This window comes from Equus przewalskii, chromosome 20 (assembly GCF_037783145.1).
Source record: "Equus przewalskii isolate Varuska chromosome 20, EquPr2, whole genome shotgun sequence".
Classification (NCBI taxonomy): Eukaryota; Metazoa; Chordata; class Mammalia; order Perissodactyla; family Equidae; genus Equus; species Equus przewalskii.
The window spans coordinates 35,876,172-36,164,529 of record NC_091850.1 but is presented as its reverse complement, the minus strand read 5'-3'; the positions used below and the strand labels follow the sequence as shown (position 1 = coordinate 36,164,529).

Below are 288,358 nucleotides of genomic sequence, written 5' to 3'. Positions count from 1 at the left end.
TTTTGTTTGTTGTTCTTGTTGTTCATGTTTAATCTACTTTTCTAATTCTCACTGAGACTATTTTTTGGCTACAAGGTATTTGATGACAGTGGAAATGGAAAATCTCTCATTTTCTTTAATGTGTGGTTTGCAACAAATAGCATGTGATCTGTTTCGCAGAGTTCACCAATAAAAGTTTAGTCCATATGCTCCTGAATTCTTAGATATTTCTTTACTCTTGAATTTTTTTAAAGTTTAATATATGTCTTTGATTTCCTCCCCACCCCAATAATATGAATCCCCTAATTTTTTTTTGTGATTTGTTTTCAGTTCAAGGATTTTAGTTTTATTTTACCAATATTTTTACTGCTTCATTTGTAGTATTTCACTGCTGGAGTTCTGGTTATCTACAGATTTATGTCTGCTTTGAATTATACATACCTATCATTTCCTCTCTCTTACCATGTTTATTTTTCTTTTTCTCTGCATTTCTAAAATACATTTCTCATTTGGTCTATAGGTTAACTATTTATATCTATCTATATATTTTTTCCAAGATGGGAATTTTATTATTAATTGTATCTCGTCAGTCATTTTTATAACATTTTATTTTTTCATGGTTCACTGTTTTTTTATTTTTCAGATTATGTTTAATTTGCAAAGCAGATCCTTTCTGACACCTTCTTCTAATTTTTGCAATAAATGCATGTCCTGCAATTTTCTCTGTATGTCACTAATTTTTATGACACTAAGCTTTCCAATGGTTTAATATTTTAGATTTATTTTCTATTTATTATTCTTATACCAAAAATGTATCCATAGGTATCCATCTTTGATCCTCTTACTGTCCATCTGAATCCAGGAAAATTCTCTCAACGTTTTAAACTGGAGTAGACGCATATAATCCATAAATTATTTTCCAGCTAGTGTAAAACCATTTGCGTGTGTTTGTGTGTGTGTATGTGTGTATGTGATGACCTAAACATGGTGAGTTTCATCAATAGGTGGATAATGTAAAAGCAACCACAATTATTTAATTTTTTTAAACCACTTTATTGAGGTATAATTGACATGTAAAAAGCTGTACATATTTAATGTATGCAATTCAATGAGTTTGAGGATAAATATACATTACTGAAACTATCAGCAGCATCAAGGTCATAGACATGTCAATCATCTCCCAAAGTTTCCCCCTGCTTCCTTTATTATTATTATCGTTATTATTACCCGTGGTTGGAACACTTAACATAACAGCTACCCTTTTAGCAAATTTGAAGTATACAATAAATATTGTTAACTGTAAGTACCATGCTCTATAGGAGATCTGCAGACTTGTTTAGCTTGCATAACTGTAATGTACTCTTTGACTATCATCTCTCCATTTCCCCTCCCTCAGTCCCTGGCAACCACACTTCTACTTTCTGCTTCTATAAGTTAGACTATTTTAGATTACACATATAAGTGAGATATACAGTATTTATCTTTCTGTGTCTGGCTTGTTTTATTTAGCACAATGACCTCTAGTTCCATCCATGTTGTCACAAACAGTAGAACTTTTCTTCTTCTTTTAAGATGGAATAATAGTCCATTGTATGTATATACCACATTTTCTTATACATTCATCTGTCGATGTGTATTTGGATTGTTTCAGTATCTTGGATATTGTGAATAAATCTGCAATGAACATGGGAGTACAGCTGTCTCTCTGACATCCTGATTTCAATATTTTTTAATGTTTTAATATGTTGAACATAAAAAATATTACAACTGGTAAAATTGTATCTTTTTTCATTTTAACTATAGTTCAATATAGTTATTTTCATACTATGGTTATTTTAGTTATAAACTTTATTATAGTTATAGTAAATGTCTTCAAATATATGAATTTAAAACAAATTAAGTCCAAGTATTGCTTACCCAGGGGCCTCTTTATATAAAATTGATATGCATATGCTTTTAAAAATTAGAACTTATAAATTAATAGGAATTTGTAGTATTTTTGTTACTGCTAGGCATAAATTTTCCATCTTCCTACGATTAGATGATTTTTAAAATTACCCATGTAAACTTTAAAACATAAGATGATACAGGGAAATCATATGTCTTTACTATCAGGTAAAAATCCAGCATTTATACATTGAATACTTGAAATAGGAGGAAACGGGAATAGATAGCTTATCTGGAAACATGCTAACTTTATTTTTATCTTAAAAATAACAAGACTTACTAGAAATAGAAAATATTGGGTAAGATCAACTAAATGGGGGTAAAAGATAAATGACTGAAGAAAGTAGTAAAAGTCATGGAGCAACACTCTGTGACGACAGCTTACCCTCACCTTAAATTCCAGCTTCAATTCTTAGCAAGGCAAGAGGCAATTTAGTTCCTCAGGTTAAGTGCCTGCCTCATCTCCTTTTATTCCTTCTTATTTTCAGTCCTTCTTCATTACATGCATGCCTTCCCCTTTCATACTCTGTAAACCTGCACCCAAAGATCCTGAACTATAGATGAGTCTTAAGAACTGAAGACATGTCTTGTAACCCTTACGGAGCCTGAGTTACTCCAAACACTGGAAGTATCTCATTTAGAAATTCAGCCTGTAAGATTCCTTTGGACACAGAAACAGACATTGTTGATTAGAAAAAAAGGATAATCACTGATGATTTAATTAGTATTCAAGGTAGAAAATAGCAGCAATTCTAAGAAATAATTTAATGGCCCATCTCTGAGCATAAAGGAAAAAAGTATTATCTAGAAGCTATCAGCTTTAATTGAGAGAGAAAGGAAAAGAAGGGGAAGATAGGCAATAAGAAAGTGCAGAATGAAAAAGGAAGAGAGAAAAGAAAGAAGGAAATTGGAAGATGGACAAATTTCCAGTTAAAATACATTAGTACAGGGGCTGGCCCCGTGGCCGAGTGGTTAAGTTCGCGCGCTCCGCTGCAGGCGGCCCAGTGTTTCGTTAGTTCGAGTCCTGGGCGCGGACATGGCACTGCTCATCAGACCACGCTGAGGCAGCATCCCACATGCCACAGCTGGAAGAACCCACAACGAAGAATACACAACTATGTACCGGGGGGCTTTGGGGAGAAAAAGGAAAAAAATATATATATATATTAGTACAATCAGAAATTTAGGATTTAATCTTGTGTCTTCATAAAGAATAAAGAGAAAGGAGAAAATATTTGCGTCTATCTTTATGCACATTTTACAAAGCATTTTTAATTTTGAACACTGTCGTCTATGAGGAATATTTAGGAAAATGTGTTCTTTTTCATTTTTAAGTGGTGTATCAGTCAAATAATACAAGGAAACTATATGAAAAGTTATTATTATTTCAGAGAACTTTACAAAATGACTATCAGCATTTTTTGTTTTTGTTTTACAGGACTTTAATGTAAATCACTCCTTGCCATTTATCTTATTGTAGATTATCATGCTGAAATATTTTGTGGTTAAATGTAATTCTTGATTTCAATATTAAAACAATCTAAATTGTCTTTCAAGTCTCTGAGGATAGGTTTATTTAACTTTTTCAGGCATAATCCTTTAAAGTGTGTCTATTTAGATTTATTTCTCTATATGGAAAGAGAAAAGGTTAAATTATTGATAGTTACAAAATTTAATCACCAAAGTAGTTTTGTGTTTGCTGGAATCATTAAGAACTACATAGATTTAGTACCTAAGTCATACAGTCAATTTAATAGGTCAGTGAAAATATTATTTTGATGTGTATATTAGCAAACAGAAATGAGTTTGACTTAAATTAACCTAAAAATGCTATTTACAAATTACTAAGATGTGAATACACCATGAAAGATTTAGATATAAAATATTATTATATCTCATTTCTAAACATAGAGCTTAATTTTCAATTGTTTTCCTGATTTAAATCAGTGTATAAGAATAGACTTAATATAAATTCTTTAATTAGCCCATTGCATTTATTATTTTGTGTTTTATAAGTTAGCTTTTCATGTATAACATTTGTTTGACCCCAAACTTTTTGCCCAAAATCTAATATCTTAAAACAACAACCAGGTGCCATCCCAGTTGCGTGGTGGTAAAGTTCATACCCTTGACTTTGGTGTCCCAGCGTTCATGGGTTCGGCTCCTGGGCGCAGACCTACACACCGCTCATCAAGCCATGATGTGGAGACATCCCACATTCAAAACAAAGGAAGATTGGTACAGATGTTAGCTCAGTGACAATCTTCCTCACAAAAAATGAAAAAACACAACCGCCTTTATTTAGTTCATGATTCTGTGGCTTACCTGGACTTGGCTGAGAAGTTTTTCTGGTGATTTGGAATCAGGCTCAATTGTGTATTGGTGCTCACTTTTCCAAGATGTTAACTTAATGTTGACTCTTTAGATCTAATTGGGGGTAATTGACATGGTTACAATATGGAGTCTTTCAAGCCATGAAGATAGTGTATTTCTTCATTTATTTAGATCAACTTTGATTCTTTTCATTAGAGTTTTACATTTATTTTGCAAATGGCTGCTTCTACCAATATTTTGTTAGATTTATGCCAAATATTTTATTTTGGGGGCTATTGTAAATTTTTTTTTAAATTTCAAATACCAATGTACATTGCTGATATATTACAATTGACATTTGTAAATAGATCTTTTATGATACAACATTTCTAACCTCACTTATGAAATCTAGAAATTTCTTGCAAATTCTTTATGATTTTCGACATAAAAAATTATGTCATCTACAAATACAGACAGTTTTATTTGTTTATTTCCATTATTTTTCTTACCTATTACCCTGGCTAGGACTTCTAGTATAATTTTGAAGAGGACTAGTAAGAGAGGACATCCTTGCATTGTTCACAAACTTGGTGGGTCTGCTGGGGCTGACATCAGTAAATTCCACAGACTGGGAGGCTTAAAAACGTAAATTTATTTTCTCACAGTCCTGGAGGCTGAGTCAAAAATTAAAATCACGGAGATTTAATTTTTCCTGAGGTATCTCTCCTTGGGATGCAGACAGCTGGCTTCTCTCAACATCCTTAAATGGCCTGTTGTCTGTGCCTGCTCATCCCTGGTGTCTCTCCCTTTTCTTTTAAGGACACCAGTCATATTGAATTAGGCCCCCATCTTATTACCTCATTTAGCCTTAATTACCTCCTTAACGGCCCTATCTCCAAATATAGTCACAGTGGAGGTTAAGCTTTCAACATACAAATTTTGGGGGAACAGTTCAGTCCATAACAACAGGGGAGTATAGTCTCTCACTGTTAAGTAAAATGTTAGCTGTAGATTTTTAGTAGATCTCCTTTATTGGGTTAGGGCAAGGAAAACATATTCCTATTTTGCTGAGAGCTTTTTATCATGGATGGGTGCTGAATATAGTTGAATAGTTTTTCTGTGTCTAATTGGGGTGATCATACAATTAATTTTTTTATTTATCTGCTAATATGGTGAATTACATGGGTTGATTTTAGAGTGTTAAAGAACCTTTGTATTTCTGGAATGAACTCCATTTGGTTACAGTGGATTTTATACATTTGCATGTTGCTGAATTCAATTTGCTAATATATTGTTGAAGATGTTTACATCTATGTTCATGAAGGATATTGGTCTGTAGATTCCCTTTTTTCAATCTTTCTCTCTGATTTTGGCATGTGGTACACACCTGCTAAGGTAGCCCCTAGTGATTTCCACCTACTGGTACTCATTGCCTAGCATAGTCCTCTCCCCTTGAGTAACTTGCTCCTAACTAATAGAATATATCAACGACCTACGTCAAGAGACGCCACATCTGTGACTGGATTACAGACAATTATGGCATCCATCCTGCTAACAGACTCTCTTTATTCCTGGTTCTGGTGAAGCAAACTGTCATATTTGAGAGTCCCATTTGGCAAGAATTGAGGGTGACCTCTGATAATTCTAGTGAAAATTTCACTACAACTTTTACAAGTTGACAATAATGGGAAAATAAATAAGCAAGAACAGTTAATAAAATCCTGTAAAATAAGAGTCATGAGAATCATAACGACATTTTAAAGAAATATTAAAGGAATACAAATGTTATGAGATATATCAATTTAATATATGATAAATATAGCATTTTGAATTACTGATGGAGTAGTATTAAATAGTTCTTTATATCTAATCAAATTGTCTACACAATTTAATTAATTTCGTACAAAACTAAGTTACGTATAGATCAAAAACCTTACTAAAAAAACAGTATTAAGAATAAATATATTGTCTTGGGGAAATCTTTCCTGTGTGACACCAAGTAATAATAGTCAGATTACAAACTCTCACTGGAGAATAGTTCCTATTAAAAAAAAAGCTGCATGTCAAATTTACAAGATTATTTTCTATACATAGTAAAAAGAAAGTAATATCCATAGCCAACAAATCAATAATAAAAAGCAGAACAGCATATGTGCAAAGAGTATTAAAAGGAGATTTATAGCAGAAGAGAAAAATGGCAGATAAACATGGGCGAAGGAGTAAACTGTGATGAAAAATACTGATGAAATGAATGCTTTCATTTTAATGTTACTGTTTGACTATCATTTTAAAACATATTAAAACACATATTGTTAAATACCAATAATGAGAGGAAAACACACTGTTAACAGACTTGAGATTTATAACTGATAACCTATGCCCGAAAGAGAATTTGGCAATATCTATTTATGGAACACGTATGAACTTTAACAAAGCAATACCACTATGAAAATGTATCCTATATAAACACATGTATAAGTATCTCTATATAGTCACACAGATATATATATGTAGATGATACTCTGAATTAACAATTAATGTGTCATTATTTATAATAATAATAAGTCCTAATAGCCTAACTGGTTTAATTAAGTGTATCTCCAAGTATTGGAGTGAGAGTATTAGTCAGAGAATCAAATGCCCCATGTGCACGTGTGTATGTGTACATAATAGGACATACTGTGGAAGCATATCATGAACGTGGTTGACTGCTTATTTTTGAAGCAGTCCTTTTTCTGGGAAATTTCACTTTATATAACACATTTTTATGTTTTGTAACTATTTTAATCTTCTAAATTTTATTTTTTGATAATTGTTTTATATTTTATATTAATGAGTACATGAACATTTATGATGCGATGTTTAGTGACTCTAGAAAGATAGCCATTATATTGCCATCAAAGGTTAATATATGATGATATAAATAGTGTATATCTATAAAAATGATGACTTTAACCATACATATTTCCCCAATTCCATAGATCACTAAAGCATATGCTTCCAATATCTGGAAGTGTCTACTTCCAAAAATAGCAGTTTATCCTGATTCCGTTCATATATAAAGTATCCCTTTCTTCTCTCTGTATATTCAGTTGCTTCTGGGCGCAGTTGAATTCCCAGCTTTTCTATGCAAGCATACCCCCATTCATCACCACATCTTTTATCTAAGATTACCAGATGCCCTGGGAAGCCATCGCTTACATATTTACTCAACCGCCCATAGTGCCTTCCCCTATTTTATAATCAATACTTACCTAATATTTGCTTAAAACAGTTTTTATTTTCTAATGACTTAATCAACACTCCCTTATAAGCCCTACTGATGATTACGTGACTAAGCAATAAAAATACAATATATTTGGGGCTGGCCTGCTGGTGTATTTGTTAGGTTCACACACTTCACTTTGGCAGAGTCTGTGTGTTTGGATCCCGGGAATAGACCTACAAACTGCTCATCAAGCCGTGCTGTGGTGCCATCCCACATATAACGGAGAGGAAGATTGGCACAGATGTTAGCTCAGGAACAATCTTACTCAAACAAAAAAAAACAAGATTGGCAACAGATGTTAGCTTAGGGCCAATCTTCCTCACCAAAAAAAAAACAAAGAGTACAATATATTTGGTCAATACACAGGAATTATTGGAGAAAAATGACCAAATTTCAGGATTAGAAATGTAGATGAAACATTAAAGTCACAGCTATATTTTAACAATTACTAATCAACAAGTAAGCAAGGAACATAAAGTCAGATTCTATAAGAATAATTCACAGGAATGTGAATAAATAAACAATAATGTTAGATTAAAGATTATTTGTAAAAGAGGACAAAAATAAATTTGCATGGTGATTTCCGTCGAAAACCTTTTCCTTTGAGTTCCCTCATGAACTAGGACAAAGAGATATTGTTAAACGAGTTTTGCAAACCAATGGCTTAGGGTTGTGTAAGCTTAATTTCCAGTCCCTTCACTTATTTCTGAATTACCTTCCTCTTTCCTTCTAATTTTCTTCTTACACCTATTTTCTATGTCCTCTTATACTATTATGAAGGAAGAAAAGGACACAAACAGTTATGTGCCTTATCCAAGGTCATAGACTTTAATATGCGCCAGAAATAAAATGTAAATTCAAACACCACTAAGTATAAAATCAGCAATCTACCCGGTATTCCGGGCAGGACTGATTATGGTCCACATTCATCTACTTATTAGAGAAATAGTAAGGCTATATTTTCCTGGCGTATGCTGACATCACACGAAATTTTTGTATTTAGTATTTGTTTGAAATACTTGGACTATACCAGTTGCTACACAGAACCAAATATGCATATATTTAATGTGCTTTTAGTTCTCACATTTAGGAAAGATCATGTCACATTTTGTTTAACATGTTAGAATCATTGCTGTTAACTACCTTGCATAGGAATATAAAAATGTTGCACTACCTGGGGTATCTAAGATGCTTGCTAGCAACACTTTGTAAATCGTTACATTTATTCATTATTTTAAAGTGCTTTTCCTTTTATTCCGATAAAACCCATTTACAAATCCATTTGATAAAAAAAAGTTTTAGAACTATTACATCATTTTACCCTTACAATAAATTGGGAGGGCAATCAGTGGAGGCATTATTTTCTAATAAGGAAATTAAGAGTCAGAGCTTGTAAGCTTCTATTTTTGGTACCTGTTGGTGTTAGCACTGGGATACCAGCCATTGGCTGCCCCATCAGCTTTCTTTCCATCTATACATTTCTCCAGAATCCCAGCTGCAGCTGTAGGCCAACCAGAACTTAGAAGACCGCCCAAGAGAAAGGAAAGAAACATGTAAAACCTCTACGTCTTACAAACTATGATTCAATCCTTTATTTTATAGTGTCAGTCATTTATACTTTCTTTTGAACTTCTAAAATGATCCCAGGGCAATATTGTAGTTAGATGTATTTCGAGCTTCTTGTAAAACCTATGGCCTCTTTTTTTCTAATTTCAGTTTATTGATAATTTACATGGTTGCTTTATGTAGCAACTATTAAAAATAAAATATATATAAATAAGAAATATCATAATTGTATTAAGTGGATGAAAGTAGAGAAAAATTGGGTTATATCTTCAGGTATATGAATGTATCCCCTCAGAGTGATTCTCTTTTCAGTCAAGCAGAAAAGATCTCTTTTCCACTACACTAGTATTTTTTACCATTAGATTCTGTGTAGCCATGAGTCATTACCCTAATATCTATTTCCCTAAAAACCAAATGCATAAGCAAACCTTGAAGGAAGATATATACTTGTAAATCTAAAGAACAATAATAATAATAAACCAAAAATAGAACATTTCTAGGGTGTTTAAAATACCAGAAGGATAGTGATGTACCTGTCTAGTTAACTCAATTCTGCTCCCTGTCTTTAGTTAGCATTTGCAAACTATTTCTAAGTTTATGTTTTGCACCTGCATGTAAATCACACCATTATTCACCTGAGCAGCTTCTTTTGGATGGCTTCCCAGATTGGAGCCATTTATATACAAAATTGCCTTTTTGGCAGTAGAAGTTCTAAGCGAAGCAAATAGTCTTGATTGGTCGGTACATAAAACCCACAAATGTACAGTTAGGAAAGAAAGAGTCAGGACTGTAATTGTCCCAAAAAGCACTGCTAGGCATTTGAAGAATGAAGTATTTTTATTGGATTTCTCTATAGTAATAAGAAGACAAGATTGTAGTTTTCATTTGGTAAGTGGAATAAACCCAACCCTCATAATTTTCCATTCACGTGGAGCTGTTTGTTGCCAGAATGCCGTGAGAGTAACGCTCCAAATTGATTTGTATTACTGCAGCTGAACCTCACCCCGTTTTAGGATCAAAACAAGTGCTTACTGACTCTGCTTTGTATTAATATGTTTGTGAATATGCTGAAGCTTCTGTTTATTCAGGATAAGTGAGAAAAATTGTCCAAATTCTTAGGGTACTAATGAGTGTTCACGTATATTTCACATTGAAGTTAAGAGTAAAAGACTTCAAACTGCACACATTCAAATCCTTGCTCAAAAGGTAGAGACACGTGCTCAAGAGCAGCTTATTAGAATCCCGAAGAATTCAGGTTCTTCACACTTTATATGCAGCAAAAATATAGGACATGCCTAATAGGATGCGTTTGAGGAGCAAATGAAGCAACAAATGAATGAAGTAATAAATTATCAAAATGTTTGTTTCTGTTGGTGATCGTAGTAGTAGTTGCATGTTAACATTAATCTTTTGTTATTTTCACATAAATCTTCTCAAGTTAACATTATAATCATTTTATAGATTTTATTTTATTTCATCAATAAAGAAACTAGAAGTCAGGAACACTTAGTGACCACTTACTTGTCAAGAAGAAGAGAATTCAAAAGGACAAGTGTCTTTTTCTCTCGTATGTGATTTAGTATAAGGATAAACGTTCAGCATTTCAGTCCTTGCTTATGTTTTCCCAAATGACATTATTTTAAGATCTTCCCTCACCTTGGTTTTATCACTGCGAGCATGAGTTCACATTCTTTAGTCATATAGTAGGACTGAATATTTTATATACCTGATATTTGTCCTGTATGTTGCACAGGTTTTGTACCATATATTAGAATGTGCTTAATCTTAAACCTGATGTTATTTAATGATGTCTTTTCCACTGAATTAAAATGAAAAATTCACTTTAACAACCAACAAATTTATTATGGTTATTTGAACTTACTAGAGTAATAGATAAAGGAGAGAAATGCTGGATACACTTGAACCTACTGGGACATTGGTAGGTAGTATGTGATACTGAAAAGAAAGGAGTCTCTCATACAGTAAAACATAAATAATAACAATAAAACGTAAGTAATGACAGTAATGATAAAATTGGCTTTTTTCTACCGAACATATTTATTGCTTTTTGTCATAAGAAGTTAATAAGCAGCATGAGAGAGGAAACACATTATAGCAGAAAACTTATTTGAGTCTATTTGAAAGGAATTTTTCTAAAGACTATTTCTGTCCAATGAAAATTTTGCTCACCAAAAATGAGCTCTTTTTCAACATTTTCTTGAATTACATATCTATTGTTAATGGCCAAAGCTAATCTACTCTTTCACCTATTCAACACAGATTTAAGTACATGCTATATGTATAATACAATAAACACAACCCTGGCCAAAAAGAGCTTACAGTTTACTTGAGAAGATACCTATTGCCATAGTTAATTTTGTATATTAACTTGACTGGGCTAAGAGATGCCCAGATAGCTGGTAAAAAGTTATTCTGGGTGTGTCAGCGAAGGTGTCTCTGGAAGAGATTAGCTTTTGAATCAGTAAATTGAGTAAATGCCCAATGCCAGTGGACATCATCCAATGAATTAGAGCCTGAATAGAAGAAAAAGACAGAGGAAGGGTGAATTCTCTGCTTGAGCTTAGTATTTGATGAAAAATACTAATCTACATACCAAAGAGGCTCAACAAAATCCAAGTAGGATAAATTCAAAGACATCCTCAACTAGTCGGTACGTGATACTCAAACTGTTGAGAGATAAAGATAAAGAGACATTTTTGAAAACACCAAGAGATAATTGACTCTTCAAGTTCAGAAGATATTCAATGAGATTAATAGCTGACTTACCAGAAACAGTGAAGGCCAAAAGTAATAGATGACATATTAAAATTACTGAAACGGACTGTCAATCAAAAATTTGATATCCAGGAAAATTATCTGTCAAAAATGAAGGAGATATTAAGTGATTCCTAGATACACTATTGAACAAGACAATGAACCCCCTGGATGTCTATAGAACACTCTTCCCACCGACAGCAGAATATACATTCTTTGCAAGGGCACATAAAACATTCTCCAGGATAGGCCATATTTCAGGCCATGAGACAAGTCTTGATGAATAATTAAAACAGTCAAAGGATACTAAGTTTATTCTCCAACCACAGCATAATTAAATTAGAAATCAATATTGGGAAATTCACAAATATATGGAAATTACACAACAAGTTCCTCAATAACCAATTGTTCAAGGAAGAAATCACAAGGTAGATGTCTGCACCATTAGACCAGCAAGAGATAATAGGTATCCTGATTGGAAATGAGGAAACAAAGCTATCTCTCTTCATAGATGGCAGGATGTAGTATATAGGAAATCCTACAGAATCCCCCCCCCCCAAAAATACTAGGTCTAATATACAAGTCAGGGAGGTGACAAAATTCAAGATCAAAGTACAAAAATCAATTGTATTTTTATACAACAGCTATGAACAGTCTTAAAATGAAATTAAGAAAACTTTTCCATTTACAATAGCATCAAAAAGAGTAAAATATTTAAGAATAAGTGGAGAATACTAAAGATAAGACTTTTAAACTGAAAACTACAAAGCCTTGTTGAATGTAATGACTGAACAAACATACTCTCCCACCAGCAATGTGTGAAATTTTCAGTTGCATAACTTCCTTGATATTATTTTCATTATTATTTTTAATTTAACCATTGTTGTATGCAAGTATCTTGTCCTGGGTTTAATTTGGATTTCTTGTTAATTAACAATACTGAGCAATTTATTGACTATTGGGATGCTTTTTTCCTGAAGTGCCTATTTAAATGTTTTGCCATTCTTAAATAAGTGTGTGTGCTTTTCTCAATTTTTTCTTATTGTTTTCAGGAGCCCTACATTCTATATTAGAAGTTCTATATTGTGAATATGTATGATTTGAATGTGTGTGTGTGTTTCACATATCTTGTCTCCATATTTGGCTTGATAATGCAGTTTATTAATGAGTGTTTTGATGAAACTATTCATTTTAATAAAATCAAATTAATTATTTTCTTCTTTCATGGTTAGTTTCTTGTTTTTGTACTATTTAAGAAATTGTTACCTGTAGTATGATCAAATAGAAATGCTCCTATGATTTCTCCTAGAATCTTTACAGATTTAGAATTTAGATTTAGGTCTATGATTCATTTTGAGTTAATTTCTGCTTGAGATATAATGTAAGGGTCAAGATTAATATTTTCGCAGAGACATCTAAATATTTATTGATAAGTTCATTTTCTACCTATAATGTCATCTTTGTCATAATCCGATGGTACATATGTGTAGATATATTTGGACACTCATGTCTATTCCATTGTTTCATTTGTCCATCCTCATGCCAATATCACAGTATCTTAATTATGATAACTTTATAGTATTTCCTTAACTATGATATTTTAAGTTCTCCAACTTTGCTATTTCATTCAAGATGGTCTTGTTTAATGTATATCTTTTGTAAGTTCTTGCCATTTCAAAAAAAGTGGTTGAGTTATGATTCATACGCTTAAATACAGGTTGCTCAGAATCTATAGATTAATTTGGAAAAATTTGCATCTTAAAAATATTGAGTCATCAAATTCTTTTCTCTGCAAAAGGCCAGAAAAATTCTAGCCCCATAAAATCATTATGCAAGTCTTCTCTCTTAGTCTACTTTCTGAAAGAGTTTGTGTCTTTATTTCTTTTGCTTGTTTGTTTGTTGAGGAAGATTCACCCTAAGCTGACATCTGTTGTCAATCCTCCTCTTTTTTTTTTTTTTTTTTGCTTGAGGAAGATTAGCCCTGAGCTACCATCTGTGCCAATCTTCCTCTACTTTTTTGTATGTAGGTCACTGCCTCAGCATGGCTGACAAGTGGTGTAGGTCCACGCTCAGGATCTAAACCTGTGATCCTGGGCCACCAAAGCAGAGTGTGCCAAACTTAACCACTAAACCACGGCACCGGCCCTGAGTTTATGTCTTTATTTTTGATGTATTTTTTTTTTGAGATAACAGAGAGAGAAAACTTTTTAAAACAAATCTGATCTGATACTTCCTATCTTTTACTGAGTGTTTAGACTATTTATAGATAAAGTAATTATCATCACGATTGGGTTTAAGTCGAGCACTTGGTTATTTGTCTCATTTATTCTTTGTTCTATATATTTCCTGTTTTCCTGCATATTTTTGGATCTAGAGCATTTTTGGAATTCCTTTTTAACTCTTTATGGCTTATTAGCTGGCACTTCTTTGTTTTAATATTTAATAGTTGCTTGAGGGTTTACAATATGCATCTTTAACTTATCACAATCTATTTTTTTGAGGCACCTCCCTTCTACACCCATTTTATTCTGAGTTTTTGTCATAAACTGATGCCGTATCTTGTCAAGTGCTTTTTCTGCATCTATTGAGATGATCATGCAATTTTTATTCTTCATTTTGTTAATGGTAGTATATCATGTTGATTGATTTGTGGGTGTTAAACCATCCCTGCATCCCTGGAATAAGTCACAATCTATTTTTAAATGATATTTCCCACTACATGTAGACTCCTGCACTCCCTAGGATCTCTCGTACAATTTAAAATTTATGTGGTGACATTGGCCATCCTTGGTTTATGCTTGACCTCAGTAAAAAATAATTCAATAGTTAACTATTGAATATTATATTCAATGTAGATTATATTTGACCATGCTCTTCATCAGATAAAGAAAGCTCTTTAATTCCTAGTTTCTTAAATCTTTTATTTAACCCAGAATGAGTGTTGAATTTTATCGAATGATTTTTCTGCATCAGCATAAATTATTATATTATTTTTCCTTTGTACTGTTAGTGTGGTAAAATCTATTCAGTGATTTCAAAGTATCAAATCAGCCTTGCAGTCCATGAATAATCTTTAATTAGTTATGATGTATATTCTTTTTATACATTGCTGGATTTTATTTGCTAATATTGTTAGTTAAAATTGTTTGGTGTAAGCAGCATTCAGTTGGGTCTTTTATTTTATCCAGGCTTTTACCCAGATACTTTATGTATTTTGATGCAATTGTCATTAAAATTAGGTTTAAGACCAACAGTTTGCTATTGGTTTTCTCCTTGCTGAATCTGAAATTTGTTAATTTAATCCATCTGTCCTGGCATTTTTGGATTAATCAACAATTTTTTATTTCTTTTTCTACCATTTTATTATCATTTAACAGACCAATTGCAAACACATGCTTTCAGATGCTGAAATTTATAGCAAAATCAAGTGTCATATGATGCTCAGGTGGACTGCAGAGTATATCATTCAAAATAGAATTAGATTTTCTCCATGGCTAAAAGTACACAGTGTCACTTTCTACAAGTTTAACAATTGGTTATTACATGCAATCTTTGTTTCCATATTCTACTTGAATTGCATTATTTCTGTATATGGCAGTCAAATAAATGATTAACCAGATAAAATGGTGAAGAATTATAAATATTTTAAATTATGTCCCTTACAAAGCCATTTGTCATGATGAGCACGTGATAAGCATGTGAAGATTTTGTCATTTGGAAATAGAAATGTCAAAATCTGAGCTCTGGAGAAGAGAGTTCTAATTCTAAATATAGAACTACATTTTTAGTATTGACACACATTTTATAGATGATCTAGTTAAATCCATAACTTTTATGGAGAAATTTGAGATCTTTGAGGGAAAGTTTTGTTCCCAAGGATATATAGTTAGAGCCAAAACTGGGCTTAAATTCAAGTCTTGTGTTGGCCTAATGCCAGCCTAATAACAATTTTCTAGTTATGTGAACTCATTTATTGCTGAAAAAATATTTTATTTTCTAGTAAATGAATTCTCTGATCCAGGGCAAAGTTACATACTTTTTCAATTGTTTTCTCAGTCTTTCATGAAATGCTTGGTATAGTTTTTGGAAAACTAAAACTTTAAAAATTTCTTTTCACGGTTCTTCTCTGATATGAGAAAATTAAACCTTAACATTTTTGTCTTTTACTTTTAACTTTACACAAACATCAGAATACATACTAACTTTAAAGTTACAAGGACCGTTTTCTATGTTATCAATTATTAATAAAGAACTTGAAGTATAAATTCAGGCTATTTCTTAGAAAAAAGCAGGAAAAAATACACCTGTAACAAAAATAAAAGCATACAAAGTTCTTTTTCTTTCTTGAAATTCACATTTACATTAGATAAAATTCAAAAGTATGTTTAATATTCTAGTGCATAAAGATCCTATAAAAATGTAAAAATGTATTTGTTTTATGATAGGCATAAAACTCTAAAAACGATGCACCTGATGACCTGGGCAAGAAAATTCTTTGTGATTTTCATTGCTTTGGTGATTATTACATCTTGACAGTCATTATCGGTTAATTGTAGTAGTATGCCATACAAAAATCTAGAATTCCACAACCACAGTCATTGGCTTTTTGTATTATTAATTATTATGATACCATTTATGCCCTTTCGTTATTTTCTGCATTCCTGTCTAGGGAAAATTAATGGGTATCAATTTTTAGGGCATCAGCATGCAATGCTTTAAAATGGATGTTTCTAAATTAAAATGTTTTTATTACATTTGTGAGCATTTTTAACTTGTGCATTTAAAGAATTTTATGAAATTACTATATACAGTTAACAATATTCATCCAAAATTTAATAAATTTGTTGGATATGATTATTAGATGCTAAATAGAACAAATATTGAGGATTCCATGGCAAAAATTAAGAATATCTCTATTACATAAATCTGCCTGGAAAACCAAATGAAAATTATGGGCAATAAAAAACTGTCCATAGGCAAATTATTTTATTTATTTTGATTTGCTCCTCTCTTAATAAATCTCACTGATTCATTCCTTATCCTTAAGTATATTTGTATTTTCTCTCCACTAATGACATTAAGTTAATTTTATGGTCTCCCTTTTCCAAATTAGTGATGTATAGATCTGAGCTTAATGAAGTTACTGAGTTTGTTTTCCTTCTAGATGCCCCCCAATTGCAAACGATTATAGATGGTATAGGCATAAAAAATAGACCGTCTGTCAACATAGATGACAATGTGGACTACAATGGAGATGTATGCATAGATATAAATTTAGATGAAGTAAAAAAAGATATAAAATGTAAATGGAATTTGTTGAGTATTTGCAGTTTCCACACACTTTGCTAAGAACTTTAGATGCTTTTCTTCATTTAATTTTTGAAATATTTCTGAAATGTAAATATTATCATTCTCATTTATTTTAAGTGGACTCTGGGACTCTCTGGGGGTTTAAAATGCCCACGTCATTTAGCTAGAAAGTGTTGAATCCAGGATTCAAACACAATCCTGTTTTCATCACCGTTCTAAAACGAAAAGAAAATGTAAAATTTGTCTGAGTGCTGAACTATTGAAAAAATATCACAAAGACTTCGGATTAAAAGCCTATAAAGAGTTCTTCACTGTTAGCATCCTTAGATGAGTGGTTATTGCTTTATTTTGAAGGCAGTCTAAAAAGCTTTCTTATATGATTTTTAGACCTCAGAATATTAGAAGCAGCCAATTAGGATAAGAAATTGGTTAATTAGATCCAAATACACTGTAGAATTAGTGACCATTGATAACCTAGCAATGTGTACCTTGTAGTATACACTAGTAGAATAATTGATGTTCACCTGTATAATATGACTCATTATGAGAGGATTAGATTATATTGAGTATACTTTGGTATAAATGAAATAGATAATACATTTTAAGCCCATTAGATATAAAGCTCGCATTAGAAAAATGAGCATGGAGATACACGAAGGGGAAAGATTCAATTAAGTGGGGAAAAGTAATTTGTGGGGAACACCATCTCCTTAACTAATGGCATCAAGCAAACGTGGAATTACTTTGTGTGTGTTGTATACAGAACTTTCTACCTGAATCTAGAGATTTAAACATTAAGAACCGACTTTTAGGAATTTTTGTATTCCTAAAATATATACATGTGCATGTATATATATATGTGTATGTAAAACCTCAAAATTTGACATCATGAAGAATCAAAGGGTAAATATCTCCATATTCTAACATTTCAAGGGCTTTATGAGAAAGTCACATGCACATAATTTATAGCTTCAGAAGCAAAATTTGGGCCAAGAAGTAGAATTTTAGGCTCATCACAAGGAGATGTTTTCTAAAATCAAGCTATACACCAAAATGGAATGAGGTGTCTCACAAATGAATTAGCCCCAAAAGGGGAAGAATTCAAGCTTAGATTAAATAGACAATATTCAGGAATATTATATAGCAGTTTAATATGCCAATAAAGAGATTAAATTAGATGGTTTCTAAACAGAATATTTAAAGATTTAGATGATCTATAAAAAAAATCGTAAATTTTGTTTTTTTTTTAAAGATTGTCACCTGAGCTAACATCTGTTACCAATCTTCTTTCTCTTTTTATTTCTTCTTCTTCTCCCCAAAGCCCCCCAGTACATAATTGTATGTTCTAGTTGTGAGTGCCTCTGCTTGTGCTATGTGAGATACTGCCTCAGCATGGCCTGATGAGCGGTGCCACCTCAGCACCCAGGATCAGAACCGGTAAAACCCTGGGTCACCTCACAGGACCATGCGAACTTAACCACTTGGCCACTGGGCTGGCCGGGATCCTAAGTTTTTTTACCTGTAATATTTTATGATTTCTGTTCAATGTGTCATTGAGAAATGAAAAGAAAAACTTTTATTTTCATTATGATAACATTTGCTTTATTGCATTTCAACAGTCTCTTGGAGCCAAATAATATGTGCTTTCATGAGTTGCATTATCCACTTGTGTCTATACGGGGTGTGTATGTGAGTGTGTGTGTGTGTGTGCACGCAGTTTCTTGCCAAAATCTCCTGTGATGTTGTAAAGACATTCAACCAGGGAATGAAAAACTTTGTAAACTCTACTCCCTTGTTCTTAACAATTCTTCAAAATTCTCATTACTGCTGCTACCCAAGATACTTGTATCTGCTTCTCCTGGCGGAAGTTAATGAGATACACAGACACACACACACAGAGACAGAGACTGAGAGACAGAGATGGAACTAGACACCTGCCTGGCTCTGATGAATGATGTAGTTTAGATCTGACTTTAGATCTGACTTTGAAAGAATTACTTAAAAGAATTATTTATTACTTAGTGCAGAACACTCTTGTTTCTTTCATTTCGGATTAAACTGAAAGCTACTTCACTTTAGAAACAGTCTTAATCATGCTTTGGCATTCTCCTCCAAGGATATCTTATTGCAAAGGAGGCAAAGAATCAATTGGTTTCATCCTCCTTCAGTTTCAGGCAAAGACCCACGTGAATAGCTGGAGTTTTCTTGCCTCCAAACTCTTTTTAAGACTAAAATTTATCATTTCTAATATAATGGCCTCAGTTCCTGTTGTTTTTATTCCACATTATTCTAAGGCTTGATAACTTCCAATAGTATAGAACCCAGTCATCATTATTTGGAATATAGAATGAACATTCCATTTGTTCTATGGCCCATAGACCCACCGTAAATTTGCCTATCAATTAGTCCTGCTTCTTTCTAGGCAAACTTGAGAGGATCCTGTAGAAAGAAAATGGGGTTACCGCTTGACTAGAATATATTTGAAATAGATGTCAATATTTTAATTTTTGAAGAGTGGATTATCCTGACAAAACCAGTTAGGCAACATTCTTCTTTCCAACATCAACCCTCGTCTAAGTCCTTTGCGTGATCTGAGGAGAAAATAATGCACATTCATGGAATACATTCAGAAACTTCTGCGTCCTGCTTTGGACTGTGTCAAGCAGTTGTACCAGGTCCAATCTCAGGCTCTTCTCCACTATATCCTCACTGTCAATCCTTCTCTTTGAGGAGAATATTCATGTATTACGGGAAGAAGGCTTTAGCATATGTGAGGGTGCTTATTTATTAAAGTTCCTCAGAGCTCTGCTTTTGTGCCCCTCCCCCAATTAAAGTCAGTGTTTCCCAGAAAGGAATGGTGGGTGCCAACCTGCAGAGGGGAAAGGAGAGATCCTCAGATTCTGTCAGGTAAAATGTAGATAATATGGCTAGAAACTAGCAAGCTGTAATAAATCACATACATGTAAATATGCAGCATGCGGGCCTCAGAAAGTGGCTGCCATAACAGATAAAATAACCCCCTCTATCCTGTCTCTAGCCCTTTAGAGATTTCCATCTGAAAGTGATCTTACCTAAAACTGAAAGTCGTTATGCTACACAAGGAAGCTCCAAGAAAATCATCACATCATGAAACTTTTTTGAAGTGTATTCCCACAAAGGTTAGCACCGTGCAAGCTCAGAGATATATACAGAAAAAAAATTAATCTTATTTCTATTCACTGGCTTGTAGTGTCTGGGAATACTGATTACGTTTAAAATATAAAATGTCATCATGTAACATAACATAAACTATGCTAAGGAAACACACAGGTTTGAATTTTTCATATGGACTTTTAAAATCATTTTCTAATTTAATACATTTTGGGCTTTGATCCAGGAATAATCTAATCCTCTCACATGTGGAGCTTGGCAATATTTAATATGTAAGCACCTGGAAAATTATCTGTTTTCAAAAAAATTAATTTCTGGGACCTCTAAATGAAAAGATCCTTTGAAGCAGAAAATAGGAAAAGATTGTGAAGTGTCTGCGTGTGTGTGTGTGTGTGTGTGTGTTTAGAGAGGCTGGAAATTAATGTATGTCATCATGTGGAGACTACTTCATTTTCTAAACAAGTACAAGAATTTCTTGAATTAGAGACTGGCCTTTACTGAGGAACGATTTTAAGGATCTCAACCGCTAGAACTGGATTGCTAGCCCAAAGGGAGAGAAGCAAATTTGAGCAACAGGAGAAGGAAGAATGTGAACTGTTTGGGGGTGAGCAGGTAGATTGCTGTGGTGCTCAAGGCAGAAGGTAATTAAGGTATCCACGCTAATACAAGTTTAAAATCATTTCCTGGGGCATGTGCTGCCACCTATTTTGGTGATTTCAAGTCCTCTCCAAAATCGTACAGTAAATTCCACATTGCTCACTGCTGTTGTCACGTACTGGTCTTTCCACATAAATTACAAAAGATCCCGAATTCTACACACAGATGGATTTTGCATAAATAAAGAGGCAGCATGTTTGGTCAAAGAAAGCAGGACTGAGGAGACTGCTGGTTTTGTTCTTACATACACATTTATAAAGGTGTCTCCAGTTAAGGTCTGATTGTACTACTAGCAGATCAATGGTGCAATTATTACATGCCACTGTGTGCTATATAGGCCCAAACTAAGTACCCTCCTGTAACCTTTCTACCTCAGGTCCAGAACAGGGGACCCTCATTCAAACGAAATTACTGGTTTCTCTTCCTGCCCAACTGCTTTTATTATACACAGGATTCTATCAATACCTTAAAATGATAAAAATAAGAGTTTTATTTCAAATTTTTTAAGTCAAAAGATGGAGATTAAATTTATTATATATCTCAATTTAATTATTGTATTATGAAGAAAGCAATTAACAAGAAAACAAATGCCAACCCATTAGATTTAAAAATAACTATTACGCATGATATTGTTTATTGTACATGATTGATTACAGTGATATCTTACAAAATTTAGTTTAAGTTGGCAAGATAAAATGCCAGCTGAAAAAGATGGTGTAGTTGTCATAATGTGAATGTTAAAAACAAAAGCGCACAAAACTATTTTTAACAGATCTAATTAAATTTCATAATTAGCTAAGACAATCCCCTTCCTTAAAAATTAGGAACGTCAAATCATTCTAGGGGTACCAAATTTAAGTGAAAGATTAAGTTAGAGATTTTAATGCTTATTATAGTTTATCTCCTTTCTATTTCCACTTTTATTTACATTTCTAATAATGACCTGAAAAGAAATTGAGTTTTATTAAGAAGTGACTGTTTTCCACTAATTACAGCCTGGTTGCTGTCGTTTCACATTTTTTCTTTTTGTCCAGAAGATGCTGCTGCTGCTGCATAGATGCTGGTACAACTTCAGCTGCTGGCTGTGCTGTAGTCTCGCGGTCACGTTTATCATTGACTAACAAGGGGGATTGATGCCTTTTTTTTTTTTTTTTTTACAGATTTTGTTCTTCATTCCACCCCTAGATTACTGCAATCTTAGAAAACAAGGCATCATAAAATGTAAAGAGTGTTCTAAGAATTCCATTTATGTTATCTGATCCAGCAGAGAAGCAAAAAGGAAGATTGGATTACGATGGGATCAGGCACCGAAGATTTAGGATGTAAAGGGTAAAGGTGGGAACTGATGCACATTTGCAAACAGTACCAAACCTAAAGAAATCATTTTAACTGAAAAGCCAGCACTCTACAGTAGTCTACACTGTGATACATCAGAATGGTATGTTCCAAAAAGAAAGAAAAGAAAAATAATGATTCATTTAGGAATAAGTGAAATCAAATAATTAATTTTCCTCTTTTTGCTTACTATGTTAAGGTACAAAAGGCTAAAAAAGTTATCTTTTTTTTAAATTCCAGATTGTAGTTTAAGGAGTTACTGTGTATGATGCTGCTCAGTATATGTTCTATCCTCTGCCTTGCAATCACAGACTGAATTAACTTAAAAAAAACTGGAGAGAAATTTTGAAATAGTATAGCCCTACCCTGGCTCTGCAAAAGATGAAGGGATCCTTACAGTGATATGCTTGTTCCAGCTCCTGACCTCCTTACTTATAAAACTTCTGGACTAATCACAATGTCTCTAGGTCTCCTCCACAGACATGCAAACACGTGCACAGGCACGCACATGCACACACACATATATCAATTTTGTTTAGGTAGATATCTTTGGCTAGTTGCTATATACAGTGACTTTTGGGGAAAATTTACATGTTTCACATTTATTTTCCCAAAGTCTCAGTTTTAAGAATAATGTGAGTGTTTTTAAGATGTGCAAGTATGGACCTTATGGACTATGAGTATTAGAGATATTAACCTAACGTGTAAAAAAAAATATGTAGAGATTCTGATGTGACGGAGCGTTAATAAAATGTATGAAATTTCTTTATGGCATGAACAGAAAAAGATGGCATTTATAAGCTTGCTCTAACAGATTGTCATTCCTTTCAAGCACATCTAAAATGAAAGTTGACCGTGTTGCCTTCCACCAAGAGAAGTCTCTACCACCAAAACGCCAAATAATAAAATCATATATACCTTCCTCTTTATCCATAGTGCAAAGACCAAATAACCTAATAACAATAAGATAGCCAAAAATAACATAATTTGGGAACAGAATATACTACAGAAACATAAATATATAAGATAAACAAAATTATGATATATTTAGGACTAAAGAAGAAAATACTCATAAAAAATGTTTGGAATAATCATGAATATACTTATCTCAGTATATATGACATGTCTCCTAATGAACAACAACCAAAAACTTATGAGGAGTACAAAATGACATCGAAAAGCAATCGTGAGTACTAGGTTCAGACATGATACGATATAGAATGGAAAGCTTATTTAAAATAACTGTGATTAATACATAAAGCCTCTAATGAAAAAGGTAGATAACAGGCAAGAACAGACAGGTAACCTCAGCAGTAAAATGGCAATTATGAAAAAGAATCATATGGAAATAATAAATTCAAAACAATGCCGGCAGATGAAGAAAGCCTTTAATGAGCTCATCAGTAGACTCAGAACAGATGAAGAAAGAATCAGTAATCTTGAAGATAGGGTGGTTAAATTAACTCAAAATAAGTGCGGAGAGAAAAAAAAGAGTAAAAACACAACAGACTAAAACATCCAAGATCTGTGGCACAATATCAAATGCTCTAATACATACATTATTGAAATCCCTGAAGAAGAAATGTTTGAAGAAATAATGGCTGATATGTTTCCAAAAGTAATGACAGACAGCAAACCATTGTTCTAAGAAGGTCAGATGGTACCAAACCGAATACAGACCAAAAACACACACTTACTCACACACACTTGTGCACACACAAACACATACACTAACCGAAGCATAATAGAGTCAAACTTCTGAAGATAAAAGACTAAGAGAAAATCTTTAAGACAGCCTGAGAAAAAGACATTCTAACTTTAGAGAAATAGTGATAAAAAATATAGCAGACATCATCAAAAACCACGCAGAAGAAGATGAGTGAAATATTTAGTGTGCTCAAAGAAGACTTTTCAATCCAAAATTCAATACCAGTGAAAATATCCTTCCAGGTTACAGAAAATAAGAAGACTTACTGAGACAAAGAAAACCTGAAGGACTTATTGTCAGCAGAAGTCCTTTATAGAAAATGCTAAAGGAAGTTCTTCAAGAAGAAGAAACATGATATAATCAGAAACTTGGATCTATAAAAAGAAATAGAGAGAATCAGCTTTGGAATAAATGACAATCTACTCCTTAAAGTACAAATGGTAATGCACACATGTATTTAAGCATATATAGCAATATACATGCATAAAAGTAAGATGTATGACAACAATAAAATACAGAATTGGAGGAAAATATTGAGAACATAAGGTCATACACTACAAGTGAGTGGTATACAAGTATATTAATACAGTCTCATGTTGTTTACAAATATATATTGTAAACCCTAGGGAAACCTCTGGAAAAGGCAAGCAAACAAGAAAAGATAAATAATATGAAAACAGAGGTGATGTAAAAATATAAAGTCATGAAATACTTAATTAAAATTTATGCAGAAGCCATAAAATTCTGTCTTCAGAGAAGACTGAAAAAGTGGGAAAAATAAAGAGCAAATGAAACAAATAGAATACTGCTAGAAAGATGATGGATTTTGATCCAAATTTATCTATAATCAGTTTAAATGAGAATGGTCCAAACACAATTGCTTAAAAAAGATTGTTAATTTAGATTTTTAGAAAAAGGAGAACTAAACTATATGCTGCCTAAAAACATCCCAATTTAAATATAAGGATATAAACAGGTTAAAAGAAAAGGATGAACAAAAGATATACCATGTAAAGGCAAACTCAAAATAAAGCTAAATTAGCAATATTAATTTCAGATGGAGTGGACTTCAAAATAAGGAAACTTACGAGGGGCAAAGAGTGGCACTAGATAATTGTATGTGGATCAATTTTCTAAGATATACCACCCTTAAAGGTGTACGTATCTAACAACAGAGATTCAAAATATATGAGGTCAAAAATGATAGATATGAAAGGAGAAATAGACACATCCACAATTATAGTTGAATATTTCACTACTCTCTCAGTAATTAATAGACCATGCAAGCAGAAAATAAGTAATAATTTAATATAGCCTGACAAACCAACTTGATCTAATTGACGTTTTAGAACATTCCACCCAATGAGAACAGAATACACATTCTTCTCAAGTGGCCATTGACCATTTACCAAAATAGATCATATTTGGTGCAATTAAATAAACGTTATTACAAATATAAGTATGGAAATCCTGTGGCGTGTGCTCTAAGACCAAAAGGAAAATGTGTTAGAAATAAATAACAGAGAGCTATCTGGAAATCTCTAAATACTTAGAAATTAAACACACTTCCAAATAACACAGAGAGCCAAGAGAAATTCTCAATAGAAATTTTTAAAAAATATTATCTGTAATAGGCAGAAAAATGGCCCCACAAAAGATAACCACATTTAAGTTCTGGAATTCATGAATATTACTTTATATAGAAACAGAACCTTTGCTGTTGTGATTAAGTTAGGAGTCTTGAAATTTGGAGAGTATCCTGGATTATAAGGATGGGCCCTAACTGCAATCACATGTATCATTATACGAACCAGCCCCAATTGCCTAGTTTCTAAAGTTTGGCATGCTCTGCTTCAGCAGCCCAGTTTGGTTCCCAGGCATGGAACCACACCACTCGTTTGTCAGTGGCCATGCTGTGGCAGTGGCTCACATAAAAAAGAAAGAAAAAGAGGAAGATTGGCAACAGATGTTAGCTCAGGGAGAATCTTCCTCAGCAAAAACAAAGCAAACGATCAAAAGTGTATCATTATAAGAGGGAAATTTGACACAGACAAAAGAAAAGAAGGCACTATGACCAAGCAGGAAGTCATTGGAGTTTTATGAACATGGTCCAGAAGTGCAAGTAGCCACCAGAAGCTGAAAAGGCACTGAATGAATTCCCTCTAGAGGCTCCACGGGGAGTATGGCCCTGCTGACACTGTGATTTTTGTCCCAGTGATACAGTGTCAGACTTCTGGCCTCCAGAACTGTAAGAGAATACATTTCTATTATCTTAAGTCACCAAGTTTGTGGCAAACTGTTATAGCAACACAGGAAATTAATACATTCTCAATATCAGGAATAGAACAACGGGCCTTGCTACCAATTCCAAGGATATTGAAGAATAATAGTTATTCTGGGAACTACTCTATATCCATAAATTTGACAACTTAGAAGAAAGAGTCAAATTTCTTGAATTGGCACACTACACAAAAATTAAACTTGACTCTAGGCAAGGTAGATATAGATATGGATTTACATATAGATGTCATATGGACGTAACTAAATGCAATGTGATACTCTGGACTGAAATCTGGAACATCCATAGGACTTTAGTGGAAAAACTGTTGAAATGCAAATAATGCTTAATATTTAGTTAATGGTATTATACTAAATTTAATTTCTTACTTTGGACAAATATACCATAATTATAAGATGCTATCAATAAGGGAAGCTGAGTGAAGGGTAGATGGTTGCTTCTTATATCATCTAATTTTTCTCTAAAATTATTCCAAAAGAAAGTTTATGAAAGCATAAAGCAGTAACTTTTCGGTCATTAGATGGTCATAAAGCATCTACTAGGCAGCATATTTATAACAATTTTCCATCACGGAGATGGTAAGAAAATTTCAAACTATTGTCTGTTTGTGAAAGAAAAACATAGTTTATCTTTAAGTTTAACTCTTTAAAATATATATTTTTGCTAGATAAACAGGGGTTCTTATATTGAAATATTGTAAATATTCTACTATTTACGAGTTTTGTTTTTTACAAAATAAATCACCTCTGATAATAAGAAATAAAGGAATTGGTAATCTATGGTATTTTAAATAATTCATTTTATCACCAGATCTATATTAGGAAACAAAAATAATTTGAATCTCTTTATATTTAAATAGTCACTATTTAATCAGATATCATTGTGTATTTAGCATATATATCAATAAATAATTCCATACAAAAATTCATTAGATATGTCTTTTTATGCACAATTTTTCAATGAAGTTTAACTGCACAGGGAAAAAGTTTCCCAGTATGCTCTGAGAGAGAAAATTCAATATGTTTCTCAGAATTTTCAGTTTCATGCAATGTAACACCAAAACTACATCAAAGTACTACATATTACGATTACAGCACAACAGCTTACTGAAACATAAAACTCGCTTGAGGACAATATGTTGGAGGCAACCTCAACAGGAGAACATCATTTTGTGTCTTAAAACTAATGAAAATACTATCATTTCTCTAGAGTTCCTTCAGAGATTTTCTGATATCTCAACTCATTTTTCATCCTATTTTTCTGTCTCATGAAACTTCAAAGTGTGACTTCAAAGAAACCCTGCTTAATTGGCCCACAGCTCACAGTGATGGGTTTCTACCTTGTCCTTGTTCTGGTTGATCTTTGCAATTTTGAACAGTAAACAACCAAAGGCAAAAGAAAAATAAAGCTAAGAATGGAAAATCAGTCAGATAGTCTCTGGATCATTTATTGCCATTGAACATTTGCTAATGAGTATTTCTAAGCTACAATTACAAATAAATTTGACTATTGAGGAAACTAAATAATTTTGTAGACTAATGTAAAATGTAATGGGTTTTTACAATTACTTGTAAAGTATTTTAAATTTCCATCATAAAGTCAACAGTGACAATGATATTTTATACAAAATATCACATTAGATCCTTCAAAACTCAAGTGAAAGTGATTAAAATAAACACTTATAGATGAATTTTAATGGACAAACGTTTTACATCCATCATTTCATTGAGTCCTCATGTTAATCTTGGAAAATAAATGCTTTTATGCATATTTTGCCGAAGAATAAAATATCATAGTGAGCTTATTTGCCTAGAGAATGGAAAATACTACTTTGTAGATGTGCATTTTAAAGGTGTGTTTCTGAGATGGCATACAATGTCATAAAAACATTTAGTATATTTTGCATTCATGAAGACTTTTATTTAAAAGAATAATTGTTGAGTTAATAAATATATACACAATATTTATATGAATATTGTATACAAATATTTAACACTGAAATTTTCTTTCAGACCAGCATAAATTATGAAGAAAAAGGTATCTTAAAGAGAGATCCTTTATCATGATATTATGATAAAAGTTATATGTGTCCTTTAACAATTAAAGACAGCATGTGAATTGGAGTTGTGGCAATGGAAACAAAGAGAAGTAGATCTGCACAGAGATGACATACTGTGGGGATGAAAAGGGAGAAGACAGCGTATGGAAAACGCCTCCCCTTTTTATTTTAGGTGAGTTGCCAGAAGATGTTGCCATGTGATGAGATGAAAACAAAGGAAGTCTGGCTAGGTTTTGGGGGGGAAATTATCAATAATTCTATTTTCAGCATTTAATTGAGATATTTACGAGACATGAAATTGAAAAACAATTTAAAAGTATTTGGAATTTTGAATAATCTGAAACTCAAAGAATAATTATAGGATACAAAAGAAAATTCAAGGTATCTAAAGCCATTAGGTAGGATAAGACCCCCCAGGTGAGAGCACAGAAAGAAGTTATCCTGCGAATGAGTCTTGAGAAATTCTAGGATTTGACTTTTGAAAGAGTTAGGAGTCTAAAAGGGATAATGGACCAAATTAATTTGTGAGAGGAAGCAGCACAGAAGATCATTGTAGAAACAGAGGAATAAGAATGAAGTCAAATTGAATAAGGTAAGAATGGAAAATGGTTTTGATTGAGGAGTTGGTGATCTTGAAAAGTGCAAGTTCCATGGAGTGATGGGAAAAGTAATACAAATTGAAATGAGCTGATTATGTGAAGAAATAAGACAATGTATTCAATGCTTTTTGCAGGGGGACATAAAAATGAATTGTCCATTGGTGGAACCAATGAGGTTGGGATAGTATTTAATATTACATGGGCTGGTCAGTTTTAATGTTTTCCAGTAATGCAACTTTGTGCACTATTACTAAATAATTCAGATATTTAAGCCATTTTGAAGTGGTAATGTTAGTGTGTGTGTTTTAAGATGTGAAATATTAAAATGGGCTTGCATGCAGAGAGAATGATAACAAGAATAAACTAATGATGTAAGCAAGAGACACCCTTAGGATTGCAGATAACTTTGGACTCCAGAGTACAAAAAGAGACTGATCCTAGACAAGAAAAATAAAATTTCTTCTAGTATAAAAATATTGAAGAACAATGGGAGGCGTGCAAGTAGAATTGCATATTGAGCATTGGGAAGATGAATTAAATACATTCAAATGGATTACATTTTCCTGACAAAGTATAAGGCAAGGTCGTCTACTACGTGTGGCGAATGGAGAAAGGAGATGATGTGTGGGAATTGAGGAAAGGAATAGAGATGAAATAATTATTTCAGAACGTGATATATCAAATAACAGAACCATTAGGCAATGCTTAGTGTTCATTTGAGGTTTACAGTCAAGAATTCTAAATGAATTAATGTAAACATATTATTGTTTTAAACATATATGGATGGGAGTTAGTACCACAGCTATGTTTAGATACTTTTTCTATCTCATTTCTAATATTTTTTTAAAAGCACATTAATATCTTAACTTCAGCAAATATTTTATGATCATAGAATTTTTTATGGAGATATTTACTATTTATGAGTTGAGAAGTGGCTATTTCTCTGTCATTAAATTTTTGCTTCTTTTTATCATTAATCTCCATCAGTGATATTAACTATTATTATAACAATAATAATACCCCACAACTACATACTTACTATTTGCCAGGCAATATTCTAAATATTTTACCTATATTTACTTAGTTAATTCTCACTGCAAACATATGAAATAGATGTTTAAATTATCTCTTGACAGATTGATAAGTAGACGCATTGAGAGTTCAATAACTTTCTCAAATAGTAAACGTTGGAAGAATTATGGTATATAGACAAGTAGGCAAAAAGCAAAGATGATTTAACCCATTGGACAAACAGTGATGGCCTGTCTCAGCGTTTGTAGTGAAAATCTACATCATGTTTTGCATATAATCAGATGACAAATAAACATGTTTCAAATGAGTAAGACGTTTCACAAATCATCATATTTTAGGAATTGGTGTGGATTGAAGAATTCTGAAGCAATAGTTTGCATGAAGGCACAACATACAGCATTGTATAAATAAGCGATGTCTTGGTGTAGACAGAAAGGAAAAGAAGTGACGGTGGAGATTGTGAAGGTTGGCAGCTTCAATTTGAAAACAAGACTTATTGGGGAAACGAAAATAGAAAGTGAAATAATCTGAATAGATAGGTAATGCTATGAGCATGAAGAAACAATGTTAAGAAGGATTTAATGAGACCATGTTGCATTTAAAGAAAAATGAAAAAACTATTGACCTAAGTAATGCAAGGCTTTACTTATGGTACATAGGCACAATGTGAAATACACACGTAGAAAACTTATTGGGACAGTTTTCAATAAATCTGACTTTTCATGATCTACTTATTCTTGATATCAGATTCATAGCTGGAATTGATATTTATGGATCTTTCAACTCCATAGTCTTTCTGTTAAAGTAGCTAAATGTACTTCCATTAAAAATGCATAAAATTAACAAGAATGTGTTGAGAAACTATATACTACAATACAGATTATGAAATATATTTAATGTACTTTTAGAATTAAACACATTTGCATACAGATAAATTCAATTGTGTCTCTCTGATGTTAATTTGAATACCTCTTCCCTACAAAATGGATGATAGACTAGGATATGAATAAGGAAATTTTCTTTGTTCTGATAATAATTTCCTTTTTGGTTTAATTTTTTAAAATTTACTTATTTATTTATTTATTTTTTGAGGAAGATTAGCCCTGAACTAACATCTGCCACTAATTCTCCTCTTTTTTGCTGAGGAAGACTGGCCCTGAGCTAGCATCCATGCCCATCTTCCTCTACTTTATATGTGGGACACCAGCCACAGCATGGCTTAACAAGCAGTGCATAGGTCCAAACCTGGGATCTGATCTGGTGAACCCCAGGCTGCTGAAGCGGAACGTGTGAACTTAACCGCCACCAGGCTGGCCCCCTTTTTGGTTTTATTTTTTTACCACAGGTCTTTTTCCTAGGTCACTGTACATTTGAGTGGCTTTTTCCTAGAACCAGGGCCTTCACTGACCACCTAAGATAGTTCAATGTATTTTAGTCAGTAATTTCCTGAAATATGAACCTTAAATGGCCTTGAATGAACATGTTTAGCACAAAACCATTTTTTCCATTGCTTTCTACTCAGTGGCAGCCTGTGTCTTTTCTTAGTGTGGTTAAGAGAACAAGGGCTGATGGCCTGGAGCTGAAACTAAACTTCAAGAAGTCCTATCCGTGTAACCTTGGATAATTTACTCTTCCATAAACCTAACATATCATTATTTGTAAGATATATTTTTCAGAAATGTTTAAATTTGGAAAAAATGTACATCAATAAAATATAGCTTATAATATTACTCAATTTTATCCTCTGTAAAAGAAAAAAAAAGAGAGAGAAATAATGAATGGACCTCACTTTAAGGCTGATCGAAAGGATAAAATAGTTAAATAGGTAAAGTGCTTAGAAGAGTGCCCTATACAATAAACAATTAGTAATTAACAGTCATTTTACTATCATTTTGGAATGTTTTCTCTTTATTTGTGCCAAGCTCTACCTCTAAGCTTTCACCTTCTCTCACATTTTCTGCTGTATCTCAATCTTGCAAATGCCTCTTTAGAGGAAGGATTGGAAGATTCTTTGTAGTGGGATTGGAAGGTTCTGGAAATGATATTAACAACATTCAGGCTGAATCAACATTGAAAAGGGACAGATTCCATTTCTCAGAAGTGCAGACTTTGTTGATTTCTGTTAAACAAATACTGTTCTTCCTCAGGAGCTTTTACTGGTTAATTGTTTTATAGTTTCCATGCAATTATTTACAAAGCAATGACTTACAGGGCAGATATATTAAAATTATTTGAAACATATATTGCCGGAAATTCAGTCACAATTTTTATTAAAATACTTGGTTATATCTGTACTCAATAGAAAGAAAAACAGTTATTATTAATCAACTTATCTTTAAAATGTAATAAGGGAAATTATTAATACATCATACATTTTCTTCAATTTTGATGATTTAGAGAAGGAAACTTCATGACATTTTTCAATTTAGTCTATTTCAAACTTAGAAAATCAAGGTTAGGCTCTACTTTTGCTTACTGTCATTACAAATTCAGAAATGTAAATAAAATATAGACATAACTCTCAAAATTATTTAAATTTTATGAAACTATTTTGAATTTATAAATTATAAATGTCTTGATTTACTATTTTAAAATATCTAGACCCACTTTATTAATTGATATGGTTGATTCAATAATGCATATATCTATGAAAGACTATGTAATTCTATATTTTAAGCATCATATTTCATGTTCAACAATGTGCAATACAAATCAGTCTGACTTGAACTTTAAACCACACTCTTAAAAATATTATCAGCTTAAATGTTTCTCACTGCTTGGAATATCTATAGAAAGTGAGCTAATTTTGTCTAATCACAATTTATTGTTCAATTACATGGTAAAATGACAGGATTTAGTATCACAAATATTAAGGTGAATATAAGTGTCAGAATGAGATTGTAATTCAACTTTAGATTTTACCAGTCATAAAGAAAGGCAAATAATCAACATCAAAAGAAAACAAAATTATCCCAAAGTTGATAATATGAGCATTAAATTAACTTAAACAAATGAGTTGATGTATGAGACTTAAAGAAAGATTTAGGATTTGGTTATAATAAATGCTGCATAATTTGCATGTACTTTAAAGGAAATAAAGTGAATCATAAACCAAAACTCAAACTAAAAACAAAAAACAGGCACAAGCAAAATCTGTTAGATGATGTTAATTTCCACGCAGAATTTTTTAAAAGTGTTTTTAAACACTGCCTGAAATTTAGTTTTATTTTTAGTATTTTTCCTATAGGAAAGAGGTTTAATGTGAAGTTAACATTAAGTTAAAACCCATAGCCATGAAATGTGGCATGTACTTTAGAGAATTGTTTCCTATACTTTAAGATTCTATGAAATGGTAAATTTACAAAAACAATTTCTCATTGTAATGGTAAGTAATCACAAATGTAAGACAATTCAAAATAAACATACAGCAACTCAAACAAAAGCACCATTTCTCTCTCAATGTTTCAAAAAAGAGAATATTTCAGAACCTGAGCATTAAAAGGAATATTATCTTGCAATAAAAGACTGTCTTTCCTCAAAAAATATATTGATATCTTTACAAGATTTGTAATATAAATACATGTTAGGGCTGGCCTGGTGGCGTAGTGGTTAAGTTCCTGCACTCCACTTCTGCTGCCCAGGGTTTACCGGTTCGGATCCTGGGTACAGACCTAGGCACCACTTATCGAGCCATGCTGTGGCAGGCGTCCCACATATAAAGTAGAGGAAGATGGGCATGGATGTTAGCTCAGCGCCATTCTCCCTCAGCAAAAAGAGGAGGATTGGTGGCAGATGTTAGCTCAGGGATAATCTTCCTCAAAAGAATTTAAAAAACTAAATAAAATACACGTTAAAAAGCAACAAAATATAAGCAAAATTTATTTTAACACATTCCATTGTTTGTATTGGTTTCATTGATGCATTTTTGTTTTATCTAGTACAGTGCAACAGAATTGAAATTCAGATTAATCCTTTTTGAAAGATTGGCACCTGAGCTAACATCTGTTGTCAATCATTTTGTTTGCTTGTTTTTTCTTCTTCTCCCCAAAGCCCCTCAGTACACAGTTGTGTATTCTAGCTGTAGGCCCTTCTGGTTGTTCTACGTGGGACGCCACCTCAGCATGGCCTGATGATCCATGTCATGTCCTCACACGGGATCCAAACTGGGGAAACCCTGGCCCATAGAAAGGGAATGTGCAAACTTGACCACTCGGCCGCAGGGCCGGCCCCTCAGATTAATTTTTTAAAACTCCAATCCTTATTGAAAGTCTAGTGTCATACAGATTTATTGGAAAAAGTGGAGATAAATTCAATATCATGTCAAAATTTAATTATTTTGGTAACATGGATCTTCTGCTCCTCAGGCAAGGGAAATAAAAGAAAATAAACAAATGGGACTACATCAAACTAAAAAGCTTCTTCTTAGCAAAGGAAGCCATCAACAATACAAAAAGACAACCTATAGATTGGGAGAAGATATTTGCTAATCATATATCAGATAAGTAGTTAATATCCAAAATATATTTAAAAACTCATGCAACTCCCTACAAAAAACAAACCACCAGATTAAAAATGGGCAGAGGTTCTCAACAGACGTTTTTCCAAAGAAGATGTACAGATGGCCAACAGGCACATGAAAAGATGTTCAACATCACTAATTATTAAGGAAATGTAAACCAAAAACACAATGAGATATCGCCTCACACCCATCAGAATGGTTATTATTAAAAAGGCAAAGAATTAGAAGTGTTGGAGAGGATGTGGAGAAAAAAGAACCCCCATACATTGCTGGTCAGAATGTAACTGGGTGAAGCCATTATGGAAAACAGTATGCAGATTCCTCAACAAATTAAAAATAGAACTACCATATGATCCAGCTATTCCACTTCTGGGTATTTATTTAAAGAACATGAAAGCACTAATTCAAAAAAATATATGCACCGCTATGTTCATTGCATCATTATTTACAATAGCCGAGACATGGATACAACCTAAGTCCCCATCAACAGATGAATGGATAAAGAAGATGTGAATATATATACACACACACATACACACACACACACACACACATATATACACACACATACATATTTATACAGAGCGGAACACTACTCAGCCATAAAAAAGTTGAAATCTTGACATTTGTGACAACATGAATGGACCTTGATTGTATTATGCTAAGTACAATGAGTCAGACAGAGAAAGACAAATCCTTCATGATTTCACTCACATGTGGAAGATAAACAAACACATAGATACACGGAACAGATTGGTGGATACCAAGGGGGATGTGGGTAGGGATGAAGGGAAAAACGATAAAGGAGTACCTGTATGGTGATGGATGGCAGCTAGACTTTTGGTGGGGAATATGATGTAGTCTGTACAGAAGGTTAAATATGATGTACATCTGAAATTTATACAAAATTATAGATCAATATTACCGTAAAAAATTGTGAGAGAGAATATCTTCCAAGATTCTTACATCATCCCTTGCCTTCTCTTCATCAGCATCACAAATAAATTGGCTTTGACAGGTCAGGAATCTGACAAAAGTGGTGAAAGGTTCTCCTCAGTGGGCTCTCAGCTGATTTATACTTTTGAGGATCCCTTCAACAAAGGTTCAACAGCAGAGCATGTATTTAAATTCTAAGAAGAGCATCTCGATAAAAGCCCTAAAAAAGCATCAGCATAGACTTATGTTTGGAAAATGTTGCCAGAGATAATAAAATTAATAGAATCTTAACAAAATTGGCCACTTTTTTCTCCCCTCCTTCTTTTGGTGTCTCTATGCATTGCCCTAAGGATTTGATGCAAGCTTTGCATAGGACTCGCTCAAAGTAGTAAACAATTAATTCTTTTCTAGATCTTTCCACTAAGCATTACTGACAGGGCTTGATTTCATTAAGACTGGGATGTCATGCAGAAAAGCATATACATTCTAAAATTTCATTCACTGACCCACAGAAAGTATATCATACCTTTATAAAGACTGAGCTTACTGAATCTGTCAGACTTGGCAGTCTTCTCATAGTTCATGAACTAGTAATGTATAAACTTGATGTAAAACACACTGAAAGTTGTTTAAAAATGTGTATTAGATAGAAAATACTTTGAAAAACTGTGTTAGAAAATATACTTCCAATTTCAAGGATAATTTAATTTGAAAAGAAATAATGGTAACTGTATTTCTCTCTACATAGCATTTTAAACAAAATGTTAATAATAATGCTTTTCATATAATAGCATACATAAAAATATTTTTATGAATTGCTACTTCTTCACTGACAATATACTCTTATAGGTACCAGTATCTAACATCTGGGTAAATGGATGCTTAATATCAAACTGATTAATGAACTAATGAATGAATTGCAAAAAATTTTTTTCTATATATAAGCAAATTCTCAGTATAGAAAATAAAAGAAAAATATTTCATTACAGATCTAATCTTGCATCTCAGTCTTCCTCTAAAAGGATTTTCTGCTACTTGTTTATTTTTCTCTTGCCTTAGACCAGTGATTTCAAATATATTATATGGAACATTTATTCTTTAGCATGTTAAATAATTTTTACTTGAAAAAAGTCATCTTTATCAAATATATTTCCAATATTCAGGATTCAATTTTTTTTTAAGATTTTATTTTTTTCCTTTTTCCCCCCAAAACCCCCCAGTACATAGTTGTATTATATTCTTCGTTGTGGGTCCTTCTAGTTGTGGCATGTGGGACACTGCCTCAGCATGGCTTGATGAGCAGTGCCATGTCCCCGCCCAGGATTCGAACCAATGAAACACTGGGCCGCCTGCAGCGGAGCGTGCAAACTTAACCACTCGGCCATGGGGCCAGCCCCCAGGATTCAATTTTTTAATTGTATTGTTTGTGACTTTAGAAAATTGAAAAAGTTAAGATGTACTACATAGATGCAGAAGATGTCACATGTAGCATATTCCAACTTATTGGACTACACAACTATTCTTTGAAAGGGGACATCTTGTTTGATGTGTTCTCCAACAATGATTTTTAAACTTAATCATGCAAACAACAACCTAGCACCTTGTTAAAGTGCAGATCCTGATTCAGTATTTCTGGGGTTAAGCCATAGCTATTGCTCGCAATATGGTCATTGCTCACAAGCCCCTAGGTGAAGCCTCGACTGTAGTTTGAACAGCAAAGTTGTACAACAAATAGTTTAGAGAACAGCGTTAGATCCATAACTGTAACAAAGTAGGTCCTTTACTGTGTGTCCAGAATTCATTCTAAAACTTTATTGTATTTAACTTTTAAAATATGTTTTATATTGAAAATAAAATATATCCAGTTTTATAACTGCAAAGAAACGGAGAAAAAGAATAAAATTAATAGTTCCCCAGTCATAACCACTACAAATAGATTTTCTCTTTATTATATTATTTCTTCATTATTTCATTGGTATTGTATTTAATTTATAAATTATAGTACTTGCAAGAGTAATTAAAAGAAATATTAAATCAAATGAGAATTAAAAGTAGAAATTAAAAATAATAACTAAGGGAAAGTTAGCACATGAAAATGCCTGTTATTAGTCATGTATAATTAGCAGACTGTTCTACAAAATCAGTTATAAGATTCCGTCATGCACAAGATGAAACAAATCTGGGGTTGGTCCTGTGGCGCAGCGGTTAAGTCTGCGCACTCCACTTCTGTAGCCCAGGGTTCACAGATTTGGATCCTGGGCCCAGACCTATGCATTGCTCATCAAGCCATGCCGTGGCAGGCGTCCCACATATAAAATAGAGGAAGATAGAGACAGATGTTAGCTCAGGGCCAATCTTCCTCAGGAAAAAGAGGAGGATTGGTGGTGGATGTTAGCTCAGGGCTAATCTTCCTCAAAAAAAAAGAAAAGACAAAACAAATCAGAATCAGTTGCAATAATCACAATATGCATAAGATAAAAATAATTCTGGAGAAACCCATCTTTACATGGCATTGGGAGTTGGGAATAAAATTTCTCTTATAAAGTCCAATAAAAAAATAGAAGACAGTGATGGGCTGGCCAGGTGGTGCAGCAGTTTAGTTCACACGTTCCACTTCAGCAGCCAGTGTTCGCCAGTTAGGATCCAGGGTACAGACATGGCACTGCTTGGCAAGCCATGCTGTGGCAGGAATCCCATATATAAAGTAGAGGAAGATTGGCACTGATGTTAGCTCACGGCCAGTCTTCCTCAGCAAAAAAAAAGAGGAGGATTGGCAGCACATGTTAGCTCAGGGCTAATCTTCCTCAAAAGAAAAAAAAAAGACAGTGATACGAATAAGATCTCTAAAATAAGTCCCATATTAAAAGTCACATAACTTTTTAAATAATACTTAAAATATGGCCTTGCATCCCAGGAAAACTGATACGTAGAATGTTTGGGAGATCAATAAAATGTTGTGTTCTTATTGTATAACATTTTATGATTTTCTGTTTTATCCAACAATATTATTTTATTAGCTTAAGTATTAAATATAACTAAAGAAATACTAAGTTGTATTTTTATGTTTTATTATTTTGTTAGTCTTATTAATTTCCCCAGTACTAGAGGTATTCAGTCTTATTGTGGATGTCATTTATGTTTAAATGAGTTATCCAAAGTACCTTAAAATAACATCGGGGGAATTTTACCATTATAATTATAGCTGTTTTTAATTCACACAATGATACTGTTTGTACCCATACAATGATCTACACCTTCCACAAAAAAAAAAAAAAAAAAACACATCCATGAACTTCCTTTTATTCTAAGCTATGACATAGAAAACCTAACAAAACCTTGTGACATATTTCCCAACATATAATTTTAATTTTTTCAATGTTTAGCTGAATAAAAAACACCAAGAAAATATGCTGGAACATGCCCTTCAAATTTATCTATTTGATTTGATTTGATATTTTGACTTTCTGATGGTCCTACTGGTTTTAACTCAGAATGTTATGATGATGAGAAACAATAGTCATCATTCTTACGTGTCAACCAAAAGTCGATACTAATTTGGCATTAAGAGTACAAGACTGATAGCTACAGGAATAGTGACATCCTCTACAGGGAGCTGTAGTCTCTTAAAGCCTTTTACATCAGGTCTTGATCAGAAGTTGACATTTTCAAAGGTCATCCAGCTCTTCAGTACTAGTCAATTACTGAACCATGGGTACTACTGACAGTTACACACTGCTCCAGAATTCACTAAGGCACTACAGACACACCAAGCACTTCTCACAGAAACCTTCTGCATGTATTTCAGAAAATTTCCCTAATATCTTCATATTATCCTCACATGGACATAAAGCATTCCATTTCTGTCTCCTAAGAAATTCCCAAATTACAGGCTGTAGAACATGGTCAAAATTTCAATCATTGTTTCTATTTTGAGGAACAGACTTGAAATCTTTTCTTTCGTGCTTTCTTACAATAGTATTTTAAGAAAATCTCTTTAAAAATGAGCTGAATCCTCTGATAATGATGATAGGTAGGGAGATATATTCATCCTTAAATGCACACATACACACACGCACATAAATGCACAAATGTATACAGAATTTCCCTTGTACTGTGATGGAGCCTACACCAGAATATAAGCCCATCAGTAGACTACAAACTATGTGAGTGCAGGAATTTTTGTTTTGTTCAGTGCTGTATACTCAGTGCCGATCAATGCCTGGCTTTAAGCAGGTACTTAATAAATACCAACTGAAACAAACAATGAAGAACCAATGAAGGTATTGGTTAGCTTTTCCATAATCTAGCTACTAAGTAATCAGAATAAGCATAGAAAGAATGTATACATGGAGATTTAGGAAGTGGCTCCAATGTCATGAAAAAACCACAAATGATAGAGTCAAAAGACAGAATTTCACATGCTTGTCTGTGACATCCAGCTAGAATATTATCTAAGTGTTCTGCACGTTTAAGATTTTTGAGCTCTGAAGTGAAGCTGTCTGCGTCAATATCCCAATTCCACCTCCTACTTGATGAATGGTCATATAGGATGAAATGTTCCATTTCTAGGCTATCGGATTTTCAAAGAAAAGGTAGAAGTAAGGTTAGTACTTACTTCATTAGGTTAATCTGAGGATTAAATGAAGTAATAGACTGAAAATATTTAGCATCTATAGGAGATTGAATTGTGTCTCTCAAAAAGATATGTTCAAGTCTAACCCCTAGTACCTGTGAATGTGACCTTATTCGAAATAGTCTCTTTGCAAAGTAATAGAACTGAAATCATACGAGATTAGGGCGGGCCCGAAATCCAATGACTGGTGTCCTTAAAAGAAGAGAAGAGGCAAAGAGACACAGAAAGAAGTCCATGTGAAGAGGAGGCAGAGATTAGAGTGGTTCATTTGCAAACCAAGGAATGCCAAGGGTTGCTGGGAGCCCTTGGAAACAAGGCAGAGGCCAGGAAGAGTACATCCTTCGGAAAGAGGGAGCATGGCCCTGCTCACACCTTGGTTTTGCACTTATGACCTCCAAAACTCTGAGAAATGAATTTTTGTCATTTTAAGCCACTTAGTTTGTATATGTTATAGCAGCCCTAGGAAATTAATATGGCATCCTTAATGTTTAATGAATATTCTCTCTTTAAAAATATTATCATTTCATGCCTTGATTTCCTCAAGAAAAGAAAATAGGACATAATAACACCCATCTGGCTGTATTACTATCAGAATTTTGTCTAAAGCACTTTTACAGATATATATGTATATTTTCTGTGAGTGTATGTATGCATGTGTATATACATATATAAATTGTGTGTGCATGTATATTTTTTAATAGAAAATAAATTATCAAATGTCCCTTCAAATTATCCCTGATAAATGTTATTATGAAAAAAATCTTTTGAGAAGCAGATTTTCTGGGAGCATATATTCATGCACAATGAACATTTTTAGCTAGTTATAGGCAAAACATTCTGTATTTTAATCAGTACTCTAAAATGCATGATGTATGTTTTGTTCAAAATTTCTTTAATAAATCTTACCTGGTGTTCCTCATTGATATCACTGGTACCAATACACTTGCACAGAATATTTCCCTTTAAATTGGTATTTTTTGAGACTAATATTAGCATGAGAAAGATTTGGGAGGGAAAACAATTTAAAGGAAATAACATTCAAAGTTATGCAGACTTCCCAAACTTTAAAGTGAAGAATGTAATTTATTTTTCTCTTTATTTTGATAACTGACAGGAAAAAAAATCCCGCTGAATTATGGAAGGTAATCCAGATAGATGGTTGTCCTTTTGGCCCCAGACAGCCCTGACATAAAACTCATCCCCTTCACCGGCTTCCAGAAGGCATCTAATCACACGAGCATAATTTGTTTTCTGTAATTTTATTCAGGATGTGTGGGGTTACAAGAAGGGTCACATTGCCCAGTACACTGAATATAACATTTCACTTGAAAAAACCCCCCTTGCACTTGTTTCTTGTCTAAAAGTTTTTTGTGGCGCCTCTTCCCCCATATAATACTTAGGTCTCTGGCTTTTCTTTCTTTTTCCTGGGAAACTTCCTCTTAGCTCTCTAATTTCTACTGAACCTCTCTTGATTAAGTAGAACAATTTAGTCTCTGCTTTTTGTTATCTCTATAAATGAATATTCAAATTCAGCAAGGAAACGTCTTTCCATGTATTTTAGTGGGCCCTCATTTAAAAGACTCTCTCTCAATTTCTCTGTCTTCCCCGCAACCTTTTTGAGGAGCTATAGAAAATTCTCTTTACATACTTGGTGCTTCAAAATAAAGTATGTCAGAAAGGACCACAGGCGTATAAGATAATTTCTCACTAATTACCTTTCTGAAATCATAGGATATAAATGATGTCTATCATCAATCTCTATCTTTCTCTCCTCCCACATGTTTCTGCTTGTCTGAGAAATTGATAATTGTCAAACATACTAAAGTAAGAAGAAAGGTGCTTATGTGTCTAACTTTTGCCTTAATATATATGTATTTGCTAGCTACCTTAAAATCAAGTGGAGATTCGGCACACATCTACGGATAATCTGTTCTAACATGAATTGTACTAAGAATTTGAGGCTATGAGGACAGGTGGAGCCCTCAGCGAGCTCACAAACTGTGAAAGAACAAATACATATCTAACTAATTATGCAAATGATAAATGTGCTATTTAAATGCATATTATTTTATATTTAGATAAGGTTTTATATTTGAAAAGAGGATCAGTGACAACAGTCATCAAGAGGACTCAAATCTGAAGGTTGTGGGTTAAAACACTGTCCCATTACTATCCTAACATCTTTGTGCCTTTTTCCTTATCTGTAAAACTCCAGTCCTACTAACATTCACCTCACAGGGAGGTTGTGACAATTAAATGATACCTAAAATACTTTGATCCCTGTGCTGTATAATATAGGTACAAAATAAGTATTTGCTCCTATTGATGCTGTTATTGTGATGATAATGATGTTGATAGTGATGATAATAAATGAAAGAATACAAGAAATTTCAACCCTTTTTATGTCTCCAGAAACCTTTGTCGTCTTCTTTTTCTTTACTCTTAGCAGATACTTTTCCCTTTTATCTTATGAGAACATCAAAGAGAGAAGATGCCGACATATATCTGTTTTCCCATGAAATAGAAACAGTATATATTTATTTTTATTTACACATAAATATATATAAATATTTACATACTAGTTCTGTTTCACTGGAGATATATATATCTATTTAGAGAGAGATTTATCATAAGGAGTTTTTTTATTATGAAGAAGAATTGGCTCATGCAACTATGGAGGCTCAGAAGTCCCACAGTCTGCCATCTGCAAAATAAAGACTCAGGAAAGCATGTGGTGTAATTCAGTCTGATTCCAAAGGCCTGAGAACCAGGGGAGCTGATGGTTTAAATGTCAGGCTGAGGGCTGCAGAAGATGAAATGCTTCAATTCAAGCAGATAGGCAGGAAGCAAAAAGGGACAAATACTTCCTTCCTCCTCCTTTTCTGTTCAGGCCTTCAACAGACTGGATGATGCTCACCCACATTGGGGAGGGCGATGAGCTTTATGGAGTCCATGAATTCAAATGCTAATCTCATCCAGAAATACCCTCACAGACATAACCAGAAATAATGATTAATCTGGCTGCCCCATGACCAGTCACGCTGACACATGAAATTAGCTATCACGCAGCACTTTTAATTTCTTAAAATTAAACTAATAGTAATAATCAAATAAACATACATACCTGAATTGCTCTTAAACCATATTCTGCACTTTTCTTACTCAAGACCAGATCTTAGTCTCTTATTGCATAAAGTCCTATCCACAGACATTTCTCCAGCTCAACCACTTCAGGTAAATTGAAGCAAAATATTCAATGTTTCTCAAACTTTTACGTGCATATAAATTACCTGTGAATCTTGTTTAAATGAATCAGATTCTGATTCAGTAGGTCAGGGTTGGCAGTAAGGTTGTATATTTCTAACACTCTCCCAGATGTTAACTGGTGCTGCTGATCCATGGATCACACTTTCAGTAGCAAAGACCTCACATGTAGACTCTTGTGCCCCACAAAGATTCACCTTTCCTGTGTCGCCTCTAATGCAGTGTATCAAATTATCTGTAAGTAATAGATCAATCCTATCTTTAAGGAAAACTGATCTAGCCTCTACTTCGTTAAAGATAATATTCCTCTACCTAATTTCCAATGTTCTCACGCTCAAGCCTTCTTAATTTGTAAGCATGATAAGCTGTTTTCTTCCTTGGCGCCTTTATCCTTGTTGTTCACTCTAATCTGAACGATACTCTCTAGCCAACTCCTCATTCTGTCTTTAAGTGTCTGACTCCTTCTCATTTTTATGTCTCAACTTAAGTGCAACCTCTTCAAAGATTCCTTAAGAACATCTTAAGAGAAACAATCCAAAATGCCTGATAGGTTTTATCTCTGGCAAAGCTACAAATGACCTTCTTTGATGGGTATCAGATTCATGTATGCTGTTTTATAGCTCCCTTTATATCTGCCTCTCAAATTACTACTTAGTCAAATGAAACATTTTAAATAATTTGTATTAGTTTCCTATTGCTGCTTTTAAAATCACTACAAATTTAGTGGGTTAAAGTAACACAATTTATTACAGGCTCAAAAATATTTATCTTAAAGTAGCAGCGATAATAGTATCCAATATACAATTTTACGAATAGCTACTGACTTTTTCCTTTGACTTTTACATTAAGCAATGAAATTTTAGTTTTGACAGTTTATTTACCACATAATTAGGTTGAGTAAGCTTCCCATTAAGATAAAATGAACAGAAAAATATTACCAGAAATAAATGGAAAATGGAATGTGATATAATATAAGCTTGCATATAGCACAAAATATAGTAGTGCATTAAATATTACTGACGAGTTGATATGAAATATTGAGATCTTTTAAAAAATGAATTTACACCCATCATTCACGCTCGTTAAAATAGCTTAAAGCTGTGGTCTATTTGTTATTTATGTCTTGACTCCTATTCTAATTTCCAGATTGATATAATATTAATTTGCTTAACATTTTGCAAGTTTGGAATAACTTTATTTTTTTAACTTTCAATTTGTGCTTTGTTATTGTTTTATTAATATTATTGCTATTTTATTATTAATTACACTGTATGTCCTTTCTTGCTGGCTTCCTTAGCTGCTCACACTTTGAAAATAAAGAGTTATCTCTATACCTAATTATTTTTCCATTGCTCTTCTTATAGTAGAATAAAAAATTAACAAATTAGTATGTCATAAAAGCTACTTTTTTTCCTTTATTTCCTGATTTTCAATTATTTTTTTATATTTATTTTTCCTGCCTAAAAATCTTTCTTGCACCTCTTTTTAATAGAATGCCAAGAAACAATTAAGGTTGGTTTTTGAAGGAATGATTATGGCATCCTACAAATTTAGCTTATCTTTTTAATTCCAGTGTATTCTGTTATTTTATACGTCTCTTTCTATATTTATTCCATAACTTCTCTGGAAGTGGATATTAGATTTTGCTTCCTTGAAAATATGTTTTTTAGTATCTTCTCTGACTTTAATATTTTGTCATAGTGGTGTATGTGTGAATGCGTATGTGTGAGGATGTGTATATGTTTAACATGTTTGTTGTTTATCACATTTATAGTGTGGTCAAATGTTTTGCCAAAGAGAAGTTTGTGGAGAAAATAGCTTGAGAACTTAGAGATTTTTCTATATGCTGTATTTGGCGAACATATCCATCCCTCATCAGATTTAGAGAAATTATATTGGGGAAAGAGAATGACTAAGTCTCCTTTAAATACTGAGATAATTAAAATATAAGAAAAGTCCTGGAAGGGCGCTGTTGTGTCCTTTCCTGAAAGTACCTTTTTAAAGAAACTTTGCATGCTTAAATCCTAAAGAAAATCAAGCTTATATCCAGTTATATATTTTAATTGTAAGAACTTTTGCTTGAAATGAAATACTTTGAATTTAACTAAAAATAATGATATTTAAGAATAATGAATATGGATCTTCGAATTATCACCAAGAGTTAAAAGCATTCTGTGATTGCTGAGTAGTATTCATTTGTAGTATGTTATAATATTGTGAAGCATGTATCCAAAAGTCGGTCAATGAAGTTTGCTTAAAATAATTTTTCTTAGCAATAAATATAAAATAATTGTAGTTATAGCTGAGAAAAATAAATAAGGAATACACTTCCATTTAATTTGCTTATATATGGACACATTTGTAAATTGAAGTGTTGGGTCTAATGAATGATAGCTTTGACATGACAATAATCAATCCTAAAATTATAGTATTTCCAGAAAAATGTAAAAAAGAACGATTATTCCACAATTCCTCCCTCTAATTTTATGATGTTAGCTAAATCCTCTCTGAGGAACCTTTGCCCCTCTGACTTCATTTGAGTGACCTAGAGGTTGACACATTTTAAAGATGAATCAAGTTAGCTTTCATTATACATTTGGTAATAAAAATCCATAGCCATAGCCATGAGATAGCATCAAGACTGTAAACATATTCGTATCCCTGCTGGATTTCACATACCTCATGATTTTTTCAGTCTTCTCCAAACCCAACCCTTTAACCATGGCCACCACTACACCTTACATTGAGCCGTGTATTCTATAAATGAAACTCAGCATTGTCCGAGACACATACGTCATAATATTTTGGTTTATAAGGGAAGTAAAGACTAGAGTTGCCTAGGGATCCAGGCAAGGTAACTATCCTTGACTGCCCAGGATTGAGAGATATAGTAGGACATAGGACTTCTGGTGATAAAAACTGGGAGAGTCCTGGGCAAATGGGGAAAATTGGTCTTAGTAGGAATCTTGGTATATGGATTAACACCACTGACGTAACTTGAGGTCATATACTATTGGTCAGTTTGGGAGACAGAATAATGACTCCCCCGCCCCAAAGATATTAATTTCTTAATCCCAAGAACATGTAAATATGTAACTTTAAATGGAAGAAGAGGATTTTCAGATGAGATCAATTTGAGGCTATTGAGATGAGGTTATACTGAATTTTCTAGATGAGTACAATGTAATCCCAAGGCTCCTTATAAAAGGAGGCAGAAAGGTCAGACTCAGAAAGGTAAATGTGGCTATGGAAGCAGAGAGAGCTTTGAAAATGGAGGTTTGTGGTTATTTTTTGAAGTTTCTATGTTTTTCTTTTTATCACTGTTTCTTCCTTCTATCCATCTGATTAAAAATATATATTAGCTATCAATTATTAACGTCCCACTTTGTGCCAAGAATTGTGCTAATTTTCTGCACTTCATCTCGGTATTCTTCCTTTCCATCATGTGTAAAGGTGCATTTCCTCTCTTTCTTTCTTTCTTCTAACTAGCATAAATTAGCAATAATATTAACTAAATGTCCTTTAATCATTCACTAATTAGAAAGAGGTCTAAATGCGTACATGCACTGATATAGTATACACACGATTTCAACCAGAATCCCTTCGTGATTAACAAGATTTATCTGTGAAAATTCTGACTAGGGTGAAAGAGGTAACTCAAAGATATAGAGCATGGTGATGTTTTCTTGGCTCAAATGTAATTCCCAGCCTCCTTTCCCTCTTTCCCATTATGTTCTAACTTTTTGAGCTAACATATCAGAGTCACAGGGAATATTGCATAGTCGTCCAGATCATGCAGCAATTTGGATTAAGAGATCTGCATTTAAATCCTGCTTCTAACACTAAAGTTAAGGCAATTTATTCAATGCATCTAATCATCAATTTGTCTCTCTCTATATCTAAATATGCATATATCTTTCTATAAGTAGATAGGCATATGAAATGAATATTTTTCACCTTAATAATATAATATAGACTTTAGGTTGTTCACCATAAATAAGGCATTTACAACTTACACCTGTTTATTAAGCAATAAATTGATTGCTGTTTTGAGGATGGAAAATAATAGTCCAGCACCTAGTGAATGATTAGAACTAAAAACAAAATGAAAGCCAGTAGTAATACTTTCAATATTTTTCCTGAAGTAGTATTAAAATTAATATAACTGTATACATTAATATTAGTATTTCTTTTAATATTATCTAATAGAATGATGATAGGTCATCAGTAAGAGTTTTTTCTAAATCTTCTTCATTCTATTAAGAAAACCTTTTCACAGTGGAAACTGGAGCTCCTGCCTAATACATTTCAAAGTGTAAGATGATTTGTGAGATTTGAAGGTTGTCTGGAATCTCTCCAGAGTACAAATTATCGCCAAGTTACTTGGGGAGTCCATTCTCCAGCACTTGCCCAAAGATATTTATTATATAATAAGACTGAAGCATTTTTGGTGGTGTCAACCTACTTCCAAACCATTTTGATGATAAATTCCCCCTAATGGCCGTGAAGACTTTCTATACTAATACAAAGAACTATTATGACGACCATTGAACTATCATGTGCTACAGCCTTAAATAATTCCATGTGGTCTCAAATTCTAGCCAGAGAAGGGTTTTTTCCTTCATCTTCAGGAAATGGTTGAAAGAGCTGGCTACCCATACTTTAGTGAATCGTTTGGTTCTTGTGATTTGCCCTAAACACAGCAGGATTCTCTAAAAAATTAAAACAAGGAAAACTAAATTCAAGCTTATAGTGTAATGTAGCTATGATGCCTTGAATACCATTCTTTTGGAAATCTTGGAAGGCTACTTAAGAAATCAACTCCAATTGGGAAATGCATTAAGATTAGAATGAATAAGACAACTTTCTTTGGTTTCACAGAATTACTAAGAGGAAGTTTTAACTTATTTTTTTAGTGGTGACAAAAATGTGCAAAATATCTACGTATATAAACTGCATGGTAATAAACAGAGTCACAGAATTTTACAACAGGTAGAAAGTAGGTACTAGAAAAAATGGGATTTTGAAGATTATTTTAAACAATTTTACAATGATTAGTGTACAAAATATAAAAAACACTGTAAGAATGAATAAAATACATTCAATCATCAAACCAGGTTTAATCAAAACCTCATATGAATCTTCAGCATGACTTTCTATGATTATGTTTGCGTATAAAAACTATTAGCTGTATTCTCAGCATTCACGGAAAACTTAATCCTAAATAAATGGAAAAATATATGTTTTAACTCAAATAATGAAGGGAAGGAGCATAAATGCACAACTACAAATCATCCTGATGACTGATAATTTCAAAACTTTTTATCTGTTAGGGTGGTTTTGGCTGAAATCATAGAATACTAAAGGTTTTTGAAAAGTAAGTCTTTATTTATTTACTTCTTAGTTATCAAGAAATCTGAGGGTAGTGAAATCCAGGGTTATGTCAATCACTCAGTAATGTTGGTATTTTTGAGTCAGCTCTCTCTTATTTTCTAGCCCTTTCTTTTGATAATGAGAATGGCTTTTAGCCTCTTGTACTGTCAGAATAATGTCCCAAAGCAGGACGAACAGGGCTGGTTTCTCCATTTCTTTCATCTTTCAGCTTATCAGACTTTTCAGAGGCTCCCAGCATCTTTGCTTTGAATTCAATCAGCCAGAATCAGGCCTATGTGAGACCCCCTAGCTACAAAAAAAGTGAAGAAATTAGTTAACCGGTCTTTTCAACCTGCAGAAGGATGGTCTAGGCACCACTGCCAGGAAGACTCAGTTGGGAATTGGTAATGTTTAGGTAACCAAAGTAATCTGCCATATACTTGACTACTGAGGCCCCAAGAGAAAGACAAGTCAGCTCAAGGGCCCAGATCACACTTACAAAGGCTCATTTGAGAATTTGGCTGGCACTAGTAATTGATATTTGTTTTTATAGAGAGAATATATGGCTGGAAATCAATTGTGAGCATTTTAAAGGATATAAAAGAATAATTATGCAAAAAATAATAATATAAAAATGGTATTAGAAATTTCACGACAAAATTTAGCAATTACTTCCAAAAGGAAAAATTATTAAAATGTTAGGAAAGAATATGATTAAAAGTGTAGGGACTTGTGAACCCACTCAGTTTTGGTTGTGCCACTTATTAACTCTTTGATGTTGAGCAAATTATGTCACTCTTTTGAGGTTTAATCTCCTCACATGTGAGGACATTAATGGTATTGACATTTGAGGATTAAAATGAGAAAATTTTAGCACCATTATTAACCCCTAGAAAGTCTTTTGAATATTTTGTTACTTCATCCTTCAACCCACATATCCAATTCTACTTCTCCTTAAAAATTCTTCATTAACAAGGACTTAATAATTTTCAATTCATAATAATCTAGAGAGTGGCTTAGAGTTTCATTTGTTGTTGCAAAATGTACTTGCTTAATAAAATAGAGTTGTAAAAGTTCAGGAAATACATTTGAAATATAAAATCCTCTCTCCTATGTAAATCATTGAATTAACCATTTATTGAAACTTGTTATCTTTCATCAAAGCACATCCGCCAATATATAGTAACAATATTCAGATAGTTTCTTAGTTTTATCATTTTGAAAAAAATCAAACATGAAAAAGTAAAATCATACTTGAACATCGCCTTCCCATGAAAGTTTTACACTGGCATAAACATAAAGCTATTTGCCTACTATTTTTTAACTCAATTTTGAGTTGTCTTTGGTGCATATATTCATACTTAAAAAATTTGTTGATTTAAATATTGGAAACCAATTAAAAGTTTCAAGTGGTCAGTTAGCATGAGGTTATTAGCCAGCAAAATGACATTTGTGGTAAACAAAACAGTGTAAGCAAATTATGAAAGCACAGAAACAAACAAACACAAAAGGAGAGGTAAGAAAACGATGGCAAGTTGTTCTTGCATGGGCTCATTAAAAACTGGACAGTACTACAAGGTGGACATGATTCCTGCTGTTTACTTTAAAGATCTCTGTGTTATTACCTTTTATTCACACTGAATAATGATCAATACTTCCAGTCAATTTCCCAGAACCCTCAGGATGTGATGTATGTGACATATGGGGCTGAGGTCAAATTTTATTTCATAAATCAAGAGAATGTGCCTTTCACTGACACTCAGGTTTAAAGATTAAGTAAGTGCTTTGTCTTCTAGATCATCAGGTCATAACTTTACATTTAGGAAAATGTCTCTAAATACCTCTCTGTTTCCATATTTTATTCAAAACAAATATTTTGTGTCTCTTCAAATCTCCTGTTTTACTATGCAGAATATATATCTATGTATAGATACATATATATACATGTGGGTAAAAACATAAATAGAAAGACATTCCCATGGTAATGAAGAGCTTGATTTTATTCCATAATATTCTACTAAAGTAGAATTAAAAACAAAATATAAAATAGTCACTTCCATAAATCACCTGGTAAGCTTGCATTTAGGTTTTTAAATCATCACACATAATTTATTATGTTATCAATGAAAAGGTTAAATCTTAAAATGATCTGAACTTGTTTAATCTTTAAGGTACTTTTATTTTTCTTTAAGAACAGTTGAAAGCTACTTCAAATAAATATATCACAAGTGCACATATTTTCAATTATGTCCTTTGGTAATGATGATACTTCTAAATCAAGTTTAGGAAGTCACAGCACAGTTTCAACAGAAATGAAGTCAAACCTTAACAATATTGTAGCTCACGGGGAGAAACGGTGCCTTCAGGGCATCTCTGCTTACTTTTCATTTTTCTCTGGTCTTTCTGTAACAGCCTCTTCTGTTAGCAACCTCTCTTACGATCAGTCCCACCCCCTTCCTCATACACCCAGCCTATTTCTGATTCTGAGCTTCCCTGCTCTTCCCTCCCCCACAGGCCATATCATACTACCTCACATTTATTCGTGTAATTATTTAGTTATTTACACTCACAGGAGTATGTTCTAAGTACTCTTTCCTATCTCTTACATAATTTGATTTTTACACTGAACGCTAACACCTTCCTTCTCAAACTGGTTGATTATAATAATGTCTAAATGACAGGCAGCAAACAGGAATCCCTGGAAATTCAAAGCTTTTGGTCAAAAGTATAGAATTTCCTTAAACTCTCTGGCTTTACTTTTCAAATTTAAGTCAAAATGTATATTTTACTCTATGATATTCAAGTTGGCTACATGAAATAAAATTCTAACTTAGCTAACCGCAATTGTGAAATTTTCTGAAAACCAAATTATTTTCTGATCCAAAAAACCAAAAACTGACCAGAATTGGTATCAAGTATTTATAGGCTTCATTTCTCCCACTTAAATGAATATCTGTGTTTCATTACATACACATCATGAGTTTGGTTGGGGGGGACAATAATCAATATACAGCATATGCATCAAATTAGATTTTTGAAATCCAGAATTTCCTAATTTGAAACACATTTGGCTTCATGGGTTTATAACTATGTACTGTGGGCCAGAAACAGCTAAATTTCATAATACTCTTTTATTTTTATTTGCAAGTATAATTATGACTTTCGAATTTCTCCTGGTTAATTACCTCATAACTGGAGGTCGGGGTGAGGGCTAGGTTAATAATAGTCTGTTTGAAAAGAAATGATCTACATCTTACAAACGTAATACAAGTGCAGGTATTAACTCTTCTTTTATGGAGGCTAAGAAATTAAAAGATGAAATAGCTTGCCTAATATCATACCACTAGGTCAGCACTGGATCATAGCTCAGCCCTTCCCCGGTGATCATATGATTGCTTTCATCTCTCTACCCTGTAGTATTCTTCTCAGACACAGGATTCTTGATCTCAGAAATGAATTCAAGCTGGGATGTTAGCAGGTGACAGTAGCTTTTGAAAACATGAATATTTTATCAGCAGCTTCCAGTTGTCTGTAATATGGCAACATGGCAAGGCCCAAGGAAGAGAGAAATTTTTAAAAATCTGACTCCATTATTGGCACTTACAGAAGACCAGCATGAGCCCAAAATCAGATTCTTGCATCTGGCATAAACCAAGGCTAGATTTCAGTCTGCTAATGTTTGTATTCAAAAATCATGGTGATAAATTGATCAGTTACTAATGAGTAGTCTTGTCTTCTTATATTTGTGTTAGTTTATTCAGTAAGATTACTATATAGAAGTATTTTCAACAAATTGAAAGACTAGTAAGTTAAAGCCAATGTCACAACAGTTCAAATCAGTGGTATATATGTCACAAGGAAGATGATTATAACATTACTTATATAAACTTGGGAACCAAAGGTATCTTCTTGCTTACAATGTCACCTGTACATTTTCAAGTATATTTAATTGAAATAAAAGTATGAAAATATGAGATATCGTATTTAAGCAACCTGCCAAGAACTCATGTATCATGTTTACTGAGGTCTCATAATAAACATAAACTTTTTAACTAACAAATAGATTGCATAGATACTTCTATCCATATGGTTTATCATAGTGTTCTGTATTAATAAATGTTTGGATTGTACTTTGTTGTCCTATATGTTACAGATATAATTAAATGTTTAAATATATCTTTTATGTTTCAAATATAACTAAATACAGTCATAATGAATAATTTAAAACTGGCCTTTAAGACCACATATAAACAAATTTCACATCATTATGCCAAAAAAGATTATTAAGATTAAAAGATTCAAACTTCATGTCAAAAAAACTGACATTTATTCATAAGAGATAAAAGTATTTGTTTAAAAAGTGTTGTGTGTGTAATTTGTTTTCTTATGTTTAAGAGCTGAGAAAAATGTTAAACCCTAATTCCAGTTTGTTAGACTTCTATTAATGAATTGGCCTTGTATTTCCCAAATACACATTTTCCTTAAAGATTTCATGGAAGTAGGAATGCTGACAATGCAGGATTCTGGTATTCCTGGGCTTCATGAACATAGTACTTTCCTAATATTCACACATTTTACCATTATTTGACACAAATTTGATAGCATTACTGTTTAACCTACTCTTTCAGAGACTAATGTCTCAGAAACATATTGACCTCTGTAAAAGAACTCTCTGCTTAAATCTGCATGTCTATATACATGCTTGAGCCTTAAACTATTCCAGAACTTGTCAAGGACTGAGCCCTGATTTAATACCCACCCAAATGATGTCCTGATGAAAAATGATCAGTTAAAAGAGAGATTTTTAGATTTCCTTTGGTAACCAATCAAAAATACCTTGAGAAGCCTATCCTAGTTTATTACATACTAATTTAATCATTAAAAACAACTTTTGAATCTAAATCAATTACTACGAGCTCTCAGGTTTCTCACATGAAGAACAGAATTCACAATACTAACATAGTGCAATGTACAATTTGAATAAGATACTGTATGAAAGATAAATATTATAATAAAGCAAACTTTTGCTCCATTTCGATTCTGTATTCTGGTATATACCACAGATATAAAACGGCATAATATATAAGGAAAACACAAATTCAGAAAAAAATAATAAGCAGTCAAGGCATGAAAAGTTTCATTACACTAATTAATTTTAACAAAATGATGGGCTAGCAGAACTCAACCATCTGATTGTATGTAATATACAAAAATATACTGAGTAATACATTACCTAATTTTAGTTGTTCCAGGACTCAATTTTTTCTTTCTTTTATTTGAGGAAGGTTAGCCCTGAGCTCACATCTGCTGCCAATCCTCCTCTTTTTGCTGAGGAAGACTGGCCCTGAGCTAACATCCGTACCCATCTTCCTCTACTTTCTATGTGGGACGCCTGCCACAGCATGGCTTGCCACGTGGTGTCATGTCCTCACCAGAATCTGAACCGGTGAACCCTGGGCTGCTGAAGCCAAACATACGAACTTAACCGCTGCACCACCTGGCTGGCCCCCAAGAGTACAATTTTTTATAAAACAACTTTACGTAAGGAATAATTAGTTATTTAAAAGAATAAGTTATAACTGGATTAATTTACTTAAATAGATATCTGTGATTCCCTATTAGCTGGAAAAAGTATGTCAGAGGACAATTTTATTAAATGATAAATGATCTGAATTTGCAATGTGTGTATGTAGATACATACGTGTATGCATATATCTAGATACATATATATACATATGTAAACATGTAATTTTGTTTCTCACTTGCAATGTAAAAATTAATTTCTGAATAAATTTAATACATAGAAAGATGAAACATGTTCCAGCTTTCAATAGGCGAGATGGTGATTTTTGTTGGCCTTCACTTCCCTGCAGAGAATTCTTTTTAACGGTCTCTAAGGAAAGATAATGATGCAGTATCCCTGACTATCTCATCTTGAGAGAGCGCAAGATTATAGTTTTTAAATGATAATGAGTTTGAATTAAATTTTGGCACAGTAATGAGTTTATACCATTTCATTCTTTGTCCTTGCTTCAATTTCTGTCTTTGAAAAGGAAGCATAAGACTGTTAACAGCTGATATTGTCAGAGCAAATAATGGTAATATAGACATCTTTTCTGAGGGATTTTGACAGAATGTGTACCATGGAAACAATCTCTCAGCAACAAAATTGTCCAACTTGGGAAATAATCCCCAGGTCTACTTACCCTTTTTCCTTATACTTTTGTGATTTTCTTTAAGCTGTTTTAATTTTCCCATTAAAGAAACTCCGGGGATTAAAATCTATGACTACATTAATGCTGTATTCTATTTGAATTAGAAAATCAAACCACAGAATCATGGCTTTTGAATGTTTCCAAGAGTAGCACATTCATTTGAGATATAAAAAAGCAAGATTCAGGATGCCAATGTGCATCGCCCACGGCCAAGTACCTAGTGACTGGAGAGCCTCCAGGGAAGTACGATTCTCCCTATTACTTTTCAGGGACTATTTGACTCAAGCTGTAACAAATACAGAATATAAATTGAAGGAGGTATCTCTATAAGTAGGAATAAAGTATACTTTTACACAGCATGCATTTATTTTTAAAAAAATATTAGAAAATACTTCCCTTATGAAACGTTTCCCTCAATATTATGTTTAAAATTCATACTGATCCGTAGTATGATACTGAATTTAAAAGTTCTAGTGAATAACCTTCAATATCTATTAAATTGGGTTCATTAAATATTATATTATATATTTTATTTCTCATAAAACAAAACAGAGAAGAATTATGTATAAGAAACTCCTCATCTTGTTGTCAATTGTAAAAGGAACGCTCTTCAAATTAGACCAAGAAAATGAAAAGTTTGGGTAATGATTTATGAACAATTATTGGAAAAATAAATGTTTCCTCCATAGATTGATAAATCATCCACCTAAATATATTTTGTTACTTGATTTTAACTAATTTAATTTTTTTACGTAGCATGTATTTTCTTATATGAGCAGCTGCCATCTGTTCAAATAAACAAAAAAGTTTCCAGAATCCTCTTTTAGCTTGTGCAATTCTGAACAATTGTTTCCAGAATTGCCTCTGGCACCTTGTTTCTGAAAAAGAAAAAACAAACAAATAAACATGCTTTAGTTGGTTTTAAACGAGAATGCTTCCAGTAAGTCTATCATGGCTCTGTCTTTGGGAAATCATTATATTTTCTGTAGAGCGCTATTGGTCTACCTCAGCGTGTCTGTGTATTTTTATTCAGTTATTCTCTCAGCAAGTACTTAATGAGGACATTTTGTGTGCTCCATTCAGAGTGGACATTGGTGGGATAATTGTGAGCACAGCACACAAGATTCTTATTCTACCCTTGCAGGGTCTCCTTCTAAGGGGTTAGACAGTAATCAAGTGCATAATCACAAAAATTTACAAATATATGTAAAATACCAGAATTCTAAGGAAACAGTAAATGTTGCAACCTTGAAATGGTGTAAGAGGAGGAGCTGATGGTTTCAAATAGATCAGAGACATCTTCTCTGAAGATGTGGCTTAAAATTGGAAGGAAGAGTACAATTTCACAAAGTGTAAGGGTGTGTGAAGCAGAGTGGATAGTATCCCAAGCAATGGAGTCAACAACTGAAGTCTCTGAAAAGAAGCACATTGCATTTGCAGAAACATCAAAAGAATGTAATGACTGGTATCCGGAGAGAGTGGGGAGAATATTTGAGGCAAAGCTAGAGAGGCAAATAGGAGCCAGACCTTCTGTGTCCTCTTAAAGAGTTTAAGAGCGATGGGAGTGCATTGATTTTGTTTCTAATTTCATTTTTAAGGATATGGACTAACATAAATAAGATTTTACCTTTGTAAAAATATTCCTGAATGCAGGATAAATAAAATGATTTGAAAGAGGCCAATGTACTTGGAGGCAAATTAAAAAACTATTGCTGAACTCTAAGAATGACAGGGCAGTACCTTGGAGCAAGAAGGTAGTTTTGCCTGTGGAGAGAAGTAGATATGTTTGAACAGTTTTTAGAAGGAAACAATGGACAAGAATGTGATGGATTACATAACGAAGACAGCAGGAGAGTGTGATATTGTGGTTTCTGGCTTATATAACTCGGTGGACTCAGTTGTCGTCTGCTAAGATAGGAAATGCTGGAAGTAATCACTTTTGAGGGTAGCAAGATCATGACTTCAGTTTAGTCTTGTTGGCTTTAATTTGCCTTTGAGTCAGCCAGGAAGTGATTCAAGTAGGCATGTAGCTGGTAGGTCTAGAGCTAAGAGTATTTTATGGTAAAAAGTTTGATATGTGGAAGCAGTTCTGGCTAGAAATAAGAATTTTTAAAGTAATTTTAGCTGACAATATAGAATTACTATTAAAATTGTGTTCATTCAAAGCCAGTTTAATACAATCACGCTCTACGATCCATCCTCGAATATGACTGTTATGCAAATGAGTGATACCTCCTCTGTCTGAAAATTAGTGCAGATCTGTAAATTACTACTTAAGAACATATTGAAATTTCCAGTAAAAATTACTGTCTAGTTGAAACAAAACAAGTAGTGTCATCTGAATGGAATATTGTTATACACTTAGAGATTCAAATATTTGCCAAAATAAAGTCCACTGTCCAAGACAAGAACATTTGATTGATTTATTCAATTAGTGAAGATTTAGGCTTCAGAAGCAACAACACATTTTATTTACTCCAAGTGGACTGTTGAAGAAATTGGTGCTTATACCCTAGATTTCTGGGACTGTGTTAATAGTGCAATTTGGAATATTCTTTAGTAATCGCACTGTAGGAATTGTCTTACATGTAAAGCTTATTATGAGATCTTCAAACGGTATCTCTTTACTAAGACTTTATCACTGCATAGAGTATCATTTGTTCCTTCAATGAAACATATAGTAAGAGAATATTATGTGAACAACACTGAGCATACCGTGAACTATAAAGACAAGAGTTCTTACATTTGAAGCACTTTATAGTCTATCAGAATGTGACCACTACAAGACTAAAGTGCCGGGGAGTGTTATAGGGGAGCACAGGCTTCAGGGTCGAGTAGTAACCCAAAGGAAAGTGTAGTCAATTCTACTTGGAGGTGGGGGTTAGAGTCTTACAGGGATCAAAAAGAGAAAGTACAATAGATTCAGATAGAATTAAGTTTAAGTACAGTTGATGGCAGAGGTGCACTCTCTTAGATACCTATGTCACACCTGTTCCTCTCTCCTAAATCATTCAAGACTTTCTTTTCCTGCCTTGTTCTAAGAGAACTTTAGCTCCTTTTCACCGAGAAAATGGAAGAAATGAGAAGAAAATTTCTATGTGCATCTTCCATCAAATCTGTCAGAACCTATATTCTTTGTCTTCCTTCCCACCACAATAGATGTACTGTTTGCATTCCTTTCTAAGGCAAAACTATCCACTAGTGCTTTTTTGTTTTCTTTGTTGAGGAAGATTCACTCTGAGCTAACATCTGTGCCAATCTTCCTCTATTTTGTATGTTGGTTGCCGCCAGAACAGTCTGATAAGTGGTGTAGGTCTGAGCCCAGGATCCGAACCCATGAACCTGGGCCGCAGAAGCAGAGCACACCAGACTTAACCACTACACCATGGGGCTGGCCCCTCTACTTGATCATTTTAACCCTTCCCTTTTTACCATCACTTCAGAAATTTTCTCCACTTTCTACTTCCTCTACTACATGTTTTCTTTCTGTTAAGTCATTTTCATCAACATGTATTCTGGATTTAATATCCCCCAATTTCAAAAACTCTCCTTTCACTCTGAACCTCTTCCAATTAACATAAACTTTTTGGCTCTTCACTTAGAGGAAATCGTTTGAATTTGAATTTTTTAATTTTTAAACTTACTCCTCCCTTTCTCTTTTGAAAACACTTCAGTCATGATTAATTTCCCATGATTCCATTAACACAGCTCATCTTAAGATCACAGATAGACTCCAGATGCTAAATCCAATAGACAGTTTGATAAGTTCATCTTTCTCAACTAATAGAAGCATTTGAAAAAACTGGTCTTTTTCTAGGTAATCGATATTATCCAGTCTCTTAACTTTTAAGATGTTCTATAGATTGATGAGCTGCAAATTCACATCTCCAGCCCAGATCTCACTTCTTAACTCCGGAAAAGTACTTCCTCAGTTACGTGCGCTTGAAAGTCTAGAAGACACTTCAAACTTAATGTAGACAAAATGAAATTCTGCAATTCCCCCATTAAGCATACGCCTTCTGCAGTACTCCAACCTCGATGAAAATGCACCTCCTTTCTTCTAGTTGCTCAGACCAAATCTGCGGAATCATCCTTGAGCTTTCTCCATCACATTTCATGGCCAATACATCAGCAATAGCATTGTTGTCCCACTGAAATTCCTCTCTTGTCTGACCACTTCTCACCTCCTCCACTGCAGCCATCCTTGTCTATGACACCAAATTTGATCCTTTAAAAATTTGTCACATTATATTTCTCAAAATTTTTCAAAGTTTCCCAATCCTAATCAGACTACAATGTAAATTCCATGGGATGGTCTTCCAGGATGTACCTGATCTGAGCCACTGTTTTGCCTATAACCTGCCCTTTTACCTCTTTTCCTCTTTCTCCCTCTCGTTTTGACACGTTGGATTTTTTGTTGGTCCAAAGACCATGCCAAGCAAATCCCTGTTTTGATGAATCTGCATCTTTTTCTCTCTGCCTGGGAAATACGCCCTGGGGATCTTCAAGCGTGTATTTTTTTTTTCCATTTTCATCTAGTGTCTACTCAAATATTATCACATCAGGGAGCCTTTTCCTAGTATATTTGTCTTGCTTAATCTGCTTTATTTTCTTCATAGAACTTATTCAATCAACTATTATACTATGTCATATCTATGTATTTGTTTGTGTATATTTTCTCCACTAGAATATAAACTGCACCCAACTAGAATTTGACTACAGTGACGTTGCCTGTTTTACTTCCAGCTGTATTAAGGATGCATAAATCTGAGTGTAGCACATATTAATCCCACAGTAATGCTTTCTAAATAAACAATTGACTGACTGAATAAATGAATGAATGAATAAATGAAAGGGACAATGTGAATAAAGTCTCAGAGGTCTTGAAAAACCCAAGGGTGTCTAGAAATATGCAAGCATTAAAATATGGTTTCAGAATACAGTTAGAATTTGTTTGTATAGGAAAGGATCAACAGAGTTAATTATTATTTTTCCAGGTAAATAATGAATTACTATTTTCCTATGTAAACCTTAGATTTCTATAAAACCTTAGGATTCAATTTCATTCAGAATTTCCTGATATAAATGAATAATTTTGAGTGTCTATCATGCGCTTGGGATCACATTAAATAATTGGTATACAAAATGAATGAGAAAGACTAGATATCAATGATCAGGGAGAAAAAGTGTTATACAATTTCTATACACAAAAATAAATACTGTGATTAGAGAGTATACTTTTCTTAAAAATTTTTTTAAGGATTTTATTTTTCCTTTTTCTCCCCAAAGCCCCCCAGTACATAGTTGTATATTCTTTGTTGTGGGTCCTTCTAGTTGTGGCATGTGGGACGCTGCCTCAGTGTGGTTTGTTGAGCAGTGCCATGTCCGCGCCCAGGATTCGAACCAGCGAAACCCTGGGCTACTGCAGCAGAGGGCGCGAACTTAACCACTTGGCCATGGGGCCAGCCCCTGGAGAGTATACTTTTAAAGTACACTTAGCAGAGGCGTTTCACATGATCTTTTTTTTTAAGATTGGCACCTGAGCTAACAAGTGTTGCCAATCTTTTTTTTTTTTTTTTTTCTGCTTTATCTCCCAAATCCCCCCCTGGTACATAGTTGTATATCTTACTTGCAGATCCTTCTAGTTGTGGCATGTGGGACGCCACTTCAACGTGGCCTGACAAGCAGTGCCATGTCCATGCCCAGGATTCAACCCAGCGAAACCCTGGGCCACTGCAGCGGAGTGCGCGAACTTAACCACTCGGCCACAAGGCCGGACCCTCACATGGTATTTATTCTAGACTTTGCATATTTAACCATTAGAAAAGTTAAACATATACTTAAAGCCCCAGCAGGGCAAGGGCATCAGTTAAAAAAATTAATTTATTAAATTTTTGATGCCTAAAAGGCCTCCAAGAAGTTTTAAAACTGCCTCTTTGGTTTGTTTCCTCAAGTGGCACAGATCACAAAAGTCTTTAACCACGTTTCTCTAAGGATAAGCCTCCATCTCTAATTTTATCACCATCCATTCAGTATGAGAGCCTTTTGTTTAATGCTTATGACTACATTTACCTAAAAACTGGGAAGAGCACTACTAAATGCTGATGCGTAGAGACATCTGCCAACGCAGATCCAAGATTATGCTGTACCACTGAAATCTGCATGTGGTGGGCCATAAAAAGTTAAGTGAAAGTGCTCTTATTCAGCTCCCTACTTTCCCTGACTAATGGCTTCTTTGATCTTGCTCAATAGCTTTAATTGGGATACTTTAGAGTGAGATAACCAGGAGCTTCATTGACAGGAAACTAACTTTGTTTCCTGAGGGTATGACTATCCTTTTGGTATTTTCCAAGGATCATTTTTTTTAATTTAAATATGATTAGTGGATTCTTAAAATATATATATATATATATAATGTTCCTACTGTGCAAAAAAGGGTAAAGTAACTATCCTCCAAAAGTAGAGTTATAAAGAGATCACACTACACAATGGAATATCTACTTTGAATTTGCATTAATATTACAAGAAGTGAGAGGAAGGAACAAGAAGAGAAGAGAGACACAGTAAGTGGCCAGAGTAGAATCTTCAAAGAACAAAATCAAAGCATTAAAAAAGAGGGCAAGGGATATAGAGAGTTTATAAATTTTCTCAGTGTGTATAAGGAAGGTTAACTGGAATTCATCTTTTTTACATATTGGATCATTTCAGAGACAGGTATTGCCTACAAGGCACACAGAATCACGCAAAAGTCAACAGAGGAACAGAGGAGAATGTGAATGAAGCTGGATTAGAAAAAAGAAAGAAATTTCTAAAAATCCATCCTTAAACAGAGAGTTTTTCAAACGACCTAGTGATATCTTGACACAAAATTGAATGACTACACTTTGAGTATATTGCTATGATAAGTTTTTTTAATTTATGAAAAATCTATAATATTTAGTGTAAGGACTTAATAAATATAAATATATGTTTAGTCATAAACTAAGTTCTTTGTACCACATTCAGTATTGGGTGAATCATACAATACGTTTTGGTTCGCTTAAAATGGGGGTATATGTCAACGGAATTGACATAAGTGGAGCAAATCACTTCAAGTGTTATTGTTTTCCTTGTTACCCATGGTTGTCATGGAATGAAAATTTTACAATGAATAACAACTTACTTTTTTTTTGAGCATTGTTTAGCCCTGGAATTGTTGATTAGTTAGATGTATTTTTCCTATTTTTTCTGTAAAATGTAAGTTATTATTTTAATTAATTATTTTATGTGCACAAATTGTCAGAATGCCATCTGGAAAGAGATGTGTGGAATTTTATTGTAAGCTTGATCCAATTGTTTCATTATAAACTTGATCCAAGTGTACACAATAAATTGTACAGTGTTAGTTGATATATCACATAGTTCTAAGAATTCAGGAGAAAATTAGAATTTCAGATGATAATATCAAGAAAATATTACAGATTCCCACGATCTCTTTTTGAAGGTAATTGGCTTCAGAAATGTTATGCAAAGTTTTGCTGGGATTATACAAAAAAGCTGAATTTACATGAGGTTGGAAATGACTCTTTTGAATTGACCTGTGTAGTAACTTCTGGTTGCCTTGGGGAAAATTTTTCTTTCAGCTTGGCTTGAAGAATTCCTTTGCCTTTTTACATGAATACATTAGAAACCTTTATTTCAATAAATAGCTATAAAATCCTGTGAATCTCAAAAAATTTTACTGTTGGTCCCTATTCTTTCATTCTAAAATGTAATGGGCCAATCATTTCCCTGTGGGCCTCTGAAAAGAGTGAATTTATTCCAATCACATCTAGGAAAAAAATATATCTATGACTTTTTTTTGAAGAAGAAGATTAGCCCTAAGCTTACTACTGCCAATCCTCCTCTTTTTGCTGAAGAAGACTGGCCCTGAGCTAACATCCATGCCCATCTTCCTCTATTTTATACGTGGGATGCCTGTCACAGCATGGCCTGACAATTGGTGCCATGTCCGCACCCGGGATCTGAACTGACAAAGCCTGGGCCACTGAGAAGTGGAACATGCGCACTTAACTGCTGCACCACTGGGCAAGTCCTGACTATGACTTTTAGTGTTCAGAAGTAAGCATATATCTCCTGGATATTGGAAAATGAGCTTGTCTTTACCATAACCTCTATGTATTTTTCCTTCCTCTAGTATGGTCTCACAGCAGAATTGAAAGTCAGTCCACAATCATCTATATATCCATTCAGCTTCATTGTTTTGGGCTTGAGATAATTGTTGCATTTGATGGTTATATGTCTAGAGAGAGAACAAATTGGATGGACGTATTCTATTTTTTTTAAATTTTGAGAATGTCATAATAATTGCTAGCACTTGAAAAAATGTATTAAGAAGATTATCCTCTCATGGCTTATATGAAATGCTAAATTCAATGGTATTTAAATAGATATAGTCAAAGAAAGTTATAGTTTTAAATGCTTTTGAGGAATGACTGGGTTAAACATTGGATGACGTGTCCATTCTCAGCACCAAAATCTGGACCCTATAATATGCTAACATAGCATGAGAATCTTTATTGAATACACAGGTAATGCTTTCTACATTTGACTACAGAAATTTTTATTCATAATGCATCTTGCAAAGTGGATATTCCATGAAATATATTTTGAGACATTTTAGAGTCAGCTGTTTCATAGTCTCTCCTTTTTCTTCAAATTCCCCATTTCTAATACTTTCCATCTAATGTTCAGTAGACAACAGAAATCAGTGTCAATCAAGCTCCTTTCAGAAATCCAGAAAAAGTACTTGTATTTGCATCAATTTGTTTCATCCTTCTCCTACCTGAAGAAACATCTCCAACTATGCTCTGAGCGCCATTAATGCTCTTCTTCTCAGAATTCTCTCCCATCTCAGTTCTTTCCTATGTCTTCAGCCTCTCCAATTTTACTCACTTTCACTCATCTCCTCTAAGAGTTTGCTCTTCTCTTCTAAGAAGTTAAAATTGCAGTTCCACTAGAGGCATGATGATATGATTGATGCTGCGTTATCAGTCCCAAGTACAAATCGTCAACATTGTTGCCCTAGAACCTCTAGCAAGAGTCTAGAACCCCTCAGATAGAGACTCCAAGCCAAATCTGAAAAGTAACAAAATTGCACACGCACAAAAAAGATTTAATAACAAGGATTTTTTTAACACAACTTGGAGTCTTCTTTCCAAGATCTCATCAAAAATCTTCCTTACAGAGGCAGTCCTGATGGTCTAGTGGTTAAAGTTCTGCACTCTCTCACTCAATGGCCTGGGTTCGTTTCCCAGTTGCAGAGCCACACCACTCATCTGTCAGTTGCCATGTTGTGGCAATGGCTCACATAGAAGAACTAGAAGGCTTTACAACTAGGATATACAACTATGCACTGGAGCTTCAGGGAAAAAAAAAAGAGGAAGATTGCCAACAGATGTTAGCTCAAGGTGAATCTTTCCCTGCAAAAAAAGAAAAAAAATCCTCCTTCCAAAAGAAGAGGGATGGAGAACACTCTTTTACAATGAACATTAATAAATTTATCCTCTGGCATATTTCTAATCTTCTTGTGCATAGGTATATTGAGTATAGTCGTTACTGGTGACAAAGATAAAATGAGCACACGTCAGGCACTGGTTTTTTGGCTGGTTGGTTTATGTGTATGTGTGTCTGTGTCTGTACATGAGGGAGTGGCTGGGAGAGAATCCAGTTAGTGTTCTGTGTCAGGTCCCTGTAGTTGTTTCCAATTTTGCTGTGAGCCTAAAACTGCTCTAAGAAAGTAGTCTTTAATAAAATAAATAGAAAAACCAAAAACTTACCAAAAAAATTCTCTATGTACCAAGAGAAATAAAAATATATCTGCATATGAAAACTTGTACACAATTGTACACAGCAGCTTTATTCATGATCATCAAAAAGTGAAAACAAGCTGAATGTCCAACAATTGGTGAACGGATAAACACATTGTGATATATCCAAACAATTGAAAACTATTTGGCAATGAAAGGAAAGGACATTCTGGTAACATGCTATAGCATGGATGAAGCTTGAAAACATTATGTTAAGTAAAATAAGCAAGTCATAAAAGGCCACATATTATATAATTCCATATTTGGAACATACAGAATAGGCAAATCTGTGGATTCCCTGTTTGCCTGGGGTTGGGAGGGATGGGGAGGTCGAAGGATAATGGCTAAGAGGAGTGGAGTTTTGGGGAGGATAATAAAAATATCCTAAAATTTCTAAGACAAGTGATAACACCTGCAAAATGTTGTTATGGATGCACAATTTTGTGAAAATATTAAAAACACTTGAAACTCTAAATGGGTAAATTTTTTGGTATGTGAAATATATCTTTATGTCAAGATGTCAAATATGATTTTAATTTTTTTGTTTTTTACAGAAGAAGAGTCCCACAAAGACAAAACTTCCTAGAGCTCAGAAAGCTATAATGAAGCCCTGGACCCTATGTTACTTGAAGCCTTGGAGTAAGTGTGTGTTACCTGTTGTTTCTGTTCCTGCTCCCTTTCTGACCTCAAAATTCAGAAGTAGAGGCAAGCCAATACCAATAATTCTCACCTTTCAGATTCTTGAGTCTCATTTTATGTAATGTTGAAAGCATATGAATAGTTCATGAAATATTTATGGTCAAAAATCCCCCTGGGATAGAAAAAATATGCAACCAAGATCTCACTGTAGGAAGCATCTACCACAAATGAATTCAGCTATTTTTCTAGCATGGCAAATTTACTAAATGATCTCAGTCTGGATCAAAATCAGATTGGAATGAAGGTAATATCTTTTTATAAATAAGACATATATCACAAGATAAAAAATGTTCTAAGAAAAAGTCAGTAGAACACTGGTTCCTATTCTGATATATAAATAAATAATATAGGCTTGGAAATAGCAGAATGAGTAGGATACTAAAGCCTTAGCTGGATTTCCAGATGGAATTCACTGAGTATTGGGCCATTCATTTAAATGGCGTGAGGATTCCATTTTTCCTAAGGATAACATTTGGTAAATGTTTGCAGATCTAAAATTGCTCCTGTTCTATATTTGGAGGACAGCTAATACATAGGCTAGATTCAGCTTTTTCTTCCAAGTATGTGATTTCTTTGGTGATGTTAATTATACACATTTCTAATGAGAAGACTTGAATTAAATTATTTAATAATCATCTTTTTTTGGTCATGGTAAAGTTAGGCAGTAACAGAGAGATGCAACAATTTAGTTACTTAAAAAGAACAGAAGTTTCTTTCTCTTTCATGTACTAAATCAAGGTCAGTGTTACAATCAGCTGACAGCTCTGTTCCGTAGAGGCACAACTTTGTTCTCTAGGATCTTCAGCTCCATGAATTTTGGCTGTTATTTGAGGCTGGTTTATCTCCCCATTATAGAATATTATATTTAACTTATTCTGCAACTTTTCCATCTTTAGACTCCATCATTTAATCCATCTTTAAGGAAGAAGATTATTGGGTTGTCTAAAATACTCAGTTTAAAAGCTGTGATAACCCTCTGATAAAACAATCCTGGATTATCATGTAGTGGTTACATGAGCAGAAGTTAGAGGCAGACTGGGGAATATTTCCAGCTTTGCTATTTATTAATTATGAGAATGTAAGGAAATTATTTAATTGCTCTATATCTGTTTACTCATATCAGAAATGCATGTAATGATAGTCCTATCTCAGTAATAGATTAAATCAATTAATAGATTTAAAGAGGTTAGAATAGTAGCAAAGCCACAGTAAATAGTCAATTAGTAATATTGAATACTGTCTACTAAAATAATAACTACTTTGAGGAAAGGTAAGAAATGAGGTAAGACGTTATTGTCTCTTTTGCTTACTGTTCTATCTCCAATGCCCTAAGTGCCGGGTATATAAGCACTGACATGTTTGTTGAGTTAATAAATTTCAAAGTATCCCACCCAAATGTCTTACATCATTGATCTATTTGTTAATACAAAAAATTCCAATACTCTAAATATAGTCTAATGTAATTGATATAGCATAACGTTTGTGAACTAACGTACTGGGATCAATCTAATTTGAATGCTGGATCTGCCACTTCCTAAGATTTATTTAATCTCTGGGTCTCATTTATCTTATCAATAAAACATGATTAATAAATCACACCTCTCAAGTGCTATTTGTAGCATCAGGTAATACGATATGCCTAAAGTGTTTAAGATAATGTTTAGAAAAAAGATAAATGTTTTACCGGTATTATTATTACTACGATAATTATTTACAATTTGGATAATCATTAAAACTATAGGGTTCTCTTTAGGCTGTAATTACATTGACATTCACTAGGCCTACTTTATACTCTTGTTGTTTTGTCTTTCATTAACTTTTAAAATGCTTGTTTTCTCAGTAGACGTGTTTCATACCATTTTATATTCCATCTGCTCTCACTGGTATATGACTGCAATGAATGCCAACTGGTGATTCATCCTAGTGATTTAGAGAAACAGTGTTCTTTAGATAGAAAATCAAGTAAGCCATTTTCTCTGTGATCAATCAATCACGCCTTTCTTCCTTAAAAGAGAGATTATTCAATAGGACTGCCGTTCAGTAACCTCTCAGAAACATGGCCTCCTCCAAATACCTTCTTTATTTCAATGAATTATTTTTTGCTATCGTGTCTCAGCATCGCAATACTTCTTTCGGGCATTGGTTCTCTGATCCTATAAGCACAGTTGCTAAGCAAAGCCTTCACAGACTCTTTTACATTTACTGTCTTTTTGTTAATTCTCTTGCTGACAAAGGAGAAGCAATTGAGTTTTACTTTATTATTATTATTCTTCAATAAGTCTTTTTAGTGGACACAATCCCTTTGGAAATATTTCTGTATCTCATTTAACTTTCCCTCTACAGAGTCATTTTGAACACCCTCTGACTTTTATGAGGTCTGCTCTACCCTTTGAAGACAAAGAATATTTGTCCCAAATATTTTCATTCAGGAAACCAACACATATATGTTAATTGATTCCAGAGTCTTTGGCATGTGTTATGTGCGTGGGATGGGCAAATAAGTAGGATTTGATCATGTTCTCCAGGAGCTACCACACTAGTGCAGTAGATGGCTGCAGATGAATGAAAGCGAGAAATATAGCTAGTGCATTTAAAGCTTATATTACAGGTATCTAATTTATTAAATTTTGAAAAACAAAGGGAAATGTATACATCTCACCCAGGATATTAACTGAGTTGACTTTGAAACGTCATGAATGTCTCTTATGTTACTGTTAGTCATTGTATTTTAAAAGGCAGCCTATTACTGGGGCTGGCCCCGTGGCCGAGTGGTTAAGTTCGCGCGCTCTGCTGCAGGCGGCCCAGTGTTTCGTTAGTTCGAATCCTGGGCGCGGACATGGCACTGCTCATCAGACCACGCTGAAGCAGCGTCCCACATGCCACAACTAGAAGAACCCACAACGAAGAATACACAACTATGTACCGGGGGGTTTTGGGGAGGAAAAGGAAAAAATAAAATCTCTTTTTTTTTAAAAAAAGGCAGCCTATTACCAAGAATTAGGAACCATTTATTTTAAATATATAACATCCTTCTCTCTAGTACAGTCTATTGAAACAGTGCTAAGATGAATAAAGTACAAAAACCCACTAAATCATCAAAAAGATCTCATTTCCTGAGAATTTATTAACTTCAGACTTTAAGAATCTAATAATCTTTACATTTCTGTAGGTTTATTAATGTCAAGAAATTCTTGCCATAATGCTGAGGTTTAATACTTCCAAAATGACCTTTTGGGTTTTGGTGTAGTATATATATATATTTTTGGAGTATAGAATAATTGCATAATCATAGTTTGACCTTCAGAATGTTTTATAATTAAGTTCTATACATGTAGGTTAATTTCTTTCTTAGATATCTTCGATTAGTTAGGATGTTATTAACACCAAGATAGAAGACTTTAGTTCCATCGCAGACATATGGAATTGAGAATAAATTAAATTTCCAAATTTCTTAGGAAAACTGAAATCATCGATTTTATACAAATTGACTATTTTGGTATCATCATCTTTCAATAATAATTTGAAACCAGTTTCTCTTCAGATTATCCTGAGTTACAACTGATATGACAACTTCTTTTAAAGTACCTGAAGCAAATCACATTCTCATAATATCATCTTCAGATTGATAGGAGATACTATCCGTCTTGAGTTATAAGAATGCTTCCCGGGGTTGAGTCCTTTGGAAAGAGTTGACACAAACAGTGATTCAGCTTCTTCCGTCCCCTTCGGTGATTCTTAGGAGACATCTTTCCATCCATTGAGTAATCTGCTGACTGAACAGCTACTAGGTATGTATTAAACAAGTTTTAGTACAAAGCATTATGTTAAAGTTGACTTCCAGGTTTTAGGGAAGAATTCACATGGAACCGCCAGGGGTAGAATGAGCAGGATTGTCTCTGCCAATCTGACTGAGCGTGTGTGTCAAGATGGCTCCTGGCTGAAACTGCTCAATGTTTGTGGGAAATGATAGGGAGGTAATGAAGGTACCTCTAGATATTCAGGTTCCTTTTGGAAAACCTGCTTTAACTTCTGCCCATTAATATCAGTGGTGCATCTCAGCTCTAGGTTTCCAGGGGTGTTAGCATGACTTATTTCACCACTCATGATACTACAGAATCTTTTAAAAACAATGCAGAGAAGTGAACAAAATCATACATTCTGGAGCCAGAGTGTGTTTTGTTTGAATCCTCAATCTTCTTCCTTTTAACTGTATGACTTTGGGAAAGTAACTTAACTCTCTGTGCTTTAGCTTCCTCAACTGTGGAATAGGGATAATAATGATAGTAACCTCATAGTGTTTTTAAGAGGAATAAATGCATATGTAGACATAAAACCCTTAGCACACTGCCTGGCATATAAGTTTACTAAGAAAACATTAGCTTTATGTGCAGAGTGTTATGGATGTTGGATGGGACTTACCCTAAGATCTCGTAGTAGACAACCCTGATGATTTTTTTCTATTGCCTCTCCAGATCAATTTTCCAAGCTTCTCTGCTCTGCTCTGTGTTGATCTGCTCTGTGCTGCAGGATGCTAAAATCTGTAGACTGCATCACTGGCCTTCCTTGTCTTTTAGCTTTCCATAGACTTTAGCCAATGAAAAATATCAAAAGTAAATAAAAGGGCAAGAAGAGAGAGAAGTCTCTTCTTGCCATGATGTGGTATTAGAGAGATTTCTCCACCCACAGATCCTGACTAGGGACCCTATTCCAAACTTTGTTCCAACACACTGCTTCTCTCCTTATTTTTTTTGGACTATGAGTGAAAATCTTCTCATTAGAATTCAGCCCTGGGTGCTTCAGTCTCCCTTGTTGGTTCCTCTTAACTCTGTCCACTCTTTCCTATATAATCCTTTTCTTCAGTTAAGCATTTTGAGTACATTAAGTACAATATTTTTATTTTTTGATGAATTAAATATAAGATGAGGACAAAAATATATCTTTAAAGACTTCTTTCAGGCTCACTAAGAGACTCCTGAAATGTCTTTGCTCTCTATTCACCAAGCACTTACTCTTAGTCTAATTTTACACACTTAAGATTACAGGGAAGCAAAAGGTTAGTCACGAGATGTCAGTGATTACAAGGGATCACATTCATGGAAAATTGGCATTTTGACTCCCCTCCTCAACGTGCAGGGGAGGAAATAACTCTTCCCCAGTGCTTCTACTATCTGTCACTATAAAATAAGCCACCTCAAAACTTAGTGGCATAAAATAAAAACATTTCATTTAGCTCACCATTCCATGAGTTGGCAATTTGGGCTAGGCTCAGGTGGCTGTTCCTTCTCATAATGACCTGGATATTATTTCCTGGGCTTGGTCATCTTTCTGGGGAACTAGCTGGAACGACTAGGGTCTTTCTTCATAAGAGCATGATCTCATATCCTCCAGGTGTCTGGCCAAGCTTGTTTACGCAGGGGAGGAATACTTCTCAGGGCAAGGGCAGAGCTGCAAGTCCTCTTGAGGTAATGGCTTGCAACTTGCACAAATCACTTTTGCCATGTTCTATTAGATTAAAGCAAGTTGAAATGTCCACCCAGATTCAAGGCCTGGGGAAACAGATTACAATTCTTGATGGGAGGCATTGTACTGAATCTATGTCCAATTTTTTCAAGCTACCATAGTCCTACCTCCCAAAGTCAGGTGGAATGTTGCTCCAAGAGAATAAAATATAATTCACATGAACAGATAAGGATATCATTAAAAAAATGCAATCTGGCTTCCTTCTTCCCCTTGACTAGTCACTTCCTAAACTCCTGAATAGGTGTCTTACACTATTGCTGTCATCAAAGTAGAGTAGAAAAAACAGAACAGAACACTTTTTGGTATAAATTCAACATGTGCCTTTTAATTTTGAATGGTGGACAAAATTCTGGAGGTTCTTTCCAGTACTGTTTAGATGCTTAAAGATATGACACTGTAGCCCATGATAGTGGGGTAAGAACAGAGTATGGAGTAACAGCAGGCTTGTGGAAAAGATGGAGGCTATCTTTCCTCAAGCCTGCTCCCTTCCCCATATTCTCCATGATCTTGGAAGGCAAAGAAGAGTATCTTAGAACTTCTGAATTTCCTTGTGAAGGAACATAGAGAAGTTGCCTGTAGTAAAGACACTACTGATCCCGAGAAAAATGAGAAAACTTTGAATTGTGAGTGTGAAGACAGTTAGTCAAGTCAGTAAATGGTACTACACAAAAAGTGACTCAGTGCCTAAAGTCAAGAAGATGACATTTTGATAGATACTGTTAGACTTTGATAGTAATTTTTGTTGTTGTTTTTGTAAGCGTTGTCTTCAGTTTTTCAATTCTTTTAGGTATGCTATCAAAAATTTAATATTTGGTATTGTGTTATTAACACAAAAATTTGGCCATCATTGGCTTAGTAGGTAAATAATTTTATGTCAGACATTGAACTAAGAAGAAACCTTACTGTCATTTTTGCTCGACTAATCTCTAGCAGAGTGCCTGGATCATACTATATTCTAAAACATGCCTAGAAGACAAAGCCATTGAACATTGTGTCCATATGAAAGGCTACAGCTTAATGTGGAATAGACTTTAGTGTAATGGTCTTAGTAATTTTTATACAGCTTCCATTTATAAATACATTTTTATTTTCCCCTGAAACTACTTATTAGACACTATTCAGAATATGATAAAATGCAAATATTTATTTGTTTGTATATACTTGATTCCTTTGCTATTGGAAATTTTATTCTTGCTCCAAGGAAGTAAGTGTCTAAGATGCTTCACCAGGATGTGGATTTCAAGATTCATTTTGCCTCCATATACTTGACAGAGTCCCATTATAGGCATATTCATGTTCCTATTTTTCTGAACAGTTTCAGAGTTGAAGATTTCTTTTTTGGCCATGTATATTATTGAGTAAACTAATGAGGATGGACATGTGACAACTCCAAAAGTGGAAGTGGGGAAAAAGGTAATTTAAATAAGATAGACAAGATAAACTAGGGACAGGTGAGTGTTCTTTCTTCTTGTTTACTGTCTCCGTGGCCACGTATTTTTTCTCCTATCAATATGCATTGCTACGCTTTGTATTCTTAAAGGACGTTTGTCTAGAAAGATGATGAATACTGTAAGCGCACAGAACTTTCATATGAGCATATTCTTCCTCAAATCACTGTCATCTTGGTTCTCAGTGGATTAGAACATGACTCGTTTCTATGGTTGATTTTATCCTCTTTAGATTTAATTTTAAATTAAATTTTAATGAGGTAGTTTTCTTTTCTTCATAAATTGAAGAAGAATAAAGATGAACTTTCTCCTTTTTTCCCCAGAAGAGAATTCTACTTTAAAAAAAAAATTTGAAAATTCAACTACCCTTTGAGATTTCCAACATTTTTTAGCTTGGGGCTTTTCTTTTTGATCACTTACGTTTAGTGCTTTCCTCTTGGACCCTTCATAGGAATATGTAAAAAGAGATTTGCTCTCAAGGATGAGCAGAATTTCCTCTTAATTTTAAGTTCACATCTTTGATCCCAATTCACAAAGGTGTTTTTGCCACATATGCAGAAATTTATCAAAAATAGATGCCTAAAATTGTTAAGTACACATTCATTTTTCTGCCGAAATATTATTTTATTTATAGGCTCCTGTTGCCTACTGGCATGCATATTTATTCTTAAAAGGAAGAGGAATATAGTATTTAGAGAATAAATAGAACATATTGTTTAAGCTGCTGAAAATAAAAACAAATCATGCTAATTAATTTGTCACATATGAACTAACAGCAAGCAGTTTAGCTCTATTAGTTTTGACTGAATTAAACTAGAGTTTTAAATAAAATTTTTAGGAATTCAGCTCGCTCTTCCATTTAGCATAGATTTGCATTTAAATATCTTTTAACGTTGTTTCTAAATTATTTGTTATTCAGTGAGCAAAACTGATGGTTATTGCATTAAAGTTTTAATGAATAAAGGTTGAGAATATTTAATATAATTTTGTGATAATAAGTATGAGAGTAGACTAATAATGAAAAATGCAGAATACCATCTTTCATTATAGCTGGAAGGTTAAGAAATTAATTTTACAGACCATGAAATGAAAATAACTTCCCCACTATTTTATTAACCAATGCTTAGATCAGTATAATCAAGTCTCCTATTCAAAGTGTGTCTCTTCTCTTATTTAATAGCACGAGATCGACATTTCCATCAGTTCATTAGGTTAATATAATTCAATAAATAATAACCAAGTAAGAACTAGATCGTATTACATGATTACTTCCTGATAAGATGCCTTATTTCATTAAGCAAATACATCAATAGTTCAGAAACTGAAACAAGTGTGAATTTGTTAGCAACATTTTTTATAAGTTAGGCAGTTTATTAACATAATGCCATCAATACAGGAAGCTACCATTCACCAGGAAAGCAAGCAGAATATTTAAAATACTGTAAGCTTCAAAAATATGGGGCCGGCCAGGTGGCACAGTGGTTAAGTGCGCATGTTCCACTTCAGCGGCCCAGGGTTCATGGGTTTTGATCCTGGGTGCGCACATGGCACCGCTTGGCACGCCATGCTGTGCTAGGCGTCCCACATATAAAGTAGAGGAAGATGGGCACAGATGTTAGCTCAGGGCCAGTCTTCCTCAGCAAAAAACAAGGAGGATTGGCAGCAGTTAGCTCAGGGCTAATCTTCCTCAAAAGATCAAACAAACAAACGAAAATAGTTCTTTCCCATTGATTGGGTGAGTTTTAATTCAAAGTATTTTTTTATATGAAAATTAAAATATGAGTATGCAAACACACTCAGATAACATATATGAACAATCCTCTACCTTTTCAAGATATATAGATGCAAACAATGACTGGGAATCAATATATAAACTTCTATTTAGCACAATATTATTCTAGTTTTACCCTTGGTAATGTATGGAATCTTCCACCACTGAAAAATTGTCTCACCTCTTGAGAAAATATTTGCATTTTGACAAGTTTAAAATCATGCTGGAGAAGGGGTGTGTGCGGACAGAAGGCAACGCCATCCAAACGCTTCCCTGGCTCACCTCTGAGATTGATTTAATTGAATACTCGTGGAAAAAAACATACATTTTTTTATTCAGTGGGCAGAGAAAAAAGTAATGGAATTAGTGTCATCATAGCCCATTTCTCTATTCTTTCATCCTAGTAAGATGTTCCCAAGTTCCAGATTGTCTTCTTTAGAATGAATGTGGCTGAGGACAGATGTGATGTTCAATATTCCTTCTTGGGATTAATTAATTAATTTTCCCATCTGAGGAGAAATGAGCAACGGAAATCTCTTCCATATGGTTGCATTTTAGTTTTTGGTCTTAGTGATATTTTTTGTATATTATCCTAACATTTTGCCATGTTTGTATGATTAGTAAAAAAAAATTTATTGACTCATTGGATTCTCTTCTATAAAGCAGAGATTATTATGTATGTTGTTATTTAACAGTAAGCATTTCAATGATGAAAGTCCCCATTGCTCCATCCAGCCTATCCTTGACGTTCGCGGTTAAGAGAATGGCAATGAAGCGCTGACTTGGTTCCTGGTCACTGTAAGTACACACTAAATCTTTGTTATATGTACTCTACTGAGCAACTTGTTTTATACTATGGCAGAGTATAAATTTTTAATACTTTTTTTAATATGTTACAGTTTTAAGTTAGCTTTTGCTATTTATTTTATATATTATGTGGCTTCAGATTCAAGTATTATTCTTATCTAGAACATGCTTGTATAATTTCAGACCCTTTCATTCACAAGAAAAATATTTTATAGCCTTTGGTTTTTAAAAACTCTTATTGGACATTTCCTTATTTTTTAAGTAAACTGAATATGATTGGAATTATCTGAGACAAGTAGACTATGAAATAGTTCCCAGCTCAATGTTATTACCATCCTTTCCATTTCATAAAATGATGATGATCCAGTAGTGGTTAAAAGGAGAGCCTACGGAGGCAGGGGGCCTGGATTTAAAACTTTGCTTCACCCTTTCCTAGCTTGTGGTCTTATATAGGTTTCAGTTCCCTATTGTATAGCTTGAAGACAAGGATAATACCTAAGTAAAAGACTTTTCAGACTTAAGTGAATAATCCTTGTAAAACGATGAGTACAATGCCTGACCCATATGCGCATTCAACGCATATTACTGTAAAGTTATTCTCTCCCCATTCACCAACCTCCTTAGTCTTTCAATAACCAAATGCACAATATGCTGTAATTAAAATCACAAATATCTTCTATACTAAAATACTTTATTTAATAAATAAGTAAAAATGAAACTGAGCAATTTCATGATTGAGAGAATCATTAGGAAATATTATTTCTAAAGTACTATGAAGATGGGGATAAAAAGGCAATAAAATATTTTTAAATATTTATAAATGCTCTACATGTCATTTATGTTTAGCCATATCAAATTACTATTTTTAGATATCAAAAACTAGTCTATCATTTGTGTGTCATAGTCACCTGCACAGGTAGATCGCTCCCACTCAGAGCTTGGTTTGGATGTGGAGACTGACGATGACACGCGCACATGCACCAATGAGGTTTGAGATGATTTATTATTCACATAATTGAGATTACCGCCGGGGAGAACAGGGTGGGACTGTTAAGCAAATCTAAAATGACTACAGAGAGAAAGCAAAGAAGACTCAGCCTGGGTCTTTTTGTTGTTGTTGTTGTTTTTAAAGATTTACACCTGAGCTAACAACTGTTGCCAATCTTCTTTTTTTTTTTAATTCTTCTCCCCAAAGCCCCTCAGTACATAGTTGTATATTCTAGTTGTGAGTGTCACTGGTTGTGCCATATGGGATGCCACTTGAGAATGGCCTGAGGAGCAGTGCCACGTCTGTGGCCAGGATCTGAACCAGCGAAACCCCAGGCCCCCAAAGTGGAGAGCGCGAACTTAATCACTCGGCCATGAGAGGAGGCCCTCAACCTGGGTTTTTCTTGTGGTTAGAGAGTGGGGCTGTGTAAGAGTGTTCCTGTGGACAAGACTTACGTGGTTTGAATTTCCTGCCTTTATTAAAGGATGGAACACCCTTTTTTTCTTTTTTTATCAGCTTGTCTAGATGTGGGGCTCCAGGAGAAGAGGGAGGGCTGAGGCTTTAAAACCGTCAGTAGTCAAGAAGCAAAAAATGGTGTCAGTGTTCTCATTACCCTGAGACCTTAAATTTTAATATTAACATCAACTGAGTTTAAGTAGAAACAATTTCTTATCATATTTTGTTCAAAGATGTCTTCCATCGATTTTTACTTGGTATGGTCATTCTCATTCTCATATTTTTAAAAGATATAATTTTGAAGCCAAGAAAGTATTATCTTACCCTTTGTTAATCTTTATATCGTTTCTAAGCCCTAATCACATACCGCTTTATATTTTACTTACTTGTGCTTAAGTTTTATCCACGGAATTAAATTCTAAAGTCTTAAAAGGAATGGATTCTGCATTGTACTATTTTTTATTTTTCACTAGCCTCACATAATGCTAGCATTTAAAAAGCATTTACAAAATTAATTAATCAATTAATCTTTAGCATATAAGATCCTATGAATGAGCTTTATTGATGCAGCATCCTGAGAAGAGTAAATTATAATTTGAAATGGTACTTTTTATTAAAATCATTTCTTTTCTCAGTATACCACTCCTATATTTAATAGAAAAAGACACCAATATGTTTCCTATGAAGAAATAAGTTTTGAAACTAACATATCACGCAATTGAGCCATTCTTAAAAAAATAATATTAGAGAGTGGTTGTATATATAGCAAACTCTGATAATTATAGCTTTCAATTCAAACATATATATATGGTCAATGTATACTTGATTTAGTTTCAATTTCCGTCATATAAATACTGTTCTAAATCGTGTTGTAGTTGATTATTAAATGAACATGAGCATATTGAATTTCCAAGTGTATGAAAGGTATTAAATAAATTTCATACAATACTATACAATGAAAAGTGGTACTGAATAAACATATTGAAAATAAATGGACAAAAACAGATCTGAATATTTATATTCATCTCAAGATATAACCACTTGACCTCAATAACAAAAAAACAAACAAACTGGTTAAAAAATGAGCAGGGAATCTGAATAGACATTTTTTCCAAGAAGACACACAGATGGCCAATAGCCACATGAAAAGATGCTCAGCATCACTAATTATCAGGGAAATGCAAATCAAAACCACAATGAAATATCACCTTATACCTGTCACAATGGGTATAATTAACAAGACAAGAAATGACAATTGTTGGCGAGGATGTGAAGAAAAGGGAACATTCATGTACTTTTGGTGGAAATGTAAACTGGTGAAGCCACTATGGAAAACATGGAGTTTCCTCAAAAAATTAAAAATCGAGCTACCATGTGATCCAGCCATTCCACTATTCAGTATCAATCCAAAGAAAACAAAAACACTATTTCAAAAAGATATTTGCACCTCTATGTTCCTTACAGCATTATTCACAATAGTCAAGATGTGGAAACAACCTAAGTGCCCATTAATGGATGAATGGGTAAAGGAGATGGATACTACTCAGTCATAAAAAAGAGTAAGATGTTGCAATTTGTGACAATATGGATGAAACTTGAGGGTATTAAGCTAAGTGAAATAGACAGAGAAAGACGAATACAGAGAAATACCACGTGATTTCACTTATATTTGGAATCTAAAAAGTGAAACAAAACAAAACCCAGCCTCATACAGAGAACAGATAGGTGGTTGCCAAAGGAGAGCTGGAAAGAGGTGAAATGGATGAATGGGACTAAGCAGTACAAATTTTCAGTTATAAAACAAATGTCATGGGGTTGTAATATACAGCATGGGGAATATAGCCAATAATAGTGTCTTAACTTTGCAAGGTGACAGACAGTAATTAGACTTATTGTGGCAACCATTTCACAATGTATACAAATGTTGAATCACTACGCTGTATACCTGAAACTAATATAATACTGCATGTCAGTTATACCTCAATAAAATATATATATAAAATCACTTCAAAATATATTTCCTTATAATCCATATATAGTTATTATTTATTAGTATAAGTAACATTATATACTAAAATTATAATAATTAAAAACAAAATAAGTAAGATTTATTAATACTAGTGCTTGTAAATTTTTTAGAATTCTAGTGAATATTATATAATAGGAGTTATAACTCAAATGCCTATGGTCTATAAGGAGTGGGCAGGTCATATTAATTAATGCAGCAGTTTTGTAAGTGTCTATAAGAGAAATTTCTGGTGACTAAAGAGTTAAAATACTTCTTTCATACTAGTGAAACTTCAGGGTACCAAATGCAGCTAGAGCAGAAAGACGTATTGATTACCAAAGAATATTTTTTTGTTTAAAATATGATGGAACTATAATATTAGACACAAATAAGCAATAGCATCATGAAGGAGATACATAGACTGAATTATCTGAAATATGATAAGGAAGAGGAACAAGGAAAGCAAAAAGATAGTGCTGACATGGCATACGGGACTCAGGGCTCCAAGTCTGAAGGAGAGATCCAGGGAATGCCCAGGTTGACGGTGGGAGGAGGTACCAGGATTCACTTGGAAACCAGTCCCTCCCACTGGAGCGGTTCAGCAGCTGAAGGAAAGATTTCTTCAATGAGATAAAATTGGTGCTCTACTTTTTTGTCCTTCTGAATCTCTAGAGAGAAAATTTAGACAACTGACACAGAATTAGGAGCTGAATTGGTAATAAGGACAAATAGAAAACCAAGCAAAAAATAGCAGGGAAACCATAAACCATAGCATACATAATTTTGGTTACACTGAAATTAATTACAGTGAAAACACAAGCTGCATATTTGTGAAAGACATTTATAATATATATTATTGGAAAATGATTGCTATCAAAATTATATGTGTTTAGAAATAATAAGAAAATAAAAATATCTAAAAGAGAACCGTCATGGGCATGAACCGGCAATTTGTGAAATTAACTGAGTGACACATAACTATAAGGGAAAACATGCCATATCTCACTAGTAAATTCTTCAAGAAAATCCAGAGGGAATGACTTATAGGTAAAATATCTTGGTTTTTAAATGCTGGCAATAATATAGTGATTTTTGTTCCAGTTTTTAATATTATATCAGTTAACAATATTCTGTCAAACAGCAACAAAGACTGTAAGTTAGATAAGGCCCAATGTGTATACATTGCTAATTTGACCATATAGATTTAAATAGCTTTTGTTCCTATTTCATATAAACTATCATAAAATAATATTCATTTTTAAATAGTCACGTATTATTACAAAATTTGGAAAATAAAGATATTTAAGTAACAAGACATTTTCATAGAGTTGTTCAGCTTACCTTTACCCACATTTCTACTACCCAAGTATAGGAAAATAGTAGCAGTCCAGTGATTAGGAGACAGTAAAGATAATTAAAACTGGATAAGAGAAGACTACTTATTTTCTTCCTTCTTTATGTTGACTTGTGTTTTGATTCTGACATTTAGAGTTGATGTCCTGAAATCTGGTAAAATTCCGTGACTATATTCTTTTGCAAGCAAAGATCATTGAATACAATTTTAGTTCAATGTGAAAGTTTTTTTTAAAACCTGGAAAAATTATTCATGCTTTTCTGTAATTTTGAAAAGAGCTCTTCAAATAATAATTTTATTATGATCAACCAGAATTCAGCAAATAGTACTTGCATTTAACATCTAGGCTGTAATCAATATCATGTTGAAGTCATGCATGTTGTTATAAATTTGAGTAGAATTCTTTTTTGTGTACATTTGTTTTGTTTTAACCTGCTATGTATTCATAATATTTTACCAAGTTAAGGAACGTATTATATCTAAATATTAAGCATGTCCTTCAACATTTGGCAAATATTTGCTGTATACCAACAAGGTGTGAGGCACAAATCTAGGTACATGGGATACTTTTAGCGAATATAATGGATGAAAATTGTTGCCTAAAGAGACCAACTATTCTTGGAGGAGGTCATCAAGAGGATATGACCTCCCGTTGATCCCGGAGCTGGACCTGGGCAATCAGAGGCTCCTCACCACCTCCCCTCTCCTTGGAATGTACATTCCATCCACCATCTCCACACTAGGAATGGTTTCAAGGATGCAGCATTGAGAAAGTAAGGTGGTATTGAGCCTGTCTGCACTGAATATGTGACTGAACCTGGTTGAGGCCTCTTTATAAACTTCTAAGAGTCTGGGGAGCAGGTGTGGAAATCTACTTGTCTTGCGGCTGCCCATTACAAGCCTCCTATGTAATTCCCCTTGCTTATTATTAAACTTGCCACCTAACAATCTGGAGTGGCCTGCCCCTGTCTTTTGTCTCTCCTTGCCCTGCATGTACAGGGACCAGTTTGTGAACCAAGAACCATTCTAGTAGAAGTAGGTGGCCAAAAAAATCAAATGATAAGTTGTGTTTCATGTTGAATGGTGATATTTGCTGTGGGAAATGTTTACTATAAAATAAATTGGGAAAGGAGAAATGGGTTTTGAAGGTTGCAATTTTAGATAGATTATTTTAATATAGTTCTCACCTAGAAAGTGGCTTCTGAACCAGAAGTTGGAAGAAGTTACACAGCTGGCTTCGTGGATCGCTGGGGAAAGATTGTTCCAAGGAGCAAGATCAGTCAGTTCAAAGGAAAAATGCCTGACATTTTTAAGGAGCAACAAGGATCCAAGAATAGCTGAAATGAAATGAGTTAAGGAAATAGAGGAGAATAATATAAAAGAGATAATCGAAACAGGATCTGGTAGATCCTTTGTGAGGATTGACTCTCATTGTGAAGAACAATTGATAAGTTTTGAATAGAGAACTGAGATGCTCACACTTACCTAATTAAAAAAGGAGAGAGAGTGGTCGCCCGGTGGCACAGCACTTAAGTTTGCACGTTCCGCTTTGGTGGCCAGGGGTTCCCCGGTTAGGATCCCGGGTGTAGACCTACGCACCGCTTGTCAGGCCATGCTGTGGCAGGCATCCCACATACAAAATATAGGAAGATGGGCATGGATGTTCGCTCAGGGCCAGTCTTCCTCAGCAAAAAAGAGGAGAATTGGCAGCAGATGTTAGCTCATGGCTAATCTTCTTCACAAAAAAAAAAAAAAGAGAGAGAGAAAAAAATGCAATACACTTCATATTCTATGTTCAAAATAGATGCTAGGGGAAATGGCTATTAAGAAAAAGCACTCAGAAGCATATTTCAATAATCTAGGTAAGATGTGTAGACCAGGATTGGAGCAGGAGTTGTGATGAAAAGTCATTGTATATGAAATACATTTTGAAGGCATAGGATTTTCTAAAATTTTGGATATAGAGGATAACAGAATGAGAATGATGAAGGATGGCTGCAAGGTTTTTGGCACGGGCAGGGAGAAGGATAGATTTGTCATCAACTGCCGTGGGGCAAGTTGATGGTAGAACAGATTCAGGAGTAAAAATTAGAAATTTGGACATATCCCAGTTGATGAGACACGCAGGTAGAAATTTAGAATAGTTAGTTGGATATATGTTTGAATTATAGGAAAGAAGTAAATATGGGAGATCTAAATTTGGGAATTTTCCATTTATCTCTTTATCTATAGATCTATCTATGGATATGGATAGTAACTGGGAGAATGGACAGGGTCATCAAGGGCCAGATTTTAAACAGAGAAGAAAAAAGAAGACTAGGGCCTGGTCCTCTCCAAAATACAGAGTTAGAAAGAAGAGAAGGAACTAGTCAAGAAGACTGAATAAAGTAACATATATCCAAAATAATGAAGAATCTTGGAGCCAATTGTGGTGCTTACACCAAGGTGGAAGGAATGATCAGCTGGGGTCAGTTCAATCACTGACTAAGGTAAGATGTTGTTGCTTTTTTTAAATTTGTTTGCTTGCTTTCATTGTCAAAGCTCTTTTGTTTCCTTTACTAAGATTGATTTTCAGGTCACTAGAATCTATTTCACATGTCTGAGAGTAGGTTACATGTAATAATATCTAGGCAATTTGTTGAAGTTCAAATAATGTAGACAGGTTCCTATCACTGAAAAAAAGTTCATCTATGAATATAGGCATATAATTCTGAAAATTACTGAACATTCAAAATAAAATAATTATATTTTACTCAACTGGATTTAATTTAATTCTCAAGTTTACCCAGTTAAAGTTAATTAATTTATTTTGTTTGGAAAGTAAGCACATGTTAAGAATTAATTTTCCTCAAATTCTATCAACTCCACAGTTCATGAGATTCAAGTTGTGGAAACTAATATTATTGATTCTACTGTGTGCATCTAGTGAAATCAAATTATCCAAACCCAAGAGGGGAAATATTATCATATCTATTTTTCTGGAGAAGTTAATTTCTTTACTTACCAGTGAGGAAATAATCTGATCTGAGCCTTAAATGCATTTTCCCACCCTAGGAATTTTGCAGATTATTGGAAAATTATAGGCAGTATTAGTATTACACAGATCTGGTAATTTCTTTGATCAAATCAAATCCTCTGGTTTGTAGCAAAAACAATCATATACCTATGAAGTATGAAATCTGTTAGCTTCATCCATTTTTTTTTTTTTCGAAGACTGGCACCTGAGCTAACATCTGTTGCCAATCTTTTTTTTTTTTCCCTTCCTCCACAAAGCCCCCAGTACATACATTCATATTCTAGTTGCAGGTCCTTCTGGGTGTGCTAAGTGGGACACCTCCTCAGCATGGCTTGACAAGTGTGCCCAGGATCTGAACCAGCGAAACCCTGGGGCGCCGAAGCCCAGTGCACAAACTTAAGCACTCAGCCACAGGGTGAGCCCTTAGCTCCATCCTTATCAAGCCTCCAGTGTATCAGTCATTCCCAGATCAAGAAAAGGGAGAACGGTGAAACTCACTGTATTATTTAATTACCCAAAATGGTAGTCAAATTAACATTCCTTCATAATCGAACTCAAAAATTTACTCTGTCTTGTTCTGTCCAGTATCAATATGATTTTCTCATAGCATTTGTTGGCCTATAACTTGTAGGTAGCTTGGTTTGGTGTGGTGCTCCTAGTATTTAAAGCATGGTAAACCCAGGCATGCAAACTAACTACCAATTCGCCCATCTCTGACTTGACATCATTTCTTCTTTTTTAAGCAGCCGTTAAACATACAGTCATTGTAGGCCTCTTTAAAATGACTTTACTTATTGTCACTTATCCCTCTAGTGATTATGGAATGCAGTGGTTATAAGAGGCATTAATAGATATCTAATTAATTTTTCTGCCACTTTATATCATCCTTCTCAAATATTTGTTGGATTTATGCTGGAAGATCTCTAGCAATGGGGAAACTACTTTCTAAGGCAAAAACTAAAACTTTCTGAACTAAAACTAAAAACTTTCTGTTTTCTGGGCAATTCCAATGATTAGGAAAATATCAAATGACTCTTAAGTGTCCAGCATATTTTTGTTGTTGTTGTTAGCATTAAATTAAATATTTTATGTGTTAGCTATTGGTGGTAAAGGTATTGAAATAGTATTAGTCTTCAAAAATTTGACAACACAGTAACATAATAGACCACATAAGTGTCTGTTTATAATTTGGTAAGTATTTGCTATTTAAAAAGGCTTGGTAACAGACTAGTCAATATTAAATTTCTATATAAATTCCAGCTAAGAATCACCCTAGGCATGACATTTTCTTCTTAAAGGATGCGTAATAAAAGAGAAAGAAAAGGATAATTTATGGCACAGAAAATGGATAACATGAAATCTCCCTGTGGAGTTCCCATTTTTCAGGCCACATCGGGGCAAGGTTTCTTCATGGCAGTCTTTCACAGATTTGCAAATGTTTATTATACACAATTCTCCTTCTCTCTTTTCCTTCTTTCCCATATCCAAAGTGCCTGTATTCTGTCTCCTGGACAATCCCAATTAGTAAAACTTCACATTCCTTAAGGTTTCTTATCTCCAATCTATATGTTACTGATTCTTTCAAGATTTCCTCAAATACAATGACTTCAAATCTCCTCAATAAAATTATCAATTAATAATAACTCCTCTAGTCTGTTGATACACATTTTAAGTGTTACCCAGATTATATTCCATGAATTTTCTTATCATGAAGAAATAATGAGAACTCTCATTTCTCATTCCTTTTTTTTTTTTTTTGAGGAAGTTTAGACTTGAGCTAACATCTGCTGCCAATCCTCCTCTTTTTTTGCTGAAGAAGACTGGCCCTGAGCTAACATCCATGCCCATCTTCTTCTACTTTATATGTAGGACGCCTGCCACAGCATGGCTTGACAAACAGTGAATAAGTCCACACCTGGGATCCTAACCGGTGAACCCCTGGCCACCGATGCAGAACGTGAGAACTTAACCACTGTGCCACCAGGCCAGCCCCCTATCATTTCTCATCCTGAAAACTAATCTACTGATGTAGGAGGAGGGATTTTGACTTTTGTCTTCATCTACATAACATTACTGACACATACTTCATTTACTCAAATAAAATTCACTGGTTGATCCCATAGTAAATAATTGTGCAAAAAACTTACAGATAGTTATTCACAAGTATTATATAATATTTTACATTGCAAATGAGTCTCATATCCTATTGATAGGTAGACATCAGTGGTTCAATAAACATTTGTCTATATTTAAGTGGCTGAAGTGGAAAAACCACAATTTGCTCTGAAGCTCTTTCATAGCCCCACCACACTCCACTCGAGTTTCAAATCACCGGCAGTAACGTTTCTTCTTCTTCCCTGAGTAAATCGTATTTTACCTTTAACGATGTAAAAAATTTCTGTCGTTAGTAAGAGCAGAACTGCTTCAAGAAATTAATTAAAGTGAAATTTATTTTTATAAATATTAGTTTATTTCATAAAAATACAAAAATATAAATATACATTTATAAAAATATGCATGAATTAACACAAAGACATTCTTCAACTAAATAAATATGGCAGTAATAGTCATTCCTATTTCTTTAGGGATATATATTCTTATAGGACTTTACAAAGCGGTTGCACAATATTTCGTTTCATAGTAAAGGTGACTGTAAGCCAGTTAAGAAAACATTTATAAAGTTCTTATAGCTAAGCAAAGGCACAAAAAGCCTTTTTATGTACGTTTATTGATTATTGATGTGATATACTTTCCTTCAGAGATTGTTAGGCAAAGAGGGTGAACTGGTTATTATTACTTTTTCTTTTAGTCTATGTCATTCGTATTCATTCACAGAAACTTACTGATTAAGCAAACCCTTACTAAGACAACACCTATGTATTGTTTGTAATTTCGATTTTTTAAAAATTTCCTCCAAGGAAGAGAATGCAGGCCACTCAATCTAGTAACAAAGAGAATACCTCCACTAACATGGATCAAGTCACATGATGCTCCTAATCTCGGTCACTGTCGTCACCCCCATACATATCAGCAAGTTTTTTAAAACGCGGCCCCCAGTCGCTGAGGTAATCGTAATCTTGGTTACCATCTGCTGTGAGAGATTCTAAAGAACTGAGCGAATCTGCTATGGAATCATTCCCTTCATAGGCATATGTTGCCAGTGAATCATAAGGAGGTGCACTTGGGTCTGAGTCATTTTCTTTTAATCTTCGATGGATAAATTCTTGTACATCAATATTTTCCCACAGAGGCACAGTCCTCCTTATCTGAAAAATAGTTTCAGGCATTACATCCCTTCTAAGTTTACTGTCTTCTCTTGCTTCTGGATTCCTTAATGTGCCAATGTCAAAAGCTTGGGTGTCTTCTTCCCCACCGCCTTCATCATTGTAGGTCACGATGTTGTCACGGACATCGTCTTTTGAAATGATCAGAGGTTCCTTTTTCCTTTGTCGCTTCAGTGCAGCAAACAGCACAACTAAAACTATCAACAGCAAAAAAGAGAAAATAGTGAGATGCCATGATTCAGGTTTAAATTAAATATAGCACACTTCTGTGAGTGACATTTGTGTGGTGTGAGAAGTGCTAAGATTGTTTGGATAAGAGTAACTATCCTGTGCAAACACAGGGTGCCTTGGGCCACTGACTGCATGGTATTGATGAAGAAGCAGATATTACGGTACCGTTTATTTACTTTCAAAACTCTCTCTCCTGAGGAGCTCTGACATTGAAAAAGCTTTATTCAATTATGGCTAATGCATTTAGCCAATTGTGATTATGTGATACCTCATTCCTCTCAAATGCATGCTTTTTTAAAAATACTTAAATTCTAAAGCTACAGTTGTTATTATCCCAAGAGAAACTGAGCACCAATGTAATATTTTCTTAATGACTGAAGGTAATATATGCAAAACATTACTCGAATTTGTATAGTATATACATGTCACATGTATACGTATTATACACATGTATATATGTAAGTGTATATATACACGTTTATATACACAAATATGTATGTGCTACTAATCTCATCCCTTCCCATAGCTCATATCTGTTTAATTAAAGTCCTTTATTGACCTGGTTTTGCAAGCCTGTTTCAAATCTGAAATATAAGTCTATAAGCTACAATATAAAATTCAAACTCAAATATCTTTAATTTATACTCATCTTACAAGACAGCTCAGGTTTTATCTTGTTGCCGAGGACTTCCGTGACTTACACAGTTGCATTCAAGCTTTTTAGCGAAAACGTTAACTGTACTCCCTCTATTTACTGCATTGTTTTTATTATTTACATATCTATGATATCAAGTAAACTGTGTACATCCCCACATAGGATACACTGTCTTATTTTTTGTTACATTACTGGAATTTAATGTCTGCATGTATTTGACAATCAACATATGCGAAATAAATGCATTTTGCAATTAAAAGTACATTTGAAAAATAAGAAGAAACATATGATTTCCAAAATATAAATTTTACATGGAAAATGGACCAAGTCCCTAATTTTATACATAAGAAAAGTTTAGAATTAAATTTAAAAAATTTACCAAAAGCACACTTACACGTGGTCCAGGAGGAAAAAAACCCCAAAAAATAGGTTTCCCTTAGTTTAGGCCAGTGAAATATTTTGTCAATAGTATTTATGTTTCATTGAGAAACGAGACAATTCTGGCTCAAAAATCTATCATTCGTTTTCTCCATCTTTGCACCAAGATTACACAAAGCCACTGATATACATTGAGGCTACACTTTCACCATGGCCCTTGAGATCCCCATAACTCCACTAAGCGCCTGTCCAATGCTATTGTCATATTAGCCAACACACTTTCCTCAGCACCTACTAGTTGGTAGAAAGAAAAAAACATTCATTAGAAGCATCTTAAATTAACCTTCCCAGAATGGTCTTTGGATGCTGAACTATATTCAGAATCTCTTGGAGACAATTATAAAAAAACTATTCAGTAAAAATGAACTATATCTATACTCTTTCCTATTAAAGGATGAATATAAGTTAATTAAATCTAAGTGGCATCTGAAATCTACCAGTGTAGTGAACCATACGGTAGAAAAAGAAGGTTCTTTCTAAATTTAATGTTGAATGAGTTCATTTATAAATTCTCTACTTTTCTCAGAATTTTTATAAATTCTGACTATAAAAGAACAATGTGGTCAAGTTATTCTAAGGGTTTCTTAGCTAATATAGTATTTACCGACTTCCACAAATGGACCTAAGAGGTTGTTCTGAGTTTTGTCTCCTCTGTCAGGTCAAAATTATCTTTGTTGTTTCCCTAGACTGAGGTTGTTTATCAGGGTTATGTAAATGGAATTCAAAGAGGCTAAGAGAAGAAATAGAAAGAATGCATCATGATTTTCATTAATCTGTAACTTGAATTTAGCATTTCTTTCTATTATGAATATCACCATAAACTATAGTGATAGTAACAGTATGTGTGCCTATTAAACCAATAGAAATCACAGGTATTTTATATTGCATTATAGATATAACTTATCTCAAATGATCATTAAACTTGTACTAGAACAAGGTGCATATGACAATAATCAAGCACATCTTCGGTTTTTGTTTAATTTGGATAAATGTATGTCCTTTTGTCTTACATATCCTACTCTTACCATTTTAAATGACTATTCTAAATAGGTTCATAAATTTCTTCTAATAAAAGCATCCAAGGAAAAAAAAGATTAAAAAGCCATTCCCTAGGTTTTGATCCCTGACTTTGCCTTGTAACATAGATGTAAACTAAGAACTAAATGTTTTACAAACTATAACGGGTAGGTCTAAAATATTTGCCCATGCTGTATGACTAACTATCTTGCATAGTAGACTCTTTTAACTATAAAAAGGCATTAGCTGTGTCCAGTCATTAGTAAAAGATTTGAAAAACAGTAAGAATGCTTTAGGAACTTTGATAACGAAACCTTCTGAATTAGAACCAATTTTAACTAAAATAATAAAAAATCATTCCATATTTAGAGAATAAGTTGGGAAGGTGAAAAACAAGACATGCATGCCTTCTATATTGCTCAGGGCAGAAAGGTGGCAGATATTTTTTCTTTTTTCGAGGAAGATTAGCCCTGAGCTAACTGCTGCCAATCCTCCTCTTTTTGCTGAGGAAGACTGGCCCTGAGCTGCCATCCATGCCCATCTTCCTCTACTTTATATGCCCATCTTCCTCTACTTTATATGTGGGACGCATACCACAGCATGGCTTGCCAAGTGGTGCGATGTCCGCACCCGGGATTCGAACCAGCGAACCCCAGGCCACGAAAGCAAAATGTGCACACTTAACCACTGCGCCACTGGGCCGGCCCCAAAAGCTGGCAGATTTTTGAGAAGAGAAGAAGCAGCTTTCTAGGATTTCTGCATAGAAAAAAATATTATACAATTTGACAATGTTATAATATCCAAACTTATTTGGGGGTTGCTTCTGTTCCCCCATGTATGCATGCATGTCTTTATGTATGTGTGTGTGTATTGTTTTCATATAGAAATAAAAAAGTCAAATTTGAACTATACATACTTCCATGCTGTTCTAAATCAGGAAAGTAGAACTATTTAAGCAAATAAAACAATATGATATCAGTAGCACTCAGCCGAAAGGGTAAGCCAAAATTCAATCTCCATGGGGATACAAAAATATTTTAGAGAGGAGTTGAACTTTCTAGTAGCGGGTGAAGATTCAGACGGCTGATGGTGATGTTAGTGGTGCGTATGTTCTAAAGCACCCTGGGAAAATGTTTTTCTAAATAGTTGGATCATCTTAACCGAGACAATGTTTTCCCCCACTTTCCTCTAGCCCCTACTGAAGTCCTGCAAGGGTATCTGGCCAAAGGGATTTCATCCAGAGAGCCTGAAAGTATTTGCAGTGAAAGGGAGCCAGCACATATGAGCCTTGGAATGCAAACTTGGCTAGCTCTCCTGCCCTAAGCATAAGCATTTTGGATGAACATTTGATGGAAACAATTTTGGGGGAAACGTTTTACAGTGGAACAACTGTTTAATTGAATTAAATCGTTGTCCTGTTCAGGCATGGTCAAATAAAACATTTGCTATTGGAAATATGACTTTATTTAGAAAACATTGCAGGATTCGGTATAACCACAACACCATAGTGATATTTAAAAGAATGAACTTAAACTTTAATTTAGTGTATTGCACCACTATATAACACATTTTATGAAAAAAACATTATCTTGTTACAACTTAAATGCGTTTGCAACATAGATGTCTAATACACGTAGCAGTATTTGCTATTATTATTTGTCAAGATAGTCTTTGACTTTGAGAATAATAATTACATGGGGGAATTCTGAAATGGAATAATCTGGGTTTGAATGCTGGTTAAAACCCTTTCTAAATGAGTGAATTTGTATAAGTTATTCAGCTTTTCTGTAGAATGAAAGTATTTACCTTATAGAATTGGTATGAAAATTAAAGTGATTATTAAAGTAAATATCCTTAAAATAATGACCATGGTTAGTTAACACTAAACTTCAGTTTAGTAGTAGCACTAAACACTATAAATATAAAATATATCTAAATATATATATATATATATATATAGGGCCGGTCCCGTGGCATAGTGGTTAAGTTCATGGGCTGTGCTTTGGCAGCCTGGGTTCATGGGTTCAGACCCCAAGCGCAGACCTACACCACTCATCAGCCATGCTGTGGTGATGACCCATATATAAAGTGGAGGAAGATTGGCACAGATGTTAGCTCAGTGCCAATCTTCCTCAGGAAAAAGAAAAGAAAGAAAAAATATACATAGCATTAGCCATTATATCTTTGGTTTGGTCTCTAGAAAGTTAGACTTATCTTCATAGACAAAAATTCAATTTTTTTCTTCTAACTGAAAGAACAATTTTAATGAAAATTTGAAATTTTCAATCTTTAGCTCTAGAGAAGAGTGCTTTTCAGTGTGTGATCACTGGGCAATGAGAGAGAATTCTGGGAGTTAAATGAGCATTTGAGGGTGTAGCTTACCGAGAAGAATGATGACACAGAGGAGGATGGCGATGAGAGCTCCTGTGCTCAGGCCAGCCGTGAGGACCAAGGCCTCTGCGCTGCAGGACTGCATGTTTCCCTCACTGTCGCAGGCACACACACGAATAGTGAGCGTGCCGGTGCTGCTTTGAATTGGATAATCGTTGTCAAAGATTAAAATGGGCAGTAGATAGGTGCTCATTTTGTTGCGGCTATATCCGTCTTTTCGAGTCATGATTCCTGCTGTATTATCTGGGGTAAAAACGATGGGGGGGTAAAAAAAATCTCACACCAGGTTTCGCTTTTGCATCTTAAGGTCTCATAATTTTTACTTTTAAAAATATTTGATACCTTTATTGTCTACAATGGTGAAGTTGGGGTTGAGGGGAAATTCTGGCACTGGCTCAAAGAAGAATTTGTGGCCTCGGGGAGGATCGTCCTTGTCCATGACACTGACAGTCTGAATCAACTGAAACCAAGTAAGTGAATTAAGTAAACGACAACAAATAGTGACTCTTCTTATTACAAGACATTTTAAGTTAGTGTTTGTACCGTAAATATGTCACTGAAATTAGAGAAACAAAAAATATGCCGTTTTCAGAAAATGACGTGAAGATTTTTTTTATGGTTTTATCTAATGTAACTTATTTGATTAAGAATAAAAAATGTCCATCAAGTATTAGTTTGCAGGATGTCTCTATAAATTGTCGTCTGATTCCTGGCCATTGCTGTGTCCAACCTTAAATAAAAGTTTGATCGCTCCAACATCTATCCTTTTTTGACATTGCTAGAAAGTGCCAGTCTTTTTTATTATTAATTGGTTAACAATATGGTCCCTCCGCTAGATAATGATTGTGTCAAAGGCAGAGAACATAACAGATGAATTGCTTTAAAAACATGTGATTAGTACAACCACTCATATAGATTAAGAATACTACTCTTATAATTTTAGAAAAATGAGCAATATGCCATATAATACCAGAAAGAAAAAGATTTTAAAGCTATGGGGCACTGTAACTATAATGATATTGCATATTTTATTCCAATAATTTGCCTTCCTTTTAATGATATTTGCAAAGTTTAGAAAGATATACAAATGTAAGCATTTAAAGTTTTGTAAAACCAGGGTCAAAGTTGGAGATTACAGCACGTGTTAGCCGTGCTGACTGTAAGTCAGGGCTGTGCCACGTGTGAAGATGGAGCAGCACGTGACAGGTCGGGCAGAAAAATTCCACTGAGCATTTTATAGTAGAAACAGTGCTAAGCTGCACATCGGGGGGCCTGTTTTCTAGTCCTGGGTCTGCCATCTGTGTGATTTGAAATCACAGTCATTTAATTACTCTTACTTTCAAATTTCTCTTCCACAAAACAAACAGTTGCACCACCTCCAGGTATAATAGTCCAACTTCTGTGATGAACAATAATGGTCTGTGATGAACAATAATGGGAATTTCACAGTAGTTTAATCTATCCATTGTTTTGGTTATTGTGTGCCTTCTATAGCCATGCCAACCTGCATACTCGCTATTCAATATTTTCTCCTCTTCAGTTTGATATTAACTATAATTTCTTTCATTTCGTTGACAGAGTGGCATGTAACCTTATGTTTCTTTATACGAAGCTTCTGAAAATGCACAGCTATTAAGACAAGCTTAATGCACTTTTTCCTCCTTAGAAGATTAGATCAATCATAGAAAACATTTTACATAATATCTAATATTCTTACTCAACCTCTTGTTCCAGATTAGCAATAACATATCTAATATGTTAAATTATAAATAAATTGGACCTTTGATTATATGACTGAGCTGTTGATTTAATTAGATTGGCCCTTGTTTAAACATATTTTAAGAGACAACACAAATCAGTAGTTTAAAATATATTTGCTTTTCAACCTTGTTAATTTTAACAAGAAAAGTGTTTTACATCAAGTAGATGAATGACATAGAAATTCTAATAGTAGTAGCATATATTAAAGAATTATAGTTAGTTTATCAATTATACTTTATCATTCTCAATTTTTAATATATCATTAACTCATGTGAATCAATAAAAGAAAAGCATACTAATAGACAAGTATAGAATATTTATAGGCCATTGCCAGTTGACTTGTATCCTTCCAAAATATACATTCAACTCCTAATCCCCACTACCTGTGAATGTGATCTTATTTGGAGATAGGCTCTTTGCAGATGTAATCGAGTTAAGATGAGGTCATATTGGTTAGGGTGGACCCTAATCCAATGAATGGAGTCCTCGTAAGAAGAGGGAAATTGGATACAGAGAGATACAGGAAGAATGTTATGCAACAATGGAGACTGAGATTGGAGTAATTTGGGTCTAAAAACCAAGGAATGCCAAGGACTGCCAGCAACCACAGAGACTAGGAGGTGGCAAGGAAGCATCCTCCCCTGGAATCCTCACAGAGAGGATGGACCTTCTGACACATTGATTTCAGACTTCTAGCCTTCAGACTGTGTGAGAGAAGACATTTCTGTTGTTTCAAGCTCTCTAGTTCGTAGTAATTTGTCATGGTAGCCTTAAGAAACTAATATATCTGTGAAGATTTTTGAAAATTGGCCACACATTTAGGAAAAAATGTTCAGCCTCAATAATTTTGGAGGAATTCATGTTACAATTATAATGAGATATTACATATTGGTAGACATTTAAAATTTAGCATTGCCCAATAAATAGGCAATCATCCACATTTGGTGGGAGTTATCACTAGGTATATGGCATATTTGGAGAGCTATTTGAAAGCATCAGTGAATATTTATTGATAAAATTTATTTATTTCTACTTTAAGGATTATATAGAAGGAAAATAACACCAGGTAATGTATAAATATAAATGTACTGTAATGCTCAGTATAGTGCTGTCTGGTAGAGTAACATTTTGTTTATAAACCAAATTTCTGTCAACAGGTGGGTAGTTGAGTAAACTAATTAATGTGTAGCTATGCTATGAAAATTAAGCATCAAATTAAAAATAATCATTTACTGAACTGAAACTATGCCCATTAGATGTTGCAAAGTGAAAAAAGGAAAACAAGTTTTAATCCGAATAACTGTGTAATGATTCTTTGTTGGCAAAAAAGAAAATAAAAGCATTTTTATTTTTGTGAATGTAAGTGGAATGGGGTATGGATCACTTTCTTAGCCTGCTTGGGCTGCCATAACAAAATACCACAGACTGGAAGGTTTAAACAACAGAAATACATTTTCTCACAGTTCTGGAAGCTGGAAGTCCAAGATCAATGTACTAGTATGGTGGGTTTCTGATGAGAGCTCTCTTCCTGGCTTTCAGACGGCTGCCTTCTTGTTACATCTTCACACGGCCTTTCCCTTGAGCTTGTGCATGGAGAGAGAGAGAGAGTGATCTCTCTGGTGTCTCTTCTTTTTTTAAAATTTTATTTTAGTTAAACATTTTATTCTGAGACAAATGTACATGAAATTTATGAGAAATAATACAGAGAGGTCCCATGCATCCTTTATCCAGTTTCCTTCAATGGTAACATCTTGTAGAACCATCGTACACTATCAAAACCAAGATTTTGACATAGACACAGTCAAGATACAGAACATTTCCATCACCACAAGGATCCCTTGTGTTGTCCTTTTACAGCCACATCTCTACCTGGTTGCCCCCACCTCCCTGACCGCCTGGCAACCAATAATCTGTTCTCCATTTCTAAAATGTTCTCATTTCAAGAATCTTAAGCAAGTGGACCCTTTTTGGGATTCACTTAGCTTCTTGAATTTGTAGATTTATATGCTTTATGACATTTTTGAAGTTGTACATTGATTTGACAGGAGAAGGGAGGACCACCTCATTATTTGCAGATGGGGGTAGAAGTTGATATTCCCTACTCTACCTCTGTTGACACCCAGTGTCGGGGAGGGATCTTCATTACTGCTGGGCAGGGGTAGGATTTCCATCTCCCACTAGGCATCTATTGATAACTCTCTCTGGGTGGAAAGGGTAGGAGTGACTTGTTACTGCTCCCCATCTGACTTTCACTTATACTAAAAGCACAGGAAGTGGTCTCATTACTGCTGGGCAGTGGTGAGGGTCCTGACTCTCTTCTAGCTTCCTCTAACTCTGGTGTCCCTTATTTGAAACACTAATCCTATTAGATCAGATCCCCACCCTTATGACCTCATTTAACCTTAATTGCTTCCTTAGAGGTTCCATCTCCAAATACAGCCATACTGAGGGGTTAGGACTGCAACATACGGATTTTGGGAGGACAGAAACGTTCAGTCCATTACAATCTCCAATGAAACAGAAGAAAGACTGTATTTCAATTTGTTTTCTATATTTAAAAAGACATGATGGAATTATATAGTCTTAACATCTATTTTCTTTTTCCTTAAAGAAATATCTAAACAACTGGTTAAAATTTCTTTCAGTAAAATTTGTGCAGTTACCGTCATTTGTAAAATACTAGATTAGTGTCAAAAATGAACGGATCCTACATTTGCTTAAAATTAGAGAGATCTTAAATATTACTTTGTAGGGGACTTTGTAACTCTGAAAAAGTCTTTTTCATCTCAATAATATTAAAGTAAAAAAAAACACAAACAAAATATAAATTATATCAAGCCAAAATGTCCTGACTGGGCAATTAAAAGTGGCAAAATGTGATGAACAAAAAATTACTCCAATTCCCTTTATACTAACATAGGACAATTTCATTTTCATACTTCGTGTTTTATCTAATGTGTTTCCATTCTATTCATGAAAATAACGGATTATCAGCATAATTATGAATCCTGGTAGGAACTTTATATATATATGATACTCGTTATAGATCTGGTATAGGAATTAAAGCATATATTATAATTTTTCCTATTACCTCATGGATTCCATAATAAAAACAATTTTAAAAGTCATCCTTTTAAAATCTTTGTGGGTTTTTTGGTAAAAGGAGATAAATAAGTGACAAAGAGGATTGACAATATTTTGCATAAAAAAAACTGTGCAAGTTAATTACTGTAATGTCAAATGCCTTTGTGAAGAGGAAAATTTTTAAAGTTTACAATAATTTGATTTACCTGACCAGGTTTTGCATTTTCACAAACAAATGTTTCATAGTACATGGCAAATTCTGGAGCATGGTCATTGATATCCAGAATTCTGATGAAGACAGGGACCTGGCTACTTTGTTTTGAGTTATCTGCAACGAGAACATGTGTAAGATTTCAGTCTCATTTACAGAGAAGCCAGGATACCACTCGCCCCATTTGTAACTTAGCAACAGATCATTTCGGTGGTATTCACTTTCTTGATTGGATTGCTGATGGATAGCTCAGCATTCTTACATGATCCAGATGGAAAGCATGATAAAAAGAAGAGACTGTGATTGAGAATGAAATACTATTTGTAAGAGAGAATTTTCTCAGACTGATCAATTATATAAGATTATATTTCTATCCCACAGGAAGGTGTAAAAAGAAAATCAAGTTTAAAATAAACAAAATATTTGACAATCATTAAAACAATTTAAAAATCCAGTACACTCTAAATCATTTCTCTCAGATCTTGTTAATGATAAAATCATTCCACACAAGAATGAGAATCTACTTAATGGCATCATTTTATTACTTTGGTGAAAAATAATGTGTTCAGATGGATGTATTTCTAACTTACTTATTTCTGTGGCTGTAATGGTGATGTTGTGCCAAGGAGATGATTCCCGGTCAAGGGTCTTCAAAGTGAAAATAGAGCCATTTTCCGAGTGGATACTAAAAATCCTGTCCATATCAGTATGCCGATCAACAGAGTATCTGCAGAAAAGAGATTCATAAATCCAGGCATTGTTTTAAGATTATTAGTTGATCTACTATTTCTTATAGGCAATTCACAAAATGTTCTGATAAAGACATGACCAGAAAAAGGCTAATAATTTTCTTGCATTGTTATTTAATATAATTGCCATTTAGACAATTTGATATATTTGGCTGTTTCTGTTATTCTATGATTATGCGTTCTTTGGAGTCATGATTTATACTCATGAATCCTAGTGGCAACTTTTGAGTTTTCAGTTGTCACTTGATTTATTTATCCTATCATAGACCTGTTAAGTGCTTGAAACATATGAAGCAGTCATATTACACTTGATAGAGTCAAATTCATTACATAAATTGAAATTATGTTAAAACACATAAGCACACGTGTCCACATAGTCCTTATGAGGATAAATGAATATAGAGAGGCTTTTGTAAAATACACTCCTCTTGAATGGCTCTCTATTCAAGGAACATCTCAGCCGAATCAAAGGCCATCCTCCAATCTATCCCTCCAACACTTTCCATACAAAAATGAAATGACACATTACACAGAGTTCTGTGACTCTTTTTCATCAGAGCTGGATATGGATGATGTCACATGAACTTTGTATCACTCTATGGTTGGCTTACCCTCCCCCACAAAAAAGATGTCCACCTCCTACTTCCTGGAACTTGGGAATATGTTTCTTTCTAGGGTAAAAGTAACTTTGCAGGTATGATTGATTAAAGACCTTGAGAAGGGAGATTATCTTCAATTATCTGGATGGCTATACACGACTAATATTATCTAACATTTTCGCATCTGTTGGAAATTTCTGCTGCTGGGTGTTTAACTGAGCCATATAGAAAACTAAGTGTTTCTCAAACATTAGTGATCATATGAATCATGTTGGGATCTTGTTAAAAACAGATTCTGACTCAGTAGGTCTGGTGTGGGAGCTAGGATTCTTTCTGCCTTTCTGAGATACTCTTGGGTGAATTGCATGTTGTAGGTCTACAGATAAGGTTTTGCATAGCAAAGTTAGAGACAATGGTATAGATTGGTTAGAATGAGGACAGAAAAAGGAATAACAATGACAGATAACTAACTGACTAATCAGCATTGGGTGTAGTTCACATTTTTCTAGTTATCTTATTAAAGGCACTTAGCAAATGAACCCCTTTTTGATCTGTGAATTAGGGAATTACAGCTCCCGTCATAAATCTGTAATATATTCACTATCGGGCACTGATTTTGACAAACATAAGCAATAGATATTTAGCAGCCAATGTTCTAAATATTGTGCAACATTGATAATATTTAAAATATTGGGTGAAAATATATTTATCTAAGTTCTATGATATTTTTGTTGTTTTGGTTGTTTTAATAAAGAAACCATGACTCAAGTCTATTGCTGTGAGAACTATGTTGAACTTAAGGAATTCATCAGTAAATTCAGATTTCCAAAATAATTGTAAAAATTTAGTATAGTACATCATGGTTTTTGCCTAATTTATTTTCTGCTAAAGTTTAGAAAGTAATTGTTTCCGACTCAAAGATACTATTTCAAAGTGAGTATTTGGGTATGTCGAAAACATATATACATTGGATTTCATCTCAAAGGTGGACTAGCCAAGAACTTTACATAGTTGGTCTCAGGTTCCTTTCTGTACCTCACTCCCAATGTAGAGAACCAGCTCTGTCACCTTCTTGTTTGTCTTTGGGAAGATTGTGCAATAGATGATGGAGCTATATAGAAATGGTAGTATTCCCTTGATAATTTTCCTACATGGTGATATAAAAAGAATTTGGGAGATTAAAAAAAACCTCATATGACATATGGTCACTGTTCAAGAATAGATATACTTCTGGTGTGGAAAATCCTAAGGAGATAGAGGATAATGAGAAACCTAGACATAAAAATAAATATATAAAAATGCATAATGGTGTGTATCTATATATACATATATATACGTATGTCCTAGAAACAAAAGTTATACTGGGTTTTAACCAACAATTCATTGTCAGACTAGGTTCTGAGATAGATCTTATTTTTAAAGTAACTATTAATGTACTAAAATTGAGGAAGTCATATTAAATTTTCTCTTTTTAATCTATATTGGTTAATAGTACTAAAATAAAATGAAATATAGTCTTTCCTCTCTCTACGTGTCAACCCCCCCTACAATTTGGTTCCTAATATGAGCTGATAAAGTCACTAGAACATTTTTTCAAATGTTCTAATTTCCTTAAATACTTACACCAAATTCTGCTTATGAGTGAAAACAAGTGTAACATGAACACAAAGAAAGCAAAGTAAAAGAACATAACTCAACCACATCTATGTGTTCAACGAAACTCAAGTCATGATATTCACCTGTACATATTTCTCTCCATTGTTGGAAAGGTCAATAGTTAACCATTATCTGCTTCTGGCTGAAAATAGACCTTGGATTTCTTCCTACCGTTTGTATTGAAGATCAAAATCTAAAGCCCATTGCTACTTGCCATAGAGAATAGCAAGGGGGTTCCTATGATTGAAGGACAGCTAACAATTCTAACATTCTATGAGTCCAGCTTTGCCTCACTTGGAGCTGATGCGCGATCAAAATAAGTCTGAGTTTCTCGCTGCCTACTCTTAGGTTTAACCTTGAAAGGCACTGTTTTTCAAGTTAAGAATTCATGAAGGAGAATCACTTTGATGGTTTAAAAATAGCTCACTTTAACATTAACACTGCAAACTTTCAGGTCTATATTCAGAAATTTGCCCTTGTGCAAATGATGTCTCACTATTTCTCAAAGGCCAGAAATTACTTCCTTTTATTTAGAAGCCAATGCTCTATTTTCAACACAGCATAGGACGTTCTGGTTTACCTATTAATAATAAATACACCGGATTACAACAAATGACCAGAAAGACCTGATAAACAACACAGGACAAAGCAATCCCTATGTGCCAGCAGACAGTCTATTAAAACAACAATATTTTATTAATCTTCTTACATTGAATTTTGAACAGTAAGTTTTAAAACAAGACCACTAGCACAATCTTTTGAATGAACACATGTGCCAAGACAAGATCCAACCATATAGACCACAATAACAAGGGAGAAAGCACAAGAGAACAGCCTGTGGAAGTTGAACTCTGGTTTAAGTTTCTTTGCTTTTCATTTTTATGTTCTAATATTAAGAATCAAACACATATCGGATCCCTGTATTTCCATGTTACAAAAAATGTAAATTAAGTTACAGACATAAGAGCAAATCAGTAATATGCAGAAACATGTCAAAGATAGCATTCCTTTTCCTTTACTGAATTCCAGGTGCATCTTCCATAACATAATGAGGCTATAGGTTTGCTCTTTCCTTTCTATCTCCTGCTTTCCAGAAACGCTTTTCCTAGCTTTCATGCTTTCGTACTTCATGAAGTATGAAAGCTTCATTCCCCTTCAAAGTGAGACTGTGGCTATACAGTGCTTGAACAAATAGTTCAAATCATTTTTTGGTTTTTTTTGCAGATATTAGTGACATTATTTTTAAATTATTATTTTACTCTCTGTAATAAAATCAAGCAAATAATAGGGAAGCTCTGATATATAGGAATGCACTTATTCACTTCTTCCACCTTATGGTGGAATCATGTACATTTTACTGAGGCATAACTAAATTTCTCACCAGTGAGTTTGTTTTGTACCTACTTGTCGATTTGACTGCAGTAAAAAGGATTTCTTCTAAAATTCGTTGAACTTTAAATATGTTGAGCATAAAATCGGTGTGAAATGAGACAACATGTTCTTTCCGAACCTGTAAAGCTATAATCAACCCTATAGCTCGGGAAATCCATGATTACTAATGAGATGAAGCGGAGCTGACAACAGCTGCTAATTGTAACTATAATCTCATGTTGCAAGTGGCAGATGTATTTCAGAAAATATGTTTGATGAACAGATTTACCGGTGGGGTGAGAATTAGTTTCCAAACTTTCCCTGGAAAATGTATCTCCATGATGCTTATCAAAACCTATTTCTGCTCTGGGGATCAGTCATCCTTCTAAATTCTATCAGAGCAACCTAAAGAGTCACATATTACAATGTTGTCTCCTTGCTGAATTATTGCTGTTTTTTTTCACACTATAATTGGATATTGAAAGCTGTGTGGTTTTTTTGCACACATTTTTATGCCAACAGGAATCAGCCTATATGCTATAGTTTCCGGCATGGCCTTATATATCCACAGACTTTGCAGTATAATTTTAGGAACATCCTTTGAGATTAATTTGTTCTCTCAATGTTTTTCTTCTCTTTGTCATAATTCTTGAGATTTTACAGTTAAAACTACTGTTCATTGTTTTTTCAAGTTTTGAGTACCCCATAAAAAGCAAATATTTCTGGAAGACATATGAACTTAAAAATTTATCAGCCACTTTTATACAGTGTGAAGCAAGGTTGCAAATTTTACTATCAATCTTTTACCCAGAAAATTTATTCTTAAAATTGTGTGCTGAGGAAAAAATAAATCTAATTTTCTATTAGTGATGTATCACTTACAAGATAGTGTATTTATACAGCAAATAGTTTATTAAGAAGTTTAATGAAATTAGCAAATATTCACAATTAATAAAAATATATAAACCTATATGTATATTTTAAGGTGATCTACTTAATAAAAATTAGAGAGTTGATAAATTATTTCAAAGTTTGAATACTTGATGGAAGTAGAATAAAATAGCAGTGGGTATCTGTTGAGGGGAGAATTAAAAATATCTTATTTGCTACAAACTTTCTTGTGCAATCTATGTTTTCTAAAATGAATGACTACAATTATATAATCAAAAACACGTTTAAAGATGATATTTTGAATGTCCTCTTCTGGCAAATATGGAATAACGTGGTCTAGACTTACCACCTCTCTCTCCCCCAAAAAACTAAAAACCAGATGAAATATATGAAACAATTAGTTTTGAAGCATTAGACACCAGGAAACAAGGACAGTAATCCCTGAGAAAAGAGGACGGAATGATGTGATCTCTGAAACTTCCCTGGCTTGCTGCCTGGGAGGGCTCCTAGATAATAATACAAGAAGTGGGAGCCCAAATGGAGTCTGTCAATCCTGAGTTCAGGAGGTAATGCTGAGAATCTGGGGACACCAAGGTAGCTAGAATTCCCTGAGCAGAGTCCTTCAGAAGAGAGAGCGCCATAGAGAGTGAACCACAGAAATGTGAAGAAGATCCCACTCAACTCTTCAGCTGAGAATTTATCAGAATCTGCATTGGAGCAGATAAAAGGAAGCCCCAGAAGTAACCAATCACTGGGATTAGAAGGAGCAAAACTGTGAATTGGCATGTGACTGAGAAGAGTTCTTGTTCCCACCAGCCAAAGTGGGAAAACTCATAACTCACGGGGCTTTGGTAGACTGCTCAGAAAGTTCCTACCTGATGTATGAGCAAAATTAGTCCTGGACAAAGGCCTGCTAAAAAGGCACAAAAGCAAGGTCCAAAGGATCAAACTGTTTCAAGTAACTTAACTACACATCTGAACATAGCTGAAGAGGATTTACAAAAATGCAATACTATCCGTCCCGAAACACAGTAAAAGCACATCCTTTGTTATCCAGTAAAAAATTACAGGCATGCAAAAAACAGGAAAATGTGACAGCAAAGAAATATCCGTCGATTGAAACCAACACAGAAATGAAATATTTAATAGAATTAGCTGACAAAGATATAAAAATGTTATTTTTGCTACAGTCCATATGTTTAATAAGATAGAGGAAACAATAAGGAAAGAATATATGTTTACATGGATAATGATAGATATATGTCCTTAATAGCACTTCTAGAGAAAAAACTACAATCTATGAGATGAAAACTAAATGAAATTAAAGATTAGATATTGCAGAAAAAATGATTAGTAAACTTGAAGATGATGGTGAATGGAAAGTATTCAAAATGACTAAGAGGAAAAAACACTGACAAAGAAATAAAGAGATTATCAGTGAGCTGTGCCACACTTTCAAGAGACCTAAAATAACTATAAGTAAATGCTCTGAAAGAGAGATGATAGGTAGTACAGAAAAATTTTCCAAGTCGGGGAAAAGCCATAAATTCACAGATCCAAGAAGCTTAATAAACTTCAAGCACAAAAGGAATGAAGCGTACCATAGACAGGCACATCATAATCACATTACTTAAAACTAGTGAACAATTTAAAAGTATCCAGAGGAACAAATGACAATTTAAAAAGAAAGAAATAAAGATAAAGACAGTGCAAAAATCTAAAATTCTATACTCAGCAAAAACAGAGTGATAGCAATAAAGGGAAATAAAAAGCAATCCAAAATAAAATGCAGTATTACTCCAAAGAAAGCAGAAAACAAGAAAGAGGAAACAAAGAACAGGTAAAACAATCAGAAAATAAATAGCAGGATGATGAATTTAACAGTATCAAAAGTTAAATATGTCAATTACAAGGTACAGAATGTTAGAATGTATCAGAAAGCAAGACACAACTATATGCTTCCTATAAAAAACGTATTTTAAATATATATGTAGAAATAGACTAACCACAAAAGGATAGAAATATACTCTTAAAAGAGTAATTAAAGAAAGATGAAGTCCTTATATTAATATCAGACTATCGTGAAATGTATCTAAAGCTGTACTTAGAGGGAAATTTATACCACCAAAATGCGCATGTGAGAAAAATACTAGGTCTCAAATCAGTGACTTCAGCTTCCAAATCAAGGAAATAGAAAATAAGAACAAATGAAACTCAATGTAGATGGAAAAAAGAAGGAAGATCAGAGCAAAAAAATAATGCAATAGAAAAAAATGAACACAATTGAAAAATCAATGAAACCAAAAATTAGTTCTTTGAGAAGATGAATAAACTGTAAAAAAGTTTAGTCACACTGGTCAGGAAAAAAAAAAGAAAGTAGATACAAATTAATAATATCAGAGAAGGCGGTCCTTACTAGAGATATAAAAAGGATAATATGAAAATATTTTGAACAACTTTTTTCAACTTTGATGAAATTCACAAATTCCCTGAAAGAGGAAGAAAAAAGAAAACAAAGCAAAACAAGCAATACAAGAATTGGATAACCTGAAGAGACTTACAACTATTAGAAAAATAGAATTTGTAGTTATAACACAGAGAAAAAAGAAAATCCTAGTCCTCAATATCTTTGCTTTTAATTTCCACCAAACATCTGAGAAAAAAAAATGTCAATTTTATGCACACTCTTGGAGAAAATTCAAAGGATGTTCTACTTCCTCCTATAGTCCATAAGACAGTCTTACTACCTTGACAGCAAATCCAAAGGGCTTACATGAAAAAAACAACTATAGAATAATATCTGTTATAAACATAGATGCAAATTTATTTTTTAAATTTGCTAAATTGAATCCAACAATATATAATGATAGTATAATGTGGCTAAGTGACATTTATCCCAACATTGCAGGGCTTGTTTAATATTTGAAAAATCAATCAAAATAATGCATCATTTTACCATATGTTCATCCTAACAGACACAGAAAATATCATTTGGCAAAATCCAAATTTTAGTCCCGATAAAAACGGTCAGAATCAAAGCAACAGAAGAACATTTTCTCAACTTCCTAAAGATTATTTAAAAAAACCTACGATAGCATCATACTGAATGATGAAAGACTAAATAATTTCCTCAGACGACAAGGAGGAAGGCAAGAATTTCTGCTCTTATCACTTCTATTTAACATTGTTCTGGAGATTTTTGCCACTGCAGTAAGGCAATGAAAATATATGTAAAATTAGATGTGCTTGATTTGTATACATAAAACCACAAACATGGCTGAAAAAAAAAGCCCTATATAAGTGGAGAATATACTTTTTTTGGTGGGTTTATAGATTCAATATCATTAAGATGTCATCAGTTCTGCCTACATTGATCGACAGACTCAACACAGTCCCAATAAAAATCCCAGAAGACTCTTTTGTAGCAGTTGACAGATGAAAATACAAAGGGCCTGGAATTCCCAAACAACTTTAGCAAAAAAAAGTTAAATGACAAACACACCTAATTTCAAGTGTTTTATAAAGCTACGCAAAAGTGTGTCATTTTTGTACACATGGATAAACATATAATTAGAACAGAAGAGAGGGTCCAGAGTTAGATCCATACATACATGGACAAATGAATTTCATCAAAGATACAAAAACCATTCAGTGAAAAGGATAGTCTTTGCCACCAATGGTGCTGGACACGTTAGGTATCCATATACAAAAAAGAAAAAAGAACTATGACCAATACCTCACACCATATAAAAATTAGCTGAAAATGAAATGAATCATAGATGTACATATAATACCAAACACAATAAACTTATAGAAGAAAACATGGAATAAGAATTTGGGGATCAGGGAGATGTTTCCTATATAAGGCACTAATAGCTGGACCAATAAATTCAAAAGCTAATAAATTGGATTTCATCAAAATTAAAAAGTTCTCATTTTTGAAAATCACTTTAAGGGAAGGGTAATATAGACACTGATTGGAAGAAAATATTTTCAAATCACATATCTGATAAAGGACTTATTTGTATTGTGTGTGTATATCTATATATCTAGATATCTAGGTATAAGTATGTTTCAATCAATAATAAACAAATAACCCAGTAAAATTTAGGCTTTTTTGTGTGTGTGTGTGAGGAAGATTGGCCCTGAGCTAACATCTGTTGCCAATTTTCCTCTTTTTGCTTGAGGAAGATTGTCACTGAGCTAACATCTGTGCGAATCTTCCTCTATTTTATGTGGGATTCTGTCCCAGCACTGCTTGATGAGCAGTGCTAGGTCCACGCCTGGGTTCTGAACCTGCAAACCTTGGGCCGCCAAAGCAAAGCATGAAAACAACCACTATACCACTGGCCCAGCCCCTGGGCAAATATTTTAATAGATACTGCATCAAAAACACATATGGGTAGCACATAAAGGTATGAAAAGATGCTCAACATCTTTAGCCATTATAGTATCTCCATAAGAGGAACAGAGATACTATTATACGTATTAGAATGGCTAAAATTAAAAAGGATGACTGTACCAAGTGTTGGTGAGGATGTAGATCAATCAGAACCATCATACGGGCTGGTGGGAATGTAAAACTGTATAACCACTTTAGACCATACGGCAGTTTCTTAAAAAGCAAGCTTGTATCCACCATATGGTCCAGTCATAGCTCTCCTAGGTCTTTACCCCAGAAAAATAAAAGTATATGATTATGCAAATACTAATACACAAATGTTTGTACGCGTGCTTGTACACAAATGTGTATAAATGTACTGTAATCTCCAAGTATTTGAAACAACTCTAAATATCAACCAGTAATTGAACAGATAAGCAAATTTTGGTATTTCCATGTACTAGAATACTACCCAGAAATTAGAAGGATGAACTATTGATGCATGCAGCAATATGAAAAAAAATCTCAAGATAATTATGCTAAGTAGGACAAAAGAGAATAAATAGCGTATGATTTCATTTGTATAAATTCAAGAAAATCCAATCTAATCGAATTGATATTGACAGAAAGCAGATCCGCATTTACCTGAAAATGTGGTTGGGTTCTGGGAAGTTAGAGAGGGAGGTATTACAAAGGGGCACCAGGAAACTTTTCAGGGTAAGAGATATGAGCATCATCTTGATGTTGCTGATGTTTTAATGGGTGTATGAATATGCCAAAACTTATCAAATAATATAATTTAAACATATGCAGTTTATTGTCGGTCAATAATGCCTCAATAAATCTGTTAAAAAAGAATAAAAATGAAGTATGATTTTCCAAGCTAACGTGTCTGTAGTGATAGCTTATGAAATTCCCTATTGTGGGCAACGGAAAAAATGAAGAGAAACTAGGCTGAAGTCTGAGGGACAGAAGCCATGTTTTGCCTTTTGCATAATTTTGTGCTTGAGGGCTCTGCTTAATACCCCTGAAGGCAGTTGAATTAGTCTACAAATGAGAAACATTATTAGTTATCTCAATCTAATGATCTGGTCAGTGAGAAAGCACGGTGCATCTACTAAAGAATTGGCTGTGTATTCTTGTCAACAGTAGTTTGAATCCTCAGTCAGCTAATTATTTCTACTGTGTCCTTGGGAAAGTTCCATAAACTCTTTGCATCTAAGTTTATTTTTCTATAAAATGGGGGTGATGACAATTGTACCTGCCTTATAAAGTTGCATTGAGGCTTAAATGAACTAATAAATCTCTTTAGACAGTTTTTAATTCATAGCAAGTGCTCAATAAATGATAATTATGTTATGGAGGAAAGGATAGGCAAAATGTTTGATAGTCTCATGTGATGAATTTGATGAATTTAAATTTTAATAAATTCAAATTTAAACAATTTGAATAACAAAACATATATTTTCTTGCTTCTGTTTGACTCAATGATAAGATGAAAACATTTGTGTAGAAAGCAGTGTTAAAGATCCAATAAAGCTTAATGAGACTCTTGACGTTCTCTGGATAAGTAAACGAATATCCTCGGCAACGTGGAAGAGCGAATGAGCGTGCCTTTCTCAAGCTCACCAACATGTACTGAATTCCTAACATGCAAGATATCATACAAAGTGAACGAGGAAAGGATAGACAGATTATTGAGATTTGGTCTCATTCATACCGAGAAATGCTCAATAGTTTGGCAATAAATGGTTCCTCATCTGAAAGAGTTTATACACTGCCACTTGTCTACAGAACTTTCTACAGTCATTTGTGATGTTAATTGAAAAATGACTTTTTCAAAAATATGATCGTGGGATTTTAGCATAAGTGTTTAGTGCTGCAAAGATTAAGGAGAAATGAAGGCACAGCCAACATTGACTACTTTTTTTTGGAATCTGGCAAAAACTATCAAGGACACATACTTATTGAGCATTTACAGCTATTAGTATGAACAATCTCTATCCTTTTTCAGTGTAAGTGGTGGTTTATTTCCATTCAGTATTGCAAAGAACGTGAAAGTACTTTAAACTTCCTTTTGTTACTTAAAAAAATACATGCACGTATAAGAGATGCCAAAACCAATCAGTCACATAAAATTTTAATCAAATACAAATAAACATTATTTTGGATATAAGCTTGCTAGTACAAATACATAGACCATTGGAAAACTAGAGTACTTATTCATTTCATTTTAGGAGTTTTGTTTTATACAACATGGGGATTTTAAATTAATACATTTTATGTATGTTGATAAAAAAGTCAGAGTAAAATAAATCTCTATTCATTGGTATTATTATAACTCATGTTTTAAAAATAATGTTGAACAATATTCAAAATACATAATTTGAATCCAAACATTAACAGGGGAATTCAAGTGAATTCTATTCTAATTAACCTAAAATTAAACAAATATTTCAAACTAATATAAACTCTGAGTACTAGCTACAGATTAAAATTTTATGGCTTGTGTCTTTATTTTAATATATATTAATCAACCAGTAAATTAAATATTCATTAGGATATAGTTAGTGCAATAAACATCGCTTTGTAAATTAACACCGTTGAATAGTCATTATGTCTTAAACAACATTTCGTAATTCCATATTTAGTATCGTGGTTATTAATTTTCTATGTGTAATAGTATGACATGAATTCTAGGAAATATGGGCATTCCCAATAATAATTTAGCCATTTATTTTAGTTAATCAGAAAATTAAATTTTAAAAAGAGCTGAATTTTAGGCATTTTACCAGCCACACGTTAACAGATAATGAATTATGTAGCTGTCTCTTCAGGTCTCAGTGTCTTTATCCACATATCTATCTTCATCCACCCATCCTATTCATCCAACTATATTTACATTCTCTTTAAGCACCATGTAGAAGGATCACTTAAGTTTCTGGCATACTTTAAAGCTTTTAAATGGTTAACGCAACATTCAAACTTTGAGAAAGTAGTACACAATACTACATTAATTTTTAATACTTTTACCATTCTCAAATATCATTACTCTCTTTACTAATTCTCTCTATTATCAGAATATAACTGACATATTGTTTCTCTAAAATTTTCACATATATTATGCTTGACTGTTTTCAAAAGATTATTTCAACATTTCCAAGGTATCTCTTAATAGCATAACTAGAAGAACACTTTTTTTTCTAATTTATTTGTTAGGATCACTCATTATTTGAACTATAACTTATCCAAGAGGGACAATGAGACAAGAATCACATCAAAACTAAAGGGATTAACGTCACAGACTTTGGAACCAGACTGTCTGATTCTCAAACCTAGTTTCGCTACTGAGATTATTTGGCAAGTTTTTTAAATGCGCAGTTCCTTAGTCTTATCATCTGCACAAGGATATAACCATAGGATCTACTTTGTACAGTAATAAGAGTCAAATGAAATAATATCCCCAGAGCACTTAGAAGACAGCCCAGCTGAGTTTACGCTATGGAATTGTTTGGTATTGTTACTGTTCTTGATCATACGTTGTACAATTTATTTTTTCACACAGGTTGTAAGTAGCGAGAAGATTATTATTTTTCTGTTAACATACGTTTTCTCAAAATACTTACTTTATTAAATTGCTCACGGCGTCCGGGTCGTAGGCTGTAACCTGTCCTATGATGCTGCCCTCCTTTACATCTTCATCCACTTCTATCAAGTAAGAAATTTTACTGAACACGGGAGGCTCATCTATATCTTCCACAGATATTTTGACCACAGCTGTGTCTTTGAAAGGTCCCAGGTGTAGGAATCGTGGATCAGGATGAGTGTTACTTGCGTCCACTCTTAAAGTGTACAGCATTTTCTTTTCAAAATCTAAATTCTGAAGTTAAATGAAGGAAGATAAATTAATACAACGTAGCAGACATCACAATGGAACATAATTTCAAAATTTAATAACTAGCTCTCTTATTATTACCAGTGATTTTGGTTAAATAACTTTCCCAAGTATTGTTTCATAAGGATATCAAATAAATCAGTAAATATTTGTTTTACCTTAAACTTATTTGGGGTAACTGAATATAATGGTAGACACATTAAGACTGATTCCTACTGAATATTGTATTTCACATTTTGGTGGCCCCAGGTAAATGAAGTGTAATATATAGGTTATATATTATTATATTTAAGTTATACACAGTTAAAATCAGAGGAAAAGTAGAGATTTAGAAAACTACTCATATAAGTTGCTTGCTAAGTTCCTACATTTCTAACACTGGTATTTTAAAAAGAAAAAAAAATCATTGAACACTTATGGAAAGCAAGATATGAATGAAAGCAGAGAAGGCAGGTCAATAAAAAGTAATCAATATGTAGCTGGCTTATCCTATGTAAAGGTTCCTAATGTTCTCCCACACTGCATTACAAATTGAGAAATCTGACATAATACACACAGCAACTTCAGGTTTAATCTATTTAAATAGACTGTCACATTTAATAATTAAAATATTTTGAAACTTGCGTGAAATAAAGTAACGGCTGCATGCCTGTTTTTTCTCCCGTGGAGAAATATTTTACAAAGTACTTTTAAGGTTATCTAATCCTAGACTGATTGTTGTTTACTATAAGCACAAGTAAGTTTTTATATGAGGTTTTATATCACTTTTTAAGTGTCAATGCTGAAAATGCTTAACAACTTATTTGAAGTGAAGTCACAACTGTTGTCACTTATATAAAGGATAGACAGCATGTAGAAGATGGGAAAAAATGAATCCTAGGCTTTTCTTTCTTTAACTGCAAGCAAAAATAAACCATAAAGTTCTCAATGAAAAAATGAAGACAGTGAAAAGAAACCTGTTTGACAGTTATAATCCCTTCCTGTGTATCCTTGTCAGTGATGACATCGAATACGTCCGCTCCATCTCCTTCGGCAATGCTGTATTCTATCTCAGCATTTTCCCCCAGGTCAGGGTCATTGGCTTTTATCCTTCCAAGATGGGTTCCAAGAGGTACAGACTCAGGGGAATTAAATTGATACGTACCTGAAAATTAAATCAGAGCTGTTTTGACATTTCATCTTTAGATAAAAGAAATCTTTCATTTCCTCAGCCTTTTTTACTTAAACAAATTAATTTGGGACTGGGAGAGTTTTTCATCATGTTGAATTGTAACCTGTCAAAAATTATAGATTTATTAAGTTGGAAAATAATTTCTAAAGGCAGAACACTCTCATTTTGTAAATGAGAAATGTAAGTTCAAGAACGATTAAGTGAATGTTCCAAGGTTAACTAGATAACAAATGGTAGGCCTGATATTAGAATCCAGAAGTTTTGACTTAAGAGAGCAAGAAAACTAGTTATTTACTGTTTATTTGGGGCATTCAAAATGGTCATTACACATTTTTACATAAATTATAAAAGAACATGCACTTATTCTTGTATTCTAAGTCAGGGATAAAAAGTTAAACCCATACACAGCAATTTCTTTTTTCCCCCTTGTTTATGTCTTTAAGTGGGATATGAATGTTTCTGTTTCCTGTGGTTCCAGGCCATCATTATATTGCATGGTTCTGCCCCTGAAAGCATTTTAGTTTATGACTATTCAGTGGATAGTAGGAAAAAGTTACAAAAAAAGTTAATAAAACCCAGAAATGTTTAAAGCTTTTGATATGTGCTGAACTCTATAGAGGGCTGAAGGCCCTCTATGTTAATTTATTTAATTCTAGCATGAGTCCTTAGAGGACCAAGGTAGGTATGTTATCTTCAGAGAGAGAACTCAAGGAAATCATCGTGTAAAATTGGGGAAAGCAGAATGCAAAAGTAAGTCTCTCTGACTTCAAAGTCTGTTCTCTTTCCAGTTTGCTTGGTGGTTAAGAAGAGGGCCTTCTCAATCCCACTGCCTGGATCTGAATTCTCATCACTGGGCAAGTTAGTTAAATTCTCTAACCCTTGATTTCCATATCTACAAAATAATGATGATAATGATAGCGGTTAACTCATAGATTTGTTATGAGGATTTTATGAAATTTTGTCTTTAATATGCTTAGCCCAGGAGCTAGGTCTTGATCATTTTAACTGTTACTATTATAGTTCCAAACCTTTTGCTAAGATTATAATAGATCATAGAATTACAGTTGGCAAACCATTTGAGAATTCATAGTATTGGTTTATATTTAGAGAAACCGAATGCAAAGTTCAGATTTATTTTAATTAGGCTTATTAGTCATGTTCTCAGCAAACTTGATTTTTAAAACTTATCATATGTATATGTCCACTTTCCAAAGCTGAATCACCAAATATTTTAAATTTTATTAGCCTGGAAAAATGCTTTTCTGTATTGGAATCAATGTCATGAGTTTAAATTTGAGGCCCCTTAACTGAACATTTCAATATAGGGCCCTTTATACTTTTATTAATGCAAAATGGAAACATTCTCAGCAGAGAATCAGAATCTGGTTTTGTAGAAACTCATGGCATGCAAAGAATTCATGATTTAACGTACATGCCTAAAATGATGATGACTGAAAGGGTATTGACTGCTTTAATCTTGACAAGTAGGTACCAGATACCAGGAAACCTTAACAAGTCTCAGATGCCATCACAACCAAGGTATACCATAACTCTATGGGCCACTAAGAAAAGAAAAAAATGCTTCCAGTTAAGCCAACTTGCATTGGTTTTAATATAGTATCTGATTTCGGAGACATTAAAACATCAAGTGTGTGTTTTAGAATCCATTAAACAGGGATTATGATTCTTATGTTCAGACAAGAGCACCAAGGCAAGACAAGTCTCAGACAGGGGCTTGGAGCCAGGCAGTCAGACTTGGGCGTCCACACTCCTAACCAGGAAGGAGATAAGAAAAAGGAGATGCTCATCGCAAATGTTGGGAAAGGTAGTCTAGATAACTTTATAACTCTTCAAAATGTAGAAGAGGATAATTAAAGTTGCCAAAAGAACCTCATTTCCATGTTTTCCCTCACTACCTACTCAGTGATGAAAATGATCATGGTCACTTTCAATTGGTGGGAAATCATGCTACTTTGTAGGGGGAGGGGTTGTGGATTTGTCTTTATGCATAAACTAGTAGTGAAACCACTAGGACAAATATTAGCCTCTGTTTGTAGGGTGTTGGAGAAGCCTGCCAACATGAGACCACTGAAACCTTCCTTACTCTGGGGAAATCGAGGAGGATTGTTGTTGACATCCGTCAGAGTGATGTTCACTGTGGTGGTTCCAGAAAGGCCTCCCATCTGGCCGCCCATGTCCTTGGCTTGTATAACCACTTGGTACTGTTCTCTATTTTCTCTGCTCATGTCTGGTAATGCAGTTTTTATTATGCCTTTTGGAAAAAGTAGACCAATGTTTTATAATGCAATCACTGAGTTTTAAAATTAAGCCATGCAAGATCCATGCTATAGAAGTTCACCATAACAAACAGATAAAACGTTGGTGTAGCCAAATAAGTCTTTCAATCTCTACCAATTCAACATAATTGACAGAACACAAAGAATTCTTCCATGGGCTATTGTTCAGGGAATGAGTTTTGCTAATCAATTTAATTATTCTTTTGATGAAAAAAAATTAACTTCAATCAAAAATCTTCAGACAAGTAAGCTTACTTAATTTTGATGATTATCACATTCTTTAGGTTTTGAGTATTTCCTATGACAAATGAAGTGCTGAATCTCTGTGAAATTTTGTATTTAACATCATAAATTTAAAGTCAATAAATGACAGTCTGAAGAGGTAACAATTTAAATAATAGGAAATTTGCTTTTATTTCCAAGGAATAAGTAGAGATGATACTGCATAGATCATTTTTAAAATATAGAAAAATCTACAAAGAAATTGTGCATCCAGATGTATTTCATAATGAGAAAGAGACCAAGTATTAAATGTTGTTACCTGATTCCGGGTCCACTGAAAAATATGGCTGCCCTTGCAATATGCTATAGACCACTTTGGCACTATTTCCATAGTTGGCATCATCCGCATCTGTTGCAGTCACTTGTATAACGGACGTACCTACATGAATCCCCACCCAAACACAAACATTTAAATGCTTCTACATTTGAAACTATCTTGCTGAAAAACTAGTGCTGGTAGGGTGGTGAGTTAGACCACAGTATATGTTTAAAGAAATTTGTTTAAATCATGCTGCCTCAAAAGAAACTCCACACTTTTCTCGTTCATTCTTTTTAAAAATTTAAATATCCCTTAATTTTATTGTTTGAGCTCTCTAAGAAAAATCAAACGCATGTTTTATCACAAAGATAAATATAATGAGAGAAATGCTCTGCACTTTTAATTCATTGAAAGTATTGTGAGGGACAACAATTTTTCACTGAATACAAAACACATGCAATTTTCAATTAATACATTTCTTGCTAACTCGAAATGTATAGTCAAAGATAAACCTGACATTGATAACACTCCACTATTTTTCACTCTGGTAAATTAACAGTATACTGTAAATAGAATGAAAAATAGAGAGGCCCTGTTTTTGTGAAAAAACAAACAGAAATGACATAAAGTTGATCTGCAAAGCTTTTCTGTATGTAAAATAAATTATTATTGTGTCTCTGTCTCCCTTTAAAATATAGTTAACACAATCATATATGATTATACCTATTGATATACTATGTATTATTATTTGCTGCACGTATGTAAATAAGTAGGTATTCCCCCCAAGTTAACTTAATTGCATTGTTATAATGCAATAATTATGAATATATGATTCTGTGTCACATACAATGTTGTAATTTAACATTACATTCTAATTTTTACTGTATAAAATTTAAATTATTTTCTTTTAACTTTGTCATGAATTACTATCTTTAAAAAATAAAAAAGTTTTAAAGGAGCTAGTTTCAGGAGCTAAACAGAATGCAACATATTGATGGACTTTTCTTATGTTTCAATAGATCTCTATAAAAATTCAAAGCATGATGGTAAAACTACTATTAACTGAAGCCTACCATGAATCCCTTGGACAAAATGAGTTTGTATGACATTTTTCAGTGTACTATGTACAATTTTTCAAAAGTTTGACTCTGATACTTACATAGATTTTGAGATTCTTTAGGACTAGGTGAGTTCCACGTTGGCCCTGTCACCTACTTTAAGACCCTGCATGTATTACACACTCATGACTTGTCTAATTGAGTTATAGTGAATATTTCTTAAAATTTGCATGTATATGGTTCTGCAAATTCTAAAAATTAACATGGTGGACAGTAAGATTAAACTAATAGCTCATTTCCCATCCACATATTTGAATACTAACACGTGAATTTGTCTTTTTTTATGTTTTCTCAAAATTAATTAGCATGAGATGAGAACTTGAGCTCTTCCTCCTGAGGCCTCTGTCTCCTCAGCTGCAACATAATTGAATTATGTCCTGTGAGAGGACACACTACAACTCACTCAGTGATTCCCATGTGTACTAGTTTATGGTGTAAAATCTATCCGCTCATGTCCTAGCTAGACCAAAGCAAAATGATAAGGTGAATTTTCCCCACAATAATGTTCAGAAGTTCAACTAAAGTGGTTTTCTGATTTACAGTTAATTCTTTTCTTTTTTTATTACCTTATGTGAACATAGTTAGAATAAGAATTGTTTTCATACATGAGAATTATTTGAAATACAAATTATTAAGCATAATCAATATGCTAATGCAAGTAGTTAATTCATCAATTTGATGACACTTCTTTTGCAATGGTTTTATTTTTCTTTACTGTGGGTATCATTTCACAATGGGCACAGGTAAAAACACGCCTTTATACATTTGGACACTTTTAACAACATTTTCTGGTTGTTAAATTTGGTTTTGATCGTTTGCTCTTTATTGTGGGTATGTGATTTTTGAACTCATCCAAAAATAATTGACCTTAAAAAAAAGAAGTTAATATAAAGAATAGAAATCAATCCTATTGTGTGGCTAAAATACTACAAACACTCCATATAAAAGACTGTCCCAACTCTCAGACTCTTGGTAATAATGGGGATAAGCACCTAGAGTGTGGGACTTAGGGAATGGACAGTTGAGGTTATTTCCCATAAATGTAATGACTTATTACACAGTACTATTTAGTAATAAAATTATATAGAAAGTGGTTCATATGTTTGTGTACTAATTTTATAAACATTTGTTTATAAAGACACATTAAAAATGAATACACCATTTTAATTTTTATACACTTCTACATTTTCTGATATACTTATAATTTTAATTTGTTCTTGAATAAATTAAAATATTTTACTTTTATATTAAACAAAGGTAAAAAATATTAAATAAAACATAGTGGAGCCTGAATGACAAATTTATGTTATTTGTAATTTGTAGGTTTTGTCCTGTGTGATATAAGCTCCAAAGGCAGGGCAATGTCTGGTTTTATTCAACATTTCATCTCTAAAGCCCAGCAGAGTTTCTGGCACAAAGTCATAATCAGAACTAACATTTACAGAATGCCTAATGTAGACTAGGCAGAGTTCTCAGCGCTTGATTTGTATTATCAGTTTATCCTCGTGATAAACATAGGATGTAGGGGCATATAGGGGTTTCTCGTGATCACACAGCTGGTAGGTGATAGGGATGGGATTGCAACTAGCCCGTCTGAGGGAGATGCTCCGTTCTCAGTACTGCACGAAATAGCCTATATGGCGTTATGCATATGATTGGAAACATCATTGAATCCAGAAGCAGTGAACCTCTAAGAAAGGGCCTGTATTAGGACATGACAGATTCACTGATGAGTCATTAGTGGGATCTGTGAAAAAGTACAGACTGATTCGTTGTTGCGGGAATGGTGTGAGAGAGGAACTGGATATGTTTTTGAGAGACCACTTAGGGGAAACACCCAGTCAATGAGAAAGTATGCATCCGACACCATCAAATTTACACAAAAGGGATTTGCCTTGATGAAGATGAATGCATGCACATATAGAAAGTTGATAGACAGTCTTTAATCAAAGTGTAATGACCACCAAAAAATGAAAATATAAAAACTAGGGATGTGCTACAAATATTTAAATCATACTTTATCCCATTTTCCTTCATTATATATTCTCATATATCATCCACATTATGTGTTATCATCATAAGATGCTAATACGTTTCAGATTTTGAGTTAATTGGAGTCATTTGTTTTTAACTAAAAAGGGGGAAGGCATGTGATTTGAGGAACCAAAGAAGAATTAGGAATATGATTTTGAGCAGTTGGTGAGAGGGAAAAAGAAACAATATATTAAGACAAAAATAAATGAGAAGAAGGGGATACTAGAGAGAAGAACATCAGAGGATAACACTGGAAAGAAGGGTGAAATTATAATCAAGACATTTCATATTATCTCATTAGAGTTCTTTTACCCTCAAAGTTAATAATAGCAATTTTTCAATTCTTTGATTTAAATGAAAATCATTAATGATTTTAAATGAAAATCACGATGATTTTAAATGATCATCACAATGATTTAAATGAAAACCACTAATATAATGAAAATAATATTAGAATTAAATCATTGTGCATTACTTCATTCACAGAGGTATTCTTTATTATTTGATTACGCGTGAACTTTCTTATTATATGAGTTAGACATCGCCTCTATATTTTCCTAAGTATCGCCTTTTAGTTTTCCTCTCTAAATGGTTATTCGTGAAGTAAAAGTGAAAAAATCGTTATCTACAAAATTGTGAGTTAAATTCTGCCTTCCTTTAAATCAAGCAGGAGAGTTACTGACAAGAAAAGAACAATACAATTTCAGGATATAAAATACATCTACTTTTTATTTAGACATAATTTTATATATATTAATGGATCTAAAATCTTGCTATAAAATGCCGGCCCCCCTCACCTTACTCTTATTTGGATTTAATTTTATTGAGTGGGGCACTTGAATTAAAAGAATAAAATAAGAAAAATGCTGCTTTTGAAGAGTTACTAAGAATCTAATAAAATTAGAAGTTCTCCAAACTATGTTTTGCATAATAAGCATAACTCTTAAGGCATTAAAATTATCCAGTTATCTCTGCATTTATTAATTTTTTTTTTTTTTAAACTAGTATAGTAATAAGCTGTCTCTGTGTGTTTTGGGGCAAGTCAGTAACTCTTTTGGGGTCATTTTTACTTATTTATCAAAAGAGGTGATTAAACTAAGTATAGTATCTTCTGCATATTGTATACCTAAATGTGTACATTTATATTTTAAAATAGACACACATGCAAAGTCTATGGGTGAGCCAAGGAGGAAGCAATTAATGGAATGATGTCACTGTTAGTAATAAACAATAACTATCTTCTATAAATAGGATCAAGATTTACCTGTAGTTCTTAAATCTCCTTATTAGTACAAGAAACTGCAACCAGAGACATACAGTTGCCTGCCATGTTTTCCTAAGTTTTGTTGGAATTGTCGACATAAAGGAAAGGCAATTGAAATGGCTCAAATTCTCATTTTTAAGGCCTGCAATAATCAGGAGTTGTACTGCACACAGCCTAAGGCTTATATAAATGAAATATAGATTGTTTTACAGGAAGGGTCTTTTTGGACAAGATAATCTGTAAGCCTTCCATGTATAAGCTTATATATTCTATATTTTATTATGGGAATTGAACAAGTGAAGGGTTGTTAAATAATAAAATATAGAATTGCTTAGTCCACTCCTGATCTTATTATATACTTGATAAATATTAATAGAATCTAGATTATAGTAGTATTTCAGATGAGAAAAAAACACATTTCAGTTAAGTAGATAGATGATAGAAATATACAGAGTGAGAAATAACATTCCATTATTCAACACAAAATAATATAGGAGAAAATACAGGTTATGTGAGTTTATAGTAGTATATAATAGTCTGATAATAAATACTATTTTCAAAAATGAGGTAATGATTTGAAAATTTTAAAACATCAAATTTAAATCAATTATTATACAAATTTATCGTATTCAAATATCTTTGTCATCTTAATTATACGTTTTACTCCTATGAGTATATCAAATCTTTTTGGAGAAGGATAAGTGAAAGTTTTTGTACAATTAAGTGGCAAAATATTTTGCAAAATAACGTAACTATAAGAAAAGCAATAATGTTTTACAAGGGTTAAAAGAGGTCAACCAGAAAACCAAAATACTTTAGAATGCTCATCCATAGGAAGTTGAAATAGAGAATATAATTTCAGATGTATCTTCATCTCAAATAGAAGCCCATAAAGAGATCATGCTGTATACTGCATTAGCCCACTGGTCGACCTACATGAACCAATCCAGTACTTTCCATGGAACTGTACCAGGCTAACAGATATTTAACAGTATTAAAGAAAACACAACCTCTCAGATTTCATCCTAGGCTTTGTGATTTCACAGGACTCTTGTCTGACTTGATAAGTCCCTTTCATATTATGGGAACGAATATTTGAAAAGGCAGTAGAACAGCCCTTCCCTCAGACTGGTGAAATTTCACGTGAGTTTGGAGGAAATAACACTTCTTTACACACTCCTGGTTCTTCTGGCTGGGTGGCACACATAGTTAAGAAACATTTTACATCAATCACTCAGTAAACGTGGGTATATGTTTATTTTTCCTCATAAATAAATTATTTTAGACTGAAATATGTATTCATTATAAAAATGTCAAAGTTAGATACTTAAAACTGATTTTGAAACAATCTTCAGCTAAATAGTATCAAATTTTGAAAATTGGTTGTGTATTTTGAATATTATTGTAAGCTTTTATCCCTGGGATTTTAGAAATATGTGATGATTTGAGTCAGCTCTTATTCTCTTATTGATAAATTTAAATCTTTTATATAGAGTTAAATGCCACACATACTGATAAAAACATTGCATAATAACAAATTGTATTAAAATTGTGGTCAGCCTTAAAAAATGAAACAATTATTTTCAGTTTGCAAGATAAACCAATGTTCGGTAATGGAGTGTAACTAAAATAATATAAAAAGATGTGAAATATTGTTGTTAAGCTACCAGGTTATTTGATTCTAATTAAGTTGCTTAATTTTTCTGAATCCTGGGTCCTAATTAACAGAATGGGATTTAAAGTTCTATTTCCCATGCCTACCACATAAAGTTGTTTCCATGATCAAATAAGATGATCAAAAGATATTTGTCAAATGCAAGCATTAGCTGTTAGTATTCAAAGCAATGCAAGCAAAACTGTCCAAAACTGCTGACACTATTCCATATTCCTTTCATTTCAGACCAAAACACCTTCAACTTGACTGCCATTTGAATGACAGTTGAGTTGAGGTGAAGATGTTGGTTGAAATGCAATGGAATAACTGCTCTCCGTAATTATCTTAGATGTCAGTTATAATATAGCAGGAAATATTAAGATATACACAATTGAAAGTAATTAGAAGTGAGATAGTTAACACTAAGTAGTAGTTCTTATCTTGAAAGAGGCCCCATATCATAACTGTATGTCCATAAAAAATTACCTTAGCAAACAAACAAATTAAAAAGTTAGTTTACATAGAATAGCTTATACCTACCGACTCCAGACATTTCAGGAACACTGGCAGTGTATAACTCTTTTGTGAATTTTGGTTCATTGTCATTGATATCATGAATTTTAATGATAAATTCAGATTCGGGTTCCACCTGCCGCCCGGTCTTTCTGTCTATTGCCTTGGCACGAAGAATGTACAGGGATTTTTCTTCTCTGTCTAATTTCTTTGCAGCATGAATATCTCCTGTGTTTTCGTCTATAACAAACAGACTGCCGGCCCCATCTCCTGTCAATATGTATTTTAAATTTCCATCTCCTTTGTCTTGGTCAGTGTGAAGCTTCAGAGAGGGAGAAAAGAAGAATTCTATAAATAGATGCATTGTTATTACAGAAAAAATAATTTTGGCACATATCAATTTGTCTCCATGTAATATCACTGGAACAATGATCGCAATGGTTATCTTAGTTTTCACCATGGGAAAACTAAACCTTTCAGCTTTTGTCATTCTCAAATTTTTAAACGATTATATTTATACATCATAAGAGACTAGATTTGAAATAAAATGAAAATGAATATATCTTTTCCAAAACACAGTGTTTCAAAGATATTTTTGAATAGAACGCTACCAAGACTTAAACCTCTAGTATATTAACAAGAAAAATAGTCCATTAACTCAGATCTTGAATGTAAAATATTAATATAATCTTGATTACATTTAAAATCACTAAACTCAAAGATATGATGTAAGGAATTTCTGAACTTATTAAGATGATAAGTTTAAGATGTATATTTTCATTTTAAACTGATTATTTCCCCTTCAGTATAATATTCTTTCTGGAAGCACAGCCTCTGTCATCAGAGACCAGTTAGAAAGAGAGAATTCTTGTCTCATAGCTTATTCTCTGTATGACTTTGGGAGATGACTCTTTCAACCACAATGTTATCATTTTTTTTTGAAATTAACATATTTTATGCACTTATTTGAAATGTCAAGTGGTAAAATGCACACATGTCTTTTCCACCAGCAATAGAAAAATTTCTTACTGAAGACATTAGGATTTTTTCATAAATTATCTTCCTTCTTCTGATACATACCAGTCTTAAAAACAACTTAAAGTAGAAGGCTGATCACTGAGTATTTACAACAGACAAATGGACCATGTATTCCCAGAAATTTTGAACTGGAAAAAATCTTAATGTTTTTGCAAACCTAAAACTATTCTGAAACTTGAATCTTAACTAGCCTACCCCTGCTATGTTGCCTTCCATCATATACTTCACAATGCCCATTATGTCCTAGCTCCATCTATTTCTTTGGTGTCCCATTCCATCTTTGAACTGTTTTACTATTTGAATCTGTTTGTTATGGCAGCCAAAATTACAAACTTAGGATTCATATTTTACTCCTCCTTCAATTTTAAGCCCAATATCAAAATAAATATCTGCAGCCTTTTCTTCTCTGAAATATCTTCCTCATCCATCTGTCTCCATCTCTATGGCTACCATCCTGGTTTTATCCTGCAACCTATCTCATCTGGACCATGGCAGCAATCTCCTAATTGATTCCTTTCCCCCGTTCTTGCTCTACCCAAACAATGTTCGATAATAAAGAAATTGCTTTTTCTACAGCACAAATCTGGTCATGTTATTTCCTAACTTAAAAATCTTCAGCAAGGTACACTGCCTAAGAACCATGCATCTAAAGTCTTACAAACAAGGGTTAGTCTTATGCAAATTACTGTGTTATCTGGGCAAATTCTTTGTGTGTTTAATCTAAGCCTCCTCTATTAAAAGGGGATGCTATTCTTTTAAAAAAGAACCTTTACTTTTATCATTATTCTAATTGCTTGGACCCTATAGTCTTATTTATACATCTTCCATAAGCTTGTTCTTATTTCCAGAAGCATCTCTGCCACATTTACCTTCTTTGTTATGCATTCCATACATACCAATTGTTTTGTTTTGCCTTACTTGTTTTCATGTCTCAGAAGGCCTGTTCCAGCTTTCACACTTGATGTTTGCATATGTGTCTCTCACCCTTTAAGACCTTTCTTCTTCTCATTTTCCCCTAACTAAATATTTATCATATCTCATTTCAAAATGTTCTGCTTAGGGATGCCTTCCCTGACTCCCTAGATTAGAATAGCTACGCCTGCTCTATAATTATAGGGCACTTTTCACTTCCCTACATGATCCTCATCACATTTGGTGCAACTGTTTACCATGCCCACTACAGTGTAACATCCAAAAGAGAAAATAGATATTTTTCTTTAAATCACTCAGATTTCAACACGTTTCTTAAAAATTAAATGTTTCATCTTTCTTTAGCAGTATGTTTTCACATATATGCAACAAATTTGTCATTTATTATTAGAAAAATCAGATCATAAATAAAATAAAACTTGCCGTTTTATTTAAACTACATTTTAGAAATCTCTATATGTCAATAATATTCTTTTAATTACTGCATTTTTCAAATACTTTTTCAAGCTATTTTATAATAAATATTTTTATATGTATATCTTGCATTGCTAGTACTTTTATTCTAAGAGGAGAAAAAGAAAAGATAATTTAATGAAAGGAAATAATTAGGAAAGGATGAAAGAGATGTGTAGAAAGAAAATTGATATGTATTAGAAGTTCTATTTAATTTGGCAAAAATTGTGGAAACAACTGAAATGTTCACCTTATTGATTTAGTTAGGCTAATTAATATACAATAGTATCATCTGCAGCCATTAAAAGTGTGGTCTACATATACTGTTGGATGTAAATCATTGATACAGGTACATGCTTTTAAGTAAGATAGTCATGTTAAAATACAGTATATAGAGTATAATTCAACTTTTATTATCTTTATTTCTCATAAAAATACTCTCAAATACACAATAGTGAAAGCAGTTATATAGTTTAAATTTTTTCTCTTTACTTTTAGTTTGTACATTTTTATGAACAAATTGGTGTTAATTTCTCAATGAAAGAAAGGAAAAATAAAACTAGTAAGGAAAAATAGATGAAATAGAAAATAAAATGTCTCCCACAGCTTATACTCTACTGTTCTCATGTTTATACACTCAGAAAAAGAAACGTGAGAGATTGGTTGATTGTCAATATTGCCATATATATTTCAGACTGAAACGATGGAAATCCAGGGGTGACACTGCAATTTACTGAAAATCGTGGAATAGTAAATGCGGTGGGGCAGACTGTGGACTATGTCAGGGACCCCTATCCAATGCTTATCTTATGGAAATTATTAATAAGTAGCCAAAATAAAAAGCAGGAACAAGTTGATACTGTTATAAAATTTCAATGGAAATTTTACATAAGTACACACAAATGAAAATTAGTTTTAATTTTTCCATATCCTGCTCCATTATTTCTATGTAGTTAACATAATTATAATAATATAATACAATATTGTGTTATATCTTTATTATTTGCATTTAATAAATATTTCATTTAACACTTTACTGTGATGTATTAGAATGTGCAGAGAACTGAATTGGTATCTCTCACACTCAATCAGATATGATTCTCCATCCTACTTAGATTCAAATACCTATGGAAATAATTCACTTTTCAAACATGTTCTCCTGATACAAAATATTTTGGAGTCAGGAAAAATATTTAGCCAAACATGGTAGTAATCATAATCACTATATTTTTCTCTGAATCATTTTTATATTTAATTTTAAAAATTTCAAGGAAAATTCAGTATTAAAATTATGCTGTTCAGACTGAGGATGATGTACAGAGAGAAATTAAAATAGTTATGGAACTATGAGGTTTTCAGAATAAGTATGTTGTCTGAAAATATTGAAGTTTAGTTACAAAATAAAATATTTGCAACAAAACAATATTATTTTAGGCACCTATATATTAAAATAATTGTAACTTACATTTATTATCCTATTCCTACTTGTTCTAATCCCTGCCATGGTATTTTGTATATAATCTTTCTTCTGTTAATTTAAAATGCCATTTTAAGAGAACTATTTTACACAAAATCAAACACACAGTTTAAAAGTGTCTTTAGTTCACAATTTCATTTTGAGAATCAAAGCTCCTGAGAGTTACTTTCTGGTGCAATTTAACAGAAACAAAAACCATTATCTTAAAATTTTGAATTTCTCTATTACCACATCATTAATTTTGAATCATACATTTAGAATTAATAGAAATCAATAGTAAAATCTATTACACAATAAACTAAATATAAACAAAAATCTTATACATGAACCCCAAATTCACCATTTTTATAGGATCAGTGAAACAAAATAAAGTAGAAATCTTATGAATATTGCTTATCTATTCTAGAACAAAGCCTACAGAAAATGTAATAAAAAATATGAGTACCAAAATATGACTATTTTCTTCAAATATCAATGAATCAAGTAGTCCCCTCTCCCTGGAAATAACTTATTTGCCTCTTCTAAATTTGAATAAATACACTGACATATAAAATTCATCATCACAGACTTATTTAAAATTTTTAGCCTATTTTGCATACACATGTTTGTTTTTCAAATTTTGAAAGACAGAAAAAAACTAGCAAGGCAAAACTGAAAACAATAGTGTTGGAAAATAACAGCATTTGACACCCAGGATTCATTGTGCTTTCAGTGTATTTATTTAAGTTAATTTAAAATGTCATTTAAAAGAATTATTTTACACAAAATCAAACACACATTTTAGAACAATGTCTTAAATTTGCAATTTCAATGGAGAAGGAAAGCTCCCAATAGTTATTTTCTTGTGCAATTTAACAAAAACAGAAACTATTATCTTAAAATACTGCATTTCTCTATCATGTACATTATAATTTTGACTGGGCCACAGGATGCCCACATATTTGGTTAAACATTATTCTGACTGTGTTTATGGAGACGATTCTAGATAAAATTAACTATTGAATCTGTAGACTGAGTGAATTAGATTGTCCTCCCCCAATGCGGGTGAGCCTCATCTAATCCTTTAAAAGCCTGCATACAAAATAGGCTGAGTAAGAGAGAAATCATTCTCTCTGCTGGTCTGTCTCTGATTCAGACTGGAAGTTATACCATAGGCTCTCTGGCTTTTCAAGCATTTGGACTTGGACTTGAACTATTCCATTGGCATTCCTAGGTCTCTAGCTTGCCAACTGCAGATCTTGGGACTTTCTAGGCACCATAATCATGTGAACCAATTCTTTATTGCATATATTTGCATATAATAATATAATGTAAATATTTTTTGTATATAATAATATAATGTATATTTATAATATACATATTTCCAGAGAAAGAGACTATATTTTCTCTATATATACTATAAATATATACGTTATATTTTATATAAATAAACTCTGTGTTAGCCAAGTTTTTCCAGAGAAAGAGAATCAATAGTTCTTAGGGAGAGTGAAACGTTAGAGTAGGTTTGTCATGTAAGACCTGCTCACTCACACTGAGAGGGTCCAGGAGAAACACCTTTCACCACTATTGCAAGAAGTGAATTTGTGTGGGAGCCCCGGCATCATTGAAGAACTCTGTGATCACTCTTCTCTGTAGGTCAGATCTTAGAATGGGAACTGCAGTCACTGAATTGGGAAGCCTAAACACACTGGGAGTAATTGGCTCCCAGAGTGGTAGGGACCAAGTGGCAACACTCAACTGCCAACAGAAAGGTGGCAGGATTACCATAAGGGATAGTACAATCACAGCAGCAGTCAGAACACTGACTCACACAGATATATGACATTGGCTAGTTGATCATGGTGCTTCTAGAAGTGAAATAGATAAGTAGCCTACCAAATTCTTACTTGATCTTTAAATGCAAAAAAGTTCAAAGTCAAGAGAGCAAAGAATAACTTGAATCATAGAAATAGAGGGTCATGACCCCTCAATCAATTCCCAGACTTGTGCCAATTTACAGACCCAGAACCCTTTGAATGAAGGGGATGCCCAGTCCCCTTGAGGAAGGACCCCAGTACATACCCCTAAATTTATAGTGTTAGTCTTTCTTGCAGCCTTTCCCAAATGGACTTATGCCTTACCAGGGTAACTATGTGATCAGGGAAAAAGAAATAATCAGACCTTTTGAGATTACTGGACACTGGATACAAACTGACTGACAGGAGCCCCAAAACATTACTATGATCTTCAACCAGAGTAGAGGCATACGGAAGTCAAGCGATCGATGGAGTTTTACCTGAGGTTCAACTCATAGGCCCAGTGGGTCCCCAAACCCATCCTGTGATGAAGGAAAAATTATTACATCTGGCCTATCCTACAACCAAAAAAGAGACACAATGCCTAGCGGCCTCTTTGGATTTTGGAGGCAGAATATTCTTCATTTGGGTGTGTTATTCCTGTCCATTTACCTAGTCACCTGAAAAGCTCCTAGTTTTCCGTGGGACCCAGAATCTGAGAAGTCTCTCAACAGGTCCAGGCTGCTCTACCACATGGGCCATATAACCCAGCAGATCCAATGGTACTCGAAATGTCAGTGATAGATAGAGGTGCTGGTTGGAGCCTTTGACAGTGCAGGTCCTTAGATTTTTGAGAAAGCCCCGCTATCCTCTGTGGATAATTAACCTCCTTTTGAGAAACAACACTTGGCCTACTACTGGGCCTTAGAAACTGAATGTTCAACCATGGGTCACCAAGTTACCATGCAACTGGGGATGTTCATCATGAACTGGGTGTTATCTGACTCATCAAGTCGTAGTGCACAGCAGCACTGCATCATCAAGTGGAAGTGGTATATACATGATCAAATTTGCAAAATCAAAGCAAATGCATCTATACTCAATTTTCCTTCAAAAATTAAGAGTAAGGGTTTTTATCTTTGCTTGTTTTAATTTTTGTTTAAAATATTTTTATTTGCAAAAGTATGCAATATTGCCTAGCTCATAGCCATATTGCCATTTATTAGCAAACATCACATATCCTTAGCCTCACATATCCTGACAGTTGCTCAAAATAACCATTAATAGTGATTATAATATAATATTTCTGAATTATTATAATATAATATTTCTGATGTTTTAATAATCCTAAAATATATTTCCAATATATTTTCAAGAATAGCATGTTGTGCAATAGTCTTAAAGGTAGGTTTCCTTGTTTATTTCAGATAAATCAATTCATTATCTTTAAATTTACTTAGATATTGGCTTCATGACTAATATATTAATATCCAGTTTTAAGGTAACTGAAAATTAAATATAAGACCACTGATATGCAACATATTTACACCATAAAGATTTCCAGTTTTCACTAAGACGCATCAGCTGTACTTATTCTCTCATAGTCGGTGACTACAAATCTGGATAAAATATGTGAAACCATTGTAGTTAAGACTTAAACTTGAAGGGAAACAACAAGGTGAGCTATAAATTCACCCTAACATTCTGATTGGGAAGAATTATACTGCAAGGAAGTGGAGCATGTACAGAAATTAGCAATTCTACCAGGCAGAGAAAAAGATAAGAACTCAGGACTGCTATCATGTCCCCAATTTGCTGGACAGGGTACAAAGAGGAGAAAGCCAAAGAGGAGCCCAACCAAGGTATTTCTGCTAAAATTTATAGCAGAATCATCTACTATACATGTACAGAGAGACCTAGTAAAGAACATTTCTGGGGCTCTAAGATTTTAAGGGGGAATTTCAATCATTGCAAAGAATGGGAAGAAGTAGGAGTTTTGAAACAATCAGAATGATTCAGTTGTAAGTGAACATCATGGGAATTAAGACTTGAGAAATTCCATGACTCAGGATAAAGGAATGAGTTCTATGAGTAAAGAGTGCATCCTAAGAAAAACAAACAAACTAAAATAGACCCATTCAAACAATTCCTAAATTCAAGACTTGACAGGACATTGTATCATCTACAATGCCTAGAATGTAGTAATATAGTAATATAAATCAATTACTAGACTTAAGAATTACCAGGAGAATGTGATTTGAAACATATATATATACATATATATATATTTTCCCAGTGGAAGCAGAAACCCAGACAATCCAGATATATGAACTGACATACATGTAATTGGAGAACAAAATAATATTATGTGTACCTATAGCTACAACAGTGAGAAAAGTGTATGGCAGAGAATAGTTTTTTAAAGAGTAATGGTGACCATTTTCCAAGATAATGAAAGGCATCAAGCCACAGATCCAATTTTGATGCATTTCAATCAAGATAATTACAAAGAGTAAATCTGAGCACATAATAATCAAATCAATGAAAATTAATGATTTGGAGGGGCTGACCCTGTGGCCGAGTGGTTAAGTTCGTGCGCTCCGCTGCAGGCGGCCCAGTGTTTCGTTGGTTCGAATCCTGGGCGCGGACATGGCACTGCTCATCAAACCACGCTGAGGCAGCGTCCCACATGCCACAGCTGGAAGGACCCACAACAACGAAGAATGTGCAACTATGTACTGGGGGGCTTTGGGGAGAAAAAGGAAAAAATAAAATCTTTAAAAAAAAAAAATTAATGATTTGGAGAAAATATTCTTATGTCCTAATTTTTGGGGGGTGATTTTTCTCTTTGGTTATTTAGAAGTGTGTTAATAACTTACAAATATTTTAAGGTTTTCGTTATCTTTTATTTAATCAGTTTTAGTCGGATTCTAGGTAAAAGAAAAATCTTAAAAGCATCCAAGAAATAACATATGTTCAGGAGGAAAAAAAATACATAACAAGAAAGACAGCTGACTTTATATTAGAAATAATGGAAGCCAGAATTATTCATTAAAAATAACCTTCAAAAATGAAAAAACAAAAACATTTAAGAGAAAAAAATGCTGAGAGAACTTACTATAATAAGACTTTCACTTCAGCAAATACTAAATAAATGTCTTTAGGCTGAATGGAAATAATCCTATATTGAATCCTGACATAAAGAAAGAAATCGAGGACTAAGAAAGGGTGAAAAATTGGTAAATATAAGAGACTGTTTTTAAATATTCCTTAAAGACAACTGACAGTTTAAATCTAGTATAATATCAATATATTATGAAGTTTATACAACAATCACTAAATAACACAAGGAGATCAAACTAAAAAAGACAATAGTGGAAATAAAATTAAATACTAATTAGGGAAGAATGAGAAAAATGGGAAGGCAGAGAGATAGAAAGATTTTTAAATGCAAGAAACAAAGAAGAGATAAACAAAGAATAACTAGAAAAAATGTAAAACCAGTAGGCCAGTGGTGGATATAAACACACATATTCGTAATTACATTACATATTAATGGACTAAAATACCAAGTGAGAAAGAGATTATCAGAATCCACTAAAAAAATACTCAACTATATGTAGATTATAAGAGCTGTATTTTCAATATAACAGCACAAATAAATTTAAAGTAAAGAAATAAAAACAGCAAATACTAATTATAAGGAAGCATGTGGGGCTATATTAACAACAGGAAAAATAAACTTTAAGAAATGATAAAGGGTAATATTTTATAATGCTAAAGGGGCATTATCTCAGAGAGATATAACTCATTATTGTGCATGGAGCTAATAATAAATTTCAAACTACATGAAGCACATTTCACAAAACTAAAAGAAGTAATAGACAAATCCAAATCACAGGTGGATTTTATTATAGAAATGACTAGCTTTTATTTCTTACAGGAAACTAATACATTAGATAACATATAATTGAAATTATGAGATTTTAGAGTAGATGATCACAGTGGGTTATTACTATCCACATATAATTAACACAGCAAATAGCAATAAACGTACAAACAAGAGACATTTTCATATAATACTGTACATGTATATTAATAATGTTTTTAGAATATTTTTTGATTTACAGAAACATTACAAAGATAGTCCAGTCAGTTCCCATATACCTCATACCTAGTTTCTCTTGTATTAACCTCTTACATTACTATGGTATATTTGTTACAATTAATGAACTGATATTAACAATCTATTATTAATGAAGCTCTATATTTTGTTTAGAGTCCCTTAGTTTTTGCCTAATATCTTTGTTCCACATTACATTCAGTCTTCATGCTCCTTAGGCTCCTCTGCACTGTGACAATTTCTCAGACTTTTCATGTTTTTTATTACCTCCACAGTTCTGAGTGTATCATATATTTAGTAGCATGCTCCTCTGTTGGGATTTATGTGATGTTCTTTCTCACAATTATACTGGGATTACGTGTTCTGGGGAAAAAGACCACAGTGGTAAAGTGCCGTATTCATCACATCATATCAGGGGTACATACTGTCAACATGATATCACTATTGATGTTAACTTAGTTGACTTAGTGTTTGCCCAGTGTCTCCGCTGTAAAGTTATTCTATTTTCCTTCTTTCTTATTGTAGTCTTTGGAAGGAAGTCACTATGTTGCACAAACATTTAAGGAGTAGGGAGTTATGTTCCACTTCTTTGAAGGTGGGGTATCTACATGAATTATTTGAAATTGCTTTACATGGGAGATTTACTTATTTTCCCTATTTACTTATTTATGACTATTTATTAATATCAGTATGGACTTTGGATTTTTTATTTTATATTTTGGGTTATAATCCAGTTCTATTTTATTTTACTGCTCTAATTTTTCCAGCTATGCTCACTGGGAGCCCTTATAGTCACTTCCTGTGTCCTTTTGACATAACCTCATCTTCACTGAGTGGTTTTGTATGTGTGCATTTCCTTACTTTCCAGTAATATAAGATACTCCAGGATCATCTTGTATATTTCCTGTTCTAGTCCTAGAACCAGCCATTTCTTCAAGAAGCCCTGGTTCTTTTTATTGAAGAATGACATTAGGAACCAAAATCTGGATGCTAGATGTGCTTGTTGCTACTGAGGTGTTGTTGCTTTTAGAACCTCTCAGCTAACAGAACGATGAAATACATGGGTGTACATTAATTCATATATGCATATATATCTATATGAAACTAGCTATGTCAATATAAAGTTCATGCCAATATCTATCTTTGGATATTTTAGCATACTAATTTCAGTAACTGTAGAAAAAAGACAAATGTTAGTAAAGATATAGGACATTTGGACAATGCTATTAACCAAATCAATCCTTGTAATATTTCTATAGCACAAAACGCAATATCTGCATAATATACATTCTTTTCATGTACGCATGGAACATGCACCAGATTAGACTATATACTAAGTTGAGTAGGGGTTGACTAAACTATGGCCCACGGCCTTTTTATGTAGGATTATTATTATGTCTATCCTCCCCACAAAAAAATTACAAATTTAATATCATATATTATACATGGAGCCAATGTTATCACTATTAAAATTCCAGCAAGTTATTTTTTATAACAAATTAACAAGCTAAAATTAAGATGGGAATGCAAATGACCTAGAGTAGCCTAGACAATTTTTCAGAACAGAGAACTTACATTACTGTATTTCAAAAATTATTGCATAATACAGTGATGAAGATAGTGAGGTACTAGATAGCAAACAAGAACAAAATAGAAAATGTACAAATATAAACTCATAGGTCCATAGTCAATTGAGTTTAAAAAAAGGTGCTAATGCAGTTTCGTGTGGAAGAATTCTCAGTAAATTCTGCTGATGCAACTTGATACCAGTATAAAAAATGAAGAAACTACATTCATTCCTCATATCATACAGGAAAATTAATTTGGGATGTATTACAGATTTAAATATGATAGCTGGAACAAAAGAAGCATCTTGGAAATAACATGATCTTGACTTCATGATATAAAGGTAGGCAAATATTCCTTATGCAAAACCAGTAGGCACTAACAATAACGAAAATAAAAACAATATTTTCGACAATAAAAATTAAATTATACTCATCAAAAGACAATGTATTTTGATGTTCTGCTGTTGGGGCAGACACAGTAAGGATCGTTTTGTCTTTCTGGAGAACCAACCTTTTTATCATTGTGTAATGTTCTTATTTGTCCCTGATAAATGCCCTTGTTCTGATATTGGCTGTATCTGAAATTAATACAGCTATTCCAACTTTCTTTCAATTACTGTTAGCTTTCTCCATCTCTTTACTTTTAATCGATCTGTGTCTTTATATTTAAAGTGGGTTCATTTTAGACAAGATATAGTGGATATATTTTTATCCACTCTATCTCTATCATTGGTGTATTTAGACCATTCACCTTTAAAGTGTTTATTGATATAGTTGGCTTAATATCTACCACATTTGTAATTATCTTCTATCAATCGCCCAAGTTCTTTGTTTTTTGTTTGTTTCTAATCTTTTCCTGCCTTTTCGGGTTTTATTGAATGTTTTCTATATTCCATTTTCTCTCTACTCTTTGCAAATCAATTATAATTCTTTAAAAAAAACAGACATGGAGGAACTTTAAGTTCATACTACTAAGTGAAAGAAGCTAGTCTGAAAAGACTACACAGTATATGATTCTAACTATATAATAGTCTGGAAAAGACAAAACTTTAGAGATAATAAAAATGTCAGTGGTTGCCAGAGGCTCAGAGAGTGAGGGAGGGATGACTAGATGGAGCACATAGGATTTATAGGACAAACTACTCTATATGACACTGTAATGGTAGAAACGAGACACTATCCATTTGTCAAAATCCATGGAGCTGTACAACACAAAGAGTGAACTCTAATGTAACCCATGGACTTTAGTTAATAACAATGTAACAATATTGTTACATCAATTATAACAAATGTACCACACTATTGCATAATGTTAATAACAGGGAAACTATATGGGGTGAGTGGAGAGAAAACTATTTTCTGATTTATTCTTTGGTAAACCTTTTAAAAACTGCTCTAAAAAAAAAGTTTATTAATTAGAAACAAAACAAAAAATACAAACTTATAAAAAAGTTAATGTAAAGAAAGTAAAGATGAAGCTGTAGACTGGAATAAAGTATTTGCATAGTATATATTAGCAAAGCCAGCCCTGGTGGTTTAGTGGTTAAGATTCAGCGCTCTCACCACCACAGCCTGGGTTTGTTTTCTGGTCAGGGAAGCACACCACCTGTCTGTTGGTTGTCATACTGTGGCAGCTGCATGTTGCTGTGACACTAAAAGCTATGCCATTGGTATTCCAAATACCAGCAGGGTCATCCATGGTGGACAGGTTTCAGTGGAGCTTCCATACTAAGACAGACTAGGAAGAAGGACCTGGCCACTCAGTTCCAAAAAACTGGCCATGAAAACCCTACGAATAGCAGTGGAGGGAGCATCGTCTGATAGAAGGCCAGAAGGTGAGAGGGTGGTGCAAAAGGACCCAGCAGGGTTCCTTTCTGCTCTGCTGTACACAGGGTCACTAAGAGATGGAATTCACTCAAGGGCACTAGCAAACAGTATATTAGAAAAGGACTCATCTCTATAAATACGAAAATACTACAAATTATTAAACAAAAGGCAAAGAATCCAACCAATACGAGATGAGTAAAAGAATAACAGGCATTTCATAAAAGTGGATACTTGAGTGATCAAAAAGCATATGAAGATGTTCCCAACAGTGTTATTCTAAGTCAAAACTCTTCAACCTTGAAAACTCAATGGGGAATACTACACATCTTCCAGAATACCTGAAATTAAAAAAGTAAATTGACAAAGATAGGCTGTGCAAAATATTGTTCAATTTGAAGGGTAACGTATTTCATGGTTCTGATAAATTCTCTTGCAGTGTTTAATAAAATCAATTACACACTTACCCTAAGACAGAGCATATGCACTCCTTGATATGCGCCCATATATGGGTGCTTCAAACACTTCTATAAAATTGTTCACATACATTTTATTTATAGTAGTCTGACAACGCAAAGGAAAATTGATAAACCAATTACGTTTATCCATAAAATTGAATACTACACAGCACTAAAAAACAAAATACTGATGCATTCAGCAATATGTATGAATCTCAAATACATTACAGTGACTAAAAATAGTCAAACATACGAATATACATCCTGTATGATTCCATTTACATAAAGTTCAAAAAAAAGCAAAACATTTCTTGTGGTATAAATCAGAGTATCGGTGCATTGACTGGAAAGGTCAAAATGGCAGTTTCAGAAATGATGGAGATTCTCTACACCTTGATGTGAGAAGTGGTCACAAATGTCTGTGTGTGTGTGTGTGTGTGTGTATGAATACATATAAAAATATATGACACATTATCAAGCTTTTACAAATAGTTTTACTTTTTATTGTATGTAAATTATGACTTAAAATTACTATAAAACAGTGTTCCTTAAGCAACAGTAAATACAGATGACAGCTCATAAAGGCAATGGAATGTTAAGGCAGTGCCTTCAGATTGGTAGAGCTAGCTATTTGAGTTCCTGAAATGAAAGGACATGTTGGGGCTCAGCTAATCATTGATGGGCTGAGAGATAATTCCCCTAACATCCAACAAAATATCTAATATGTCAAGAACAGAAAGGAAACTGCTTGAAAATGGCTACGGCTAAAGTTCCTAAGGACTAGGACATGACATAGCACGTACCACGTAAACTCTATTGGTACCCCTAGGAGTTACAAATATGTGTCATCCAGACCTGACACTTTTGCTTATTTCAGTTTTGCTAATCACATAAAAAATGTAACATCAGAGAATACAATTGAAGGTTTAGAACAGCAAATTCTCTATCAATGTGGCCTACGTGGGTATATTTCTTCTACTCAAGTTATACTTTTTTTCACACTTACTGTACAGAAAGAATCAAAGAAATGTACGTTTTATGAACATACCACAGTGCTTATCACACACAGAGAAATGTTCTATTCCGTAAGCAACTGAAACACTTGTTATTGCAAACAGATGACTTAAAAGGCCCCATGGTTTGGCTTAATCATTTAAATAAACTGACCTATGTTTGCACAGGAGAGGAAGTAAGGTGAGATCCTCACTGGAAAAGTTTGTATAACCTAGAGGTAGAAATGGAGGAACAGGGCAACTCCATCTTTCCATCTAAAACAGTTTTTCTTCCTTTCTTCCTTATCCAGTAATGAGAGATCCATTTAAAAAAAATTGCATATCTAAAAATACCTAAAGCTTAATTTCGATGTCATTGAATTTATCAGGGCATATTTCTAAAAGTATTTTAGGTAGAGTGATAACATCAACCCTTGTATTAGGGTTACCTATAAATGCAGTTCCATTACCAAGCATCAGGGCTGGTCCTATATTCCCCGTCAAATCCCTCATCTGCCTAGGGATGGGGGCAGGGGGTGGCTGAGAAGCGTTAGCAAAGCTGCTTTTATTTCCAGCTTTATAGGCAAATAATATGCCTGCTAAGCTTAAAAGTCAATCTTAGGTGGAAAGAAAAGTAATAAATAGAAATGGGAGCTATAACAAATGGAAGAGGTGGTGAAAAGATTAATATACCAAAGAGTGATACAGCTATGAAATTTCCAAGTGAGCATCTCGGGGCAAGAGAGTAATATTCTAGTTATCTTTCTCAGATCTAATGATGACCAATGGCAAGGACAGGGAGAAACCTCAGGACCTGTTATCCCCGCAGAAGAAATACTGAAGTCCTGCTTATTCTGCCATGGCAACAACGTATGTGGTCACTTGATAAGCACTTGCCCCATTGTTTCAAATGTTCTGTGGATATGTTAGGAGCTCGTCTGGAGATTCTGAGTAGGATTGAAACAACGTTCCTAGAAGGTTGTCAGCATGATGAAAAAGTCTTGCTTACTCAAATAGGAACACTAGAAAAAGTTCTTTTCCAGGGGACTTGGCAATGGCTGAAAATCGGTCTTGAAAGAAAATAAAGCTCTAATTATATGGATTAATTTAATAATAACTTTAGCAGAGTTGCCAACCATGGTGGAAGAGGGTTTATTCATTACAAGGAAAGGCTGTCAGATCTCATAATCCCTGATGGTTTCAAGTCAGTGACTGTGTGGCTTAGCGAGCCAAAGTTCAGTTATGTGAATACTGCATTAAACTTAAATAATAGAGGGGCATCACAAAGAAATATGGCTTTTACTATTGTTTTGTAATGGCCTGAATGTCACAAAGAAAAAGGAGTCTGCACTATGGTGCAACTCATTGAATTTGAATAGATAGAGGAGCAAAACTATCATCCTGACTGAGTATAGATGGACCGAGTAACACGCTAACACCTGGAAGCCAGTGTCTTAGACCCTTTCCTATGACGACTGGGATATTATTATGTCCACAAACCAAATGAAACCCAGAATTCACAGAATAATGCTCTCTGGTGACCATCTCAGTCAGCCGGAATGTATGGCGCTTAGGGAAATTACTACCTTAATCTCTCTCACAAAGCTACATGAGGAGCAAACGGTTTTCAAATTGATTTATAGAATTAAATTAAAACCAGACTTATGTAAATGATAATTCTTCAGGATAAAAAAATATTTTATAATTTGAATTGAAGCCACCACTTGATGAAAGACCTCTGAAAACTGTCCATAAAAGGAAGCAAGTTGGCCTTGTACAAATTACACTTTCAATAACTGCTTACATCAACACAAATAAAAAAGTTCAAATGGTGGTGGTTGCTGAAGGAATAAGAATAATTGCACTGACAAAAGAATATTAAAACAACTCTGAAGGCATATCACGTTTAACAAGCTTTGCAAAGGAAATTTTATTAAAAACGGCATGAGTCAAATCCAATTCATTGTCATGGTGTTGGTAGGATTAGTATTTGTAGAAAATATACCACAAACTATAAGACAGAAAAAAGGAATCTTAGAAATACATAGGATGGACGTATTGACTGAGGACAGAGGACAGACTAGGAAATCAAACAGTTTGCCTTCAACATGTTTTCTTCCCATTATTGGAAAGCCACTTCTTAGGTTGAAAGAAGGTATGTGAGTATGATCTAATCTTGGTGCAAACATGCTAAGAACAGACATCTTAGAAACAAACAAATGGTATTTGGCAGGGGGAGAATACGTAACTTTCAAATGCTTTAGTGGACTGTCCTTGGTTTAGGGTTACTTTTGGTAATTAAATCAAGAATTGATGATCAATGAGGCAAGCTCTCTGGAAAATGTCACGTAAGCTATTTGAGTATAAAATAGAGATGCTTCATAACCTAAAGACCCCATATTTTCTAGTGCAGGTGACTGTCCATCTTCCTTAGGGACCTATTCTTTAGTCTTGGGCTGGAGATGCATCTTCTGGATTTGGGAAGCTTTCCTGACTACTTTGTACCTATCCCTTTTTCATATGTTTCCGTAGATTATAGGTGTCCTTGAAATTATTAGCTAAGCTTGATATTGGGCAAAATCTCTGATCTATGCGAGTCTAATCTGAGATTTCCCTATTATTTGTCTTAGCTCAGAAGGAAAGGACAATAATTTATCATTTCTTAATTAGTGACGTCCCAATGCTACATTCACAGTATCTCTTTCCTTGGTTCAAATGTGCCCACAAAACTTTCACCCTCAACACATAGGTCCCATAAAAAAAAAAAAAAAGAAAATGGTATTACTTCCTAGCAATTTTGCTGTTCTAAGACTAATTCTCATTAAATTAAACCAAAATGTCTGTGTTTCTTAACACACAGGTTAAGGAGAGAACAGTCGAAGTTGAATAGTGAGACTGTTTTAAAAACAGTAAAGGAAATAAATATGTAATTGGGAAGCATGTAATATAATTGATATTCTACGCAGTATCAGCATAAAACTTCCTGCCTGCAGTGGACTCTTCACATTAACTTTAGTGTAGTCTCAGTGTTTATAGAAGCTTTTATAACTCTGCAACATATTTCCTCATTTTTATTGGAAAGCATTAAAATTTATACTTAGTAATATAGCCAACATTCTTCTTTAGAAAACCTAATGAGGCAGTAATTTGACATACACAGACATTACATAATTTTGATCCAATTATTACAGAGTGAATTTGAAAATCTATTATTCTACTAAATTTTTCTTTATGATACTTCAAAAATAATTTTTGAAAATAAAATAGGCACTAGTACACTATAAGTGTACTCACAAAGCATTTTCTCCTAGACAGTGCCATGGATATGAACTGCCTTAATGACTTTATCATTATACAATAAGAAGAGTCCTTATCCCTGTCTTCCGTTTATACCTTCTCTCTAAGTAGTTTAGCTGGTCAAAGGGTTTAGATACAAATTATATGTAATGACCTTCACAATGACATTTCCGCTCCTAATTTTTCCACTGTCTTTTCAACTCTAGTATTTAAATGTCTACCTTTCAAACTCATTAATGCACCAAATAAGCCATTTAAAACTTTATATAGCCCAAACAGAATTCTCTATTTCTCTCTGAGCCATCCACGACTCACCCCCTCACCTTGCCTTTTCTAGTACTCTCCACTGTGGTAAGTAGTGCTACCCTTTGTACTGATCACATCAAAATTATTTTCTCCCTTTCTTTCCTCTCCTTCATCCAATCTATCTGTAAGTCCTATGGTCACAGTATCTTCTGTTAACATCTTAGTTCAAGCCACCGCTGGTGACCTCCTGAATTACTTCAGTGGCCTCCTGCTCAGTCTCCCTGACTCTCTGTCTCTTTTAGAATCCGTGCTCCACATGACAACCAGACTGAGTCTTTTCAAAATAGACTCAGTTTGTATGAATCACTTGCTTAAAACACATCTATGACTTTTCGTTACACTAAATGACACAAACACACACACGCACACACACACATCAAAAAACCAAACAAAATCAAAACATTACTATGGCTTCTAAGAACCTACATGACCCTGCCTCTTTCTACCTCTCAAAATCTATCTGGTCTTTACTTCCCTACTCCCTCGCTAAACTATACCTGTATTGGCTTTCTTTCTTCACCATGGATCTCAATATAATTGAACACAAGCTCTTCAATTTAGAGTGACGGATTAATTACCTTTTGCAAGGTCGTGTTAGAATTTCATTGCAGAAAGGTGTTTAAACCAAAATTTCCTCACTCCTCATCATTGTTCATTCCTTTCTATAAATATGTAGAATCCAATTAACAATAACGCTTTCTACAGTTTCCTTCCCTTTGTGATGATCAATTTTGAATATTAATTCTCTCTCTAACTAGAGTTCTGGAAAATTATGAGCTTTTCCTTTTTGGTAATTGTCCAATTTTCCCTATTCTTGAAAACCTAATCACCACTTTTTGATCTTAAGAACTCCCTTCCTGTGGTGAAGATAAAAAATTGAAATGTAGGAAAGAAAAATGATAATTTTTTAAATTATAATAATTCTGACAAACCTTCACAAAATCAAATGTGGACTGTGTCATGTATGCCAATATAAAATTCAATTTAAATAACAATTTATAGTGGATGGTTAGACTGTTTTCGTAACAAGCTGTTAAAGTGTAAACTACAACCGACTGTCACTAGGCTATCATTCCTCAACTATTCTGTTCTATTTCAGCAGCGTCTCCATTTTTCTTTTTGAACATTAGCTCCCACTATCAGCAATGTCTTCTCCCCACTGCTTTGAAGTATTAATTTCTGATTGTTTTTCAAGTCTCGGGTTAAATGTTACAGTATTTAGAAGCCTTTAGTTATACTCTGTATTAATTTCCTGTTGCTGCTGTAACAAGTTACCACAATCTTAACAGCCTAAACTAACACAGATTTATTATCTTACACTTCTTACAGTTCTCTAGGTCAGAAGTCTGACAACTCAATGGCTAAAGTCAAGATATCAGCAGGGCTGCATTCCTTCTGGAAGCTCTAAGGGAAAATCCATTTCCTTGCCTATTGAAGGTTCCAGGGGCTGCCTGATCCCTTGGCTCATAGGTTTCTTCCTCTATCTTCAAAACCAGCAATAGCAAGTCAAATAATTTTCACATGGTGTCTCTCTGAACCTTCTTTTGGGCTTGCATCTCTCTCTCACTCTCTTTCTTTCTCTTTCCCACTCTATCTCAAGATAGAGATGATTGGCAACCTCAATTTTCTTTTGCCATATAATGTACCAAAGTCATTGATTCTGGGTATCAGGACCTGGGAGTATTTGGGACTATCATTCTGTCTATCATCTATCTTCAGGTAGAGTTTCTTATACTAATCTTTCTGTACTTAACAGATGTACTACTGATATACCATATGCTAAGCTACACTAAGCATCAGTATAGGGTAGTGGTTAAAAGTGTGCTTTTTAGAGGGAGAAAGATGATTTAAATCCTGGGTCTGCAAATTGATACTATGTGACATGAACAAGTGATTTAATCTTTTTGTATCTCCATAAAATTATCATCATAACAGCAGTCACTCTTAGAATTGATTAAATTTTTCAAATATATGAAACACTTAGAAAAGTGCCTGGACCATGGTTAGCACTTAATAAATATTATACATAATCATTAGTATAATTCATTGAAATTGTTTTTCCATTGCTTTTTTGATTTATCTATGAGGACATTTAATTACCTTTCTATCCTTAGTACTTAGCTTTTAATATTTCCTTAAAATACTATGGTGAAATTAATTGGATAATTTCTGTATCTCCATTGTTTTAAAATTTTATTTACTTGCTCCATCAAAAATATTCCTTTATTTAGTTGAATTTTAACATCACATTTTTGATTCCCATCTAAAATACTAAAACAAATTCTTTGAAATTTATGATAACATTTGCTACAGGAGTGTTATTGAGGACATTTTATATAATATTAATGAGAAACATTTTTATAATATAAATGAGAAATGTTCTTAAAAACATGTTAGGAATAATAAAATCTAGCTATTGAATATTACTTTGTTATCAAATTGATATTCTCATGAATATTTGGAGTTACTTACCTAAATTTCTTTTTCCTTGGTGGCACATTTGATGCAAAACTATATGCATTGTGCAGATTCCATGTTCCACAATTTTATGCTTTCTCTACTTCAAATTAATTAATATGTTCTTGCACTGCTTATATTTTTTAAAAATTACCATTGTTTTACATACAGATTCTATTTAAAGATTGCCTCAAGTCATTGCGACACTTCTGATTTAAAATGACAGATTAAGCAAACAAATTTAGCTTCCTGTTCTTTCTCATAAATCAATTGAAATATGAGAAAGAAATGCTAAAGTGAATGGATTCATAATAGTGTTGAGAACAAGAACAGATGCATTAGTTAATTCTAGGCAATTCCTGGAGCAGAGCAAATGGGTGGAATTTATTAATACATGATTCTGAGAAGAGAGACACAAATCTCAGAGGACAGCAACAAAAATGTTCTAGTGATGAACAAAGTTTTTTTTAAAAAAAATACGTATGATCCCCTGAGGTTAACAGAACACGAAAGTGAAAGTGAGAAGAAGAATGAATATTGAGGGAGGTAATCAAAGAATGGTTTACACAATGGCATCATTGGGAGGTTGGTTTTTGTCAACCTCCTTCCCTAGCCAACATGGGGGAAAGAGCCGGTTTACTTCCAGATTGAAACAAGATGTGTTGTCTAAGAAATAAGAAGTCTTTCTTACACAAACCTCCCTTAGTTATTTAACAACGGATGCCCCCCTTGTTTGCCTGCCTGATTCCTACACATGCCTCTTAAGATAAAGTCTGTCACTTTGCAGAGATCTTTCAAAGCACAAAGCTGAAGTTCACCTATAAATTAATGGGACAGTGACCATAATGGCAGGGATAGATATAAATAGAAAAAAAAGGCTCACGATAGGTTTGAAGAAGTCTGGTGACTTGAAAGTAACTAAGTTAAGATAAGACAACTGAACCCAGAAGCTACTGCATCAGAACAATAAAGACCAAGCTATTTTAGACAAATTCTAAATTGTATGCTTATTATACTCATTAAAAACTTACATTCACCATAGTAAAATATTTCACTATAAAAGAAGGACAACTAGAAATCCAGAAAGAATCTATGTAATAAGAAAATATGAAAACATATTAATAAAAATGACTGAACAAAAGTTGGGATAAAAATAAAACGATGCCAAAAATTAATTCAAAATAGATCAGTGACTTAAGTTTAAGAGTTAAAAATATAAACCTCTTAGAAGAAAACATAGAGGTAAATCTCTGTGACCTTGGATTGGCAGTGTATTTTTAAATGTGCACTAAAAACACAAGCAAAAAAATAAAACATAGATACATTGGAGGTCTTAGAAAAAACAAAAATAAACAAAAAACTATTATACATCAAAAGATACTGTCAGGAAGGTGAAAAAATAACCTACATAATGTGAGGAAATATTTGCAAAACATATAGCTGATATGGATCTAGTATCCAGAATATATACAGAACACTTACAAGTTAACAAAAGCACAAACAACACAATTAAAAAATGGTTAAAGATTTGAAGAGACATTTTCCCAAAGAAGATATACAAAAGGCCAATAAAACATAAAAAGATACTCAACATTATTAGTCATTAGAGAAATGCTAATCAAAACCACAGTAAGATACCACTTCACATCACCTGTAATGGGTAATTAAGATAAAATGGAAAATACCAAGTCTCCGCAAGGATGTGGAAATTGGAACCCTCATGAATTACTTGTGGGAATATAAGATGGTGCATCCACTATGGAAAACATGTTGATAGGAGGTCAATAAGTTAAAAATAGAATTATCACATGACCCAGCAATTCCACTCCTACTTATATACCTAAAATAATTGAAAACATATCTTTAAACAAATACTTGTACATGAATATCAGCACTATTCACAATAGTGAAAAGGTGGGGTCCAAAGATTCATCAATGGACAAACTGATAAACAAGATATAGTATAATCATACAATGGAATATTACTCACCTGTAAGAAGAAATGAAGTACCAATATGTGCCATAATATGGATAAACCTGAAAATGTTATGCTAAGTGAAAGAAGCCAGAAATAAAAGATGACGTCGTGTGCACTTCCATTTATATGAAATATTCAGAGTAGATAAATCCTTGGAAACTAAAAACAGGTCATTGGTAGACAGGGGCTGGGGGCAGGAGGGACCAGGGAGTGACTGCTTAAGGGGTATACGTTTTCTTTTGGGGGTGATGAAAATGTTTTGGAACTAGACAGAGGTGATGGTTGCACACTGAAAATGTACCAAATTTTATTGAATAGTATACTTCAAAATGGTTAATTTTATGTTAGTAATACTTCAAAAAAAGTAAAAGAAAAAATAAAGTGTTGAAACATAGAGTTTGGATCCTCTTTACTTTGATTTTCTTTCTCTTCCATTATCAGGAAATTTTACAATACTACATAAAAAGAAGTCATCTTAAATGTTTCCAGTGACTGGAAATAAGCAGATGCCCTGCCACGGAATGTGTATTATATAAAGAGTAGACTTCTCATCAACAGCCTTGGCCACTAAAAGATAAAGGAGTGATCAATGCATTAATGTCCATTTTTAAATTATTTTGAAACTTGAATTCTTCCATACTCGGTAAAGTTATTAATTATGTGTGAGGATAAAATCAAGGTAATTCATGCATGAACACCTCCCATATGAGTTTACCTCCCATATGCCATTTCTAAAAAGACTAAAAAGTTTAGACATCTCATTAGACTTTCTAATCAATAATATGTTATGACACTGGATGCTTTCCGTTGTTAACGACATATATGAATTTTTTCAACATAAAAAAAGAACCAATTACTTCAAAATATTAAAAATCTCTGGACAGTATTCACACTTTAATTAGGAAACAAACTAAAAAGTAGCATGATTTTAATAACTGGCAGATATTAAGAGGAGAAACTTCCTATGATCTTGAAGCTTTGAATATTTTCATGTGTCATTTTAGTTTTAAGATTTTATTTTTTTCCTTTTTCTCCCCAAAGCCCCCCGGTACATAGTTGTATATTCTTCGTTGTGGGTCCTTCTAGTTGTGGCATGTGGGATGCTGCCTCAGCGTGGTTTGATGAGCAGTGCCATGTCCGCGCCCGGGATTCGAACCAATGAAACACTGGGCCGCCTGCAGCGGAGCGCGCGAACTTAACCACTTGGCCACGGGGCTAGCCCCTTTCATTTGTCATTTAAGTGACACATTTTCAAATATACATGATAGCTCCAATTGTAAACTGGGTATCAGGTTACGGTATATTCTGATTCTTGATATTTTAGATAGAACCACCCAAATTCCCTTTTAATGTCCTATTGAAATGCAAAGCCCTCTCCACTGGCTGAACAACTATCAAGGATGCCCATATTCTATCAATTTTACTCCTCTTCTTTCGCATGTTTTCCAAGTCATCCTAGATATAATATATTTTTTAAGTAAAGAGAATAGACAACAAGAAATTTAACCCTCTTAATTTTCACCCAAACCAACCAATAAACCCACCAACACACATACTAACAGATCCATATACATTTTTTATTCTGTTGAAGGAGATTTTATTTATTATACCAAAGCCCAAGCATGCAGTCACTTAGAACAGTACACAAAAATCTAGCACTATGTGTCCATTGTCTTAAAGTTCTTTTTGCTACCAAATACAAGGTTTTCTTATTGACTTTTACTGACCCTTCACCAAGGCAGTTAGCCTCTGTCACAAGTAGTCTCCTTAACCTCTGTCCTCTTCTGTGGTACTATCCACAAACAGGACCAAAAAACAAACTCTCATTTTAACATTCTTTTGTTGGTTTAGATTCAGCCCTAAAGATCTCATTTTTTATCTAATCAGTTTATCAAACTTTTTTCTAAACAAAAATTATTTTCTTAATAGAAAGAACCCTCCCAACAGCTAGGTCAATATGGTTTTCTACCAAAAAAAAAAAAAAAAAAAACTTTTCTCCTTGAACCAGTTAATCTGCACGTGATTTCATGAGAATACAAAAGAAGGTAAAAAATTACCTGGTAATACAATTACTATGATACACATACATACTGAGTAATAATTGATCAGAACTCATTAAATCACATTAGAATTGATCACTTAGAACCTACTGGAACTGATACAATCTTCAATCTATAGCATTTAGACTTTTGTCCTTTTAGAGGAAGAGGGCTTGTTTTGCCTAGAGGAAAATGTAGAGCATGAAACAGTACCAAAATAATTCACATCCCTTTGTAGGATGGCAGTGGATCTAGCTTCTGCCTCCAGTCCCTTTTAAGGTGATTTCTGCTGGATTACTTCTAAGTTCATTTTGAATAAGCCACTTATGTCTCAGACTCTCTCAAAGTATACAGAGAAAATAAGGCTAAGCACAAAAGCATTAAAGCCAGTTGTATCCTTCTTGGTTTATAATGACAGCAACTGTTCATTGCTGGCATTTGAGCCCAGCTAGAACATTTCAGGATATTACTTTATAGTCTGCTACAAAGATGTAAAATCAGCACTAATTAAATAAATAATAAATAAATAGCTACCGTTAACCTCGTCCCAAAAGGTTATGAAATAGAGAAACCCAGGAGCTTTCGCTCCATTATTGTACATATTTTTCTAGAATAAATGGGTGCAATTGCACATAGACCCTTACCATATGTTCCGTGGACATCAGTGCGAATGGTGATCATGCCTTTGTCGCTCTCTAGAAAATGATACATTATTTCAATGGACTTCGTAAAGTTATCCCCAGAGATTAGCTAACTCAATGAATGTTAATAGAATCACAAAATAGGGATGTGGGAAAATGTACCTGTAATTGGAACTTAAAGATTAATAGAGGGCAATAACACTGATTAGGAGTTTGAAAATCTTCTGAATAAATGCTGGTATAATATTGGAAAAGACATTTCATCCATCTCACTAAATTGAAGAGCTTTTACCAAATTATGTTCAAGGTCCATGGCAGGATTAACATTACAGTTTTCCATAAAAAAAAGAAAAAGTATGAGCACTCATGCAAAATGTAATCAAGAAATTGCGAATAGTACTTTCACAGGCTTTGTAATAGAGCTGTCAGCGTGACAGTGTTTTTACTGTTTTGTTCAAGAAAAGACTCTTTTCACAAAACTTATGTTCAATGTAGAGCAAGCCTCTATGATGATTCACACACACACACCCCCCTTCATTTTAGAACATGAGGATTGACAATTTTCAATTCTGTATTTCACTTAAGCCAGATTTCCAAGAGCATCACAAGGAAACAGTTGTTTAGACTGTTTAAGAATTTACTCCACTGAGTTATGGTATGTCTTTCTCAGTGAATTCATAGGTATCAAAATCATAAAATATATAAAACTATAAATTATGTGCTATTTTCTCTCCATTCCTCTTTCTCTTTTCCCAGAAAAGTAAAAAGTGTGTTGATTGAAGAAAATAATTTTGCCTTCATGAATTGAACAGATTTTCTCAATACTGTTATATTTAGGCAACTGTGATTTTATTTTTTTTTTGTAAGAGACAAGTAGAACAGCTTCTGAGCCAGCAACATTCCAATTACTCATTTCCTTGGTAAGAATTTCCAGCTTAGAACTTTAATTCTTATTGGTCCCCTAGTGATTTTATCAGGACAGCAATGAGGAGATTCATCAATTACTTAAGACTGCTAGAATATCCTTTACTCATGAAATCCCTTTTTAACAAAATGGTTATAAATCCCTGTATCAAAAACATGGAATCTCAGGGGCCAGCCCAGTGGCTCAGCAGTTAAATTCGCACATTCTGCTTGGGCCGCCTGAGGTTTGGATCCTGGGTGTGGACTTAACACATCCCTTGTCAAGCCATGCTGTGGCAGGCATCCCACATATAAAGTAGAGGAAGATAGGCATGTACATTAGCTCAGAGCCAGTCTTCCTCAGAAAAAAGGAGAAGAATGGCAGCAGATATTAGCTCAGGGCTAATCTTCCTGAAAAGAAAAAAAGGTGGGGGGGGGGGGAATCTCTTTTAATTAAAACATCCAGGTGACATTAATACTGACTTTTAACTAGACCATAGCTGTTAATAGTTTTCCTATTACACCATTAAAATAAAATATCTCTCTTTCACAGTTGGTGATATGCTTCCAAGCTTTATGAACAGGAAACAATCATCAGACAACTAGAAACTGAATTCATTATTTTAGTCTAATTGTTGGAACACTTCTGGACTTGTCCCAAGAAACGTGGAGCCCAGAGTAACAGACAGAGCCAGAGTACCAGATTAATTTGGTTCATTGTTTTTCATGTTCTCTGTAGAACTTATTTAGAAGCACTGTAACAGAAGTAACAACAAAATCAAAGATTTTGAATTAATTCTACGACATTGTAGAATAAGGCGATGCAGTTTATATTTCCATAAGCATTTAAAATGTTGAATAACTGCATAAATCTTTTTGGTGGCTTCAACCTAAAATATAGTATAATATAATATAGTACATTACATTATGATATGTTATATTACATGGCATTATATTATATTATATTATATTCTACTTTTGGTAATTGAATTTAGTGCTGTAACCTGTATATTCTGATCAACCTGGTCTCCCCTTCAGAACTAGGGCGCTCATTTCCCCTGCTTGTTGATGAGGGTCTTCTCAGTCATTGCAGCTCAGTGAAAGGGAGCCACCTCACCCAAGGTTACATCCCTTCCCGGGACTCCCCACATTGAGTGAGTGATTGGTTCAGAGTACAAAGGCCTGGCTCCTTGTCTCAATTTGGTGCAGCTCTGAAGAGCAATTCCAGCTCCAGAACTCCTCATAAGATTGGCTTTTGTAACCATAGCACAGTTCAACTTCTCCTTTCCTCCCAGCCTGAATTCTTCCCTGCCTAGTGGCTCTCTTCTGGAGATCACTCCCTAACAGATTGTCATACAAGCTCTGACTCAGGCTCTGCTGCCCTAGGAAACAATCAAAGATGCAATCCATATTCGAATTATTCCTCCAAACACACAACACCTGATATCTTCTAATTATGCATTAAAGAATAAAATATTTTATTTCTGCTCTTTTGACTTAAAGCTACCACTTTTTTCCCCTACAATAAATGAGAGAATCTCTACTAACGTTCTCCAATTACTCTTCTACCATCCGCAAGAGATTTCTTCACAATTTGGCTTCTACCCACAAAAGTGAAATATTCTTTCAGAGTTAACAAAGCCAGTATTTCTCTTGGCCCAGCTAAATAAGTACATTACTGCGACATCATGTACTACGCAATCATTGCAAATTATCCTTGCTTGAACTTTGCGATGTTGAATTTTTCTGGTTCTCCTGTAGCCTGTCTTTATCTGCATTTTTCTGACTCTTTCCAGAAAGACTAGCTCTTTCCTTGCTCCCCAAATATATATATTTCTCAGTGTTCAGTCCTAGAGTTCCTTTCTAAAGTCTTGTCTTCTCTTCCTATACTTGTTGCCCTGGTAATTTAATTTCCAGCAGTATCAGCAGATACCATATTTATCTGAATAAGTTCCTTTAAAGCAATAATCTGGTTCACAAGTTTCAAGACCCAGTTCTGTCGGACTGCTTCTCTGTAAATTAAAACTATATCTATCTAAATTTAAATTGATTGTAAATTAAAATCCTTATGAAAATTAATTCTTCCAATTAGAAGTTTCTTCAGAAAGAGCATATGTGAATGTATTCACTTGTTAAGTATAAAAATATATTCCAGGCACTTTTTTAGGCACTAGGAATGTAACAATGAACCACACAAATGGGAATGCCTGCTGAATGGAGCTTACATTCTAACAGGGAGAAACAGTGAGAGGTACTCACACTATCCTATTTTAAATTACACCTATCCCTTTAAACCTCTATTTTTCATTTCTTATAGTCTTTCTTTTTTTAATTTTTATTTTTCCTTCTTCTCCCCAAAGCCCCCCAGTACATAGTTGTATATTTTAGTTGTGGGTCCTTCTAGTTGTGGCATGTGGGATGCCGCCTCAGCATGGCTTGATGAACAGGGGTAAGTCTGCACCCAGGATCTGAACCGGTGAAACCCTGGGCCGCCAAAGCAGATTGTGCGAATTCAACCACTTGGCCAGAGCACTGGCCCCTATAGTCTTTCTTTTACTTACTCATTAGATACAAATTACAGACCCTACTGTGTACCAGCATCTATGCAATATATTATATCTGCAGAGATAAAAACGTTGAACAGTAATTTAATAGATTTATATTTTGGTGGAATGGCAACCATCCAAAAAAGGAAAATATAGAAAATGAATTTGAAAGATGAATAGGTGTTATATTAAGTAGATGGCAAACCAAAGAGGTGAGAGATAGTTCAGGATGCTTAAAAAAGAACAATTCATTTATAAAATGCTAGAAGTATATGATCTTTTTTTTTTTTGGAGGAAGATTAGCCCAGAGCTAACTACTGCAAATCCTCCTCTTTTTGCTGAGGAAGCCTGGCCCTGAGCTAACATCTGTGCCCATCTTCCTCTACTTTATACGTGGGACGCCTGCCACAGCATGGCTTGCCAAGCAGTACCATGTCCGCACCCGGGATCCGAACCAGTGAACCTCAGACCCCGGAAGCAGAACGTGCTAACTACACAGCTGCACCACCGGGCCAACTCCTAGAAGGATGTGATTTTAAGACAATAAGTAGTTGAGTATGGTCGGGGACCTAGCATTTGTGCCTTGAATTTAAAGAGAGTGATGGGGTCAAGTCTAGATAGGTTTTCATGTCATGCAAAATTGGATGAAAGTGTTAGTACTTTCCCTTACTATAAAAGCAACACATGAAGATGATAGTTAAGTACACAAAGCAAAATTAATATCAAGACCTCATCTGTCCTCACCTCATTGACCTAAAACTCAGTCTAATATATGAGAGGTCATATATATGTATCTATTATCTGATATTGTTGTCCTCCTAAAACAAAATCTGCACTTTTCTTTTTTGTATTGAATAATTTATCTCATACAGCTTCTTGTATCATTTTAAAAAGTTTCATATACTCATTTTCACACTGAAGGAATTGTTCATTCTTATTTAAGCAATGTTTAATAAACAGACTTTTATATTGTGTCCTTTGTTGTCATTGGTTATCATATTGAGTGCTATAATAAATACTCTTGTATACATATCTTCATATATTTCTAAGAATATATGTACTGGAAAAATTTCTAGAGGGAGAATTGCTGCATCAACTATCATTTTATTTTTTGTTATTTTTTGATACTTATAGGTCAAATGCACTTCAAAATCCCTTGCCAAGTATTAAACTCTTCCATTTTCCATAAGGCTCATGGGAGAAGAACTGCATTTTACTACTGTTTGGATATTGTTTATGTTATTGTGAGTGACGTAGAGAATCTGTTCTTGTGTTAATTGGCCAGAAAACGATTTTCAGAATGATGATCATTTCAAATTTTTGAAATATCAGTGTGATACATTAGAGCATGGAAGTAAGGCAAAAGCAGAGGTTCCATTTAAGTGGGTTGTGAAAATAACTTAGCTCTTTCCTTTGTATGTACGCTCCTGCTCCCAGTGCCATTGGACAATGTGATTCTTGTAAACATTCGCTGTAAACCTCAGACGCCCTAGGATAGAGCCTGGAGCCAACAGATATCGATACACAGTTGGGGAGTTTAATTGGACTGTATTGATACTTTCAAGATTCAAAATTTCATTTGCCTGATATCTGTGCTTATTATTTCTTTTAATTCTCTTCTCATTGTTTGATTGCTGATGTCAAGAATCCTGGATTTTAATTTTTCTTATCTTAGGCTGATTTCTCTGGTGCATTGAAAAAGTAATTTTGTGTAGTATATGTATATACCTTTTTCCAGTAAGTCATATGAGTTTCAAAATTTCTTCATAACAAAACCAGTTTTAAACTCCTGAAAATTTAAAATGACACTTTTTGAATTTTTAAAATTAAAGTTTAAAATGTGGTAGTAAATCCTGAATTCTAATTATTAGAGACATCAGGTTTTGTTTTTATGGAAATAAAACTAAACAGTCTCTGTCTTTTTCTTTATACATACAACTTAAATTATAGTTACTGACCTTAAATTACAGTTCTTTATAATCAATTAAACTTTTACAAATAGCTTAGTGAAGAAATGACCATGAGGCACATTGTTTTCCAGTAAAGAAGAATTCTTACAGATTTATTTTTAGTTTTTCTATTTTTCTAACAACTTACCTAACCTTAGAAATGCGTGGGGAAAGACAATCTCATTTCATCAGTATATATACACACACATCATAGATATGTGATTCTGTATGTCATATAAATGGTTTCCTGATATTGCATTGCTTGGATATTTGTGATCAAGCTTCACTGTTCAAGTTACGTCATATTTACCAGGCTTGTTAGCCTAAAATAAACACAAAAAATAACTAAATTATTGCAACAACTCCAAAGAGGTATGATATAATAATTAAGTATGCCCTGAAGTTTTTGCATTAGTAATCAGAACCTTCATTTCTCTGCCTTCACTGAATTTTCTTTCCATATATTTATATAGACTAGACCTTATTTATTTGAGAAAAAACTCATTTTGCAAATTTGATCTCGTCCTGTGTACGTGTATACATATAAATAAGATGATTTTTCTCATAAATGTTGCAAATCCTACAGTGATTCAAATGTCAAGCGTAAATAAAGTAAGAATAGTCCTGGGGCCTTCACATACAATTCAAATTGAATGCCAGCATAAACTCTCATTTCCTCTAAATTTTCTGATCCATAGCGGGGAAAAGAATGTTAGCAGCAAAAACCTCAGAAACGCTTCTGACATAGAAAAGGCCATTCTTATCACAATTCACACATTTGTTACCTTTTATTCTATGAAGTTCCTTTTGACATAAATGCAAACTCTGCTTCTTTTCAGCTTTATGCAAAGCTAAAACGGGATCCTCTATTTCTAGACTTGACCAGAAAGTCAGAAAAGAGAATGTGTGCTGTATGATTCCAGCATTATTCACCATGAAAACGGTCAAGATGAAGCACATATTACCAGGAGTGAAATGACATGAGAGAAAATTAGAATTCACTCATCAGTCATGTTATATCTCACAGAATACAAACGAAGGTTATAGCCTTGAACACATCATTTTCAAGAGGCAATTTTTACACTCTGGGGAGTGCTAACTATAGCAATGTCTTATCACCTTCACTGTTGCTTGCATTCTAACTTTAGAGAAATAGTTGTTCAGTAGGAGTAACTTTAAATAGTATTATCCATTGTCCTCAATGCACAAAATTCATTAAATATGAGACTGGCAAATCAAAAAGAAAGGAGTTTAGATTGAATCATTATCCTGCAACATACAATTTGCATATGTTGCTAAAATCAACTACATGGCTGAAATGGAATTTGACCACAGGATTTGCCTGAGGAGAGTGCTGGTGAAGTCTAATCTCTTCACAAAGAAAGCTGTTCTTATTGTTCTAACAAACGTGTGTGTGGGGGTGTGCACTGTGCTAGGGGCATTGGAATATAAGCGGATTAAATAATGTTTCCTTTTACAGCCTGCACACAGATGCACTCACAACACGCACACACACACACACAGATACAACTGTGTGAGAAGAAGATATATAAACACTCTAAAATATGTAGTAACAGCACAGGCAAAAAAAAGAGCAACCATTGACTAGCAAGAGAGCAAATGGCTCATAAAGAGTGACATCAAATGTAGACCTTTTAAATCTGAAAAGGGTGTAATATTCAGAGAATAAAATGGAAGGTAGAAATAAGCTGCGGAGGTGCAGGGACTAAATGGTAAATTAAACCTGATGTAATTATGCTGTGAATCCTAAAGATTAGGCCTGAGACAATAAGTCTTTTGGAAGAGAATATAGGCAGTACACTCTTTGACATCAGTTTCAAAAGAATCTTTTCGGACACTGTAACTCCTCAGTTGAGGGAAACAATAGAAAGAATAAACAAATGGGACTTCATCAGACTAAAGAGCTTCTTCAAGGCAAGGGAAAACAGGATTGAAACAAAAAAACAGCTCACTAATTGGGAAAAAATATTTACAAGCCACTTATCCGACAAAGGGTTAATCTCCATAATATACAAAGAACTCACACTACTTAACAACAAAAAAACAAACAACCCGATCAAAAAATGGGCAGAGGACATGAACAGACATTTCTCAAAAGAAGATATGAATATGGCCAATAGACACATGAAAAGATGTTCATCATCGCTAATCATCAGGGAAATGCAAATCAAAACTACACTAAGATATCACCTTACCCCCGTTAGATTGGCAAAAACATCCAAAACCAAGAACGACAAATGTTGGAGAGGTTGTGGAGAAAGAGGAACCCTCATACACTGTTGGTGGGAATGCAAACTGGTACAGCCACTATGGAAAACAGTATGGAGATTTCTCAAAAAGTTAAAAATAGAAATACCCTATGACCCAGCCATCCCATTACTGGGTATCTATCCTAAGAACCTGATATCAGATATCTCAAGAGTCCGTTGCACCCCTATGTTCATTGCAGCATTATTTACAATAGCCAAGACGTGGAACCAGCCTACATGCCCAGAAATTAATGATTGGATAAAGAAGATGTGGTATATATACACAATGGAATACTACTCAGCCATAAAAAAAGACGAAATTGGCCCATTCACAACAATGTGGATGGACCTCGAGGGTATTATGTTAAGCGAAATAAGTCAGTCAGAGAAAGACGAACTCTATATGACTCCACTCATAGGTGGAAATTAGTATATTGAGAAGGAGATCTGATTGGTGGTTACCAGGGAAAAGGGGGGGTGGGGGGAGGGTACGGAGGGGGAAGTGGTGTACCCACAACATGACTAACAAAAATGTACAACTGAAATCTCACAAGGTTGTAATCTATCATAACATTAATAAAAAAAAAAAAAAATAGTGAATGTCCAATCGCTAAGCGTTTTAAAAGAATGGTCATCTCAACGTATTTGACCATTTTCCCAGTGCCAGAACGATTAAAAACATTTGGGGAGAACAACACTGTGATACGTAATTTAGAAAAAGAATACTCTAATAGAGTTAGAAAGGTAATTTGAAAGAGGAAAAAAAAAATCAAGAGTAATAGGACCCGTTGGGAATTTAATACAAGAAAGCTGACTAGAGACATTGAGAGACTGCCTGTTTACAACAGCGACAGATATGTCACCACATTTATGAGTTTAGAAAATAAGTCAATGGAACCAGATCAATCACAGAAGAGGAATGAAAAAAAGGAGACATCAATGATAAGGTTAATGTGTTTGTTTTTCCTGAATATACTTTTTGCATGTTTTCCCCACTGGACACTTTTCAGTGGCTATGCAAGAAATTAATTAAATATAAGATTTGCAAGTCAAAAAGAAAGGAGTTTAGAGCGAATCATTAGCATGCAACATATTATTTGTATATGTTGCTAAAATCAACCACATGGGTGAAAAGTACTTTGACCACAGGATTTGCCTTAGGATATTTGCTGGCAAAATTTAATCTCTACAAAAAAAGGTTTGTTCGTATTGCTCTAACAAATGTGTGTGTGTGTGTGTGTATGTATGCCTGCCCTCCTCTTAGGATTGCTAACTGCAGCAAGGCAATAGTAAGCTTATATTTTTATCCAACTTCCAAGTGTTACCTGATCAGGAGATAGGGCTCTAAACTGCTTATTGAATGTGCTCTCTATGGTAACTCTATACTATGACTGCAGTGAATAGCCTAAGAAATTGGAAAACCTAAGCTACCATAGTCTGTACAGCCCCGTGGAAGGTCCTGCTGCATAACTGCTCGCATAAATATATCATTTGCTTTTGTACATTCGCTTGCAATCCCCTTTAAGGCATCTATTTTATTTTGTTCTTTTACTACAGAAGTTACTTGAAGATTAGCAGTGCGAGCCATCTTAACTGTTGATACTGAAATCAAGTTTATCACAAACATATAATTGTAGCATCTTATCCAACAATTTCTAATTCTTCCAAGACCAAAGCTTTTCAAGTGGTTCGAAAAAGAAGAAATTTCACTGATTTAAGTGTCTGTCTCTCTGCCTTAATACACCTTAGGGAATGTGTGTTAATGAATATTTCCTTGAATGGAATTTCTTTCATTTTGTATTGTGATCTCAATTTCTGTTCTAATATTGTAAATGAATTTAAGGTTCAAAACAGTGTTTATAATGAATTTTTACATTTTAAAATACATTGAAAAACCAATAAAATAACATGTAATTTATATTATTGAATATGGCTGAATTTTTCCTAAGTATCTCGCATTGTATATTTTAAAACAATTTTTCCCTCTTCTGCTTCGTTTTATTAACATCATATCTTGATGTTAAGAGAAGGCCATCTTTAGTGAGCAAAATGATAATTTTTGTACTTATGAAGACAAATAAATAACTAGGCAGGATACGTGATTTTTTTGCCTTGGCAAAACTCCACTGAAGCAGGTCAATGAGTTTGGAAAACGTCTGCCTGTTCACTTTCAGCTGTATCTTGTGCTTAATCAGTGCAGTAATTACAATACTGATGATAACATCACAGTCTTGTGCTCAAAAACCTAGATTAAAATCAACATTGAATTGAATGCTAATATGTGCTAATATGTGCCAGGCACTGAACTAGGGGGAAAATATTTATTCTTCAAAGAATAAACCAGTCTGAATAGATATGATGGAGATATTTTTATAAAATGCAGTAAAAACAAAATGGTGATGGGGATGTTTATTTTACATATCTCTGCTCTATATACAGTTGAATGAAAGGGTAGATAGTTCAAAAGATAGTGGCTAACTAATGACACTTGACTTCTGCCCTCACACTCTCATTAATGTGCTGATGGAATAAGTGGAGGTGTTCAAAATTGCCTTGGAAAGAAGAGACCGTAATCTTCGATTTCACAGGGTGCTGGAAATGTTGAGACTGGAAGAGCAGAAGTGCACCTAACATAGACTTGTTGGTCCAGTCAAGAAGAGGAGAGAAAACGTTCACAAACAGCCACTGCAGATTTCCCCTTGAAGGTCTGAGTTCTCTGCCAGGAAGGAAATAGTGAGCCACTGAGTTTCTTAATAGGTGATAGGACCTCAAAATACCAACAATTTTATCCTTAAGAATGACTTAGTGTAAGGAACTGATTCATTCTATCATCTATGAAATAAAGCACTTACAAGTTCAATGTGACGTAATAAAACATGAAACAGAAATACTAAGTGTAGCTTTGGGGGAAAAAAGAGCTTATTCTGACAGCATTTTAGAAAAATTTTGAAATCTTACAATATTACAGTCCTCAGTGGTGCATGAAACATGCATATTTACATCATGATGTGTTTCTCAAAAGCAATGTTGGTATTCAGGTTTTTGTCCTCACAAAATAGCTGCATTGGGAAAAATTTCCCCACTGAGAATAATTATGAAAACATGACCAAATCAGACAGACACACAGGCAGGCAGACAAAACTGTCTGATGACACTGGACACCAACCAACAGAGGAGGCACTGCCAAGCCTACGACCTTGAGTTAAGCTTGTTGTGGCCTATACCATTACCAGCTTTTCTTCTGAGTGTATTTTTTTTTTCCTTTTTTTTGTAGCGTCCATGGAAGCACAGAGAGGGCTTTCATTCATTTTATACTTGCACTGACTGAATTGCTTTAAATAAGTACTTCATTTTTAATATGAAAATTGAACCCTTTATTTTACAGAAAAATACGCTGAACTCTGTTATATACAAGGCATTACTAGAGATCAAAATTTATAATAATAAAATTCGCAAGTTTCCTACAATCTAATGATGAACAGACTTTGGGTTTTTTATCGTGGTAAAATATACATAACGAACAGTTTACCATTTTAACTATTTTCTAAGTATTTTGTTTGGTAGCATTACGTACATTCACATCGCCACCATCCAGCTCCAGAACTTTTCCACCATCCCAAACTGAAACTCCATACCCATTGAACACTCACTCCCCATTCCCCCTACGGAGGGTACTGTCTAGCACTTTCTAGTTATAAGGTTAGGAACAATATAATTAGAACCCAAGCAGAGAGAAGCAGTATTATTGGACTGAGGAGATAGTGGCCAGAATTTGGGTCTGCCACAGTGACTAGAAATTGGAGAGCACAATCTTAACGAGGAGAGAGTCACTACAAGTGGATTCCCCACGTCTCTGTTAACATCTTAGTTGATGTCTGAACTTCACGTGCACAAGATACAACTCCAAGCAAGAGAGATAAAGTCAGGAAGAGGTAAGGAACTGAACCGAGATTTCATCAACAACAAGCAGAAGTTAGAGTTGAATCCTTGCCAAATCAATGTGAATTTGCAAGTACTTCACATCTTCTGCAGTGCTCAAGAAGGGACAAGTCCTAGAAATAACGACAAAATTGAAGTAGTTCTGCCATAATATAAAATCTGTATAAACAGAAAGAGGGATAAATCAAACTGGGTGAAACATTGATAATTGATAAATCTTACTGAATGGTGTACACAAGTTCTTTGCACAATTTGAGTGATTATCCAAAAGTCTGAAATTATTTCGTAATAAAGTTAAAAGAAATACACAGGGATATATATTGGGTGGCATTTAATTGTTAGCTTATTTTTTAGTCTTCTAATCGCTAAGCACATTGTATTTTTCCATTTGAGTCTCCTTTAATGTTTCTAGCGTTTGTCAACCTGAATCTATGAGAGTTCGGGTTTGTTCATATCATCACCTTCCCTCAGGATTTTATGTCTTTTCACTCTTAGTAATTCCAGTGTTTGAGAGATTTAAGTCTATATTTCCTGATGAGTTGAGCACTTTATCATATATATGCTTATTGACCACTTGGATATCATCTTCTGTGAAATATCTATTCAGTTTTTTTGCTCATTTTTATATTTTCCTGTTCATCATTTTCTTAGTGATTTATAGACTTCTGTAGGCAAGTGAATATCTGTCAAATCTATTATTGCTTGTATATTTACTAAAGTTATCTTCTCCCATGTGCAGATGTCTTGCCTATTTATACCTCTAAATAAATATTTCAGCATCTATAATCTAAGAACAAGGAAATTGTCTAATGTAATCATAGTTCAATTATAAAATTAAAGAAATTTAACAATATAATTATCATTAAAGTAAACACTCCATCTTCAAATAGGTAAATTTTTTTTCCCTGCTTTTTCTTCCCAAATCCCCCCAGTACATAGTTGTATACTTTAGTTGTGGGTCCTTCTAGTTGTGTCATCAAATAGGTAAATTAATCTATTAATGTATTTATGTTAATTTTCCACCCAAAATACAGGATTCAATCCAGGATCACACATTTCTTTAAATAGGCATGTCATTTTGGTCTCTTTAATCTGAAATAGTTCCTGAGTCTAGTGGAAATTGAAAAGCTAATTTTAAAAGTTTTATGAAAATGCAGAAGACCTAGAAAGCCACAGTGATCTTGAAGAAGAGGAACACGGCTGGGGGACTTAAACAACTAGATTAAAAAAGAATGCTTCGGTAATTAAGGGAGTTTGTTATTAACACATGGATAAACAAAAAGATCAATGAAATGACTAAAAACACCTGCACACATAGACACATAAATTCAAAAAAGAAAAAAAAAGGCCATTGGAATTAGATACCCAAATGATCTTAAAAAAAATAATGCTGGAGCGATTCTGCATCTATTTGATCTCTACACCTTTGATCTCCACCTTACATCTAGTCCATAAATAAATGCAAATTGGCTTATAGATGCGAATTTAATAGATAAAATGATGAAGTTGCTAGAAGAAAACAAAATATATTACCTTGATGATAGGCAAATGTTTCTTAAAAAGGACAGAAACATTAATAACTTTGAAATAAGACATTGGTAAATTGAACCAAATTAAAAGAATGAAGAAATTTCTTCATTAAAAGACACTGTAACGGTAATGAAAAAGTAAGCCGAAATTGGGAGAAAATAATTTCACTATCTCTATCTTATATATGACTTGTATCCAGTATATATAAAGTGACAAGACAAAGTTACATAAGAAAAAAATGAACAAAAGCCTACATAGTCAACTCAAAAGTAAGACATCCAAACGGCCAATACACAGTGAAAATAGGCTTAACTTTTAAATTATCACGGTCATTCAAATTAAAACTGCGAGATAGTACTACATATCATCAAAATGGTTAAAATCTTGAAAATACATAAGACTAGACATATAAAGCATTAGTAAGTATATGGAGTAATTGGAGCTCTCATAAACTCCTCGTGGGAGTGTAAATTGGTACAATCTCTTTGAAAACCTTTTGCTGTTATCTACCGAACATAAATCTATGCCCACTCTATGATTCAACAATCCCATTCTTGAAATATACTCAAAGGAAATGAATCCTCATGTGACAACAAAAATGTGTAAGAATGTTCATAGCAGTTTTGTTTATAGTAGCCTCCAGTTAGAAGCACATCAATCATCTGTCAATAGCAGAATAGATTAATTACGGTGTATTTATACAACGCAATACTGCACAGTCATTAAGAAAGTTAATCCTACACACAAGGTCATGGATGAATTTATCCTTCAAAGTTGAAAAATAGAAGCCAGACATACTGTTTAATTTCATGCATATGAAATTCAAGTACTGGCAAACTTATAAATAGTGATGGAGTTTTTGATGCCAGAAATTTTCTGTATTGTTATCTTAGTCATATTAACATAGGTAGATACAAATATAAAATTTCATTGATCTGTACAATTAAGTTGTGCATACGAAGTTGGCAACGTATACATACAAACACACACATATTCATTAAAATCCTTATCTGTTGATCTAAAGCTATTTATGTTCACAGCCCTTATTATGTTATTTGTAATGGAGTTCTTTATAATGTTATTTTATATGTGACACAATATTACACAGAAATTAGCAACTATTTTCTGGAAAATCATTTTTGGACATCAAAATATGCTCACTTTAATTTTAGGTACGCAAAGAAGAACACAATATGTATTTTGCAGATGTATACTACGTACAAATTTTATGATAAAAAGTAATACCAGGGGCCGGTCCCATGGCTGAATGGTTAAAGTTCTGTGCTTCCCCAGCCTGGGTTTGCAGGTGTGGATCCCAGGCGTGGACCTACTCCACTCATCAGCAATGCTGTGGATGCATCCCACACACAAAATAGAGGATGACTGGCACAGATAGCTCAGGGCTAATCTTCCTCAAGACAAAAAAAGAGGAAGATTAGCAACAGATGTTAGTTCAGAGCAAATCTTCCTCACCAAAAATAAATAGATAAATAAAAGTAGAAAAGAATACCAGGGAAATTTTTTCATCATCACCGTACTAATCCGTGAGCTGTAGGATTATCTTATATTTTCCTCTATATATTATTCTTCACTTCTGAAATTCTCCACCATCAGTGGACGTTTAACCGCTCCTTGGGTATTTTGAGAGAATGAGTGGTTCTTACTTTAGGAAGGAGATTATTTTGTTATTGGTCACCTCTAATTTTAAAATTATTCAAACTCTTCTAATTCTGTTTTTTATACTCTCATCCCAAATCTTCACATTTTATATTATTTCCTTTTGATTTAAAATTTTAAGAGAATAGCAAAGGACATAGTGATAATGGCTGATTGATGCAAGGCTAAAAGTAAAATTAGCAAGAAAAAGTTGGAGAAAGACTGCAACACCAATTTCCTGTCATCTGTAAGATTTATTTTCAATTTTTTTTTTGAAGGAGAAGATTAGCCTTGAGCTAACATCCACCGCCAATCCTCCGCTTTCGGTGAGGAAGATGGGCCCTGATCCAACATCTGTGCCCATCTTCCTCTATTTTATACGTGGGACACCCGCCACAGCATGGCTTGATGAGCAGTGCACAGGTCTGCACCAGGGATCCAAACTGGCGAACCCTCAGCCACCAAAGCATAACGTGTGAACTTAACCACTGCACCATGAGGTAAGCCCCTCAAATTTGTGTTGTTGCCCTACCTGAATTTCTTTCAATCTTCTTAAAGTTCTTAATAAATAGTCAAAAAATAACCTCTATAAAATTAATTCTAAAATGTTATCCATTCTCATAATCAGACAATCACGCTAGCACTGTTGTCTTGAACTTAATGGCACTCTTAATGTCACACACTTTCAGTACTTTTCTTTACTAGAAAATTTTCCATGACTTCTTCCCATAAACACTGGCCAGAAAGGGACTTTGTGGAGATAAGGGCTGGGCATTCTCTAAGCAGTGTGTCTGTCCTTCTCACTTCTCATCCTCTCTTTCTTCTCTTGGCTGGAGATTGGGATCATCAAAGTTTTTAACTTTCAACTTGATCTTCCAATTTATCACCAGCAAAACAAGCTGGTTTTTGCTAATAGAACTAGGAAGAAGAAAAATGAAAATTTCCCAGTACCCCTGGTCAATGTAATTTGGGGACAGATATGGAAACTCCTGACTTACTTCAGAGCTGCCATTGTCATGGATTTTTGGGAAATATTAACAACATTCCCTTGTATTTGTGATCTTTCATTTTATTCTTTTTAACTATTTCCCTAATACCTATTTTACCATAAAATTTCAACATCATTTCAACGTCTTTTCTCTACATTAATTTTGAAGTGAAACGGGTATATTCATTTGCGTGAAATATACATCTGCTAAATTTGGCTCATTGTAAATTTGGTTTTTAGATTCATTCTGTCAAAATCAAAATATTTAATAAGCGGAATAGAGTTTATCTTGATTTTGTTATATATTAGGAAAATTACTTCATAATGTATGTAAACAAAGACATTTTTAGTCTGTTATTTGGCTAAGCCACTTTTGATTACTTTTTCATGTACACATACACAAATTACTTTACTTACTTCGAAATAAAGATGTTTTTAAGACAGTTTGGGACATGCTTTATTGGGGTAAGTACAAAAAAGTCAATAAAGCTTTTCTTAGAGATTTGTCAATTAAAAAGTTTGTCAATAAGTAATCTAATATTTTACTGCTTTAAAGATATTTAATATTGCATTTCTTATTGATATTAATATGAAATATACTATAGGAACTAAAAGAGTGATTTTCTAAGCAAGCAGGAACTTAAAAAATGTGTGTTTTCAAAAGCTATGTCCACAAAATTACTGGAAAATGTCGGTTATTAATTGAAATAGAGTTGCAGGTGAGATTTTTTTTCCTCCATAAAATGTAATTATCCTTTAGCTCAGTAAGGACACTGGCTGAAGTTCACCGGTGATTGACAGAGGAAGAAACAACAGTCTCAAGAAGACTGGTGGATATACAGGACAACTAAATCTAAACAGGTACTTCTGCTTAGTCACTGTCGTGACTTCCACAGCGTGCTAGGAATACTACACGCTAAAGACGTAATATTCTCTTCCAGCAGTGTGCTTCCTTCAACATCTTTCCTAACATACTGAAAATGCCATTTCAATTAAAATTCTGAAAATAATCATTTAAAGCAGGGACTTAAAACTTATTATGTGGAATTCTTAGGGCCCCTTATCAAAGATCTGCAGAAAGAAAGAGAAAAAATATTCAGCATATGAAATCTGTTTTTCTTAAGTCTGAGACAATTTTAAAGAATCTCCTTAATAAAAGTTTTATCTGTATGGCATACTGTTTGTACTCACATTCAGCTCCTCCCTCAGTTCCTCCTATGCAATGGGAAATAAAAATTATTCCAGAAAAAATGGAATAGAATATTTTTTAACCTATATGGTGTGAACCATATTTGTATTGCTGACTTTATCTTGTGGAGCTTCATTTTCATGCATGCATTCAATCATCAGACATGTATTTACAGAAAACATAAGTATTAATACAGAACAAACACATATGAGTTCTAGTTCCAATCATGGAGCATAGCTTGTGTGGGACCGACACTCTTGTCATTGATACAAATAATTAACCCTTTACAAATCAGTAAAAACTGACAACAACAGAACACTTTATAAAGGCAGTAGATAATAACCAGGAGGAGACAAAAACTGAGAGGATTACTATCAAATAGGGGATAAAGCAATTTCTACGTTAACGTCCTTTTCCTTGCAAGCATACCACATTTTATGTGTCAAGCAGAAGACAGAGTTCAATTAGAAATCAGCAGTTTTTATGAACTGAAGAATCAGCGGTCAGGATTCAGGGCCTCTATAATAGCTAAAAACCGAGACGAAAAGATTTAGGAACAGAGGAAGCCACAGAGGAGAGAGGTCTAAAATGTGAATACGCATTACAAGTAACATGTGTCTGACTTCTAAACTGACCATGTATAGAGCGAGACTCCAAGGAATCCAGAGAAAAGGAAAATTAAAAACTGAGCAGCCTAGAGGCTGGCCTGGTGGCATAGTGGTTAAGTTAGCACCCTCCGCCTTGGTGGCCTGGGGTTCGCAGGTTGGGATCACGGTGTAGACCTAGCACCTCTTGTCCAGCTGTGGTGTGGTGGTGTCCCACATAAAGTGGAGGAAGGCTGGCACAGATATTAGCTCAGTGACAATCTTCCTCACATAAAGAAAAAAAAAATCTACTGAGCAGCCTAATAGTTGAAAACTGAGCAGAGATTTTAGCCATTCCAGATACTAGGAATGAAGAGTTTAAAATTCAAGCTCCTTGTAGGTAGATGTGTTTGGTAAACATTTTGAAATTTCCAGTGAAATACCAGAAAGGTGATAACTTAGGAGTAAGGAAGGTGTACTAGGAATTACAATTATACCATGAGACTAAGGAAATAAACAATATAGTTGGCCTTGAAAATTCTACAAGCCCACACAGAATCAAAGTAGCGTCCTGTAATTCTACTGCTCACTGGGGCAAAGCTCAACACTCTCCAGAGGCAGAAAACAAAATCCAGAAGCTCCACAATGTATCACTCATAATGGCCAGTACGAAATCTAAGCTTTCTAGAGATTAAAAAAACAAAAATTATAACAAAATGAGAGAATAAACCATCAATAGAAATAGACACAAATAAGACTCAGATGTTGGATTTAACAGGAAAAACTTTAAAAATAACTGTCCTAAATATATATAAATATATTAAAGAATTTGTAGGGCATGCAAAAAATGGGTAAGTACATAAGAAATTTCATAAAATATATGAAAAATAAAACAGACAAAAAAGAAACCTAGACCTGGAAATGATAGCACCTATAACAAAAATGTGTAACAGCATATTGGACATAGAAACATAGAAACAATAAATCTGAAGACAATAAAAACAAATTATTCAAATTGAAGCACAGAGACAAAAATGTATTGAAAAAGTACACAGCACAGATCTATGGGGCAATATGGAGTGCCCTGAAATACTTGTATTTGGAGTTCTCAAAAAGAAAAAAGAGAGAAGAAGCCACAAAATAAAATGACCAAACAATTTTAAAATTGGGTGTAAAAGAGCCCATTGGCCCATTAAGGCCAGTGAATCCCAAGCAGGATAAATAAAACACATCTAGGTATCAATGTTTGATACCTGTTGAGATGGACTGTTGAGAACCAAGGATACAGACAAACTTTAAAAGCAACCAGAGGCAAATATGCATTACATATCGGGCAACAATGATAAGAATAAAGAGTGACTTCTTGTTAAAAGTAATAGACTACAAAGCAATGTAGCAAAAATCTAAAGTGTTTAAAGGAAAAAAAAAAACCTTAGTTCAATCTATATTTCTATATCCAATTAAAATATTTTTCAAAAATAAAAGTGAAATAATGATATTTTCAGATTAAAACGGTTAAGAAAATTTGTTTCCAGCACACCCACACTACAGGTAATGCTAAAGGAAGTCTTCAGGTTGAAAGGAAATGATAGTAGACAGAAATTCAGATCTACAAAAAAGAATAAAAAGCACTAATTGGAAATGCTAATTACATTACTTTATAATATAATATAGTATAAAATATAAGATTATTTTTTAAATTTTTAAATTAAAATGCCTAAATAATAAATATTAGTAATATATGGTGCAGTTTATAATATATACAGAAAGAAAATATATGACAAAAATAGATTAAAGTCCTACAGAGGAAATAAAATTATACTGTTATAAGATTATTACATTATATGCTAAAATACATAACATTAATTCAGTTTATATTACAATAGGTTAAGGATCAATTATAAAGAATATAAATTCAGATATTAAAAGAAATACTCAATTGACCCAAAAGGTGGTAGGAAAGCAGGAACAAAGGTATAAAGAACAAATGGGACAAATGAAGTCAAGAAAACGGTGGACTAAAATCCAAGTATATCAATAATTTCATTATATATAAATGGACTTAACACTCCAATGAAATGTTAAAGATTGTGAGAGTGGATAAAATAGCATAAACCAACTCTGCTGTTTACAAGAGCTGTATTTTAAATAGTATTACACAGAAAAGCTAAAAGCAAAAGGATAGGAAAAGATAAACCACAAAAAACACAACCATCAATGAATTAGCATGGGTAAATTTCTATCAGGCAAAGGTAACTTCAAGCAAGAAGTATTAACAAAGATAAAGGGTGATATTTCCTAACAATAAAACATCAATTAATCAGAAACACAAAATACAATTGGCCATGCACGTGATAATTGCAGAAAAATATATGAAGGAAAATTGACAGAGATAAAGAGAGAAATTTACAAAATGGAACATTTTATTACTCTCCTATTAAGAACTGGGATAAGGAGACACAAAAATTACAATGAAAGAGAATCAAACCATCATCAACTTTATCTAAGATTGCAAAATACTACACCTAGTAAGTAAGCAATACACATTCTTTTCAAGCATACAAGACACATTTACCAAAAGTTTGTAAAATTACAGTTCTTTCTAAAACAGTTAACATATGATAGCAATGGACTTGAATGTATTTATAGAATAAGATCAATAGAATATAAACTGTGGGAGAGTACGATTTTTATTTTTCCAGAAAAACTTTTTTTGTTAGAAAGTACTGAAGGAGTTGAAACTTTCACAAAATAGCCATGTACAAATATATCCCTTCCCATTGGAGGAAAAAAGCCCTCATTCCCCTGAGATTTGCCAGGTCATTTTTTCGTTAATCTTGAACTCATTTTTGTGCCTCTCTTTTTAAATGTATAGTTCTGAGTATGATGATTTATTGTAATCATTGTCCTTAGGAAATTCTGGCTGTGAAATAAAATATTTACTGAGGGAATCTCACTGAGTATACACTCAATGGCATATCTAGAGTGACCTTAATTGTCTTTGGAAATCAGTGTACAGAGGCTGGACATTTTTTAGAATATCTTCCTAACACCTTTGCCATGAACAACTCCCTCATAGCTCTAGGACCTTTAATATGAGTTATTAGCATATACTATGGACAAATTACAAAAGGTTTGCACAAGCGGAGTTTGAATATTTTATGAATATCTGAGAAAGATGTGCTTATTGGAATAGGGAAATTGGCAGTTCCTAAATTAACAAATAATCAAACACACATGCATGTATTATTAACTGGGAGAATTATTCTAGTGCCAAATTACACTAAATAAAGTTTAGGTATTATCATTTCAGTCTATTGAATAAAAAAAATATGTCATCTTTCTTCTAAATTGAGACTTCTATCAGGTCTTTCTTCTAGCAGCCCAGCGATAATAGCACTTTGCTTATTGTAGATAGAGAATGTTCTGTTTACAATAAGCTTTTTCTATATTTCTAAGGTAGGAACCAATTCATCTTATTTGCTCCTATTTTTAGGACTCAGCCTAGTGTTCCACATTATAGGTGTTCAGTTTTTCATACTAAACGAATAATAATACACAGGGTTAAACTCCACATTAAAATACAGTCATAATATTACAAATAAATGTCCAACATACTAATATCCTACATTGGTATATTGTTGGAAGAGAAGTAGTATAAATTTTCTGAAATGTAATTGACTGATATGTACACAGAGCTCTAAAATATTTCATATCTTTGACTCTGAGAATTGCACTTCTAGTAATATAGTCTAAATAACGCTAATTTAAAATACGCTAAAAGTTATCAGGTACAAAATTTTCATCACAGAGGGATGTGTGCGTGCACACATGTATAAAACCAGACAGAGTCTAGACAGAACATTCGGAAAAGATGTAAATTTTTGTGGTTATATATATAATATAATATGATATGGCTAATACTGACATTTTAACAATATGCAAAAGCACAGTGTTAACTGAGAAAGGCAAAAAAAATGTATAAACAATAGAAAATTGAGTGTTAAAAATATAACCCGTAAATAAGTAGAAATATGTACATATTTTAACAGTTTCCTGGAGGTTGTGATTATAGTTGAGGAAGAAGGACCTGGCTACCCACTTCCAAAAAACTTGACCGTGGGAAACCTATAAACAGCAGGTGAGCATTGTCTGATAGAGCGCCGGAAGGTGAGAGGATGGTACAAAAAGACCCGGCAGAGTTCCGCTCTGCTGGACACAGGTTTCTAGGAGTCGGAATCCACTGGATGGCACTAATAACAAATGATGATAGTTATCTTTGATGTTTTCTTCATTAATTTTTAATTTTCAAAACTTGTTTTTTTGGGGAGGAGCACAAATTACTTTTGTAATAATAGTAGTGGCAATAAGAATAGTAATAATTGATGGTGCTTGTGCTTAAATATTTTTCCCATCCTCTCTCTGCACCCTCCTGGAGATTCTACTACTTCTATTAAATTTCTTTCCCTTTTTTCTGACACTGATAAGTATGGAAGGGTGGATTTGATCTCCTCCAGTTTGGCTTAGAGGAAGACAATGCTGGAATATTACAAATAGTCCAAACACTGGTTGAAGGTGTCAGGAAAAATCACACATATAATTTAATGATTATACTAACAAATATATTCTACCACACTTCCATATTTTTTGAATGGTTTAACAGTTACTTATATTCCAGAAAAAACAAAGAATTCACTTAAATTTTAAATGCAAATTTTTCTAGGAGTAGTTACAGTTCCTTATTTAGTCAGAATTTGTTTAATTTTATATTTAATTCTTAATATCTCTTTGAAATTATCTGTATTAAGGACATAGAAATTATTTTGGAGTGAAAATGAATCTAAAGTATGTGCTGTTTGAGTGTGTAGCACAAAATGGGATGGCTTGGTTGCAGTTAAGGCCTTCAAGTGTGATGGAAGTAGAGGAAAGGAATTGACTTTACTGTAGCATGTGTCAGAAAAAGGCAATATATTTTAAGTTTTCTCTGCTCTGTCTATGTTTCATAGTGTTAATATCTCAAGACCCAGATTAATAAAGGCTCAATAAAGATCTGAGTTAGCAACTGAATATTAATTCTGAGTCAATATATGATGTCTAACATTTTGGGGAAGAAAACGACTTAAATCCAACACAGATTCAAAGCCAAAAGTTTGCAGATTCTAGGTGGTAAAATAGTAGACCAGAATACTTGAAATTGTGCCATGAATAAGATTTTGATAAATAATGTATATATACATATGTATTTTATTTTTTGGTGAGGAAGATTGGCCCTGACCTAACATCTGTTGCCAAATGTCCTCTTTTTGCTTGAGGAAGATTGTTCCAGAGCTAACATCTGTGCTAATCTCCCTCTATTTTATATGTGGGACACTGTCACAGCATGATTTGATGAGCAGTGTGTAGGTTTGCTCCTGGGATCCAAACCCATGAACCCCGGGCTGCCGAAGCAGAGCACTGGACCTCAACCACTACACCACCAGGCCAGTCCCTAAATGGTAGAATTTTGATGGGAAATCCTAGCCAGGGAGAATGAAGATGGGCTTTACGTAAGAGGATGCATTTGAGACAGGACTTAAAGCAAAGAGAAAGGATGAGATTAGGGAGAGGGCGGTTAGATACCCCCCATAAAAGGGCCTGTGAACATGATGAAATAGAGGTCAAGTGTATGCAAGAGGAAAGATTTCACTCTGCATTGAGCTAAGGCTATGTAGTTATGGGGACATAGAACATAGGCTGGAAATATGCAATACTATTGAACACTTTCCATTCTACTTGAGTGAATTTGAGTTATTTTTCTACAGGAATTTTGTGTGAGAGATTGGTATTATTCAGGAAATAGAGAATTAAAAAAAAGTAAAGCAAAGTATAAAGGCTATTTAGCGTGCTACTGCAGTGGTGCCGTAAAGTGGTAATACATCCTGGCAGTGAGGGGATCGGCAGTAAGAATTAAGCGATATTGCTGTATTACAAAAGCAGACTTTTCTAGAATGCACTGTGAAATAAGCCTTTGTAGACTGTTCTGAGAACCTAGCCTTAATGCTTAATATTTTTCTCATACGTTCTTACTTCTTAGTTTTAAACAACCAGCCTATAAAGAGAATTTTGGAATACAATGTGCCCATAAATCAGAAGTGGCTGCTACATATACCACACCATAAGTAATGACATTCTAAATCCTTGATAAAGATAATTTATTTAGATTCTGAAAAGCACAGTAAAGTACTATAAAAATTTATCAAATATCCTGCAAGAAATGTGAGACTTTATTTCTGTCTCTTTACTCATCAAACTGCCATACCCTAAAAAGCTAGGAGAAAATTGCCTTAAGTACATTATTTTATATATGCTTTGGGGAAATATCAATATTCAGTGCATATATCAAGATATATACATGCAAAAGAGAGTCATCCCAGTTTGATTACTCAATCTGATATAAACCAGACTCCTATCTATTTTGCAGTTGGTCCCTGTGTTTTCCATTGCTTTAAGTAACACCTAAACCAATTGTATCCGGTTGTAACCGACAGCTTGATAACTGTTAAAACCCCCTTCCATTATAGGATTCCATGATTATGCTCATGATGATTTCAGCTATGGAATAGAAAAATGTTTTTGAATTAAAACTATGAAAAATTGAGAGCTAACTGTAAAACAGAAATCTTACTGTATTTAGATGGTGATGACAGATAGGTGGTTCCATGGCACTATGTCGATTGTCCTGAGCAAAGAATATGCTAAATATATATCTTTGAATTAAAACATAGTGGTCAACCAACTTGATATTTCAAAATTATTTTATGAATGCTAATGTTTTCTTTCAAAAAGAATACACACTATGCCAGTAAGTTTGGTTTTTCTTCATGCAATATATGTGCTTTAACAACCAGATATTAAAATCAAATACTTAAATTCTGCTCAATTCTCCACAATAATAGGCAAATAATCAATTAATTACCAATCCATGATAACTAGGGCTTCCTCAGCATCTAGATCTAATGTATACAAAGTTAAGTGCATGTGAAGATTCTCTAACAGAATAATAGGAGCCTTTGCTATGCTTCTTGTTAAAATTATTTTAATTCTTCTCTTAAGCAATATTACTATTCTACCTAAGTAATTCAGTCACAAGTGTCTTCAAATTACAGGAAGCTATAGGGCAATTGTTAAGACTTTGTAATCCTCTTCAGTAAGAACCAAAGATTTCCTTTATTACAGAAAACAAAATTAGCGAATCTGATAGTTTCAGTCAAAAGTAAGAAACCAAGCTTCAGATTGCATTATTGTGAAAGCAAAAACTTGCTCTTGGTTTCAACATTTTTGACTTTTCTCTCCTGTATTGCAAATGTCTGAAATGACATAAGGAAATATTCTACACTATTTTATTATAAAAATATCACTATAATTCCTTTTTTTTTATGAGGAAGAGTGTCCCTGAGTTAACATCTGTGATAATCTTCCTCTACTTTGTATGTACATCACCGCCACAGCATAGCTTGACAGGTAGTGTGTAGGTCCATGCCTGGGATCCGAACCTGCAAACCCTGGTGCCAAAGCAGAGCATGTGAACTTAACCACTACACCACCAGGCCGGCCCCCATAATTCGCTTTTTTGCTCCTCCAGTCCATCCTGACAATGAAAGCAAACTGATCATCCCAGACTTGTGCTCCACTCATAAAGAATTTGTACAAGAGTTTTCAACAGGGACTTACATGCCACACTGTATGTAAAAACAACTTAGCATGGAATTCTGGGCCTTGACAGTAGTGGTCTAACTCATCTCATTAGACTAGTTCTTGTGTGTATGCGTGTGTGTGTGTTTCTTTTATCGTGCCATTTGCAACCCCACCTCCTTAGATTTATCGACATGCAAATTTCTATTAAATTTTTACCAACATTTCCTGCCCACAGATACAGGCCCCTCCACAATTCTAGAAAATATCAGAAATTTAGAGTTAAAGAAAGCTTAATGACAACTTAATCTAACCCAGCAAGAATCTGAGGCTGGAAAGATTAATTGACTTCTAAGTTTTGCACAATTATTGAATGGCCCAATCAGGACTGCACCTTGTGAGTTGCACATTTGTGTGCAAGTGTTTATTTTATCAAATTTTGCTGATACTACTTTTCTTGTTTGAAAACATCTTCCTCTAAATTCAAGATCAAATCCTAGATTTTACATCTAAGGATTATATATCCGTCCAACATTATGTAATTTTATATCACCTATAAATTAATACTAGTCTTATTTTCTGCGGTACCTAGCTTCTATAAAACAAAGAAAAATCTATGAAAATCACTCCCATTTGAAATTACCTATTCTTTCCCAATCATGGCACATGGTAAATATGGTAGGCCTTTATTTCACCTGGGGTATTGCCAATGCGATGGACCCTGGAAGACTAGATTTGAGTTTACCCAGGGCAACCAGAGTAATGTGATCAAAAAGACAATCTGTGTGGTGTTCAAGAAGTTAAATCCTCTTCAGAACTCATACGTTTTGCCAAGTTCAGGGGTAAAGGCCTAGCCAGTCTCTGTATATACAACTGAATAACGATGTCAAAACCCAAGAGAGCAGGAGAGTTTCTAGACCCTTAAGAAATTAATAAATGCTAAGTAGTTGGAAGTCCATTTTTATAGTAAACTAGATATGTGGTGCATATCTAAGACAAGGCCTTATTGCAAAATAGAAAAAGTAATTTATTTATTTTTCAAGAAGTAATACAGGTGTTTTATCTTGTTGAAGTTTCTCTTTCATATGCATATTATTTTCCTTGGATGATATAAAAATAGTTGACACATAGTTTTGGTTTGATTATGCTCACTTGACGAAAATTCTGATTATTTTAATGGGTTTTCCATTTTTGGCGGCTCATGATCTGATTGTCAAGGATAAACAGGTCCAAAAAATTGAATGTCTTAGCTTGTCGATGGGTGAAAAAAGAGGTTATTTTCCCAAGACAAGCGATAAAATATTTTGTGAAAAGTAATTAAATAAAAGTATGCATACACTTTTAGCAACTATTTTTGACAGATTACAGAACTAACTAAAAATAAGCAAGATAGTACAAAAACATCTGAAGTATAATGTATATTGTAAATTGTTAGTACAATAATCATGGTCAATTAATCCATTCACACTGTTTTTAGAAGGAAGTATTTTTGTTTACAGCTAAAAATAAATGCTTCTAGTGGAGCTTTGATTGCCTTATGATTACAAGGATCTCTTTTTATCTGCAGCTATTCGTCTGTATCTCTGAATCCCCAAGGATGAAACCCTTTATGTAAGACCCCATGAACTGAATGTGTCCTTTATACATTGCCTTAGGAAAAGAATCATAAGGCAATTTCAAGTCTTTAGACACAAACATTTGTCAGTTGAACCTGAAATATCCTGGTGTTAGTTATTAACTATAGTGTGAAAAGTGATGTTAAATGATGGATGCTGGAGGATGCCATATGACTCACCTGAGGAGAAATAAGAGAGAAAAAAGAATCAGCAAGTGAACTGTATGTGGCAAAATGAGTATGACCTATGGAACCAGAGGAGTGAGATATCAAAAGAGAGGAAATAATAGGCTTCTGATAAAGAAAGCTGCATTTGAACAAATATACCGTCCCACATAGGAAATGAAGAATTAGATCAAGATTTTGGCAATTTCACAGATAAATGTATTTCTGGTTTACAAACAATAAGCATGACTTTTGTGATATCAGATACTTTTTATGTTTTCGTTTTTGGCCAATTATATCTCATTTGCCTTCTGCTGCCCGTGAGTCAAATAAGACTTATACCACTACAGTCACTTCTAGCATCACGTGCCAAGAATCAAGAAAAATAAATATATGATCTACAGGAGATGTTAGTATTCATAATTGTTTATTTTGTTTTATTGTCAAAATCTGAAAGTACCTCAGCACTGGGCATAAGTTGGGGATAATCTACAGTGAGCAAAGGAATTGTCCTGCGTATAAAATAGAATAAATGAGATTGGTAAAGGGAAGATACAGAAATAGAAAATCTGGACTTTGGAAAGATCCTGTCACCTATTTTGAGACACAGGAAAGAGAAAAAGAGAGGTAATGGATCTACTTCCTCAAAATTGAATACTCCCAAGAAGGGAGTTACATATTCTCTATTGCCATTTCCTTCTGACTGCCAATGAGCAGCCATCGATGTTGCTGCTACTGGGATGGTATTAAATATTCCTAAAGGTAGTATCTTCTCGCTACTTCTTTTTTCTTTCTCCCTCATTCTGCCTTGAACCCTTTGTTCGGGATTACAGGCACGAAGTAGTTCAGTTTGATATTAAGAAACAGAAGCATCTAGAAGTATTTGTGTTCATTTATTTCTCATACACAACATACTATTCTTAATTATGATAAATTACTCATCAGGAGCAACCAATATATTTAGTAATTTTTGGTATATCACAATTGCATTTTATTTCGCCTCATATAACACACCAAGTTATTATTTACCCATGACTTTAAATTTTTAATCTTTATATACATACACACAAAATTAAATCATATTTAGCTGATTAATAATGAATCAAGTCCACAGATGACTGACTGTATTTTGAGGCTCACTGTAGATACTGACTTACATTCAGCTCTCTGAATAAATCACATTTCCTGTCCTTCCCCACTGAAAGAATCTGCGACATTATGCCTTCTGCACCTTGTGATTAGTCAAACATTTCTGAATGATCACTAATGACGTGGAAAGTTGTTGTAAAAAATAGGTAAATTGCTATCACTTTCAGCTTCTACATTTATCATATAAAAATCCTTACCTTGCCTACATATTGTGTGTCTGTACCTGTGTACTCCTCCAACAAGAAGAACTGGTTCCACATCCAGCCGCGCTTGGTACGATGCAGCATTTTACCGTCGTCTTTTGTCAGACCCACTATCCTTTTGTTTGGAAAATCACCACTAACTTTTTCTTGTAATGGGATGGAATCAACCGTGTGAAACATGCAGGTCCAGATGAATAGTGGTAGGCAGTGGTAAGCCCCCATTATCTGCAGCTTCAGCAGGATGTCAGATTCAACGTGCTATCTGTTTCCCCTGAGGAGTAGGGAGAGAAAAATGGTTTATTAGATTGTGTTTCACTTTCACATAACCTGTCAACCATAAAACTTTTCTAAATGTTATTTAAACTTTATAAATAATATAAATACATTATTTTTCCATGTTACCTCAGTGAACTATCGTTAAAAAAATATATCATGTAGACAAGTAGGGAGACATATATAGTGCAAATAGACTAAACAGGCATTTAATACCTGACTCTAATATCACTATATCGTAGTATATAAATGTGAATATATTTTTAATTTAAAATACTAAGTATTTTGAAAAAAAATAAGCCTACAATATACCAAAGATCATATTGAGTGTTCCTAAAGTCATTAAGATTAATAAAAGTAGAATATTTATTATTGTATACATATATTTATGAACCTATATAATTTTAATGAAACACTGTTTTCTTTCTACCATCTACCAACTTTTACCAGCTGTTTCTCCCCCTTCTCTTCCTTCTCCTCCTCCTCCTTGTTCTTCCATGATATGATATGTTGAGAGGTTGCCTCAAGGTAAATTAAATGACACCAAATGTACTTTGGATTGTGTCTTGCAATACCTAGCACTGTACCATATTGATCCTTTACAATTAATAACTTTTTTTTTTTTCCAAAACTCAGTTAAGTCACTCAAATCTGTTTCAGATTGAGAAGAAGATGCTTTAAATGGAAACATTTCACCTGATAATTAAAAACTACAACACATATTTATTTCCTAAAATAATGAAAAAAAGGAGCACATTGGGGCTGACCCATGGCGGAGTGGTTAAGTTCACTGGGCTGCAGGCGGCCCAGTGTTTCGTTGGTTCGAATCCTGGGCGCGGACATGGCATTGCTCATCAAACCACGCTGAGGCAGTGTCCCACATGCCACAACTAGAAGGATCCACAACAAAGAATATACAACTATGTACTGGGGGGATTGGGGGAGAAAAAGAAAAAAAATTTTTAAAAATTAAAAAAAAAGGAGCACATAAAATTGGTACTGTACAGTTAGATATTAGGTATAGAGTTTCACCTATGGGATAATTTGATCCAGGATTTTGAAACAATGTCTCTCTATGGAGAGAGTAAGTTGATTCTTCTGGACGTAAAAACAATAGTTCATTTGGTATTTATGAATTAATTTTATTTATTAGCAAATTGGTTTAATTTGTAAAGCACTTAATTTAGAAGATGCGAGATGATAATAATGAGGCTGCTGCTGATGATAATGAAGCAGCAACAGACACCCATCTCAAACTGGCGTTGGCAAAAAAAAAATTAATTGGATTATAAAAACAAATTAAGTGTGGAAAGGAAAGAATGAAAGGAGCAAATAAGCAACTGGGCCTTTTCTGCTCATAAAAACTAGAATTTGTGGCTTGGGTACTTGAGTACTATTCTCTTTCTCTCCCTCCTTCTCTCTCTCCTCCCTCTTCTCTCTTGCTTTGAACTAAGCCACCTAAACCTGATGGAATATAGAAATACATGGAATTCAGATTTAACATCTTTCAGTCCAGAAAGCAACTGGTAGTCTTTTCTAATTTGAGTTTAAAAAATACTGGAAATGGGAGCTGGCCCAGTGGCCCAGTGGTTAAGATCACACGTTCCACTTTGGCAGCCCAGGGTTCACTGGTTCAGATCGCGGGTGTAGACCTACACACCACTTTGTCAAGCCATGCTGTGGCAGGCATGCCACATATAAAGTAGAGGAAGATGGGCACGGATGTTAGCTCAGGGCCAGGCTTCCTCAGAAAAAAGAGGAAGATTGGCAACAGATGTTAGCTCAGTGCTAATCTTCCTCAAAAAAAAAAAAAACCCCAAAAAATCCTGGAAATGGACTCTGATTTCCCTGGCTTAGGGCAGACGCCCACTCCTGGATCATACATCTGTGGATTCAGTTGCAGTTATCAGGGCAGAAAGGTCAAATATAAGCCTCTACCTTGGCTTTATCCCTTATTATCTGTGAAATCTGGGCACATTTACCCACCTCACTAGGTCTCAACTACTTGTTCTATCAAAGGAGAATAATTAGTGCCTGACTCATAAGGTATTGTTGTTAATTTATTTTGATCTTTATGAATACAAAGTAATAGTTATTTGTATTACAAGGACTTATTTTATTTTTACAACAGCATATACCTATGAGACAACTGAGGCACGAAGAATTTAAGTGACTTGACAAAGATCACAGAGGTAGGAAGTGTTGTAACTGGTTTTTAGACCCACAGTCTTACATAGTATTTTATGTAATATAATACACAGAAAGAAGTTAGCATAGTGGTAACATACAAATTGTCAACATGTTATTGTTTTCATCATGAACATCATCATCATCAACCCTGGTTGCTCCCAGTATAGCCATGGATAGATAGATAGATAGATAGATAGATAGATAGATTTCGAAATAGCAGGGTAGAGAATGGTGATTGGCAGATAATAGTATAGATGCTTACTCTGGTCAGAACTATTGGCTCTGTCTAGCGCATATGTACCCTAATTTCCATACCTATCATTAGTATTTATTTTTTGAGGAAGATTAGCCCTAAGCTAACATCTGTGCCCATCTTCCTCTATTTTATATGTGGGACACCTGCCACAGCATGCTTTGATAAGCAATTCGTACGTCCATGCCTGAGATCCGAACCAGCGAACCCCAGGCTGCCTAAGCGGAGTGCATGAACATAACCACTGTGCCACCAGGCCAGCCCCCCATACCTATTATTTTAAAAATTCTCCTGCTTAACAAAATATACACATATGGCCACACATACTCCAGAATGAGAGAAATCAAAGTCATACCACATGTTGACTCTCAGGTGATGGTAATTATTTATAAGGACTTTTATGGCTATTCATAATATTGTAAACTACAAGAAATTGGTAAATGTAACCACAAGCAATGTAAAAACTCTGAGAGAAATATTAGAAAACTACAATGCCAGATAGTGCTTGGAAAAAGCGTAATGGAAAAGTACCATCTAGTGGCCAGTAGCTCAGAACACGCCCTAATTTTGTTGCTCAGTGATGGCATAGTGGAAAATGCGCAGCCACAGAATCTCAAGGACACCTGACACCTCACTTTGATAAAATACAACAAATTCCTTAGTCGACCACACTGGGTACCCTGATTTTCCCGCTGAGAGACCTCTTTTGGCCATTGGTCTTGCCGATCACCTATTCCACCCATCTTGCTGGGTGGAAGGTAAGCCTTTCAGGAGAAAAGTCCAGTTGTATTAGATGAAGCCAGAGACTCTGGCAGAGGCCAGGATGCCATGGGCCTTTATAAGCTAGAGTAAGAAATTTGCATTCATTTTCAGTGCAAAGTACTTGAAGAGTTTAACATGACACGTCTAGGAAAGATCAATCTGGCTACACAGTAGAAAACAGCTTAGAGGGAAGGAAAGGGATTTGGTTAAGGGGGAGACTGGACAGGGCCTATCACTCTAGTCCAGAAAGAGATGTAGATGGCATCTAGAGAGCAGGTTTGAAGTGGACACTGATTCTGCTCAGGTTCCCTTTGATTCTTTTGTTTGTTTATTTGCTTTTCCAGTTTTGTTGAGAAATAATTGACATACGTCACTGCATACAGCATGATGGTTTGATGTACCTATATTATGAGTGATTACCTACCACAATAGGCTACACGGACAGACACACACACACTATATACACGACAGTATATGCATGCTTTTGCTTCTAATGGCATGCACCTGCAACTCTCTTTGGAGGACTTCCCTTGCCTACTGAAGCCACTTTGCACACATGCACAGGGAGCCTAAACTGCCTGCAAGTTTACAATCATCTCCCACAAAGTCCCCGAGCCATCATCTAACAGGTGCAGAAGTATAAAAAGCCACCCGTTATTTACATCCCAGAGCTCCACTCCAGCATCATACTGAGGCTGGAACTCGGAAGGAAATCACACCCTTGTTTGGATTCTTCTTCCTGTCCTGCTTTCCCACCCTCCCCCTCACCTCCTGACCTGAAAGCAACTGGTTAACAAATCACTGGCACACAGATCCTTGCCTCAGGGTCTGCTTCTGGGGAACCAGACCTAAGACATGGATGCAATCCACATATTCACATATTCAGAAGAATAAATACTGCTTTCCCACGTATAGTTTATGGAGGATGAAAAAAGAGGAGAAATAAAATTCCTAGATTATGATTTTGTGAACTGCTTGGATGAGCGAGCCATTTATTGAGTGCTATTTACATCAGGGGAAAAGATGACCTATTGGAAAAATAAAGAATCAATTTTTTCTTATTCTGGTCAAAGTAAAGAACTTATTTTTAGACTGCTACCAGCAACTTTTCAGCATAATTAATAATAAGCAGCAAAGTGATTCATTGTCCTCCTGATTTTATATAATTTAATTATTTATTTATGACAACTCTTTAAAGTAGATTCTTCCATAATCCCTCATATTATTATGAGGGAACTGAGGCACAGAGAGGATAAACGATTGCCCAGATTTATATACATAGAGACAGAAGAACCGAGAATTAAATCCAGACATTTCCTTGCACTTGGGGTCTGCTACTCCAGAAGTAGCCCACTGACATCGGTGATGCTGGCAGGCGGCGTTTATTCTAACTTGCTTTCTGTGTTGTAGGCACTCTGCTCAGTCTTTTTCGAGCATTGTTTCTTTAACTCTCCTCACAGCAATGTTACGAGGAAGGTATGACCACATTAGATGGATATGTAAACTGAGGCTTGCTTGTTGAGGTAACTTGCTAACATCACAGGGTAGTAGTCACCTGTGGGAAAAGTGGAAGTCATCCAGGATTTGACTTCTGTTGGACTGATGTCAGTTGTGATGTCAATGCTCCTGGATATTAATTGTGCTGCTGTTAAGTAATCTAGCTCCATACGCATCCACCTGGAGCCTTATTTCACATGCTTTAAGAGCCTGCCCAGCTCAGGGTCTGTGTCTTCAGTCATAGTCTGACCTGAAACAATCTTAGCTGGCTCATCCATAGCCATCTCCTTCTCGTTATTTTAAGTCTCTATATCATATTCTGCTTTCCTCAGAAGTCTTTTATAGCAGCTTTTTCAAAAATATCTTACTCCACTCCAGTCTCTATTGATTTCTTTCATATCATACATTTATTTCCTTCATATTATTTACCATGTCTTTAATTATCCCTTTCATTTAGTGGATTATACGTTTACTGACTATTTTCTTTAGTTATAATGTAACTTGTACTGTGGTAAGATATATTGTAAAGCAATATATTCTGCAAAAAGCAGTTATTGACAATAGGTACTTAATATGTATTTATAAAATTAATTGGTTAATTGAGTCATGCCTAAAATGGATAATTCCCAATTTGATTCTGTGATCACACGTGAGATGCACTTAATATTCCATTGCATAAACAAGATAATAAAGATATGGAGGGGGCTGGCCCGGTGGTGCAGCGGTTAAGTGCACACGTTCCGCTTCGGCAGCCCAGGGTTTGCTGGTTTGGATCACGGGTGTGGATATGGCAGTGCTTGGCACACCATGCTGTGGCAGGCATCCCACATATAAAGTAGAGGAAGACGGGCACGGATGTTAGCTCAGGGGCAGTCTTCCTCAGCAAAAAGAGGAGGAGTGGCAGCAGTTGGCTCAGGGCTAATCTTCCTCAAAGAAAAAAAAAAAGATATGGAAAGAGATGAACTGGGAGGAAATGTCCCTTTTGAAAGAATTCTGGTGGGTTTTTTTCTAGCAAATAGATTACGATCTGCAGTGAAGTAAGAGTAATATTCATAAAAATCTGCATAACAATTAAATATGAACTTCACGACATGAGTGGTATAAACTATAAAATGTTTGAACTTTGAAGTCCTTTTATTACGTCTTCTTTATTTTCCTCATAATCCTTGGCATAATTCTTTCACATTTAGGAAATATTAGTGCACTGCTCCTGTGGCCAGTTTAACACCTGTACATTCCTCTGCTCTTAGACAAAAGTGCAGATTCCAAAAGATTTTTGTTGAGATTGGTTTTAAAGTTAGCAAGCTCTTATCCCATGGGGTTTATTAAAAATTCTTCATATCCTTTATTCATTCAATAGCAACAAGCTGATTACTAAATTTTCTATGCTTAATTATCTCTATCAGCCTTAAATGCTCTGCATTTTAATCACCATTTTTGTTGATAAATAAATACCATCAGATGCATTATAAAGTACAATATTTTAAATTTGGTTTAACTTTGATTTTGTAATCAGGGAATTCACTTGAATCTTGTTAACTTTAAAAATTGAAAATTGTTTTATTATTATTCCCTTAATTATATTTCTATTGCATTTGAGAAAAATGGCTGTTGGCTATTTGTGAGTCAAAAAAATGTGCATTATTGTAATTAAGTAGGATGTTCGGCATATAAAATCCACATCCAAAATTAAATTATATTAGTATTTGTATCCATATAGTTTAAACTCATAAAAAGTATTTTAATAATTCCAATCTTGTTTTTTAGGCAAAGTTTCACAGATGAAATGTACATATAACACAAGTGTATGTGATTAATTTTAGTGTCTTATTATACAATTTGTAATTAGCAACGTGCTTCCACATATATTAACCTATTTATCTTCAAAAAAACCACAATTGTGTGATATGGTCATATAATTTACATCCTTTTCCAGATGAAATATATGAGGTTTAGAGAGATGAAGAAAACCTAGTTGTTTTGTGGTTTTGACAAAAGTCTTATGTAGCCCTTGGCCAGTCATCTTTCCAACACACTATTGTGTTTTCTTATATCCATTGGAGAGACAATTCTGACAGCTCAGTTAGGGAAATGATGCATATATAAAGAACAAATTCTAAGAATATAAACAGATACCAAAATTATGAGTCTTACATAGTCAAAGAACTATTTTGGGATATATGTTTTAACAAATCTATTTTTCATAATAATTGATAATTCTTACATTTATTTTATAAATATGTGTATGTATATATAAATATATATAATTGATCACTAGTTTTTTTATATTTATTTATTGTTTAATATATATATTTAAGGTCTCTGAAATCATTTGCTGATTTTTTTCCAAGAATTCCATGCCTAATTATTGTCATATGGTAATTTGGGATTCTATCCTTATTTAAATAAATGTTATAAAATGATTTAAAAAAAAACAGAAATTTATGGAAGAAATATGAGCTGCCAGCCTTGGAAAAGCAATCCTTAATAGTTAACACTACTAAACTCCAAGGTTTAAAAATTTATCTTTAGGTCTTCCCTAGAAAACTGACAGTATAAACTGATAACAGAAGAGAAGCTGTTGATTCAGATTTTGCCAATATTATCAAAATAATAATAATAACTTTATATAAAATAGAATATATAGAATTATAGAATGTAAAGGCATGTAACTACCTATTGCCAGAATCTGAGAAAAATAACCATGTCTATAAGGACAGTGGGGCTAGATTAAGCAAATAAATAATGATTGCTGACTCTCTACAGTATATGAAAAACAGATCGACTTTCAATAAAAAGGAGATAGGCAAGAAAGTTGTTTCCCAATATTGGTCCCCTGAATGAGGATATGGGGTATTAAAACTTATATATGATGCTCTACTACAAAGAGGTTTGAATTTGGCCAAAATTCTATTACATCTATTCAATTAATGCAATCCCTGTAATAGAAGAGGACAAGGGGAAAAAATGAGACAATTTAGGGGATATTATTTTGAAAAATTTGGGGTTTTTTTTGGTGAGACAGATTTGCCCTAAGCTAACATTTGTGCCAATCTTCCTCTATTTTTCTGGGATGTGGGACACCTCTACAACATGGCTGATGAGTGGAGTAGGTCCACACCCAGGATCTGAACCCGCAGACCCAGGCCACCGAAGTGGAGCATGTGGAACTTCAACCACTTGGCCACAGGCTGGGCCCCTATTTTGGACATGTTTTAATTTGGAGATAGGCCTTATAAGTAGTTCATTTTAGTCTGTCAAAGATGAAAAAACTATTAGGAGAGAGCTGTTTACATTCACAACTTGTTTAAGAATGTTGACTAACAAGGTGTTATTGGTGTAAGAGACAAGTAGAAGTAGAATTTGATATTATCACAAACAATAGGTGAACTTTTTAGTCCATGTATTCTGAAACACTGGAAACTAGACAGAAAGATTTACAAGGTGTTGTGGCAAAATTACATAATACGCAGCATGAAATTGGGCTACAATAAAGCTAATGGGCATGCACACCATTCAATCAGCATAAGCACATGCAATGACACTTTCATCTGAGGGAAAAAACAAAAACTAAAGCACAACAGAGGGTCTATCAAAATGTAGGAAATAAGATGAAGAGAGGGCTTTAAGTGGGAAAGAGTAATTAAGCTAGTGTAGAAGAGAGAAGTGTCCAGTCTTAACACTCTCACAGTCTGGATGGACTTCCCCTTAGATACATGAGCAAAGGAAAAGAAAGACAACAACAAATTTCATGGAGAATAAATCAATATCATTAATATATAAAGAATATTCTTAAAAACTAGTAACAAAATAGAGTTATATGTAAGTAAAAAGAAGTAAAATGAATGATAGACATGTATGCATTCATTGTCTAAACAGAAGTGATAAAAACCATGCCAAATGCAAAGGCTGTTCAGATACTGGCGATACAGCAATGAAGTAAACAAAGTACCTTATCCTGTTGACATGGTAGCAGAGGACAAATAAATGAAAAAACAACCAATAAATAAAATAAGTAGCAGATGGTGCTGTTATAAATAAAAATAAAGCAAGATAATTGCAAAATTTGCTATAAATTTACAGTAATCAAGACAAAATGGTTTTGGCAAAATATAAATTGATTGAACAGAATAAAAACTACAGACTTAGATCCATTCAATATAGTCAACCGATACTGGTAAAAGGGCAAAAACAATTGAATGTGGAAAGGATACATTTCTCAACAAACTGTGGTGGAACAGCTGGACATCCACATGCAAAAGAAAAATTTTTTTTGAGGAAGATTAGCCCTGAGCTAACATCTGCTTTCAATCCTGCTTTTTTTGCTGAAGAAGATTGGCCCTGAGCTAACATCTTTGCTCATCTTCCTCTGCTTTATATGTGGGATGCCTGCCACAGCATGGCTTGCCAAGCAGTGCGTAGGTCCTTGCCTGGGATCCAAACCGGCAAACCCCAGGCCACCAAAGCGGAGCACACAAACTTAACCAGTCCACCACTGGGCAAGCCCCACAAAATTATTTTTAAATGAATCTAGATACAAACTTTACACCTTTTGTATAAATTAACTCAATTTGGATCATAGATGCAAATGTAAAATGCAAAATTACAAAAAGATGAGCCAGGAGCATCTTGTAGTGCAAGAAAGTAAAGCAGTACTTACACACACACACACACACACACACACACACCATAAACACTACACTGATGGGGCTACATCAAAGAGACACAGGATGAAAAAGTTCTTAATGGCCAAAATTGGAGCAGTTTGAGCAAGAAATTAAATAAAGAAGTATTGTACAATAAGTGAATGGGTAAAGGAAATATCCATAAGTTCATACTGTTATAAATAAATAATTCAATCAATACATGAATGGAGAAGAAGAGACAAATCTTCCTTAAGGATGAATTTCAAATAATTTGTATAGAAACTCTGCCCTTAAGGAGGAAGGCCGAAATGCCCACTTCATAAATATGGGATGCACACAGTAACTTCCTTCCAAAGAGTACAGAATGAAAATTGGGGGAAACAAGTTTTGTTTTGTTTTTAATGGAGAAACCTGACAAACACTATCTCAGCCAGGTGATCAAGGTCAATATCAACAATATTAAAGCAAGTTGATAGTAAGTACCCTTGATTTGATATCGTGAAAATGGCACTCTACCCCTGTGGTCTACTTCTCTAAGCCCATAAGTCCACTTTAATCAGAGAAAAACATGAGACAAATTCTAATAGAGGTGCATCCAGTAAGACACCTGACCAATTCTCTCCAAAACTGTCTAGGTCATCGAGAACAAGAGAAGTCTGAGAAACTGTCTTTGCCTAGAGGAGCCTAAGGAGACATGACTACTAAATTAAATGTGATATCCTGGGTGGAATTCTGGAACAGAAAAAGTATTAGCTACAACCTAAGGAAATTTGAATAAATCATGGTCTTCAGTTAATAATATTATGTCAAAATTGGTTCATTAATTGTAAAAAATGTAGTGTACTAATTTCATATGTTAATAATACATGCAACTGGGTGAAGGGTATATTAGAACATTACGTACTATCTTCTTAATTTTTCTAAAAATGTAAAACTATACTAAAAATGAAGTCTGTTTAAGAAAAAATAAAGTAAATTTAATGGATAGAGGATAAATTATGTGTGTTGGGGGAGATACTGTTATTTTTGATAATATCATCAAAGAGGAGGCCTCTCAATTATGATGACTGCTGAACAGAAAGCTGAAGGAGTTAGGGAGTGAGTTATGAGGATTTCAACAGGAACAGCATTACAGCAAAAGGAGCTAACAAAATGCAAATACTTGACATGAAAGAAGTGGGGGAGAAAGGATGTTCATGCCAGAAGCCACCAAGTCACAGAAAGGATGTAGTGCACCTACAGCTGAGTGAACAAGGGGAGAGTCATGGACTGTGAAATCCAAGGGGCAGCAAGTTTCCCGAGTCTCACTGCCATGACAAGGAGGCTTAACCTTCATAATATTGACATCACATGAGGGTTTGTGGCAGAGGAGGATCGTGATGTGATGTTAAATGGTTAGCTCTGACCGACATACGATAAATAGACTTCACAAGGCAAAAAAGGAGACAAGAAGATGGACAGAAGACGATTGAAACAATCCTGATAAGAAAATGTTCTCACTGCGATGAAATTAGTAGAAGTGGAGGGGTTGGGAACAAACCCAAGGCTTAGGGTTGAGCAACAGATTAGAGCTGCCGCTTGCTGACAAGAGGCATTGGAGAAGTTCAGGTCATGCGTGGGAGTACAAAATCAAGACTGTGATTTTGAACATAAGATTGATACGCCTTATTTAAGATCCAAGTGAAGATAACCCATATGCATTTGGATAATCCAGTCTGGAATTTAAGGATTTGTCAGGATTGGATTTATAACATTGAGTTCCATCGGTACACTCCACGGTTATTAAAGATAAGAGAGTGGTTAAAACTCCACATAAAGCAAAACATAAGAATACAGTTTTAGTTTCAATGAAAAGTAAGAAAATGGAAATTTTATAGTTAAGGTTTGAGGTCACAAGGCTTGATATTTTTAAATGAAAGCTAAAAAGCAAGGAGAGAATTCAGTGCTGTTAAAGAGTACTAGGGTGGGCACAGTTCTTGGTATAAAAAAGGAAAACAAAATATTTCTTTGTGTTTATTAATGATGACAGTAAAATGTATAAAATTATGTTCAAAGTAATTTGTCAACAGCATCAAAGCCTTAAAATTGTTTACAGTTTTTGACTAAGTAATTCAAACTCTAGGAAAGTTTCTGAAGAAATCAGGCATTTGAAAGAGAGGTTTGGGTATATGCATGTTTATCAAAATATGATTTATTATTGGATGTACTGGACATGTTATGTTTGGACCTTCAGATCCACTCTCAGGTCTCCACTGTGATCAGTGCAGCAGGAGATACATTCCTAAGAACTGTATCAGTGGGCTCACTGATCCCTGGTTGAATTGAGCCAGTGTGAGGCACAGGTAAGAGATCAAGGGTGGGAGGAGAGGGAGGTCAATTTCCCCCACGCAGCACCGTTCAGAGTTGGCGCTTTTCTCTATAATGAGCAGTAGCTCCTTTCAGATAGATGGTGCTCTGTTAGAATAGCAGGGTACTCTCTCTGGAGTAGTATCTGCTCCAGGTCCCTTGTCGCTCTGTGCTGAAGGGGGGTAACAGGTGCACGCTATTGTGAATTCCTGCTATGGCACCAATCCTAGTTAGTTCCTTTAACTCTGCCCACACTCATCCCCCCATTACACCCTTCCCAGCCACTGAGTATGTCATCTGTTTCCTGCAAACATCCTGACAGAAACGTTGGTGAAAAGTTGGAAATGAACTAAATGTACCTAAAGATAAGGGAAGGAGAAATAAATCATGCCACTTACGTGTTATATAATGCCCTATCATGAAGCCATCAAAAAAATCCATGGATTAATTCTTTCACCAAATATATATAAGCACCTACTCTTTTCCTAAGCATTTTTTAGGTGAACAGAACAGCAGACTCCTTGAGGAGTTTACATTCTAAGAATATAGTCTAATTTAATAACGAGAGAGAGTTCATTTATGACATGTCCGTGCATAGCTTACTGACATTAGAAGTCATTTATTGAATAGTATTTACTCTACTGGGAAAATGAAACCAAAACTTAAATTTATATCTCAAATTTTTAATCAGTGGAGAAAAGTATAACTGAATTTTCTGCCTGTGGTTTAATGTCAGCTTTCAGTGTCAGAAATGAACATCAGAGTCTGTCAGATGCAAGTTAATGAGTGTGTCACGTGCATCAGCCTACACTAAGTAATTCTCATTTAAGAAAGAGCACATAGTGCTAAAAATTGTTCATATTTAAAACTGTATTCGATTTGATAGAGCTTCTTTCTTGAGTTAGCTCTAGAAAGCAACAGTGTAGACCAAACTGTTAGGCAGCCACGTCTTAGTGTGGGGAGAGGAAGTATGGGACAAGTGTGTGGGTGGTAGGATGTGCTTGGTGGCTGAGATTGGAGAGAGGAAGGGAAATTAAATAGCTATGGAAGAGCAAATTATAAAACAAATCTGCAAGCATTTGTAATGATTTCCACATTAAAGATGCAGAGAAGTTAATATTTTAACCAAATATGTAAGAGAGTATTATGGATTTTAAACAAGAATTTCAATGTTTTTTGTTTCATGAATCTTTTGGTCAGTCTGATGGCAGAACAATGTTTTTAAAGCATAAATTAGATACAAAATATATAGTACTAAAAAGGAAATCATTTTATTAAAATACAGCTATTAAAATATTTTTAAAAAACAGTTGTGTTAAAATAGTAGATTTGCTTCTTAACTAATGAAATCAAAAATAAGACCCATCAGCAGATCTGATCAGTATCATAATTTCAAAGAAAAAATGAACATACAAGGTATTTAATTTCTACTGATGATAAAGTCACAGATACCTCTAATACTTCTGTGGATTGATATCCATAAACATAATTGAGGGATATGCTAAATTTCAATTAGAGATTAGCACAAATATTGATGTAATGTTTTTCAGTTTAAATTTATGGACTCCATGTTAGGATTTCTTAAAACTAGTTTCAAAATAAAAGGGGCTTAAATTTTTAAAAATATGTGATTTTACATTGACATTATCATGTAGCTGGAAGAGTAGAATGAACAGTAAAATGTGTAGAGAGGAAATACAGATTAATATTCTGAGTTTGTCACTCTCTTAATGAGCTTATGCCAGTTTATTAACTAGGTTTTATTTTCATTATATCTAGAATGGGAATCATAAGCTTACCTCATAAGGACATAAAATGTTATATAAAATCATGTGTATAAAAAGAACCTGAAATATAGTAGATCCATAATATATAATTATAGTCTTCCTTTCCTTCAAACTGAAACTATTGATTAGGTCATTATATAATTATATTCCATTAATGTGAAATAAAAAATATGCATTTGCCTAGGAAACTATAAATGAGAATTGAGAGGGTCATTGTAAACTATTACATTAACCATTTTAAAGGCATAAGCACACCCATAGTTTATTCTAAGCATTAACCTGGATTCTGTGGTAGATGCTATGGTGCTCCATGCAGATGCCATTTACCAAGCCAGTCTACCTACCAGCCAACTGCTATGAGGTTTGGCTGCTCACTGCTTATAGCTACCCCTTTCTTCTGAGAACTTTTTAGACTGATGACGACCACCAACCCAGGGAAATCACTCCATACTCACCACCATAGTGAATGACAGTGAGATACAAATATCCAGGCCTCTTGCCTCAAGGTGGGTCAATATTGCATTCCATTTTACATTCAGAGCCTTCTCTCTGTGGATCAGGCCAAGGCTAGACTCAACCTGAGACCACGTTGGTCGTTGGTGTTGTGTTCTTTCTCCTTCTCACTCCTGCTTCATTCCCTCACTTACAGTTTTCTCCTGAGAAGCACGTCTTCAATCCATCACCTGCACCTAAATCCAAGTCTTAGACTGATTCTAGGAAACCACTTAAGATTACATATGCTCTGAACGAACATCTGCTCTATGAGAAGTGAGCCATCCAGTTATTCTTCAAATATTTATCTAGTTCCTACTCTTACCAAGCACACAGCACACTTTAGGTACTTGAGATACAAACCAAACATAAAAAGACTCCTGCCCTTATGTAACTTACATTCAAGCAGGAAGAGACAAACACTATCCAATAAACATAATGAATACGAAAAACATACAGTATATAGAAGGTATTCAGTGCTATTGAAAAAAAAAATAGAGCAATATAGTGGGATCTCAGTATAGTGGCTAGGGAAAGGAAAGGAAGGGAAGGGAAATTCCAAGTTGGCCTCATTGGGAAGGTGTTATTTGAGGAAGTATTTGAAGAAAGAGGAGCTATCCAAGTAGGTATGTGGGAGAAGTATTTTCAGTGAGCATAAAAGATAGAAGAAGGGTCCTACAGCAATGGAGTGCCTACCTTGTTTCAGACATATCCATATACGAGAGTGAGGGTGAGGGTACAGGAGAGAGGACAGAGCAACGGAGAGAGTGCAGTGTTCTTGAAGCCCAGAGAAGAAAGTATATCAAGGAGGAGACGGTGACATGAAAACAAGTGATCAAAAATATGGGGACTGAAAATGACTATTGGATTGAAACTTTACCCTTCACTGTGTAATTAATATATTGCAATACTTTTACGAGTAAGTGCAGATCGTCTTTTCCCTGGACTATTCAAATGGTCAACTGGTCTAACTTTTAATGCCTAGAACACGCTACAATCTTCCTTAGTGACAAATATATTTGCAAGTGTTCTTGATTTCACTTTTTTTTTTTTTTTAAAGATTTTTTTATTTTTTCCTTTTTCTCCCCAAAGCCCCCCGGTACATAGTTGTGTATTCTTCGTTGTGGGTTCTTCTAGTTGTGGTATGTGGGACGCTGTCTCAGCGTGGTCTGACGAGCAGTGCCATGTCCGCGCCCAGGATTCCAACCAACGAAACACTGGGCCGCCTGCAGCGGAGCGCGTGAACTTAACCACTCGGCCACGGGGCCAGGCCCTTGATTTCACTTCTATGTGGAGTCAGCCTGAAAAACTGTTAAAACTTTAAGACTCACACTATTACAGCTCATTGTTTGAGAGAATGACCTCTGGAGCCCGGATGCCTGGTTTCAAATCCCAGCTCCACTAGTCCTAGCCAGGTGACCTTGAAGATGTTATTTAACCATTGGTTGCCCAGTTTCCTTGATGCACATGCTGTATTATTGTTACTTTATAGTGTTTTGAGTTAAATTAATTGATATCCATAGACCAAATAGAATAGTGCCTGAATATACTAGTTTGAACGGGCTAGTTAGTGCAATGATAACAATGTATTAAAACGGTAGTGCCCACAGCATGTTTATCACAGGTCAGCTAGTGAATGTTGCTCCACCTCTCCTTTATCAGAATTTCAAGCTAAGGGAGACATGCTCTAATCTCTACTTCCCCCATTGTTAAGGCAGGAAAAAAAAACAACTTTGCAATTGGCATGGCTCCAACCAGAATTAACACACATCAATTCCACTGACTTTTCATTGGCCAAATCAGGTTACTTTGTCTAATTTCAAAGGCATTGGTGAAGTACTTTCCCAGCAAACGCTCAGAAGTTAGAAATATTTGGTAAATAACACAGGGGATCATGACGATGCAAGCCTTGGTTACCAAATACGAGGTTGATTCTTTCCCCTGGAGAAAAGCATACAATAAGTACAACTCAAGAGTCACATCCCAGCTTGACATCAAGTTTAAACTGAGGGGATGCAGAAGGGGGATGTCATGTGGTAATCTCTATATCAAGTCCCAACAAGGCTTTTCATGACCAGAGACCTATGAGCAAAAGAGACAGCGTGTTTGCTCCTCACACATGCAATAAACAGTAGTGACACAAAGGCAGTATAAGCATAATAAATAGGTATTTATTTATTCTTCTGAAAGCCATGACCATTTTGAAATCCTGTTTGCATATTCTACTATACTTGGAATGGAGACTTAGGCCATTATTAGAAGTTACTCTTCATTTCTGCCTCCTGAAAGGTGTTCCCTTGTCTACTGTTCTTTGTGGCCCTTCACCTTCTGGAATTCTTTCATATTCATTGACCTCATTGACCACTTCTGAAGAAGGCGGTGGATAATATTGATCCTTGAGGGTTGAGCAGATTAGCCGGTTTATTGCTCATGGAAGTTCATGGCCCGAGGATCATTTTAACCTCAATGAGACTCAGAATTTTTCGGTTGGGGCTGGTGGTTTCTTTGCAGGACAACTCTTAAAAACTAAATCTTTTTTTTCTATTTGGCTTCAGTCAGCTCCATGTGTCAAGAGACACTTCATAGAAACATTTTCCATTTAAATATACTTCTTAAATTTTCTGTATTGATTTATTTTCCTACAACCCGGCCACAGGTCTTGCTATATCTACTTGATTACAGATTCCTTGGTCATATCAGCCTTTACTTGGTGAACCACAGCTTTAGCGTTTTTAACATGAAATATTTGGTCCAAGTGAAAGGATTTACTAGGAAATTTAACTGGGTCCTAAACCTTGTTGATATAATCCATTCAGAAGTTTTAAAAATAGCTGTGGTGTTCATTCTGTTGATTTGCATTTTGCTACCTAAATTTCAATCAGTCATTTTCACACAAAACTATTATTTCTCTTGTATCAGGGAACACCAAAAAAGTTGCCTCTTCCTCTCAACCTCCCGGTACCCCATTCATGCCATCAAACTGGAAATAACTCTCTGAATTTTTCTCTTTCTTATAGTACTTTGACGATAGAGCCATTGTGAAAAATACACCCTACTAATATTCTGTTTTGCCACATTTTCCCCTAAAATACAAGTTCATTGGGTGCAGGATCTGCCTTCTAAGTCATCACAAGTGATAGTTTACCTAATATTACATTCCTGTGAAATGAATTTCCATCTTTTAAGACTGATAAGGCTTTCTTCACTGCTGCATGACCAGGGCTTTAGTCAATGCTGCAAATTTTCTGTTTTCTTGTTATTGTTAGGACAGCTTATCACTTCTAGTAGATATTTATGCACCAGTCACAATAGGCTAGGTATACTGTGGTAACAGAAAACTCTCAAAAGCTCAGTGGCTTTAGGAACAAGTGTTCATTCCGGCTCAGGGTATATGACGCTGTGCTTTTCCTGGGAGGCCATGATAAACCCAATCACCAGGAAGCCAAGGCAAAGGAAGGTCCATCACCACTCTCCCATGATTGCCAAGAGAAGAGTGAGGGAGCACAGAGAATCCCATGGTAGCCCTTAGGCCCTCCACACAGAAGAAACACACTCATTTGCACACTCATTTCAATGCGCAAAGCAGATCCCATAGTTAAGTCTAAATTCAGAGGTGGGGAAGAAGTACGAACAGTCTTATGATGGGTTTGGAAGAGAGAAATCCAAAAGGATTTGCTCAACAGTTCTGATGATTTCTTCACTAGCATATGAGAATCCTTGTTATGGGTTGAATCGTGTCCACCAAAAATACTCAACTCCTCACCCCCGGCAGCTGTGAATGCCAACTTATTTGGAAATAGAGTCTTTGAAGATGTAATCAAGGTAAGAGGAAGTCATCATGCATTAGAGTAGGCCCTAATCCAATATTTCTGGCGTCCTTTTAAGAAGAGGAGAAGAGACACATATACAGAGGGAAGATTGCCATGTGTGGATGGAGGTGGAGATTGTAGTTATGCTGCCACAAGCCAAGCTACTAGAAGCTGGAAGAAAAAAAGAGGTATCTTTTGCTAGAGTCTATGGAGAGAGTATAGCCCTGCCAACACCTGGATTTCAAATATCTAGCCTTGATAACCGTAAGAGGATAAATTTCGGTTGCTCTAAGCCACCCAGTTTGTTATACTTTGTTATGGCAGACCTAGGAAACTAATATACTACTAATTAAGTATTAGTAATATTTCCTTGACGTTAGCAGGTAAAGTTAAGGGATTCTTTTTCTAGCTTGAGCATCATTGAGTCCATAATATTAAGGACGGAGAGTTCACATGAAGAGTTTTTAAGACCATAAACAAAATTGTTTCAAAAGGCTGTGCTCCCTGCTATGTAACTTTTGGAAAGACACTAACCTCTCTGTATGTCTCAGTTTCTTAACGTGTAAAGTAGGATAGTAATAATAATAATACTTATGGAGTTGCTGCTAATTCTCTTAAAAGGCTTAGAAGAATACTCAATTAAGCTTAGCTATCTTTAAACTTTCACTCTCTCTTTTCCAGACTATGATTAAAAACAGATATTTTTATTCATCCATATATTAGGTCATCTTGCACAGCACAGAGGAGAAGCTTAGAAATATATGTTGAGGGACTAAATAACTTACAATGCTTAATATTTAGTATATTGAATTACATGTATTATATCTTTATGTTTTCATGAATTCAAACTAGACGTATAATGTAATCTGGAAGAAAACTCTCATATCATTAAAATATAAAGTCATATATAAATCATGGACATTTCCATTTAAATATTTTCCTAAAAACTCTATGATTATCTTTAAAAATTAGATGAATATATTCTTTTCCTCAGCCCAGATGAATGAAACAACAGCAAAATGCCATTTACATTCTTGAAATGTACTGTGAAATAAGCTCTATCAGACAGATAGTAAAGATTTCTTGGCACTGATACCAATTTAAATGTTACTATAGCGATCACCATGGTAATGTTTTCAATTAGTGCTGCATAGTCACAGCATAACATGAGTCTAGTGTACCATTTGGCAACTTCATAAGGGATCTATACAGATTATTCAATTTTACCAATCAAAATTCTAAAAAAAAACAAAAACATAAAGCAAGCAACAACCATGAACTATCCCTAAGTTTCAAATTTCAAATACTCTTTAAACTTTAAAAATATTTTAGTATAAAAATACATTAACATGTTTACCTTGCAAGTCACCTATTATGAGCACAATACAGTTATAAAAAAATTTACTTAATATCTCATTATCAGACACTGATGTTAAAAACCCAGTGTTTATTTCATCTGGAAAGTCCATCTGAAAATAAACTCATATCTGATAGATAAATCATTATTATTAGATATAGGGAAGGAAAAGGGACATGATCATAATAACATAACAGTCATCTACGATTGTTACGTTTAGCATTTATAAGCACACATTATGGACCAGGCACTCTTCTAAGTGTCTCACAGTGTGTGGTAATCATTCATTCTGTTCACAAATAGCTTATGTTTCCATCTTCCTAGCCCATTGGGATGTGCTTCACTGCCATTTTGAAGTTCTGTGTGGCTATTTGGCAAGTGAAGTCTGAGGATGTGAGGCTTGTTCTTTCTGGGAAGGACGTTTATGCACTGCCACTATCTTTTTCCCTTTGCCATACCAAGTAGCAAGACTTCTCAGCTAGAACCCCAAATGAACACAACAAGACACTCACCAACCAACCCGCGTTGAGAAAAAATAAACTTTTTGTTTGTTTGTTTTAAGCCGCATTGCACACTCTAGTCCTTTTCGATTGATACATGTATCTTAAATCACATAACAGTTTTAAAATCCACACGATGAAGGTGCTACTATTGCCATTTTATACACAAAAAACATGAAAGTTCAGAGTGGTAAAATAAATTGTCTAAAACACACCTCCATTAGGTGGTGAGGGATAAAATAAAAACAGCTCTGAGAGCTGACAGCCAGTGCCCAGCCTGGCAACTCAGAGCCGGGCTACGGTTTCCCTTGCTGAGCAAAAGCAATTTAACAGAATAGCATCATCAGATGAGCTCACTCAACAGCTGTGGGTGAAGAGGACAAAAGCACTAGGCACCCCCAAAATGACCAATTCGCTTCCTCTCCTCATTACTACTTCTTTACTAAAGGCAGTGTCAAATTGTTTTTCCAGATTCCTGTATAGAAATTAATATACATCTTCAGAAACACCTCGATTTCCTGATATTATCTGACTAAATGCTCATCCCTGCTTTGATAAGCACTTCCCAAGTGCCCTAGTACATGCCCAAACTCTATAACAAGTCTATCCTAACTCCCTGTGACCAAATTTCCCCATGATGGGCAATATGCCTTATTGCAGGAAGTTAATACACCTAACTTTGACTACAACCATGTTCCTGGTGATCTTTTGGACACCGGGCTTTTCTAAGTGGTAGTTGAGGTTAATATTTAGGGAATCTGGCTCTAGTACCCATGATGTAACCACTCTGCTGTAATCCAAATAAAGCAGTATGAATTTTGAGAATTAATAATGTAATTAACATAGGTTATTTCCTTTCTTAAAGCAGTTCTATGATACATTGTACTGAACAAGTCAAAGGATCCATTTAAAACAATATGTTAAAGAACAATACAGTAAAATTGACACTGATGTGACTTGGTTTGTGTATATATAAATATATATATATTTATATATATGTGTGTATATATATAGTATATATATATACGCACATATATATACACACACACATATGAATTTATAAGGAAAAATTAAGAAATAAGCTTGGTTCCCATCCCACTATCCCAACCTCACACGCAGAGGGTTGAATCAATTACACTCCCAGTTCAGGCACTTGTAATTATTGCTGGTTCATACAAGGACCTTTTCTTGTTTTATTGATAGACTTATTTTTATTTTTATCCCCATCTGCCACTCTCAGCTCCCCCAATTTTCCTAAAGATTTTTCAATAAATAAGAACCTATGAATCAAAAGTATTTACAGTAAAAATTAATTATCCTTATCATGTACCCAGAGGTGAGTGTAGAATTATGGTCTGATTTGGAGGAGGAATAAGAGACCAAGAGTTCAAGTGATTCAACGTGCTCTGCCTGTGCCTTATAAGATGGCATGTAATGGACACCTAACTGTAGCAGACTACTTACCAATTTGAACAGATTATCTTTCACTTTACACATATTGCACATAATTGGATGTCATTTTTAAAGCACATTAAAGTTAAAAATGCTTAAAATTTGGTTAGAAATACTGCACAACCAAAGAGTTTAATAAAGGACTGAAATATCTCTATTAACCCACTGAATTCCGAAGGGAGAATATTTATTATTTTCACTTTAAATAACCGTGCTCTCACTATTGATCATCATTAGGACATCTTTTCTTTCTGTAAGAGGAAATTTAAAAAGTGAAAATGCATCTGAGTTAATCTCCTAAAGTCAGGCTTTATTAAGGTTCCTACGCCTCTTGCTATGGATCCTTCCCCATAGGAAATTCATTTAAGATGCCATGTGATAAGACCAGTTTATTTTTTATTTTATCCCCATGTGTTTGCCAAAGGAACATATGTTTGCTGCTTAAATAGCATCATTAAGCATCAGAGGTATGAAATATATTTATCAAAGCCAAAAAAAGAAGATTTTCAAATGTTTGCCTCTTAAGAAGGTGCCTAGTATTAAATATAAATTCTAAAATACATGCTCTGATTTCTTGCACTTTAATAGTGATTCCCGGAATTATTTAGTTCATGTTTCTATTACATAATATTATAACCATATACTCTAAAACATTTGATACAACTTTCAATAGGATTCTGCTTATTATGAATATGAGAGTCACTGTGTCAACACTGCAACTTAGAACATTCAGGCTGTCATTATCTTCTGACAATAACTTAGTGCAAAATCATTTTTAGTTCATGATTTTGTCATCCTAATCTAATGAGACGTCATCATCATCATCATCATCATCATCATCATCATCAAAACTCCTGTAGGTAAACAGAGGGACTGTGTATACAAAGACAGATATGATATGTACTGACATTTTATATAACTTTTGTTAGTGAGATAATCTATCCTTTAACATTTCTACATATTTTACTGGTTTCGAATGGTTTATTTTTTCCTTCATTGTAACCATCCTCAGAAATGGATGCTGTAGAACCTCAAAAAATCTCTGACAGACAGTATTGGCATGTGAATACCTACTACTAATAACTTTATCTTGGATTTGCCAGAACACCATTATAATATCAAGTATGGTTTTTGGCCATGCATTCACAAGACATTTCTATGACACGGTGCTGGAATCAACAGATAGTACTAGGTTGAGGTGAGAAGTGAAGGTGAGAGAGATTGTTGTTTGATGAAAAACAATGCATTACCCGTCACAAAATGCCACAGTATGAACACAAAGAATTACAGGCTTTTATATAAAAAAGTTTAATCATGCATGTTAGAGTCTACCATCAACAGAGAAAGGGAACCACTGGTCAATATACTTAAAGACCTATATGTTATTCATCTTATAAGATGAGAATGCTTATTTCAAGTTTAGCTATTTGTGAACTTTGAGTTTTTCAATGGTTATATTTAAGAATCTGAGGATTTGGTTCTACTCATTTGGGGAGGAAGTTTAGTGTGATTGGTCATATAATTTTCTCCTAAGTAGTGGTTTTAAATCCAACAGTAACTTAAATCCAATGTGGAAATTATTCATGAAATGAAACACTGTTTTCTTTACCAAGTTGTCAAAAATGCTTTTAATAGTCAAAAATTTAGGATGTGATAACTTTATTTATGAAATTTTGGTGAGATCAAGAGAAAAATTAAAGAAGCAGATAGAACGTTTCAAAGAACACATTGTTTTTTAATCCACAGAGAAGAAAGGCATATTTTTATTCATTTAAAAAATTATACCCTGACAGTTTTCGAAAAGGTTGCATTCAGATCACTTGGAGTTTCAGATGCCAGGGTGTCATCAAGTTCCAGCACTAGTTTTTCTTTCTTTCTCTCTCCTTCTCGAAAGTGACAAGTTTCAAGTTAAATAAATACAGGAAGTCAGCACTTCAAAACCGTTCACGTCTTCTTTCTATTCTTCTTCACTCTAGTTTTCTTTAATTTTTGACATACACGTCAAAGTGCTTTCTTAAAATACTTTTATCTGCCTTATATTTTCTTTATCATAATAGGCACGTACTTTTCAGGTATATTTCATCGAGCCTCACAAATGAACATATAGGGGAAACCATTATGGGTCTCTCATACAGAGACAGAAATTAGGGATCAGAAGGATCAAATTACTTCTCTTGGGATCCCAGGACTCAGGGCATGACTGGCGGTTAAGTGAGCACATTCTTCTTTGGTGGCCTGGGGTTTGCCAGTTCGGATCCCAGGTGTGGACATGGCACCACTTGGCATGCCATGCTGTGGCAGGCGTCCCACATATAAAGTAGAGGAAGATGGGCATGGATGTTAGCTCAGGGCCAGTCTTCCTCAGCTAAAAGAGGAGGATTGGCAGCAGTTAGCTCAGGGCTAATCTTCCTCAAAAAAAAAAAAGAAAGAAAGAAAGAAAGAAACATTTTATAAGACCTATTATCTTTCTAGGAAAATAATTTGCATCAATTCTTATGTCACAAATGGAACAAATCATAAACAGAGGTAATGGAAAGCCATTCAAATTTATTTGTTTCTACTTATTTACAGGAAGAGCTAAAGAAATTTGGTTTTCAAATACTACATACAGAATGTTCCTCAGATATATATCATCTTCATTTAACCACATATTAAATATATATAAAGGTTTTTTTTTATATGTACCCAAATTTAGGAGAGAAAAATAGTACAAACTATCTCTGACCCATGGGTAGTTATTATTAGTGACATAATATTATTGATAAAATTAATAGCCTTTCTTTTTTAGATTCTACAATTAGAAGGTGTGATTTGTGTTTGTGAAAGCTCTTTCTGTTCTCAGGGAGCCTTTTCCATCATGTAGTTATAAGTTAAGTGATAGCCCTGTACTTTCTGATGGAAAAATCCAAATGCTCATGTGTCATACATGGATATTAAGCTTTCTCTTTAATAATGTAAATTTTTTTAAATGTTCGCTTCTCTGGCATAATGTTATCAGAGTAAATTATTTTATTTTTTTAATCTCTTCCCATAGTCTGAGAAGGATTGAGGATTCTGCACTCCCAAATAACAACTTGCATCAAAGTAATACCTGTTGGTTAGAGAAATGTTCCACAGCTACCTGGCAGTCGGCTGAGAGGAAAGGATGAAGATGGCCATGAGTCAACTTTCTGGACTATGAAATTTCAATTTAGCATATTAGTTTTTCTTTCCTGATGTCTTCTGTTCTCTAACATCATCTTCATTCCTTTTATCCTTCTATGAAGGGTGTTAAACTATATTATTAATTGCTATTCTGTCCTCGTATTAGTAGCACTGAGAGAAACAAAAAGGAACTTATTAGAGTCAAGCATTGAGAACTGGTGAGAAACTAGAAGAGGAATCCTAACCAAATGATAACAGCTGAAATCCAGAATTTTGGAAACATTCCTAGAAATTTTAAAGAAATATTTGGTGGGGGTGGACTTGGTTTGCTTTTAGAATGCAAACTGGAACCAGGATTCGATATTTGGGTATAAAAGTAAAGGACAACTGTGGAAGACTGGAAAATTAGCTACACACTTGCTATTAGAGATGAGAATACAGATTTGTAGATGCAGATATTGAAAGAGATGGAGAAACAGATAAATGTGATATATGTGCTCATAGTTTTGCATGAACATCCGTAAGTTATGACATGCACTTTTTTTTTTTTAAAGATTTTATTTTTTTCCTTTTTCTCCACAAAGCCCCCCAGTACATAGCTGTATATTCTTCGTTGTGGGTCCTTCTAGTTGTTGTATGTGGGATGCTGCCTCAGTGTGGTCCGATGAGCAGTGCCATGTCCACGCCCAGGATTCGAACCAAGAAACACTGGGCCGCCCGCAGCGGAGCGCGCAAACCTAACCACTCGACCACGGGGCCAGCCCCATGACGTGCACTTTTTTTTGAAAAAATATCTGTCTTTGGTTTTTCTAAAATGCTTATTTTATCTTACTATTTGTATGTAGCATTAAAATAACATGATATTTGACACTTTTATAAACCAGAATTAATTCCAGCCTGCTTCTCTAAAAATTTTACTTTGTGCTATTTCTAGCATTAGAAAATATTAGTAAATGCTCTAGTTTTATCTTAGTATGATCTTGGTGTCATTTAATGAATAGGTCGAGGAGATATAATTGCCATATGTAGCATTTATGCATGCTGAAATCAAGCTTATGGTAAAGTTACTGCTTATTTATTATTTAATTTCTACTTCAGCAGAACACATGGAGGAGAAAAATTAGTATAGGGATGATGGAGTCAACTCATATTTAGCTGGGAATAATTGGCCACTCAGCCAACGAGTATGAAAATAATATATAAATAAAGAGAAGTGGAGTTGATTATTAAATTCACGTATTGGAAACAATGATCTTAAATATCCTATGAAATAAAATGAATTTTGAAAAAGCAGAATATTTAAGAGAAGAGATGTGTTTCCCTACATGCAAATATTCCCAATAGTCATCTACCATATATGAACTTTGAAAAATATTTTCATATCTCCGGGTTCTCCAAACAATGACTGCAATTTAAAGTATTCATAAAATTAAATACATTAGAAGAAGTGTTATCCTATTGGAAGATTGGGTTTAGGAACTAGACACAACTGGAATAGATGAGATAAAATCATATTCCTTTTTGACTGTCCTGTGATCACATATCCATTATAATTTATTTTCTATAATTAGACAATAGTGTTGCTATTTCAAAATATAATTTTAAAATATTTTAATCTGGAAATTTGTTTTAATTGTGTACTATATTATTTTGAGTATAGTGGCAATTAGTTAAAACAATTTATTTAAAAATCTTCTTTATTTTAAAACAATTAGCAGTTAAAAACAATTTAATTATTTAAAAATATTTCTAAAATAAAGTTAAACAAATAAATTTGAATTGCAGAAAAATAAAATTAAAAATATATCCTTTTATTTATACTTTCATATACTTAATAGCTTACCTTTTTATTTCTGGAAGGCAAAAATCCATCAATTACAGTATAATTATATAATTGACACTTATAGTCATTAAATATTAAACACTTTAGTGCATAAAGTTCAATTACTGCAAGAAATATAAAAGCTTAAAATCAAATATGATAACTTGATTTTTTGGAGCTTAAGTTATTTTATTGTTACTAGTAAACTACTTTAAGTGGTGATATTATAAAGTAAGATATATATAACTATTTTAAGGATTTATTGTACATATACATACACACAACACACACGTACATACATACATATCTATCCAAGAGATTGCACAATCTGCTTTATACATCTTGATGTATTATATTTTATGTCATTACTGAGATAACTAAAGAAAATAGTTAAGAACTGTTAGAATAAGAAATCACTAAATTAATAATATCTGGTGTTCAATACTTTTAAAACTCGTTCTGGGTTATTAAATGTTTTAAGGATAACTAGAATATAGTTTATGAGATAATTGAGTTCAAACATTGTATTTGGAGAAATAAAATTTAAAAATTCTCATAAAATTAAGTAAATATTAATTCATTTTAAATAATATGTATTAAAACAGTGTCAAAATACATTTTTAACTTTAAAACGAAGTGTTCAATAGCTTAGCATTCAACTAGTAAACAAATTTTTCAGATGTAGGTTTGACTTATTTTTGTTACAAAACATTAAAATGATGAATTTTATGCAGTTTAATAATGGAATAAATATTGTGCCAAATATTGTAAAATGCCTGTAGAAATGGGGACATATTAGAGCATTTTCTCATATTTCCATATTGCAATCTGGGCCATCCAAAAGAGGGAGCTAAAGTATTGTGCTAAGTAGCTCGGTTTTATGAATGTGAGATTTTGGATCAGTTTCACACATGAATTGCACACTGTGTTTAAATGTAAATCAAACTGAGTTTGATCATGACTTATTAAAATTTACATATTATTGAACAACACTTAACTTATGGCCCTAAAATTGTATATTTCCCCTGAGAAAATTATTTGTTCAGCTATCATAAAATTATAAAAATAAATTACAAAAGATAGAAGAAATATTAAGTGAAATTTCTTAAAATAATAAGTCTTAAAAAGCAAGAGGAGGAACCACATAAGCCTCAGGTAACTTGAATTACATGATTTTTCTCTACACTTACAGAAATAGGACTAATAATATTGAGCTTCTTTTCGTGTACATGAACATTCTTAAAAGTAACATAAAACACGGTCTATAAAATGCACACCAGGAATATATACTATTTTACATAATTTCAGCAACATCATTGGCAAGAGATCCTATATGCTAATTATGTGTGTGGTTTATCCAATACAGATGCTAACTCATTTTCCCCATAGTCTAGAGCAAGATACCATTACACCTATAGGTTCATTGCCAGAGAAAAACAGAATCTGTAGTTTCTTATTGCAAAATAATATTTTACAATGGGATTAATTTACTTAGTGAACAGATTAATTTCCTTCTTCAGAACATCAGAAAGAAATCTGTAACCCTAGTAGGAAATCACAAGAAGAGGAGATAATTTACCTACAGATAATTAATTTCATGTAAATAGGTTGTGGCAGCAAAATGTTTGACTATCAGATACCTGTATTATTACGTTTCCTCAAGATGTTACAATGAAAGAGAGGGCGTTGCTCTTTTGTGATTTGGGACAACTTATCTTACATTCTCACACTTTTCTTATTACTGTTATAACACTATAGATAAAACATGGTTAGGATAGTAATTTCTTCTAGGTTTAATTGACGGGTCTACCACCTGAAATGGCTGAGAGATTATTTTTTGACATAAACCAATGAAATAATATCTGAGGATACAATTCTTGAAAAATGCCAATATGTAGTGTCTCGAGAAATAGCTGACCTTATATTCCTTTTTTAACAAATCTAGTCTTTTACAAATCAAGTGTTTCTTACGGATTCATTTGACACTAGAATTATTTATTCTTCCAAAGAATCCAATTTTTATCTTTAAAACTGGCAAACTGACATAATTTTTTTCCCAAGGATTGAGCAGTTGTATTAACAAATTGTTCCATATCATACAATCTTTACTGTAATATAGAAATAATTTGTTTATATAAATAACGCAAAAATGGCATAATTTTATAACAGCAGAAATAACCATAAGTTGAATGATAGAAGTAGATTACACTATTTGAAGTATCTGAACACAAAAAGTGATTTAAAATAAATGACTGAAATGTATTTCTTTCAGGTGTTTGATGTTTGAATTTGTTGTACTAATTGTGAATATGCTGACAGAATGCTTGAAACAGAGTGGTGCTTTAGACATGATAAATGAATACACTTCTGAAAATGTATGACAGTAATAACCAACTCATGTTCTTTTCACACATGGAAATTCTAACATCAAGGGGGGAAATTTAGGCAATATGGAGAAGGTCAGTTGAGAAGATACAATAGATCTTGTGGTAGATTGGACTCCAACACAGAGGAACCACATCTCAGAAAATGCCTTCAAGGGGACCAGGTATGAGACCATGGTATCCAGGCCTTTGGATAGTCCCAAGTATTTCAGTTATTTCTAATGTTCTATTTTTTCCCTACAAGATGGAAGCTTGTTAGAGAAACAATTGAAAGTTTAGTATAACTATTATTCAAGCAACGATTCAGTTGACTTTGGAACTGAAAAAGCCCTTAGATGTCTTCTACTCTCCCTCCATCAGTATTAAAATGAAGAAATTAAATTCCTGGGCGGTTAACTGAATACAGACCCCTTATCTCTGGTCTTATTATCCCCATCCATTGTTCTCTTTACTACACCGGATTGGAGTGCAATTCTACCGCGTAAAATTCGAGAAACAATTAGTCGACCCCACTTTAGTTCTTGCAGATAGCATAGACACTTGGCATAAATCTATTTTTCCTTCTCTACACACAGGGTTCAGTTGGTTCATCCTATTCTTTCTGTGAGGTTTGTGGAGAAAGCAAGGCTTAACCACAGTGGTGAATTAAATGGTAGTCATTTTTTACCTTTGGTTATACATGCTTATTATAATGCTATATTTTACATGTAAAAGGTTATGAATCAAAAACAATTCTGTAAAAATATAATGATTTACATTGATAAGACATTCTTAATCACATAATCTATTCCTGGAGACCCAAATCTTACTCTTAGTTTTTCGCCTCTACGATCATGTTAAGTAAATTTCTTGAGATCTAGGTGTTCTTACCTATTAAATCAGTCAATTAAATGAAATGTTGGTTAGGTTCCTTCTTGCTGTAATAATCCCTGATTATATTGAATCATTCTCTTTTTAATTTAAAATCTTCCTTCCAAGAGAGCGATCACATTTTACAGGATAAACTTTTTTCATTTAGAAAGAGCATGTAATATCATTAAAATCATTATGACAACCTGACTCTATCATTAATAAAGAAAATTGAGGAAATGTTTTTCCAACATTCACATTTTTCATACATTTTCGAACACATTTTTCCATACACTGATAATTGAGAGTGTTTTTTAATGTTTTGTGCCTTTTGAAAGTATGATTGCTTACATAATTTTTAACAACATTCTTTCAATTTTTTCTTGTTGTTACTCCTGCTCTCTGCATTCATGATTGATCATATGGTATTTATAAAAGCCACTGTAGATTTCTTTGGAGAAAATATACTGCACAATTAAGTAAAATCCTAGCATAAGCCAAAAGCATCTTTTCCATCAATTATTTGGAGGTATAATTAGTTTTCATTTTCTATCATCCTTTGAAAGTCTAGACAAAGAAAACCCTGAAACATGTCCAGAATATTGTAACTACTTTTCCCAAACACAATGATAAAATTCTCTAAAAACAGTATTAGAAACACAGTTTGAGTACATTGTGAATATAATAATAGTAAACAAAATTAATATTTACTGTACACTGTGATATAATAATAAGAAGAGAAATTCATATTTATTAAATGGCTACTATGATAAGCCCTTTGATGCATATTATCATAATCATTCTTAACAACACTAATGATTATAATCATCTACATTTTCACATGAGGAAATTGAAATTTAAGAAAATGGAATAAATTCAATGAGACCTCACTGGAGGCAACAGACAGAGCTGGTGTTTCTGACTCAAGAATCTGAGCTCTTAATTGCTGCAGCTAATATTTAAGTAAATATGATTTGTTCCCTACACTGTAGCTCAAAAGAAGGGCAGGCAGAAATGGGTTAGGAAAGGGAGGAGCAAGGAGTTAGGAGATGCAGAGTTAGCATCGGTCCAAAAATTATAAATACCATATCTTCCAGTGTGCTATGTGAACCGATTTCATAATTAAGCATGTAGAACTTACTGAAGGAATAATTTAGCAAAACATGATTCACCCAAAACACTTACCCTGTTGGGTTTCCTTGTTGAAAACATCCAATAAATTCCTATGACACAATCTTAGAACTCTAAATTGGGCATATTTTCAGTTTTGTTTTATAACTACAAAATACATTTTAATCAAAAAGAACACTTTTGTGTAGGATGAGAAGCATATTACCTGCATGTTATTTTGAGGGAGAATATTGTCACTATAGTTGTTTATTTTGCAGAAATGGTGTGAACCTATCAATATGCATTGAGTACTGCGCTGACAGATCCTTTTAGAGAAGGGTGTCCAACCAGTCCTTGTGAGGTCAAAGATCACTTTTTCAGCAAATATGTTGTGTATTGGAGACCCAGAGAAGAAGATTTGGGTCATCTAATTCAGATATGGTTGAAAATATTAAATATCAATCAAGACTGTCTAGGGTCCTGGTACAAAGGAACAAGAGTTAGATTAATACAATTATCTCAGAAAATTTAACTAGAGATCATCAAAAGGAGGAAGTCAGTAAAAAAGAAAGAGAAGCCATAAAAGTGCCAGAAGATAAAAGTAGACATGACATAAGAAAGGGATGAGAGCGGAACCTGTAGGACAGCAGGTCCTCAGAAGTAGAGAAGAATTGCAGTCACACAATTAAATTCCCTCTTTTTTAAAACTATATTAAAAGTATGAAAATCATGTTCTAGATAAAATCACAAAGATAGGAAGGAACAACATTTAGAGACATTTGAGAGAATTCTAGAACAGATCCTGCTGTTCCTAGCACCTTCAAGAAGGACAGAACCTTCTTAAACATTCAGGATAAATCTTATTAAGGAATTCTTTTTTTTTGGAGAGTTGCAAGACTGTCCCTTATCATTGTAGATAATGATATAGAAATATACAGACATATACACAGGTATATATGTCTTACTTACAATAGGATAATCTTTTCTGCCTCAGCTTCAGTGAGTTTTCTACTTATAACCAGGAGAAACTAGAGAGCTAATATTTTGGACACTCATAGTTACTATTTAAATATTCTACTGTAGCTGACTAAAATTCCCACCACTGTATGAATAGTAACATTTACTAAAAGTCTAATTTTCTATACATAAAAAATTAATATTATATTATATTGGAACTACTTATTCAATGAAGTAAGAAAAAATGCAAGAATGCGGGTAGTTGGTAACATAACATGACTTTGAAAAATGGAAAATGTCCAGTTCACATTCTTATTATTAAGATTATACACATCTAGATAAGCATAATTAACAATGTAGTGTTTATAAATTAAATTGCTTGTAACAAGGATTATATTACAAAATGAGCAAAGTTTGTTAACATATCAGGCCCTTTGAGCCTGCTGTTTCTTCTACCTAAAATGATGTTTCTCATAATATTATTTTCCTTCTCTCCATTCAAAATCAATTCAAATATCACCTTCTCAAAAACAAAATAAAATTCCTCACTGCCTTGATAAAGTTTCACCCACTCCTTCAGTAACCCTCCATCTCACTGCCCATTTTCTCAGGATTCATCAGTACCAAATTTATCTTATTTATTAATTGTAGCACTGCTCTAGAGAGTATCTTCTTGTAATTAGAAACTCTTTGTGTTATGTTCTCTTCTATAACCTCAGCACTCAGAAGAAATGCTGTATGCATAGTGAAGGCTGAATAAATATTTCACATCAATACCTAATTATAGAACAAATTTACCAAATAATATAACTTAAAATAGTTCCTATACTTCATCAATAATATTAGGTCCATTTTACAATGATTAGGGATAAACTATCAAATTGTTAACATTTGCCACAAATATATCTTCCAAAATAATTCTGGTGACTGGCGACTCACAAAAATGAAATCATTATTACCATTTTTGTTTGAACTGTATTTTTCAAAACACAGTAAAATTCTTATACAAATAAACCATCTTTATAAGCTCTATTCATTTTAAGGTCAAAAATGTCATTTACTTTATAGTCATTAATATAATTCAAAGAACAAAAGGGAGAAAACCGTAAAAATGATAGAAAAGAAAAGTTAAATACCTGGCATTAAAATATGTGATGATGTGAGATACTATGAAATTTTATTACCATTGATTTAAAAGACTTTCATAACTCATTCGTATATCCAAGATCCATGTATAATGTACTCATTCCAACTTAAAGCAATAAACTTTATAGTATTCCATCTATGATAGTAAATATTCTACATTAATTTCAAGATAGTGTAAATTTACAACACAAAGTTGTTCAAAATATAAAAATATTTCCATTGTATGCTATGTCAACTTAAGAAACCATATGATATAGATGAATATGTGTATTCGTAATGTTGTAACTGACTTCCAGGTTTACCTTATCTAATTTCAACAACAATGAAATTAGTCATCAAATTAAGTTAGGTCTCTCTGTGTTTTTTTATACGGAGAGTCCCAATACTCTACCTAGATATAATGAACCTGAGCAACAACATTCTTAACAATAATAATATAGGAACAATCAATTGCTTCGCCTCATAATACACTATAATGTAGATATTGCTAATATCTTAATTTTATGCAGGAAGCTCCTGGAGCTTTGAGGCATTATAAGACTTTCTCAAACTTATCCATGAGGTATATAGTAAAACTGGTTTTTATGCTTTGGATGTCTGAGTCCAGAAGTCTACTTGCCCTTACCACCATAAAATATTACTACCTAAAGTTCTTGTGTATTGCATTTTATACATAAGCCAATTTGCATTCAGAAATGAAGACAACCTACCAAGAAAACAAAACAAGTAAATGGGGCTAGGAAGAGATCGTACGTCTCCTGACACAACCAGCCTAGTGCACTTTCACTGCTGTTCCAATAAAGTTGTATTGCTATGTATAAATATTTTAATTTATGGACTGTTAAGCAACCCATGTCTTCTTGGGGAGTGATAGGAAAACTCCATGAATATCAAGAATGTTTCGGACTCTCTTCCAGGGAACTCACATTAAATCATAAACACAATATTTTTTGTAAGGATTTCAGGATTGTTTTGATCGTTTGAAACCTGTAGTGTGGGCTCTTTAAGGTATGGCTGTATTTCTAAGACTCAAAATTAAGCAGAAGAAAAATATATATGATGAAACCAATTACTGAAGATTTGGATTCAAGGCTGAGAAGTACTGACTTAGCTGACTTATCTCTAGATTTGACAAGGTGTCTGTTGGGGTAAGGAGAGAGAGGGTTACTTGGACATAACCTTAATTTACTAAATTATATTTTGTGGAATGTATCAATCATTAAAGAAATCGTTGGCTAGGTAAACAATGAAAAAGTTCCTATAATAAGACAGCGAAGATATTAAGGTTCTTACAAGAAGAGCGGCCCAAGAACTAGGTAGTGAAAGACCAATGTAAGATGTGACAAGGATGATCTTTCTCCGAATTTGGCAAAATCTTATAAGAGACAATTACAAATCATAAAGATTTTTTCTATGTATGTCTTTTGGAAGCAGTGAGGAGGAATAAAAACACGTCTTGGATTAATTTGAAAAGCAGCTTTTAAGAGGGAGTTATGGTCCTACTTATTTTGTGCTCGTTTCATATTAAGATTATTGATTTCAATCATAAGGACAATATCAAACAAGAGTTCATTTCAGTCAGGGTATCTAGAATGCTAGGGCAGTCTATAAAATATTGCCTTAAAATTGAAGTAACAAGGGATATTTATACTGAAGAGAAAGTATAGGCTGAACAAAGTTTTCTTTAAATGAGTTTGATACTATTGAATAGGGGTAAAACAAAGAATAGTTCCAAGCTATACGGACAAAACTAAGACAACAAGAGAAGTTACAAGCAGATAAATTTTGTCATACTTGGTAAGAAGAGAATTACTAACAACTGAAATTGTTTGCAAACAACAGCGGTTTCCACGTGAAGGTCTCCCCAGCACACCACACCATTCCCCACAGCACAGAGCCTAGGATGCAGAGGTGTTCAACGACGAGTAAATTCGAAGGTGAGCAAATGAATCAGCTAATGGACGAATTAATTAATTATCACAAATAATCTGAAGATCTTTTTTTTTTTTAATTTTTAAGTGGATTCTTTTTTTTTTTTTTTAAGATTGGCATCTGGGCTAACAACTGTTGCCAATCTTTTTTTTTTTTTCTACTTTATCTCCTCAACCGCCCCCCCCCCCCCCCCGGCCCTCCGTATACAGTTGTATATCTTAGTTGCAGGTCCTTCTAGTTGTGGGATGTGGGATGCCACCTCAACGTGGCCTGACAAGTGATGCCATGTCCGCGCCCAGGATCTGAACCCTGGGCCGGCCCAGCGGAGCACGAGAACTTAACCATTCGACCACGGAGCCGGCCCCCCTGAAGATCTTTTTTTGATTATGAGTTTAAGAGAAAAGAATACAAAGGCTACCTATAGGATTCTGAATAGACATCTTAAGGAGCCTGCACATATTTAGGATATTACAGTATAGTACTGATGTGATGAGAAGCATTGCTTCTGTCTATCTACACCTATGAACTGTAAGATGGACTGTCTTTTCTACTATATGGAAATGGGACACACGATGAGCTTATGTCAAAAGTTTGTGTGCATCAATTTTGAAAATCAGTTAATATCAGTATTAAACAGTTAATATCAAAATATTTGGCCAATTTGTCTCCTCACACACACATTTTGTGAGTACTAACTATATAAGGATAGCCTTAGTTTTTCAAGCCCCAATTTCTCTTAATGATTCTCCAAAATCTCCATGCAGCATGAAGCCCTACATGCAGGCTGCATTCCTGGATTACAGTCAAACCCTCTTGTCAGCAGTGGATCTCCTGGTTCTACTTCTCTCTCCTTACTGAACTTGATCTTAGTAACACGCAGCTCACTATAACGCCAACTTCCAGTCCATTAGAAAGTGAAAGCAGGGAAAGGTGGAGCAGAGGAGAACTGTTTCCAAAATCTTCCACGAATATATTGGTCAGTTTTTATTAGTATCACGTCTAAGGAGTTTCTCAAGTTGGAAAAGCTCCATTTTTGTTACAGTTCACTGAATCATCACCCTAAAATGCAAGCCACCTTGAGAAGGATAGGCACTTGTAGTTGAATATATTCTGTCTTTGAAGTGAAGCAGGAGTGGGTTAGGGAAGAACCAGAAGGGGAGAAAAGCAAAGCAGTAAATATAGAAACAGAAGTAGCAGCAAAGCACAAATCGTCAACAGCAGCAAGAGAAAGAAATCATCACAATTCATTGGATGGAGAAAATAAACCTGCTTTCTATGAATCACCATAGATTTGTGCTCAATTTGGCAGAAGGCAGTGGACAATGTACAACTTAAGTGAAGTCTATTTTAACCACTAAACGATTTGGAATTAAAGCAGAAGAGACAGGATAAAAGAACATGGATGTGATAATATCTTCCTCATAGATCATAGCTACATTTAAAGGAGAAAATACATGTAACACTTTCAGCACAAAACATGTCAATTAGCATACTAGAAATAGTAACTTATAAATGCATCATATATACATATATAGTTATATATTTATTAGTATATCATTTGATACATATCAGCATATATGTTATTGCTAACTTTTTATTCACATACTTAATGCTAAAAATCCCTTCTGTAATCTTAACATATGATTACTTTCCTACATATTAAACTAGTTGAAAATCTACTATTATCAAGTTGATTGAATGCTTTTAATTTTTTCTCATGGTGGAGATAATTAAAGATTACTTTTCATATGAGTTCTAGTTGACGTAAGCCAAAATACTAGGAATGAAAAATTGTAAAAACATCAAATAATTACACTTAGAAAAATGATCTAAACTGCAGTTTTAATGAAAAATATATATCAGTGATATTTTATAAAACACTTCTATTTGTAGAAAGCCACTGTATTGTATGAATATGTATAGAATTTTATAATGATCAAATAGTTATCTTCTAAAATCTGCTTTCAAATCTTATTTTTTTAATTGAGACATAATTAACAAAATAATATTCACACCTCTTACATGTTCTCTTCAATGATTTTTTATAGTCCTATTAATTAATTATTATTTTCCAGTCTTATTGAGAAATAATTGACATACATCACTGCATAAGTTTAAGGCACAATGGTATGATGGTTTGATTTACATATATTGTGAAATAATTACCACACTAAGTTCAACTAAAATGTGTCTTCTCATATAGTTGCAACAAAAATAAGAAAGAAAAAAAAGGAAAAAAAATTCTGCTTGTGATGAGAACTCATAGGATTTACTCTCCTCTAGAATAACATCTTATTTATAAATAGTTAGAGAAATATTTGTCCAAACCCATAATCTGCATAAAATTTTCATTCTGCGGTAGAATTTCTTCACACTCTTTCCATATGGGTTGTTTACCTACATTTTCTCGTAATTTTAGAAGAGTGCAATTTATAAATATGGTCATTGAAATATAATGCAAGACATATACAGGTGACATTTTTATTCTAGAGTAACATTTTTTCCTCTCTGAGTATGTTTAAAGCTCAATTTCAATGTAAGCCTTCAATAAACACAGTTTAGTCTTGAGTGTAATAGAAAAGAATCTCCACGTCCATGTTTAAATAAAAGATTGTGATGATCCCAACAGCAATGCTTCATTTGTCAAGCAGCAAATCTACAAGAAGCATAGGTCTGGGGAGACATCAGACGCCCATTATAACATCATTACTGAAGTCAAATTGTTGTGTGACACTGTTACTGAGTCTATTATGGATGCCACCACTTTCTTCTCTCCTTTTATTCTATAGTTTGGTCTCCCTCACTTTCAATATTCATCTTTGGGTATAAGTAATTATAAACTCAAGTTGCTTCTTGAGATGTACTTATTTTTAAAAATTCTATCAGAACAATTTTCCTCTTAATTTTCTAAAATCACAAAATTTCCAAAGTAGGAACTTTCTTTCCTATTTAAATAAGATAATCTTCCATATTTAGCTATTGAAAATGAAATTTAGCACAGGTCTCAAGTAGAAAGTTGTGAGCTTAAGACACATTGTACATTTTTATGTATCTATCTATCTAGATATACAGGGATAAATAAATAGATCTAGACAGTACTGATAAAAACGCTTCATTTTAATGGATTAAAATAAGGCTGCAATATTAAAAAAGATAAGTTTATTATTGGTATTAACTATTTGTATTTTAATAGAACTCTTTATTTTAAACTGACCAATTTAAATTATAAAGAAAAATATATTTACTGCAGTTATAACTTTCTTCCTTGTTAATGATTGTGTCAGGGATCTCAATTCTAAGCTAAACATAAAAGACAGAAATATAATTTGTATATATAAGCATACATATTATTATAATAGTGCATTAATTATTTAGTCCTTGGAAGAGTATTGTCAGAAATACAAATCTGAATCTTATTTAATGCTCTTGTATTAAAAAAGATAACTGAATTGAAACTATATATAAAATGTCACATCAGCTAGATAAACTGGCAGGATTTGGGGGAGAATGAAAAATATTATCTCTCTTCTAATAGTTAAGCCAATTCCAATCCCTGCTCATACATGCACAGTTGATTTATAATGTACGAAGTTACAACGTTAATCTGGAAGGAATGGCAGTAAGACAGACATTTATCCTTGACTGTTTTATTAATTATTGTGTATATCTTACTAGATATAAAGCAATGTTATTTAATCTTAGTATCATGTTTTGAATATAAAGCACATTGCAATTAAGCAAATAGTTAATTTACCCAATAACACAACAAATATAAAATGCCTATTAATCTGACTTTCAGCTAGAGAAAATGGCCAAATAATAATTTAAAATTTCACCATGTAATGTGCTTTCTTTGTATTATATGTAACAAATGAAAAATAATGAGGATTTTATTTTCTGATAATAATCTAATTTTTAACTAATATTGTTTGAGAAAACAATATGATTCCTACTTTATATAATACTTTCCTACCCACCATAAGAGTGTGTAAAATGACTATATTTTTACAAGGTCTTCAAGAGTTGTGGACATTCAATGGAGAACAATTATTTCCAGTTAGTTTTAAAAAATAAAAGTTTAATTTTCCCTATTCACAAATTAATCAAATTAGCTAGCCATAACACATGGACTGTAATTGTTTCACTTTTTCTAAAATTTAAAAAAAAGTTCTAATTGCTATTCTATCATTTGCTCATGATTTATCCACAGTTGCTTGACAAAATTGCTTTTTGATGTGCAATGTTACACCAGTGTAGTAATTTAAAGGTTAAAATTAATTTATACATTGAAATAACTAACTGTGTTATTTCTTTTTATTTTGGGTATACACACACACAGATTTATGTATAGATACAGATACTGTGCACAGAAATATGAATGGAAACACAGATAGAGAAGCAGATGTATACATAAAGATATGATGATACAGATAGATAGATGTTACATTGTAATTTGACCTGTAAGTTTTCTTGGATGTTTCATCTACGTCTTAATCATCGTTATATTGAAAAGAGATTTGAATTTCTTGAATTTCTGAAACGGTCTTTGCATTTTAAAGTATTTATAACACATCAGACGTGAATATTTTGAAAAAAATATTTCTGGCAATTACATTGGATTATTCCAGTAACCTGCTGTGTAGAAAAAAATAGATGATGAAGTTACTTGATTGTCTGGGGGAAAACTCCCTTTGAAAACTTTTAAGATTGATGTCCCAGTTTTATAAAAGCAATATATTTTACATGATGCCTTTTGTCCCAGGAAGTGAATCTTTGGTGTTTATTTGCTTAGATTACACATGTTGTCTCTGACTATGTGTCGCTGTCTCCCCGTTACACTGATTTCCTGTAAATATTGTTCTTGTTTTTTATGACTTTGCTAAGATCCTGTTTCAGTAACTATGAGGAAAAAGTCCATTTGCATTGGGTACTCTATTAGTAACACATAAAGTGTAGTGAGCTTAGCATATTTCAAAATAAATTCTGTCAGGTATATCTATTTCTTACAATACATTTAGGAACATATTCATCTTTAAACTCAAAAATCAAATAATAACTGTTAGTCACTGCTACTTCCATTATAAGTTGAATAAGCGTTTGAAGGAAAAAATGTAATGAAGTCATCCATGGTCTTCACAAATGTGGAGCCATTCTCAAAAAGTGCTCTGAGGGGCAGGCTTTTTAATTTATACCTATGAAACAATCACATGCTCTGGCGTTTCACTGATTAATTAGAAAGTCCAAGAATTATCTTGCTCATGAAGAGAAATAGAGAATCCAAGAGCACTCATTCCTCCTGCAATTGATTAATAATTTGGCAAAGTAATGGAAGAGAAAAAAAAGAAAAACCTCGAATGTCACTTTAAGAAAATATTCAGGTCTTCTCCTTTTCCCCACTTTTCCTCTTAAAAATAAATATTTATCACAGGCACACACACCACAGCAATAACAACAACAACACCTCATGAAGTTTCCATTTTGCCTTCACAGGCAGTCAGATTCATTATCATGACTTTTACGTTTTGGGAGGTATTTCTTGGGAGTGCTAATATAAAATACCTTGGTTAGGCTCCAGAGATTCTGCTTTTATTCAGGCACTTTGCATTCTTAATGTGGCTATAAGAACATCTCTTACTAGCACTAAATTTAGGGATAAGTGCATTAACATATTAGGACTGTTATGGAAATGTATAAAAGTGCTATAAAGACACTCTCCTCACAGTGCATTCCTTGCTATATTTTAATGATGAGGAGAATCGTGGTTCCAGGCAGAGGAATTTGAAGCGATTCATAAGAGAAGAAACTTTTTCAGGATGTTTAAAACAATCCTGGAGTCATTGTTTTTGACTAATCACTCTGTGGTATATTCCTAATATGCTTTTCATAACTCAACTTGATACATTTTCACATAATGTTGCCAATTTTTCATATACAACTTGAGAGCCTTGGATATGTAACCAGATTTTTCTAAACCTCAGTTTTCTCTAACAACATCAGAGTTGGAGGTGGTTAAAATCTCTTTTCTAAAGTTCTAGAATTTCTTGTGAACATCTAAATAAGATAATGTCATGGATATTAAGAGACGTTTTGGGGATACATTTTAAGGCACAACTCATTTTTGAAAACAAATATGCGAGACACAAAGAAAGAAATTTTCAATATAGAAATTGCTTTATCTTAGGAAACATCTCTTATGCTCTACAACAAAAATGATCATATTTATAAATTAGCGTCAAGTAAAAACAAACAAGGTGAATTAAAACCAATGTCCTTTTTTTTCTATTTAGCATGCTTTCTGCTTAAGAAAACAATTTTAATTGAGTAGGTAATTTAAGAAGTAAATTACGCCACAACCTATCTAGAGATTTTATGATAAAATACCTAACCATAAACCAAACAGACTTTACAATTAATATTGCTATGGATTTGATATTATATATAATAGGATACCATATATAGTAGGAAAACATATATAAAAGGAAATATATTTAATAGTATAATATAGATCCTTGAAGTCAGCAGTATAAATATTTAAAATATCACATTGGACACTTTGTAAAGTATCACCTTCTGTTTTTTTCAAATGTTAAATTTATTTATACTTTGTATTTAAATCGTCATTTGAAGAAAGAAAATTAGTCTTAAAGAAAATAGCAAAGTAATGATCCATTACATTGAATCATCGGTATTAATGCTAAGTACCTATCCATCTAGGCTATTCATTTTCTCAGAGAACAAGTTATAGCTAATGTTTATTCATGACACACTCACATGAATTCTTATATTAACTTTCATCTAATTTATACTTTCTTGCATACAATATATTGCCATATTACTCACATATTTTACATTATATAATTTTAAGCACTGTCCAAAGCATTCTGATTAACTGAACCCATACATTGTTCACATGTTGTAGGGGTATGCGTATCTACCTCAAATCACCACTGATGTCTAAAGAGAGGGAAGCCAGTAGAAACAATATCTCCAATTAACTTTTTTAATCCCTTTTGGTGAATGTACCATAGAAGGGACGCAGCACTGGCTAAACTCTATGTGCATCAGGGATCACAGGAAAATACCACATGAAATCTCTTCACGCAAGGTGACATTCAGAAGAGCTTGTGATCCAACATGCAGTTTATCAAGTCGAACAACACAACATTTAAAAATGTAATTTCAAAGCCAACTTTGATATTGTGATCTTGTTATATTTAGGCAGTGGTATAAGACATTTTTATTTCAGTTATGCAATGAATACAATAATGGTAACATAATTATGAAAACCATTTCAAAATTGTTTTAAAAGCTATCAAACAGCATAATACAGGGAAAAATCATATTTTCCATCCTAGAAAATAATGTTACCTTATATGACTTGCTTTATTAGTCCTACCTAATCTATCTGACTGAAAGTTAGGGAATTACTTTTAAATTGATACTACTGACTGCTTCCTGTAAAGCATTTTTCTATTCATTATTCCAGAATTAGACTTGCTCATACCATGGACTTTATTTTACATTTTCCAATTTTCCAAAACAAATGCAGAGATGGCAGTATTTCAACATCTCAGCATGTATGTAAGTGCATATAATTATTTTGCACAGTTCCTTTGAGAAAACTTCAGTTGAATCCATAATATATTTGATGGCAAGACCACAAATGCATGCTGTACATACTATGTCCAAGTTCTTTGCTGCTGTATGCTAGGATAGCATGTTCTTTCATTTTCTTTATCTTTCAAAAGATCTACCGTTCAAACCTGGATTAACCAGTATAGCAGCTACACAAATGTATTTATTGTACACTTGACATAGCATTGCCTAGGTGAGGAATCAGTATCAGAATCTGAAAATAAGCTTTATTCTCTATTGAATACAGCAGATTTTTAAATTATAATTTTTTTCCAAGTTAAGAACATTGAACGATTAAATTCATCCTTAGTCAGCTATGACTGAAGATGGATAACTCTTCTAATTTCATAGATAAAGTACAGAGAGCCAAAAGAAGATTTCCTCTCTGGTGCAAAAGTTCCCGCTTTTTGCTGTCACAAAATCACTCATTTTTTCGTGCTACAAAGATTTCAAAAACCTTGTGAAAAAACTCTTTATTAGTGATCTCATAGATCTACAACATAAAATATTAAATGACAACAAATCTCCAGAAAAGACCTCCAATCTATAGTCCATTACATTCTCATCCAAAGTTGACCATACAGATAAATGTGCACTTATCTACTATAGGTGATCACTTTTCTTTTACTGCACCTTTGTTACTTAAAATAGACTCTGAGAGCATATACTGTTAATAGTATCTAAATGTAAATACTATAGACTATTGATAACCTTTAGTTAAAATTCATCTTGCCTTTTTTTGAGATGTGTGCTTGAAATTTAATTGATGTGAATGGTTATATTGAATATGCAAAGAAAAAAAATAATGATCCATCAAATCATTGCATTTTTCATACCACTTCAAATAATGCCACTTTTGCCTTTGAAATCTCTCCCTCCTGTGGCTTTCATCCAGTCTTTATTACATTAAAATACATTTGCCCGGGATAATGGAGAGCAATTATAGCCAACAGATGTACACATTCAGAATGCTGGCCTGACTGAGAACCACAAATATGTGAAGAAATCTCTTTTACCTGGTAAAGTGATCACCTTAATCCTGATGTCCTATGTCCATCTGTATATGTGTTATTTTCACTATTTAAATTATTTCATTTTAATATTAAAAAGAAAAGAATCACTTCTTATTAAATTATGAAAAAGATGCCTTTATTTTTGACAGTTCTACTCCAATTATGTAAACAAAAGTTATGAGAAAACCAGGAGTCCATTTCAAATTAATATAATAATAATAAACATAAACACATTAATATGTTAGTAATTCAATGCCACCACAATCAACTAACACAATGTGAAGTTTAGTCTTATTTTTATAATAATGCCTCATATGCAAATTTGAACACTATAAAAAGAGCTCTGGCAGGTATCAGTTTCACAAAAGTAAAATAAGAAGCAAACATGGCAATTCTTTTCACTGAGCATTTTAATATCTTATTCAAATACTACAAAATGTATTCTTACCTGCTTCCAAATGTTGAGAGAGAGAGAGTAAGTGAGAGCGAGCGAGAGAGCAAAATATAGCAACTAGGAGAAAAGCAATATTTGTACTACTTCATTCTAAGAAAGCAAAAAAATGAATAGCTTATGTTGTCAAGCAAAGTAAATAACATTTACCTTGTTTAGCAATGAACTGAGTTTAGCCCTGCTCAGCACTGACAATTCCGGTGTTGCTTCTGTCTCCTTCCTTCGCTTCTCTTTTTATAGTATCTTCACAGCTGAATCTTCATGCGTTTCAGTGTGCCTCCCTCTTCGAGCATCACTTTGAACTCAGACAGGCAGGAAGCTGAAGCCAAAGAAACTCTCTATCTGATTGGTTTCCATTCAGCGTTTCTGATTAATAAGAGACGTCCCTCTCAAAGGAAGATATTGCCGCTGATGGCGCTGCAGGGCACAGGTTTAGGGCCGGGGGAGTAGTCCTCTTTAGGCACAGTGATTTGCAAGAGAATGAAGTGGGAGGGCTTGGAGAGGAGAGCTTTGTCAAAGACCCCCATAAGAGAAAATAGCTCAGTGTTTTCAGTCTCCGTTAATCAGCTCTGCTTAATCAGTTTGCAATTGGGAGAGAAAGGTCACAGCATGTCTGTAACCTGTAAATCATCTGTGGAAAATATATATCACATGGAGAGTGCTGTTGCTCTAAAGGAATTTCGTGTACAGTCCCTGCAGAATTCACAAATACCTGTTTCAATTCGATACCAAAATTCCAAGATTAAGAGAGGAAGAGGAAGAAGCCAGTTCATATTTATCATGGATGATGATGAATAGTTATCTGTCTCTATGAGTTTATAAACTAAAATAATTTTCCCAAAACAGTAATTTAAAAACATCTAATAATTGATGTCCTAACATGTTCTTTTTCAGTAAGGAGAATGACTTCAAGTAAAATTTCAAATTTCTACAGCACTTTGGTTTTTACTTGATGATGCAATTGAAGGATTTTTGCCTTCCCCAGAAATGCCCAAAAATAATTGTGATCACAGCCACATCACAAGAACTAGACGGTCCACCTGTTAGATTGGCTGTTGTATGTTGTACATTAGAGAGAGTAACCCATAACGGAGTCAAACCCTGTTTCAGAAGAGAAGTCTCTTTAGTACTTCTGGAAATGGCACAATAAGGAGGATATTGATTAGTAGATAAATCCTTCTGAAAAGAAGTTCTAGTAATAGTTGTATGAAATGCATGGTGGGAATATGGCTCACGTTATAACGGCTCGTTAAGTCACAGTGAGTAAATAGCTTAAGTGCCAAAAAATATCAATATCTTATTTGATGCTTCGAAGGAAAACTGACAATAGAAAATAAAAATAAATTGCCACCTTTTCCCCCCCGTTGGTGAAGCTTATCCATGAAGTGTGGATAATAGAGCTGCCTATCTCAGGGATGCGCATTATGGGAATTCATTTCTTAAAAGGGAAAACACATACTTAGAAAATACAGTTTTACATGACCAAAAATAAAATGTGACACTACTAATGTGTGATAATTGAACTTGTAGCACATGGTTTTTAAATAATTGTGGATTAGAAGTGGACAAAAATGGGGAATTTGTTTTGTTCATCTACAAATGAAGGAAAAGAAATAAGAGACAAAGCTTTATGCATATTGTAAGGGCTAGATAGACCCAAGTGGTGAAGAACAGCTTAGTGAATTCTTCATGGAGGCTAAGAGTGTTTTCTTGAGGTGAAGACACTTAATATAAAATTCACACACTCCCTTACACTCATTTCTTCCAGGTCTACTTTTTCCTTTAAACGAAAGTACATATTATAGAACTCTCTTTGTTAATGCTCAGAGAAAGTAAAGTACGTCAAGTGGGAAAAAGGAACCAAACAAAACATTTTATCAGAGTTGAAGGTAAATATTCACAAATGAAAGCTTTAAATCCCTAAAGTTGCATACATTTCATTTCCCACGGAAACCCAGCTGCGGGGAAAGACCATTTTGTGTGAAATCTGCAATCCAAAAAAGCATTCTATTACCTGGTTTTAGTTATTTTTACTACTTCAAGGAAGAGGGGAACAGAGTTGTGAAGTGAAAAATGGTTACCATCTCAGGAGTCTTCTGTGATTATGGAGCATTTGAAAACAAAAGACCTCAACCTCGCATTTATTGACAATTCTTTTTGTATCATGTATATGGCTACTTGTAAGTTTTCAAATATAAGTAGCATTCTATGTCATAGAAAAGAATTTTTAATACTTAGAATAATGTTCATGAATATTTAGCAAACAGTTTTGCACAGAAATATTTTTCATCATTACTTACAATGGTAGGATTATATGTCCTCTTCCAATGTATTTAGATATCAAAATTCATTAACAGTAAATGTAATATATTATTTGAATTATTCTTTTCAAGATTATTTTAGCTTGAATTAACTTTTCTTATTCATTTAGTCCTTTAAGGGTAGTACCTTATGGCAAAAAGCATATGGAATTTTTTTCTTTTCTTCTTTGAATATAGTGCACCTCCATACTTTAGGACTCCTTTTATTTAATACTGTTCAGAATAACTGAATGATATTGTGATTATAATAAGAAACATATATTTAGTCTTCATCCCTGTTTGTTTCTACAGGGAGCTCCTAAAACCCTTGGAATTTCCTAAGTGTTGGGAGCATAAAGGTGTTTTTTGTTATGTTAATGAAGTGACTTTTGGGACACACCTAAAAGTGGTGGCTGGTTGCCAGGAGAAACCACCATGTGATTAGAAGGGTGAAACTTTTAGTCCCACCCTCCTGATTGCTGGGGAGGGGAGAAGGACTGGAGTTTGAATCAATTGCTGATGGCCAGTGATTTAATCAACCATGAGTACATACTGAAGCCTCCAGGAAGATCCAGAAGGACAGGGTTCGGAGAGCTTCCAGGTTGGTGAATATGTGGAGATTTGCAGAGCTTTGTGCCCTCCGAAAGAGCATGGAAGCTCTGTGCCCGTTCCCCATACCTTGCCTTATGCATGTCTTCCATTGGGCCCTTCCTGAGTTATATCCTTTTATTAAAAAAAGAGTGATCTAGTAAGTAAAATGTTTCTTTGAGTTCTGTGAGCCCCTCTAGCAAATTAATCAAACCCAAGGCAGGGGTCGTGGGAACCTCTGATTTATAACAGTAGGTTAGAAGTATAGGTAATGACTTGCACTTACAACTGGCATCTGAAGTGGGGATGGGTAGTTTTGAGGGACAAAGCCCTTAACCTATGGAATCTGATGCTATTTCCAGATAGATAGTGTCAGCTTTAACTTAAATTATAAGACACCCAGCTGGTGTCCCGAGAAGTGTTTGTTGCGGGGAACCTGCTCCCAACATTGGAATTGACACGAGAACCTATTTACCCTACCACAGAGAAACTTCAATTTTGTTTGCATTTTATTATTATAAATACTATTCTGTTATACAATAACCATTTTACAAATTGTTGAGAAAGAAATATTGAAAAAGTAAAACAGTCACAATGCTAGTTTATCTTTCATGGAAAAGGAAAATAAAAAGTGATGAATTAATGAATAAAATAAACTTTATACTCAAGTGAGTTTGTAAGCATGCAGTTGGTCCTGCAGTGTTCAGAGAGAGCCATAAAGACACGGGTATTGCACTTGGACAACTGAGAGAGAAGCTGCCTGTGCTGTGACACCACTCATAGAACCATGCTGGAATTTGAGACCACCATCCTGGTAAGAACTGCTCGCTCCTTCCCAGCTCAAACTGAAAAGCTTTGAGCGACAGCTTTTGCATGCCACTATTATGAACATCCCTTACCAGACCTCAAGAGTTTGCTCCTACAACCTGAAGGTTAAATCATACTCAGCAATGGAGCAAACCATCAACACAAACCCCATCATTGCTTACATCCTGCTTACATCAGGCCCTCTCCAGAGTTGAAACTTCTCCAATTGTCTATTATCACTTGATTCTTATCATGACATGGCTTGAGGTATACCTGAATCTCATCAGACTCCCCTCAGACCAATTATGCCTGCTAGTGAATCTGTTTAACATCACAACATCCTTGGTGTCTTCAGCCTTTTCTTTGACCTTTCCCATTAATTCCCTGCTCTAACTCAAAGCTGGCTGCTGTCTGAAGGTTCTTTTCTACTTCATGTTTCTTACATGAGAAATGATAGTCCTCCCATAGAATGGAGTACCCCAGGACCTAGAGGTGAAAAAAATGATCTTCTTTCTTGTCATTGCTAAGCCATTTTTACTCACTCCTTTATCCATGTTTGCCATAGATTTTATCTTCCCTAACTTGTTGAAACCATTTAAAGACCAGACGATCTCTCCTCATTCGTTGAAGCTGAGTACTTAGGTTGGTTTCTTCTTCTTCATCATCTTTGACTTCATCTTAATCTTCATTGTCATCTTCTTCTCCTACTACTTCTTCTTGTATTGATTTTTAACCACTACTGTCATCATTCTTGATAAATTCAGCAACCACTTGCATGATCCACACAACACATTGACTCCTCCTTGCTTGATTTTCTCATTTCCAATGATCATTTCCTCTCTCCTCTCCAGCTATAACTCCATAGTCATGCCCTATTGAGAAGAGAAAACCCTTTTCTTTCTTCTGGACATCTCTGATAGCTCTTTTCCATTCTATGCTTCAAGATGGACTACCAATGAATTGACTCAGTAGAATGAAACTAGATCAGCATGAAAAGCTACTAGATTTCTGCTTGCCTTTTATGATTGCCTTTTATGAGGGGAAAATGTTCTTTCATCTATATGGCCTTAACTAGAAAGATCGAAAGATCTAAATATCTGATGCCTGCTGCCCACTCTTAGAGTGGGGATTCAATTCTGGAGAATTACCTGGAGCTTCCAAACCAAACAACCCTCTTTGTGAGATGGAGAACATCGAGGCACTGAAAAGATTTGTCTCAGTTCTTTTGGGTTGCTATAACAAAATACCATACACTAGATGGTTTATTAACAACAGAAATTTATTTCTCACAATTCTGGAGACTGGAAGGCCAAGATTAAGGTGTCGGCAGATTCGCCGTCTGGTGAGAGCCTGCTTTACCTCTTTTGCTGTGTCCTCACATGGTGAGAGGGGTGAAGGACCACTCTAAGTTCTGCTTATAAGGGTGCTAATCCTATTCATGAGGGCCTCAGCTTGATGACTTAATCACTACCCAAAGGCCCCACCTCCTAACAGCAACATCTTGGGCATTAGGATTCCAACATATGAATTATAGAGAGACAAACATTCAGACCACAGCAACATTATACTGATATCTTTTTTCCTGTAGGATTGTTTTTCTTGGATAAATCTTGCCTTGCACCTATGTGTGTGTCATTACTGGTGTCTGTTCCTAACCTGTGGCTTAATCCCTAGTCTTGTAATTATCAAAGATCGTATGAATATCTTTTTCTCAAGAATCCCAATTTTGTTATTCTGACTCCCACTTTCAAGTCAGTTTCTCTGGATCTGATGCCAACAATTCTACCTCCCCTTCAGGACCTCTCATCCATTGACCTCACATCATTTTCAATGTTTGTCACCCCTCTGAGATTCTTACTTGGCTCACTCGTGTTTGATCCCAAAGCCCATTATCAAAACCACTCCCTAGCGTACTCTCTTGTTCTTCTCTTGCCCCATGACTGCACACACAATGCCTCTAGAGAGAAATACTTTCTCAGAGAACAGTGAAAAAAAGATAAAGAAAAGAGGGCTTTATATCATGTCTGTGACAATGAAGTATGGACCAAAGACATACTCAGATCATGGAGTAATCTGTACACCAAACAATACAGCAGAAGTAGAGTTTTGGAGTCAAAGTTACTGTTCTTAGTTGCTCTTTGATTTTTTCTTTTTAAAGATTGGCACCTGAGCTAACAACTGTGGCCAATCTTTTTTTTTTTTTTTTTTTCTGCTTTATCTCCCCAAATCCCCCCTGGTACATAGTTGTATATCTTAGTTGCAGGTCCTTCTAGTTGTGGCATATAGGACGCTGCCTCAACGTGGCCTGAGGAGTGGTGCCATGTCCTTGCCCAGGATCCGAACCCTGGGCCGCCGCAGCGGAGAGCACGAACTTAACCACTCAGCCATGGGGCTGGCCCCATCTTTGTTTTTTCTTCATAGTTCAGAGAGCTTTGACATATTCCAGGCTTTATATAGAAGATGAAAGTTTAGAAAGTTCACAGAATCCTTGAAATCTGTCCTTGGATATTCATAAACCATGCAGAATCACTAGTATAATAATAAATGGCTATACTTTATTGTATACTTGCATTAATAACTACAAGCATTTTATGAATGTCTTAAAACAACTCCACAAGGTGGATTTTGTCTTTTCTTGATATAGCACAAGGAAAGTGACGATCAGCGATTTGTCGAAATTTGCGAAGCTAGGCAGTGGATAGAACCAGGAGTAGAAAACAGTTTTCTTTAATGCCCATTCTTTTAAGCACTATACTCTCTAGAGCATCCTTCAGATGGCTATTGGTAAGAGAGTACAACCCAGCTCAGGGAGTGACGGACAAAAATAACCAAAATATTGTGTATTCCCTGGAGAGATTTCTCATCCTCAAAGTTTCTACACAGTATAGAATTATATCTAAAATATTTATCTTTGTTAAAGAGATTTTTTTAAATGTAATGTAGAATGTTGTAAATGTGTATCTAGATTTAGAATAAGTTCTGGTAAGGAATTAAGCTGGAAGAACATGCCAATCTATAAATAATTTATAAGTATTAAACATATCTTAAAGCTTTTTTTTCTGGCTTATGGGTAAATCTTTGGAAATACTTACAAATGCTTGTACAGATTATGTTAGAAAAATATTGTAAAAAGAATATGGTATAACAAAAATTCCACTGACATCTACATTAAAGAAAGTTATAGTTTAAAAACCTCTAGAATTCATCTTCGTCTCCTGTTAGCACATGGAAGAGCACAGAGTAGCTAGCCAGTAAACGATTTATTATATGCTTTATATAAGTTTTAAACAAAATGAAAATTTAACAAATCACTTAATGATTTATTTTCTTTCTTGATTAAAATAGTTTTGTGACAAGCTTGTAAATAAACACTGTATGCTTATCCTAAAAATCAATCAGAGAATAAAATTGCTTGATGGCACACAAATAAAGTTTATATTGCTAAATTTAGCATGTAACTTAAATCACTCACATAATTAATTTTAAGTAAATGAGATCATATCTGGTGTGTTATTTTTATCATGGCTACTTGAAAATTTTTGTTTTAAGACTGCTTTTTTTCCTATTTTTTCCCTCATCTCTATCTGTTTTTTCTTTTATTATTTCTTCCAATATAGGTTCTGATATTAACAGCCTCTTGTATAATTTTCTGTACCTTATATAATCATATTTAAAAAATCTGCCTATCACCTATGTTGTTTATATGTACCCTTAGTGTTTTAATTAAAAATAAACAGCATATTTCATTAACTTCTCTGCATCTTGTTTTTCTACTTAACGATATATTGTGGACATCTCTACAAGTCAATTGATAAATGTGTTATTTCAAAGTCTGATAAACATCTTGTTTTATTTAATATTCATGGACAGTTTCTGTTTTTAACTTTTTATCAGCTTTTTCAATTGCAAATTTAGGATTCTTTTTCGTGGTAATATACTTCACTCATTTGCTTTCAAGCTTCTGAAATGTACTTACTGTCTTCGCCTTTCCTGCTGTTTTCTCCTTTGGGAGATGAAATTATATATCTGTGTTCAATTTTCAGAGTTAAACAGGTTCTAGGTATGGCTTTAGTTCATTAATGAATGGAAGAACAAAAAATAATAGCAATCGCTCCACCAAATTTGAAAAGAAAAATAGAAATTGAAAGACTTTGATATTGAAAAACCTGGTATTAACAATTTAAATTCTGAAAACATTGACCCTTAAATCAAAGAGCTTTGTAATAAAAGCTCTAAGAAAAGTTTTAAAACAGAGGCTTGTCCACGCAAATAGCAGAAATTGTGGAGAAGTGAAAGAAGAAAAATGTTTCCCAATAAGAAAGCTCATACTTATCTCCATGTGTGTGTCATCTTTTGATTTAGTTAATAGCAATTTCTAACAGGTGAATTATAAGAATACCTCCATCCATGCCTTTATATAAATGCCTTGCAAAGCTTCAAGCTAAAGATATTCCTTTTGTTTTTATTCCCCAAGTCTTCTAAAGATAAAAATCTAATTTATATTATCAGTCCTTTATTTTTCCTTTAGAAATTTTTAAACTTTAAAATATTGTTAATTTTATATTTATTTCATCTTTGCAAATTTTTATATTGTATTTTACAATGTATGTTGTATATCAATACATTGTATTATAATTGTAATAAATACATTATAAATTGTAAGAAAATTATAATTAATATATTACGAAAAGATATATATGTATCTTAAGTGCCAGCCAAGAAAAAATGGGAAGTTCTGAATTAAACAGTGACTTTCACATCATCTCCATAAATAAGCAAACTTTAAAGAACACTTTCACAGACACAGTACTTTGCTGGAAGCATTGAAACACCAGAGTAGAAAGTCTGAGTTTCTTCTCTTAAGGCATCAAAGGGATAATTTATACCCTGCAGAGTGAAGGTGACCTTGAGGAGTTTTCTTTTTAAACAAACTAAAAGGAAAGACTTTCAACTCTTATGAACTATCTATTAGCATCTAACCCTGGCTGGAGGAACTAGGTCAGTGGTTCTCGGCCCTGGTCATACAGGAGAATCATCTGGGCTTAGGCTCCTCTTCTTGAGATCTTGATTCAGTTGTTCTAGGGTGGAACCCAGACCCCGGCAATTGCAATAGCTTCCCAGGTGATTCCAGTGAACAGGTGGGCGAGATAACAACCGCAGGCTGGGGAGTTGATCTGAGAATGGGCTTACAAATACAGCCCCTGGTTATGATCAGGACAGGTCCTAAGCATGTGACGTCTAGACGTCTCAAAAGACTTCAAGTTCTGGTTCTTCCAATCCCAACATGCAATGTTCAAGGTAATTTTTCATGCTTCCTTGAATGTAATGCTTTTTGTTTGTTTTTTTGCATACTTCATCGACACTGTTTCTTCTGCCTGGAAAGTCTGTTCTCTGTATTTTTTTTTCAATCTTTCAAAACAGTGTAAATGCCACCTCTCTGAGGGTGTCCTTCATGTAAGGGTAACAATTTGCCACTCCTCTTCAGCTATTGCTAATGGGCATACATTTCTTTCTGCCTCTTATATTTGTTGTTGACAGGTCCATCACTCTCCATCACAGTCTAAGTTCCTTGGAGGCTGAAATTTTTTCTCATTCACACATTGCGATATTACCATCACATACATTATTACCTACCTGATGTATATTAAGGCTCAGAAAGGGGTCCTCCTAATTTTAAATTAGCCAACTGACTAACATATAAGATCTCAATTTTTTTTCTAAAAGAAAGAGCTGTCTGCAATCGCCTCATTATCTGTAAAATATGGCTAACCTTATCTATATAGCAGAATAATTTAACAGGCAAAGCTAGAGTAACAATTATTACAAACAAACCTGTAAAGGCAATGTAATATCAACACTTGGTTTCATAGTTTCAGCTATTGTGTACAAAGATTAGTATCTTTGTACTTATATATTAATTTCAGGTCTTAAGATGAAAAATGCGAACAGAATAACTAGACTGTACTTGTGTTTTGTTTGTTTTAATTATACTTGGTGTTGTTTTTTAACAAAAAGCTACCATAGTTTGAGAAAGCAACTGTGATAGCTGTTGCACTAGTATTTTCTAAGCTTACCTCATTGGATCTCCACGATAATATGAAAAGGCATGCATGAATTTTCTCACCCTACAAATAAGGAAATGCAGGCCCACAAATCATCTAATGTAGCAGGCAAACCACACAGCTAGCAGGTGGCACAGCTGTGATCGAACCCAAATCTGTTTTACTTTGACACTTTTGTTATTTCTAGTGTGCTCAACACGAGAACATCAGATTACATGTTCTCAGCACACTTATCTGATTTTCTTTTTATAGTCCAGTCTTCAGGGGAATGGGTTTGACAATTTAGAGAACAATTCCAAATTTTCCACGTGCCAGCAGTGTGAGTCTAGGCAGGTTACTCAGAGTCCCCCAGCATCAGCTTTCACACAACAAAGGAGGAAATAATCGTAGGGCTTCTGTGAGGACCAAATAAGGCAATGACACTGCTATAGAGAACCAAGTTTTAAGTGACTGGCATCGAATTTGGAATTTTTGCTTTTGAAACAGATAAAAGCGCACCTACAGGGATAAGGCCCTGGCCTATTTCAAGAACTCTTCTGGTCCCAGGGTCCTACTTGAAGCATCATGTTTGACACTGGCTCTTCTTCCAGTTTGGCTGCTGGGCCAAGGTGAACTTTTGGTTTTACATCAGTTCACTCACAGCTGAAGTCTCAGACGTCTGATTGTTTTTTTCATTTTGAGTTTCCAGACTAACACTGAGAGCTAACATCGACTAAGCCTGCTCATGGAATATTAACTCAATTATGGAAAATGTGGCAAGGACAAGATGACTGGGAAAAATCACTCTTTGGCATGTAGAGAAGAGAGAATCTGCCAGCACTGTTATAGAGAATGCCAAAAGAGGAAATACAAATTGTATTTACCGAACCTCTGCAATGCACAACATGAGAGCACATCTCCTGACTTACGGAGGAGAAATGCACAGTAATAAAAAAATTGTGGTAGTAATGACATCAGTGTTAAATCTGTGCTTCATAGAGTACACATTCCTATCGTAGGGTATGACTGGGTGTGTCAGCTTCATACATAATTAATCATATTTAATGTGTGTATGTGTTTAAAACAGTTATCCTTTTTTAATCTTGTCTGATGATATTTGTGTTTTAATTAGAATGTTTAGATAGTTCACATATAATATAAATACTAATATGGTTGAGTTCAAATCTGCCGTATTGTTCTTTGTTTTCTGTTTGTCATTTTTTCCTTTATGCTTCCTTTCCTACCATTCTTTATATTCAATAGTTTTTATTTCATTTTCTCTCTTCTACTAGATTTTTTTTAGACCTTTTGTTACTATCTCCTACCGGTTATCTTAGAAATTGAAAATGTAGCCTTAACATATTAGCGACAACAATACATGTTTTCATTATCAGAGACAACAAATTAGTATTTTTTTATAGCATATACAACAATGCAAAAAAATTACAATGGAGTAAATTCATTTCCTGTGCCTACTTTTCGTACAATTGTTGTTATATATTTTAATTCTACATAAAGCACAAGACATATTTATAGTCGTGCATTACTTAACTACAGTGATCCCTTCCGAGAAACACATCATTAGGTGATTTCGTCATTGTGCAAACATTGCAGAGTGTACTTACACACATCTAGATGGTAAGCTTACTACACACCTAGGCTGTATGGTACTAATCTTGTGGGACCACCATCCTGTATGTGGTCCATTGCTGACTGAAACATCATTATGCGACACATGATTGTAACATTGTTTTAAATAATGAATAATATTTTATATTTAATCATATCTACCACTTCCCATACCGTTTATTACTTCTTCGATTTATCTTCTTCCATTTGAGATATAGCATTTTCTGTAGTAGAGATCTACTTGAAAACAAATTCTCCTAGCATTCATTTTTCTGAGACTATTTTTATTTCATCTTGATTTTTGAAGGATATTTTTGCTGGATATAGAATTCCTTGTTGACTGTTCTATTTTCTTTTATCACTTGAAAGACAACATTTCTTTGCCTTCTGCTGAAATAAAGTTTCTGTTGAGAAGTCTGTTTTATTTCTTACTATTCATCATGAAAGATAATATTTCTCTTTTCCCTAGATAATTTTAAGATTTTCTCTTTATATTTCATTCCCTGCAGCTTGGTTATGATTTTCCTAGGTGTAGTTTTCTCTGCATTTCTTCTCGTGGTTTATTCATTTATTTTCTTGCATATGTGATTTGATGTCTCTTTTTATATCTGGAAAATTATTGTTCATTATTTCTTTTAAAAAAATTGCTTCTGTTCAATTTTCCCAGTCTCTTCTTCTTCTAGGAAGGACCTCAATTACATGTTTGTTAGTTTTTTATCGCAAACCACATTTCTTTTATGGTCTCTCTCTTTTCCATTCTTTTTTTTTTATCTCTCTGTTTCTAATGGGATATGTTCTCTTGAAGTGCCTCACGTTTTCGAATCCCATTTTCTGTTCACTAATATCATCTTTTTAACTCATTATTTTTATCTATTTTATTTTGTCACCTATTTCTCTATTTAACAAATGAATCTTCTTTTGATTCTTGTGCTTGTCCCAATATCTGGTTTATTTTCAAGCCTGCTTCTGTTGATGGTTTCACTTACTGACTATCACTTGACTGTTTTCTCTCCTACCATGTCTAGTGATTTTTATTGTATACTGAACATTGTGGATAATACTTATTGAAAATTTGGATTCTGCTGTCTTCTTGTGAACGGTATTGATATTTGTTCTGTTATGCAGTCTAATTCTCTTGGATCACTTTGATCCTGTTGAGATTTGGGTTTAGGCCCAATAGAGAAGATTTATTTCTGTTTGATCTTTCTCCTAGTGGATTTTGAGGTCTCAACTGATTACTCAGAATCTTCACTAAGTTATCTCCATTCTGGCTGAGTTCATACACCAAAATATTTTGGCTCTACAAACCACTGACATTTCTATTTGGCTCTCAATCTTCCAGCATCTGTTCTCTCCTAGGTATCCCAAAGTTATCACCAAGGATACCAAGGGAATTTTTATATAGATTTTGGGGAATTCTCATTTGTAGTTTCTACCTTTTTCATGACGGGTCCCCAAAACTGTTTCCCTGGCTGCCTTGCTTTCCAATCTCTGTTTCATCCATGCAGCAATGTAGCCACTTTCTTCTTGTACTCCATTTTCCTGTGCACCTTTAGAAAACACACCCATGGAAAAAGCTGAGATAAATGTGGAGCTCACTTTTTTTATTTTCCTTATCTTAAATGTTATAGCACTGAATTGGTTATTGTCCTAGAGAGAAATTGGTGTCTCAATTAAATTAACCTCAAGTAGGAAAGAGGTGACTCACAGATCTGCTATTGTTATCTCTTTTCTTTACAGATGGCTTATGGGACTCCTTATGGTATAAAATCTCATCTCTTGCACACATGCCTGAAGCTGAGCCATGTGTTCTTGTTTTCAGGTAGCTGAATATGTCAGTTTATTTTTACCTCCATATGTTGATCCCTCTGCCTAGAAAGTTTCCATTCCTTTTAAACTTTCCCTGCCTGCCCATTCTATCTTCAAACTCAATCTACCGAAAGAACACGTACTCAACCCTCAAGACATGGCTCAAATATCACTTTCTCTTTAACTTTTTCTTCTACCTGCTCAAGCAGAATTAAGAGCTTCCTGCTTTGTGCTCCAATAAACCATTGAACATAACTCTATATGAGCATTTTTATGCTTAATATATTGCATACTAGACTATATACTTTTCAAGCAGAACATCTTTTTCTCCTGTTATTTGTATTCCTATCTCTTCGACTGGTATAGATGCATGGTGGGGGGATTAATTAATATTTATTGGGTAAAAAAATAAATAATCCTGTGACTAAAAACACATAATAATGCATTTGATTCACTGAGCAATATTGGTATGATATATTTAGTGCATTAGATGAAGTGTCTCTGATTACCTTAACCAAACTTCAATGTAAGATTTAAAAAAACAAACAGCAATTGAGGTAGAGGATGTCCACATAATATGTCGTCATGAATCCAGTACTAGAAACCTATTTTTCTAAGACTCTAAAGCCCATATGATTTCTACTAACCAAAACTGACTATATAATTCTCCATTTGAATGGAACTTTTAAAAAATTATGATTTATGCTATGTAGATGGCATATTAAGACACTAAGAAATGAGAAAAAGCTTTTAATCCTATGTTATAATCCAGATGAAAAGAATAGAATCAACGAAGTGAGTTAATTTGTGTGTGGTATCTTAATACACACACGGAGAGACACACATCTATGTAATTTTTTATAAAATATATACCACTAATTTCTTAAAATAGAACTCATAACCTCAAGGAAAAATATGACACTCTGAAAAAGTAAATAGTATATTCAGAATTTTCTAGAATTAGAGGGAAGATATATAAAATTTTTGTATAATTTGATGTAGTAAGCATATAACTAATTTGCTGTTACTGTTAAAAATTTATAAAACTGTAAACTATATAACCAAATGAATGTTTCATAAATCTTTGTAAATGGGTATATATAGTTTAAAGCAAAATTTTCTCTAAAAGTTAAGTGTTAATGGTTTATATATACAGTTATAAATAAATTATTCTACTTGAATAGTAATTTATATCATCTAAGTGAAATCATTCTTTTGTTAATCACTAATATAAAAGTAGAAAGGCACTTGTGACAAAGTATTTAATTGTGAACTGTACAGTGAGACAAATTTAGGTAGAATTATATATCTCCTATTGTTCTACCATGAAAGTGGAAAATTGCTTCTCACTGATATTGCATTTGACAGTAGAATTGTTTTCTTTTTCAAACAGGTTTTATCAATCACACAGTCAATGAGTCAAAATTGTTTCTGATTTCAGCACCCTGAGACTTTTCTCCTGCCATTATATAATATTACTGATTAAACCAAAGAGGCAGAGAGGCATTTTATAAATGGTTGTCTAAACTCAAACTACCAAACACATTGAGATTGGGCTTATGATCAAATTGATTTTTCAAGTAATTGACACAGTTTCAAATTTCTTTATGCAGAAGTGCCATTGTCTTTCTCTCTTTTTTTCTTCCTGTATATTACCCTGTTCTTCACTTGGAGTGATTTCTTGTTTGGGACACATTATTGGCAAACGGCAACTAACCATGAAATCATTGCATCTATGTTGGCAGTTTAATTTCAACGTGAAAATAGAAGAGCTTTTCCAATCCCTGAGATATACCAATTTTTGTACTAAAGTATGAAATGTCTCAAAATTCGATTGTACAATAGACTACTGGTATAACTAGAAAAGTAAAAGTTAATATCTTGCTTTTTTCTGTACCTTACTGAAAAGTCATAGTCTATACAGAATCCCATAGAAGCAGCTTCAAGAAGGATGCAAAGAAAGAAAGAATGAAAATTAGTAGGCATGAAAAGACGAGGTTGTACTAACTCTGCTTAATGTCTGAGATAGCAAAACAGCAAAGGGAAGTATCTGCATATCTGCTTGTCTGTGGGCTCTCTTGTACCCAAGTAAACACACAAGACTTTTTTTCTACGTTGTATTAAATTCTTCCTTTCCAAAATTGTGTCTGAGCATTAAATCAGATCAGTTTATTTATGAGACTGTCCTTTCTGTTGTCTTAAAATAGTTTTAAAATGGTGTCAGCTACCAAAAAAAGAAGTTTTTAGTTTGAGTTTCCTTGCAGCAGAAGTGAATAATGAACATCAAAATGCTAAGGGTCTGTCAGCAGCTGCATTATAAACCTAACTTTGTAACGACCATTAAAATTCAGTTGGAAAACATTTTGATCTGTTGCAACTATTTTCAACAGTTGAAATTTAACTTTCATGCTGTAAATTAAAAGTGAATAAAAAAATCTAGGAGATATTTCTTATTCTTGATCAAGTAAATTCTCAAAGTTGAATTAAATGTGAGGTTAGTTTTGAGTATGAACTCCTAGGTTTATTGAAATACCTAGCTTCCCGATGATTTTTTTTAAACAATGGTATTGGATGATCTGGTAACCATTTAAGTATTTAAGAAAAAAATTTGATTTTGTATCTGATGGTTTAAATACGTTTTAGAAAATGGTTCCACAAAAAGTTTTGAGTTCACAAAGACCTGCTTTTCTGAGCACGTCATTGCTGTCTACCCAAGAAATCGAGGAGAAAAAATCACCAAAACTCTATTAACTTATTAAAGTGAATAATATATTCCATATGAGTAATAAAAAGGCCAAAAAACAATGATCAATGAACTTTCAGAGGCTGAACATGCTAAAAGGTGGCTATGCTCATAATTCTATGTTTAAGTGGGAAAGAAACAAGCTTGTTTGCTTCCCTTATTTGAATTCTATATTTAAATGAAAGTTCTTAATACCTTCATTAAGAAATCCTTGTGCATGTTTTATTTACTATGCTGTTTTTGCTTATTTGTTTTTAGATTTTGAGTATGACTTTGCTATTGATTTTTCAAAATGTCTTCTGTCTCATCTTGGCCCCCGAAGCAGCCAGTTTAGAAGCTTTGGTAGGTATCTTTTTCTGTGTCTATGATATTTTTTCAACTGTCTCTCTTTCCCTCCCTGCCGCTCTCCACCCCTCCCCCCCATGCCTCTTTTCCCTTCCCTCTCCTCTCATGTATTTAACTGTGCAACGTGTTTCATACTTGGTTATGATGGCTTGACATGGATGTATGGTATTTCAATTGCATTGAATGGATATAGAAAAGGTCAACCATTCCCCCGATGGAATATTAATTTATTTCACATGTTCTTCCGCTACAGTTTTACAAGGTATGTGCATAGTGTTGTTTCTGTTAGAATTCTAAAATCTGGTTTGATGCGTCAAAGGTAATGCACATGTTTAATGTTAATTCATGCTGCCAGATATTTTTTTAAAAGTTTGTTACAATTTACATTCCCACTGTGCATGACTGAATTGCTTTCCAACACCATCGCTGGTACTGGAAGCTATCATCTGTCTGTGTCTGTATGCAAATCTTTTGAGCAATTCTGATCTGCCTCCTAAAAGTAGGATGCCAACTCCATGCATGTCTTTACAAGCAAATTTAAATCAGAAAGCCTGGAAGTTTGGGCCTTAAGATTTGATGCATCTCACTTGCCATAATCCTCAACATTTCAGGATACAGTTACTAAATTCATAGGGCTGTTTTAATTAGCTATACCTAATAGGAAGGAATAAATCTGATTAAGCCTTAATTACCCATCTCATTTTAACAGAAAAAAGTAGATCCCATTTAGTTTTTTAAAAAATAACTTTAGATTTATTAATTATGTATCTCCTTGGTTTACTGCTTATAATTAATAGACTAGTTTTTCTCTGATATGTGCTATCAAGATATTAAGCCAATTGAGTTAAAAACAGAACCTTTCAGATTTTTGACTTACAGAACCCCATGAAATCTATAGATTTTTATTCTTTATAATGTTACACTGAAAATGTATTGTTATCAGTCAAGTTACCATTGTGAGTACTTGGAACCTAATCTCACTGTGGAAATCCAGGAGACGGAATAAAACCTGTGCTTAAGAGTTATCCTGCTGAGGGGCCACCCCGTAGCCAAGTGTTTAAGTTCACACGCTCTGCTACGGTGGCCCAGGGTTCAGATCCCGGGTGCGGACATGGCACAGCTCATTCGGCCATGTTGAGGTGGCGTCCCATATGCTACAAATAAAAGGACCCACAACTAAAATATACAACTATGTACTGGGGGGATTTAGGCAGATAAAAGCAGGAAAAAAAAAAAAAAAGAAGACTGGCAACAGTTGTTAGCTCAGGTGCCAATCTTTAAAAAAAAAAAATTATCCTGCTAAAAGGGCAAGTGATCTGGCATATGCATATCCTGTCTTCCTTCAGTTTTTGGTGAGGTCTGTGCCTGAAGAATGGGTGTCAATTCCACAGTATTTTCAGTCTATTGGATGTGTAGCAAAGTGTCCTCAGAGAAAGCAGTCAGGACAGCAGTAGAAAGTTGGATAGGTGTGCAACGAAGATGTAGCAAGGTTGATTAGACCTGGTCACTGAGAATTAGTGAATATATTATATGCTGTGTTTAGAAACAAGTATGAAAAAGAGTGAGATATATGATCCACAAAATCAGAAGCCTGTTAGCTCAGTAATGTTTCTCTGCTTCCAATGGACTGGGGTATGTTGAGACATCCCCTACAACATTAAGGACATGCTGCTATTGGCATTTGCCATCACCAAGAAAGACTTTTCATGCTTAGGAGGGTCTTTGCATTTTACATGTAGCTTGTATATTATTTGGGCATGATATTGGACCCCAATAACCAAATAATCTGTGAGTCTGCTAGATTTTTAGTGGGACTTGGAGAAAACAAGTCTATTTTAACAATTTCAAGCCTCACCAAGGCAGATCTGGCCACTGCTTAGTCCTAACCTGTTAATATCAGAGAATATCACTGAATTCCCAGATTCTAATATTCTTCAGAGGACCATCCAGCCATGTGCTGGCATATTGATTACATTGAACTCTTTCATCATAGAAATGGCATTGAATTGTCCTCACGAAAATAGATTCTTTTTCTGGATGTAGATTTGCCTCTGGCTCACAATACTTTTGTCAAAACTACCATCAATGGATTTACATAACATATTGTTCATCCTCATTTTATTCCTCACAGTATCACTTTTGACCAAAGAAGACATTTTAGAGCAAGTAAAGTGAGGCAGTGAGTTAAGCTCAGAGAATTTACAAGTTCTCTCTATAACCCTTACTCCAACTCAACTCACCTGATAGAATGGCCTTTTGTTGACTCAGTTATAGCACCAGCTTGGTGGCGATGCTCTTAGAGTTGAACCGTTGTCCTATGATGTATCACGTGCTTTGACCAGCAACCAATACAATGGCTTTTTTCCCATAGCCAGGATATCAGAATATGTTCTGAACAGAGATGTGGAAATAGGAGTGACTACTTTCTCTATTGCTCTCAATTATTTGCTAGGAAAACAAAATAAAACAAAACAAAATGGCTTCCCATTTCCATCCCATGGGATCTACCAGATTAGAGGAACTGACCAAGGTTTCCATTGACTCGGAAGCTGAGATGATAACCTGAGCATTTTGAACCACACTGGTTTTTGCAATTACAGATGAAGAAGAGAGGTACTATACTGAGGGGTTGATTGTGATTATTAGGGGAAAATAGAATTGTCACTATACAACGGGAGCAAGAAGACATATGTCTGGGAACCCAGTAGGTTCTCTGGGCTTTTTCTTATTATCCCATGCCCATAGATAAAATTAATGAAAATTCAGTCACTCAATATGGGCAGGATTATTAATAGTAAAGTCCCTTCAAGAGCAAAGTTTTAGCCTCTCCAGATAAGAAATCACAACAAATTGAGGTGCCAAATGAGGGGAAAGGAAACAAGTAATGCACAATGGTATAAAGAAATTATAAATACAAATTCTTCCCACATGGCCAGTTGCAAAAATGAAGGTAGTAGCTAAGTATATTTTCTTTCTCATTTTGTTATTCAGAGATAATATATAACCAATGGTCCCTTCCCGCAGTCACCTTGAATTTATATAAGGTGATTATTTATTTCTAATTGCATAATTCAATATTTAAGTCACCATATGTCTAACAATGGTTGTGACTGAGCTACCAAATATATGTTCACCACTTGGAGATGGGATACACTTAAATATGGAACTTAGTGTCTCCATTCTTAGGGAAAGTGCGAGTACATTTTTGGTCGTACAAGGAATAGTTGTATCAAATTTGGAGGAATAATAATATTTTTTACTTTATCTTAGAATTAAATATGGTTAAAAGGGGTTTGTGTGGATATTGAGTGGATAAAGAGTTCCTTTGTGCCATATCTGTTATCAATTTGGCATCACTACGGCCTCCTTCTATGATCTTTTATCTCTGCACCTCATAATAGATGCTAGAAACTTCGTTTCCCACAATCACCTTCCCTGTGTGACTCCAGACTGCAGTTTGACATTGAGAAGTACTCTCATGAGATTTGGAAAGCAGAAGGGAAGGAAAAGCCATTATCCTCTAGAGGCATTTGCAGCTAGAAACAGGAGTAGACAAGATTCACAGAGACTTCCCAGTGGGCTCTTGAGAAACATCCGTTTTGGAGCTTCAGGTAAAAATATTCTATGGTGATTTCCCTGCTCTATAATAACAGCTTTTCTGAACTCTGATGATGGTTTTTCTGACCTTAGCTTTCTCAGTGTTTCCAACAGTGCTAAAAGCCCAAGTGCTTATATTACACACTTCCTAACTAGGATGCCTTCAGTAGCTTTCATCCTTTTTGACCAAACGTTGACTTTTACAACTGGACTTTTGCAATAACATATCATTTTACTCTGTCTATTTTCTGAGACATTTCTTTAATATACCTTAAAGTTCCATTTCCCAGTCTGTGCTTTTATATTGATGTACGATGTTTTTGATAACTATTCCTTGCCCCTCATTCCTGACTAATACCCACATCTTTATCCTCATCTAATTTAGTTTTCTCATAACCTGTCAAGAATCAGTGAATGAATTCGAGTTTCAGATTCTGTACTCTCTTACTTGTGTGAATCTAATTTTCAATACTAAATATAACTCCCTATTTGTTACTTAAATAACATGTGTCACTAGCCAAACAAATATACTCAGCAAGCGTTACTATACTTTTCCACTCTAGTAAATCAGTATTTCATTTCTTTATTCGAAAAAACATTTAATGAACATGTATTTTTTCCTGGAAACTGAGCTAAAGTCTGAAGATACAAAAATAAATAAGATCTCCGTTGTCCTCAAGATCACATTCTACGAACAAATTAGGAGGAAAACAATGGTAACACCATCGGCTTTGTGCAAAAGTGATGGTAAGCAGACATAATTATGATTTGATACAAAAGAGTTAGCTGTATAAATTTGACATCTATGTAAGCCTATGCTACTTTGACAAGCTCACTAGTCTGACTATTCAGTAAACCATCATTTTCCTGATACTATTATCCATTAACATGAAGTGTGTGATGTTGTTAGTGATCTCCTCTCCAGGCTGATTTAGGTGCTTTCATAATCTTCTCTAGGTATGTGGCCTGGAGATCTTCAGATGAGCAACTCAAATGTATTTGCAAACATTAATTGGGCCCCTAACACTGAGTATGATTTTCTCAATGTCTTTTCTGTTCTACTACAAGATCTTCAGAACTGATGTCTCTGTTTCAACTCCCGCTGTCACCACTGTATTTATTAACCAAACAACACATTAATCATTTAACATAGAGAATTCAATCAGATAATTTATCTTACTAAAATAATTTGTTGGCTATTCATGGCATATAGAGTAAAATTAAATTCTCTACCTGAGCTTACAAGAAAATGCATAATCTGCCTCCTTCCTCTGTTTCTAATCCTCATCTAGTATTTTTCATTCACACTAGTTTCTTCTCAGTTCCTAGAGCCCACCAGCCCCTTTTTCCATTTCATGGTTTTCCATTTGTCTTTTCATATGATTAGAATGTTTTTTTCCCTGATCTAACTATGCTTGGTTTATCCACATCCTTTAGTCCTCAAATTAAATGCCACCATCAAAGAAATAATTTTCTAACCACTCGACTCAAACAACCTCACTCTCCCATCCTTGATACATTAACTCTTTAAATAGTACCTTGTGTATTTCCTTTCTAATTCTTTTCACAATCTATAATGATTCCATCACACAAGGGCCTTTCTTGCTCATCACTCAACTTCTAAATCAGGCACAAAGTAAGTATTAAAAAGTGTGTTGGATAAATGAATAATTATAAGGTACAAGGTATTTGTACAGTACAATATAAATATACACTATTTACCATAAAAATATACAAATATACTTTAAAAATAGTTACCTATATATAATGTGCGACAGACATGAAAGGAGGTATCCCACTCAGATCTGCTTTCAAAAAGGGATCTTTTGTGAAGAATGCAGTTAAACGATAGCCTCCAGATGTATCTCCCTTGGGATCGTTGCAACATTTGAGCCAAGGCTATGCTTTCTCCAGGCAGCTCCAAAAAATGACCGAGTATGGCAGCTGTTGGCAGCTGGCCATTTCTGCCCAATGCCATTCTCCTCTAATGGGCAATATTTGCTCTAGAGTTCCACTTTGGGATGAGTGAAGTGTTCTCAGAGCTGCAGCACACTCTGAGGCTCTTCCTAAATAATCCTGCTTCCTTCCTCCTCTCTTTTCATAGGTATCAGACCAGCATCACAGCTTGAAGGCTCTTCCTTCTACCCCTGCTCTTTCCACTTTATCTTGCACAGGTTTAACTCACAAGAAATCACTGCACTTCAAACCTTTTCTTGGACTATGGCTCCTGGAAGACCCAAATTGCCACAGTAGTCCTGTCAGAAATGGTCTTATAAAGTAGTCAGTATGGTAGGCTCTGGGGACTGGATCACTTGGCAAATGCTTGATGAAGTATACAGGATCTAAACAGTCCCTGGTATAGGTGGTAGCCCAGAGGATAAAAATTCTTCGGGTTGTAATTTGGGAAAATGCTCCAATGATGGGGACTGTCTTGGTCTGTATGAAGATTCAGGTATTTGTAAGATATGGGATAGGAAGGAATACCTATACAAATATTGGAGTTGTCTAGTTATTACTAAGGTGCTTTGGCACTTTTCAGGGGGATAATAGAAATTGAAAGTGGTTGTCAAACAGTAAAAATGATTTTTGAAAGAGAGAGGGACACTTTTGTAGGGTATCTCTTACAGCATGTGGTAGGAGAACAGACACCAATGGTGGAATACTTAGAATTTGATAGTTATAGTTTCAGACTTTCAAAGGTTGAATTGGCAGCCAAGACAAGCCTGTTTTGCTAAGGTCAGGGCCCTGGTAGAGAAAACCTGAGACTCTTAAACATGAGGTGGATGCTTCTCGAGGGATCTGAATAGGATTGTGACTCTGATGATTCATTTGCACCCTCAGAATCTGAAGAAGAAATTCATCCCTTGCTAATAAGAACCAGCACTTCCCCCATGCAGAAATACATTGCAGAGGGAGACCTCTCTTGCACAAGGCAAGGGCTGCTCTCATTTTCTCTCCTGGCTTCCAGGCCAATTACTAATATTAAATCAAAGCATACGCAAGCTGGAGATATTCTGGGCCTAATAAGGGAGAGAAGAGGTTACACCCCAAAGTAGCTAGCAAGTACCAGCAAGGACTTGGGTAGCAGCAGTGGGGTTGGATTTTGAGAAGGTTTGATCAATGGATTTAGTACATAAAGCCAAAAGAGCAGAAGTTCATTGATTTGGTAACAGTATTTTAGGATAGACAATTTAACTCTCTAGCTAGGACCCCAGCAAATAAGTTCAACTCACTACTATGGAGGCTCATTGAGGACTGGAGAAAGTAATGGCCCATACGGAAAGAAGCTGAAATTCTTGAGTTGTCATCTCAGATGGAGGAGAAAATGAGCCATGGAAACAGGCATGCAGGAATGGATATATTGTATAGGGTCAGAAGAAGCACCAGAGGATTTTGTTCCGTGAGAAGAACTCAGATGACGTATCATTAACTAAGGCCATCAGGATTATGCTGGTGGGAGGATACCAGCTTCACTAAGAATTTGGTTTTGGATCTCTTCTGCTGGCCAGGGTTGAGGTTAGATGTAGTCTCTTCGCTCATTAATAGCAACAGAGATTTTTGAGCCATGAAACAATTGAGGCTAGACTGTAGACTGCCAGAAGTAAGAGGGCTGCAGTTACCCAAACAACCTTGGAGGAACAGCCAAAGGGGCTTAAGAAGTCCAGCTCCAGATCGTCATTTTGTATGTGATTACAAAGGCTTTACCTGGAAAGTCCTGCAGGGGGATGCTGTTCTCCCCATACCAGACTTGCTGCTCAGTTAATGCACTGCAGTCTCTAAAGGGAGGTACAGCTAGAAACTCAGTCCTTGCCCTCAAATGGCAGAGGTTCGTGCCAACTTTACTCTAAATAACGCAAGGCTGATGATCTCCATCATATCTCCATTTAACCCACCAGTCTGGCTACTATGGCAACCGGATGCATCCTGGAGAATGACTGCAGACTAGAGCAAGATAAACCAATTAAGAGTGCTGATCACAGCTCCATGCTGGATGTGGTATCATTGCTAATGCAGATTAAAAGGGCTTCAGGTACATGGTATAGGCTATTTATGGGGCACACTTTTCTTTTCTATCCCAACCAGCAATAAGGATCAAGAATAATTTGCATTCATGCGGAACAGTCAACAATATTCCTTTATTGTTTTGCTCCATAGCTATGTAACTCTCCTGATTTCAGTCCAAAATGATCTAGATTATTTGGACATCCCAGAAAATATCATATTGCTCAATTACTTTAGTAATGTTAGGCTTATAAGGCAGGATGAGCAAGAAGTGGCTAGCCTGCTAGAAGCATTGATGAAAAGACATATGCTCCAGAGGTGAGAGATAAATCTGACAAAGTTTCACAAACCTACCACTTCTACGAAGTTCTAGAGGGCATGCTAAGACGTTCCCTTCAAAGTAAAAGACAAATTGTTTCATCTTGTATCCGCTACTGCAAACAAGGAAGCACAAAGGTTGGTAGGTCTCTTGGCAACACATTCCATATCTAGCAATACCACTCCTATCCACAATCTGGGTAGCATGAAAAGATTTGAGTAAGACCAAGAAACAGTCGGTTTGGGCTGTGACCCAAGCTCCCCTGCTGCTGGAGACATACAATCTGGCAGATGCTATCAGGGTTGTCAGTAATTGAAAACATTGTACTCTAGATTTTATGGCAAAACTCAATAGGAGGATCACAATATGCGTTCCTGGAAATCTGGAGCAAGGTCATGGTACCTACAGCAGAGGACTATATGGTTTTTGAGAAACAGCTCCAGGATGCTACTGGGACTTCATAGAGATCAAACATCTGACCTGGGGACACAAAGTAATTATGAGCTGAGATCTCTCACACCTGACAAGACGTAACCTTGTATAGGCCTAGCAGCACTCTATCATAATTTGGAAATGGTACATATGGGATCAATCTTAAGTAAGGTGCATGAGCTGGTAGCATGGACCCCCATGTCATCCACCATGGTGCACTAGCATAGTTCACTTAGTTAGTTTCTATGGCAATAAGGGAGGAGGCTCTACATGGCCAGTAGAAGGAGCCTGAGCTTGGTTTATTGGTGGATAGCCTTGATACGTGAATTCAAATAAAAAATAGACGGTGACTATACCACAGACACACCTGGCACATTCTTGAAAGACAATGGAGAAGGAAAATCTTCCCAAAGGACAGAAATTAGACTGACATACTGAGTCATCCTCTTTTTTTTTTTTTTAAGATTTTATTTTGTTCCTTTTCTCCCCAAAGCCCCCAGTACATAGTTGTATATTCTTCGTTGTGGGTCCTTCTAGTTGTGGCATGTGGGACACTGCCTCAGCATGGCTTGATGAGCAGTGCCATGTCCGCGCCCAGGATTTGAACCAACGAAACACTGGGCCGCCTGCAGCGGAGGACGTGAACTTAACCAGTCGGCCACGGGGCCAGCCCCTGAGTCATCCTCTTTATAAGAAATGAAAGTGGTCCATCATGAGAATTTGTTCAGAATCGTAAGCTGTGGCAAATAGCCTGGTCAGAGACCTGCAAGGGAAAGATCTGAAATTTCAAAGGCAAATATGTCCAGGATAGAGATATTTGGCTGGATGTACAGGATTTATAGTGTGTGAAGATTATTGAAGATGCTCTGTTGCCTTTTAATGCCCACTAGCAAGCACCATTCAGCTAAGAGGTACTGAAAAACCAAGGAGACAAGTAGAGAGCCGGTAGGTATTAGTCAGCTTTTGTTAGCAGTCACCCCTGAACTGACTTGATGGGAACACAATAGAATGGTTATGGTGGAAAAGATGAAGTCTCCACATGGGTCCAACAGCATGAATTTCTACTTATGAAAGCTGAGCTAGCTACTGCTAGAGCTATGTGACAAATTTACCAATGAAAGAGACTAATGCCGGGCTCCTAGTTCGGTGCCATTCCTGAAGGAAACCAATTTGACCATATGGTTTCAAGTGAATTACTTTGGGTTCCTTCCCTCCTGGTTGAGCCAAAGGTTCATTCTGACAAGAATAGATGCCTATTCCAGGTGTGGATTTGCTTTTCCTGCATGCAGAGCCTCCACCAGCACCACCATCCAGGGGCTTACAGAATGTCTGATCCATAGACATGGAATTCCACACAAAATAGCATTTAACCAGCAGACACATTTCACAGCAAAGGAGATGCCACACCATCCAGAAGTAGGTGGCCTGCCAGGATACCAGAAAGAAGGAGCTGATGAAGCCCAAGCATGGAGGCAGTACCATGTGAGGGTGAGATGTCATTCTCTACAATGTATCATGCTCACAGAATCAGAAACACCTGGATGGAGCAGTACTCCCAATTGGAAAAATGCATGAGACTGAGAACAAAGGGATAAAAACAAGAGTGACCCCACTTATTACTCTTAAAGACCCACTGGAATCTTTTTGTTTCCTGTTGCCATAACTGTGGGTTCTATAGGGTTACAGCTCCAGGTCACAAAGTGAGTGTACCCTTGCTAAGGGACACAGCAAGAGTCCTATTTGACAAGTTATAGCTGTCTGTTATATAATTGAGCCTACAATGGGCCCTGTATATTGGCCCCTAGGTTGTTTATTTCTCCACAGCCAGTTGAGACCCATTAGCTCAAAAACTGCCAGCACCAAACTCGTATTTTTACTTATCTAATTTTTAAAACTAGCCCAAATCAGCAGATTTTTAGTTATTTAGAGCCTGATTGCCAGCCTTTCCCATTAAACTACACCCAGCATCTACTGGTCATTGATAAGATAGAGCCTTGGGGTTTAAAGACTCTAACCCACGACTGCCCTTCAGAGCTCTCTGACCCAGCGACTCCCCGCTGTGCTCCTGTGACATCACCTATACATGTAAGCCCTCTCTCCGTTCCCCCTCTCCCCTGGGAGTTCCCTTGCCCTCTTCTCCTTCAGGATAGTAGCCAGCTTGCCATAAGTCTCTGGATGGTCTCATGTTGTGAGGGACTTTCTGTCTTATTCAAGCCTGTCCAAATACTGCCTAATAAAGCGTATTATATGTTACTGCCTCTTGTGGTCACCTCTATTTCACTGATCAGCCCCAACATCCCCTGGGCTCCCTACACTCTCTACTGACCACTTTGGACTCCTACGTCAGGGGACTAACTGATGAGGAAAAGAGTCACTATTGTGACAGGGTTAATTGACCCTGATCAGCAGGACAAGTAGAGCTGCTGTTTCCCAATGAGGACAGGAGGAAAATGTGTAGAACTCTGAGAATCAACTAGGGCTTTCCTTTTTTTTTGTGAGGAAGATTTGCCCTGAGCTAACATCTGTGTCAATCTTCCTCTATTTTGTATGTGCGTCACCAAAACCCAGGCCGCCGAAGCAAAGCTTGCTGGACTTAACTGCTGTGGCACAGGGCCGGCCCACAACTAGGGATTTCTTGATATTCATGTGTTGAATTTCAATTGTGAATGGACAAGTGCAACACTCTAGCTCCCAGGAAAGCCACGAAGACCTGGCAAGGTGATAACAGAGTGACATGAATTTATAATGGATAGAAGAGGAGTCGGAGGATGAGTACCAGTTGTGGCCACAAAGGCCAACTACAGGATAAGGCCTGTAGTTCTTTCCACTAACCTCCCTCTTCTAAGTTTGCCCTAAGGAATAAAGACCAATGGAAACCTTACACAAGCTGCACCCTAAACATGTAGGTAGAATAGGGTTTGCACAGCAAAAAGGATGACTCTGGCAGCATGGAGAGATGCAGCTCAGATCCCCCTTAAGAGAGAGTTTACAGTAAGGAAGCCAATGATCTGACAGCCCCAGCTGCCTTCAGGATCCACTGTAGCTTAAGAATTAAGTCTGTTTTCTCCCTGGGTAAATCGCAGACAACTGAGTAGGGCGGGAGTGTTGGTTTCTGACAACTTCACAGGACTTCTCTCACAGGTCATCTTTGCTCTTGAATTCCCCATTGGGCTGACCCAAACTTTCTCAGAGCTTTTCTGCAATCTGAAATCCTTTCTACCCATTCTGCCTCTCCTTTCACGTGTGTCTGAGCTGCATCACAGCCTGTAGGATTTTCCAGCCTACTCTTAATCCCTCTCCTCTTTATCTTTAACAGATCTTACTCCCAATAAATCTTTGCACTTCCTGTATGACCCAAAATTACGCACATTCACAAACACACACACACAAAAACCATAAAGCAGAGTGATAAAAGGAATAAAACAATATTTAAATTGTTAAAGTATCATACACTAGGTCAGAGATTATTACTGTAATTTATCAGAATACAATCTAGAAAGTTTTAATTAAAATTAAGTAAAATTAAATAAACTTAAAAATTCATTGTCTCCATCTCACCAGCCAAATTTCAATATTCACAAGTGACTACAGGCTATCATATTAGAACAAAAAATTCTACTGGACTGTGCCGATATAGAAGTGTTGCAATGACGAATAATGACAAATCAATGTAGGGAGAACATTTTCAAGAACATACTCAAAATCCTAAATATTATAAAAATTCTTCCCTAGTAGATAAAAACATTATATTAACTAAATCCAAGAAAATCAGTGATTTCACATTGGCCAATTTTGAAAAATTTTTTAAATGAAAAGAAAATGTCCTATATTTTTCAGTATTTAATACTATTAATATTTAATAGCATCAATGTTTGATAGTACTGCTCAATTGACGTATGAGATACCTTGCTGTCTTTTCCTCTGCTCTCTCATTTGTGTACTCTGTCTCTCTCATAGATCCTCCCTCCTCCTTTTTCTCCCTAAATATCTGCTTCCTTTTATCTCTATAGCGTCTTCCAGTCCATCAGTAATGCAATTTTGAGCAAGCTAGTAAAGCCCTCTAAGCTTCAGTTCTTACATCAATAACTGTAGTTAATATTAACCCTTGTGATAGTTTGAGGATTAAAGTATTATTATTTTTCACTGGATGCTTTCCTTATAAGGAGCTGGAATCTAGACCCACACAAAATATTTCGATGCAGATCATAAAGAAGGTTAAATTTTTGAGGCATCTATAAATTGTTGTTTGCACTTGCCCTATGGAAAACGTAACCTTTCTAGCTTTATTTATTAGGAGAGAGGAATGCTGGGAGAGAAAGGAAAAACATGATGTCAATTTTTAAATCATGCACGTTGAGGCAAGGGCAGCATTTACAAGTGGAAATGTCCTAGAAATTGTTGAGATATATGAAATTAGGACTCTATGCAAGATCAAGGCCAGAGACCCAGATTGGAGTGCCACAGGAGTGAACATTGTGACAGTCATAACTTGTGGTTGTGCATCGTGCAAAACATTTTGCTAAAACATAAGAAAATTGCAGTTTAATAGACTATATTAAACCTCATGATTTTATTCTTTAACATCTTTGGCCCTTGTTCACTAGTAGTTTAAGGTATAAATAAAGCCTTTTTTTATCATGGGTCTAAATATGCTACTATGACAACAAATTCAGAAAACATAGTGGGTAATATTAGACATGACCAATTAGCTTGAGGAATTTACTTAAAATAATGGCTCCCTGTTGACATTAATGAAATCCACTAAGATATTTGCTTGGCTATTCGATGGCTGTTGCAGAGAATTTGACCTGAGAATTTTCATCATCAATCATTTGTATTGCTTTCTCCTGGTCAAACTGACACCAATAAATATGGTAATTTTATAATCTAAAAAGAAGTTATTGTATTAATTTTCAGATAATTCTTGGGTCTCCTTCAAGCTCCATGATTATGCAATAGTGTAAGCATGAAAGATTTTACAGTGTAAACTTAATCATAAAGTGAAATTTGATGTGCTAAGAAAGATTTCCAAGTTTTAACAAAGGAGTAATAATTTATTGAGATTAATTTTATTAAAAGAAAAGCCCTTACATAATTTTCTTATAGACTGGTATTTCTCATATGTATCTATGTTAATAAATAAAATTTTATTCCATAACTATTATTTTTCTGGACCAAAAAAAAAAACGCTGTTCTAGATAATTCCCTATTTTTGATTATATATACCAGTATGCCTCTTGGATCCCACCAGAACAAAATCCCTGTTTCAGATTGCACTCTTGATATGCTAAAGAAATTTTTTCCCATGTGGTTTGTTAACGGGATGTTAACAGTGAATAATAACAAGTTTGCATATTCTGATTAGAATAAGGAATATTAGCAGACTAGAATGAAATATGAATATTAATACTGCAATTGACTACTAAAAGAGGCTGTAATTTACAGAAATAAATGTGCTCCTAAATAACTTTATGCAAAAATTTTGTAATGCTAAATGAAAACATGATATAAACTGAGTTTTCAGTAAAAAGACCTCTCACTTATACAATGAAATTTACTGGCACACGTTGGCATTGTATCTTTTGTGTTTGACTGACAGTATCTACTTCAGAGCCATGAGAAACTTGTACACACAATGTGTATTTTAGCTAAATGTATTTTTCCATTTCAAATACTTACATAGAGTCATCAGTATTAAACAGAAGTTAAGATTACCTAATGAGAGTATTATCTATTTTTTTATATGATAGACTCCTTATCGAATTGTACAAAGTATCATCCGTAAATATAGATGATAGCATACATTATTCATAGAGTAAAACATAATAAAACTCTTCTCACTGATGGATATGAGTTAATTATTAACTTCTTATAACCAGAATCCTTTTAATGAAGTCAAAGCTTTGCTGAAAATAGGATATATATTACTGAATTATAGGAAAAATATAATTTTTATGAAAAACTGTTAAAGATGTTTCCAGGGAAAAAATATTCTATTTATCTCTTCACCATACACTTCTTAAATCTATACTATGTGCCAAGAACTTTGTTTGGTACCAGTTATAAGGTAGTATACAAAATGGATATGGTCCTTTTCCCAGAGATGTTCTTGCTGGTGGGGAAGCCATAGTCTAAAATGGCGATTCAACAAACTATAGCCCATGGGCCAAATCTGGCCCAGCAGCTGTTTTTGCAAATCAAGTTTTATTGTGACACAGCCATTCCAATTCAGCTACATTTTATCTAAGCCTATTTCACTTGAAACAACAGAGTTGAATAGTTGAGACAGAGACCATGTAGCTTGCAAGCCTATAAAATATACTGTCTGAGTCTTTAATAAAAATGTTTGCCAATCCTTGCTCTAGAATATAAAGTATACTTGTAACACAATTCTCAGTCTGTATTTTATTAAATTAAAAAAAGCTTTTTCCAATACAATATTGAAGGAGAAGAACAAAGTCAGAGACCTGACAGTACCCAACTTAAAGACTTAACATAAAGCTATAGTAACCGAGACAGTGGAGTATTGGCAAAAGAATAGACAAATAAATCAATGGAACAGAATAGAGAGCCCAGAAACATACTCACATAAATATAGTCAACTGATATTTGACAAAGGAGAAAAGGCAATACAATGGAGAAAAGACAGTCTTCTCAACAAATGGTTCTGGAACAACTGGACATTCACATGCACAAAAATAAATTTAGTCACACACTTTCCACCCTTCACAAAAAATAACTCAAACTGGATCATGAACTTAAATGTGAAATAGAAAACTAGAAAACTCCTAGAAGATAACATAAGAGAAAATCTAGGAGAACTTGGGTGTGGCAATGACATTTTAGAGACAACACCAAAGGCACAATCCATGAAAGAAAAAATTGATTAACTGGATTTTATTAAAATTAAAAACTTTTATTCTGTGAAAGACGTCATCAAGTGAATGAGAAGACAAGTCACAGACTAGGAGAAAATATTTGCAAACGACATATCTGATAAAGGACTGTTAACACAAAATATAAAAAGAACTCTTAAAATTTAACAAGACAAAGAAAAACCCAATTGAAAAATGAGCAAAAGACTCGAACAGACACCTTACCAAAAGATATACGGATGGAAAATAAGCTTATGAAAAGATACTCAATGTCATATGTCATTAGGGAATTGCATATTAAAACAATGATGAGATACCACTGTATACCAATTAGGATGACAAAAATCCAAAACACTGACAACACTAAATACTGGCAAGGATGTGGAGCATCGGAAACTCTCATTCATTTGGGTGGGAATGCAAAGTGGTACAGCCACATTGGAAGATGGTTTGGCAATTTCTTACAAAACTAAACAGTTCTTACCATGTGATCCAGTAATTGCCCTCCTTGATATTTATGCACAGCAGCTGAAAACTTATGTCTGTACAAAACCCTGCAAAGGAATGTTTACAGCAACTTTCTTTATAATTGCCAAAATGTGGAAGAAATCAAGATGTCCTTTAATAGAAGAATGGGTAAATAAACTTTGATACGTGCAGACAGTGGGATATCATTCAGTGCCAAAATAAATGTGCTATCAAGACATGAAAAGACATGGAGGAAACTTAAATGCATATTACTAAGTGAAAGAAGTCAATTTGAAAAGGCTACATACTATATGATTCCAACCATATGACAGTCTGGAAAAAGCAAAACTATGGAGACAGTGAAAAGATCAATGGTTGCCAAGGAGGAGGGAGGAGGAAGGAGTGAATAGTCAGAGCGCGGAGAATTGTATGATACTATAATGGTAGACATATGTCATTATACATTCATCAAAATGCATGAATGTACAACAGCAAGAGTGAACCCTAATGTAAATTGTGGACTTTGAGTAATTAAAAAAAATTAATTGGAGAAAGATAGTAGAATGTGTAAGAAACCCCGTATAACAATGGCTATATTATAGGCAAGAAGAAATTTCTTTAATTTGGATTTAATTAGTATACTATCAATACGCTTGTGAAAAATAATTTTTTTTTTTTTTAAAGATTGGCACCTCGGCTAACAACTGTTGCCAATCTTTTTTTTTTTTTTTTCTGCTTTATCTCCTCAAACCCGCCGTGTACACAGTTGTATATCTTAGTTGCACATCCTTCTAGCTGTGGGATGTGGGACGCCGCCTCAACGTGGCCTGAGGAGCGGTGCCATGTCCACGCCCAGGATCCGAACCCTGGGCCGCCGCAGCGGAGCGCGCGAACTTAACCACTGGGCCACGGAGCCGGCCCCTAAAACTGTTTTTCTATCCAATCATTTCACAGTTATCATCTTAAGCAAGATCTACCTATTAAAAAGCATGTTAGATTAGCAGAAAAACCCAAGTATAACTCCAAACAAAACAAAAAACAGAAACAAATACCAAATCATGGTATCAAAGGACACATTCGCAATAGAAACTATTGCCATGCTTATGCCCGTTTCATATATGATATATTTTCTTTTTCATGCATGCATCTTTTTGGGGGCCGTTATTCACTGGTTTGTGATACTTACTGTCAGTTCATCCTTGGCATCTACTTTTCTCTGACCATTTCTAAAGCTTACCAGTCACAAAATTTTCGGTACCACCCGTGTTTCATGGGATTTAATAATTATTAGTTAATTATCATAAAAACTAACTCAATCTTGGAAGAATATCTTCTTCATTTCAGGAAATGAGGATAAACAGATCAAGAGGAAATACTTCTATAATAAATGTTTTTGATTGTGAATTAGAAAGTGATTTCTCTGGATCAATCAATTATAATCTTATTAAATCCAGATAATGATTTTACATAATCCTCATAACAATTTCCTGATATCATACTAATTTTAGTAATCAAGAAACAAAATACAGGTGCTAAATTACTTGGAAAAACCTATACGCTGGTGGAGGATCCATGGAACTAAAGACACTAGTCCAAGACTATGTAGCTCAAAAATGTATGTTCTTAATCACACTGTTAATACTCTTTTACGTCAGTTAGAAATTATTTTAACTATCCAATCACAGGACAGCTTTTTTCCTTGCTCTGTTTTTTTTTAATCTATATAACAAATTTCTAAGAATATAGCCTTTTCTCGTCTTCATTTGGTTATTACCTGAGTTTGTAATATCCATTAGATATCCCACACAATTGCATAGTTTTCAAATGATACAATGCCCTGTGACAAGAACATTGCAGCAGGACTAGGATTAATTGCACATTTCCTCACATTTGTTTGTATTTTTGTATTATATCTTGGAATAAGAGGAATAAAAAGTGACTTTATAGGACTATATCTAAAAGGCTAACAATTCAATAAAAACATATTCATATAAAATGTGTTCATTGAAAAAGTCTTCTTAGTTTAAATATGACATTTCTTTTATTGGAGTCTTTTGAAGTATCATGTAAAGTCCCTAGGTATCTGTATCAACTTTTGTCTAAGAGCAGAAGAATGAGAATGATGTTAATGGAACCTCAAGAGGGTTAGCATCATCACCACATTCTACTGTTTATACTTCTCCATGAACTAGAGCATAAATTCAATTTTCCAACTTTCAGAATGACCAGCTATATATTCTTTAAAAAAGATGGCCAGTTTATGCAATGGAAAACCATTTTATTACTTTTCTAAAGGAACTCTTTAGAGACCCTTGAATAATATTTCTATGTGGAATATGGCTATGAGCACTGTTTGTCTGTCACCAATTTCAGCTTCAAAGTCCTAGTTCTGATGACATTAACAGTTACCTTTCCACTTCAGCAAGTTGGGGATTGGGTTTACTATGTTCATTCAACAGAGAAATCCTGAAACCAATGTGTAATTTTTCACTGAAAAGGTGAATCCAAACAAATAAAATGAATAAAAATGATAAACAGAAAGATCCCTACCCTGGAAAATTACTTTGACACAAGCCTAAATAGAATCTATATTCATAATTTCTAAAGAAAGTGGAGTTTGAAAGTATGCTACCTTATTGAACATAATCTGTTTATATTCTTCATATTTTCATTGTATAGCACCATTGAAAACTATACCCTTGCCCCTGTTTAGAGAAGTCTTAAAATTGACATTACTAGTTTCTGAAACACTAAAATTATATCTATCCATCTATCTATTTTTATTGCTATTAATTCTAAAATATGATAGCAAGTGATCTCATTTGATTGACAAAGGAAAGCTATCTAGCAGTCTACTTCCACTAAAAGAAAGGCACAAAGAATAATTGACTATTTTCAAAATGTTTTAGAAATGTAAGCCTTCCAGGCACTTACTTTTTAAAATGCCTTTTAAGAGACAAACTGCTGCTTAATTTATAGAACACTGACAATTTTGTGTTATAAAGTTGGAGTCACTCAAAAACAAGTAATTCTGGAATATTGAGATAAGTAGGCACACAATTTAGCTACCTATTTCATGAAATGAGCTAGGCAGTGTCCCTTTAGCGCTCACTGTGTCTCAAGCACTGAAATAAGCACATTGCATTGTTGTATCAGCCATGTTAAATATGAGTTATTATTACCTCTCATTTTTCTAGTTGAGAAATTATAACACAGAGGTTAGCATCTTGCCCAACATTATCCACTTTATAAGCAGCAGAGCAAGCATTTGAACCTGGGCAGTCTGACTCCATCATAAGCCTGTTTCACCACAATACAATTACTGCCTATTTATATAACAACAGCATAGGAAGAGGTGTGTCATTTATTTCCCAATCAAAAGCTTAAAATACACAGCTCAAAGCCAGCAGGACAAAAAGCTCTTATTTATTATCTCATTTATCAAACATTATTGAGCACCTCCTATGTGGTAGGAACTATAAGTGCCAAGGACAGAGCAGTGAATGAGACAATGCTTCAGTCCTCATAGATCCTAGGTTTGTGAAACATATTCTCTAAATTTATGTTTATCCAAATCATTGTGCCAATTGAACCGTTCCAAGTCTAATTTTATCTGCCATCATCAGGGCAACATAGAAAAGCCTGACACAAGGCTGTTTTTAAAAATTACAATTTACAACGAAAGGGTCACAGTCGTGATAAAATTTACAAACTAATCAACAGGCATGCCTTGAATATAAAAAGATGAACAACAATTCAAGGTTACATATAAATTTAAAAATTGTTTGGCATGCTTTGTATAGAAAGAAATAATTTCTCATTTTGTTCAGCTACATTTGACTCGATCAGAATCCTTTGCTGCAGGAAAAATAAATACTACAGAAAAAACTGAACATCAGGGATAATATGATTCTGTTATCATATTAGATAATATGGGGTTTATCTAATACGATAGATGTCAGATTATCTTGGCTGGAAGGGTTTTTTTCCCTAACTTCTGAGACCTTTGGAAGTTAAAAAAACTATCTTCTTTTATTTATGATATTTTTGTTTTAATTTTTAAATTCTTAAGACGTGCTTCTTCCTTTATAAACACAAGCAATGTAATGGATATATTATATATTTAAAAAACTACATAGAATAAATATGGCTGGAATAAATCTAAATAATTGATTGAATTATACTTTATCAAAATAGGTCAGTTATAACTATGATTGGTCAAAAGAATTACCCTCATTCATTTCATTGTGAACAGATCATTTGGAGAAATTTGTACTGATATGTATTTTAGCTAAGTTTACTATTTATTTTTCAGTTTGTTTAATTTACCTTTCAAATGTTAAGTTTTAGGCACTTATTTCTATTTTGTGCTTTCTGCTCACAGATGGAAAATTCTAGAAGCACAGCAATGGTGCAGATAGATCTCATTTCTCATCTCCCTTGCCCCAGACACAGCCACATAACTAAAATCCTCCAATGGAATGTGGGCAAGTTGGTGTCTCACTCCCAGTCTGAGCCATTAAATGGTCTCACATTAGGCCAAAACAAACGTTAACAGCCTCAAAGTAGAGACCTTGTTAAATTGATGAAATAGATTACGGTAAATTTATGCATAGCATGTGCAATATGATTCTATATAATAATGATATTGATCATCACATGCAAATAAAGTGCTGTGGATAAGCACCAACCTCAACACGTTATGATCAGCATTATGATTGTTCTATATGTCCTCTTGTTGTATCCATATTTTCAGATTTAACTGTAATGAATTTGCCTTACTTTCATAGTGAGAGGAAATTAAAAAGTTAGGGGATAGAGGAGAGATAAAACAGAATATAAGTTTTTGTTTTGTGGTTTGACTGGAATTTTAAGTTTCATGATTATTTTTAATTTTTTAAAATAGTAAGAAGTATATTATCATAGTCATCAATTTTTATAATCTTTGCTTTCACTGTGTATACTATTTTTTTTCAGCCAAACTTATTTCATCACAATTTTCCTGTTCCTGTTGTAGGAGGTATAATTATTTCTAATTATTGACTATTGTGAGTGGATTTTTTTAAGGGAACTACTTAAATGAAAATAAATTAGACACAATTTTCAAGAAAAGTCACAACCAAGAGTGAAAGGGTTAATTTCTGATGAAATTTCAGATCAAAATGCCTAAATTTTTTAATGCAATATCATAACCCAATATATGAGTTATACAAATAAAATTGAGCCTTTCGAAGAAAAACCCTATGTAGGAATGGATCAAAAATAAACATAAATCTGAGTTTATTTAAAAAGTGAAAATTAATGTAGCTTTATACTACTTTTTGAGAGAGCTAAAAAAAAAGGAAAATGACTCATGACAAAGCAAAATCGCTTCAAACTCCTACTGAGTGGTGGTCCGCATCTAGTTAGCGCTTCCATTCCTATCTCATTTTTCTATAATTTCCCAAACCCCTCTCCCAGCCACTTATTCAGTTGTTTCTCTCCCTTGGCTCTCACTGTTTCCTGACTTTTGTCTCTTCCTGTATCTTTTTTTTCTTTCCAAGCACTACCTATACAAAGCTGCTAGCTTTTATTTCTCAATTTCCTCAAATCTGTAACTCCCTATCTAACACAACAGCAGACTGAAATCTGAAACAGTACAAAATAAAGAGGAAAGAAATGGAAGGAAGAATTTTGCAAATGTTTGTACACTTAGACTTCTAATATTTTTAGTGTCATCCCAGATAAAAACTGCTAATTGGAGATATTCATTATTGACCAAATCAAGAGAACAATCAATTGTTTTATCATTGTTCTCATTCCAGATTTTTCAGCCAAATTAATAGTATAAAAAGAGTCACCTACCAGGAAATATAGAAATTCTTGAAACTAGTAGTTTAGAAAGTGAACAAAAGTAACATGATTAATTTAACCACAGGCCAACGAATTCTGTCTTAGATTTCCTCTTTTGGGAACTGATTTATAAAGATTTATTAACATAGGAAAATCAAAGACCAAAGTGAGATATTTACCTGAACAAACTTCATTTGTTCCTGCATAAGAACAACTATTGATAAAAAGTTTTCTTCCTCTGTTCTAGAACTTAATGTAGATATAATCATAATGTTCCTTTTTTGCATCTGACTTATTTTACTCAGTATAATGTTTTCTGTGAATCAGTAGTTTGTTCCTTTTTATTGATGAAGAGTATCTCAGGATGTGAAAAATTTCTACAGCTCCAGGTTAATGTCCATGTTTATCTATTGGTACATATTCTATATGGAGTAAATTTTGTGGGTGGTGTGAGACCTCAGTAAAGATTCTTGTTTTTATCATATGAGTATACAGAAGTTCAGCATTCTTTTTTTTTTTTTTGTAAAAAATCTTTCTCCAATTGAATTATATTGGCACCTTTGTAGAGTATCAATGATTATGTATGTGAAGGTTTTTGTGGGCCCTCTATTCGGTTCAGCTGATTTTTGTGTCTATCTTTATATTGATGCCACATTCTCTTGATTACTGTGGCTTTATAGTAAATCTTGAAATCAGATAGGTTAGGTCCTCCACTTTCGTTCATTTTCAAAGTTGTTTTTTTTTTTTTAATTCTAGGTTCTTAAATTTAACCTCAAGTATTTGTGTTTTCTCGTAATAGTTGTCTATTGATTTTATATCCTGTGGCCTCTCTAACTAGCTTATTTCTAATAGGTTTTTGTAGACTTCTTAGGATATTCACACTTATAGTTATGATATATATGATTATGTTATGATTCAAGAGACTTTTACCTCTTGTAATCTGGATGCATTTTCTTTCTATTTCTTGCCTTACTGTACTGCATAGAGCCTTCAATAAAAAGTTGAATAAGAGTATGTGTGGAAATCATTGTCTTATTTTCAATCATTTGGAGAAAATATTGTTTATCACTATTAATTATGGTGATTACTGCTGGTTTTTCTTACTGTCCTTTATCAGGTAGAAGTTTCCCTTTATTCCTAGTTTTCTGGGTGTTGAATTTGGTCAACGCTTTCCTAAATTTCTTGAGATGAATGTGTTTTGTCCTCTCTTGTCGTATTTTAGTTTGGATTTTGTGTGACAGTAATTCTGGCTTTATAAGTTAGGGTTTCTTCCTCCTCTTTCATTGCTGATATTACTAACTTGTATCACCTATATTTTGTTAATCACATTTATTAATTTTATTGAAGTTTTTCAAGCAATAATCTTTAATTTCATTGATTTTCTATATTGTCTGATATATTTTACTGATTTTTGACTCTTGTATTAATGACGCAGATTTAGGTTTTTTAAACATTTTTTTGATTCAGGCTTCCCTCATGATGAAATGCCCATCTTATCCATGGAAACATTCCTTTACTCAAAGTCTACTTTTTTCTGATATTGTTATAGCTACCCTGGTTTTCTTATAATTAGTGTTTATGTGCTATATCTTATTTAACCATTGTTTTATGTTCAATCTGTCTTTATTTATAAGCAGCAAGTCATTTGGTATCTTTTAATTGTAATATAAAGTATCAGATATAGATGTGTTATGGGTAGAAAATGGAACTGAAAGAAAGAGATTTCTGCTAAACATACAAAATTCCCTGTCCTTTACATGGTTGTATATTCAAGATGAACTATATGACCTGTTATTCTCAGCCAAGTGGTAAATTTAAAATTTAAAGTGAAAATGTCTATTAAAGGCACCATAATTCCATAATGCCTAATATAATTGAAGTGCCATATCAATTTAAGAGTTTTTCCAGTTTGGAATTCAGCTTTTCATTTAGTATAAAAGATAATAAGTTGTAGAATAATTTGGAGGTATTCCAAATGTCAACTTCAAATAATTTGGCTACATAAATTCAACATTTCTTATTTCCCTTAAATAAATGCTCACATTATTTACTAAAACTCTACTAAAATTCATTCCTAAATTATAAATATAGTTTTGGCTATACAGTATAATATTTTATAATTTATTACCCTACATAGAAAACATTCTTTTCAATTGTTCTTAACTGAATATTTGAACATTTCAAGAAGAAAATTAGTGACACGTAAGTATAGTTTTGTGTCTTGGTTACAGAAAAAAAGACAAAATATTACATTTTAGTGTAGTAGTTTTTGAATCTAATGTACCTTCTTAGAGCTTAGTAATGTTGCCTTTGAATAATTTGTATTAACTAATATGATTATTGAAAAACATTAATTTTCACAATTGCTATTGTTTTCTGACATAAAGTCTGTCTAAAAATAATTTATAAATAACTGAAGCATGTGAAGAGTCTTAATTCATGCAATAATATATAATGCTTATTAGTACTTGGGGAATTCCTATATTTTCCTTAGGAACTGGGAGCATGATAAATTAAGTCTATTTGAGCAAAAATGTTTTTGCTTGGAGACTTTTTATCCACTTTCAGTGTCTAGACAGCCAGCACTTTCCATTTGTAATAAAGAAACCATATTTTCTTTCCGTGTCTTTCTTCCTCACAATGTATACTTTTTCTAAAACATTTTTTTAAAATTTAAGATTCATGTTTTGCTATTTAAGCAGTCTTATTTCATCCTTATAAACAAACATGCTATTCTTATATGGAAACTTCATCCTTTAGTGTTTTTTTTAATTTAAATTAATCTAATAAATTAATTTCTTGGTATTTTAGTGGCAATATTTTTCAACTTGATGTTTTCGTTTTAATGACAAACTTAGCTAAAAAGTAGTCAGTAACAACTCTGATAAGAAAACTAAGTTTATTTTTCCAGAGTTAGAAATGATTGTATAAATTTGAGAATTTGGAACAATCTACAGTATTTTCCCCATATTGAGGGTTATCTTTCTCTTTTAGATCTATCATAGTATTTGAATACCTATATCTAAGGGCCAATTGTATTAGTTTTGCTTCTAATCTGCTTAAATGATTTCTTGGTGCAAGCAGTATGAGAAAAAGTAGTGCTGATAAATTCACAGTTAAGAGTTTGAGGTGTAAGCTTTGATAAGCACTAGCACTTTGATCTCTTGAGAAAACAAAGCTATAAATTCCCCCAGAGCATGGCAGAATTAATATGGGATATTCCTAAAGCCACCTCTGATTAGAAGTCCAGGAAAAATACAAATATTAGTGATCACACCCTTACTGTGTGCAAGAACTGCTGGCCTCATGGCATGTCATCAGTTGGACTCTGGTGTCCCTGGGGCTGTTTGGCTCTCACAGGAATTTCTGAGTTGGCAGGAGGTTAATTCTAACGGATGATATGAGCCAACTTTAAGATGAGCACAATTTTTTTTAATTGCATAAACATCTCCTTTTTTTTTTTTTCAAAAACATGATTTCTTATAAATCTCTTCTCCAAAGTGTAATAACATGATACCTAGTCATATTATCAGGGTCAAATTAATGATAAATTATCTGGAAACTTGATACCAGCTTCCAAGTCCCCCTTTGGTTAAAACTGTGTTAGCAGTTACTAGCCTGAATTCCTCATATTTCTCATATTCACATCCAGAGTCACTCATATTCACATCCAGAGTCAACTATAAATTAAAATAAAGAATAAGAAAGGAGGTAAAGTTAAATAAAACGCCTTTCTTTTCCCCAATACAGAAATACACGTGTCTATTTTCCAATAGAAAATTATTCCAAAATACCAAGTACTATGAAAGATTTAGGAGGAATGAAGAAAAAATCTGAGAAACTGTTATCTGAAGGTAGAAATTTAAATCCTAAGAAGCATTTTACTAAGGATTAGGGAAAATAATCCTAGTTTCATGACTTGCAGAATACGTGCATTTTCATCTAACCTAAAAAAGGTTCTTTGCTGTATAGGAAGCTTCAATAATAAATGCTATTTTCCTTTTAAAAATGTGAATTAGTACAAATTCCATAGCCAGAACCTGATAAACATTCCTGAATCTGCTCCCAAAAATCTTACATAGTCAGCAAGTAATTATTTCAAATAAAAAAGGAATCTCCAACTTGTTGTCCCTGTATGCAATCTTTTTGAATACTGTTCTGTGAGCGCAATGAGGCTCCTATTAATGTTTGCCTTTGATTTTAACTTTATGCATAAAAACATATTCATAAAGTTGACATGTGCTAAGGTATTTTACAGAAAATACTTAAAATAAAAGATCTTAAGCTGAAATTATTTATGGAAAAGTAAGTAGCTTCCTCTATGAAGGGTTGTAAAAAGTTACCTACAAAGTAAAGATACCCACAAAGTAAGCATATAGCGGTGAGATAGAAGATGAGGAGTAGGAACTTTCGATGCTCAAGAGGTAAGGGACAGACACACATGTTCCATATTCCAGTTTTCCTGGATACTCATGGATCTTGGTCAAATTACATAATACTTCCAAGATTCAATTTGTTTTCTATAAAATGGTAATTAGAATTTTTTAAAAGGAGTAAAGAAGATTATGATATACTGCTTAGCACAATATCTTGAACATTGTAGTAGTAGCTATTCAACAAGTGTAACTTATTTTTATCATCATTATTGTATTATTTTTATCATCATATAGTATTTCAAAAAGAGTACTTTTGCTTTAAGAGCCATTATCTATATATGTACTTCTTTCATCAAATCCTAGGGAAATAGATTTAAAGATTATTATTAGGCTTGTGTGACAGAGCCAAAGCAGACTCTTCATAATTAATTTGCCCAAAACTTCACTATTCAGACTCTGGCCCCATCCCAGGTCTTCCTTTTCTCTCTCTTTCTGAACTGGCTTGCTTTCCTTAATAGCTTGTTCCCTCTGTATAAATGAATCTGAAAATATCTTGCTAGAAACAAACAGACAAGCAACAAAATATCCATCTTTGCAGCCATTATTCATTACATTTCATTATAGAGAATTACTTTGGGTTCTACTTTCTGCTTTCGAAATGGATCTGCTCTGATTTAGTAACTATCGCGTCTGGATTCTTCTCTGACGTGGCCCCTTCAAGTTTATGTCACCGCGTCTTGTATCAATCTCAATTCCAACATTTGTAATTCAAAAGCTGGTTCTCCCCTCCACCTTTTGGGCCAATTCCAGATAGACACAAAAACAGCACATGTGCAGTTTCCAATGAAGAGTGTTCAGACACCTCCCGTATGCCCCAAAATATAGCCTCTTCTCTTTCCTTTCAGCCTTACTATTGGCTATTAATTTTATTCAAGCTCTCCCACCCCCATATCTGAAAAGACTGAATAGAAATCACAGTGACAGTTATAGCAAAGGAGTAGTCACTTTATTTCCTAATGTTAAACATAATTCACAGTATAGATGACACCAGACTGCATTCTTAAAATGTCAAGAAAAGACAGCCAGTTGACAAAAGCACTGGAAAATTCCAACAATAAAAGCTCACAATCGAAAAAGACAGGACGCATGAAACAGAAAAGCTTATTTGGGAAATAATCAGTTAGATAAGTTTGCTTATCATAGAGTTAAGGAAATAGACAATAGACAATGGAAAACTAAAGGACTGGAAATGTAGGCAGGGTCTAGATCATCAAGGACCTTTCATGCCGTGCATAATGGTTTGCTGTTTATCTTATTGACAAAAACATTGAGCAGTGAAGCAATATTATTAAATTTGTGTTTTGGAAAAGTAATTCTGGTCCGAATAGATTATTTTAGAAAAATCATTAAATCTGAATTTCCTTTTTAATTCCTGACGGTAAAGTCTTGTTACTTTCCTACTCTTCTTTATTCCTCCTACCATCATACTTCTGTTGCAGATCTGCCAGGTTTCATTTAGATGTGAACATAGAGAAAGAAAATGACTCTGCTGAAATATTAATTGTAAGAACAACTTTTTTTTTGTCTAAAACAATCTAAATTCATAATCCTCACTGATGCTTCAAACACCCCGATAAGGTGGGTAAACCAAGTTGGTTTTATGCATACTTACAGATGGAAAGAGAGGCCCAGAAAAGGTAATTTTTATTGAAGGTCATACTGTAAAAGCAGAGCTTGGACAATCTTCTGCACATAAGTGAGTGTGGCAAAGCAAGAATTTCTGTTTGCAAATGATGGAGTTTCTCTTCGATCATGATGAAAATGCAAAAGAGAAGATAAAAACAAACGATAGCTACTATAAAGGTTGACCAATAGAGGGAGGAGTGATATAGTGGTGACTGATATATGAAGGCTTGTTAAGGGCTCATTCTCTTTGGAAGATAAGAAAATTTGATCGAGTGTCAAGGAAGTTTAATTATGGTAGGTACTATTTTTAGAAACAACAAACCTTGAATTCAACAATAATTGCTAACTAGAAAAATGCACTTACTTGAAATACTGTATTTTTCTGTATTAGAAAAGTTAATCCAGTACAAATTAAGCTCCCTATTCTGATGCAGTAATCTTGAAGGAGTTGAAAGAATGAAGTTCAGAGTCATCTTTAAGTACAGAGAAGAAAAACAAAAAATGGAAAACAAAACATGGTCACCATCAAGGACTGTGATAATTAGAATATTTGATTTTTTCTTCTGAAAACGTCTTAAAAACCATCTTGGTTCCATAACACTTGCTTAATTCAATCATTTTTTTCTAGGATCTAGTAATTGTCATGAACACAAAGAATCACAAACAGCCAAGTTATTTTCCACATCTATCCGATGGAAGAGTATCCTGATTGTAATCAAGACCAGAAGTTTAGTCCAGGCAAGTCATTGATTCTCTTATAAATATTTTCTTCTTGGTTTACTGAGACCCTAACACACTGTACTGTACCTAATTACCTGTCTACTGATGAAAGTTTTAGTTACATAAGGTCCTGTACCTAGATGAGATTAGAACCAATCTTGGCAGGTGGCAAACCAATCTTCACAGGTGACACAGGGAAAGGAGTCCTCAATACTCTTTAAGAAAGCCTGTGTTATGACCAATCAATCTCACTGGCCTGCAAGAGATAGGAAGTTAATAAAAAGTAGGAAGCCAGCACAACATGAAAGCCAAATGGGTCCTTAAACTGGAGAACACACTCCGAATGCAAAGTTTATTCCTGTATCTCCCATCATCTTTTGGAAGATAAGGAAGAAATTCTGACTGCTATCTAAATTCTCCCAAATTTCAATTATTGATATCCTTTTAAAGATTGAGCAGACCAAACAAAACACTTGTTAAAAGTGTGGAACTTCTTTTCTCCTATTCGTAGCTGGATTATTTCTTAGGTACTCTGAGCCAGCTAACTAAACCATCCAGAACAATGAGTCAAGTTGACTCAATTAAGAGCAAAATAAAAATAAATTTCCATGGAAATAGAGAGCTGCATTCACCCAAATGCCAAAATAATGTCTTATGAATAACATTATTACAGTGAATACAAATGAAATCATGATTTGCCATTTACTTAATTTGTGCTATTAAATGCTTGATAAGAGTGTCAGAAGTGTTTTTTAAAATGCTCATTAAAATGATTTATTATAATGATGAAGTAGAATTACTATTAAAGCATTAATATGAATCAAGCATGTAATGGGGAAGGATTACAAGAGACAATTGTCAGGTAAGAGAAAATATGACCTCAAACATAGATCATGAATACACATTTTCTGAGAAGGTCATAGGGGAATTATACAGAATTTGAGAGCATGAGATTTTTCATAAAAGTGAAACATATACCAAAAGCTCTCTTTTCTATAAATGTATACCTAAATTTAAAAATAAATATCAACAAATCATTTCATGTTTTTAAAATTTCAAGTTTAGATTACAATTACCTAACCATGGAAAATTTATATTACTTTATAAACAATTAATATTACATATTTTTTCAATCATTGTTGGCTATTGTGGATTTTTTATGCTTTAACAATTTAAAGACATTTATCTTTGTAATTTTTTTTTTGAGGAAGATTAGCTACTGAGCTAACATCTGCTGCCAATCCTCCTATTTTTGCTGAGGAAGACTGGCCCTGAGCTAACATCTATGCCCATCTTCCTCTCCTTTACATGTGGGACGCCTGCCACAGCATGATTTGACAAGCGGTGTGTAGGTCCGCACCCTGGCTGCTGAAGTGGAACGTGCAAACTTAACCACTGCGCCCCTGGGCCAGCCCCATCTTTGTAATAATTTTTAAAAGTATTTTATATTGAAGCCATAAACACTCCTTATTCATATAAATATTTTTTATTTGTGATATACAATTTCCACTGCACTTAAATATCATCATAAAGTTTTTAGCCTATTCTATTTTCTAGAATTGAACAGTTTCACTTTCAGCAGGAATCTTCACAAACAAAGTCAAAGGGAGAAATGAAAAATTATCTGCTGAATTTGGCTCACATATTTTGAAAAGCAGCTTATGTAAGCCAATCCAAATTTCTTCTATCATCTGCTGGAATAACAAGCATGTTGTCGCACATTAACTGTTTTAATCCTCCTTGCCAGGTTGTTAGCTTGTGCTTCCAAATCTCTGATTTCAACTGGCCCCCAGAATCTCTGGTTAACTGAAGTCTAACAAAAGGAAATGAGTCTCTGTCACCGAGCTGTTAAAAGGTCAACAAGAGTGACAGCTTCACCATCTCAATTGCAGATTTTCAGCTAAAAGCCAGCTGATGTCAAGTTGAAGTCAAAACTGAGACCTCATCATAATAAACAGATTGTCAAAACAGCAAAGAATTGCACAGCTTAGAATAGGAAACACAGGAGGCTGGCTTTGTGTCAATTTGAGGGCATGACATTGAGCAAGGGGGCCCTCAAAAACCCAACCTACTGCTTTGTCATTCTAACGCTACTCTTTTGATCTTGAAAGTTTGTTGGTCTTCCATACATAACTCCAGAGAGAGAGGAAAGAGACACTATGTTTACTGTCCATGGCTTTCAATTACCTTATTAATTTTGATATCTGTGTGACTATAGAAGTAGTAGAAACAACTCGAAAGAAGTAGCAGAAACTTGGCATTAGATGATCGCGTATCAACAAATAGAAAATGATGTTGATGGTGGAAATGCAAACTAAGGATGAAATCAGTTTATTTGCAATTATTCTTAATTAAAACTATGCCTTGCAAGTTAGATCTCCAGGACAGACATATAAATTTAGAAAGAAACTGAAAAAAATTATAAAGTGAATGGAAGACATTATTGGGAAGGGGCTTTTGGATCAATTTGCAGAGCTCTATAAGCATCTTAAAATTATGCAATTACATATGGGAACTTGAAGTTATGTCTTGTAAACTTGAGGATACTGTGCAATGCGACATCTTGTGTCATCACATATACACACAATGAAATACAATATATGTTAAGTTCATATTATGCACCAGGCTGTTTTACGCTTTCGAAATAAATTAGAAAACAAAAGACATTATTCACAATAGCCAAGACTTGGAAGCAACCTAGGTGCCCATCCAGAGATGAATGGATAAAGAAGATGTGGTATTTATACATGATGCACTACTACTCATCCATAAGAAATGATGAAATCCCGCCATTTGTGACAACATGGATGGACCTTGAGGGGATTATGCTGAATGAAATAAGTCAGAGGGAGAAAATCAAATACCGTATGATCTCACTCATATGTAGAAGATAAAAACAGTGACAAGCAAACACATAGCAACAGAGACTGGATTGGTGGTTACCATAGGGAAGTGAGGGGGAGGGCAAAAGGGGTGATTAGGCTCACATGTGAGGGGATGGACTATAGTTTTTGGGTGGTGAAGATGTAATTTACACAGAATTCAAAATATATTACGATGTACAGCTGAAAGTTATATAATGTTATAATCCAATGTTACTGTAATAAAATAAAAAAAATAAAGAAAGAAGACAAAAGACAGAAATTCCTTCCTTTATGGCGTTTACAATCTCATAGTAAGCTGGCAAGTGGTAAGGGTTATGTAAAAATATCGATGGTGTAATAGGAATTTGGATGTGTGTGTGTGTGTGTGTGTGTGTTGGGAGGGTTGCAATTTTAAGTAGAATTGTGTTCAAGACAAGATTGATTGAGAAAATATTTTTCCAAAGATCTGCAGGAGACTACTGTAAGAAACTTGACTAATAATCACAAGATGATTAACTTTAAAGTACATAAAGAAGCAGCATGCATGCAAAAGGGCTGGATAAATAGGCAGATGCATATATGTTAATTCAAACATTAAAATATGAACATAAAATATTACAGTAAAATATTAATAGTAGGTGGGGGGTATTCACTGTAAATGTCTTTCACCTTTCTAGAATGTTTGAACATTTTACATAAAATGTTGGAAAAAGTATAGAGGAATTTTCTCTGTAGATATATATTCTATTTTACACATTCCTTCTTTTTCTTTCTTTGTTTTTTCTTTCTCAGCCCTTAGGCTTATACCTCTAAAAGTTACACATGAAAGGTTATTTAAACTTTTTCTGTGTTTTACTATTTTGACAACCATTAAGTTCCAGAAATCATGTTTACTTTTCTTACGTGACTTTGTATGCAGAACTTCACATCTAAACATTAACATTTTATGTAACTTTCATTGCTGAATTTCAGAACATGGAGAAGCCAGAGGGGAAGCCTCAGATGAAGTCATACTGGAAGTTACATTAGAATTAAGTTTGTATATCAAAAAGATAAGAACTCCACTCTAGAAACACACCAAATGTCTTTTTGAAAGATGTACAGTGATATCTGCCAAACTACTACCAAATGATTAGCCAATTCCAAGAAATAGGATGATTTCAATAAGTCAAAGACAAAAGGTCACTATGATACCAGCTTAACACAAAGGTGACTTAAGGGAAGCCGTATTGTAGCAAACACACCATGCTGTAGCTTGGAATGACCTCTGCTTAACTAACCCAGCTGGGTATGTAGCTCTGGGAGATCTACATGCTCTGTAGATTTTAGGGCCCCTGCTTGCGTATCTACCTTCCAGCTGTGATGAGTCCCTAGCTTTCGTTCTTTTGAGTTCCTTAGGAATGTGGTGACTCCCAAACAGAGAGTCTATGGTGACGGCCATCGTCAATGACAACTAAAAGATCTGGTGTGGCGACTCCCGTTCTGTAACACCAGAGGGTCAGCATTCCTAGCTCCCTCCTCTACAATGCCCTGGCCTGTATAACTGCTTCAACATCCTGCGCCCCCCTTAAGATGGTTCTTTAGGATGCTAGTCCACTATCTTCTAATTTGCTAGCTTACCACCTAATAAATGCCCTTTCTCTGCCACCATCTTGTCTCTTGACAATTGGCTTTTGTTTTCCAGCAAGTGGATCATGCCCTACGCTTGGTAACATCTAGGCATTCAATTGCAGATAGATTTCTTAAATTCTAAACTCATAATTCCTTTTTACAGCTTCCTGAATGATATCCCTAAAGTTACAGTGCATATATGATGTTATCAATTGTTAGGTGAGTTTTTTAAAAGAAAACAACAACAAAACCAAGTTCCCTTTGAAAACCTCCTTATTCTTAAACCAATGCATTCCTTAAAGTTAAAGAGACTCTATTTAAAGAGGGAAATCCCTAATTTCTAAAAGTTGGCTCTGGGGAGTACAAGATATGTTATATATCTGGCCCCAGTATACAGTAGGTGCTTCCTTTTGTTGAACTACTTAAGTAAGTAAGTACAGCTCAAAATATGGGGTATAGAGCTTCATCAAGTCAATGCAATGCATGTGTTTCTCTGTCATTACCACATATAGTTACACTATTACGGTGTGCAAAGGCAATGTCTCCTTCCCATTTTTTTATTCCTTTTGTAATTGTTTTCCTTCTCTATCCTTTCTTCCTGCTAGCACAACTGATTTCATCGATTTTAACTGGAAGTTTTTCAAGAGAATGTGGGAGCAGGATCATATCGTTCATGTTCTTAGCTAAATGAGAATTCCTTTATCTTTACTGGAACTCAATTTACTGGTCTATAAAAAGTGGATAATGACATTGACCTTATGAAAGGTTGGCAAGAAGAATGTATGAGGATATCTTCCAGAAATTCTGAAGAGTAGATGGTTTTACTGAATTCTTTTATATTGTCACCTTGCTAAGCATCAATATGGAATTTTGACATAAGTTTGCTGAGTATATTACATTATTGCTTTTTTTAAAAAATTTACCCAGCACACTTTTCATAACAAAATATACTCAGGCATTTTAAATGCTGTGTTTTCTCTAAGACTTTTTTATCCATTTTAGTATTTGGTTAAATAGGTGTTCAAACTCCAACAAAACATTTTAGATGCTTCCTAACCAAAAACTGACTTTGTAAGCCTTCTCTGACAAATGTTAATACCCCCAAACTTAACAACACACATATTTATAAACCATTAATATCATCAGCAACATAGAGAAAATTAATAAATAGCATTTTCATTATTTAAAATGGATGAAACTTTCTGATCCCTTCCAATATTTAAGGTAATGTACACAGTTATGAAAAGAACACTAAACTTTAAATAATAAACTGAAGTTTTGAACATACCTAAATTCATGTAAAATAGCAATGGTAGATACAAACTTGGCAGAGTGAAAGCTGAGACCCTCCCTGGGAACTGCTCTCAGAGTAAGAAAGCCCTGTTGGCCAAGACTGTCTCATTCTTAGAGCAGCCCATATCTAGTGACTTATTCTGCTCCGGTTTAGAGTCCTGGCCTCCCTTCTTGCCTCAAAGTCCATCCTAGCTCTGAAGCTGGCCTTTGGACCAGCTGAGGGCTTTGTGCCACAATATCCAAGTCCCACTCTCCACCCTGCTCAAGAGGTGGCCTTTCTGAAAACATGTCTCAACAGATTGTCTTCTCGTTGATCTCAGGTCCTCAGATGCTACTTTCTGAGGGACCCCAGATGAGGGATTCTGAGAGAAAACAAAAATATGGATATTTCTAAGGATTTTAAAAATTACCATTATGCTTTATATAACAATGGATAACTACAGTGAATTTCTATTTTGTCCACAATATCCACGAAAGTGTTTTGGTTATCATTTTAACTCAGCCAAAGCCAGGAGTGTGGTCTTTCGTGTTAATATAATTTCTCTAATTTCCTTATATGCATAATGTATTATTCATAGAACTGACTCATGATATAATGAACTAGATAATGTAAAAAAGCACAATTAAGGCTATTCTCACCGGGGTTAAACATTCTGAGCTGGGGCATGTTTTAGTAGATAAACTAAGGATACATGTTCACCTTTTAATGACAACTAGTATTCACAGTTGGAATTCTAAAAATTGTTTGTGCTTGAAAATCAATCTCAATTTCAAGACCTGGACAAGATGCCAAAAAAAAATGAGCTCTGTATTTACACTCCTCAAATGAACTGAGCAATCTCTGTAACCGGTAGACAGCTTAAGAAAAAACAGTGCTGTTTACTTTTGGCATACCAGAACTTAAAGTGCATTTATGAATTTTATTCTTAATACTTGAAGAATAACTTAGTAAGAAAATCTCATTGTTATGCTGTCAACACTCAATTGTAAGCTGTAATGTCAAAGACCATGTATTTTTTTAGAGTGCTAGGAAATGTAACAGGAAACTAATAAGCGACGGGAACATCAAAAACGTGTATTGAACACTACAACGTGATTGTTTGCAAAACCCAATTTTTCTCAGAAGACGAAACAAAAATTACAGGTGTGCTATTACAGTATTAACTTCTTAACAAAACCTTACTAAATAATAGCTTCTGGAAAACTTTTGATTTTCCATTTTTCCTTTCACACCATGTGATTCTGTAGTCTATTTCACAGAGCAATGCTCTGCTGAACAGTGTCAATCCCGCAAATGGTATGGTAGCTGTCAGTGATTTTCAAAGAAAGTTGAATAATACGTACATATCTTATTTTAATGTGTTCAAAACACACGAAGCTTTTTGGTGTTAGGGACGGGTAAAGAATGTGACCATAAGGTGAAGCATGGCTCCTGCTGTGGGGCCAAACTGTCTAAACTGCACGCTTCATTAGTGACTCTCCTCATAGCAGCTGGCCAATGGATCATGAAAACGAATCTGAAATATTAGGGCTTTTTTTTCTTTTTCTCACTTTCTGCATTCGCAAGCAATTACGAACAGTTGGGTTCTACCTTTTGGTGAGTAGCATTTCAATTCTCTGCTTTTAACTTCGTAGGTTTCTATTCTAAAATCAGATGCCCTAACTCATGCATTTGTTACGGATAACAAATCCATTTGAAGATCTTTAAGTTGAGTATCTTCTAGAAAAAAATGGATGTTAGGAAATAGGCCTTTCTTTTAAGTAGAAAAAGTCCCTCAATTGTTTGGAAGTAAGTCAAACCACTCTTTTAAAGACAAATGAGTATATACATTGTGGGACTTTTTCAAGACAGCAAAGCAACACTATAAGTCAGAGTAGTACTTATTTCTGTTTTTTGAGAGCTATACTGTGATTCTCCTCAGACCCTACAGAAGCAAGGAGAGCAAGAATTCAAATTAATTACTTTGCTATCCCTAAAAATCGTTTACATCATACTATGCAATGCTGAGGGTTCTGAAATAGAAGGTATGTTATTTCTCAACATCCTTTCAATATCTTATTCTCCTAATATGCAAAAAAGTGTGCCTATCATGAGGGGGAGGGGACTTATTGTATCACAAATATAAATTACTCTTATTAAAATAAACACCTGCAATTAGTTGGAGTTCCATTTCAAGGTAAACTTGAATCATTATCAATAGCCACTTTCTTTTTGTAGTGATTCAGTATTACCTACCCCAGCCAATAACGTTAACTAAATGAATTAGTTAACAGTGTATTTAATTACAGAATAAAATTCAAGTCCTACTTATTCTTCGAGCGTACATTTTAGACTCTCTGAGTACAACTGAAACAAATTGTATTCTCAAATCACTATGATGGTTTTAACAAATGAAATAAAGCTATCTTAAAAACAGAAAAAGAGGGGCTGGCCCCGTGGCCGAGTGGTTAAGTTTGCGCGCTCCGCTGCAGTGGTCCAGCGTTTCACTGGTTTGGATCCTGGGCGCAGACATGGCACTGCTCGTCAGGCCATGCTGAGGCAGCGTCCCATATGCCACAACTAGAAGGACCTGCAACTAAGATGTACAACTATGTGCCGGGGGGGATTTGGGGGGATAAAGCAAAAGAAAAGAAAAATAGATTGAAAAGCAATATATTTAAAAAATGGATTGAAAAATAAAATAGAAATGAAGCAGGATTGTTACCTATTATTCTAAAGCACTGGGTAATTTTACATATTGTGTAATCAACCATGTGATGTTCTCTCTAACCAGGAGACTCACTTCATACATCATTTTTTGAGGCAATCATTTTATACAGTGAAGCAGGACTATTTATTTCACTTGAATAGTTATGATTTGATTTTCATTTCTGTCAGCGTTAACCTTTTTGCCTAGATGAATTTCTCAGGTTAATTATATAGGGCCAGATTTTCCTCATTGAAAATGTCATTGAAATTTCTCAGATCATGAAAGTTAGTACACGCCAGATGAAATCTATTAACAATCCCTCTCAAACTTCTTTCCTTCAGATTGTTTCCATTCTTTCTTATTTTGTACTAACATATGCAATTTCATAAAATGTTCCTCCATCCTTTACTATAAAACTACTCTTGTCAAGGTCAACAGTGATTTGCAATATGCCAAATCTAAAGGACATAACCTTTTCTTCATCTTATGTGAACTTTCCATGGTATTTAATGGAGCTGACCACATTTCCAGTCTTGAAACATGTTTACTTCCTATCTTCTGTGACACTATAATATTGTAATTTCCTTGCTACTCCATAGGACATTTCTTCTCAGTTGCATTTGCTGTCTTCTATTCATTGAGCTAGAGATACCCAGAGCTAGATTTTATACTGACCCTGTTAATCTTTAGTCTCACTATGGGAACCTCCTCAAGTCACGTGACTCTAAATAACATCCATATACAGATGCCTCCACATTTAAACCTTTACCGAGAAGAGCGTCTTGAACTCCAGACATACATCCAACGACCTACTTGATATCTCTAGGTTGTTGTCCCATGCGTTTCGTAAATGTCACATATCCAAATTTGAATTCCCAACTCTTACAACAGTCCTGTTCTTTCTCACATTAAGGATGCCACAGCCCACCCAGTTGCTCTGTCCAAAAACTGAGAGTTCATTCATAATTCTTCTTTATCTCTAATGTCTCATATTGTATTTATTTTGAAGAATTTCCAGGTTTATCCTCAAAATATAAACATAAGTGTCCAATGATTCCCCTTTTGTAACTGCTGACACTTTAGTCAAAGCATTGTTTAATATTTTCTGAGCTAGACTAATAGCCTTCTAACTGATTTCTCTGATCCCATTATTGCTCTTCTATAAACCAATTTATTCACGGCAGCCAAATCTTGTAGTTGTCTTGATTAAAATATACTAATGGCTTTTTCTACCCTCAGAATAAAATCCAGGCTTAGTTATATACTTTCAGTCTTTTACAGTTTCTTCACCCTTTGATAATTCTCCATCATTTTGATTAACGCCTTCCTGCATGGTTACTACTCTCCAAACACGATCTTTCTCTCTGATGCTTGGGTACCCAAACTCATTCTGTGTTCTCAAATTTGGGAGCCTCAAGTCCCTCTGCCTTGTATACTCTTAACATATCTCTTCAGTGGCAGATCTTTTGTCATTCATGACCTAGCTCAAATATCAGCATTTCAGGTACTATCCCATTTACTCATTTTATTCTGCTTATTATGTTACAATCATTCAATTTATCACTTTGCATTCTTTTTTTTTTTTTCACTTTTTTATTACCTATCTCCCCTAATAGAATCTAAACTATATCCCAATAGGGAACAATTCTTGTTCTCAACTCTATCCTCAGTCCTAGGAAAATAACTGTTCAATAAATATTTACTTTCCAACAGGAAAAGTGAATTGCTGTATTATTTCTTTCTTTATACAAACAAAAAATCACCAAACGAAAGTCGGTAGTCCTCCATGTTAATCTCTGTTCTAATAATGGCTGACTTTTTTCTCACGTGTGCAAATCTCTTCACTTTTCTGTGACCCAATTTTCTAAGGAATTTGACTAAATTATATCAAAGCTTCTTTCCAATGATGCTATGTGAGTGATTGAAGAACTCTATAAACCATAGTACTGTATTTATTTTATATTTTATTTCATTTCTCTCCCTTAGATTTGAGATACTTCTAGGAAGCATACTCCTAGATGAGATAGAAATGCAGTACTCGTGGCTTTCATTCTGTTTTTCCTTTTAGATCAACTCTTTCAGTTTCCGCAATTTTCTAGACATGCTGATGTTAAAATTATTCCTCTTATAACTGTGAAGTTATTTTTGTCTTTCTAATCTATAAAACCTTTTTAATAGTGCTGCCAACTCCCCCATAGCTCTCTTTCTTAACAATTTCAAATAGCCTTTCAAGGATTTTGCTTAAAAACGTAAGTGGAAATGTACTTTGTGTGCACAAGAAGAAGAAACTGATGTGGCGAGCTGATGAAAGTGTCTAGCATGTGAGAGCCTTTCTACGTAGAGCCATTTTAGCCCTCAAAGAATGAACCCAGTCCTTTGTGGAGCTGAATACTTCCCTCTCCTTGTATCAACTATCTTTTAATCCACATTTATGGATTACAAAAAGAAGCTCTTTGTTTATTCAAGCCTGTGCACTTTTTACATTAGGTTCAGTTTTGTTGAGTATGTTATTAAGTGGGTTCAGCCATGGGGAGGGACAATCAAGAATGTCGTTATGTTGCTCTCCTCCGAAATTCTGATTTGCCAGAGGCCTCTTATAGTTATTTCTTACTAAAAGTTAGAAAATCCAGAAACTTTTTGTAGCAAAATAGTCTCCAGGCCAACTTTGATTCACTCGCATTAAGCACTTTGCATCATATCTGCAATCATTATCAAAATAATTGATTTGGACACATGCATGGAAGCTTCTTTGGGTTTTCCATTTGCCAATTCTGTCCTCTCCACTCTCAGATGTTAATCACCATTATATAGCATCAGATTAAGAAAATGAAGAAAAAAATCCTCAGTTACTGTTTTCAGAGGAATATGTGTATATCCTACGGAGATAAAAATTGCATGCTAATATAGTAGACAAATTTTACTTTATATTTATGTCTGTTTCTAAAGGATAAGAATTCCCTTTAAAATACTTGACTTATGATCTCTTAAGAAGTATATCTCAATCAGGATTCTTCATTTACTTTGTATGCTGTTTGGTTTTTTAAAATATTTTCACACAAATAATAGATGTTTCTGGTAGCAAAGGAAATGATAATATAGAAAGACTTATGTATTAATTCCTCCTTCCAGTGCAAACTCCTTAGGTTTCTGCTGAACACAGATTTATGTGTAACCTTTACGCTTTTCTCTATGATCATAAATCGACATAAAGAACATACATGCTCACACAGTTTATTTTATTTTAAATGATATGCATAAATACATATACAGGTATAATTATTCTCAAAGTAGATACAATTTATTTTTCCTGCTAAATATATTTGACATTTATCCTTGTCAAAAGTTGTCAATTTAATTATTTTTAAAGATATATTATATTCTCTTTATATATTCTTTTATCTCTATGTTTGATTCTCCTGTTTGTAAACATTTAAGTGGTTGTACACATTTTGCAATTACAAAATTCTTTCCAGGATAGCAATTCACCTGCATCTTTCCATGTAGCAATTTTTATAAATTTTTATTTCTATTTAGGTGGAATCCAAAATGTTGAACTTCTGTTTAAAAAAACAATATGTACATTTTAAGTATTAGTGGACTCTCCCAAATTTTCTCCAAAATGAATTTTACCAATGATCATCAGTAGAATGTATGAGGTTACTTACTGCCCATAAGATTCCTGGTGGGCAGCAAAGACCTCACTGATATTTTAATTTGCATTCACTAATTAATGTCTGGGGCATGGTAAGCATTCCATATATCTAAACTAGTAATATTAACACAACTGTTTATATTATTTGTCTTTCTTAAGTTTTCATATGCATTTGGATCTTTTGGCACTACCCTTTTCTCTTTGAATTATCTATTAGGTTATGTACAAATTCATTCTCTTTTGGTTGCTGGTCCTTTATAGAAAGATTTATCATCTGGTAGAAAATGCCTACTTCATACACCAATCTTCTTCTCTGTTTGTTATTTAAGTAACACAATTGCTATCATCGTTCTGTGTTATGTGATATGTCCAGTTCAAGAAGACAAATATTTATATCTGATAATTTTTAACACTGAATGTTCTTACCATCACACACATACTTATAGAATGTGAAGCAGGTAAATGAAAAAAGAAGGCAGAGAAGTCATCATACAAATGGCTTATCAATAATGATAATAAAAATAATAATGAGTGTATCTATAAATCAAATAAATTTTAAAGTTTTACCAATCCCTTGAAAAGTTAATTTTGACTTAAGAAACATTAGTAAATAATGTATACTAAGAGATCTTCTCTTTAAATATGTGTTACAACATATTTAAGACCTCCAGATCTCCATGAAACTATTTCCAGGAACATCTGCATATGCATCATTTTAATAAATAAATAAATAAATACCAAATTACCAAGTTAGTTTAAGGCAACCATCTATTCTTTGTTTGTTGCACAAACTTCTTTTGTTAGAGATAACCCTTATCCTGAATTTAATGTTTCTTACCCCATGCACTTCTGAATATTTCATAATACACATAATTAAATGAATACGTAAATATTAGATAGTATTGTTTTTCATGTTTTTAAACTTTATGGAAATAATATTATACTGTATGCTTCTGCAAACTGTTTTCATCATTCAATACCATGTTTTCGATATTCATCAATGTGGTTTAATTCATATATATTCATTTACGCAGAGTATTTAATTGTATGAATAGAATCACAATTTATTCATTTTGTTGTTGACATAGAGTTTATTTCCAATATATTACTTTTAGACAAAATATTCTTATTTATATCTTAAGTATTCTTTCATGTTTCATAATTTCTTCTATGAAAATTTCTCTGCATTATATGCTAGAAGTGAAATTGCTGGATTGTAGACTCTAAACATCCACTATACTGTACATTGCAAAATATTTCTCTGAAGTTCAATTATTATTTTGAGAATAATATCTTCAATTCTTGAAATTTTTTCTACCATATAAAAATTAAAATTGTCTATTACAATATTTAGGATTTTCTCCATGTATTATATTCATAAATTACTTTTTTTGCAATAACTTATATTTGATATTAAAATCTCTAGGAATATTAATTGTTCCCCTTTATTCTGGATTTTATTTTATTTTAATGGCATTTAGCAGTTTCATTTATATATAGCTTATCCAATTTTGTGAATTGAATTCCCAAGTAATTTTACAGATGCATGCTACCTTTGTGAATAAGATTTTTTAACTGATTCCATTTCTAGCTAATTATAGCCAGTAAAGTAGCAATTTTATATCTTGCTTTTTTTAGTAATTTCATCAAATTGTCTAATTTTAATAGTTTTTAAGTGAATCGCCTTGGTTTTCATATCTAATTTTTTTTACTTTCAATGATGTTAGCTTTTCCTATATTTTTAAATGAACTCATTTAATTAAATATATAGATACTGTAATTTTAAAATATCAGCACAACATAAATGTGAATTAATAACTTTAATGAACAAGTAGTAGATGCACTTATTGCCTAAATATTTATTTTATAAAGCATGATTTTTTCTCAATCCAACTATGGCAAATATTTATTTTATAAAATAAGATCTGTTCTGAATTAAAGTATGGCTGATACACATAAAAAAATCTAAAAAGTAAATATTACAGCTCAAAGTGATGTGGGCTGTTGTCCTAGAACGGCCTTAATGAAAGATTAAGGGCTTTTCCATGAAATAAGAGAGAAAAGCAATTCTGAACCATTCCAGGGAAAGAAAAATCAAGGCTTCATACAAATACATGCTCTGAATGAAATATGGTTAAAATATATCCATTTAGATGCTTTCAACCAGCATAAATAGCTCAGGACAGGAGGAAGAGCTCAACCTTTACTCAGATTCATAAATACAATTGAGTTATGCTTTTATCCTGAGCTATGCTCATTAGACGTTGTTAATAAATTTGTGCTAACTTCTTAAAATATTTTTTTAAATTTTTTACTCTAAAATAATTTTAATGAAATAGAAATTATGTATCATTTGAAGTTTCTCTAAGATATAAGATATTCTCAGTGGCTAAAACAGTTTTCCCTGTTGGTTTTGAAAGTAGATTTTCAGTAAACTTGTGTGATTAACATCCTTTTAATTTCTATTTAATGCTTTTCACTTGAATTGTGTTTTCACCAACATCCATCTCACAATTTCACTTGCCTTTTACATGTTGTGCTGGTCATTTGCTTATTAACCTAAAGATCCACTCACCAGCCTTCCCTCATGTCACCTCTCTCTATTTCACAGTGGTGCTGACCCCTGAAAACCCTATTTTCCAGGCTCCCTTCCAACTGGCTTGGGTTAGGCGGAGATGGCAGGGCCAGCCTCATGAGCCTGTGAACTGCGCAGTCGCACAGGACTCTGGTTAGAAGGACCCGTGCTTCGTTTGATGCCTCGCTGTTGCTGTCTTGAAATTCTTAATAAAAACTTCTTTTTACCAGAAAATGGTGAGATGTTTTCTGTATACTTCGTGATCATATATTTCAGCACTATAATTAGTTGTGCCCCCAATCACTCACTACCATTTCATCCCACTTTCTCAAAATTTGGGACATATACTGACCTAAAATGATCTTATGCAATGATGTTTTTATTCATTTATTGTCTTCCTCCCCCGACTTCATTAAACCCTGTGAGAGGAAAAGACTGGCTTCTCTTGTCTACTGCCGAATCCTCAGTGCTTGGAATTCTGCTCGGTTAGTTGAAGATGCTCAATAAGACTTTGTTCAATTAATGAATTAAATACTGCTGCTGCTCATTATCCACTTTCCGTCTATAGTGACAAAGTTTTCTACAAGTTAAGAAGCTTTCTTCTATTGTAAATGTGATAATTTATTTAATTCTTTTCTTTTCTTTATCTGACGATTCATAAAGCTGGACCTGTATAAATTGGTTATCTTGAATATGGACTCTATATTTCTTCTTTGCTTTTTACCTCTAGTTCAATTATTTTTTTTTTTAATTTTTTGTTTTGGACGGGGACTTATTTCCCAATGTATCAATTCAATGACCATTTATGATGACTCTTTCTTCAGTGCCCCTAATAAAAAGTAGAAGTCCAATATAGGAATCTGACCCTTTCATTGGGCCTGAAGCTTACGCAGTCTAGGGACCTTTCTTTAAGAAAAAGAACACACGTTTATAAAATTAAATCGCTAGGGTCCTTCAGAAATCATATGTTGGTCCAGAGACACTCTTTAATTTTATGTGCATATGTCCCTAAGAGTTCTTAATCTGATTCCATGAATTTTTCTTCTTTTTCTTGTTAGATGTTCCCTCACAGTAGCCTTTTCTTTCTATTTTTTCCGCTTGTTTTTTTTTGTTTGTTTTTCTGACTAGAGATTATTCTCTGCTTGCTAAAAATGGTGTGGTAAAGATACCCTTAACGTATTTACAACATCTTCCTCAGCAAAGACATGCTATAAAGGAGTAACACATGCGCTTGGAGAGATGTTTTCCTGGTGGAGATTCATGCATTTCATCAAAGTGTTAAGTTCTATGAATTACGGAACTGGCAGTGTCCCATGGCAGGAGTAACATTTCCATCTCGTGATATGACTTGAAATGAAGTACTGTTTTTTGTCCAAAATATGTCTTCCAGTCAGCTCTGCTCAATACTCTTCCAGGTTGGTCTCTGAATATTTTTAATACAATATTTTAAAAAATAACTAAAACTTTGTAATAGTATGTCTGGAATGAAGTGTTACCCTACAAATTTTAAAATTCCATTTCTATCTATAAAAAGTATCAGTATTGATATATCATAATGGGCTCAGAAAAATGTTATATATCCACATATGGTAACAGAGCTCACTTTATAGAAGAAAATATTTTAAAACAGTCCTATTATCTACTTGGCATTCAAATGTACACAGTAAGCCTTCCTATTACTTTTTCTATTTAAAGCCTCACAAACATTGTCTAATTTCCAGTTAATTCTAGAAACAATGTTACCAAAATGATCGTGACTTTTTATGATAAGATAGAATAGTAATGTGCTTTGGAGTTCAGTAGATGTCAGTTAGAATCTCCATTTTAACATTTAGAATCTTTGTAGAAAGATAAACTATCAAACTTATTTTCTAGCATATTGTGATATGATATATAAAATGTCTAGCCTTATACCTATCATATAACAAATTTACAATAAAATTCAGAAGCATATGTGAATTATTTTTTCATAACCTGCAAGACATTATAACCTCCTGTTGCTAAATGTCTTGGATATGATAATGGATTTAGGATATGGATAAGAATATTTGTGTTCTTAAGAAATATGTGTTGAAGAAATTAAGAGTAAGGTATCATGTCATGCTATGTGCAACTTACTTTCAAATTATTCTGAAAAGGAAAAAGAAAAGAATGAGGAAAAAATTAAGCTAGATGAAGTATGGCAAAATGTTAAAAAAAATAATGAATTTTAGTTAAGAGTATGCTGGTGTTCATTGTATTCCTTCAAAACTTCTTCAAGGTGAAATCTTTCACAATGATCACTTGGAAAATAAATGATATTTGCAGCTTTATGTTGAACTGTCATTAGGTAACATTGTAGTACAATGTGAAAGCATTAAGTTTAGCATGAAACCTGACTTCAATCCTTCAGGGTGTGTCTAATTATTACATAATTGATCCTGGGCACTGTGCTAGACCAAATGGATATAACAATGAGAAAAATAAGACGTGTTCATTTTCTTCATAAAATGTATTAGTACACAAAATAATCATATAAGTAAATATTCGTACAAGGAAACATTCAATTATAAATGAGAATGCTATAAAACAGGAGCTTTTTGTTCTGAGACAGTGTAAAAGGAGGTTGCTTTAATCTGAAGCTCAGTTAATGCTATTTTAAGGAAGTAGTATTTGAACTTAAGTAAGAAGGATGAATAGATGTAGACAAGGGCAAAGTAAGTTCCTAGTGGCAAGCACCCTTCCAGGCAGGACGCATATGCAAAGGCACTGTGCCAGAAGCTAATGGGATTCATTTGACAAACTTAAAGAAATCTAGAGTGGTTGAACCATCAAAAGTAAGGTGAAAAGTGTTATACCCTTAAGGGCATTATCTGAAGTGAAATAAGTCAGACCAAGAAAGACAAATACTGTATGATCACTCTTATACGTGGAATCTGAAAAAAATTAAAATTTTTTAAAAACCCAAAGTCATAGATACAGAGGACAGATTGGTGATTGCTAGAGGCTGAGGATGGGAAGTGGGAGAAATGGGTGAACTGTGTTTTTGCAGGGTTTTTTCAGTTTAAATAAATTCATTTATTGTTAAAAATACATAAGTAAGAAAAAAAAAGTAAGGAGAGAACTGTTATCGAATGAAAGGAAAGTAGTATGCCAGGATTTCAATCACTTAACTGCAGTATGAAGGAATGAAGGGAGATAAGATGATGTCTGTGGAAAGCCGTTAGGAGGCCCCTGTGGTATCTGGGAAGCTGAGAGAAAGAGGAGGAAAGTGTTCTGTAGTAATTAATGATGTTAACGTTGATGAGCAAATGTGAACAGATGTGAGAAATATCTGTCAGGCAAAGATGACAGGACAAGGTGATAGGCTGGATGTAGTGAGCTGGGGACAAAGAGTTGTGAAAGGTGAAGTTTCTTAAGCTGGGTGCTAGCATGAACGTGGTTGCATGGTAATGTCGTTCACTAAAATAAGTAAAGATTGCAGAAGATGCACTTTCAGCAATTTGGGATAAACATGTGTTTGTGCCATCCAAATGGATGTGTTGAGAAGCCATGTCTGAGCAAGTGGGCACAATCCTCTGGACATAGGTCTGGGCTGGAGGTAATCCTTTGGGACATGTGAGCATTAAAGCTTAGATGCAAAATGTTATGATGAATTCCAATTTGAATTCTGACTTGGAGACTTGATGGCTGTGTGAAATTGGAAGAGTCAATTCTCCCCTCTGATCCAAAGATTATTCATCTCTAAAACGGGGACTTGCAATTATGTGAGCTAAACCTGCTCAGTTATTGCCATTGTTACGTATAAGACAGAGCATAAATTTATAAAGCAAGCAGAATGACAGTTAGGTTTTTTGTTTGTTTGTTTCTGGATACAATAACATTCAATGAGCAGAGAACAGTGAATGATTTTTAGAGTTAATCTCTTGGAGGAATCTCTTTGTGGCTATCTACTCTGTCTAAGGGAGAGTTGGTAATCTATCTCCCCAATGCATACTAATGGAAACAAGGAGATATCCAAAAGTGAGCCGTGAACTCCAACACCACAATCCTTTTTCTTTCTAAATCAAGCAGAGAAAAAAACAAAATATTTCAAAGCAAATGAAATTTTAAATATCATTTAGAGTTCATGAACTTTGTCAGTTGGCTTTTTAAATGTTAATTCCTGGTCTCTTTACAATTGGTTAAATACAATTCTAACACACTTGGCTTTCTTATCTCTTTGCCTATTAAAAAAAAGAGAGCGAGGAGGCTTTTCTTGTTACATAACAGAAGAGATTTGCGGAAGAAAAGAATATGAAGCATGGTGAAGCAAGTACTTGATCCTGAAGAAACAAAGAGAAAAAGACTCTAGGATGTAGTTTATTGATCTGTTTGTCAGTTTCGTATCAGCTGGTGAAAGTGTAATAGACATATGTGACTTATTGTGCTTAGAATATCACTCTATAAAACAAGTCTAACACAGGGTCCAATCTGTAATATAATCTACTCTTGTATGGCAAGTATAAAAATAAAATGAGTATTTCCTAGAAAAAAAAAATGTATTTGATTTTCCTGTTTTCATTCTCATCAAGCACTCCATTTCCTTTCACGTTTTACACTTAGACAAACCAGAGTAATTAGCATCACATATTTATTCTTACTTCATTAGTGACATTTACACCTGCACTATTAAAAAAAATGTGCTAATGTTTTATTTATGATTTTTTATAGCCTTACTTATTGCCATTAGCGTCATTCACATTTAACAAAGACAGAAACTAATAAAAGCCAGGTATTGGCTATTATTTATCCTTGTCCCTGGCATGATAACAGCTTTAATGAAAAAGGGAATAAAAACTTAGACAGTAGTAATTACTCCAATCACATTTACCTCACAATGCAGGTGGAGTATAATGCAGTGATTTTTATGCTGTGTCCTTCATGTATTCACATCACAGTGAAAAATACACAGAGCTGTCACTAAGCATAAGTCAAGCTGAACAAATGGGTTTTTAATTTGCAGTAGAAAATACAGTCAACCCACTGTACCTGATCTTACATGGAAGGACATTACAAAGACATGTGAGAGGTTAAAGCATTTAAAATAGTCGACTCAAGGAGATTTGGTGGGGGAAAAAAGGTGTTTAAGGTGAAGTAATATAACACATCAACACATCAATCAACAAGAACATTTTGCTATGAAAATCCATGCTAGGGAAAGGACATTACAAAAGAGGTACAAATTGAATGTAGATCAGTATGCCTAAAAAGAGGCTATAAGAAGTCCTAAACAGATTAATGATTTAGATTAAGAGACAAAGCTGAAATAGTAGGACAGTTAAGACCGTGTAGTTGAAAATCAAGACGGCTGATTATTACAATCATTAATCTGTTGAATCTGAGGGCAGTCACAAAAAAATGCCAAGTGCTTTTAACGTATGGGCCTATCCTGTTTGTGACAACTGTCTATAAATCAATGATGCGTGAAATGGAACTTTATGGAGAACTGAATAGAACTAAAGTATTTAAATTGGAGCTGTTTAAAAATGCTATCATAACTTTAAGACACACAATATATTATGCACAAATATGTTCTTTGCAGAAAATGTGTTGCTTGCAAAGTGAAGATACATTATTTAAATTTCAGCATTTTCCAGCATATTATTTCCTTAATCTAAGGATGTGCAAAAATGCATCGTGACATTGATATAATACTCACATTCAATAAATGTATTACTAATATGGATAAGGCAATAAGGCAGGTAATCTGTGTGTGTTATCATGTAACAATTACTTTGAGATAGGGATTATTATTTCCATATGCAGATGATGAACTGGGGTTCAGAGATTTTGAGTTGCTTATTAAATGTCATGAAACTATCTTAATCTGGATTTTCTGACTTGAAGTTCAATGCTCTTTGACTTAACCCACAATTACCTTCTGCTATGGCCTGAACTGTGCCCCCCACCAAATTCACATGTTGAAGCCCGAAGCCCCAGTACCTCAGAATGTGACTGTAGTTGGAGACAGGGCCTTTAAAGAGGCAACTACATTAAAATGAGTTTCCTAGGGTGGGCCCTGATTCAGTCTGACTGGTGTCCTTATAAGAAGAGATTTGCACACACAGAGACACCTTGGATCTCAAGCACTAAGGAAGACCAGGCAAGCACAGTGAAAAGGAGGCCATCTTCAAGCCAAGGAGAGAGGCCTCAAAATGAAACCAACCCCGCTGACACTTGGTCCTGGACTTGCAGCCTCCAGAACGGGGAGGAAATAAGTTTCTGTTGTTTAAGCCACCCAGTCTGTGATATATGGTTACATCAGCACTAGGAAACTAATAATGCCTTAATGCTGGTGAGTCACTTCTGACTCCTAGTGACCCTGTGTGCAGCAGATTGGGACCCTGCCCTGTCTTCCTGCACCATCCTCTCGCCTTCTAGCGCCATATCCGACAATGCTCTGCTGCTGTTCGTTGGGTTTTCATGGCCAATTTTCCAGAAGTGGGTGACCAGCTCCTTTTTTCTAGCCTGTCTGAGTCTGGAAGCTCTGCTGAAAGCTGCCCACCATGGGTGACCCTGCTGGTATTTAAAGTACTGGTTGGTGGCAGAGCTTTCAGCATCACTGCAACACACAGCTGCCACAGATGACAACCGACGAGTGAGTGGTGTGGTTCCCAGACCTGGACTTGAACTCAGGCCGTGGTGGTGACAGCACCAAATCTTAACCACGTGGTGACCAGAGCTGGCTTTAAAATATTATACCTATTAAATTCAGATAATTTTTATTTATAGTGTCAGAGTAACACTAGAAAGACAGAAAAGAAAACTAATTTTGAAATCCCACGGATTGTGATTAAGTTTTAGCTCTCCAAATTCTTACTATATTTTTACCCTTGGTTAAAGAATTCCTCTTTATAAGATTTTGCTTTTATCACTAAAAAGAAAAAGGAAGTAATACATCAGCAGGACTGTGGTTTTCACATATATATGTATACATGTAAGCACAGTTCTAAAAACATAACTGCCATAATCGATGTTGACTGTCTTCATCACCTTGAGATGTAATTCCACCGGGAATTCTTCAGTCAGGCAACAATATCTGAAGGTGTGATTTCAGGAAAGGGAGTATGGATGGTATTTTAGTTCAACTTTCGAGATGAGAAGCTGGGGCATAGACCTTATCCTTATCCTACTCTATTGGGTGATTTTATATATATATATATATATTCCATTAAATATATCTAAATATCCAGTGCAAGCCATCAGACCAAGGCTTAGAATTTAGAAGGATGTTGTGTTTTCTTGTTTGTCCCATTTTATGGATTTTGGCTCAGACGAGCTGGATCCTGGCCCCTGGCTGAGCAACCTCATGTCAGTGAATGGCGCTGGCCTATTTCTTTCTCTAGAAATTACCCCTGCCCCTCCACGTACCTCACCATAGAGATGTGGATGCCTTTGCTTTCCTGCATTTTTTACTCTAAGACTGTGAAAGAGAGTTTTCTGTGTCGTAATATAAGAATATGAAGTAAGATTCCTGAGACATTGTTTATTACCAGTTCATCTGCAATGACAGATTTAGTTCTCTCTCTCAAAATGACATAAAACTGTCAAGATATAAAACAACCTGGAATTCCAGTGATACTTCTCTTCTCCTAAAGAAAATTTGGGGGATGAGGGAAAGGAACCACAACCACCATGACAAAAGCTTTCTTTAAAAACAAAAATCTCTTAGTAGAAAAAGTAGAAAGATAAGACAGAGGAAACAAAATAAGCACAATAATGAAGATAGAAAAGGTATCATCTGCCTCAGTTTATCAAAAAAAAAAAAAAAAAAACCAAAAAGTAGAAATAACATGGATGGGCTTCCTGAAAGAACCTAATGATTTGAACGATCCACCACAAATCAGCTCCGAGATAATGCAATGTTGTTGTTTTCAAAACAGAAAGTACACAGAATGACTTCTGAACACTAAAATCAGTGGAAAAGATATTGAAAACCAGAATACAGTTTTAAACAGAAGCTTCTCAGGATAAAGATAGTAGCAGTTTTCATGGAACTTTTGAGATTCTAGCCTCTACCATCTTCCTTTAGAAACTCTAAACTCAAAGGTCTTTATGTGTTTGGGACTCAAGGAGGAGGTTGAAGTAGCTACATGTCAGTTATCTTATTAATCAAAATTGTACAAATATTTATGCGGAAATTTAGTTAGCATGTATAGTAACTCTCTGTTACTCAGACAATGCACATTTTAAAAAATAATCAAAAAGCTAAATTCAAACAAAAAAAATTATAGTTGTCCTTATAGTATTTCTGGAAAAGTCTACGGTTATAAATCACTAAATATACTACATACAGGGGAAAAAAGATATGTAAAGTATTTTTTAAGATTCCTTGAATAAGGATAAAGACTATAGGAGTTAAGTTTTACACACTAAATATTCTAAATATAGAAAAGACATAAGTACATGTTTTCAAAACATTTTGCAAACTATATTAAAAAATAAAACTGTCCTTTAATTATAAGAACAACAAATACTGGAGAGGGTCAAATCTGTGGAATATCCTATAAGTCAGTTAAAACTAGATAACTGGCTAAATGGAGACAATGTCAAGATTATAGAGAACCATTTCACAACATTTGATTTTATGATAGATAAAATAAGTTGAAGCTATGCTTTTTATGTAAACTTTCAAACTTTTTTAGATTATTTCTGTGGTGGTAAAATGAAATTTTCTGATTAAAATATCATCTTAATGATAAATTAAGAATACTCTTATGAAATACAAAATGTCATCACACTGTTTCTGATGAGGAAAAATGGAAAAAAACATTGTTTTAAGATTTAGCAATTCTACAAATTAAAATAAAGTTTTATAAGCTATAGTTGATATCTCTAAAACATAAAAGAGCTTCATGGTATGGGGAAGGAAAGAAAACCTAGAGGACGAGTTAAGTCCTCGGGGCTAGTCCTACTTCTATCATCGTTTAAATAAGCGACAAGGGCATGTCATTTGACAACCACAGTCCTGTCATCAGTAACAGTAGCAGATAGTTAGGGTCTGTGGCAACCAAGGCCTGTGTAGCCTGTTTCCACTCCAGTAAAGTGTATTAATTATAAATTTATCTGCACTTTTAATATACAAACTACTGGTTTTAAATTGATGATTTTAGCTTCTTGAATTTGCTCATAATTCAAAATTATTGTAGGTATATGATAAAGAAAAATATATTTTTTATAATGCATTGTCCAGTTGAACTGAAAACAAGACATTTCCAATAAGAGATTATATTTACGCAAGAGGAATAGATCTTTATAAGAAGTAACTAGACCTTATATGTGTTTGCCTACAGTGGTACTTAATCTTCTAGGGGCTTTGAAATATCCAATATCTATCAGATTATGTTTTATAAATGTTAAAAATAAAAATTTTATACTGATTTTTTAGTAAATATAACTTTTAAATGGAAACGTTTTGCTATAATTGTTTCTAGAAGGTTTTGTGATTTTGGCAAAATAAAGAAAACCTTTTCTCCTTTATATGTTGGTTGTGCATATAATTCATTTTTGTCCTGTGCCTTAAAAATTACTGTTATTATACATTTTAGTTGTACCTAAATAGATACTACAGTATTTAATTGTGGATTGTATGACCAGGTTTTACTCATTAGAATCCAGTTTGTCTTTCCCTATACATCCTTACCTTGTGTTTGGTGGGAGGCAGAGATTCAGGGCATGTTTACATCTTACTTGAATTCTTAGAAAAATCTTTTAAATGGTCTTTTTGTGTTTTTTCACAACCTCTCATTTCCAAACCCTCCTACGTTTTACTCACAGGGCTCTTTCTCTAAACCAGATATCTAATAAACTATGTCATTCTTCTGCTCACAAATCTCCAATGATTCCTTGACGCCTACAACAGAGTCCAAACTCCATCCTATGCCTTGATCTGGTCCAAGCACTTCACTCATAGTCTCTTGTTTTCTCATTATTCTACCTCCCCCGTGGCTCCCTACTCTATCCAAAAGAACATTACACGTTGATAGACTAATATTTAAAACTCTGCTCCTCAAGCACACATGCACATTCATGAACTTGCATGTGTGCACACACACACATCCACCCCAGTGACACGAGCTTAGTCAATCATGCCTTCTTTATTTCTCAGGATGCTTTTCCTTTTGTCCTTTCTTCAGGTCACTGTTGCCTTCCTGAAATTTCCAAATAGGCTGTACACATGTTCTTCTCTGTCTCTACTTAAGTTTGACAACTTTACTCTCATGTCCTTACTTGCTCATCTCTGTGGCTGAAAATTCCACACATACTTCAAAACAGAGCCAACATGCAACCCTTTCAGTGGCATTTGCTCTAGTTATTCCTGCCAGAATTGTGCTCCCATGAGACTTTCTGTTTTTTATAAACCTTTACAATATCCATGATTCATTGTTTTTCATATCATATTGATAAATTCAATTGTCTCTATAACAGACTGTAACTACTGTGAAAGCAGAAATTATTCCACTCATTTTCTCTCTTTTACAGTGTAATGACGCAAATGTTAAGTGAATGAAAAGGAAGTTTGCACATATTTACTTCAACTATTGTAAAAATAATATGTCTCCAGAATTCATATGATTTTAATACAATCTTTTTCAGGTATCTCTTGGAAATAAATAAAATTGGAAACAATTATGAAAACTATATGCATTTCAGAAGCACTTTTCATATTTTCTTTGGAGATGTTGCAATCACTTTGACCTAAAGAATGAATTAAATTCATTAGAAGATAAAGAACATACCAAAACTTTAGTCTTGGTCTTAATTAATTCACATAAAGATTGCCATCATTGAAAAAGAAAAAGATCTTTAGCTTGCACTTTCAAATAAAAGACAAGTAAATTTCACAAAAAAAAGAAAGGTTATTGTCCTTGGTTTTAACTGTCTCTCCAGATCTAGAGATACCCGGAAGGCAAATCAGGGAGTACCTCACAGCCAGACAAATGTTCTGAAACAATGCTTTGCACCTCCATCTCCTGAATCAACTGTCATAACTCTCCTCTCCCTAAATCATACGGCCTCACTAAAGCCCTGGCCTTCAAATCTCTCATAATCCAGTTTGTATGTCTCCAAATTTATCACTCACTACTTCCCTAAGTGAATTCTTTACTTTAGAAAATTGATTTAATATTTTCCCCATAAAACACGCCACAAATCCCTGGCTTTGCTCCATTGCTGACTTCATTCCTATCACCTGGAATGTCCTTGCCTTTTCTCTCTTCTCATTAAAGTTGAACTCTCCATGGAAATTTCACTTAACTGGAGTAATCCATGGTGATGTTAATCTACCCTGAACTCTTATGGAATTTATTACTCAAATTACTAATTAGTCAAATAAACGATTAGCACTATGTCGCAATTCAGCCTTCTTTTTCATAGAAATGACTTTTCTGCTTAAATTAGTTTTTAGCAATGATTTTTATACTTTTTTATCTCCAGTCTTTTTAACATAGTGTTTAATATACTGCTTTAAAAATACACTTGGAGAAATGTAACTACTTGCTTAAA

At 34.1% G+C, this 288,358-nt stretch overlaps 1 protein-coding gene across 2 annotated transcripts; it reads right to left on the bottom strand.

Annotated features, from left to right (window-relative positions):
- Positions 1-85,299: 85,299 nt before the first annotated feature.
- On the bottom strand, positions 85,300-218,273 carry CDH9 (cadherin 9). Of its 2 annotated transcripts, none has more exons than XM_008539337.2 (12): positions 217,729-218,273; positions 173,766-174,042; positions 120,086-120,380; positions 113,476-113,595; positions 112,742-112,909; positions 110,423-110,610; positions 109,198-109,451; positions 96,515-96,651; positions 95,920-96,041; positions 91,211-91,328; positions 90,860-91,111; positions 85,300-86,333 (listed from the first exon to the last, which is right to left on the bottom strand). In XM_008539337.2, exons 2-12 carry the CDS (start codon positions 173,991-173,993, stop codon positions 85,846-85,848), a joined length of 2,370 nt encoding a protein of 789 aa, XP_008537559.2. In that variant the 5' UTR covers positions 173,994-174,042; positions 217,729-218,273; the 3' UTR covers positions 85,300-85,845. The 2 variants fall into 2 exon arrangements, with proteins under 2 accessions (XP_008537559.2, XP_070443253.1); XM_070587152.1 differs by lacking the exon at positions 217,729-218,273 and adding an exon at positions 217,576-217,697.
- Between the last annotated feature and the right edge of the window lie 70,085 nt (positions 218,274-288,358).

Excerpts from the sequence above, each read along its gene's own strand:
- CDH9 (XM_008539337.2), bottom strand. The coding sequence starts at position 173,993 with ATGGGGGCTTACCACTGCCTACCACTATTCATCTGGACCTGCATGTTT. Across the intron at positions 96,652-109,197 it reads GCCGTGAGCAATTTAATAAA|ATACTCTGTTGATCGGCATA; the intron begins GTAAGTATTTTG and ends TCTTTTCTGCAG. Across the intron at positions 86,334-90,859 it reads CTGTGTCATCATTCTTCTCG|TTTTAGTTGTGCTGTTTGCT; the intron begins GTAAGCTACACC and ends TGCTGTTGATAG.